The 288,358-nt window shown below is 37.4% G+C and overlaps 2 protein-coding genes across 2 annotated transcripts; both read left to right on the top strand.

The window, feature by feature from the left end:
* The first annotated feature begins 103,027 nt into the window (after nt 1-103,027).
* On the top strand, nt 103,028-261,415 carry pcdh15b (protocadherin-related 15b). Its single transcript, XM_087794099.1, has 36 exons — nt 103,028-103,101; nt 129,624-129,774; nt 153,492-153,506; nt 154,706-154,771; nt 157,960-158,120; nt 159,147-159,302; nt 162,026-162,145; nt 163,215-163,325; nt 164,579-164,749; nt 178,671-178,779; nt 180,452-180,564; nt 181,613-181,819; nt 186,077-186,211; nt 188,302-188,451; nt 188,536-188,627; nt 189,627-189,728; nt 205,265-205,397; nt 206,568-206,647; nt 209,292-209,385; nt 217,707-217,835; nt 226,313-226,432; nt 226,527-226,712; nt 227,858-228,094; nt 229,710-229,826; nt 232,719-232,859; nt 234,827-234,939; nt 244,316-244,425; nt 245,611-245,751; nt 247,102-247,229; nt 250,397-250,627; nt 250,847-250,935; nt 251,682-251,858; nt 251,934-252,152; nt 253,438-253,446; nt 254,191-254,301; nt 259,777-261,415. Exons 2-36 carry the CDS (start codon nt 129,654-129,656, stop codon nt 261,413-261,415), a joined length of 6,033 nt encoding a protein of 2,010 aa, XP_087650225.1. The 5' UTR covers nt 103,028-103,101; nt 129,624-129,653.
* Nucleotides 261,416-270,677: 9,262 nt separating this feature from the next.
* LOC148077429 (uncharacterized) lies at nt 270,678-285,617 on the top strand. Its single transcript, XM_087794098.1, has 6 exons — nt 270,678-270,695; nt 270,779-270,800; nt 272,081-272,119; nt 272,334-272,407; nt 278,437-278,566; nt 284,542-285,617. The coding sequence occupies exons 4-6, from the start codon at nt 272,343-272,345 to the stop codon at nt 285,241-285,243; spliced, it is 897 nt and encodes a 298-aa protein (XP_087650224.1). The 5' UTR covers nt 270,678-270,695; nt 270,779-270,800; nt 272,081-272,119; nt 272,334-272,342; the 3' UTR covers nt 285,244-285,617.
* Nucleotides 285,618-288,358: the final 2,741 nt, after the last annotated feature.

Genomic DNA, 288,358 nt, shown 5'->3' with positions numbered 1-288,358 from the left:
CGTCTCAGCTCCACATAAAGCACTGCTTTAATGGAAACCTTAAAAAACACGGTTTATGTAATAACGTTTCAAAATAATAGTCCAACGTTTCCCGGCCGAGTGTGTAATGATAAATTAATGCTTTGGTCATGCATCAAGTTAAATTGTGTTTCCAACTTATGAAAATTTAATTAAAAGTTCTCCTAATAAACAAAACACCCCCAATTCAACATATGTCTTTTTTTTTACTTTTATGAAACCATCTGACCAGGACGGGATGGATCTGATCCTGGTGCAGGTGGAGAGTGCGTTAAATTGTTCCTTATTTTTCACTGGGACTCGTTTTTCTGCATTACAACGCTTCAAACAAAATTAAACTCATCTGGATCCCAGGATTGCTTCACTCTCTCTTTTTTATTTTTTTTGCTGATGAAGCACTTCCTCGTCTGAATGATGACCTCCAGCCAGGGTGAGGAGCTATAGCGACAATCTTTAATTACATCCGTGATGCAACAAGAACGCGGTCACAGTTTGTGCAGAATCATCAGAAATTTAAGTAACAAAAATGACTTAAGTGTCCCATTTATTTGCATCGATGACAGGAAGTGTGGAATCTGCGACTGGGTTTTATTGTATTTTTTTTCTAGATTCTGTTATGTGTACGATGCTTCTTCAAGAAGCTGTAATTACATCAATGCATAAATCTCACTTGTAGAAGGAATGAATCAGAGGGTTGTGGGCCTCCTGCGGCTTCTGTTTGCTATCGTTACTTCTCAACTAATTCACAGGCTCGGCATCTGTCAAAACATATTTACGTCTCTCACCTTCACTTAAGCTACCTTTTTTTTTCACGTTTCCCTTGTTTCTTTTCTGTATCTTATTGATCACACGGAGGCTCGGAGTTCTGCGGTCGAGTGACAGCGCGAGCTCCTGCTGCAGCGAAATGTCAGGTACTTGTGGGACGAGGAGATTAGAGAGCTCATAGCAAACCCGTCTGTTTCTGTCGCTCCCACTTATTATCGGAGTCTTTTCTTCTCTCACCTCTTCCCCTCGCTCTACCTGGCACACTTTCTTTTGTCACCCGTGACTCAGTTTTGGCTTCCCCGACGTTCATTTTTTAGTCTAATCCTCTCAAGTCCAGGATTTGTCAGGCATATTAACACAGTGATCATCTTGAATTACCTTGAACCGTGAAACAAAATAAAAAAGATCTTAAATGATGCCTTGATTTTGCATGAACAGATCTTAATTTCACTTTCTCGAAACAAGCTTTTTCTACAGTCTCTTTACCTCTGCGTCATGAACTTTCTTTGGCACTAATCAGGTCATTGGTAGGTTATTTGGGATCATGGCGGTTACAAGGGTTTTCAGTATGTTGCAGAGTCTAAGCTCCGATGACAGACAGCACACAATCCTTTTACTACTCTGTCTTGCTCTAATTAAACAACAGAGAACGCTGGAGCTCATCAGTGGGAGCTGAAGAAGATCTTACTCCGAGCCTCTGAGAATAGAGCTCAATCTGTACTGAGAATAAATAAACTGTTGCTTTGCAGTGGCTCATTGTTCTGTATTTTGTCGACAGGCTTGGACCAGGTGGGAACATTTTGCTGAATTCTTATCGGAGGTTCATGCAATGTGGGTTTATAGATTTCAATCTGTTTTTGTCTACCCATGAACCCCCTCATAAACCCCCAAAATTATATACGAATGTGACAAAAGATGAGAGAACAATGAATCAAAATTCGGCTTTACTGTTTAGAGCCTATATTTTCCACCTTTAAAGTCGAACCTTCAGCTTCTAAAGGACCAGACACTCACGTTCATCTTGTCTGATTCGTGAGCCAAAAATTGGGCCCAGCATCACAAGGTTACAGATAATTGAGGCATGAAAGAAGTTTTTTTTTTAAGTACTTTTCAACTCATAGTTAAGTGGTTATTCACCAGTCTCACCACTCAATATCTCCCATTCATTCAGAGACTGTCTGATGGAGAAGGAATGTAGTTCCTTCATGAATATGTAACCACACAACTCAGCTAAAGACAACTTGTAAATAATAGATGAATGACTATTAAACACACCCATTAGATCATTTCGGAAAAAATCCCGTAGTAATGGTGGACCAGAAGGTTAAACAACAATTATGGAAACAGATCACAATTGTAAATGTAGTTTTCTTGTGCTTTTGTTTTCTTTCGCCCCCTCAGAATAAAAAAAAAATATATATATATATATATACAGTAGGTCGCAAAGGTATTAAAAATAAGGAGTAGAGAGAAGAATTGGAAAGAAGAATGCAAGTTAACACATATTTTATGCCTGACAATTGCCGAAAGTAGCGGATATTATGTAAATAAACCTTGTTTATTATGTAAACATCGCATGAATATCGTTTGACTAGAATTTAATATATATGGTTTAAATTTAATCAAATTTTGACATTTTCTTGACCTGTTTGGGTGGAGTTCACCCTGCACTGTAAATGTCTACATAAATAAAATAAATACACATTTTCTTTCGTGCAGTATTTGCAACATTTGATGCCCATTCGTTTTTCTTTGTTACGTTGGGAAATATTGAAGGCAGGTTCATACTGGATTAAGATCGTCTTTTACTGACATGATCTTGCCTCATGTGTGCTTCACTACTTCCTGCAACCCTCTGGTGTTTCCTGGGAAATCTGCTCACAAGGATTACTTGACCGTGTTGTAACATTGGCCGTAGAGGGATGCAATAGCTCGGAGATTCGTGTCAATGTTGCTGCTTGATTTTCTATTCAGTCAGAATCTGGATCACAAAACACATTTTTACGATTACAAGACTTTAGTTTCTCTACTATGTACATTTGAGATGTATTTTTCGGGGGAACACAATTGGGCATAATGTCTAGTAAGTAATCCCTTCACAGGGAGGAAGCCTTGAGTATAATTTGGTTTGGGAGCAACAGGCTTCAAACACAGTTCAAAGACATCGTTCACAACCACCAAAATTGCCGAAACACATTAAACAAACATTCACACCTTTCACAAATATATTGATTTTGACAAGTATTACCAGAAGTCTTTTTCCTCAACCCCTAGCACATGACAAAGTCCAAGTAACTTCAGGGGTATAGGTTTCCCGGAGAACTAAAATTGTAAATGTAACTTAAACTAGACAACCCAGAGTAAAAACGGTAATTGAAAATCCTGGTTTAGTTCACTAAACATCACAAGAATTCTATTCGACTGATTCTTCCGTGGTCAAACACACCTAGAAAGTCATGGCAAATATCCATCACCGTCTGTCATGGCACAACAGGTACGTACACTTTTTAAATACGTTTTTTCAATAAGAAATAGGAAATCAGTCAAAATAGGAAATCATTACGATTAAGTCCAACATAGTTTAGTTTTTGGTGACAATGCACTTAGAATCAGAACAACAATCGCTTTGGTAAAAACAAATATTACAATGTAATAAGAATATACCTTGAATAATGGAGCACCACCTTTGAGCGAAAGTCCAAAGGAAACTATTACATTTACGTGGATTATAATGAATTAATTGGCCTTATAATTAATTATGAAACACGAGTTTGAATCAATCTCATTAACTCAAGTGACTACTTGTTGTCGTGATCAATGTTCTTTACTGAGTACGAGGCTCTTAAATTGTTAATGCAAATATCTAAAAAATTGTCAAGGCAACTGACGTACTTTTTATAGGATTTATTGAAAGAAACAAAGAGAAAATCACCTTCTGTTTTTTCCTGTTCTTAGGGAATGAAAAGTTTCTAATAATGCATGTGTTGTGGGAAATATATGAGACTCTCAAGCAGATGCTGCAAAATCAGTTGTGTTGATTTGAACATTATCATTAAATGGTTCTGAATTGAGAGTGAATTGAAATTGAAAAATAAAAATACAATTGCTTTTAGGGGCTTGGACGCAACAAATATTAATGAACTTGAACAAACTTCTTGTCTTCTTGTCAAAATATCTCTCTTCAAAACTCCAATGTAATAAAGTGGCTTTACAGTTATTCCTTCTTTCTTTCTATACTGTATCACGTGTTCTTGTTTGTGCAAGTGTTTGAGTATAATTTTGTTGAACAGCATGAGGTCAAAAAGCAGGCAAACTCAGAGCGGAGTAAAGCCCACAAACATGGTTTCAAACAAAAGTAAGCGAACAAATGAAGCGAGCGAGAAAAGAAAAGAAGAAAAAACAAACAAGGACTGGAGTCATTTGAGTATTGTCTTTCATTTTCTGCCAAACTGTGCTCTTGCTGCGGGCGATCTTGAGAGGAAAATCACCTCAAATGTAACACTGCAACTGAAACAAAACTCATTTCTCTTGTTTAAAATATGATGCAAGAAGATGCAAAATCACATATAAACGCAGCTTTGAAAACTCCCCACATAGAAGCCTGTTAGTGCTGACGAAGGAATGCAGAACAAGTTGACAGTGACAAAGATCAACCTTTGAAATACGCCTCATGATTTAATATAGTCAACATTTATAAGGAAGAGAGGGTAAAATACACTTCCACACAATCTATTTTGGTGATAGAGTTGGAGCTGCCCTGTGAAACAATTTCCGAGGTCCGTCGCTGATCCTCTCCCAACCGTCCCGGAACACGAATCGCTGTCTTCACATAAAAGATGAAATGAATGGAGGAAGAACTAGAGAAGACAGAATTGTCTTTTCGAATCACCGTTTTGCAAAAGGGGAGAACTCCAGTACTACAGTTTCCGCAAACTGCACTTGCTACTGCTCAGACGGATCCGAGGAAAGTTCTGACAAGCCCCACATTGCGGCTTCGTTTTATTGAAAGAAAACAATGTGCGATTACATATTCAAACAAGCCAATAAAATTCAAGACAGTTCATGATAGAGGTGTGGTTCTTCGTCTGACGGCTCGCCTTGTCCAGGATGTTGGTTACATGTGTCAATCGCTGTACAAAGGTCAGTTAGCTGATAAAACAGGAACCTGGTACGATGTCTTCCAATGTGTCAGCAAAATGTGTTTTTGTATGTCTCCCTATCTGCCCCCCCAGTGAACTTCCTCTTAGAATCAGAACATCAAGTTACATATCAGGTCACAATGACAGGTCACCATTTAATCAAATGTCATACATATCTAATGATTCAATAATGGTTCCCACATTTTGATTATTATATATCCACACCTGCAAACCTTTTATTGTGTTTCAATGGGATATCTATATCTATCTATAGCGATTGAAATCAAAGATGAATCTGTACGACTGATGCAGCTCTAGCACTCTGCCAGGAGGAAGACGCAACCGTTGCAAGGAGAAATCCCCTCTAGCAGACAGAAACCTTGACAGGACCAGACTCCCAGCAGACAATCTCCTTCCTGACTGATGAAAGTTTGGCAACATTGTATTTACTCGTGCATGCACAAGGGTCAGCAGGAAAATCGCTGGAGTTATTAAATGAATCCATGATTATAACTGTAATCACATTTAAAAAAACATAAATTATCACAACATAGAAATGTTAGAGCTAAGATGCTTTAAACACAATAGAGTTTATCAAAACAACCAATATAGAAAAAACTTGTGATAACAAACAACACACTTCATATCAAAGAGCAATCAAAAGTCGAATATAATTTAAGAAGGTAATATTTAGAAAAATAAGAGTTTCAAGCTCTCATAAGGGAATCTGGAGCCGACTGTGGAAATAGTTTGGGAGACTTAACTTGGATTCTTTCCGACCCAGTTAGAGGCAAGCAGATATAAAGATTACAATTTTCGGAGAACTACCTGAAGTACAGGATGATTTTTTTAAGACGCAAAACCACAAATAATATTTTAAATTAAAAGTGCAAATACCATAATATTTAGATGCTTATTATTTTTTTAAGTTATTGGACTTTTCGGTGCTAGCGTAATTTTTCGGCCAATTGTGACAGATTTTCGAATAATGACACAGAAGCTGCTGAGGGCTTAAAAAAACGCCAAAACATTGGAGTATTGCGACTTTTCAAAGGATGTAACTTACTAATACTTGAACTACAGCTATCTTTAGCATAAAAACCTTTTTGGAACGAGACGAACAAAATGAGGCCCATATTTACAACTATAGTAGCTCTGATGATAAGGGAATAGTTAACACTATTTTCTCTCTTATTGACCTTTTTTGCCAAAACAAAGTCCAGACACAGATCAGTTCATGGCGGTTCTTTTGAGCCCAAGAAGAAGAAGAAGAGATCTTTCTAGATACAGTTGCGTGAAATCATTGGCGATCTCTCTCACAAATTCTGGGACTGCCTGATAAAAAATAGATTTTTGGAGAAGATTGGGACAATAATGAAGACATGTTGTATCTTCAGGATATATTGAATGGAGATGTATTTACTGAAGACCAACTTTGTTTTCCACATATAAGAAAAATGATCACAATTCATTAAATCGAAATTAAAAATGTTGAATAAATGGGAACAGAAAAAAAAATGTGTTTAAAAGATGGAGAAAATTTCTTTCCAACTTTTACTTAAGGTTTAGTTGGTTATCCCTTGTGTTATCTCAGGGTCAAGTTGAAAGACCTCCACTACTGCATATTTATTTATGGAAGCCTGGGAGGTCGTTCACCTTGACCCAGAGACAACACAAAGGTTAAGAGAAGATGGTTTCCCGAGAACAGGAACTGGTGGGTTGATGAGCAATTGCTGGGTGTATTTGAACAAGTTTATAGTTTGCCTTTTATTTATTTCCATCAGATCTAAAAGTTACAAAAAAATATACAACATTTAATGCAGCTAACAAAAACTTGTGTGCTTGATGCTAGCTCGAATGTCTCAGTTTTTTATTTTACCATTTTATTGTCGTCTATCTGTACCTGATGAGGTGACTTTGATGTATCCGTTTGATGTGTGTCATTTGTATTTTTGTAATAGGATCTATGGGTAAAATATAACGGAAACAAACAAAAGTTGAATAAAAAAAAAGAAAAAATAATTGACTTAACCAATAGCCGTTAGCTCTTTGTGTGCGAGCGTTCTTGTTTTGCAATGTTTAATCTACCTCACAAAGAAGCCAAGGACGAAGTAGTCATTTGGGTTTTGAGACAGAGGTCACTGTGTTCGTTTGTGCCGGCTGTCTCTCTGCACCAGATGCTAATAAAAGAGACACCTGTGACAGTAATATCAGTCTCTATGGGATGATCGCAATTGTTGTCGCTCAAAATTAAAATTCACCTGCAGGCAACGGCACATAAAACCCCTTTTGTGTTCAACACAAATTATTGTTAATTACAATCATAAAACCTTGTAACGATCATGTTATTAAATATAAATGTTCAGGTTGCGTTGAACTAAAATAGTTCACAAGAAATGAGTGACCTTGGTTGGGGAAGTTTATCGGACCACTTGCAGAATGGTTTTCGGTTTCTGTTTATATTGGTTGATATGAAGTGATAGTCTGATCAATTACAAATATTCTGCTTTACACCTGTTTATGTGCGCATGTATGTACAGCAGTCAGAGAAAAGAGCACAATTTGCGGTCATCTCTTGAAAACATATTTTGGTGGGAGCGATAAATGACTGTCGACATGATGAAAATCACCGATAATGGGCCGTTCATGAGAAAGAATGAAAGCATGAAGCAACACTTGCTACATGCACCTGCTTTGTCACCGTTTGAAATTGATATAAATGACTTGTTGTTGCATGAAACCCCTTTTACAGATGATTGAATGCCTGCAAATAACTGCATGTTCAAATGAAAGGAATGGGTTTTTAGTTTATGGACGTTTATGACTTTGTGCAGGAAAATATTCTTCTTCTTTTTCTCAACTCTGTCTTGATCAGTGAGACGTTGAAAAATCCATTAATTTTTTTTTTTTTACTTTAGTTTTTAACTTATTTAAATAAATATGCAAGTCAAAAATTATACTGATGAAAAAATCCCACGTGAAACATATCAATAGATTCATATATGAGCTATTAAATAGTGACACAACCCAGATTATCTCAATAGTGCTTGAACAACTATAATGTTTATTTTTTAAGTTCAGAGACTTTTATCCTTTTATCCTTTTATTATTTTTACTTTTTATTTAACTTATGGAACTGTTTTCTACAGTTTGAACTCTAAATATGTTGCCTGTCTAAGAAATGTAACGTAAAAACAAGTGACATTTTGGTTACATCTGATCATGTCAATTCAATTTAATTCCATTTTACTTCAAGTGTCTTATCATAACAAAGTCACCTTAAGACACTTCACACTTTAAGACTATATTGGAGAAGAAAAAAAAGAAAGAGAGGTGGGGATTGTAGAGAGATGGATGGAGAAGAGAGTGAGGTAGGATATAGTGAGAGAAAAGAGTAGAGTATGAGGATATATCAAGCTATGGTAAGTCATGAATCGATAATTAAAAACAGTTTCAGATTAAAGTGGTATGAAAGAATAAAAGCCCGAGAGACCTTTTGACGAGCAGTAGACCCAAGCGACCTGAGGAGTTCATCCAGGTTTTGAAACGTCAGACGGGGATACTTGACATCGACCTCCAGGGATGTAAATTCTCCGAACAAGAACAGAAAGTTACATGCTGGTCCGTGTTTTGTCTGACAGCAGCATTTTAAAGTTGTCCGACTGCTGAGACGCACTGGTGAACAGACCACTGCTGGCTGCTGAGATGAATGCATGGACACGTACCACTAATGTCTGCCTTCACTTCTTTTGTGTGAGGTTTTTGAAGGAGTCTGGCTTATTATTGATTCAATAAATCTGCTGAATATAGAGTTTGAATCAGGTGAAGATAAAGATGCTTCTGATAAGACTACACTTCAATTGAGAAAGTCATTTTTCGCTCTAAAGCAGTGCCCACATGTCTATAAATGCTTCAGCAACAACCTGTTTTTCTGCTTCTTTTTGACTTTGCTCGATATAACACACTTATAGTCATCTTTTATTCATCATTCCAGATGTATATTTATCCTAGTTAATGGAATAGATGTAGTGAATTTTAACATTTTAACACACTAACGTCACATTTTGTGTATTAAGGAGGAGATTTAATTTCTGATAATGTTCAATAGACGGCAACCAAGGTTTCTGGGTTATTTTTAGCTTAGAACGATTGTTGACGACCTGTTGGCTAGCTGACAGGCTTTCTACTGTTCTATTAAGTCCAACACATTCAAGGGCCACATTTAATTAAGAACAAATCAATTAAAAATGTGATATTTTTCACCTTAATAGTGTTAAGTTTGATAAAAGACTTTTTGACATGTGAATAAAGAACTGTGTCACTGTGTTTATTACTCAGTTATATTAAAACAAATTACACTTTAAGAACTTTGGAAAGTCTCTCGGACAATAAAAACAAACTTAATATTACATTTTCACAATTGACACAAATTAGAACAGGGGTCTCCAAACCTCAAAGGACCGGGTGGTGCAGGTTTTTGTTCCAACCAATCAAGAGCACCCACTTTAACCAATTTAGGAGTCTTCAGAGTCTAATAAGTTGACTGTCAGTTCGGTGTTGCTTGTTTAAGCTGAAACCTCATTGGTTAAACTGTACATGCTTGATCGGTTGGTACACAAACCCCTTGGAGAGAGGTCTGAGAAGGCTCAGATCGCAAGATTTTTGCGGGAAAGAGAGAGAGAGAGAGAATAAGAAAGTGGGGCTTTCAAGCTGTATATGGGGTTCTGCCTGAACACTAGAAGTGCTAGTAGTGCAATAGATGGAGATGATGTATTGCGAGAGAGAAGAAGAAGAGTGAAGTAATGCTACATGTTATGCCACCTACTATGTCCTGCCTTTTGATCCTTTATATTCAATGAAGTGAATTAGGTAATCTAACGGCTACTTCTTAGGACTACACAACACTGTATTGCTGATATAATAAACCAATACATAACTCTGTATTCGGGCCATCTACCGATTTGTGGTACATTTATATCAGTCCAGTAGTTAGTGTATCGATGCACTAAGATCATTTAAATCAAATCTGATTTCTGATTCATATCGGTAATTTGTAACATCCCTAGTATTTATCTGTATCTGTATCTGTATCACGATCCAAATCACAATCACAATCACAATCACAATCACAATCACTATCTCCATCTCTTTTCCTGCCTGTATTTGTATCTTAATCTTCATCCCCATCAATATCCTTATCCTTATCCCTATCTTTATACCATCCTTGCACACATTTTATAACTGTGCTTTTGTGAAACAATGGAGTTCCTGAAATAGTTCTAATGACAGGTTTAGTTCAGACTCACACTCTTCTGCAGGGTCAGCTTCTCTTTCTGTTAAGGGTTCAGGATCTAATAATCTGTGGAAATCATCTCTGGCTCTCAAACTTACTAAAAGTATCGCCACCGGCTAATTGTCTCTGTCAGATATTACCGTAGCTTCTGGCGAACGACTCTCACCTTGCTCCTGCCTTGATGCTTCTGGGTCAAGACTTTTTAGTTGTTTTTTTTGTTAGAGTTAGAGGAGGACACCTTGGAAATGAACTGTATTGCATGAAGAGGTGGAATACATTGAAAAGAAGGGTTTTCTCGAATGGATAAAAAAAACACTTCTTTCATTGAACGTGTCATGACAGATGATCCTTTCGCAGGAAGTAAAGTGAAGAGTAAACATGAAAATGTGACAGTATGTTTTTCTCTTTTTGAGTTATAAATGAATAAAAACAAGTTTAAAGTATTCCCAGAATGCATCGTCTCTTTCCGCCAGGGCTTCCTGACACACATGTGAGCCAGATCTTCTTCTTACATTTTATATGAAATTCGTTTGATTGACACATCTGACGACTCCCTCACCAACAAGTTCCTTCAAGCACTGATAACATGTCTCTGTTTATGTTATTGACATTTTGACAACCCAAGGTTCACTTTTGTGAAGCCCAAACAATGATGATCGAACTTAAATCCAAGATTGTTTTTGATACTGATTCATCAAACTCTGACTCATTCAATTTGCATTTTGTTTTTCTCATCCAATCACAGGTGAAACATCTCAACCTTGAAATCATTCATTTGCCGACGGAATGAATCCGTCTTCATCACGACCACGTGTGGCTTCATTTCAGTTCATCATCTGGAAGTTATTGAAATTATTCGATTCCTCAATGCAGCTGAACCGAGAAGCTGGATGTTCAAATGAAACCAATTTTGGGTCGAAGGAGAAGTGAAGGAATATAAAGAGCGACTATATGGAAATAAGCGAGCAGCAGAAGGGTGTGGGAAAATAAAATCTTTAAGGTAAAGGCATAAAAAAAGGTAATGTAGATGGAGAGAGAGAGAGAGAGACGTTCTGGCACAAACAGCTTGGGGATAAAAACATTTGGGTCTCTTTGGAGGGTTTGCCATCAGGGATTAGAGCGCCACAAAGCAATCGCTAGTAAACTGTGAAGTAGTCTCAGAAACAATCCGTCAATTATGTGTCAGTGTAAACCTTTAACCACCTGTTTTTTTTTCTCTCTCAATGTTGTTGCACTTTTGTTTACTTTTCATTTGAAATGTCTTGCAATCCAGTTTATGAATACACTTTCTGTTCACATTTGTTTGATTTAAAATTTGAATTAAAGAAGTCTAAAACGATTTGTTTGATTCAATCAGTATAAAATGAATATAGCACGGAAGCTCCCATTCTTTAACAGAATTTATAATGAATCATTTTCTTCATCATGATAATAGTTTTTGTTTGACTATATTAGCGGATCTTCTTGGTAAAGATAACGTGTCCAAATAACTCTTGAAAAAAGAAAACTTTAACTTGTTCATTATAGCCAGACAGTCAGCTCCAGGGTATTTTTTCCACCAACAACAAAGGTATCCAATTTAAAGTGTGGATGAAATGAAACTAAGTGAAAGTTCAATCTGGAAGACTTCAATTTATTTTATTTTTCTCTTCCTCTCTCAGTGGGTGTTTCAACTTAAAGTACCTCCATTTTTCTATTCATCCGCTTCTCAAACGGGGACCAAAACGCCCCTCCGAAATCCAAAATCAAATCACACGATCACACCTCATCATCGCTGGCCGCCAAGTTCAAATCTGTCAGATCTTTCTTGCAGGACCACATCTCATCCCTCTTCCTCCCCAGGAACCTCCAGCCGTCAAGTTTCAATCTCCTGATCAAACTCTGCAGTCGATCCGGAACAAAGTTCTTTCTCCTACATGTCCTAAACTTGGCTACACCTGCCTCCTAGCATGTTCTCTTCACCCTTCTCCTCTACGAACGTCTCTCCTCATGTTTGTCTTCATCACTCTTTTCCCCCTGTCTCTCATTTATCCCAGCTGTTTGCAGCAGTAGACAGTTCACACAGAGTCTGGTTCTGATCGAGGTTTCTGCCTCAAAGGCGTTTTTTTCATTGCCACCGTCGCTCTCATGATTTCGCTGGAAACTATTTTCCTCAACTTCAATCAAAAGTCAGCTAAACCAAAGAACTTTGGAACCCTAGCTTACTTCAAAAGATAGAAACAAATAAATACATATTGATTTACCAAGAAGGAGTACTAACTACCACCAGTGTCAAGACCCTATCAGGGGGAATTGTTTTTATTATTTTTATTTAGCTCTAGACTTCATCAAATTCTTCTGATGAAGTCTAACTGACAAAGTTCTTGCTACTTCATGATATTAAATCTTTACAAACATCTCAAGCTGTTTCCAAGTCTTTACTGCTATAAAGTGGAAATGTCTCCCCCTAGTTGGTATGTATGTTTCTATCTTGATCTTCTTTCATTTTTAAGTTTTTTTTAAACTTTGTTCAAATCCTCTTGATCTTCAGGCAAACGAGACAGTAACCGGAAATGATGTTTAATCTGTGGAAACAAAGCTGTTCGGTATGTTAAGAGTGATGTTAAGTTACCAGAAACATAATGTTTAGACGTCCTTCGTGCTGGCACTGATATCTGTTGAATTTAATAAAATTGATGAAAGATTCGCTTGTACAATGAACAATGAAGTAAAAAGAAAGTGTGGTTTATTAACAAAGACCATTCAAACCCTGAAAGGAACACGCGGCTCAGAGGACGACTGTGTTGGATGAACTCTTCCAATCTCCATCAGAAAGAGAGCGAGCTGGTTATGTATCCCCTCAATGAATAATGTGACGATATGAACAAGGGAAAATACTTCAATGAGACACATGACGCATGAAAGTTGTTAAGAATTCAGACGGCAGCTGAGATGTCTCTTGACGTCATTATCATGTTAAAAAAAATCCTCTTCAAGTCACACAAAGTGAAAGCTACTTCTGATCCACACTTATTTTGACATATTTTCCAGTAAGTCAAGTAAGTCTAAGAAGTGATGGTGGAAACTTCCTCGGTTGACAAACCATTTTTACATTCACGCCGATTAAAAACCACCCAAACATATTTTAACCAATAAATTCATGTAAAACACCTCAAGATAATATCTTGCATTGATCATATCCACATCCTCCTGACACTTCGTCAAACCGTATATTTTCCATTGCAACAGCTTTTTAAACCCCGATCTCTGTAATTGGAATAGAAGAAAAGCCATCCGTTGGTGGTTTTAGACAAAGAATTTTGAATTCGTTTTGAGAATGTGACTTGAAAGGTTTGCGCGGCTTTGATTGACAAGTTGAAACTGTTAGCTTGTGGCTGACAAGGTCCACTGGGAAATTAAATCTGCAACAGAATTGAGTTCTTCGCACTTTGACGTTCCCGCTCTAGATTTAAGAGCTCATCATATTCCCACCATGAAGTCACGCCCGCGTCTTTTTCTCTTCCTGTTTTAGATGATTAAAAAAAACTTCCAATGCCAGATTATTGTTATTGGATGTACCTCACACAGCTCTAGAAAGTTAAAGACGTTCATTATTCTAAATAAAAAGTACGAGTTAAACTTAGATTCTGGCAACTCAGGTATCAACTAACTGATTAATTAAGAAAAATAATAAGAAGGATGAGATGAAATAAAAAAAAAATCGAGATAAACTGTCGGAACCCCAAAAGAAAACAGGGAACCAAATTATTAAAAACTTTAATTTAAGTGAACATTCTTTGCCGAAACTGAAAACCAAAAATAACCAAGCATGCAAACACAAAATAAACAATTATGCAATTGTGCCATTGTATGTATGGATATATAGAAGGCATTAAAATTACCTAAATACATCTTTCAAATAAATTAATCCCAAACCATAGTCCACGTTAGGGTGAGTTGAAAATTAATGAAGTTTGAATTGCATAAAGAATAACATTGCATCACGTTGACTATTAATATAAAAATATAATGAACATATGAATGAAACTTTATATAAAATAAAGACATGGTTCCCCTTGAAAACATATGTTTAAGGAGCAAGAGAATCAATTTTTCAGCTGCTTAAAGTTTTAATTTACGGAGCCCCGGAGGTGACACAAATGTATTTTTTAACTTAGTATCTTGAGATATTCTAATGATCATGCACATTCTATAAGCACCACTCGCCCCATATTCTGGAGGCGACTGCCAATATTATGGCGCGTCAGCATCGTATCACTAGAAAGAACTGCTTGGCCATCACTACTGGAGAATATCACTGGTCCTTTTTAAGCTTAAAGGTTTAAGCTTAAACTTCCTTTCATGTCAACTCCGGGGCTCCGTATATCTGGAAGTATTTCCCATACATTTAATTAAAATGACCCGAGTCAACTCGGTCTCTGTTCTACCTGTTATGATATTGACTCTCATTCATGATTAAAAAAAATAAAATGAAAAAATCATCCTTAACCTAACAACATTCAACTGTCGTGAAACTTTAAATTGATACTTGAAACTTCTGGAACTTCAAAAGATAAAATCACATCTACAAGATAAATTAACAACAACCACCAAATACACAAACTCCATAGACAATTCGGGCTTTTGTTTATTAGACTCTCTCTTTGCATTTCTCATCTACTCAAACAACAGATTCTAACAAGATTCAAGCATAAACCAGAGCCAGGAAGAAGCGGGTGTACAAAGAATGGCAGATCAATCTCCATTTAGTTTGTATTCTCTGGGACACATGCTGAGAAGCAGATTATTTTTGGTATGTACATTTCAAGGGGCCAATATTATGCCAAACCTTTTGTAGTAGTTGAGGTTTTCTGATGGTGCTGCAGTATGCGAGTGGGATATCAATCAAAACAGTCCATGTTTTTTTTTTACCTTTAAAACCCTGTATTCATGGAGACCTGAAAATCTGGTTGTTCACATTTCCAGAATATTGTTACATCAAAAAATTGTTGTTTTGTTTATCTCCACCCACATGAGCGCCCCCTACTGATCATTGTGTTTAAACTTCACTGACTCAGCAAATTTTCTGATTGTCAGCAATGACAATATTAACTATGCCTGTATACACTTAGTTAGTGTTTTATTGTTGCCATATCATCTACAAATACCTCTTTTTATTGCAACAGCTAAATACTCTGACGTACTATTTTAAAAGTTGATAAAAATTATTTAGAAAATAGTGTCCATATTTTTTATTTCCTCATTCAGTTCAGTCACAATTTCTCCTGTGAAATTATTAACCTGTTCACTCTCTCAAAAGATAATCTTATGGAGAACACACCACAAAACTTAAACAAAAAAACGTTACAATTATAAAGTTCTCTGTGTCTGCAACCCATAGATTAGTGAGAAAGTGAACGTATCACCTCTTTTTCCCAGCGCTTGGACACCAATAAGTCCCCGTCTGCTGATATTGGAATAAACCAGGTTGATAAAGTTCTGATCCAAAAGTACGAGTCAACATTGTAAATCCTGAACAGACACACAAGGCACAAATCAACAAAACCACTCTTGCTGAGCTTTTCATTTTTCTGCAACAACTATGCTCAGTATTGTGTTTTTCTGCTGCAGTGGAAAACACATATTAACTGCTTGAAACAGACTGAATTGCTAAAACAACTTTGCTTGAAAACATAATTGATTTTTAAGATGCAGAAAATCTACTTAATTTGAGACCAAAAATCTCTTGTTTTGCATAATCCATGTTTATAATTCAGCCAAAAACAAGGCTTAAACGCCAACTTCGGAAAACCAATGCAACATTTTTTGGTTCCCACCTTCTTCTATGTATCTATTATTGCAGTATTGAGGTGGGGAAACCCTTACACACATGCCATGTGGACGTAAACAAACCCACATGCAGACTGGTGGAATTATGATCAGAAAAAACAAAGGATACAGTTGGTCCAGATCAATAAGTAATCAGAAAATGACCTTCACACACAACACGTTTTCCTCAGGGTTCCCAAATCATATTTAAGGTGGTTTGTCAGGCAGAGAATCTCGATGTTCCACTGCCAAGCTCCAGAAACCTCTGGGAATTCTCCCTCCTCTTGGAGGCAACCAACCGTGCGCCGACGACCACCCGTCCATTAACTGGCTCAAAGGTTCCATGTCAAGCATTTAAAAGTCAATAAATCATTGCCACATTTCTATCTGAGTAATTAGGATAATTACTCTGAGTGGACAGGTCCATCAGCTGTGAGACCGGCCGCTTATCGAGTCTCTAAATTGTTCATTCTGGATTTAACCGGTCACCTGCAATATAAGCCGCCTCAGGTTTTTATGACCGGAGCTGCTCACTTACTGCTTAAATGGACCTCCTTGACAACTCGCTCACTTCGGCTGATGCTGGACGGTTGGACGCTGAGAGGTGTGAGCACTCTGTCATTAAGTATTCATTCCTGTTGGACAAACATGACTTGATAATGAAGGACTTTCTAAATGTATTTATACAAGACATGTTTCAGTTGTTAATCGAGCAGAAAAGTAAGACAGAAAATAATATTTGAACTGACAATTTTAAGGGATGATATACATGTCCATGAACAAATTATAAAAAGTCAAATAAGAAATGGTTAAATATAATGTCGAATTTCTTATTTTAAGTTAACAACATTCGTTCTACTCATCAGCAGCACATTCTGCAGGTAAACCGTAAATATAGTCTTCCAAAAGCTCACTTTTGTTATGGTCCTGCCAGGTTTATGATTATGTTTAAAATATATATTTTAAATCCATCTAAATTTCCTGAGTGATTCTTCTGCTCTGCCTCTTCAGTGTCAGAGGGTTATCAATCTTCATCATCGCTGACAGTTGGATTTGTCAGCTGACAATATTTTTGCTGAAACATTTGATTAAAAAATGAGAAAAACACTGTCAAATCTGTGAAGCTAGAAATAAAGACAAAGCACTTTCTCTCTGGAAGGGGAAATTCTGTCGAGTATTGGTAAATATTTATTTATTGTACATTTATTGTAATTACTGACTTCTATCCTCACTTTTGGAGCTGTATATTTGAGCTCAATGAGTTTCCTTTAAAAGCAACACAGCAGTGTTTCCGTGCATGTGTTTCCATCTTTGACCATGTTAGTATAAATGAGAAGTTCCTGAAAATTAGATGAGTCCATGGATTGTAAAACGTTCAGACTTTTGGGGCTGTCATTTGTTTATTTGTACTAATGTAAATCACAATTTAAAAAAAAACAATTTTAATTATAGGTTCTGGTCTTTGTAGAACACACATATCCAACACTTATTGTACAAATTATTTTACAACTACCTCTATTTTAAGACAATGCAAGATTTAATGTACAATTTCTGTGGGAAGAGTTCTTGTGGTCTCTCATTTTTGCCAGTACAACAAAGTCTGTTCGTTTTTGGGGGGATAATGCTCAGGATAGATCCGAGGTCTGTTTCAGAAAGCAGGTTAAGCGTTATTTTTCTCAGAAGTGAGAGATAACTCCTGACAGATGCTATCCATAGGCCATAAAAATAACTTGCCCACTGCCGGCTTTCTTTTTACTATCCCCGGGTCGTGAAGGATCGACTCCTTGAGCATTACCTGTTACATTAGTATTACCTCAAAATATACAGAATTTAAAAAAATTACGAGAAATCCTTTTCTTTCGTCGCCCGGACAAATATGCGCCCATCAGTACGACCGAATTAAAGATCGAACATGTCATTATCGATCTTCGTCATTTGTATTACATGTCAGACAAACAATCTTTTGTGGTTAAAAAATTATATATTTTGCGTGTCCAGATAAGTGATCCAGACATGTTTAAAAACACCAACTTGGGAATTAACCTGAAATAAAGAGCCAAATTGCTAAAATGACCTTGTGGTTCGGATCGACCAAGCAGCACCTGAATGCAGCATCTGGTTCAGCTCGAGGTTTCTGCCTTTTAAAAGCAAATTTTCCTCGCCACTATCACGCTGTGATTTACTCATTGTTTAGTTGCCACTCATTATTTTCTTTACTCCATTAAAGTCCTACTCAAACTGTAAAGTGTCCTGAGATATCTTCGTTATGATAATACACTTTAAATGTATAATAATTAAATGTTTATGGCCAGAAGTCTGTAGTTTGCCCATCCCTGGATTAGGTTTTAAAGTGAAACCCCAATGACTATCTGGATAATAAAAGATCTATGAACAGCCTTCGCTCTGTGATTTCTGATTTCCCAGGTCCTGCGTCTGCCTCTCCACAGACGTGAGTGCAGTGAGAAAGTTAAAACTACAGGACACAATAGTAAAATGCTTCAAGGAGCAGAATCTATAGCGGAGATTTGCGGTCTTGCCAGGAGGCTGTGCCGCGAATAGCCGAGGAAACTATTGAATTATGTCTTTAACTGGGAAAGTATTTTGCACCTCAGTGTTTCTGTGGAAAGAGGAACCGTGTGTGCGAGTTTGCATGCTAATATTCTCCGCCGCGCGTCAGGTTGCATGAATTATTTAGCAGTAATATCTCATAAGAATCATATTATACAGATGGCACAAGACAAAACCTTCCTGAACTCCATCTCAAACTGTAATCATCGCCCACAGCTGCACACCCGGAGACAGGGACAAACAGAAAGAAATGAAAGTGTCAAAACAAAAAAAGTGGATAAAGAGAGAAAAATGCTGAGTCACACTGGATGGACTCGATTTCTCTGTTGCTCACGTGATCGTGTGTCTGTGTGTGTGTGTGTGTGTGTGTGTGTGTGTGTGTGTGTGTGTGTGTGTGTGTGTGTGTGTGTGTGTGTGTGTGTGTGTGTGTGTGTGTTTGACAGAGAGAAACCTGGAAGTAACATGAACAACACAATTTGTAAATGTCGTCATAAAATCATCATATAAATGGAATGTTGTTTACCTTATTGATCAATAAGCAAAGGCCAGACAAACAGAGAAGTAAAAAATATAAAGCAGGCTTAACAAATGGCACTTGGTGTTATAAACAGTAATTTGAAAATGAATGACTGCATATGTCTTTCTGGAAGCCAGCGACCCTGAGATAACAAAGGGTTTAAGTACTTTAACCCATGTGATGCCAGAACACTGTTGTGTACTTAAGAACAACAAAGCATTTATTACCACTTATTGAGGATCACTATGGCGAGATGAAACTCCAAGAAGCTTTGAACCTCTTCATGCATTTGTTCGACACATGATTCGACACTTCAGTGAAGTTCATTTGCTCCATGATGCCACCAAGTGGACATTATGATGACTCTGTCTTTACTTTATTCATAAATTTGTATCCTTGCCAGTTGTTCCATGTACGCCTAACAAGATCAAAATACAATGAGTATAAATAAATGGCGATAAAGTTATAATCCAGTTCTGGTCCCATGGTATATGCTTTCATTGAGGCTTTAAACATCACCTCCCACGTCAGTGGCATAAGCCCGGGTTTACGTTGAGGAGGATTATTTCCAACACAATCGGAAAGCTTGACAAAGAAGACACATCACTGTATGTTACAATCCTCGTTCACTCAGTGAATTTCAAGTCACTAAGAAATCTTGGAACCTGTCTTCAGTCAATTCCCCGATCCTCATAAGTGGTCTTCTCACTCCACTTTGAGCCACTCTTCAAGGTCCAGTCTTGCAAAGCGTCTCCCTGTTTCATTTCCAATTCAATCTCTCGCATATCTGACCTTGTTAGATTTCTGCACCTGGAAACATTCGTACATATTCCTGCCTTCTGACTTCAGTTTAAGACCTGTCTATAGACTCCTTCTTGTCCAGCCTCTGTCCAACTCTTCCACGCTGTACTGGACTTTGTCCTCCTGTCTCCTGGGACCCACCAGCAGTACCCCACCTTTACCCCATGACTCCATTTTTAAACATCTGAATTAGGTCTTTAATTTGGGTCCAAACCAACACACACGACACCAGTAGACACTTTTTGGAGGGAAGCTTCCACATCAAACATGTATGTGTTTAAAACGGTGACCTTTACTGATGCCTTTATTTGATCAATAACTCTTGAGATAGGCATCTATCCCATGTCTTAAATGAAAATGGTCTTATTGATTTCTTCTGTTTTTGTCCCAGCTATATGTGACATTGGCAAAACATGTGTTTGACGGACTGGACACTGATCTAAGCCGAGTCTCACTGATATATGCGTAATTGAAGCCTAACCTTGACCAAAAGAGTCAGCAAGAACCAACTACTTTAAAAAATGTTTGTGGAGAGAATTTAAAACATCTAATTTAGAATACTGAAAAGAAAATTCAAATGATTAGGTTAGGGTAAGACATGAACAGACTCCCCCTAAATGTCCCTAAACCCATGATTCATTTCAAATCATTGTATAGAGAGATAGAGACCAGGGTATACTAAAGAATAAATGTGTTTGGACTTAAAAATACATTTCATTCAACTATTTGTCCACATAGGATAAACTTCTTGTTTTGTTTTCTTTTGTGAAATCAAGAATTGGGAAATTGGATGAGTTTGTAGACACTCTTGGTGATGAACAGAGCCAAGAAAATACTTCATCCAGAACATATTAAAATGTAATTTAGAAAAATATCTAATGAAGAGGAACACAGAGAAAAGCAATCTTATGTCTGAACCACTCAGAGAATTCAGCGTTTCCACCATGACTATTATCAACAACAGATAAAACAGAGGAAATAATATTTTTTATTTAATATAATTATTATATAATATTTTGTATTCAGTCTACCCTGATTTTTTTCTGTAATTATAATGAAGGTTTTTTAAAATATGAGAACCGACAACATTGAATGCAATTGAATAATTTGGTATTGAATATCAACAGCCTTGGTCTCGTCTGCTCTTTAAATACTGGTCCATGGATTTCAAATCCAATCCTTTCATAAAACACTAGACACTAACAAGACATACCGTTTTTTCTAGTCACTCCACTGTGGTTTACAGATTCTTATTCTTGTCTTGACTGAGGCAGTGTTGAAACAGGTGCGAGGAGAAATAAAATAAATAAAAAAAACGTTTTCCTTTTAAAAAGATCCATGAAATAAGCAGGTAGGGTCCCTTTAAAAAGTGACGACTGGCATCACATAAGGCAGGTTCATTGCTTTGCAAAAAATAATTTACTGTCACGCTATAGTTAAGAGCATACTGTGTATATAACTCTGCAGCAAAGCGCTGGAGCGAAAAATTAGATATCCATGTTCCTTTTGCTGATGGCGTGTTGCTTCGCTACGAGCCCAAGATGTGCTGAACAGTTTCAGGGATCCACAGAGTTGATTATCCGCCACACATGTGTGCTCAGGAACACTGAAGCCACCCAGATGTGTGATCACACACAGAGATGCAATCTCGTCCTCCACACCACTAACTCAATGTTTTTCTGAGGAAACACAAACTCTGTCGCATGGTGCAGGTTGAATCAAAGAGTGTTCAAGAGATGATTTGAGGTCAAGAATGATCAGCATTGTCACACGTCAGTTGAAGGTTATCTTTATTTAACCTGATTGATGAAAGATCAATGATCTGGACACACCATGTTGGAGAAAAAAACGTCAGATTTAGCTGGACATGTAAAAAACAGTGGTTAATGTTGCATTCCAGGTGTACTAGAAACTTGGAAATTCAGGAATTTAGGACCATGAGTCCTCCTCCAAATTCAGAATTCAGAGAAGTCATAGAATCCTTACAAAGCCCAGAGTCTACAATCCAAGATAACTTCACTATATCAACCAGAATCTTCACACAAATTAGATTATATCGACATAAAATTGAAAAAATTAAATCTTGACTAATAAAATGGTTTTTTTTTTCAACTATTTGTCCATTCCAGTGAAGTACACTGAAAGAAACGCCTACCATTGGGCCATTTTGTTTTCTCTATTTCTCTATGTTTCTTATTCCAACCAGCAATGGCAAGAAACGAATCAGTCCATGTAGGCATCTTGCTGTCCGACTTGTGTACCTGGAGCTTAGACGTCCTTCCTCTGAATGTGGACATTAAAATGCTCGAGGCGGCAACACTTATTTGATAACAACAGAAAGTTATTAACTGCTTGGCTAGGCTGTATTTTTTCAAGCCTTCTTCTCAACACACAAGAGATGAATGATGAGAGTTTCACGGGTCACATCACCGCTCATCACTCCATGATGATGACAAACTAGCCTCAAACTACCACTTCGGCCCTGAGCCGGGGCCCCACCCTCCGACGGCCAGCCATCAATCAATTAAGGTGATTCCAATTGATAAGATCACCGCCACTGGCCGCACATCTGATAATGACAAAGGCTGTTTGTAGATTGGATTCAGATAAACAGATTATATGCAGCAATCCCAAGTTAAATGTAGAACATGCATGTGTCTGTTATCCTTTAAACATGTGTTCTTCTCAGGGTAGGTCAAATGTTTAAATGTCTTTGACTTTGTTCTTCTAACACAAACTAGTCCGACGTCTTTAAACAATATCTGGCAGAACATCATGTTACCAAGATAATCAGTTGAAGTAAAATTCATGAATCAATGAGATGGTAAGAAGATAAATGTTGAAATGTGGATGGTCTCTTCTGGATTATATTCAATATAAAATGACAATTTATTAAAACTTTGATCTGATAATATTTTTCAAGATACCTTTGTGTTGAATACTGATTTAAATTTAGGTTGGGTTACGTTAGGTAGAACTTTATTGATTGAAATTGTTTTTTTTTTCCAAATTATCCACAGCAAATACAGCAATTTTTCATAAAAAATAATCAAAATAAAATAAGAACAAGAACAAACAGAAATAAAGAGAAAAAACAAGATGATAAAATCCATGTCTAAAGATAAAGATAAAGAACATAGATCAAAGAAAAATAACAAAGACAAAGGATACAAAGATTAACATAGAACAGAACATCAAGATACTTTTACTCCACTCCTGCCCCCAAACTCAGAATTGTACAATTTAATAGCCCGAGGAATGAATGAGTCCTTGAGTCTATTTGTTTTGCACCTGGGAAGGAGCATTTGTGCACTCTATATATCTATATATAAAAAAAAATGTCACTGAATAATATTTTGTTACTCATTACCTTTTATATTATGAATAGGAACTTTTACTAGTGATGCACGAATGAAGCTTCATGAAGCAGTGTCGTTATTTTAAGGGTCCACTAGATGTCACTCTCTGCTCAATAATCAATAGATTTGAACAACTATTCTATGGAAACCTACACATTTTTTTTAACTAAGTGCACCACATAAAATAGATCATGATGCTTCATGAAGCTTCGTCAGGTCAGCACTAACTTTTTCCCACCGTTACATATTGTCAGGTTATGAATCGGAATTAAAGCTGTGAACATCGGAATTGGTTTAATGTTGCAATCATTTTACTTGTACAAGGAGAGTTTGATCCGAGACCTATATACGGAATGTCCGTTTTTCACTCTGAAGTAAGAACTGTTTCAGTTGCATCTTTATACTCCATCGTATGTTTTTGATTATCCGAGAGACAAAAAGTTTACAACTGTAAAAACACAATAGAATAAATAAACAAATCAAACATAGGTTATTGTTTTTTCTGAGGGGTTTAACCCGTTATATGTCTTTTTAGAGATTCCATTCCCAACGGAGTGCTTTAAAAGACAATCAATGCTTAATATGTTGTAGAACTATTTTGATAGCATCAACACACTAGTTTAGTAATTTTCCAACACACATTAAAGCTATAAACAAGCACAGCTTGGCAATAAATGGCCAAATGGTCCAACATAAGAAAAAAAGATGAAAAAGAAAAGGTAATTTAATGAATATATGCGTTTGTTACATAACCCTTCAAAGTTAAAACAGCAATGAACGAATGATAACATCCCCATTACAGCCGTAACAGAGGATGATAAAGAAAAAGAAGATCATATAATGAGTTGTTAAAAAGATGTATCAGGACATAAACTGGCTGAAACAAAGGAGCCTCTTATATTTATAATCAAAAACTTTTCTCCAAGAGAACAACACAGGATATTTAGAAAACCTGAAGGAGTCTGGGCTCTTTGATGGAATTCATTATAAAATATGACTGCGCTGTTGAATATTCACACGCCCGCCTATACAACACAAGAGTGTGAAAACAACAGAGAAATTTCGATCCTCATTACATTTCGAGTCAGAGAGGCGTCACTTTGTCTGCAACAACATGCTGTCGGGTGTTAGATTCCAGATATATGGAGTGCAGTTAACATCTCTTATAATGTCTTACTGTGCAGGCAGAAAGTTTGCTGCAAGTTGCTTTAATTAAAACTTCATGTACATAAACTGAGCGTATAAAATTAAGTACTTAGTTAATGATCCTTGTAACGATTTCTAGTTTTCCTTTAGCACAATGGAGAATTTTCTCTTAGCTATAACTGCGAGTTCATACCAGGACAGACAGTTCATTGTCATGCATTTAAAGTTTTTTAATTTAATGCTAAAATAAACAAGATGAATCCCTCATTATCAATCAATATATCGGATCAGTTAATGTTTTTTATTTATTTATTGTATTAATTTTACTTAAAAAAGAAAACAATTAATCATTTTTACCACTTGTATTGACTACATCTAACCTACATTAGCGCACAAAACCAAAGTTTCTTGAAGAGAAAACTCATCATCGGGAGATAATCTATTTTTTTTTTATCTTCCAAATCTTTTAAGTCCTCTTAATTGGATATTTATTTGGTTAAATCAAGATTTTGAAAAGCATTATCCCCAATTAACTGATTCACTCCAATTTGCAGCAAGGATATCTTGTATTATTTTACAGGATTAAAAAGAAAGATTGGATCTTGGATGGATTGCGAGTGCGTGTGTTAGCAAGAAATTGACTTTCCTAATCCAATTCACAGTTGCAAAGGTTTGCAATTTACTGTAATTGTCAGAAATCTCACAGTCGGTGAAGGAAGAGATTTTCAACAAATGTATGAGTGAGAGTTTGGATCATTTCATTTAGACGCTTCATTCATCACAACAGAAGGTTTTAATGTAAACTGTCTACATGTGTTGTTTTTCAAGCTGTGATCCCAGCTAGTCGCCCTGGCAACAGTTTGATATTAGACACTGATCGTTTCTGACATAAGACATTAGCAAAATAGAAGCCGTTTTGTTTGTAGTCTTCTGGCCCTCATGAGGTCAGTGGCAGAGAAGAAAAACATCTTTAAATCTAGTGTGATCTCAGGATCAAGGTGACTCGAAAGCACGAAAACAAATGTGTTTGTGATATCCCTTGTGTTGTATTTTGTTTAAGGTAAACAACCTCCACCACTGAATAGGTATTTCTGGAAGCCAGGGAGATCGTTCAACGTGACCCAGAAAGAACACAAGGGATTCCACAAACACATTTGTTTTCAGCCTCCGGGTCACTTTGACCCAGAGATAACACAAGGGTTAAGATATCTGCCATTGCTTTGCGACCCATCATATGTTGACTGTCAATTATCTTTTTTGTAGATTTTATTTATTTTAATGATTAATTGCTTTTATTAATTTTTGAAAATTAAATTAATATTAAAGTTTCCTGAATAGGTTATATATATCTATATATAAGCTCTATAACAAATCTTAATAGGTTTAATAACATTATTAATGTGGATTGATCAGATCATGATAAAATAACATAATTTGTCATCTTACTTAATCACGTTTTATTATTCTTTGAACAAACCGGTTGAAAAAACATGGAACATGTTTATGTATCTAAAGTGAAACTGCAGCATGAACTGTCTGAACTTTCTTCTTTTTTTAACACATACTTTTCAATTCAGCTGCTTTTATTATTTGTCTGCTGATTATATTATTGAGATCTCAATTTGAAATATATATATATATATATATATATATATAAATATATATATATATTCTAACCATAATTAATGTAAGGTGATAATGTTGCGTACTAAATGATTGCTTTTTAATTCTACTGTAGATTAAAAAAAAAGTATTTTAGGTTTTCAGTTATTGTGTATTTAATATTTTTCAACAAGTTTAACATCCAGGGAAATCGCTATTTGAATTGTGATGGGTTTCTGAAGCTTCATGAAGCAGTGTCCTTACTTTCAAAGCCCACTAGATGGAACTCTCTGCTCTATAATACACTGCTTATTCTATATAAAGCTAACTTTTTTTTTTTAACTAATGGTGCCACATTTGGAGCTCTTAAAAAAACAGACATTGTTTTAAATGTATTTATTTATTTATTTTTTAATTACTCATCAAATGGAGAACTTGTTTCTTATGGTTGTCACTTCTGTTTTAAGGGAAGTCACAAATACATTTAAAACGATAAATACATTTAATGTAATATTATACTTATGAGTACCAACTGCAATATATACCCAGAAAAAGTTTAAAAATACATCATAATGTTACAACCATATTTGCTGATTCATTACTTATCTCTTCAAGCTGAAATCTGGAGTTCAAGTTTGACTATGTTGGTTCATCAAAACTAAAGTAAACCTGAGGAGTGTATTTTCCAGCAGAAGCATCCGTCTGTCGGACCATGTTATCTCAGCTACACTGCTGTAGTGAAATCTAATGATTCTACAGCTAATTACTCCTGGTTTACTCCGACTGTTAATTATGTGTCAGGATGTGTTAAAATTGAGCTTCTTGTTAAAACTCTCGTGGGTTAAAACATCCTCTGTTGCTGACGGTGATGAAAGCTCTGAACCTGAAGGTGGTCACTAGTGGGATGAAGAAAATAAAATATATATAGTATAATTAAACTTGTGAATCTTAAAACACAAATGAGTCAATTCAAAATGTGTCTTTTTTTGTTGTAATGACCATATAAGTAACAATTCAGTCACATGGTCTAAGTAGCCATGATATATTTAACTCAAGATATACTTCAATACGATACATTAAACTCAAGATACACTTCAATAGAATATATTAAATTTAAGATACGAATCGATACATTATCTTCAACTCAAGATACGATTCAATACGATATATTCAACTCAAGATATGATTAAATACGATATATTCAACTCAAGATACGGTTCGATACGATATATTCAACTCAAGATACACTTCAATACGATATATTCAACTCAAGATACACTTCAATAGAATATATTAAACTTAAGATACAGATCGATACATTATATTCAACTCAAGATAGGATTCAATAGGATATATTCAACTCAAGATAGGATTCAATAGGATATATTCAACTCAAGATAGGATTCAATAGGATATATTCAACTCAAGATATGATTCAATAGGATATATTCAACTCAAGATAGGATTCAATAGGATATATTCAACTCAAGATAGGATTCAATACAATATATTCAACTCAAGATAGGATTCAATAGGATATATTCAACTCAAGATAGGATTAATAGGATATATTCAACTCAAGATAGGATTCAATACAATATATTCAACTCAAGATAGGATTCAATACAATATATTCAACTCAAGATACGATTCAATACGATATATTCAGCTAAAGACACGATTCAATACGATACCCCTCTCCCCAAAAATAAAAACTTTTTTTTAAATTAGAAACAGATACAGAGCTTTATGACTGTATCAGTGTACTAGTTTTCTTCTTGCACCTCTAATTTCAGGAGTGGAGATTTCAACACTTAATTATATGTATTGAAGAATTGTTTTTTGAAGTGATAACTGATACAGCCTCATGAAGCAGTGTCCTTATATTCAGAGCCCATTAGATGGCACTCTCTCCTCTGTAGTAATATGCTAAACTATTTTTATTTCAAAACATTTAATTCACTTTTTAAATGTGGGCGCCACCTACTGAGTTAAAACAAATCTGACATAAATTGAAGCGACTGATTCAAAGACATCTTATTATTGCCTCCTCTCATTTTTCCTATAACAGTAAATACTTGAGTATACACTCATAATGTATATTACTTGAACAATTCACTGCTATTTCAGTGAATCACCTCGAGTGACTGTGGCGGTGAGTGTGTGTCAGTGGAGAACAGAAGAGCTCGATTTACTTCTTTTCTCTTGAAGCTGAAATCTCAAGTTGATCAACTTTGACTATGTTGGTTCATCAACACTAAAGTAAACCTGAGGAGTGTATTTTCCAGCAGAAGCATCCGTCTGTCTGACCATGTTATCTCAGCTACAGTACTGAAGTGAAATCCAATGATTCTACAGCTAATTACTCCTGGTTTATTCCGACTGTTAATTATGTGTCAGGATGTGTTAAAATTGAGCTTCTTGTTAAAACTCTAGGGGTTAAAACACCGTCTGCTGCTGACGGTGATGAAAAGCTCTGAACCTGAAGGTGGTCACTAGGGGGGGGGATGAAGAAAATAACATATAGTATAATTAAACTTGTGAATCTTAAAACACAAATGAGTCAATTCAAATTGTGTCCTCTTCAACAACAATTCAGTCACATGGTCAAGTAGCCACTTCCCCCAATGCTTAAGATATTTTTGTTGAGCTAATATTTTGAGAGGTAAAACCTCCAAATTCATTTATTTTTTATCTTAATTTAAGAAACATTCATCGTCAGTTTCATTCAAGTAGATAAAATTAATATTTTGTGTAAAACAAATTCAAGTATGAATGTGGTTATTATAAAATATTGATCAAATCTCTATATTACAAACTACGCAAGAGAACATATTAAATAGATTGTCATAAATCCATGAGGAAATAGAATAAAGAGAAAGTTTTATTTTGATACATATCGATCTTTCACACTTAAAGCGATAACCGTTCTATTGAATTAAAGGGACATTCTTCTGGCCTCAGATAACAGTTTTCTTGACATGTGATGATGGCGATGTTTAAACGAGTTGCGTAACTACAGCAAATGCTGTTGACATACAAGCATATGAATCAACATTCGGGCCATTTCAAGTGGAACTACTATGTTTTGAACTCAGGTCAATATCACTATGAATCACAACCACAGAGCAACATCTCTTCTTTTTTCTTCAAGATCTAACTCCTTCTTTAAAAAGTGCTCAGTCAAGTTTCTGAAACAAGTCCATCGTCAGCAACGGAAAAGTTTTCGGTTCAATTCCACCTCAGACTGGTGCAGAAGCAGCAACAGCCACTTGATAAATCTGTCCACTCGTCCCTTTGTCCGTGTGTTTGTGTCCTCGGTGACTCGTGGGTCTCTCCCGCAGTGACAATCAGGTTTGAGCCTCAGGATTAATCCCTGCAACTTTTTCTTCAGCTTCAACAGGATTTGTTAGAGATCAACTTTGGTGTGTGTGTGTGTGTGGGTGTGTGTGTGTGTGTTTGTGTGTGTTTAAGCAGACAGTCGTGTGGCCACAGTCGGTCCCAGTCACACAGAGGGAAGACTGAAACCATCAAATATTGTGTGAGAATGTGTGTTTTTGTGTTGTTTTTATGGCCAAGACTTTCCGTGTCATAATACCTGTGGGATAAACTGTGTGTGTGTGTTTCTGTCAAAGAGGGACTCAAGTGGCAAAAAAACTCGACTGTGTGTACCTCACTGGGACCTCCTGTCTGATATAAACTCATTTTGTTTTTTCACTCCAGTTATTGTGCTAAATTAAATTTTAAGATGTTAAAAAATCATGAATCATGTAAGTTTAGGACTATTATACCTGCGCAAATGTTATGCTTTACAGAGGGCTAGACTGAAGCCGACAGACACTTTAAGACTGAACAAAAAACATGATTTACATAAAAGACATGTGCAATATTTAAACATATTGTACAGAATTAAATACATTGAAAAAAAAAATATATATATATATGTTACTTCCGTAGTAGTGATGATCCGATGAAGCTTCATGAAGCAGTGTCCTAGCTTCTATAATATGTTAGCTACTGTTTCAAGAATAGCCTACTAGAGTGCCATCTAGTAGGCGCCGAAAATCAGGACACTGCTTACTGAAGATCCATCAGCTAATTAGTTGGAAAAAGGTGTTGAATTATATTCACAATGACATTGAAACTTACTGAATACTTCAGTTTTGCCTTTTAAAAAAATACATTTTCCATTAGTGAGAGCTGCTTGAATGAAACAGACACAAATGAAAGAAACAGCGTGTGTGTCTGTTTTGCAATTAGGGCTGAAGAGATACATAACATAAGATCGGTTTGATATGACATATTCAGCTCACGATACAACACAATACGATATATTCAGCTTACGATGCGATTCAATGCAATAGATTATGCTCACGGTACGATTCAATAGGATATGTTCAGTTTACGATACAAGATCTTTTGGGGAATTTTTGTGACATCTTGTGACACCAAAAATGAAAAAATAATAAGATGTTTAATACTAATTAAATAAAAAGTTTAATAATTAAATTTGGCACACACTTTATTCAAAATATACCATAAAAAAACTATGATAAAAAAATTAAATATGGATTGAAAACCCCTCTCCCCCCAAAAAAATAATTATACAGTTACTTAAAAAAACAATCGATATTTATCAGTGTATTAGTTTTCTTCTTGCACCTTTACTTTCAAAAATGCAGATTTTAACGCTTCATTAGTTGTATTGAAGAATTGTTTTTGAAGTTGATACAGCCTCATGAAGCAATGTCTTAATATTCAGAGCCCACTAGATGGCACTCTCTCCTCTGTAGTAATGTGCTAAACAGATTTTCTGTAAAAAACTGATTTTGTTTTAAATGAGGGCGCCACCTACTGAGCAAAAAAAAATTTGAAGAGACTGATTCAAAGACAGATCATATTATTGCCTCCTCTTATTTTTCCATTAACAGTAAATATTTGAGTATAAAGTCATATAATGTATATTTCTTGAACAATTCGGTGCTATTTAATTTAATATTTAAAAGCACTATACAAATAACAATTACTTACTTACTTACTATTTGAGTGAATCACCTTGAGTGACTGTGGCGGTGAGTGTGTGTCAGTGGAGAACAGAGGAGCTCGTATCTCTTTAGACCGTAAGCATGATGACATCAGCTGCTAAAAAAGAGCATTAGTTATCAGACCTTGAGGGAGATTGAAGATTTTTTCTCGAGGGGCGAGAGCTGAAGAGGCTGATCCGAAGCAACACTCTGTGGTTGACAAGCTTTGCACCTCGAAAAAAGAAAGTCCAACCGGTGGGAGGAAGAGTGATTCTGAGGAGGGGACGTGCAGTGATGACTTGAAATTTAAAAAGGAAGTTAATGTGGCGTCGTAGGAAGAAACCTGCAAATAGATCTCCTGTTTTCTCAAGACAGATCATGTTTATTTGATATTATGATACGATAGAATACGATATATTCAGCTTATGATATGATACAATACAATGTATTCAGCTCACGATAGAGTTCAATGCGATATATTCAGCTTATGATACGACTCAATACGATATATTCAGCTCACGATAGAGTTCAATGCGATATATTCAGATTATGATACGATTCAATACGATATATTCAGCTCACGATACAATTCAATATGATATTTTCAGCTTACGAATCAATTCAATACGATATATTCAATTTACGATATGGTCCTATAAAATATATTCAGTTTATGATACGAATCAATACGATATATTCAGCTTACAATACGATACAATATGATGTATTCAGCTCAAGATAGAGTTCAATGCGATATATTCAGCTTATGATACGATTCAATACGATATGTCAGCTCACGATACAATTCAATATGATATTTTCAGCTTATAATATGATTCAATACGATATTTTCAGCTCACCATACAATTCAATAAGATTTTTTCAGCTTACGAATCAATTCAATACGATATGTCAGCACACGGAATGATTAAATACGATATATTCAATTTACGATATGGTCCTATACAATATATTCAGTTTATGAAACGATTGAATATGATATATTCAGCTTACGATACGATTCAATACGACATATTCAGCTTATGCTACGATTCAATACGATATATATTTATCTTAAAATATGATTCAATACGATATATTCGACTGGGAATACAATTGAATACGATATATTCTGCTTACGATACGATTCAATTCCATATATTCAGCTTAAGATATGATTCAATACAATATATTCTGCTCACGATATGATACGAGACAATATAGTCAGCTCACAATACGATTCAGTGCTACATATTCAGCTCACAATACAATTTAGTGCTAAATATTCATCTCACGATACAATTCAATACGATATATTCATCTTACGATATGATCTGATACGATATATTCGGCTAACGATATGATTGAATACGATATATTCCGCTTACGATACGATTCAATACGATACAATTTATTACGATATATTCAGCTCACGATATGGTTTGATGCCATTTATTGAGCTCATAAGATTTGATACTATATATTAAGCACACAACAAAATTTGTAAACATACAGTACATTCAGCTTACAATACAATTTTATAAGATCATTTTTGATACAGTTGTATGTTTTCAGAACGATTTGAAGGGACACTGAAATGGAAGCGACAACTTGTGACACCAAAAATGAAAAAAAAAAAGCATTTTAATTGTAATCGTCCTCGAGGTGTTTGTTCCCAAGTGTCAAATTTCCTTGATATAGAATTCTCCGTCTTATGTTTAAAATCCATTTTGCTCTCTGAAAAATCCAAACCGATGAAATGTCTTCCCGATCAGCACCGTGTTGAATCATTATCTCGACCACCTGCTAGCCGGGAACAGATGGGAGAGGCTTACCTTGTGCGCCCCCGGCCGACGGCACAATTCACCCCAGCAGACGTTAGTCAATGACAATCACAACAAACTCAGTGCGAAGTCTGTGCACTTAAACACGTCCAATATGTGACTAATGTACCAACTTGTTCTGCTCTCACACTCCCCGAACAATAAACTATGAGAGCGAAAAGATGGAGACAAATTGTGAACGGCACTAGAATTCTGCCATTTATATGGGTTAATAAGAAAACAAACCAAAAAAAAAAAAGGTTAATTTAGAATTCCCAGGATACTTAAGTTGTATTCAATGTTTTAAAAACATAATTACTGCCTCAAACTCCTAAACGAACAAACTACCATGGAGACGAAATTTATTTTAGGGCTAAATCAGTCTCAAAGGGCGCAGACGTGAACATATTCAGTCAGTGTTTGTCTCACTGGTAATTTAGTAATTTATAAAAGCCAGACAGTTCGGATCTTTAATATTTGATGTGTTTCTCGCTGTGAAGCTTTTGATGCATCCTCATATTCCAGTCGAATCTGTGATCCCTTCAAAGACTTTTTACTAATAACCTAATAACTAATGTTCCTCTGTTTTCCTTTCTGTCTTGTGTAGGTTTGTTTGTCTGTGGACCCGGAAAACTTTTACAGATATTGTAACATGACCAAAGTACATGTTGGTAACTAAGTGGTACATTTCAACAGCAAATTCTGGTTTACATGGCGTGTAAAATTGATGACCGTCGGTTCAAATCCAACAGAAATTGCATTCGATATGTATAGCCGACTTCAAAGCAATGTAAAATCAATTTAAAGTACAAAGTCTTCAAAGCATTTTGATATTGAGACCCACCAAGAATGAATCTGGGGAGAAAAACACTTTCAAACAAGAAGAATTAAACCGAAAAACGTATTGGTTCTATAATGGGCTGAGATTCTGTATGTACTTAATATGTCTGGTTGAAGACAACAATACATTTATAGGTCCATTACTGTCAAGTTCTGTGTGTGTTCGGACCACAACTATGCCTAAACTTGAAACGACTTGACCACTTGACGAAGGATGCTTATTCGTTTATTTAGTTATTTAATTTGGTTTTCATGTGAATATTATTTGTAGTTTTAAAAGAACCACAGCTGACAGTTTTTACTATTAAGTCAATTTGAATCATTTTTACATAGATTTATTTGGTCCACCTTTTCAATAGCTCTTATTATTAATATTGTTGTTTTTAAAGAGCTTCATAAATAAAGTTGAGTTGAGTTGAGAATTAGTCACAACTATATTCTATGTTGTGGTTTGTCTCCTCACATAATAAAGGCTCGTTGTGAAAATATTTCTTCATCATTTCTGTTGGCAACAGAGGCGAGGAAGACTGTGGGAGCAGCATGATCTCATCAATATATGAAAACACTGCATGTTTGTGTGGTTTGCAGTAGTTTGTTCCATCTGTCCTTGGAAGGACAAGCGGTCACACGGACCTCTGTATAACGAAGGCTACCCCTCAGTTTGCAGGTCAAGTTTTAGAGTACTGTTAAAAACAAATACAGGCCATAATAATAAGACCATGCTAGTTAGCTGCAGACCAGTCACAATGAAATGTCAGTTCAATACAACGCCGGCCATGTAAAGTCATGTGGGTATCAGAGCCCGGATGTAAACCTTTAATAACAAGAATGTTTCCGCTCCACAAAATCATACCAATCATGCCGATTGGCATCAGTTGTACGAGGGTCGAGGCCACAGAAATATATGTTACATGACCTACAACACCAGTTTGTGCTTGAAACTGTTGAGCGAGTGAATTGGAAGGATGAACAAAATAATTGGAGAATCTTATGTTATTATGTTAAACAATTTCCCAAAGGAGACCTCCTGAGGGATCAATAAAGTTTTACCTTACCTTACCTTACCTTATGTCAGGACTAGTTGATGTAAAGCTTTTCCTTTGTATTTGTCCATCTAAAATCTCTACTAAAACCAAGCCACAGCCAAACTTTAACTATGGTCGGTAAAGAAAGCAAAGTCAAATATTGCAATTGTTTTATAGTATTTGTTATGAACCATAAAAATGTACATACAAATAAAAGTGATTTCCTGGTCATCCGTCCCTTATTTTCTATCCATCCATCCATCCATGCACACTGAGTTGTGTTTTTTAAACATCCATCCATCTATCCATCTATTTATCTTGTCCTTTTATCCATCTATACATTCATCCATCCATCCATTTATCTATCCATCTTGTCATTTTATTCATCTATACATTCATCCATCTACAAATTTATTCATCTATCCATCAACCCATCCATCTGTCTGCACAAAGTTTTATTTATAAATATCCATCCATCCATCTATCATCCATCCAACCACACAAAGTTGTGTTTATAAACATCCATCTATTCATCTATCCATCCACTGTATCCATCCCTCCATCCATAAATCCATCCATCCACACAAAGTTGTGGTAGTAAACATCCATCTATCTATCCATCCCCTCATCCATTTAATCTTCTTGTCCTTTAATCCATCTATACACGCATCCATCCATCAATCTATACATCTATCCATCAATTCATCAATCCATCCATCTGTCTGCACAAAGTTTTCTTCATAAAAATCCATCCATCCATCCAACCACACAAAGTTGTGTTTATAAACATCCATCTATACAACCGTCCACACAAAATTCTGTTTTTAAACATCCATCCATCCATCCGTCCACACAAAGTACTGTTTATGAACATCCATCCATCCATCTGTGCATCAATCCATCCATCCATCCTTCCATACAAAGTTCTGTTTATAAACATCCATCCAACCACAAAAAATTGGGTTTTTAAACATCCATCCATTCATCTTTCCATCCAGTATCTAGACAGATAGCCTCTTCAACCACTGTAACCTACACCTATTATTAACATTCAAAATAATAGTCACTAACCTGAAACCGGTTTATTTTGACAATTTGACATTCTGTAAACACAAATAGCGACAAATACTAATCCTCCTACTTCCTGTTCTTTAACATATCATTTGTTTGTCCACTGTAATTGAAGGTCCACCAGGACCATCGTATCAGTGCAGTGATTATATGATTACTAAATCCAAGAGCTCATCAATTGCTTTGGAGGCGTTTTAATGAGACTTCTAATTAAAAAGCTTCAAGAACCAGAGCTGCTGTTGAGATGCAAACAATCGAGGTCGCACAGATATCCATTATTTCTCCTTCTTATCTATATTTAATGATGTTTATCAAAATAAAGCTCAGCCCCAAAAACTGACATTGTTCCTTGTATTTTATTAAATAAATTCACTTTGGTTAAATTCTTGTCGAACAATTTCATTTTAAAATTGTTTTCTAACGTCAGTTGGAGGATGTATATTGTTACCCTCTATCATTTCCCTGCTTCCCGCAGCAGATCCAGCATGAAATACCAGTATCTTCTCTGATCTTGTTCCTTGCTAATGCAAACAATCCATCACCAATCAAGATTATCATCACACTGGTGACGACCTCACCAACAGATGAATGGTAAATCAATATGGACCGACCTTGCAGCGCAAATGAAGTTCGCCGTGCCATGTCGTGGAATGATAATGTCATTAGAGAGAGAGACAACCGGAGTAATGAAGGTGGTGTTTTATGAAAGACGATGCATGAGTTCTGTGTTGCGATGCCAGAACATGCGTAATTGGATCTTGGAATGTACGAACGATGATAACCTGGAGGTGGAGGATCTCTCTCCGGGTGTATTCTTCCTCTGAACAAGCTCAACTTTGCTGCCATATATTTTGTATAATGCTGATATGCTGTTCATAATTGCATTAGTATAAGAACCACAACATGAAGTAGCTTTGCTTTTAAGTTGTTGCTGTTTTAATTTGCATTCTGCACCAGCGTTTCATGAGTGTCTTGTCTTAATAGATTGAAACTTATGGTAAGAATCTTTTTTAAAAATGTACAAATTCCAACTTTGCACATCAACTCTTGCATTAATAATGTCTACTTTGAGATTAACACCTCTTTTAAAGTCACGTTGATAAAACCATGTGCTAAAATCAAGATAAATACACTTCAAATATTTAGTTTTTTCACAAAGATGAAAGTAAGATAAGGATAATGTCACGACGAGGAACGGAGCAACCCAGGCGCAGAGGTAATTTGCAGAAACTTGGTTTTATTCAATGGGGAAGGCAGAGGTGTAGTCAGAGGTATCGGTCCAGGAATCGGCATCAAAAAAAGGCAAAAGCAGGGGCTTAGCAAAACTCGGCGTCAATGGGCAGAAACAGATCGAAAACCACAAGACACAGGAATGGAGTCTTGGTCGGGACAAGTTAGGGAGACAGGGTAGGGATGCAGGAATACTCAACGGCAGGGTTCTGGTTGCTGGGAAAAGGTGACAACAAGACAAAGGACGTGACAGAGAGTGGGGGCTTAAGAACACAGGGGAGTGTTCTCAGCAGCAGCTGGGGGCAGGACTAACTTGACACGGCTGGGAATAATTACTACTCAGACAGGGGGAAGTAAGACTAGCACAGACACAGAAGGGAGCGGATTTCGCAATAAGAGAGAAATTCACAAGTAGTAATGAACTAATTGTAATGAATAATAGAAACAATTCATCAATAAAATTGTAATCTTTCGCATAACCTTTGACCTCATGAGCGACAGGTCTGCTGTTGGCTCTTCCAAGAACCCCATTTCTTTGTTATTTAATATCGATGTTGTTTTCTGCGGCAAATTTGCACTTTTCAAAACACATCAAACAACTCATGTTATTGTCAATAAATTATATTTCTTACCATACATTCAAAGTGACATGTTTATCTTAGGATTGAACAGCAGTTCTCCTAATGTCTTCATTCACACCAGCAACAGAAATAGTTAAGGAATCATATGATCTTCTTTCAACCCTTGATGACAGGATATGGTTTGAAGGATTGATGGAAGATCAACACATGGAGAAGTAAAACTCTTTGTCTAATGGTTCAAATATTTGATTATTTAGATTTGTTTCCATATCTTTCAAAAGAAAGGACATGAACGCCAGGATAACGGAGATCATTTGTGAAGATAAATCAACATCTAATCACTGAACTGTGTCTTACAGGGTCTCAGTAACACATTTTCTCTCTAGTCCTAGTGAACAGAATTACAAAAGAAGATCCTTGAAACCTAGATGTCAACAATCAGCAGATGGAGTCGTCATCATGAGGCTCCGAGCTTTCGACTTCCAATTAAAGATTCTGTCAAGGACCTTTTTGAGCCAATTATTTCAAGCTCATAGAACAGCGTGACCTGAGATACTGTGAGTGTGAGAGTAAAGATTGTCACACCTTTAGGGAAAGTCAAGATTAACTGAAGTGAAAAGATGTTCACACTCATCACTCCTGTGAGTGACCAATGTAGGAGACTGCAAGTGTGTCTTTGACAAACATTTCTCAAAGTAATTTTAAGTTTCAGTGCATTTTTTTAGTATTGTTGTTACTATCAGAACTGTATTTCTTTTGACAGCATGTGGCCAGAATCGTGAGAAGGACTCCAGTAGTCACAGATATTGGAAGTTTCTTTCAAAACAATTTCTAAAGAAGCAAAAAATAATTTGATGACTTTCTTTACACTGAATGTGTTCTTTTTTCATTTTTTTTGAGGTTTTATATTGGTTTGGTAACTTCCTGTTTTTTGGCTTCTCTCCCCCTTGTGGCTTGACTGATGGCACACGGCAGGAGCTGATCATGTAATAACTTGCAGTATTTCTACCAACTATGTTGGATTTTTCAAGTATTTTAGTTGATTGTTTGAGAGTCTTTTAATATCAGCTTTTTATGTTTTCAGATTCCCTGTTCTGATTTTTTCCTTTCCTATTTAATACCCGAGTTGGTGAACGTTTTGGTATTTGGACACTTTATGTAAGATTTTGGACTCATATTTATGGATGAGATTTTGAATTTAATTGTGTCAGGAGTCTTGTTGGTTTTTTTTTGTTTTTTTTAATTAATTTGTGCATTTGTATAACAACTCCTCGTGTGTTCTGCTTAAGACTCTCACTCGCACTTTGTTTCCGCTACATACAGTTTGTGACAGATCGATCTTCCTGAGTCATTCTTGTTTGAGATTATGAAGGCTTTCTTTAATTTTATCCCATCAGGCCACGTCTCCAAGAGAGTCTGCAGATGTTCCAATACCAGAGTGAAAATGCGATCATAACACTTGAAATACAGCTAAAAGCACCTACTTTAAGGTTTGAGCATTTCTTACCATCGACCCAAAATGTGTTGCCAGGTACAGATGTGTTCCCTAAGAGCACTAATGAAGTTCTTTACTCATCTTCGATGAAGGGGAACCTAAAAATGAAGTGGATCAGTTTCTGCTTCTCCTTCTCATTCTCATTCCTCCTCGAACAATTTTCTATTTAAAGAAAAAACATTGTTGAAGACAAAGTCCCAGCAGGTCGAGATCTTTTGGCACCGCGTCGTCATTGCCAAGGGCTTCGTTTCTAATCACACAACTAAGTGTGTTCCCTCACTGAGTTATTTCTGCTTCCATGTCTCGCTGACCTTCACTGTCACAAGTTGAGAAAAAGTTAGACTCTCAGAGGTTCATGAAGTTTGTATTCCAATATGAAGTCTGTGATTTCTTTTTTTTTAAATACAACCATATCTTGCTTTTAATAATTGATGGTTCCCATCTTCACACACTCCTTGATGGCTTGTGTTAATATGATTTATTCTGTTAGGATGAAATGATCTGACTGGAGAACATCTTTTATAGATCAAATTTGCAACAGCACTGCTGGTACTTTAAATACTAAGGATTGTTTTGATCCTTCATTTAAAGTTGAAGTTAACAGTTCTCTCAGTCTAAACTAACAATTAGTTTAGAGAATGAATTGATATACACTCATCATGTCACATCACGTTTTACACTGTGGCTTTAGTAAGAGGCCTTCGAGCAAATTAAAGAAGTGAAAAGAACAAAAATCGAGTAAAAAAAAATCAAGTTAAATATGCTTAAATTCGTTATTTCTTTTCCACCTTTTTATATTCATGAACATCTCTTATATTGTCAATATACACTTAAAAAAAAGGCAAAATGTTGAGGATAAGCCCAAAAACAACAACTCTATTGACGTTTTAAGAGAAATACAGATAATATAGCAAGCGCTTCCAGAGTGCACACAGTCTACTGTCTACACTGGCAGCGCTCGTAATATTTACCCAAAGTACTTCCGATTTACATGGCTTGCTACTGTTTAAACATCTGCCACATGATGAAACGTCCGAACAATTCTTCTTGTGGAGGAGTTAATACAAGATGGACGTTACATACAAGCAGGTATTTGGAGGTAATTGATCGTTTTTAAGCATCTTTTTGGAGGAAGATGAACCTGAGCTCCAGTCCAGTCCAGACATTAAAATAAACATACATTTTGTCATTAACTCTAAAAAGGAACCGATTACTCCAAAGTCAGTGTTCGACTGAGATTGTGGTCTTGAGAATCCGAAACAAGTTCGAGCTTGGTGAGTCACTAAATAAATGTGATGGTTTGTTTAGGTTGTATTTTTTCTTATTGTTTTTGAATAGAACTTCTTCTTGTTCATGAGTTCCCTGTGTGCTTGTAAGACATGTGAGGAAGCTTGTTTGAGAAAGAATCACAATAACCTGATATTCAATATGTTGTATTGACGTGGAAAAGCTTTCACTTTACATTCATTTCCATTCTTTTCTAGGTTGATTCTAAAAATAGACGAAAAGAACTGACGTGAAGAATGATCTCAACAGAAAATTGGATCAGGATGAATTATTAGTAAATTTGAGTTGGTTTAAAATAAACATGAACTTATGTCTCTATTCTTTCATCAAATGTATCCAGCGATCAGGGAAAATGTGGCCATCTTGGAAAAATATATTCCGGCTTAAGTCAAATGTTGAATAGCATTGACATCGAGGCCCAGCTGAATAAACATGAATTTAAAATACCTTGATCTCTCAGAACCTTTTCCTGTGAGATTCTTTTTATGTTGTTATCTTTCAGATGACAATGTAACTGAACCGTCCTCTCCGTTTTTCACAATATTAGACTTAATTTTTCTTTCAAAAGAATGGCACTTAAATATAGCCATCCCTCATGAAAATAAAAGTAAAAAAAAATAAAAGTATGTTTTCATTATTATTGAATGCATTGAATGGATTGGATTAATATAATGGATTTATCAACACAGCATCCTTCTATGGATACTCTGGCCCCTTCTGATCTATGAGTTTCCAATCTCCACCATCGAGGGCTTTGAAAACAGAGTCAAAAGGTATCTTTGAAAATGACTTCCTCGAAGCTTGAGCAGCATTGCTGAAAACAAGCTAAAACTACCCATCAGCAGCTTGAATGAGGAGTTGAATGATTTCTGATCCTGGTTGTCAACGACATACTACCAAACTCATCCAACCTGTTCAGCTGGGCGTTGGTGGAGTCATAAGCCTGCAACCTCTGCCTAAAGAGGGGAACCCAGGAGCATATCCCCTGCTGCGAAGGCCCTGGGTGGAGGCCGCTACGTCATTGACAAGTCCAGAAAGCCAAAGCATACACCATCATCTGTCGCCACTGCCATACGCCACTGCGGCCGGACATGCTTCTCATCTCAAACACCTCTAAACAGATTTTCCTCCTTGAACTAACTGTTGGGGAGGACCATATCGGGGAGGCCAATAAGAGAAAGGAGGCAAAATAATCAGAATCAGAAATCCTTTATTTGTCCCGCGAGGGGAAATTCAGTTTAAACAACAGCAAGCGCAATACCTCAAATAAAAAAAAAAATAAAACACCCAGAAATAGAATAATAAAATGAAAAGAAAGATCTAAATAGAATAGAATAAAAATCTGCCCTATATTATATATACACTATCATATTTACAAAAATAACAAGAAGAAAAGGTGCTGTTATATTTATCTTGCTGAGTTCTTATTGTGGAGTCTGATGGCAGCAGGGAGGAAGGACCTGCGGTACCTCTCCCTCACACACCTGGGATGAAGCATCCTATCACTGATGGAGCTCCTCAATGCCCTCAGTGTGTGCTGGAGAGGGTGAGATAAGTTATTTCTCATGGAGGCCAGCTTTCTCTGTATCCTCCTCCCAGACACTTCCTCCACAGGATCCAGGGGGCGCCCTAGGACGTAACCGGCCTTCTTAATAATGCTGTCCAGTTTAGCCCTATCCTTTGCTGTCATGCTGCTCCCCCAGCAGACCACATCGTTGAAGATGGCAGAGGCCACTACTGAGTCATAGAATGACTTCAGGAGTGGCCCCTGGACACCAAACGACCCCAACCTCCGGAGCGGGTAGAGTCTACCCCGCCCCTTTTTATAAAGAGCAGCAGTGTTATCCACCCAGTCCAGGCGGTTGTTGAGGTGAACACCCAGGAACTTGTAAGACGTGACAATCTCAATGTCCTGTCCCTGGATGTTCAGTGGTGAGGGGGAGATGGAGGGACACCGCCGGAAATCCACAATCAACTCCTTAGTTTTGCTGGAGTTGATCTGGAGGTGGTTTTCCAGGCACCAGTCAACAAAGTCCTGGACAAGTCCCCGGTTTGACCCGTCATCCCCGTCCTTAATGAGGCCGACGATGGCGGAGTCGTCCGAGAACTTTTGCAGGTAACTGGTGGGAGACAGGTGTTGGAAGTCTGCAGTGTACAGTGAAAAGAGGAACGGTGCCAACACTGTTCCCTGGGGGACCCCTACACTGCACAGTACAGTCTTCGAAACACCATCCCGGTCCTCACGAACTGTGGACGGTTGGTGAGGTAGTCCACAATCCAGTCCATGAGGTGAGTGTCCTTTCCAGACAGCTCCAGCTTGTCCCTCAGGATGTCTGACCTGACCTATTGAAAGCACTGCTTAGATCCAGGAAAAGGAAATATGCCGAGCTAGTTGGGTAATGGGTGGCGAGGATGATGTGAGCTCATTGAGCTGGGATGCAGAGGGTTCGCAGGCCAGTCTCTCTGCAGGGCGGTCAAAATCTTGGGCATCACAGGGGCCAGTATGCGTAGGGCTGTTAAGGAAATCACGGAGGCAGCAGATGTTGCCTCAAGGTGGCTGTGGTTTAGGAGGGGAGAACCATGGGTGAGGTAGCACTACCTGGACACAAGCTAGGTCCTGATCAACCCTAGCTGGGTTGCCTCGGTTGATGTATATTACAAGCATGCAGGAAAGAGCCACCAAAGAAAGATTATTATGTATCAGGAAACATAGAGTCAAAAAGATACTTTCTGCTCTACAATCAATTGCATTGAACTTCTCTTCTTTTTAATGATGTTTATCAAAATAAAGCTCAGCCCCAAAAACTGATTGTTGCTTGTATTTTATTATATAAATTCTTCTATTGCAACGTCACATGATTTAAACACTGTGGCCAGCATATACTGAGGGATGCAAATAGTAAAAGCATAAGATTAGCTTCAGCAAAGACCTAGAAAAGATTGATAGAAAATAAATAATAAATTGTAATTATATAACAAAATAAAGGGTTTAATAATATTAAACGAAGGAAAATTGAAGAAGTTACAAAGTAATCTCTCACCACTGAAAGAAAATAAAAAAAATTCATTCTAAGAAATGAAAGAGTAAATGGCTTAAATGGCAGCTGCTGTGTTGATTTAAGTTTGTCTTTAATGGATCTTGGACCTCTATTGTACTCATCAGTACGTGTCTGTTTGTACAAAACTCTATTTTTAACTGAAATATTTACATTAGAAAATGTACTTAACCCTTGTGTTGTCAAAGTTAAGGTGTCCTTCGGGTCACCTTGTCCCAAACATATTGCAAGGGGTTAAGCCCTTCCCATTAAAAAAAAAAAAAAAATCTGGGAATAAATCTTGTTTACCTTTAACATGCCCACTCTACTGTGATTAGTCAAGCATTAAGGTTTTTCACCAAGCATCATTACTTATAAACAAAGCGGGACTGATTACAGCTGGCTTAATATTACATAATGGCTCTCGTAACCTCTCGCTGAGATTTCAGACCGGGGAGAACTTGAAAACATTGTCATGATGAGGGACTTACTGCATATTGGAGAGGAAGACTTCAACATTTGAAAAATGTGAGCAAGTCAGAAGAGTTGGAATTTCACATTAGTTGCCCTACAAGCATATAACTGAGAGAACAAAAACGTTATAAAAATGATTTCATTGCTGAGTGTATGTGGATCTCCACTGAGCCTCTCCTGGATCCCAGAGCTCAGAAATTGTTATGGTTTGAAGTCAATTCTCAGACGAGAGGATCAGATTGAATTGTTATTGAGATAGTTGGAAGTAATTGTTTCTAAAAAAGAGTGCACCCTTCCTTTCGTGACAGGGGTCACTCATTCGTTCTGTTCCTCCTTCTCACACATGCCTCGAAGCCTTCACAGCCATTTCTCCCACTCCCCGCACACAGAAACACAGCCGTTGCCTTTGTGACTAATGACAAAACGCGACACTGCTGGCAGTAAGTAAAAGGGAGTGGAAGTCAAATGAAAGGACACCAGAGTTTGTCATTGAGGAAACAGCAGGTTAGGAGGTTCCGCAATTACCATTTCCTCTTGTCCGACCAATAGCTGATAAGTATTCAAAACGGACGCACCACTGAGGAAGCAGAGATGAGAGCCTCTCTTTGGATTTGACCTCTCTCTCTTCTTTTTTACTGTCATTTATCTTTATCCAGTTTTCTTTTCCAGTCATATCTTTCTTTCTTATTATATCCCTTTCTCCTTCCAGCTCATTCACCAGCTCGCTCCCTGCCATCCCAATCACTCAGCCGATGTCTCTCGATGTCTCTCCCTCCCCTTTTGCTATTCATCTGCAGTGTCTTTGCCATCACTCAGACTTTGTCTCTCCACTATCTCCGTCTGTGTTATCATCCTTTCTCCTCATCTGACGACTTTTTCTACTCATCTCTTTTATCCCCACTCATATTTCCCTGCCTATCCATCTCACAGTCTCTTTTTCTCTCAGGTGGCGGAGCGGATTAGTAGTTAGTGAGACCATCCCATTACTGTAAGGTTACAGATCCAATCTCACAGACAGACAATGTGCAGATCAACAGCGGTGTGTCCTGTCAAAATGTCCTTGAGCAAGACAGTGAATACATAGTTTTAAAGGATGCTGAAGATCTAAGGGTATCAGCCAATAGAATATGGATTCAATCATGTTATTACTAGTTGAAGTTCGGGACGCTGCCCAGAGATTTTTATCAGTTGAAAATATTTAAAATGAAACATGGAAATGCCATGTCTTTTTGTTACAATTATTTTGTGGTCCCTTTCACATGGACTTTTTGGCCATTTGCCACACATTCCGTAAAATTACACATGAGCTGATAAGGGCTAAAACAAGGCCAAATACTTTGGAGGACTTGCAACTTTTGAAATGTTGTAACTTGCTTAACATTTGAGCTTCAGAGCTCTAATTTAGTCTAAAACTGGAAGAGGAACAAAATGATTATATTCACACTATTGTACCACTAATATTAAGAAAGTAGTTGGTGCACAGCCTTCTTCGTTTTCCCGAAAGAATAAATTTTAGGTTTCCAAAAATAACGCTTAGTCCAGAGACAAAGCAGTTCATGCCATTCTTTAGAACCCCTATTAGTATTAGTACCCCTGTAGCACCTGTGAGAGGGTAACCAATATGACTGCTGTAACTAAAGTGCCCTGTATAGATATAGATTTTTATCAGTACTTTCTGATTTTGTAGACAATTTTTTCTCTTTTGAAAATCCAAAGTATAAAACTATTATTTTAACATAATTGTTTAAATTTGAAAGTTAATCTATGCTGTCCTTTGCATTATCTTCTTCCTTCTTTTGGGTTTCCTGATGGACATCAGCTGAACATGAAGAATATTCCTGCTGGTCAAGGACATCAGGTCCAATCAGGAAGCTTTTAACCATAGATATGCATACTAATAACTCCATTTAGTAGTAGTGTGTAAGTCTACCAGGCTTGGTAGCGTATCATACAATGACTGGTGTTGTCTTTAGATACCAGAAAGTAAACTCTGCAGCGAGCATTCTGACCCGCTCTAGTAGAAGAACTCACATTTCCCCGATCCTTGAAACTCATTATCGCCAGCTTTTTAGGATCAATTTTGAAATTCTGGTGCTTACTTTCAGTGCTATTCATCAGTGAACTGATCAAGCCTTACACCTCAGCTCGGGCTCTTAGGTCTGTGGATCAGAATCTACTGATGGTTCCGCACACACAAATCCGTACCAGAGAAAATAAATCCTTCCAGGCTCTAATGGCAGGCAATATGTACATTTACTACCATGACAGTTTCCCCAGTGCCTTGATTTGATTATAGTTTAATTTGTTGTTTAATTACTTTATGTTATTACGTTTCATTGTGATTTTGTTTTGGTAAGGAGGAGTGTGGCTGCACTGATGGTTGTGCGGTTCTTTGTTTTGGGTTTGTTTCAGACTCAACGTCTGACAAATAATTCCAAGGAGCTGCTACAGTGAAAACTCTTTGCTACGTCAAATCCAACCGAAGTAAGCACCATTGCATTCAACGTCCCGCTGTCCAGCAAGAGAATTCTGCTGGAGTAAAGTCTTGCAACCAGGCAAAATGTAAAGGGACAGTACACTAAAGTTGTTAAAACATATTGAGACTGGTGTATGTTCTGGTACTTAATAATTATTAATGATTCTTTTTTGTCTTTAAAAAGGGGTTTATTCCAGAGTATCTGCTTACAGTACTCACTATTGATATCTTCTGTTGTAACTGTTTACAATTCCCTCAAGTGAACGTAAGGTGAATGCTTGACATGGAAACTATTTGGTGATGACTAGCTACAGCTTATAAGTTCATACTCAAGTATAGAAATATTTAGGGCTATAGTCAGTTTGAAACAGTTTACAAAATAAGGTTAAAATGTCACTTCTCTCTCTTGAAAGCTCACAGAGAAAGGCCAGGAGATGCAAAACCAGACCGTCAAATGGCGAGAAATAAAATTCAACAAAGCCTTTCATTCTTGGAAGCTGACTGCAAAAGAGACTAGGACACATTTAAAAACTCAGAACATCAACCGATTGGAAGAAGATATTCAAGCAAAGCATGATGCCCTAAGACTGCATTATGAACCCATCCTACGTAACTGCAACACTACACCTGAGAATGTCAAAAGGATGGATACTTGTGTCGTATTGACAAAGGAAATCTGGGACCTCATTAGTAAGCGATTAGAAACTATTGACGGAGCTTATAATGATCAGTTTGAAAAGGAAAGATTAAGAGAAGTATTAAACAAGCACAGGGTTCATTGGGCAGTCATTCCAGCTTAAATAGTTCTAACAACAGTAAAGCTGAACTTGGAGCAGTCAAAGGCTGTGAAAGAAATTCAAACACAAACAGCTCCGAGTCAAAAGGTTGGAAGATGAATGGAAACTTAAAGAGGCAAGGCTCTTATCAGATATCAGACAAAGGGAGGTGGAAATGCAACAATTACTTGATGAATAGAAGGCAAAACCGCAGCAGTTATAAGCAGAAACGGATGTTTATGTTGCTGCAGCTCGTGTGAGCTGCATAGTTCTGTCCTCACCAAACAACCCCTGAAGTGACAATGGTCCCTGAGTCCCTGAGCTTAGCTCAAGCTATTGCTAACTCTTGAATAAGCATGAATAGATTGCCAGTCCCTGAACCCACAACATTCAGTGGTGACCATTTAATGTTTACTGACTAGAGGTCGACATACATGACAATTATTGACAAAAAACCCCTCTCTCCCAGTGAAAAAATATTTTATTTAAAAAGGTGTCTATGCGGAGAGGCTCGCAAAGCAGTTGAAGATTCCGAGAGTGCATTCCATGAAGCTTTGAAAGTTCTACAAGAAAGGTATGGAAACCCGTTTCTCATACAAAAAGCTTCCCGTGATAAGCTTGCTAGATGGCCCAGGATCCACGGCAATGAACCACTAGCGCTACGAGAGTTGGCAGACTTTCTCTAAAGTTGTTCTGCAGCAAATGGAGTCGCATCGTTGTAGATAAACTTGACGCATCCGGAAGTTATCCAGATTTTAAGACAAGCACAGGTCCTAAAGGTGATACTCAAGAGAAAAAAGAAACTTATAGAGCAAAGCCAAAGTGATTCTGCTCTGTTTGCAAAGGTGACACTCATGGGATCACACAATGTCCATTGTTCGCAGCCAAGAGCAGTGAAGAGAAAAGGGTCTTTATCTATGAAAATCGACTCTGCTTTGGGTGCTTAGGAAAGGCCCACATAACCAAGGATTGTAAGAGAAGATACGTGCAACATTTGCAGCTGCGTCATCCAACGTGTTTGCATGAAACCAGGAAGCAAAACCCCATGGATGAAATGAGAAATAACTCCACTCCCACACAGGCACATGCAAGTTATGAAGTACACAATGTTGTGTCCTTCATGTCAACGCAACACGCTTCGGCAACTTCAAGCATAGTAAGTAAGTAAGTAAGTTATTTATATTTATAGAGCGCTTTTCTAAACCAGGGTCACAAAGCACTTAAACACTCGAAAAAAAAATACTTAGAAGGTCAAGAGTACACCGAGAACAACACAGAAGTCCCAGAAAATCAGGGAAAAGTCTGCACGAATAAGAAAGTTTTAAGATGTCCCAGTCTTTGTGTCTTCAGTGAATGAGCCAAACCGAGAGTTACTTACTTATGCAATACTGGACACACAGAGTGACTCAACCTTTATTTTAGATGACTTGCTTGACCAATTGAATGTAGACGTCAAACCAGGTAAAGCTGAAGCTTAGTGACATGACAGTCATTGAGAGTAAAAGTGTTCACGATTTGCCAGTTCGTTGATTTAACTTTTTTTTAATTTAATTCAACTACACCAGGCTTACAGTCGTAACTTCATCCCAGTGGACAAATCTTATATTCCAACTAAGGAAATGGCGCTACAGTTAAGATCCCTTCTCTTTAAGACTGTGATGTAGGCCTACTAATCGGCTATAACTGTCCAGCAGCACTCACTCCTCTTGAAGTATGCTTATATTCTATGTAGGAATGAGATGGATTTTATTTAGGATTTAATGTAATCTGTGAAACTACAGCACTATTATGTATGTCCACAAGTTTATGATATTTTGTTTTGTAGTGAGATCCAATAAAAGCACCTGTTTGAAACTCAATGTCTGACTGATAATTCAAGGAGCTGTTACACAGGTTCCTAAGCTTTGTAACGATCTTCCTCTCCTTCTGTGTTTGATGGACCTACTGACTCCTTAAAGAAACATCTTAAGACCTCTTTATTTATGCAGGCTTTTTCGAAACTCATGCACCTGTATGCTTGGGCAGCACTAACAGGGAAGTCCTGGGTGTAAAACATCTTGTTCTTCAATTTCCCATATCACAAACGTCTGAGTAAGTATTTTGTTTGAAAGTTTTTTTTTTCGTTTTTTTTTTTTTAACAAAATGAGTAAGACTTATTTTAAATCACCAGATTATCATTAGGTCGTGTGTTCATGTTGTTTTTGGAAACCCAATATACATGTAGACATGCTGCGGGAATACTTCTCTTCCCCGACATCAGCACCAATTAAACAAGTTCAGCTCATTGATTAGAAATCCTTTTTTCTTTTTTTTTTTCTCATTTGATGGGTCCATTTTTCAAGTCCAAAATAACAATGCAGTATATTTATTTTAAGAAATTAACATAAATGTAAATGTAAATAATATAAAAATGAACTTAATCTAGCAGGGATGGGTTGTTCAAATAATAACACCCATAAATCATGTTATATCCTTCACAGAGCAGGTAAAAAATAATTAAAAATAGTGAACTCTTCTACCACTTTCTCACACCCTTCAGATATATTCCTGCTCTAACATCTTACGTTAGCATGAGGTTTGGATTAACAAACCATTTGTTTACAAGATAAATCAAATAGCAGATGTATTTTGAGGCTGGGCATTACCAGCAAATGTGTTCCTCTAGAGGTTAATGGGGGCGCAACTGCTACAACTTACTCATTAATCTTCTACAGTGAGGAAGGTTTAAATATGAATATTACACACAGTTGGAAATGCCACCAGCATATGTATGAAGTCCACGTGCAGCGAGGCAATAAATGATAGTTTCAGCTGTTTTTGTAAAAGTGGGACATCTCGTTTTAAAACCTGTGATCTCGTCCTCTTTACGTTCTCTCACGTGGAATGAAATGTACTAGAGTACATGTAAGAGTCGCCTCTGGCTCACTATGAAAAGAAACGTTCTCCTCTCATCGACGGAAGCGTTCGGAGTCATTCGCAATGATTGAATCGATTGATGATGTGTAATCTAATCAATTAAGTTGCTCCGTTGAGCTGACTTTCAACCTTGAAAGCAATTCTATCCTTCCAGAGATTTGGAAATCAAAGTCACGCTGTCTGAGATTACGGGAGCAAAACCGTCCTTTGAAGTACATCACACGCGCTCACGCTCTCCTCCGCTCAACAACCATGTGCTCAAACTCTAAAGTGCTGCAGAGAATGATTGAATGGTGGCGGAGTGTGTGAGAATAACAGTTATTGTGAGGCAGGATCTCCAAGAATGTAAACAATATTGAAAACTGTGGTTAGTTGATAGTCTCTCCGAAGCCATCTCTATTTTTCTTGTAGTTTAAAAACGTACAAATGGAGAAAAGAAAACTTAATGGATTCCCCTTCTGAACTGTATCAATTCTGTTTTCACAAATAAAAAAGTTTGTTAATTCAGATTTAATATTTTGATTAACAAGTTAAACATTTAAATGTTTTTAAAAACGGTTACTAAAATAAAACATTGTTTTCACGCACAGGTTGTTTTTCAGAAATGAAAAGCCTGACTTTCGTCTGATAGAAAGGATTTTTATTTCCATGTCTCGAAAGACAGACACGGAAATATCATCAGAAGGTAGGTGTGTAACCGTCAGAACAGCATGTGAAAGGCCTGAAAGGACCAAAATAAAGATGAACAAATAAGAAAAACAGACGCGGCTGGAAGGAAAAAAAGACAACACAGCTTCTCTGACACTGGTGGAACAAATGAAAGAGTTGAGGTACGGAATCATTGCAACTTTTGTGAACATATATATAATTAAAAACACTATGTCGAGCAGGTCACACACCTTCAAGACCTCCTAACCTCAAAGGTATCCGGTCAGTGTCAATTCAATAATGCAGACAAACAAGCAGGAAACTGATATTTCTTTGATGAAGCTGAATCTTTTATGTGGTAAAGGATCAACTTCAAAGTTCATTGTTCCATTTTTTATCATGTTCTGGAGCAAGGTTCCCTAATAGTTTAGTCAGATCAAAGGTATGACTGTTGATTCTGATCCTATTAAAAATATTGTATATATATTTTTAAACATTTCCTTTCTTGTATTTGAGGCACCCTCTAGATTGAAAAGGTTCAGTCTGGCTCCACTAGTTGTCTTCAGTGGGAATCATCCTTTTAAAAAAAAATGATAAAACCAATGCTGTAGTTCTCTGAGTGTCCACTTGAGGCTGGCTGTATAAAGACCGATACCCACCCTGAAAAATAAACTTTTATGGCATTAAAAATACATTAACATCCTTGTTGAAAAACTTGATTGTTTAGCACTTTCACTATTTGCTTGCATTTTACCACATTCATGAAGCATGAGCTAAATTTGACTTGTGTAAGAGGTGAACAGTGGAAAATGTACAGGATTCTAGCATTCATTAATATTACAGTAGCTGCGATCTTGTGTTAGATACTCTAGATCATTTACACCTGCTCCTTAGCAAGAATTCACTAAAATGATGTTTCTCCTCATTAGCAATTCATATTTATATTCAGATGCATTTGAAAAACGTGATTTAAACTTATCATAAAATACAAATAAATCACATTTAGTTAAATTATTTGACATTGGCTGGTTGAAATTCCAGATCATGTCCATAGCAAACCATCAAGTTTTTAATTAAATCACTGATCACGGCTGGTCAAACTTCCTAAATCCTGTTTAGCTACAGCGTTTTTTCTGTTGGGATGCGATTGGATTGTCTGTATATTATCATCAGATATAATAGTTATTTAAGACCCACTATCCGTCACATCCCAGCGCTTTGGCTGTCCTGTCAAAACTCCACTATTTACAGAAGAAAATAAAACATCTTTTGGGATTACTACCTTATCTTGGAGTGGAGTCTTGTACTCCTAGTAGGGCCACCCATGCTGGACAGGTTAAAGGAAAGGGGGGCTGACAAAAAGTGATCCCAGCTATCCAGGGATGGAAGGCAGGATCGGAAGGAAACTCCAAAATTAAACCACCTCTCCTCGGGGTCAATAGGGGTTTGCTTTGTCCTATTATTATTAATTAGAATAAATAAAAGTAAAATTTAAGCATAGCCTAACAATTACAATGACATTGAAACATACAAAAATGTTTTTTAAACTGAAGCCTCATTATATTTCTGTCAATCAGTTTGCATAACCTTATCACCTGTATTTGTTCGGGTGACACGTGCTGAGTGTTCTATTCAATAAAGGTCAAGCCCGAACACTCAGGAAACGTGTCAATAACTTCTGTCTGTAACTTTCACCCCATGAGTCAGACATAACACCAACTGAATGTTACCTTATAAGGACTTGTGTGCAACAGTAGACAACGGCCTTGTAAGAATATATGCGCATGTTTTCACAACAGTAGATAACGGCCTTGTAAGCCATCAATTAAAAGTTTTTAACAGATTTATACAGATCATGAAATCAAACTAACACAAATATGTTCCTTTTTATAGAAAGACCCGAATATAATTTTTATATTTTTTATACTCTCTTGTTTCTTATGATGACAGTGGACGTCCAGATACAAGGAGGGAATTGGAAAACAACAGTTTAATTCATGAAGTGAAAGATTCTTGGCTCTTTAAACGATTCAATATTTTCTGCAGGGGCAAAACTTGACTGTTTAAGTGTGTGTGTGTTTCTGTGTGTGTGGATAGCATTAACCTTATAAGTCAACAATTGCAGGCCAATCTTGGCTTAACCTCGCCGCAGTCAATATCATAACAATTACCACCTAAGCATAAATGTCAATTTGTGACATTTCCAGAGGTCACACAGGGATTGTATTACCCTGGGAGCCGCTGTCAATATTCGCCTGATGACAACGTTCGATCCGCAGCAAATTGTTATGTCAGACAATGATAGTCATCGATTCTGGCTAATCATTTTGGAATGTTATATTTGAGTGAGATGGAGTGAAACTTTCTTTATACCTCTACGAAAGCCCATGTTAGACCCAGACAACGCCAACCAGTAATTATTTATAATGGAGTTGTAATGATAATAATAATCAGCATCTGGAGCTGTAGATGTCAAAGATGGTTTGGAGATGTTTCCAATGACTCTCTGCGCGGCCCCTGCACCCCCCACCCCCTGTGGAGAGACTTCTACTGTTGCAGAACAGCTGTCATGTCACAAATATGTCGATGACAGTCTGCTCTGCACAGCTGTAGCCGGTTGACAGCACTGGGTCTTCAAGGCCGACACTCCTCAGTCTCCCGAGGAAGAATAACTGCAGGTGATCCTTCCTAACCACGCAGGATGTGTTGGTGCTTCAAGTAAGGTCTTCACCGTTTTGCTATTTGTAAATGGCGACGACCTCCACAGCTCCACCATGATGTACGAGCGAAGGGAACAACATCTGTGTAAGAAAATGGATTTGCATATGTCAAGTATATCTGTATTCTAACGCTACGAACAGAAATAAATGAAACAGATTTTCTGAGCAGCATTGTGTGTGTTGGGTGCAATGGCTTACTCCTACTAGGTTTACTTACTTCAGGTACGTCGGTTGCTTCTACTTGGTTGCCCAGATGTTAACCCTGCCGTTTTCTATTCACATTGAATTCTTTAAACTGAATATATTTACATTTTTTTACAAGTTTTATTTAACGTTGGATTCTTCACAGTAAGTATTGTTATATGTTGACTTTTTTAAGACTTTCATTTTTATACAGATCGTATTCATGCATTGAAACCAAAATAGCTGGCAAGAAAAACAATTTTTTAATTTAAAAATCTGATTTTGACGCTGTAAAAATTCAATGTTATTAATCAGGGACGGTTTACTGTTGGTTACCGCATCTCTGAATGTCGCCAATATAATGCTCACAGATACTTATAATTGCCTTGATTTTCCACAGTCTGGCTGATGTCTTTAATCATTAAAGTTTAATGTTTGTAAGGGTCTTGTTTAGTTTCACTGATCGTCAATACAGCCGCAGTGAAAAGGCAAAGCTTAAGCCACAAACTTATGAGCCTCATCAAACTACATCACATCTCCATTGAGGCGGAGAAACTTTTATTTACAGATAAAATTAAGACCAGAAATACAATATATTTAAAAACTGCATTTTGGCAATACACTTATATTGACCCATTTATACATCAGAAGCAACAAAAGGTGGGTCTATCTGTCACTACAGCACCAGTTGTCTGACACCGTCGGGATTCTTCACTCTTGAACCTAATTTAAATCTGGATATTTATCACTAAACTTTACGGTAAATTCCCCAAAAGCCATTTAAAGAAGGAAATAAATGCTTGACTTTCAAATTAAGAGCATTGAATCAGCTGCGTCTTCCTTGTAATCCTTTATTATCAGTCATACTCTGTACTGTTTGAATCGACGTTTGCTAATCCTTTTTAAAAGATTGATTAGTTCATTTATCTTTCTCTATATCTATTGATTGTTTAAAACAAATTTAGATTTTCAGCAAATTGAAAGGTCTCACTCAGATCATTAAATAAGGTAAGGTAAGGTAAGGTAAAACTTTATTGATAAATTGTTTTTTCCAATAGCCAGCAATTTTTCATAAACAATAAAAAATAATACATAAAAAATAAAATAAGAAGAAGAACATAAAGAGGAAGAACAAGATGACACAATCTAAGTCTAAAGACAAAGACAAAGAACATAGGTCAAGGAAAGAAAAACAACAAAGACAAAGGATACAAAGACTAACATGGAACAGAACATCCAGATACTCTCACTGCACTCCTTATATAATAATATACGATATATTATTATATAAATATATCCTTATATAAATATGCGAGGTTAAAGATCTTGGATACATAACTTTAAATAAATTGAAAATTAAAACGTAATATTTCAGCTAGGACTCTTATGTCTTTATCAAAGATAACAGGTTTATGAAGCTATAAATCAGTATTCATCTACAATCCATGGCTTCCATAGATCTAGGGGAGCTAGACTTATATCCCACAACATATCACAATTCAATATAGACTTTTTGAGAAACAATTCATTAAATCATATATTTCTTAAACTTCATATATGTGTGTGAATAATGCTGATGAGATATGAAATAACAAGTAGTCAACTGAATAAGCTTCTCTTTTGGCTTTATATACTTGTAAATCTGACGCTAAAGAGAGTCAGTGCCTCACCAGCCATGAAGCTCACCGCACGTCAGTGTCGGTAATTCATATTCAAGGTGCGATAGCACGCGTTGACTTCCATAACAGTCCCTCTGAAACCAAACATGAATTCAATGTCATGTGATCCAAAATGTAGAAACAACTCAAAAACAACATTTAATGTGTTCCTCTATCGACTTTTGTTTTTGTAGCCATTGATCAGTGGTTTCTGAAATGGATACAACATGTATATCCAAACACACTGTGTGTGTTTACACATGCTCACGAGTGTGGCCTCAAACAGTGTAAGCGCAGTAATGATGCAATACAAGCTATAATGAGCTGTTGGCGACTCATTTTATCAGACAGCTGACAGAAAAGAGTGTAGAGCCATTGAAATTCTTTGTAAAACGATGCCAGCGTAGGTGGGCTGAGCAGCTTCCTTTCAAACTCATGCACAAAAATATTAAAACGATGTTTTTTAAAGAAAAATCCAGATCAGGATTTTCTTGGTCATTCAGTCCGGCCACACTGTAGTGAAATATAATCAGCATTATTGTAGAACATGATTAAACTGTTGCTTCCTACGATGAATACGAGACTGCTGGGGTTTATATATTTCACTTGACTAACATTAAAGATGACTTTATTGGAACATTATGTTGGCACAAACTGAACTTGAATCTCAATTCTGTCAGAAGTGAGATTCTGAAGTCACGCTCTTTTGTACCCACTTCAACACAGTTGAGATAACGATGAGAGAAATGTCATCCGACTTATGTTTGACACTGTTGAGCAAACATGAAACGCGTGATTGACAGGTTTATGGAGACATTTTTTCTATTTTTTTTGATAACATCTGTTTAGTAAGTAAAGGGAATAGTGATGTTAAACTGACATGCATATTTGACATACATACTGAATCAGATTTTGTATTTATATTATTAATTCTACATGTTTCCTGCAGATTCACAATCTCATAATTATAAATTACAACAATAATTGTTTGCATGACTTTGATCGTCTACATATTTAGGCTCTTAGGACAAAAATAAATTGTAATTATATATTTAAACAATTATTAAAGTGTTCATCTTTCAACCTGTTTTGTGTGAGATTCCCCGAAAACAAAAGTTTTTGTGGTATCCCTTGTGTGGTCTCTGGGTCAAGCTGAACAACCATTTGTTGTCACAAAATATTAAATAAACTTGAACTCAAAAGTAGTGATGTCACTCTAGGAATGTTTTGACAGGAAATATGAATTTGTGTAACAACAAAATATGTGTATACTATTTTATTTTGTGACTATATAAATTAGGCATAAAAAACAGTCTGCTTTAAAACAAAACCAATAAAACAGTTTGCACACTTAGTCAAATGGCTGAGGTTTTGTGGATAAATATATGATTTTTAGAATAAAAAACATGTGAAACGTGGAGATGTGAAAGAAAGTAAATGTATTTCAATGTGACCCTGTTGAACACAACATAGACAAGCTTTGAAAAGTAACGACTGGTTAAATATAATTTTAAACATGGGCAAGTAAAGACGAAAAGAAAAACCACTCACATTTCTGTTTGAAGCTGAAACGCCTTATCATGAAATCAGTGTCTCTTTCAAGTGTAGCAGCGACTGACTCTAAAAAACGAAATCAATCATTAGAAATGCATTAAAAATATGCAATTACTTCATTAAACACTGTGATGTTCTTTCTCTCCTTCCTTCTTGACAGCAGCTCGTAATGTTCGCTTGACAACATGACTTCTTATTATGGGGTTAAGTAAGTGTAAAATTGACTTCCAGCCAAAATAAACTCTTCGACTTCAGGGGGAGTTGGAGACTCTGGAGGGTCTTGGTGTGTGTCTGTGTGTGTCTGTGTGTGTGTGGGTGTGTTGTCTTGCATATTAACTTGTGTTTTACTACGTCAGCTTATGCTGCGGCTCATGCTGAGAATCCAATGAGTCAATTCAACTCAAATGGTGAGAAAATTAAATGCTGCTAAACAACAATTTTAGAGAGAGTTGACTGATTTAGGATCATTTAGCGGTAGTTACATCACTCGAACTAAACTTCAGTTTTAATTGAATGAAGAAAACGATTTATGTTGTTTTTAAATCGGAAAAAAAAAATGTTTATGCGCATTCGTGGAGACGCTTGGCTTTGGTTCATCAAACTATTAAATCCATAAACTAGAATCAAAAACGATGAAAATGCCATTAAAAAAATGTGTAAGTTGTTCTTGGCGCTTTCATTTGCATTGATTCCTGTATTAAATACAAATCTTAAACATCTCATTAATCCGGTGCAGCTATAAAATAAAGATAAAAAGCAAACTATGTTTGTGCCAAATCAAAAGCAGATTAAGAAGCCTTCTAGAAAAATTCCCTGTCATCTAAAACTGTTATCACACCGCAGGTCGCATGAAGTCATGAAGCCACTCTTTTAATCATTAAAGGTGATTAAGCGCGAGTAAAACTCTTGACTGCCCAATGGTGAGGAGCATATATTTTAAAAGCATGATTAGAGATGAAGTTTTAATGTCAAATTTCAAGCCTTCGGTATGTTCAATTAAGCCATTGCCCTTCTTTTATAATAGATCATCTAATAAGTAACTGGTATGAAGTTATTATTTTATGTAATAAAATTTTATTTCTTACATTTTTTCATTGGATATTATTTGAGGCAAGTACCCAGGACTTTACCACTGGTGTGTCTACCTCTCAGTTCTTGATATACTGAGGGCATTTTCTTCGAAATAACTATCTGACCACAGTGAAGATATTAAGTTGTGAGTTGACACACCCCAAGAGAAGACTGGTCCTTGTTTATCGCCCACTGTAGGACAGATTTTCAAGCCTATGGACGAGGAGTATTGACTTCAATTGACTTCTTCATTTCTGTAGTAAACTAGGTAGCCAACAGGAAAACAATGGAAGTTGAAATATGGAGATGAAGTTTCCCTTGCTATCTGTAAACATTAGTTCAACTTAAAATTAAATCGACCTTGGAGTGAGTGAACAGCAAATTAATAGCATATCTATTTTTTCTATTACAATCCTTAACTCCACAGCCACCTCTCCAAACCTGCTCTCACATTCTCTCGTCATCCTTGAGGGAGAGGCTTGATCCTTGCTACCCACTCACTTTGAGCAGTTCTATCCTAATGCACCGCTGTGTGAGCTGATGTGCTGCCCTATGTGAGGAGCGGCACTCAGGCGTGATGTCCATGCACTCCATACAAATGTAAATCAATTTGAACTCTGACCCCGTGTGCTGCTGGCCTTCTAAAGGGCAGTTTATGAGCTTACACAAGCTGACATCATGGGAAGTGATGGCACAGAAGGAATATAATACATCAAGTGGAAAAGCAATTTGGTGAGTATGTGTCTGGATTCCCCTGCAAGTTGTTGAACTGACAAAAATGACTAAAGCTGCACAGGCCGGCAGTCCAAATCAGACAACCGGGCATATCCTTGTGAATTTGAGGTCTTGCCAAAACAAAAAACTCCTAGTTGTTCCACAACTTTTGCTCAAAGAAACCTGACCTTGTATACCAGAATTTCAAGTCAAAACAAAAATATTGGTTAGTTCAGGAAGCTCATGGAAACTGCTGAAAGTTACTTTCAGACAAAAACTTTCCCTATTATAAAAGTGTGAATTGAGATTCTCACAGCAGGAAGGAAGCAAACTGTTGTACTGCTCATTGGATTGGTTACATATTGTGGGGCTTTAATGATGGAACAACAGATAAAATGGGGTTTCACAGTTGGTTAAGAAGCTCCTAAGGGCCACTATCTTCTTAGGAAAGCTCTTAAGAACGCTGTTAAAGGAAGCATGCGTTTGCCAGAGTCGCTCTTAGCTTAAGAAAATCTTTCACTAAGTAGCAAATAGAGGATTGAGCTAACAGCCTTCTTAGCAACCAAATGTTTAGTGATCAACATCAGAGGAATTTACTGTATATATTTGACATTTCGAAAAACCAATCAATGCTCAAGGAAGAAAAAAAGGTTTATTAAATGACACATTCAGGTTTAATAGACAGATCTGGATTTATGAGTTTATAGTTTTACTATATTAAATCATCGTTGTGATTCTAATGAATTCGTAAAACTTTCATTCAATTTTTTGCATTTTCATGCTGAAACACAAGTTTCATATTCAAGGTAGGATCTTGAAGAAAAATGTCTCAACACCGGACGTCATATGCGAGTCATGCATTCAAGGGCGTAGAAATTGTATAGACAAATGATAAAACACTATAACTGAGGGGTCAGGTAATATCTGAGCCCCACGACTGCCTATTGAACACAGCGGTGAGTCCATCTAGTGGACTCTGCTTCATAAAGCTTCATCGGAACATCACTTCTTTGTCCAAGTACATACCAAGAGAATTTAAACCTCCAGTTTCACAAATAGATTTAAAAAACAAATCTATTTTTTTTTGATGTCACATTGAATTGGTTGCTCTAGAAAATATTATTGGTTCTGCAACATGGCTCATGAATATATATTTGACTTATCAGATTTGGGGAATTTAATTTTTTTACACGTATACTGAGGCACTTAATACTTTATATGAATGATAAGGGCATAAATTTAGGCTCATAGCTAGAAGAAAACACAAGTGCACAAGTGAGTGACTTTGTCGATTACAGAGTTCCTAAAAGCTACAGTATTCATGCAATGACAGACCCTACGAATGGATGGAAGATTGTAAGAGAAGATCCTCGCCATATTTACTGAACACATGGTTCATTAAAACCTTAAGTACACCAGCTCAACAGAATCACTGCTAACATATGCCGGTGGAACGTGTAGGCAGATACCCTCACCGACTGTGAGCTATAGATCAAAGAAACTGTAGGCAGATGGAAGATGTTTTAAGGAAAATCCACTCAGTGTCAATAATGGCGTTCTACTTACGGCGACAGGTTGATAACACCACATTAGATATCTCAAATAGACAAATAGATGCATTTTCAAGTTATCAAACCATGTGTTGAAGAATACCAGATGAAGAGATATTTGAACACGTTTTCAATGTTGTTTAAATAAAAGCAACTTCCCCCATTAAAAATGTTGCTGACGGAACGGTGCAGCGAGGCAGAGAGGAGAGCGAAAGTTAACAGGTGGAATGAACTCATTGAATGAAAGCAAGCAGATGGAGATAAAGGGAGAGGAGGAGAAATTGTAGATGTCACTTTGAAGGATGAGCTGACATTTCACTGTTCTTGCTAACGTTGTCTCACTGCTGACGGTGCAAGTGTGCAGACAGCAGACACACACCTTTTCTTTATCTCTAATTGTCTTCCACTTGCGTATAAAAACTTCCTTGTCACTTCCTCTGAACTGCTCCGGCCTTTTTGAGACATAGTTGATACTTCAACATGTTCGTGGTCACAGGACAAAGGATGAATTGAAAATCAGACAGTATGTCTTAAAAAAGAATTCCCAGCATGCACAATCTGTGAATTATTCATCAATAATGGTGTGTTTTTGTGTTGTTGTTACTGTTTCAAATCCACAGGGCTGTATATTAACTTACTGTAGAAGAAAATAGAAAGGCAGCACAATTGAAAAGAAGCTGCAGGGGTTTTGTTCTCATTGCGCTGGTTCATTATTTTGAACAATAAACAGGTTAGTCAAAGCGTTTGTGCTTTCTGCTTTTGATTCCTCCCATTATAAAATGAGCGTTGGTGTTCCGAAACATTCCTTTCTAATTGTTTATTTTGGAATCGCTTTAGGAAACTGGGGAAGTGATAACGTTGTGGTGGTATTCTGGAATAAGATACACAGATTGTTTTAAGTTTTTCAGATACACTAGAACTGAAAAGGTTCAATGTTTTCCCCCCCCATTGAAAACAGCAAACCAAAACTTCTCTTCATCCCTTTATTCAATAAAATAGTGTATAAATAGTTAAAATATATGGATTCTTGTGATGCGAGTGCCAGGGTGGGCAATGTCTATATAAATACAAATACTCTTTCAAAAACCCATCATCATCCCATCTCTTCTTACCAGGTTAAAAATTGTCAAAAAGAAATGAAACATGAAACATGAGACATTGTATTGTTTCGACAACCCTGAAAACCATACCACACATTTTAGTTCGAACTAACTTAAAGATAAAAAAGATTAAGATTAAATAAGTGGTCGTTATTAAGAACTTCTTGTTACCTGGTTTAATTTAGACGATCAAATTCTCTTATGCAACTGTAGAAAAGTTTTATTTTTCGGTGGCTACCAATAAGCTCCAGAATCAGTGTTGCTGTGCTGTGAAATGACAGGAGAGATGAGTCCCACAAGTTGAACGATGGCCAGGAACACTGTGAAGGTCAGCGAAGAAACGGAAGTTAACCATAATTCAGTGTGACTCAGCAGCACATCCACTGTACACACAAACTCTTACGAACCTTACGAAGGTGTTTTATTTCATTCAGAATATTCCTATGCTTTCTTTTTCTCTTGTTCCGCTCAACGATCCGTCATCACCGACACCAGCAGCCCCCCCTCGATCCTTGATATTCTCCTCAGCTGCATCACTTAACACATTTAAGAGACTTTGATAGTCTGACTAGTTTACGTCTGCACTCAGGTCCTCCTACCAGGCACGGTGTGAGCCGATCGTTGGGTATAGATTAACGCTCAACGGCCTGGGCGACCAACTCAAGAGGCCACAATGTTAAACACAGTTCAAGTCACAGGCCAAACTAGCACTCATTGAACAATCTATAACTGGCACTTTAGTATCAATGGCAAAGTGAAGGTAATAACGTGACATCCGTCCATCTTTTGGAGGAGACTTTTAGAGGCTCCTTTTGATTTCCAGTTGGAGTTTCTAGCTGATTTTAAAAAACAACTGGTTAAAAAGTGAAGTTGGCTTGCATGGCGCCACCTGGTGAGGCTGGGCCCAACTGGCCCCTAATGTATACTTATCACTGGTGTCATAAAACATTATCCTATTTTTCCAGAGCTCTGTAGGTGGCGCCTTCAGATTAAAAAAAAAAATGTTGTCAAATAATACATTATTGAGCAGAGAGTGCCATCTAGTGTACTGTGAACCTATGAACACTGTTTCACGAAGCTTCATCAGCACTTCTTTCAGTTGACCTGCTATTTCATGTGATTTAAGTCATCTATCGCATTTTCAACTTTGACCTTCATTGTAGTTTGAAAAAAATCATGTTCGTACTTCTAAAAACAATCTTATCACGCTTGAATTGAGCTGATGCTGATTATGTGTCACAGATACAAATCCTGTTACCATCTCTACAGTATGTGGGATGCAGTGAATACACTTTTGTGACCAACATTGTGGAAATACTTTTCAAGTGAATTTTTAAGAGTTTTTTTGTTTTTTTTTAGGTAAAGCAACATGTTTTCGTTTTTCATAGAGACACAGAGCTGTGAAGGATAAGTGGATCAAGTTTGTTTTCAAGCTTGGCAGCAACAACCAAGGCTTTTCCGATGGAGTATCAAAGCATACAGTATTACCTTGATTTTCCGGAACTCCTTTGTTGTTCTCTGTGTTATCTTGACCTTTAAAGTATATATTTTTTGAGTTTTGTTTTGATTGTTTAAGCGTTTTGTGACCCTGGTCTGGAATTGCACTCTATAAATATAAATTACTTAGTTACTTACTTACGGTACCACTGGGTTAGTAAAAAGGACAGAAAAAGGATCATCTGAATCAAAATCATCATCCTTCGTTGGTATTGTCCTTTTTACACGTATCAAAACTCAAATAAAAAACAACTTTTTGAAGGAATACATCGATTTGTATCATTATAGAAAAGAGAATGCAGTAGACAGTTAATAGAAGACGTTGTGTGTGTCGAGGTCTGGCCCTGTAAACACAACAGGAATTGTAATTATTTGAATAAACTTCTTGTAACCACTGAAAAGTACTTATTTGTTTGGATGACAAATGTACATTTAATGTTGTTTTAGGAGACGATAAAACATGAAAAGATTAACTCATCTTTCCTAATTCACATCCCTTAAATCACTCTGCAGTAAGAATCTCAAAAACATCTTGAAGTTATCCGTAATGTTTAAGTGTTTCAAATTTACAAATATCCAAAAGAAAACACACAAAGAAAGGATTCAAAAATTGTGAAAAATATGATGCATTGCATATTTACCAAAAATATGTTGTCCTTTAGAAATGTTTTCATGAAACTTAAACGGTGTCATTATTTTTAGTGATTACTAGATGAGATTAGATTAGATTGACATTATTCATCCATCTGGTGATTTCCTTCAGGATATTAGGTTTCCAGTTCACAGCAGACAATAGAAGGTACAGAGGTTTAATCAAAGCAAGAAAAAGAACAAATTGCAAATTGCAAAGAGATAAAAAGTGCAAATATAGAGACAAAAGAACAAAGGAAATAACACAAAGACCTAGAAGGATATAAGATTATAACATTTTCAGTAGGTGGGAGAAGGTAGGTAAAGTTTGTTTATGTATTGTATTGAACATTTTAGGTTAGGTTAGGTAGAACTTTATTGATCCCTCAAGAGGTCTCCTTCGGGAAATTGTTTAAATGTATTTGGGGAAAGACAGGATTTCCCTCCTTTGAAATGTATAGTTTAATAACCTTTTATTTCAGTGTGTAGAATAACATTATTTAAGAATATTGTTTAATTTTAATTTAATTGATTATATTTCATCGTATATCATCAATCAAAGGCGCCGACGAGGACGGCTGCCTCTCCAGTAGCTCCGCAGCAATTTCTATAATTTTCTGTTTTTTATTAATTTTTTTACTGTAATTTTGTTAAATGGATACTTTTTGAACATGGGGAGAATCGTCTTGTTTACTCAAGAGAGGATCTACTATCGCTGAAGTCAATGGCACGGGCTGGAGATCGCCACGAGATCCCGATTGAACTTCAGCGCCGGTACAGAGGCTGTCGCGCAGGGAAGCGGATAAATGCTAAGCTAACGGACAATCGGAGACGTCACAGACCAACGATCCCAACGATCACGATGGGGAACGTCAATTCACTGACGAATAAGATCGACGAGCTGTCTGCCCTCAACAACCAGCGGATCTACAGAGAGAGCAGCTTGTTGATCTTCACAGAGACGTGGCTCACGCAGCTGACTCCGGACGCACACGTGGACCTGCCTGGTTTCAGCACCGTCAGAGCGGACAGAGACGCAGACGCCTGTGGGAAGCGCAGAGGAGGAGGTCTGATCATGTACGTGAATAAACGCTGGTGTAGTCCGGGACACGTTACTGTGAAGAAAGTCTCGTGTTGTCAAGATTTAGAACTGTTGGCTGTCAGCATGCGTCCATATTATCTACCGCGTGAGTTCAGTCACGTGATCACGCTGTGCGTTTACATTACTCCGAGCGCTGCGGCTGCATCTGCCTGTGAGAAGATCCACACAATGACAGCTCGACTTCAGAATCAACATCCTGACGCGTTTATCATCATCTCTGGAGACTTTAATCATGCCAACCTGGACTCTTAATCAGGGATCTGATGACTTCTTACAATGAGATGGTAGAAACTGCTAGATCTGATTACATCAGAAAACTGGTAGCAGCAAATAGGAAAAACCCCAAAGTTTTGTTTGACATGATTAATTCTCTTGTGTCTCCTGCTCCTCAAATCACGCCTGTCTTCTGTGAAGCTGACAGCAATGCATTGTTGAGATTTTTCATTGACAAAATTAAATTGATCAAAGAGAAAATCTTTCCCCCTTTGTTTGGAACCCCTACTGTCTCTGAGCCCCTCTCCTCCTCTTGGTCCTCCTTCACTGCTGTATCTTTGGGTGATATTTCGGCACTAGTGAACAAGATGAAACCCTCCTCTTGCACAGATGACGTCCTTCCTTGTAGGCTTTTTATCAAAGTATTTGATGTAATTGGCCCCTGGGTTAGCAATATGGTGAACCTCTCCCTTTCCACAGGGGTTTTTCCCAATGCATTTAAACATGCCATTGTGGAGCCTCTGCTCAAAAAACCAGGCTTAGACCCAACTGACCTCAGTAATTTCAGGCCTATTTCTAAGCTCCCTTTCTTGTCCAAGATCTTGGAGAAGGTTGTGTCTGAGCAGCTGTCTTTGTTCCTGGATCAGAGCGACATCCATGAGAAGTTTCAGTCTGGCTTCTGTAAACATCACTCTACGGAGACAGCTTTATTGAAAGTGTCCAGTGACATCATGATGTCGGCTGACTCTGGTAAATTCCCTGTTCTGGTTCTCTTGGATCTGTCCTCAGCCTTTGACACAGTTGATCACCAGATCCTGCTGAGAAGACTGAGGGATGAAGTGGGACTGTCTGGGTCTGTGTTAGAATGGTTCTCATCTTACCTTTCTGGGCGCAGTTTTAGTGTATCTGCCAATCAAATGAGGTCTGAAACGGCAGATCTGTTGTGTGGAGTCCCTCAAGGTTCTGTTCTGGGTCCTTTATTGTTTTTGCTGTACTTGATTCCCCTCGGTAAAATCATTCAGAGATTTCCAGATGTTTCTTATCACATTTTTGCTGATGACATCCAGCTCTACTGCTCTTTTGATCCAACTGAGCCCCAGAGGCTGAACAGCTTAGTCAATTGTTTGCTAGAAATCAAACAATGGCTGAGTGAAAACACTTAACAGCTAAATGTGGACAAAACTGAAACACTGGTGATTGCTCCTGATGACAAGATTCCAGGGTTGAGTCAGTACTTGGGTGACTTAGGTCAGTCTGTCAAAATGAGCCTGAGAAACCTGGGTGTTGTATTTGATAAAGACATGTCTCTTGTTCGACACTGCAGAAAACTGACCAGAAACTGTTTCCTTCAACTGAGAAAAATCTCTAAACTTAGGAAAATGTTGTCGGAACATGATCTGGAGCTTGTAATCCAGGCGTTTGTTTCTTCTCGTCTGGACTATTGTAACAGTTTGTTTTCATGTCTTAACAAGAAGGAGCTGTCTCGCCTGCAGTTGATTCAGAACTCTGCAGCGAGAATTCTGACCCGCTCAAGTAGAAGAACTCACATCTCTCCGGTCCTTAAAACTCTTCACTGGCTTCCAGTTTCTTTCAGGATCAACTTTTAAATTCTGGTTCTTACTTTCAGAGCTATTCATGGTCAGGCTCCTCCTTACATCACTGATCTGATCCAGCCTTACACCCCAGCTCGGGCTCTGAGGTCTGTGGATCAGAATCTACTTATGGTTCCACGCACACGGCTCAGGACCAGAGGAGAGAAATCTTTTCAGGCTGTTGCTCCTAAGCTTTGGAACGATCTTCCTCTCTCTTTGCGCTTGATGGAGTCTACTGACTCCTTTAAGAAACATCTTAAGACGTTTCTATTTGTTCAGGCTTTTCCTTGAATTTCTCGAACTCCTGTGTTGTTCTCAGTATTATCTTTATCTTTAAAGTATGTACCTTTTTGAGTATTGTTTTGATTGTTTAAGCGCTTTGTGACCCTGGTCTCGAAAAGCGCTATATAAATATTACTCACTTACTTACTTACTCTACTCTGCCTACTTTCCATCAGGCTGTGGATTGTCCCACCAGGAATAACAGGACAATTGACCTTCTTTATTCCAACTTGAAGGACGCCTACAGAGCCAAACCTCTTCCTCCACTTGGAAGGTCTGATCATAACCTGGTCCACCTTCATTCACAGTGCATTCCTCTGGTGCAGAGACAGACTGTGACCACTAAGACAATCAGAAAGTGGACACCAGCTGTGGAGGATGCCATCAGAGACTGCTTTGAAACAACAGACTGGGATGTGCTGCTGAGGTCTCATGGTGAGGACATCGAGGGTCACACACACTGTCTAACAGATTATTTAAATTTCTGCTTGGACGTTGTCGCCCCTACTAAGACTGTCCGCTGTTACCCTAATAATAAACCGTGGGTAACAAAGGAGGTCAAGGTTGTCCTTAACAGGAAGAAAGTGGCTTTCAGAAGCAGGGACAGGGACGCCATGAGATCAGCAGGAGGTGAAGCGATGCTTGAGGGAGGCAAAGGACACCTACAGGAGGAGCTTGGAGGAGAAGCTGAGCCGAGAAGAAATAATAGAGGTCTGGGATGGTGTTAAAACCATCACTGGACACAAGACCAAGGCCTCTCTGACTGCAGTGGACATGGTGGAGGAGGCAAATGGACTGAACAACTTTTTCAACAGGTTTGAGCAGGTCACCTCACCCTCACTGCTGCCTGCCTCAGGACCTGCCCCACCTTCTTGTGCCCCCCTCAGCTCCACACAACCACTTCCCAGCTTCACCTCACTCCAGGTACAGGATGTACTTCGGAGGATTCGTCCAGGGAAGGCTGCTGGTCCTGATAAGGTCCTGCTCGACTGCTAAAGACCTGCGCTGCTGAACTAGCTGAGCCACTCCAGCATGTCTTCAACCTCAGTCTACGGCTGGGGAAAGTACCAACTCTTTGGAAGACTTCCTGTATCGTTCCAGTCCCTAAAAAGATCCGACCAAGTGTGCTGAACGATTACAGACCGGTGGCACTGACTTCGCAGCTGATGAAGTCACTGGAGCGGCTTGTACTCAAACATCTCAGGCCACAAGTCCAGACCCTCTGCAGTTTGCCTACCAGCCAGCAGTTGGTGTGGAAGATGCCATCCTTCACCTCCTGCATCGGACCTACTCCCACTTGGATAAAGGAAGCGGTTCAGTGAGAATCCTGTTCCTGGACTTTTCTAGTGCCTTCAACACTATCCAACCCACTCTGCTCCAGGACAAACTGACTAAGATGCATGTGGACCCTGGTCTGGTCTCCTGGATTACGGACTATCTTACTGATCGACCACAGTATGTCAGGCTGAAGGATATCAAGTCTGACACTGTGGTGTGCAGTACAGGAGCACCTCAGGGGACAGTACTGGCCCCTCTCCTCTTCACCATCTACACTTCAGACTTCTGCTACAACTCAGAGCTGAGTCTCATCCAGAAGTATGCTGACGACACTGCCATTGTTGGATGCATCAGGGACAACAGCGAAGACGAGTATAGGAGTCTGATAAGTGACTTTGTGGACTGGAGTGAGAGGAACCACTTGCAGCTGAACACCTCAAAGACCAAGGAGCTGGTCTTGGACTTCGGGAGGTCCAGGACAAAGCCACGTCCAGTGTCCATCAGAGGTGACGAGGTGGAGATAGTGAAGGATTTCCCTCCTTGAGATAGTGAAGTACCTCGGTGTGTGGATGGACAGTAAACTGGACTGGTCCTTCAATACAGACCATGTATATAAGAAAGTTCAGAGTAGACTGTACTTTCTGAGGAGGCTTCGATCATTTAACATCTGCAAGAAGCTCCTCTGCATGTTCTACCAGTCTGTGGTGGCCAGTGTCATGTTCTATGCTGTGGTGTGTTGGGGTGGAAATGTGTCCAAGAGGAGTGTTAACAGGTTGGACAGGTTGATCAGGAGGGCTGGCTCTGTGGTTGGAATGAAGCTGGACTCACTGGTGACAGTTGCTGAGAGGAGATCATTCAACAAACTACTGTCCATCATGGATGATGACAGTCATCCTCTCAGCACTGATCAATAAAGTTTTACCTTACCTTACCTTATAAGCCAGTTTAGTTTAATTTCTATTTTATTTTGTTTTACTGTTTTCTATTATCACGAAAAACAATTTCTGTGGCAACACTCGCAATAAACCTGTTCTGATTTGATCGTCATCAAACTTGGCATGTAAGTGACGTGTTCTCTTCTTTACATCTTAATTCATCAGCCTTCTGTAAAACAACTTTGCTGATCGTATTTTGTCTTGTATTTTGTGTTTATTGAAGTTGATTAAATAAGATAATTGTTGATGTAGAATATTCTTGAAACATTGCTTGATGAATATCCTCCCATGAATATCCATTTTTTATAGTTTTTATGTTTTATCTTATTTTAAATAATCTACATAAACTTTACATGTTTGTAAAGAAAACTTACAACAATAGTATTCCATTGGGATCTCATGTCTGTTTTAAAGCAACTAATAAGGGCAGAATATAAGACCTGTTATGCTTCTTTTCCTTTTGTCATATTACAAAAAAAAGGGGATTTTAAATGTTCAATGTGGCCATTTAAAGTAATTGGTCTCAAACTTGCGACCATCCGTCGACCTAAACTTCGTTAAAAAGTATTATATCAACATCCGAGCAGCACAAGTCTATGCTTCATGTGTTCTCATCCTATTCAATTAGAAGAATCTTCTTCCTCAATCCGTGGTTTAAATTCAGATGTATTGTCATCACGGAAATAGTCTTTGTGTGCAATGGTGTGTTCGTAGGAACCAGCTGTCCATGTCTAAATTCATGTAAGTGACAAGATAACAGGTCATTTGTCGCAGCAGACTCCACTATTGTTTGTGTTTGTTCCTGCAGACAGGTGAAACAAGGAGAATTCTGCTTGTATTTGTACACTTCCAGAAACCCTGCGTTAAATTAACTTTGTGTGCCTTTGATGTTGAGTAGGCTATGATCAAAGCTGGGCTTCGAGCCATTTCTCTGCCAACATGAGGAATAGTCTTGACTCCAAACATTTGTGAGGTTCTCTCTCTCTCTCTCTGTGTGTGTGAGTGTGTGTGCATCTGTCTGCTTTATTAAACTAAGAGCAGCAGCATTCAATAAAAAGTGTTATGATCCACCGCTAGCTGAGGTTACTTTCCTTCTACAGGAATCACTTACGTGCATCAGTTAACTGGAATTCTTGAGTCTCCATAACAGCAATAATATTAATAGATGTCGTCATTGATTGATGTTTTTTTTTTATTATGTAATGTAATTACTCAATAGGAGATTAACTGATTAATTTTATCATTAGAATCCGCTAGTTATATAATATAATAATAATAATAATATATATAATATATTCTTAGAGTTTTTACTAGATGTGTGAAGACGTCTTTTCTTGCATCTTGAATCTTGATACAGAATTAAACACTAACAAGTGAATCAACAGAAGAAGGTTTGAGGTCCACTTCCAGATTGAGGAAACCTGTGTTCAGTCTGTGTGGCGTTTGTGTACAAAATTAATGAATATATGGACAAACACACACACACAAACTTAATTTGTCTTTTAATTTTAACAAATGGTCAAATTGACATATTAAGCTTTGTATTAGTGTTATTTTAATAAACTATTGGGTTGTTCAATTTAACTGTATTTCAATCTTTCATTCTTTTTTTTTTTTGGAAGATCATTCCTCACCGTGTGCGAGGAACCATGAGTAGATTCTGATCCACAGACCTCAGAGCCCGAGCTGGGGTGTAAGGCTGGATCAGATCAGTGATGTAAGGAGGAGTCTGACCATGAATAGCTCTGAAAGTAAGAACCAGAATTTTAAAGTTTATCCTGAAAGAAACTGGCAGCCAGTGAAGAGTTTTAAGGATCGGAGAAATGTGAGTTCTTCTACTAGAGCAGCTCAGAATTCAGGCAAGACAGCTCCTTCTTGTTTAGAGATGAAAACAAACTGTTACAATAGTCAAGATGAGAAGATACAAACGCATGGATTACAAGCTCCAGATCATGTTGTGAAAACCTTTTCCTAAGGTTAGAGATTTTTCTCAGTTGAAGGAAACAGTTTCTGCTCAGTTTCCTGCAGTGTTGAACTATAGACATGTCTTTATCAAATACAAAATAAAGTGATAGTTTAACCTCAATTCAGGGTAAATATCGAGGGATCTCCCCCAGTGTAAACAATAGACTGACAGACACGGTATTTACCCAGAGTACTTCATGTCTGTGTAGCATGTTAGTCTTTTAGCTTCTTCTACAAACAAGCTTAAAATATAGAATTGTTATTAATTTCCAGAACATTTCCTCTTGTCAAGGCTTCAATACAAGATGGACGTTACGGACGAGCATTATGGAGATATTTGGATGTTTTTAAATTCGTCTTTTGGGACGAAGATGAAGACAACTGACAACTCTAGTCACTACATTAAAAATGAACTTAAATGTTTTGCCTGCGGATCTAAAAATGAAATGATTTTCAACATGAGGGTGAGTAGAAAATTAATACAATTTGAATTCTTTTTTTTTTCTTTTTATTTTTGAAACTTTTCACCTCATTGTTGATATTTTTGGACGGGGAGCCCGCAGATGGCTAACAGTTGCCCGGACACCCACGACTGCTGTATGAGATGTCTGCAGGAAAGACATGAAGCTGGCCAGCGTTAAACTTATGAAGTTGGAAAACTTCGCAGAACATTGCAGGGTTTGGCACCTCACTCAGACCGGAAGTAGCATCTTGCCATGGAAGAGCCAGGAAGAAAGAAAAGGCTTTCACTCCGTAGTGGTTCCTGTACAGCCTCTCGCGTAAGAACAGAGGGACAGATATGAACGCTACACTATCGTCTCCTAAAGACGAAAGGAAGTACAAGGTGTCGTGTTTCCCTCTTCTTCTATGTTCATTTTATGTTAGTTGAAATTTTGATCCGAAGTCTTCTAAATCAAACAGCATACATGGAGTTTGTGTCTTTCATTCACCAAACATTAAGCTTTAATTCACCTTTTAACTTATATGTTCTTGTATTTCCTGTTCAACAGTTGTCACTTCTGGTACTCGACCTATTGTCTAATCATACATAATAGCAGGCATAATGAATTGTCTCTCCTCTTTATATGATTTAATAGCTCGTATTTCATCACCATAAACAGTATTAATAGACTTCCTTATCTTGTTTGAAACTTATTGAAAACAAATAAGGGAGAATTCATCCTTCGGGAGATGCCATTGGAGGATGTTAAATCCTTGTTGTCTTAATTAAAGCTCAGAGAAAAAGACGAGAATTATCATGGCGGAAAGCCTTGGCAAGGCCACGGGGGGAAACAAAGTTTTCAGGCTAATAATTATCGTGCTTGCGCTTGTTAGGCTTTTAGAAAACACAAAACAAAACAAACCATTACGACTATTATCAAGAGATGGTCCTGGCTGACGGACTGGAGCCATTAGTGACAGCCAAATTACAACTCAGATCAACTAAGTGTGAAGGAAAAAATAACTTAATTAATACCTCAAGACTGAAGCATCATCCAGGACTATCAAAGGAGGCGAGTTGTCCCAGCTGATTGGTCGTTGTCCCTGAATGTGTCGCGGAAATAAGTGTTTTTAGAATTTAACATTGACCAGCGCTATCAAGTGTGAAGTGCTAGCCTTGCCAAGAACATAAACACAACATTTAATGATGGATCACGAGGAACATCCTTCCGAAGCCACACAAAAATCAACAGCAACGATCAGGTGACAAATGGTATTTCGTCACAATTTTTTTTTTTTTCCACACAGACGCACACACACACACACACAATGGTCGATAGGTTCTGTATTGTCTCACTCCCCGATGTGTGACAGCTAATTAAACACTTCAGTGACATCCTGAGATGCTGCCCCACAGACACGTAAACCCCCCTGTTATCTCGGGGCGCACACAAATGGCTTCAGATAATCCGGCGCACACACACACACACTTGCGTCTTTACGCACAACTGAGAATATCTCACCTCATTCTGGCTGCGAGCAGACGAACACACCCATTCATCACCTCTCCATGTACACACTCACATGGCATATTCTCTGCACGGCTAAAAGAACGCAGCCTCTGGTCTGTAAATAATAATGTGGTTTATCGGGACACACACACATACACACACACACACACACACACACACGCACACACGCTCCTCACATGATATACTGTTATGGCCCGAAAAAAAAAGCTTCTATGTGTGTGTGTGTGTGTATTTATGTGTAAAATGTGCTGATGTCAAGTGTTCATTGGACAGGCTCTGAAGATAGATATGGTCTCATTACCAACGTAACTACATGACCTTTAGAAAACCCATTTAAAGTAAATATATATTCTCGACGAGGATTTGTACCTGCCACACGATGGGAGATTACTTTGAAGCTGAATCTGAATTCCATGTCTTCACTTAAGTTTTCATCCCCGAGCCATATCTTACTCCGAGTACTTAATCTTCTCGGATATTATGTTGTAGTTGTCCGGACCAGAAATGTTCTCTCACGTTTGAACATTCATCAGATATTTCTGATCCCCCCGCTAATGCCTGGCATAAGAATGTCACATTTTATTTTTTATAGTAATTTGCTTCATGCCCATACTGACCAACTGAAGACCTTTTTTATGAAATATTCCATATGGAATATCAAGGGTCTACAGACTGAACGTAGATCTAAACATCCACAGTCTAGACATATAACCTTTACTAACTGAATTACTTACACTCTTCATTGATTGTGTTTAATTAAATAAAACATTTATTATACTAAAACTAAGTTAGACTTGGAGAAGTAATGGAACCGCACAGCCATGAAGTGCGTTTAAAGTATATTATGTAGACCAACTTTGGCTAGAGCAGTCTAACTTCTTGGAGAGGGTTTTTCCTTGTTCTTGGTATATCTTTATGTATTTTTTTACCTTCTCTTCCGAGCTGTAGGTCGTGGCCAAAAACCTGAAACAACAACAACAAAGTATGAGTCACATAAACAAGTTGTGTGGACTCTCGCTTCCATCTAAGGTGATGTTTGGGAGAGAAAAAAACAGTTTGAACGTCTCCTGAACACCTTCCTGAACTCCTTGGTTCCTTCTGAAGACCAACCAGACCTGATTCTATTGAGAGAACCTCTCACACTAAAGGAAAAAAATATGAATTTAAAATGATGAAAGAAGTATTTGGTAAAACAAAGCTGAAGCTGATTTTATTTATTTATCTAAAATGCCAAGCCATAGTAGTACAAACACAACTTATCAGCATTAAAAAAATACTACAAAAGTAGTTTTTAAATGTTATTTTTGATCTATTTTAATGAGTATTATAAGGGAAAATGAAAATAGAGGAATTTCAATTTGTTTTTAAGGTGCAAGAAAAAAACTACATAACTTTTACTCTGACCTCACATGGGCAGCCTTAATACGGTCAAAGGGGCCCGGGGGCCAATGAGGAGAGGAAGAAAACTGCAGCAAGGATTATTCCTTTTTTTTCTTTTTAAACCTGGCTCGTATTACCTAAAATATAATCCTACTGGAGGGGTTGGAAGGAGAAGAATGTTGAGAAACATTAGACAGAATACTACTTTTATTACTCATATATTAGTGTTTGCAGAACTAACAATGAAACATTTAAAAACATAAAAAGCAATAGGATACGAAGAAGGACAGGAGGAGGATATGTGTGACCAGGATGGTGAATATGTTCTGGTGGAGGTGGTTGACTTACTGTCTCTAGCTCCTGATTAAACAAGCAGAAATAAAAATAAAAAAAGGAAAGAAGAAGGTAAGCTATTTTGATCCCAGAGATATTAAGCATAACCCACGTTTCCGTCACCTTTGAATAAGTCCATTAATGTATCCGTATTGTTTTAACTTCACTCTACAATTAATAAAATGTTTTCAACATTCATTCATTTTCTATACCGTATATATATTTTATGAATTATTTATATTTGTGTAGTGTCCTATTTATTTTATATACATTGCACTTGCTTGGAAAAATGAACAGAGTCATAATATAATTATTATGTGTAATTTGGAGTAAAACCGTACATTCACATTAATCCAAGGGAGGAAATAAACTGTCTATACTTTCCAACTGAAAACTTCTTGAGTTGTCGTTGAAGAAAATTATCCTTTTTACAGGGAGGCAGAAGAAAAAGTTTCCACTGTTGACCTATTTCTTTCAAATGAAATTGACATCATAATAACACACAATTATTTTGGTCACAATTGGTGGAGGATCATTGGCGGCTTTTGACAATATTATTCCGTTAAGAAAATGATTAAAACACCCCTTCAATCTACCTTTGACCAAACCAAATTAACCCCAAAAAACTAAAACTTTGAAGAGTATTTTAGAAAGTAGAAAGATCAGCCTTTCTGTATTTTGGTCAGTTGCTAAAATGTCCCTGAATTAATTAAGTTATATTTAGAAAGAGGGTTTTTGAGGAAGACTTGTGTTTGTCTTTTTCTCTGCTTACTCTCTTGCAATGGTTTTGCTTTTTTACTTTTTTTTCTGTCTCTTAACAAATATGTTTGAGACACATTATCGACATTTGCATTGTTGAAGGTCCAAACTATGAAATGGATGATACTGAAAATACAATAATAGTCAAACGGCTTGTTTCCAGACACATTGTGTTGTTTTTTTTAACAACTCTCTTTAAGCGGTTGAAACATAATGGATATAATTAACAGTCAGATTGGAGCGAGCTCACTGGGATAACAGTGGGTGGCAACATTCAGGTGTGTGTTCACAGAAACAGAGCAATAAAGTTGAGTGTGTGATTTTAATTGAGTTAAGAATAAGGTAAGAGTCGAGCACACTGTGGACTCAGTATTGGCTCTGTTGTCTCTACAGGATCCAGATGGTAATCAGGAAAACCGCTGACAATTAAATCACCTTGTTGTTGTGTTAATAACATTTCCTAAAAAAATGCCATTAAAACCGTTCGGGGTTATGTCAGGGTTATTTAGTTTTCAGAATTACTGAGGGATAAATACATAGAAAAAAAACATCAAATAATTGGCATTGGAAGTTAAATGAAACAGTATTTCAGTAGACAAAAGCAGGCATGTTTCTTTTTGATTACTATATGAAATCATTTAAAATGTACAGTTCAGCTTGGAACAATCTTGCTTGTTTGGGGAGTCTCTCGCTCATGTGGGAACAGTATTTCACGGAATAAACTCCCGTGGCGGTGCCCTTGAAACAAGCTCTTAGTCCCTCCTGCTCCAGCTGAGATTCTCTGCCACTGCTGCGAGCAACTCCCTGAGGTCCCTTTGTTTGACTGAATGAAGCTTTTCATCAAATATCAAATACGAGTGTTCTCAGTTGGTCAAAAAAAAAAGAAAAAAAAAAAGGTTACAAGCAGGACGTCCGTGTCATAATCAATCTACACCAGCACGACTCTTCCCTTTTGATTCCATTAATTAAAGCATGTTTTTTTGGTGGCAATCTGTGACCACTTGTGACCTTTTAATACATTCACTTGAGGTTCACTCAAAATGTCACTGTGTTAAGAGGATTTTTGATTAGAACAATTTGAAAAGAGCTTAATAAATGTTTACGTAAAGAATCTACTCAAATAAAATATGAAAAACAAATAAACAAACTCAAGGGGGTTGATAATCTCAATTACATTAAAAGTAGTGTATGTTTGTTTTTCAAGGGATTATTTAAAATATATATATATACACATTTAAATAAAAATGTAAACACAAATATGAGCAAAATGGAAAAAAGTGATGCTTCGAAAAAAAAAGGGTTTCAAAAATTCTGACAAAAATCTGGAGTGTGTAAAATATACATATATCTTATTACATGTATGTATATAAATAAACAGAATGATACATTTTCAAAAGAGATGTGAATTGAGATGGGTATTCAGAACACAACCAAATTTGGATCACCTCTTCCTGGTTACATTTACATACATTACAGTTTTTGTTGTTTTGCTAATAAACAGAAAAAAGGCACAGTGGTGATATATATTCATGACAGCCAAGCAAATTCCTATTCTTTGCTTTTCAGAGAAAAGTAGATTAACTTCCAACCCTGTAACTGTCAGTGTAAAAATAACCCAAAAAACGTAGAAATATGAAATTAAAGGAAAAATGTGTCTTTGATTCCTGAGATAAGTCAGTCAAGGTTTTTATATTTTATTGTTCATTTGTGATCAATGCCTGACAGAAAACTGAGCGACAGAACAGTTTATTTTAACACTTTTTTAATCCAAGATATTGAATGTTAGTTATTTTCATAACTGGAAACGCTGAACTCAACTCATATAGAAATGCAGCGAATGGTTTGACCACTTCCATTTTTCCTGTGGACTGATATTTTGAGCGTTTCCACGACAATCTCAGAGATCAGCCAAGGGCCAGGAGATCCAGTGTCAGGCTAGCAATAAAACAACCTATGCAGCCATGTGTGTCCGGATCAAGATCCAGCTGACTGGACAAGCGGGTAATAGCGTGACCCTGTACCAAGTGTAGGTGAGCCAGTGTGAAGCATATAGAGTAGAAGATGCTAGAGATGAATCGGGTGATAAAAGTGTGTCAAAGAAATAATCAAACGTATTATGATTGAAGCAAACTTGATGATTCATGGTACTCTTGGGTTGATTAGTAATTGTTCTTGAAGACACTCATGCACTATATGGTGAGATGGCAGGAAGATCCCTGTGGTACCTTTTCTACTGGACTTCTGCACTGATGATAATAACACCTGGTGATATAGACCCTTACTAATTGTATGACAGACACTTGTCTGAGACAATAATCCACATTTGTGTAAAGCATATAAAGCGGTTTTGTAGACTTCAAGTCTAGACCAAGAAAATAAATAGTGACTTTTCCGGACTCCAGAGACTAACGAGACCAGAGTGTTGACAAGACCGAGTCAGGACCAAGATTTTTCCGGATAGAGAGGGGCGCACAGTGGTTAGTGCAATCGCATCAAGGCTGCCGGTTCAGTTCCCAGTTGGGGGTTAAGCAACTAATGACCTATGTTCTCCCTGCGTTATGTGGGTTTAATCCATGCACGCCGGTTTCCTCCTACAGTCAAAAACATACAGAGGTTGATTGGGAACTTGGGGAGATTGTCCATAGGTATGAGTGTCTTTGTGTGTCCTTTGACAGTCCTGAAAAAAAACTGGGATTTGCTCCAGCCCCCCCCATTACTCCCATAAGGAATACAAAATAAAAAAATTCCTACAAATTGTACACACATACAAATCACAGTATCTGGAATACTAATACTATGAAACCTTCCCTTTGCTGTGAGGAGTTTGTACATTCTCCCACATATCATTGTGGGTTTACTTTGGGTACTCCCGTTTATTCCCGCCGTCCAAATACATACAGATGTTGATTTAATATCCTAAACCATCTGTAGGTGTGAGTTTGTGTTTAACTGGTTTTGTTTATGGTGTCACTCACGTTTCTTGCCTGAAGTCTACCCTGGAGTCAGTGGAAAATGAATGAATGAATTGTTTTTTCACAAGAGAAAGAGAGTGATAATATATTATACTACAATTGCACCTTAACCAAAGCTGAAAGCCTTCAGCAAGATTGAACTACTAGAATTACTCAGACTGGCATTGACCAAACACAGGCGGAGAAAAGTCTTTGGCTGAATGTCTAAACTGCTTTTATTCTGTTGTGTGTAGATATCGTTGTACTTTTCTCAGTGTGTGTTCCACATTGTGTTTCTCATCCCGATGGGAACCATAGTTCCCTGGAGGGAATTTTTGAAGGGATGACAACTGGAGGATTTTTCTTTCTCTATAGACATCACATTTGCATGGAGATTTGAAAATTAAATAGAGAATTAAATACAGTTTAGGGTTCAGAGTGTTGCGAAAGCAAAATATCGAAATGAGTTGGGTATTCAACTGTCTGTTTGCCGGAAATAGCACGGAAAGCCATTATTATCTTAAAATACACTTTAATAAAAATATCCAAAATAAATAAATAAGTGTAAATAAAGCTGCATCACTTCCAATTCCGGTAAGCCTTTGATCGGCTGCTAGAACGTGAGCTCATGCAATAATTGCCAAAAACAGTCGTTTTAACGACTACTTGTCCGGATATTATGCTCATATCATTAAAGATTTGTCTCAAGCATCACGGATCTATGATCGTGATGCTCTATTCAACATCAGAGAGTCGATGGAGAACTTCACTCACGACAGTTACCAACGTCCCATGAAACAGTTTCCTCCTTCGCTTCTCATCGACTCGGACTCTGGATCACGTTTGATCTCTCGGGTACCGGGCGATTTCCACAAGCGATCGAGTCGGTCTGGAGTACAGGTCAGGATGAGACACACAGTCGTGATTGCTCAGAAGAACTCTGACGTCATCGGTCATCGTCATCAACGTTCCTCTAACTGAAGAGTGTGACAACACGTCAGCGCTGCCGTCTGCCCAGACCTCAACGAAAGGTGGTAGGATTTTCTCATTTCCTCTCTTTAATTCGGCTTTTACAACCGAGTTGAACATGAGTGACAGCTGTCACCCACGTGACCGCTGCTGTTCTCTTCAAAAGATCAGCCTTTAATTTGAGCAACATGTTTCTGAACCCACTGATCAAGAAGGCCACATTTTAGACTTAGTTTTTACTCTTGGCCTGGACATCTCTAATGTATCTGTACATGATTTCCATCTGAGTGATCATTCTCTTGTCTTGTTTAACCTGGACTTCATCCCTGAACCTAAGCCTTGGAAAGTTAGGTCTCAGAGACGTGTCATCTCAGCCGATAGTGCAGACAGTTTTTCTGCTATGTTTGACCCTCTTTCCTTTGATGACTGCCCAAACGTGGACAGTTTGATTCACTGTGTCACTACTCATTGTGTTAAAATACTGGATCAAGTGGCACCTGTTAAATCGAACTTGAAAATTCAGAAAAAAACGGTGCCCTTGGACAAATGAAGATCTCCTGAGTCTGAAAGACTGAGCGTCTCTGGAAGTCCAACCAAACTTGAGGTGCACAGACTTCACCTCAGGGATCTGATGTCTTCTTACAATGAGATGGTGGAAACTGCTACATCTGATTACATCAGAAAACTGGTAGCAGCAAATAAGAAAAACCCCAAAGTGTTGTTTGACACAATTAATTCTCCCGTGTCTCCTGCTCCTCAAATCACACCTGTCTTCTGTGAAGCTGACAGCAATGCATTGTTGAGATTTTTCATTGACAAAATTAAATTGATCAAAGAGAAAATCTCTCCCTCTTTGTCTGGAACCCCTACTGTCTCTGAGCCCCTCTCCTCCTCTTGGTCTTCCTTCACTGCTGTATCTTTGGGTGATATTCCGGCACTAGTGAACAAGATGAAACCCTCCTCTTGCTCAGATGACGTCCTTCCTTGTAGGCTTTTTATCAAAGTATTTGATGTAATTGGCCCCTGGGTTACCAATATGGTGAACCTCTCCCTTTCCACAGGGGTTCTTCCCAATGCATTTAAACATGCCATTGTAGAGCCTCTGCTCAAAAACCCAGGCTTAGACCCAACTGACCTCAGTAATTTCAGGCCTATTTCTAAGCTCCCTTTCTTGTCCAAGATCTTGGAGAAGGTGGTGTCTGAGCAGCTGCCTTTGTTCCTGGATCAGATCGACATCCATGAGAAGTTTCAGTCTGGCTTCCATTACCATCACTCTACGGAGACAGCTTTACTGAAGGTGTCCAGTGATGTTGGCTGACTCTGGTAAATTCACTGTTCTGGTTCTTTTGGATCTGTCCTCAGCCTTTGACACAGTTGATCACCAGATCCTGCTGAAAAGACTGAGGGATGAAGTGGGACTGTCTAGGTCTGTGTTAGAATGGTTCTCATCATACCTTTCTGGGCGCAGTTTTAGTGTATCTGCCAATCAAATGAGGTCTGGATCAGCAGATCTGATGTGTGGAGTCCCTCAAGGTTCTGTTCTGGGTCCTTTATTGTTTTTGCTGTACTTGATTCTCCTCGGTAAAATCATTCAGAGATTTCCAGATGTTTCTTATCACATTTTTGCTGATGACATCCAGCTCTACTGCTCTTTTGATCCAAATGAGCCCCAGAGGCTGAACAGCTTAGTCAATTGTTTGCTAGAAATCAAACAATGGCTGAGTGAAAACACTCTGTAGCTAAATGTGGACAAAACTGAAACTCTGGTGATTGCTCCTGATGATAAGGTTCCAGGGTTGAGTCAGTACTTGGGTGACTTAGGTCAGTCTGTCAAACTGAGCCTGAGAAACCTGGGTGTTGTATTTGATAAAGACATGTCTGTTGTTCGACACTGCAGAAAACTGACCAGAAATAGTTTCCTTCAACTGAGATAGATAAATCTCTAAACTTGAAAATGGAAAATGTTGTCAGAACAGGATCTGGAGCTTGTAATCCATGCGTTTGTGTCTTCTCGCCTGGACTACTGCAACAGTTTATTTTCATGTCTTAACAAGAAGGAGCTGTCTCGCCTGCAGTTGATTCAGAACTCTGCAGCGAGAATTCTGACCCGCTCAAGTAGAAGAACTCACATTTCTCTGATCCTTAAAACTCTTCACTGGCTTCCAGTTTCTTTCTGGATCAACTTTAACATTCTGGTTCTTACTTTCAGAGCTATTCATGGTCAGGCTCCTCCTTACATCACTGATCTGATCCAGCCTTACACCCCAGCTCGGGCTCTGAGGTCTGTGGATCAGAATCTACTGATGGTTCCTCGCACACGGTTCAGGACCAGAGGAGAGAAATCCTTCCAGGCTGTTGCTCCTAAGCTTTGGAACGATCTTCCTCTCCCTTTGCGCTTGATGATCTACTGACTCCTTCAAGAAACATCTTAAGACGTTTTTATTTGTTCAGGCTTTTCCTTGATTTTCTGGAACTCCTGTGTTGTTCTCAGTGTTATCTTGACCTTTAAAGTATATACTTTGTTGAATATTGTTTTGATTGTTTAAGCGCTTTGTGACCCTGGTCCAGAAAAGCGCTATATAAATAAAAATGACTTACTTACTTACTTACCAATAAAAATATTAAAATGAATGAATAAATACATACTACAATCATCTAAATTACAGTGTCAATGGTAAAACACTGACGATGGGAAAACTGACGCAACATGGAATTTAATTTCAAGCCCATCATGCTGCCAAAATGAAACGATATGGCACAACAATGTACATTTGACTTTCACTGAATGCTTTTTTTGTACATCTTCTTGTTACAGTCTTTTCTCAAAAGCCCTCTATGGGTTGCATACGTTCCCATTATTTCACTGCAGCCAGACATATGTTGCATCACAAAGTTCAGAAACAGAAATGCCATTACAAGGCTTCAAAGTCTTCTAACCTGAAAAGAAACCGAGATGGAATTGTAGAGAAACTAAGGGGAAAACCTAAAAAGAATAATGAAGTGGGACTGTCTGGGTCTGTGTTAGAATGGTTCTCATCATACCTTTCTGGGCGCAGTTTTAGTGTATCTGCCAATCAAATGAGGTCTGGATCAGCAGATCTGATGTGTGGAGTCCCTCAAGGTTCTGTTCTGGGTCCTTTATTGTTTTTGCTGTACTTGATTCTCCTCGGTAAAATCATTCAGAGATTTCCAGATGTTTCTTATCACATTTTTGCTGATGACATCCAGCTCTACTGCTCTTTTGATCCAACTGAGCCCCTTTAAAGTATATACTTTGTTAAATATTGTTTTGATTGTTTAAGCGCTTTGTGACCCTGGTCCAGAAAAGCGCTATATAAATAAAAATGACTTGCTTACTTACTTACCAATAAAAATATTAAAATGAATGAATAAATACATACTACAATCATCTAAATTACAGTGTCAATGGTAAAACACTGACGATGGGAAAACTGACGCAACATGGAATTTAATTTCAAGCCCATCATGCTGCCAAAATGAAACGATATGGCACAACAATGTACATTTGACTTTCACTGAATGCTTTTTTTGTACATCTTCTTGTTACAGTCTTTTCTCAAAAGCCCTCTATGGGTTGCATATGTTCCCATTATTTCACTGCAGCCAGACATATGTTGCATCACAAAGTTCAGAAACAGAAATGCCATTACAAGGCTTCAAAGTCTTCTAACCTGAAAAGAAACCGAGATGGAATTGTAGAGAAACTAAGGGGAAAACCTAAAAAGAATAAGGTGTTGCTGACCTGAAGGCAGACATTACAGGGAAAGCAGAGAGTCACATCTTCAAACAGACTCGGTGTGCTAGAGTTTGCCGGTGTCAGTTTGAACTTTGATGAGCAGGATTGTTGTGCTTACGTTGTCAGATCAGGAAGCAGCAGGAGACAAAATGTACGGATAAAAGTTGACTAAATTGAAGGATTTGTTCCAGCTGGACTATGAAAAGGGAAGTGAAATCTACTGTCAGTTTGACAAAAATAAACTTTGGTATGTGTCAAAAAGTTTGTTTGGACTTTACACTAGGGATCTAAAAGAAGAAAAAAACAACTGAAGACCACATTTCTGTGTTCATTCTTCTTATTTCAACATTCCCTATGAGGGGATGATTTAAAGCCAGCCTCCTCTGGTCATTGCATAGGTTTCTGTCTGTCTTTGTCTAGGCTTCACAACCATCTGGTCAACCTAATTGTGATGCAATCGCTTTACTCATAAGCTTAGATAACTTTATTTCTAACATTTCCCAACTTCATATTCAATTATCATAAGTTTGCTTTATATAAGATTTATATGTTGTTGTTGCATGATTTTTGTGCAGTTTCAATATGAATTCTGGCCATTTTTGACAAATGATGTGATGTATTTAATTTTGTAAATCTGCGCCATCCTAACTATATATTCAAAGCTATTCAAATGAGATAATCTAATGATCTCCATGACTTAACTATGTGACAAAAGTGGGGTCCCTTGACTACACACGATGCAGGTCTCACTAATGCTCTTTCACTCACTGCCCTCGACCTCTTTACTCTCACTGAAAATCACTGTATCATCAGCAAATCTCATGATCCACGGAGCCTCCTCCATAACCTTTTAATATGTTTTCATAGGTGATCACTGATGGGCATCACCTTGAATCTTTATTTCAAAGCACAGCGTATGATCTACACAAGGGGTTCCTAAACTTCACCATGCCACGGCCCCCCGAACACCATTGGCCAGTGACCAGGGACCCACTTTAAAAAAAAAACACAGCAACTGATTTACAATAATTCAATTGAGTGTTTTTTTTTTTTTTACTTTTATTCACATTACAGTTTATACATTTGTTAGGAATTTGGGGCAATCATGGCAATTGTTCCATTTGTTTTTAAATCCATAGTTGATGTATTAGCAGCAGAGTCTCTTCCCCATCCTATGCTCTTTTTCCTGTCAGAAACCTATCCATTTCTAGCTTCCTAGCTAGCTACAACTTGATAAAAAAAAAACAGCGAGGTTGACACAGAATGTGACATCATCACAGGCGGTGTTTTCAGCGACAATTCTAAATTGAAGATCATGGTGGTTTGCATGTTGTATGTTCAGGGGAAATGGTTAAAGTAACATGTATAGTATAATTATATTCTTCCTTACCCTCCAATTTTCTGAGGGCTCCCTAGCGCCCCCTTGGTTTTGACACTGCATACTTCCTGTCGACCTACTTTGTATTTCTCGATAAAAATCTATAAACGATCAATAAATCTTTCCTGACCTCTCATGTCTTGGCCTCACTTGCTAACCGTGTAACAGCTCATCAACCTCAACACTGTACTCTGAGCATCTTTGTTTTTTAAAGACTTTCAGTTGTCAAGCTTTATTCCCTAAAAACAAAAGAAATACAGGACAACCACTGTTGCGAAAGACTCTGGGAAGCTGCCAATCTTTTTTCTGCTTTGTTTACTCGCTACAAAAAGTTAATTGAGACATGACACCGATAGACAGCTACATCAATCTGCATTGTGCGCTTCATCGCTTGACCAATCATGAGGCTCCTTCCCTGGTCTTGAAGAACTGTCGGTTAATCTTCCCGGTATTACGTAACCTCGGATTAGACACCTGTAGGAAAGAAGAAAAAAATCGAAGAAAGATACTAGAGTGTCGTTCACATTGGAAAGAACAACAACAAAAAAATAATCCATGATAATAGTTTTACCCACAACAATACAAAAAAACTGTGTGTCGAATTCTGAAACTATAGTTTAGGAATACATTACTCCAAATGCGAGCATATCACCCCAAGGAAATGTAGTAAATATTGCTGTCTACACAACTGTCTAAAAAATCTTTAGAAATCCTACCTATCACCTGGCCAAGCTACTTCATGCTTGTAAATGCTTCCAAATGGAAGGTTATGTACTTCAACAGCATTCCTTTCCTTATCTGCAAATAAAATACACTATTTATAATCTACAAATCTTTGCTGATACAAGCAAAATTTCCAATGCATGGCTTTTAAAGTAACAGTTCACCCAATATTTCACCAATTTTCTACTCTGCCTCAAGTCGACTAAGGGTTGTGAGTAATATGATCCTTTCTTGAGGTATAGGCAAAAATGTATGTTCAATTTGATTTAGTGACTGATGTTGTCCTCATCTACAACCAAAATTACACAATTAAAAAGATCCTAATATCTCTATGGTGCTCATCTGTACTGTCCATCGTTCCAGTGCTTCCAGTGTAGACAGTAGACAATCTTGAAGCACTTGCGATGTTTACCCAGAGTACCCTGTGTATTGCATGCTATTCTTATAACTTCCGCTTAAAACAAGTTCAACATATAGACTTGTTGGTGAATGGTTCCTTAGCAACTCTTAATTGAGCAATCTTTTAGAGTCCTTCTCTTGAGTTGAAACTCTCCGGGTGGTTGTCAGAACGACAACTGAAATTGTTACCTTTGCTAAGGACTGACGTACGGTGAAGGTTAACAGCTGGTGAGGCATTTATACTTTTAAAGTCAGATTAAAAATGGACTCTATGAAACTATTTCATTAATCAGGTTGGGAACAGAACATGAAATCCAAGTATAAATAATTAAATTGATACATTTTTTATTGTACTACCACTCTGTGAGAACTGACCAGTTTCTTTCAGCCTCAGCATTGTTATTTCTGGTGACCTTTGAGTCATGTTCCCTGTTGGTTCTCTTTTATGTTTGTGGTTTTTTGGTTCTGTTGAGATTCCCTCTTGACAGAGGCAGGTTTGCACTGCTGGACTGGTTAAGTTGTGGCTTTTCTAAAATATCTTTGTAGGCTGCCGGAGTCTCCTGACATGATACCTGCCTAGTTCTCATGTTGATCTCACTCCCTGCCTCTGTGGATTGTACTTCTGGACTAATCACCAACAGGGAAGCTTTTTTCCACATCATATTCTGCCAATGTGAGTTCTGTCACCAGCAGTTAGCCGTTCTCCAGCTTAGATGCTACTTTTGTTTTGGAAAGAATCTGAGACACTATTTGTCTAATCCAGTGACTTCTTTTTTAAAATGCTTTTTATATAGGATATAAAGAGGCACAGAAACACATGGTCACACACCAGCAGAGTTTGTAAGGGGTGTCAAATCCTGAAATGTTTTTTTAAATACATAATTGAAGTATTGGATCTTAAAAATATTTATTTAGTTATAAAACAAATATTTTGTTTTACACTGCCGCTACTCAACTCCAAAGGTCCAAAAAGCAATAAAATAAAGTAGGAGAGTTGATTTACATACACATATTCAGTCTATACTGAAACCATAAGTGATCTGAATTTTCATCAGTGAACCGGAATCAGACTGCACAATAGCATTGACTTATCTGAATGTTGTTCTAATCCACTCACATGCCAGTTCCTCCTGATGCTATTTCGTAATATATGCTTCTGAAAATGATCGACTACTATGAAAAGGATTACATTAAGGAGATTGTTGCAGAGGGGATACCAAATAACGTCAAACTTTCCATCTGGTCTGCACTGGAGCATGCATGTTGAGCGAGACCGGGTTTGATTTCTTATTGAACAAAAATGACCCAGTTTTGGGATCCATTGGGTTTCAAATATTCTGCCAAGATGTTGACCCCGAACAAATAAATGAACAAAGCACAGACTGGTCTCACATGTCAGGCCATGCAAATGCATTTAAAGGACTCGGATAGACTCCTAGTAAGGAATCGTGTGGCCAAAGTAAGGTCTGTGAAACCTACCGGAAAGAAACGTTGACAAACAATCACCGGATTCTTCCCTCAGTCCGTGTCCTTGATTTTGACTCACGGTGATTACTGTCTGTCTTCAACCCTCCCTGAAAGTCTTCACCGAAGTGTGATTGTCACATCAGTGGAACAACAGACTCCGAGAGCCTTCACTCAAACACCTGCAAGGTGAACAGATTTTTTCTTTCTATAGCCTTTTTTTACATGATTATTCTAAGAAGATTATTCACATTCTGTTAGATAATGTCATTCAAATTTGCCAGACTGGTGTAACTGAGGGGGGAAAAGTGCAGATGTTTACTTCCTGTCTACGCTGGAAACAACTCATGGGACGTCATACATTTGATGAAATTGCTACTAAACCATTATTTCAACCAATTGAAATGCTTTCAGGAGTTTCAGTATATTGAGTCCCAAGGATATTTCAATTTCAAGACAATGCGTCATATTACCAGTCACTGAGAATAACTGATAAAAGATGTATTACTTGATTAATAACATTGATTTACAGACTTTAATCTTTAATATAGCACATCGGTACAGTAAAAATCGAGACACACCTTTCAATGTCAGAAGTAAATATGCCTTTTTATTGATGGTACTGAATTCATAAAAGTCGCTCCAAATAGATGAACCTGTTCTACTAGAGTACACGTGAAGGTCGTGGCACCACAGTGTTGTTTTACATGCAAGGAGTGTTCCTGCCTTGATAACCTTTTCAGAGGCGTGTTCCTCTGTGACAGATCCGTCAAAGACAAAACCTGTCAAAGGGATAACGCCATGACTGTGCAGAAGTTCATTTTGCACTCAGTTGCATGTGTGCAGCCATAAATTTGTCAACGTCCGGACGAGTCTAACACCCAGAAACGTCCTTGACTTCAAAACATTGTACAACTATAAACAGCTCATTATGCATTTTCCTTCAGATGAAAGTCATGTTCTGAATTGACTGATGGTTTTGCATCAGTATGGGTATTGTATGTTCATTTTTAGAGTGGCTTTTCCTTTCAGCATCAAAGCAATAGTTAGTGAATGACAACAAATTGATAAAAGCAGGGGCAATTTCAAATGTTGTGTACAGCACCAACGCACTAAACTTAAAGATGATCCAGCATTGCATTGAAAAGTCCATCAGTGTTTGTCAGTTATACAGGTTTATCTCTGACTCAACTCAATGAAGATGCTCCACTAAACTCTAGTGCTTGACTTAAACAGATGCAGGTCAATTGCTTATTCATGTACTGTCACTGTGGGTCACTGTCCACCCTCTCAGATTTAGACACTTCTTTTATTTTGTATCTGTCAGATTGATATTTATTATTTATATAAACCTTCCTTAATGACTTTAGCCAACATCTGAACTCTCTGAAGTTGGTAGTATCACTGAGGGTACAGATGAAAACATAAACCACAGAAGAGAAGGAAATAAGACATAAGGTCAAACTCCCATTCAATTACCATTCTTAACTAAAATGCAGGAAGTAGGTTGATTGAAATAAAAACCTGGCAAGTTAATTTCAATCACTTAATATTATTATTTCTGCCATTAAAGAGCGCTTGTTAGAACTGCTGACTGCCCGGAACGCCATTAGTAAGTACTTCTTTTTTTTCTTAAAATGTATTCTGATTAATACAAATCAATGAAAACACATATAACTATTTTCAGTTAACAACAAATTCATTTATCACAGATGTCTCCAACCGCAGGTTCAGGGCCTGGCAAGTATTCCGTGGCCACACTGTAACGTTGCACTTTATTCATAATTAGAGTCTAAAATGTATTTATAAAGATGAAATGAGACCTGTAACTAGTGATATGTCTTACAGTGTCAAGGCTTCAAAGCATGTGTTAAGTAATCCAGGATGATTTCTGTGAAACTCATACAGAGGCGTGTGTTGGTGATGGATGTGGTGACGTTCGAGGCCTCGCAAACCAGTATTGGGATGCCCTTACCGCTTCCCTAAAAATAGAAAATATAGGTACCGGCAAAACGCAATGGACCTCACCTCACACCTGTTGGATTTGCCAGATTTTGGTGCGAGGTGTAGTGATCGACCTTTTGTACTTATGGAGTCTGTGTAGCAGCATTTTGAGCCGATCTCTCCTAAAAGTACAATAATTATGTAATACATTTTGAAAGAAGGGAGAAATAATCTAAAAAAAAATAAACCGCCCGAGGCCAAGCACTGTGAAAAAGTTGCTATTATTGAATAGAAATTAAAAATTGTTCCCCAAACACAAGTAATTCAAGCACATTTTTGTCCATTATCAACAAACATCTTGAGACACTTTTATTCATGCAGGATTTTCCTTGATTCTCTGAGACTCCTGTGTTTGTCTCGGTGGTGTCTTGACCTTTTAAGCATATATTTTTATTGGGTGTTGTTGTGTGTAGGCGCTTTGTGACCCTGGTCCAAAAAAGCACTCTACACATATTAAATATTTACAATAATTAAAGCACAAATTATGTCAGAGCTTCAGACTTATTGTCCACTTGATGGCGCAGTAGAGCAAATGAACCCTAATGAAGCTTTGGTCAAAGGATGAACTACTCCGTGTATGGCTTCAGTGGTTCATTTGGCTACATGTGACTATTTGTTTCTTTCAGACTTTTTACTAAAAAAAATTCCTGTAAACTAGTGATAGTTAAGTAAAACTCAAACTATATGGAAACCAGACTAGGGCTCCTATTGATGATCGGACATGTGTTTTTTTTAATGAAACGTAAAGGCTGGGTAGTAAAAATAGAGCCGACATCAAACTGGTCCACAGTGCAAAAAATGTTAGGCACCCCTGACCCATGAGAATGCACAGAAAGACTGTGCTATACACTCTTTAAGAAGTTCTCAAAAAACGATGCGTCAACCAGCAATGAAGGTCAGTCCAGTGTCCCAAATCTTTTATTAGAATTTTTGCATTTTGTGTATTTTGCTTGTCAGCAAAAAGGTAGGTCAATACAATTTAAACTGAGCTGTACAAATCCACCCAGCATGCCTTAAAGCCTTGAATTCCACCCTGTCAGAGTAAAAGTGCCTCGTCATTCTTCTGCCACTCGAAGTTTATATTCTTCCAAATTACTGTATTAACTACAGTATTATTTCGAGGGAAAGCCCAGGAAATATATACGTTTTCTGTCTCTGACTTTTCTTATGTGTTTGCAATATCAATGTAATTACCATGGGACTACTACTGGACTTTTCTTACTTTCCACCAGATGTTTATCCTAGTTTAAATATATATATATATATATTTTTTTAAACTTTTTATTCAGGCAAACACTTGGTGGTTGAACAGGGTCAAAGATCAATCCTACACGTCTTAAATGTTGAGCAGATTAAATTTGTGTCAAGTCCAAACATTACACAAGGTTCCAGGGTCACGCTGTTTTTTATTCCTACCAAAACCAAATATAGTTTAGATATCAGAAGAGTTTATTTTTCTAGTTTCTATTTGGGTTCGGATTAATCATTTTCCATTCATCTCGGAAAAAAAGAAAATAAATATATTTTTGGGGTGTTAACATTGACATTGACGTCACCCATTTTTCTAGAAAAAATAAAGAAAAAAACTTTCATGATACAAAACTGAAATAGTAAAATATGTTCCTCAAATCAGAAGGACCAGCAAATATAACACGCATCAATATCCATGCAAGATCCTCCAAAAAATACTTTATTACTTGTTGAAAAAAACAAACGTCAATTCAAGAGAAACTATTCAAGTTAAAAGAGAAATTTGATTCCGATCCACACTCCATACCAGTAGGCGGTGGTAATGCACCTTTACGTTGTTTTCTAACTGCCTGAAAACAAGAAGAAGAAGTCTACTCCTTTATCAGTCGCACATGAAAGACAATTCCCCAGGTAAGCCTACATTCATCATCACCATTAATTTAGATTTAGATTTCACGTTCTGACATCACAGTAGTGTACATTGTTACCAACTAGTTAAGATCTTAATGCTGCCTGGCTGCTCAATGATTGACAACTAAATCAATGAAGTATTTTAAAACTATGTAAAATGTAACTTGGATAATGCACTGTAACATTGACCACCTAGCAACGTAAGACCAGCAAACCTTTGAAGAAATGTAATCCGGTCTGAGCTTTTAGAAATGTCATTTTTGTGGCACCTAAACATGACAGAGGATTTAACATTATAACAAATGTTAAACTTGAGGACAGAAATGTAAATATTTTTCAAATTCAAATGCATCCAAATATTTTGAAATGTTAACATACTGAGTCATGAGTTTTGCAGAATTCCAGCCCCTTTTGTTAATTGTAATGGTGTAAAAAAGGGGGCAAAAGACCTCCAAGAAAATTACAAATACAACCAATTTTGATTAAATTTGTTCCGCATGTATTAAATGCAAAGTAAGGGAGATTTCCTCATTTTGCCAAATGTATTGGTGCGTGAAGAGGAGCAGTGGCACTTTTGAGTCCAATTTCAATGTCATTTCTACCATAATTTAATATTTAACAATGATGAGTGACTTCAGTTGGCATGTTTTAAAAGAGTTTGTGAAATAAAAAGTACAACTATATACGTTAATAACAGAATTACCGGAGAATAACCAGCTATGCTTGAATGCTAAAATAAAAGAAAGAAATTTTATTTGAAAATAGTCAGAGTGGAGAGAACTCTTGGATATGAGACAATCTCCAGACAAGTTATAGACATGAAACCGAACAATAAGTTGGTCAACACACCGTTTGTGTCTCGGCCATTATCCTCCAGCCTTGTTAGAGAAAGACTGTGCTCTATAAATTAAGTCCAAGGCTAATCTAACTGTCTTCCTTCTTTCCTTTATTTGCGACAGAGCCATGTCCCCTTGTTTCCTCCAGGAAAAATCTTTAATTGGAAGGATGGAAATGCCTCTGAATCAGCGTTTAGGCCCCTCTGACACAAAAGCTGACTGCTGGAACCAAGACTAATGAAACAGTTTCAGACTTGAATTACAGTTTGCAGGGACAGGCCGCTTTGATGCTTGTGAGACGAGTTTTCTCTGAATTCTTTTCATTTACTGCATGAAAGTAGCTTTTTGAAGCAGTGAACAAATTACGCCGGGAATATGCAGCACGTTAAAAACCAATATGATTGCAGATGTTCATTTAGAATGGCAGCGCCACACAGCAGGGTGTCGTGCTGATGATAAAACACTTCCCAGCACTAGACAGGCTGGATTACCAGGGTGCATTGCAGCATTTCTCAGCCTTTACTGAGTCATTCCTTGAGATGTTCTGGTAAATTACAACAGCTGATCTCACCAACTCTGAAAGAATAATCCATTTTAAAATCAGAACTCAGATCTACAAATGTTTCATTTAGACTATCATTGACACCAATTATAGTGCCATTCTTTTAAACTAATCTTGACAGCAGGTGGCAGTAGAGTTGAGATGAACACACAGTTAATGAATAAGATAATTTGCTGACACTGCAGCTTTGGCCTGATTTTTTAAAAAAAGAAAAGGAAGTAAGTAAGTAATTTGCATTTATATAGCGCTTTTCCAGACCAAGTAAGAGATTCTTCAAAATATTTGAGAATCCAAATGGTGATCTGAAAAAACACCATAATATAAACCCCCTGTTCCTTATATTTTCAACATTTCAACACAAAAAACATGTTTGTTGTTGATGGTAAAATACTGAGCTAGAGTGTTGATTGTCTTATCAAATTTGCTAAATTGTTGCTTATGTTTTAAAACAATGCTTGGTCTTAGTTGGAAATAAAACATGTAAGTAAGTAAGTAATTTGTATTTATATAGCGCTTTTTGTCTACTGACTCCTTCAAGAAAAATCTTAAGACCTTAAGACATTTCTATTTGTTCGGGCTTTTCCTTGATTTTCTGGAACTCCTGTGCTGTTCTCAGTGTTGTCTTGACCTTTTAAGTATATACTTTATATGTGTATTGTTTTGATTGTTTAAGCGCTTTGTGACCCTGGTGTGAGACACAAACCTTGTTCATTCAGATAAGTCATTAAGAAAAAACACTAACCTTTGGATGCTTCATTTAGGAATCTGTAATTCCTTCTAGTCTGTGTTTTTCCAGTTGTGAACTTTGTTCTCGCCTCTCGGATAACCAATAACTTGCCATGGAATACAAGTTGTAACCAAAACAGATCTTACTGTTTTTGAAGATATTTCATGTGTGCGTTTACAATAAGTTCATGGAGTGTATATGCAGATATATTTGTATTCTATTTTTTAATCTATTGTGGAAGTATATGAACATGCCAATCGTTTGCTCTTCGATTTTTTAAGCGCTTTGTGACCCTGGTCTAGAAATGCTTATCAAATGACTATTTCTTACTTACTTCAGAGTATTAATGCAACACCTGATGAGAATGTTATGTATTAAACTCTCCTTGCAAGTAAAATTGTCATGACTTTAAACCCATTCTGATCTCTGATGTCTCTTCTTTGTCAAAGTTCACAGCCTTAAGTCAGATCCATAACCTTTCACTTGTTATCGTGTTTCCAGGGTCAGTTGACAAACAAACATGATATAAGTGGTAGAGTTTGGTCCTGCTCACTGCAGTCTAGAGTGCATTAAACATTGCAGCAATCTTAAAAAACACTATAAATTACAATCACACAACTTTGTCACCTGTGTCAACTTTGCTGATCCATAATAAACTAGGCAGGAATCAGTGTGTGTAGGTAACACACACTTATAAATCAGGCACGCTGCTCTGATCCATTAATGTCATTTTACTTAGAATAAATCTTCCCAGTTCTCTTTAGCAAGTCTTCGGTCTTGTTTTTATGAACCTACAGCATCAAATGATCATCATATTTATGGTCTTACAGGATTTCCCATCATGGTTGCCACAGCAAGTCAGCCTCCTCCATCTTCAGCGATCTCCATCATCCTCCTTCGACACACCTCTTCCCTTCGTGTCCTCATTAACAACGGCTTTAAACCTCCACCTTCATTCTTCTTCTTCCTCCATTTCTAACATTCCTCTTGTTCAAATTGGGTATCTACCTCGGATGTGGAAGACAGCATGCATGGACAGGCTTTCAAGTTCCTGAAAACTTCTTGCTGACAAGAACTTTTAACAAGCCTGAAACTCATCAAACCAAACATAACAAATCCGGAAAATGACAAACTCGAAAAAGGTAATGGAAATTAAGAAACTTTTTGTGAACAGGTTAACGTGAGGTTACAATAAAAAAATGGAATATTTCTAAATCTCAATCATAACCCGAGATATTTATTCCATAATTCTATAGATCCTGCTGCACTCTCAGTGACATGACGCTTCAGATAATCAAATTATTTCAGTACAGCAGAACCTTTTCTTCCCCCAGTCTTCTTCTTCACAGCTACTGTTCACAGAAGCTGCTTACTTGTTGACCTGATTCACACCTTATAAGGATTTTTTTTATTGTAATATTAGAATTTCATATCCAAACAAACATGCGGATTTGAATGACATTTTCAGGACTTTAAACTGCAGCTTGTTGATGATGGGATGAGTAGGGTGTTCTGCATCACCATGTGAGTCCATACGTCTTTTAAATATCAGTCACTCTTACAAGTTCTATCAAAGTGTCAAATCAAGTCCCACCTGACCGGTCCCGGCGAATCACAATAAGAGACAGTGGCAAAGAAAAACTTACTCTTAACAGGCACAACCTTGAACCAAACTAGACTCTGTATTAATGGTCTTCTGCTGAAACTAGGAGGGAGAAGAGTGGTGCAGAATAATCTACAGCACAATCTAAAGTATATGTATATTGACTGTCACAACAAGAGCTTTTATTTTGTTTTGTAACAAACGTCGGTATGTGGCAATGATGCGGCTTAGAAGCCAGGACATTGCAGTGACATTGTTCATACACTGGGGGAGCCCTAAACTATTTTCACTTCTTACATTTTCTGCTTTACTTTGACCGTCAGGGTTAAATATATTTAATATCAGGAGTCACCAACGCTGTGGTCACTAATGGGAGCCGCTAAAAGAAAGCGATGGTCATAATGAACTTCTGTCCGAAAAAAGGTTTTTGTTTTTATTACTTTGTGAATTATCATTGTTACTAACGGGGTGTAAATATAATCATAAACAGTCATTTTAGGAGTTGTTTTTCCACATAGTAATTCTAGTTCTGCTTTCATTATTATAATAATTACAAGTAGGTTTGCTTTTTCATACAGTTTGTATCAAACATTTTTAGATAGCCATCTTACTTCTTAACCCTCAGTTGGATAAAGGTTTGTGACCTCTGTTTTAGATGATGTCTATACTTACACTGATGATTCATCTGACACCATATCAGTGCATGAATACCAGTAAAAGAGTTTTAATAAAACATTTTGTGACATTCCTTCAACATGGCTTTGGTATTTATTATGCGTTTGAAACTGAGTCTCTCACTAGCAGAAGAATGAAGACCATAAAGTGCTAAGTCATAAAGCTGAGTGATAGATTTTGAAGTATTGTTGAAGACAGTCATCTTTACTTACTTGTCAGTTCTTAGGAGAAAAGAAAAAGGTTGACTGACACCACTTAAAATAAAAGGGTCAGAACAGACTATTGGTGTATAAGGGGGTCTCCTGTGATATATATATATAATTCTCAGATATATACAGTATATATACTGTATATTGCAGGATAGCTCCGAATACACCGGTGGTCTTTTATGGCCTTCCTTCCGTTAGCAACGTCAGTACTGTAATAGAGTGACAACTTCTGGAATTGCCTCCTGCCCTGCAGCAACCCTATTAAGATAAATGAAACTGGGAGAGGATGTGGAATCACTCCGGACTTTTTCCATCTTCAAGGAAATTGAAGGTGAAACTACAGTATATTGTGGATATTTGTAATTTCTCCAATCACTAAACGACACAAGCATTGTATAAATAACTGACAGCGAAGTTGTGCTGTATATATTAAAATGGTTTATTTTTTTTTAAGATTTGCCTTATTCTAATCATCAGCAGCAGAGTCTTGCAAGACCCCGGGCTTCATAGATATTATTCTTGAATATAAAAATGTTGAGGCGTCGATACACAATAGCATCAGTGTTGAACGGATTTTAATAGACGAGCCAAAGCTTTAACAACATTAGCACAGCAGGTTTTAATTGTCTTGAACATGCTAGGTCAATTCATTAGTCAAACCTGTTTTGCTGCTGTGTTTGTTTGTCATTTTTAAAACTACAATTTCAATTTTCTGATCCGACTGAGGTTTAGGTTAAACCCAGGTCACCCCTCTGATGATGCAAACATAGTCCTGAGATGAAAATAAATAAAAATTGATCTGCTCTTTGATACACACAGGGAAGCAAAGATTGATCTGTGTTGCCCAGCAGCCCCATCTCTCTCCTTCAAAAGAAAAGCCGTTTGTAATTGTTGTTATCATAGAAAAAGTCGACGCACACTTTTTAAACACGTCTGACAAATACAATGGTGTAGCAAGAGAGATTCCCTGATTTGATGAAATGCCGGGGATCATTTTGTCTGGTAATTTTACCAAATTATGATGCCTTTCATATCTATGTATGTAAGGTTTGCTCCAATGCAATTTTAGCATTTTTTTTATTTGTTTGATAAAAGCTTAATTGACATCCCTAAAGTATGTAATGTAATAAGAACCTTTAATTTACTGTCAATATGGGACATGTTTGTTATCTTTGTTCTCATACGACATCATTATAGTTGTCTGTCAACACCATGATGTGTGTCAAACTTTGACCTGATGCTGATTACCAGCACATACTTGAAGTAATATCACAAAACTACACACATTTCAACACAGCTTCTAAAGCTTCTTTACAATCGGTCAAATGATGACAATGTCAACAAATAATTAAAACACCACCCAATAAAAGTAGAAAAGAATAGATAATATGAGTAATGATAAAAATAACTCAATATACAACGTTTTTATTTTTTCTAAAATTACTTTGTTAACAATTACAATATTCCTATTAGGCACATCTCCTCAAAACCAGATAAAAGTTCAGGTCTTAAGTGGTTCAAATGTTGTCTTTCCACATTTATTATTATTCTTGGGTTCAGCTCTGATTCTCGTGTAAACCAAACCTGTGATTTAATTGGGTGTTGAAATGTTTGTTTATTCTTCATGGTCATGAACATTAAAAATGTAAAAGACCTTGATTATCACTCTTTTTCATTCTTGCATACAAAAGTTTTTTCTGATAGCTTTGGCTAAATATTAACATTGGAGTTATAGCGTTTAATAAAGTTACTGTAAGTAACCCCGGTTATACCAAAGTGAGAGACAACCTTCAACAAGGCCTTGCTATTGGGTAACACCTCTTACTGCAAAAAAAAAAAAAGGACTCATGCCTAGCAGGGGCCCACAAAAAACAAAGCTGGGCATTGCAGTTAACCAGGATTTCCTCCCGTAGGGTGAAGAGGAAACCACTGTTAATAATTTTAAAAAAAATGATCCCCCAAGAAGAACGAGTTCACGACATGGTGACGGAAATGTCTTAAATGTCATGGAAAATCCCAGATGAAGGTTATTTTTAAGTCGCAACAGAAGCCACTGTGAATCCTGACAATGCTGCTGGCACACACTTCTGCGACAGTGTGCCAGTAAGTAAGTAATATTTATTTATATAGCGCTTTTCGAGACCAGGGTCACAAGGCGCTTAAACAATCAAAACAATACTCAAAAAAGTAAATACTTTAAAGATCAAAATAATACTGAGAACAACACAGGAGTTCCAGAAAATCAATGAAAAGCCTGAACAAATAGAAACGTCTTAAGATGTTTCTTAAAGGAGTGAAGTCGAAGTGTCTGAATAAACTAGCAAATTAGTACTTGGAACTGAACCTTGTGGATCTCTAGTGGCTAAAGCATGTCAATGTAATTAAAGGGTCTGAACTCGAGGCTTGTGACACTAGTTGAAGAACGCCAATGAACTGTTCAACAGAGAAAATTCTCAGTCTTTTAGTGGCATATTTCCTACAGAAATTGTCAGCTAGTAGAAAAAATTCTGATCTAGTCCCAAAAACTATGCCCAGTATGAGGCATCAGAACCATCTCTAGAGCAATCTATTACTCTGCTGCCCAGCCAGACCAGCTATTGCGCTGAGACTCTTGCTACTCACTTGTGGCTGAAGAATAATCAATAATGGAGATCTAAGAACAAGCAGAATTTGCTCCACCCTAAAAAAAAAAGGCGGAACTGCATGCAAGCCAAAAGACGAAGAAGGAGCATGATCATCAACTGAGACCATGAAGCCAAAGCATGACCAGGACTGAAATGACACATATAAACGTCTCATAACGACGCTGAGAAGCCATTCTTAATATTTGTCTATAAACACTTCAACTCCTACTTGAACAGGGCTGCAGTAGGAGAAGAAGAAAATACTCATAACAGGAGCTTGAAAAAAAAAGGCTCTGAACAGAAGGCATGCTTCGTGTGCGAAATAACAGTAAATCACTTAAATGGTACAATGACCCCCCCCCCCCCCCCCCCCCAGTCCCCCACCTAAGAGTAGTTACCATTTTTTGTTCATGATCAAACGGCCAACAACCAAGATTGCACATTTGAAGACACATTTACTGGACGCCTCACGGGGCTTAGATGTGGTTTCATCCAACATAGGAGAAGCTCAAATCCCAGTAATTCACTGTGCTGAAAGTGTATTTCACTGCTTGATCAGCTGTGACCCCCACAACCCCCACCACCAAGTCTCTCCGCTCTGCAGGCGCAGTAACAAGTCACTCCCTGGCATTTGTAGGTGAGTGGGTAGGCTGCTCATCTCATCGGAAACAAAGGCCTCGCTATCTGCATATTCAGGTTAGGGAGAAAATTTCAGCTCAGGAGAGGAATCCGGTCCATGGAGTACTATTTCGGAGGCCCAGATGTGTTGAATAAATCATTTTCCCTAGACCTAATTAAACACTTACTGCTTTGGCCTGTTAAGCCATTAACATCTGCTTCACCAAATGAACTATGATGGGCTCCAGAAAGAGAAACTGCGTCGTGTTAGAGGGCAGAATATATTTACCTCCTCATTTATTTCTCCTGAATGCAAATTACATTTTCTTTGCTCTTTGTCAACCAACTTGTATGATCAATGGAATCAAAGGATATAAAATAAACCCTCCACAACAGTTGACATTTTTTGTAAATAATCCAACAGGTACAAGTTAATGAGCACATCATGTGTTCTGTCCTCTAGCTGTGATCTGAGCTCCTTACAACAGGTTTAAGATGATTTAGCCTTTTATCAATTTACCTGAAATGTAGAATCTGATCATGTGTCCTATTGTCTTCATGCTTTACTGGGGGTTGAAAATGTTTGATCGCAGGTTAAAGTGCTATAATTGTAATAATGAATAATGCAGATGACTCCAAGAGCACGATAATATGAAAGTTATGTTTCAAGCTCATGTTGTAGGGGCCGAAATCTGACACGCCATTTTTTTGAACGCGGCCCGCCTGCTGGTTGTCTCAAAAGACAATAGATTAATATTGGTGTAATAATGTTGATATGGGGGCCTACATGTATGCCAGTGTATTAAGTGTCTTAAATAGATCTTGGACTCTATTGTACTCATCAGTATGTGTCTGTTTGTACAAAACTCTCTTTTTATTGAAATATTTACAGTAGAAAAATGTGCTTAAGCCTCGCCCATAGAAAACACTTTGTCAGTTTGTCCAATTAAATCCTGACCACACCCACTCTGCTGTGATTAGCCAAGCATCAAGGTTTGTCACTCAGCATTATCAACCTGGAGGTCGCTGCCTCTAAGGGACTCATTCTATAACAAAGCGGGACGTGATTATAGTTTGCTGGAAGAGGAGTGCAGTCATTATTTCATCATAATGGATTCTGCTCACGCAACCTCTTGTTTGCCGAGATTTCAGACGGGGGAGAACTTTATAAAATAATAAAATAATAATTTCAAAACACGGTCATGATGAGGAATTTACTGCATCTTAGAGGAAGACTTGAACATTTGAAACATGTCAGTGAGTCAGGAGAGTTGAGTTTTTACATGAATTGCCCTTTAAGATATAAAAAAGGAACAAAGTGTTATATGAGAGTATGATGATGTTGAAAGAAGGGAACATGTAGTTACATTAGATTAATCTTCCAAAATTGACAATATTGCAGTCAGACTCACACTTTCTGTCACAGTCATCTCGGTAAATATTAACATTTTCACAATATTAATTAAGAGTCTGACAGCAAAAAAAAATGAATATTTGGATGTTAATGGTCCTCATTAAAACAATATTTTGAGCACACATTATGATTGAAGACTTTCTAGAGATGAACCCAGTCAGTCAGATCTCATGTGAGCTGAAGTTAATGTATTCTCTCTCTAGTTATTTGAAGCTGCTCGGAGAAACTGACAACTTGGTTTCCAGAATTAATGGCTGTTAGTTTAAAGCCAACTATTTCTAATAACCATCTTTAACTTCCATGAACACTAGCCACAAGTTCATGTCAACAACATTAGAAGAAGTTTGCTAAAAGGTACATGTTAATTATATTAAATATAACAAAACAGTTTCTATGTACATTTTTAAAAAATCATCAAGAATTACTCATTTGAAAAAAAAAATTGTCAGTATAGTCAAAATTTTCTATTAAAATAAAAGGAAAAAAAACCCTATAAGTTTTGGTTCTTGGTGATTAGTTCAGGCTCACAGATCTCATAGCCAGTCCCAGAGCTCAATAGGATTTTGTGTAATCCCACGAGCAGAGCGGGGCAGATGGACGCACAGGTAGGATCACTGTTGTAGAGGGGCTATAATTGGCTTGGCTGCTTGCCCACCATCCCTTTTACTACTAATAGCAATTTTAATCTCAGGACAACACAAGTACATCTCACAATGAACGGATTCTGCCATAAATGAGATTATTTCAAATGGGAAGGATTTAGTTTAATGTTGAGTACCTTTTAGGAAATACTTGATACGTTCTCTCATGTATAATTTTGAAAGATGATCCGGACACAATACAAAAGTCACAAGCTTCACAAGTGAAAATAGTATCAACATGAGTGTTGTTTTAAATTGACATTTTCTATCCCAAATTGCTACTTCAGCCCTCAAACGTGGGAAAACTCACTGCCCTACTTTTTCATGAAGTCTATAATTACTTTTGTGAATCCTCACATTAAAATAGAAGGACAACTTGATTCAAGGAAGTAGGGCAAACTATTTTGGGTGCTCATCTTAACTCTGTATTATTGTCAACCGGAGGAACGGAAATATTATTCATTATTTATCATTTTACTGTCCACACACAAATTCCCTATCGACTTTATCCTACTGTAGTTGTCATAATGATGTACATGAAATAGATATATATATATATTTTTACATTTAAAAGAAAACCCAGCAGGATTAACAGACTAATATTTATATTTTCTGTCCAAAAATTCAAACTATCTTGAAGATAGTTGATAAGTAGCAAAGGAGCCTGACCACAATGTGTGAAAACAAGGGCAAGAGAAAAACTGATGTCGAATTACAATTATCATCTGTCGCATGAGTCATCAATAAAACCTGCATAAACCTAAGACAGATTTGCTAAAGTGATCCCTTCCCATGCAGCTCTGGTTCGTGAGCAATGAATGGAAACCATTTCGTATATTTCACAGGACCATCGGAACGGCGTTTTTGAGGTAAAGCTTGTAAATTGAAAATACCAAAGATTGTTTGAGAGGAGCTCCAACTGTTCCTTCAAGTTATCATAGCAATTAAAAAGACCATTCTAAGTATCATGATGTATATAGTGTTGATATATGCAGGAGTTCACTATCATTGAGTTAACTCAGATAGATTATTTGTGTCCAAATTTTGTAAAGTTTGTAAAGGCCTCAGATTATGAACTGAAATTGTTGTCTGGCTACAAAGGCATGTTACCTTAGTAACATTAACTTCACCATTAATTTCAGATTATTATTATTTTGTTTTTCATTGAAGTCATTGAATCTTGAATCAAGGTAGTTCTGATCACTGACATTCCCAGACCAGAGTGGAAATAATGTACCTCCACCTACTCAACGACACTCAACGTATATTCTAATCAATCTGTCATAAATGTAATAATTTAGATAACATGACTCACCTTTCACATAAAACAGACATCTAAAAAGAAACACTATCCTTATGACAGAACAGGGCATTAAAAAACCCGTCAAGGTAATAAAGCGGCAGCTCCCTTTCTTGCTTTTTTAACACAAAGGTGCCATAAAAGACTCAAATGTCGATATTTTACAACCACTTGCCAAATGATGGACCTGGCTTGGAATCTTAACGCACAACCCTTCTTCTCGTAGACCCAATATTGTTGTTTCTGCACAAACAATTGCCAAATGAATCGATAACAGACAAGGGAACATACGAAGAACAGAACGAGAAGTCGACTCACAATAAGTTTATTTTTTTTCAACTGGTGTTTTTTTTGCAGCAACCACGACGCACACGGTTTCTTGTGGCCACTCATCAGTTTATCTCAGTTTTTTTTTTTTTGTTGGTTCTTTCTTTTATTACCCGACACGGATAAGCACGAGTTAAATTGGATGGCTTGATGGCACCTCAACATTTTTTTTTTCTCCCCCCCTCACCCCGCCGCTGGAGAGCGGAGCGCAGCAGAAGCACCGGCCGGTAATCCATGCGCTCTTTGCCGGGGACCGTAATTCGATTAGCGCGGCGGTGCGCCCGGTCTCCGTCTACCCGCTTCCCCCTGCAGCAAAACCTGAGCTCTCCGTCCTGGTCCGCACCCCCTCTCCATGCGCGCTCCCTCTCTCTCTCTCTCTCTCTCTCTCTCTCTCTCTCTCTCTCCATGTGTGTCAGCTGCTCCCTCCCTCCTTCCTTCCCTCCATCCCCCTCTCTCGGATGAGGCAGGAGGGGGGAATACTAGAGGAGGTGTTCTGTTACTCTCAGACTCTAGGCTCATAGTTACCTCACAACTCGGAACGCGGAAAACTAAACGAGGACTTGACACAGAGGAAACCACTTGGATCGTGTCTCTCTTTTTTCCCCACTCATTCAATTGTCTCTCTCTCTCTCTCTCTCAGAAGAAGAAGAAGAAGAAGAGCCGGTCATCTCCAGGGCTGGTGTCGGGGGTTGGGGTGGTGGGGGGGACTTGGACTTGTATGGATGTTATTTCGTGGATTTTGTTGCCTCCTGGCAGTGGCTCAGAAACCGCAACAGTGTGTAGAAAAGTAGGTTTTTCAACCTTGAGAGCATGGCTTTGACGACGACAACGTGGTAAGTGCCCCTTTAAGTTTCTAGATCTCCTAATAATATATATATATATTTGTTTTAAATCCACGTTGTGAAGTAAGCGCGAGTTCAGTTTGTGACATTGATCTTCTTTTCTGCGCCAATTTTTCGGGTGTCCCAGATAAACTGATCGCTGACTTTAAAGCTGCTGATCCACGCTGTGAAAAGTCAAACGTCCTCCTAATACTGTTGACTTTTAAGAAGCAGCAAGTTGACGCGAGTCGCTGTCCGTGGTGCTGAACAACCATCCGCACGTCGACCAAAGATGCTGTAGTTTCACGGTGATCTCACTCAAATTGTTTAAGTCATTGTGGGATTTTCTGTGTTCGTCGATCTTCATCCCAGCCGCTAAGCCTCCGCCGTGTTTAATTCCGCCGGCTCGTGTCTAATGGCTTGATAACCACGCTGACATATTTTGTAATTGAGCTCCAATTTTCCAGCTGTAATTGCTCACCTCAATCTGAGCGGAAATCCCCCGAGAGGGTCATGTGTTTTTTCAACAAGTAGACAGAAGAGGCTTAGGAGCCTCGTCTGTCTGAGCGCTGCAGTGGTCCTGGCACTGAAAGCAGGTTACCACACAGCAGCCTGCGTCTCGGATTATAAAGAGAGGGAGAGTCATCCGATTACTTTGAATTACGGCAAGCTGTCGCCTCTTCTATGCAAAGCAGATAGAGAGAGGGAGAGAGAGGGGGGAGTTAGGGAGTCAAAGGTGAGAGGGCGCTGGTGGCGAAGGGACGTGCAGAAGGTTGCGGCAGATAAGGTGTGTGCGGGTCAGATGTGTTTTCCCTGTCGACCTGGGACGCACGTCCACTAGACACCGTGTCAAAGCCTGTTAGTCACGGTGGATGTGTGGAGCACCTCCAGGGTTTCGCGCCGAAGAAACGTCTCCGAGCAACACGCCTTTTAACAGAGAGGTCGTCTGAGGAGTGATGTTTGAACACGGACTAATGGAGGCTTTCAATTCCTGTCGAAGTGGCAGAAGTTAATGAAGCGCAATTACGTATTATGACAAAGTAATACCCTTTCTTCCACTTTTGATGAAGGAGTGTTGTCTTGAGGTTTATTGGCAAGTTTGTAACACATTCATCCTACTATTCGTACACAATTGTTTATCTATAGATTTTCTCATACTGTCCATTCAACCCTGACTTCGATACTAGTGTCTCCCAAAGATACATTTTGACCCAACGTTTAAGGCAAATAGTCCAATTGTTGAAGTAATTATGTGTAATTGTTTTCAATTCTTGTTATGGCAAACCTATCCTTTTTATGTCACATTATCTATCTATTCGTATGTATTTTCTCTGTATATAACCTCAGCTTTGAACATGTTTTCTAAAGCTAATATTGGATGTACATTCATCTACTGTTAGTCAGCAAATTGGATTCAAATGACTCTTGCAGCTTTATCGTTTATAAAGCAGAGGTCACAGGAAGTGAACAACATCCTCCAAAAGTTATGTGGTATAAATAATTAGGGTATCTGCTGTGTTCATATAATTAAAATAAACTAATTTGCCAAAACTCCAGTCGAACTTGCCTCCACTTTTTGGTGACTCCACCATTATGAAAACCAGCACGTTATCGAGTCTAAAATTTCTACTTTATTAAATTCTTCCACAGTGTGATGATATTATTGAAATGAAGTGTCATCTCTCGCTGGTTCGCTGTGCAAAATAAATTGCTGTCTTGGTACACAAAACATAGACTAAGACAGAACTGTATTATAGAGATGGTCAGATCATGTAAATGTCTACTTGAGTGATGAAGTTATTTACTACCTGTGGTCCAGATACCTACTGGTCCAGATGATGGACCTACAGATGTTTAACTCAAACTAAGCAATAAAAAGCAAATAAGAAATGAAGAATAGATTTGTTATGAATCTATATTCATTTGTTATTAATATAGATACATTTGAAACATGAACGACAGGACAGGCATCATTAAGAAGCCAGATATGATTTACTTCCTCATGGAACTCTCATGTTAAAATGGTTTTATGTTTGATCTTTTACATTACTGTGGCCTGTTCACTGATATTTGAATGCATTTGATGTTTGAATCAAATTGTAAGTGATGGGATTGGCAGTGGTACAAAATGTGAAGGTTGATAAATGAGCGTACTTGAGCTGACTTGGCCTTTGTGTCCAGTCTAAGATACACTTAATATAACAGAGCCGGACACTGTTTGAGTATAAATAAATGTGCAGCAGTCGTTCATTCTTCTTTGTCTGCTCTAACAATTCCCTTTCCTGTTGTATGTCTTTATTGTGACTCTAATTATACAGAATTGTACACTCAAATTCCTCTATTACCATCAAAAATATATATATGTTTTCTTTAAACCACGATGAATATCATTTATTGTTGTTATTACAATATATTTGTAATAATATTTGTAAAATATTATCCTGTCTTTTTTGACATTTCTGGATATAAAAATCTGTCTTGAGTATAAATAATAATATCTTTAGTTTCTTCCTATAACCCTTATTGCTAATTGTCTCCCCCTTTTTGTGGTCTACATTTAAACAAATAAAGCTTAAAGGAATGATCATGTAACATGTGAGAATAGCAGGAATAAGAAAATACTGTCGTGTTAAACATTTGGTAATAATTTAGTCATATTTTATTTTTAATAACATTACATTTAATCTAATATGATCAAAGGCAAAAAGACAATGTAAGTCAGCTAACCATTGCAACACATCAAAAGAATAATATGTAATACATCCAATAATCATCCAAAAGTATTGATTGGATTCTAATGAGATGTCATTGGAAAAGAAGAAGCTTTTGCAAATAAAATAAAACAATGCAAAGAATTTAAGCTAAGAGATAAAATCGTATTCATGCAATATGGATATGAATATTATTTTAATGATCATGAACATGAACATATTTGACTTATTCCCTGATTCTTGGTCGAATCTCACCGAGTCGTGCAACCTTTGAATTTAGACATATGGTATGTGAGTTGAGGTATTTATCGATATATAGCCGGTACAATTAGTTTAAAATAAATAAATAACTTTGGACTTTAGGGGAAAAAAATGGCCATGAATAATACAAAATAAAACAATGGTTATACAGAAATATTAGTAACACAAATAAACACATTTCCACGAGTATTGACACAATATTTACTAGTTATTTATCATTATAAACACTGTTTCACTTCTTTAACAGGACTATCTTCTATAAGAACCAAACAGCACATCTGTAGAATACCAGCCCAGCTTTGGCAATCCATTTCTTATACATCACCCCAGACGTTAAAGGTGGTCGAGCTTAAATGACAAACGCTGAACCGAAGATCTGTAAGATTGATTTGAGAATGGAAGCGTCAAACTTCTAGTTAAATACATGCTTTAAGAATCATGCAATGTTACATTTCTGCCAATAATGGATACAACGATGTCATCAATCAAGAAGTCATAAGATTCTACTGTGATAATATCTGACATTTTTTTCCGATTCATGTGGATTCAATAAAACGATTTTTCACCTCTAGTCTTGAATGAAGACGCGTACATGAAAATATACCTTAAAGGCTCTATATGAAACTTTTATTCTTCCACCTTCCACATTATTTGAACTTTTATGATCAGTATTTCTGTTCTTTAATCAGTTTTCCTTAAGTTTCAAAAGCATCTTGTATTCCTCATACTCACTCCTGCAAAACCTAATTTCCTTTTTTCTCACAGAAGCATCTTTTGAATCTTTTCTTTCCTATCTATTTCCAGAACAGAGAGGACTGCCTGATTCAATCACCCGTTTATTTACAAAGCATGCAGTTTCCATCGAACACTTTCTCACTTTCATCTCCGCTCCGTAACCTTTCCACTTCGTCATTAACAGACTTTTACTCAAAGTTTGAATTAACTTCTGTAATTTCTCAGGCGGCACCTTCATACCTGTGCTAGCCATGATGAGTTTCCCTCGACAGGCTGTCACAACCTGTACACATCAATAGACGTGGCTTGGTGGGAAAGTTGTTGTCGTATAAATTAACTTAGCCGCGTCTTCTAGTATATGGAACATATACTTATAAAGAAAAATACATAGCTGTCTATCAGCTGATAGGGCTGTGTATTAGCAAGAATCTGGCAAAACAATACTCATCAAGTGACAGGTGAAACTATACGATATTTTGTGATATATTGCCATATATTTGTAGGAAAAAGGGTATATTCGTAGTATTGTCTGAGTACTTTACTTTACTGTTGCAGAAATGACAGACTACATGACTCTTGGTAAAGTCACAACTGCTTTCATTTGTTTTAAAACCAAAATATGTCCAAACATCAACTTAAAAAGCTGCTGAAGTTAACTGCGGCCCCTTGTCCTCAGTCATCCCCAGAATTTTCATTTCAATTGAAAAATGAACATGACATGAAGGTATATTTATTGTAAATAAATCAATCTATTATTATTTTATTCATTACCCACTTTATATAACTATTAACCATAAAAAGACCTCCTGAGGGATCAATAAAGTTGTACCTTACCTTACAACTATAGTAACACAAAAAAGAAAACGTACACGCGTAATGTGCCTGTCATTTTCAATCTTTTTTGAAAAGTAGTTTATTAATGTTGCTTTTCTCTCACTTGATTTGTATTTTAAATAAATATTACCAAACATATTGCTTAGAAGGAACGATTGTTTATTGCAAAATAACTGGACTGAAACAATCGTGTAAATCATTTGGCATTTAATTATTCATGTTTTATTTATTACTGAGATGTATTGATATTTTCTAACTTAGTAGCCGGTGGGTAGAGAAATAAATCTGTTCCTGGTCCCAAACTAATCCAGTTAGACTCAACCAAACCATCTCTTATTCGATCGCACTGGACTATAGGTTGGGCCCAGACAACACACACACCTCCTGGTGCATTTATGGTTCTCAGTGGGGAGGCTGCCACAGAGGGTATTACACGACAGCGAAGCCTCATTTATGGGGTAAGAACACATGAAGTAGAAACCTTTGTTGGAGAATCAGTACAGACGCTCCTTAAATCACCAGTTGCAATAAAGACTGCAATTTGGCCTGAAGCACAATTCCCATAAGGTCTTGTTGAACCACTGTTTTTCTTTCTCCCCGCGTCAGTCGTCAATGACAGTTTGATGCAGTTATTTTTTTCTTTTTTACATTTCATTGCCAGGTGCCATTCAGAAGGCTGCAGCGTAAGAAGTGGGGTTTATATTCCACAATATATCCCAGTTAATTGTCGTTAATGAGATTATCTCCCCGCTGGCCAAAACACTGGAAATCCGCATATCTGGCGCGAGAGTCGGGAGGAAAAACTGGGCATTGAGAGTAGCTGCCTCAAGAATATTCTTTGTGTGATGAGCGTCTCCATTCCGGTTAACGGTTCTTTCACAAAATGATTTGAACTAACAATTTAAGAGTTTCTACAAAGAGAAAACATAACTTAACAAAAGTTTCATCATCGCAATAAATGAGGACGTTTCCTCAACATAAACCGACAGGCGTTTAAAATGCATCTCACTTGCACACCCTGAATAGATTTCCGAATCTAGGTCGTAAAACTTGTTTTGGTTATTCATCATCAGTGGTGGGCTTCTTATAAGGAGTCGTTTATTAGTGTGCCCGAATCCCAGGGTGAGATTAAGTGAACTGAATTTTAATCTAGCGTGGTAAAAGTTCCAAGAGCCCCTTGCCCCAGTTTTAATACCCTAAGTAGCTTTCTATCTGATCAGCGAGTCTTAAACCTCTTCGCTGCCGGACGCGGATGAGGAATAATTAGTTTGTATGTTGTTGGTCGTCCTGTCGTGAAGCAACACATGGAACTTTATTTCACTTAGATGATGAGGGACCTCCTGCAAAAGTGTTGTTGAGTTCCTCTGCTTCATGGCTGAAGAAAATGTCTTTAATTGCCAAAAATACAGTGTATTTCGTTTATTTATTTATTGCATTTATTTATTTATTTATATATAACGGAGATTGCATCAAGGTCACCTGCAGTTCATGTTTTGCCTTGTTTGGTTCACATTATCGTCCGTCCAAGAAATTAAAAGATTGGCTAAAGTGCTCATAGTTGCATCAAGAGTCAGTTTTTCGACACTTTCAATTGAAGTGATCACTCAGTTAGGTCTCGACATTGAAAAAATAAAATGCTTAAATGTTCCAATATCATGTACAGCATAACCTTCTTTGGCAGTGAGAAAACAAAACGATTCTAATAGACGTTTATAAATCACTTATTTAAACAAGAACATTAATTGTCGTTCACTAATGTGAAGATCTGGCCCTCTTGACTCACTCACGTTTCAAATGTCGAAGTGATCCTGGCATCTTTCAAGATGCATCAAGTCCCTCATCATGACCATGTTATTACTATATAAAGTTCTCCACCGTCTGAAATCTTGGCGAACAAGAGGTTACAGGAGTCAAGCCCATTATGATGTAGTAATGTCTTCACTCCTCCTTTAGGCAGCTGTAATCAGGCCCTGCTTTGTTTATACAACAAGTTCCTTTCAGAGAGAGACTTCTGGGATTGATGACTTGCAGGGACTAATATTAATGCTTGGCCAAACACAGTGGTAGTAAAAGAAATTATCTGTAGAACGTGTTTTCAGTGGGCAGGTCTGTCAACCCACATACTGATGAGTACAATAGAGTCCAACATTATTGTTATTATTTATTATTATCTATTTAAGATATACTTAAATCAACACATCAGTTGCCCTATAAGGTTTGTAATAAAACTACTTATAGAATAATGACAATATCTTAACTTTTATATATATATATACATATAGCATAGTTATTTGTTATCTAGATATTTGTATTGATGTTTTTTTAATGATTAAGTAATGAAACTCATTGGTAGAATTCACATTTGTGCACGAACGCACAACACTGTCAACAAGTTCTTCTAAGTGGAGGTTAGAAAAAGTCCATGACTTTAGTTGTCAGTTTACATGTATTTATCTCTCTGAGATATTCAATGTCTGCGACGACGGAGCGTTTATGAGTGGGTGTTACAAGCTGAACCTCAGACGGTTGTCTGTGCTAAGTCTCGCCTGGAGCTCCGTGTGTGTGTGTGTGTGTGTGTGTGTGTGTGTGTGTGTGTGTGTGTGTGTGTGTGTGTGTGTGTGTGGTTGACAGGAAACGGCAGAGCGATTACAGTTGCCAACATCAAAGTGTCGACTGGTGTTGAGCCAGGTCAGCAAGTTTACACGATGGAATACGTGTCTGAACACACACAAACTCAAAGAGCTCATGTATCGACACACCTTATCTGCCGCTCTGGCTGTACACACGCGTGTACACACGCGTACATTATTCTGCCGCGGTCTTATCTGTGGTCCGGCAAGTTGAGGGAGGCATTTAATCAGGGTCAACTCACAGCTGTGGGCATCCGACTGATACCGACAATCTTTTCCCCCCACAGACTCATATTCTCTCTACCACACACACACACACACAAATGTACACAATCCAGACACACATGAAACTTTAAAATGAATCACAAAACCAACTTTAATTGGATGTAGATCCTGCTGCGCAGATCATTCTACATTATATATACAACATCTGCTGTGTAAATATTGAGAAGAGCTACTGTATCGGCTCCAAGTTGTTAACAATGATCTCTGTTCTTCAATGCATTTGTGCTCGATTTCTAAAATTCTCTCGGGAACCATTAAATAGCCTATTAAAAACCAGCTTAGTTAAATGAAAAAGCACATGTTGTGCATTAGCTAAACCCCAATCTCCATATTCTCATTAGGTAAACTCCAGAGTTTTCATTCTTTCTCTTTGGCGATATGAAATTAGCTGAGCTCATTTATTATTAATAGCAAAAGAGGTAGAAGTTTGGAATTTATAATAACTCTTGGGGATAGTTGCTTAAAGATTCGGGTGTTTCTAACACAAAAATATCCAATAAGTATGAGTCATCTACTACCATTTTTCTTTGTGCTAGTATCTCACGAGTAACATGGACAGAGCGCAGGAAATACAGAGAAGTGATCAAGGCAGGAGTCTTTGAAGCTCCAGAAATGTTTTATCTTAGGAATATTGAACAAGATCGAAACATTATACATACTTTTTTCACCAGTGAATTGAAAAGTAGTTCATGGGATAGACGTGTTATTCTGACTTTCATAGACATCATGATGGAACTTTGAGGCTCCATATTATCATACATTGTTTGAAAAGAACATGACTGAAGTTTGGTATATAGGAATATTTAAAACTCAAAAGTACTAAACCATGTCTACAGCTATAAACTTTTTTAATTGCAAGTATTACAGAAAACAAAAACAGAAATATCTTCCGTTCCTGCTCATACCATTAGCTAGTGATGGTCTGATGAAGCTTCATGAAACAGTGTCATGTTGTTTAGAGGGCAGTAGGTGGCGCCATCAGTTGTTCTGTGATGTTTCATTAAGACAGTTCAAAACAAATGAAAATCATGGCATCAAGATACAGCTGTGTAGTGAATACACTGTATCATGATACAGCTGTGTATTGAATACACTGTATCATGATACAGCTGTGTAGCGAATACAATATATCATGATACAGCTGTGTAGTGAATACACTGTATCATGATACAGCTGTGTAGTGAATACACTGTATCATGATACAGCTGTGTAGTGAATACACTGTATCAGGATACAGCTGTGTATTGAATACACTCTATCATGATACAGCTGTGTAGTGAATACAATATATCATGATACAGCTGTGTAGTGAATACACTGTATCAAGATACAGCTCTGTATTGAATACACTGTATCATGATACAGCTGTGTAGTGAATACACTGTATCATGATACAGCTGTGTAGTGAATACACTGTATCAAGATACAGCTCTGTAGTGAATACACTGTATCAAGATACAGCTCTGTATTGAATACACTGTATCATGATACAGCTGTGTAGTGAATACACTGTATCAGGATACAGCTGTGTAGTGAATACACTGTATCATGATACAACTGTGTAGTAAATACACTGTATCATGATACAGCTGTGTAGTAAATACACTGTATCATGATACAGCTGTGTATTGAATACACTGTATCATGATACAGCTGTGTAGTGAATACACTGTATCATGATACAGCTGTGTAGTGAATACACTGTATCATGACACAGCTGTGTAGTGAATATACTGTATCATGATACAGTGTCCTGTTTTGTTAAGGCCACTAGTTCTCCCTGTGTTGCGTGGGTTTACTCCAGGCACTCCGGTTTCCTCTCACAGTCCAAAAACCTACGGAGGTTGATTGAGAACTTGGAGACCGTAGGCATGAGTCTGTGTGTGAATGGTTGTGTGTCTTTGTGGGTCCTACGACAGATTAGCGTCCTGTCCAGGGTGTCCCCTGCCTCTCGCCCAAAGAAACTGTGTTAGGATCGAGCCCGCGGCCCCTATAAGGAAGTAAGCGGTAGAAATTGAATGGATGATTGACACTCTTTTTATAATTTACTAATTTAATGAAATGAATGGCATATCTTCAAACTTACATTTTAACTAAGACAATGTATCATGATACATAGTCTTCACTACAATGCCTGAACATTTCTATCTCACACCCACAACTTAAACCCTTAAACTAAGTTTAACTAAGTTTGCTCTCTAACAAGGTTTCACTTCTTGTACACTATGTTCCGTACGATTTTGCTCAAACTGCTCTGTTTAGTTACACTGAAAGAATAGAAAGAAAAGAGAAAAAGCGTATTTAAACATTTCCTTTACACTTAAACTAATTGTTACGTTCCAGCTCTACTTTGAAAACACTTTGAGGTGTTAATTGATTTCACGTCAAGCAATTATGCTAATTACTTTTTAATGGCGTAAGAAGCTTTATTTAACGTTAACGTTGTCATGGAAAAGAGTGGAGAATGACACTTGCATGGGTTTCCTATGGGCACTCCGGTTTCCTTCCACAGCCCTTAAACATTCATAATATTTATGAGTTATCAGCTTATTATGTGCGTTAGTTATGTCCCTGAAAAGCAGTAGAAAATAAACACATATGTAATTTGATGAATAGATTCATTGTCAACTCAGGTAATAGATTGTCTTAAGAAGTTTTTAAATAACCTTTTAGGAAGCTTTGATTTTACTTTGATGACTTACAAGATGGAAGTGGATTTATTCATTTGATTGATTGACACCTTTATTTTCCCCACATTGGGGGAAATTTGAGTAGGTGAAGAAATATTAAATATATAGACTTTACATTTAGACAAACCATACCATATCAAAAATAGTAACAAAAACAGTGATTAAAATGAATGAAACAATACGTAACGATTATAAAATAATACATCTATATCATTACATAAACAAAATAATAAATAGTAAGCTCGGTGAAAGGGAGTTATGAACTCTAATGAAAACCTTTTCTTTTTTTAAATGTAATAATCAGAAGTGGGCAGGAAGGAGCAACGGAATCTCTCCTTCCTGCAACACGGGTGTATAAGTCTGGCACTGAAGACGCTGTTTGTTTTTTTTAAGTCTTGTGTAATTTACCCATGGTGCAGTTATGAGCTGTCTTTATGCGTATCTGGTTTTCTTTTTTATCAACCTTCCTCCACACATCAAGACGTAACCTCTTTAAGATACATATGGATACATTTTTCTCAAACCACAGGCAGTTGTGACTTAACACCAGGTAGAATTTGACATGTTTCTTCTACCAGGATTGTAACATCGCGTTTCCAGTGATATAAATCAAACTTTAAAGTGTGGCCCGGAATGTACAGCACAACAAACAAGTGACAGATTCACACCAGCTTAGGTGACAGTTTTCTTTTTGCTCACACAGTAAATAAGTTGGTGTTGAGAAAAATATGATTCAAAAATGTAAAAGAATGTGATATATATTACCGATTTGAGAAAAAAAGTCTGTGTGGGTTTTGAGCGTGTACATGGATCATCCGATCAGCATTTCTGCAGCCAAGAGTCAGGTGACAATATATAAGTGGGGTTGGCAGCTGCTCCTGCTGCGGCTTGACCATCGAGAATATAGCGAGCTGCCAATAAGACGTTTTTATCGGCCTGACATTTTCCTTTGAGAAAATATGCCGACATTGAAATGTGGTAAATTAGTGATAATAGCCCTGAACCCTCGGTCAAGTACCAGCAATATCAGAACACACTGTAAGCTGTAGAGTTTCCTTTATTGGAATATTTCCATTTATTTTTATATTTACAGTTTTACTTTTCCTGAATTTGCTCCTGGTCCTGGTTCACTTAACCTGCAAGTTATTATCCATTTTAGGATTAACAAATTGGTTCTGATTTCATCGCCCGATCATAACAAAACAAATTTCCAAGATGGCTGCCACCTCCTTGGTTTGGTTTTAAAACCATACGGTCTAGTAACAAACGAGTGACATCACAGATATCATTTGGATCAATATTATATACAGTCTCTGCTGGAAGTCTCGGCGCAACACGGTCAGAATATCAATTTGCTGATTGCAGCGTGATGATCCAGTGATCCCTGGACCACATGGAAGTCCATAAGCCTCTTTCAACAAAGTCCCTGAGGGAGCAAAAGTACATCCCGAACGAGTCACAGCCCGAAAAATGGCGTGAAACCCTCGATGTTTGGCCACATCAGATGCGGGCGAGAATTTGTCACACCAGCAAAAACACGTTTTTAACGCACCATCATTTCCATAATTCTAGATGACCCATGCAGTGAACATTAAAATGTCAGTTTGTAATTCCCCAAAAGCAAACAATTTCAAGGACGAGAGCCCATCTTTAATCAAACGCTTGTTCTCCACGGACTTTCAAATCCTATGTGGGATTACTTTATGAACTTTTTGGCGACAGAAAAAACGAGAATATGCTCATGTTTTGAACATTTCATGTTGATGGTATTTTAGACAATTTCATTAGAGAAAATGACCCCAAAACTGAAATGAGGCATCAAAATCTTTGGTCTTTTGCTTATACGTTGATGTCATAACCGGTTCCATTATTGTGTCCTTCCTTCTAAACGAATCATGTGTGATTAAGAAAAGTTTCAATCACTTTTTTAAAACTAGAGATTTAGTCGCCGCAGCACAGGAACAAGGACGACACCAGAATTTGTTGATTAACGGAATTTGAGCAATGAAAAATAACATAAATTAAAGAGTAATAAATAGTAAGGAGTGCTTGTCTCTTCTCAGGGACACATTTCAATCACATTCTGTCCAGCAATGTGACTAAAATAAGCACTCGCTGTAAACCGCCATGGGTATGTCTAAGGTTGCTAGTGGAAGGCATCAATCAACGTCATTGTTACACCAGGCAGTTTTTCATGGAAATGGTATCAGACAAATTGAAACGCGGACGACATTAGAGGTGAAACCAAGCGATCGGGGTAGAACGTGAGATTTATATCGGTCCACACAATTAGGTGATGGTGAGATGATTGAGCTAAAGGCTATCAGACTGATCAAGCATGGTCACCAGTGGCAGCACAATCTGTCATAGTTAGCACCGTCTTACATCACGTTAACCGCAGGGCACACCTCATTATTCACTCCCTCACAAATGAATGGTAACTAATTCAGACACCTACTCATACACACATTTCCTCCCAATGGGCAATTTGAAGCATACAGAGTATCTAGCCAACCTTGTGACATCTTATCAGACCTGTCCTGTCGCCCAGGCGGGGTCCAGGAAATGAGTAATCATGACCTAATGGAATACGGGAAATAGAATGTTTAAGGTCCTGGTTGATCATCGACATTGTACCAGTCGGACTTATTTCACAGAGAATTATTGTCAATGAGTTTGGATTTTGAGTAGATTCTGGATCTGTTGGTTCGTTTTTTTTTTCATTTCCACTTTTTAATATACAACACATATACATTATAGCTTAAACTTCACGTTTTTCTACTCACCCTCATGTCGACTAAAGTTGGGGATTATTCCATTCTTTTTTAAAGTTGTAGACAAAATGTATGTTCATTTTGATCTTGGCTTGACAGATTGACAAAAGGATCTCAAATGATGGAAAGTATACACGTTTATAATGTTATAAATATGGCATAGATTTAATTTAAATTAGACCTATTTTTTCATGTGGTTCATTTGCCCCCCTTCGTGCCCCCGTTACCATTGACAAAAGCTGCTGTTCGGGGAATTGTCTTTATTAATTGCTATGTATTATGGTAGACATATATTTGTTTTTTATATAAATTGGATATACTGGAAAATCAATTGCACTTCTGACCCCCTTCTTCACCTTCTAATTTTCAAGTAATTTTTTCAAGTGGTTTGGGAGTCCATGAGACAAAATACTTGCTTTCATGATTCTCAAGGTAGTATTTTTTTTTTTTTTAAAAGGTTCATCTCTTTTCATTTCACCCACAGAAGGCCCAATGAATCTTGTACATAACACATGTTGATCAGTTGAAACACTTGAGAAAATATGAAAAGCTGTAAAACTCCTTTTATCCAGTGAATGATAAAGAAGGAGCGGGCGGATGTAAGAATCCATAGTGAAAATAATAGAACTGCAATCAACAAGCAGGCATTTCAAGAAACATATTAGCTGCCATTTTATAAATTGTGTAACGCTATCGTGAATGAATCTAACAGACGAGTAATGCAGTCAAACTCCGACACCTTCAGGAGGGAACGTTAGAGCTCACTGCCCCCAATATTCAAACTTTCCACGGCATTACCCAGATAAAAACAGTTAAAGTAGTTTTTGAGAGGCAGCAGATAAACCCCCTGAATGTATTTTACTAGTGATGCTCTAAAAAAAAAACTGATTACCATAAGATTCCATTATGATACAGAGGAAGTGCTGCAGCTTCCACCAAACTGACTCAACATTACACTTGTAAAAGACCTCGCCTCGAAGATTTTTCCGTCATTAGAAGAGTCCAAGCAAATCCAGATAACGCATTACTGACATTATATTATATTATATAACAGTGCTGTCACGTTGGGTTTCAAAAATATATTCCCTAGGTCATATATACATAGGCCTGTATGAACTGTGTATGTGTTTTTCTTTTTCTTGCTTTCATTTTGAATCTGCACTCTCTGCATTCTCACACCCGCCCGTTCCTTCCTAATCATTTATTGGCTTAGAGGAGATTTGACACAGTTTTTTATTTTCTTAAGTGGTCCTCCTGATCAATATCTCTTACTTACCCAAATTTTAATCCTTTGGCTTCCTTTAGATTTCCAATTTACGATGAAAAGTGATTGAACTTTTTTTATATATATACTTTCCTTTGATAATTATGAAAGCAGTTTATTGAATAGAATGAATGGCACTATGGGCGAGGCTGTATTACAAGGGCTTTCGCGAACGATGTTGGATATATACATGCATATCTACGCTCTTGTGAATAGTGTAAATAAGATTCATTTTAGTAGCCATTAATACTCAAGGTTTTAACTGTAGAGATAATTATATTAAAGAGATTCTATTCAAAATAACAAGAGCAGACGTGCAACTGGAATCAAAGCTTGAAACTTGACATAGAGTTTCCTATCAACATGGAATTCACGAAACTTTTTATTTTATTTGACAACGTGTCATTGACATAGCAATGTTTCGCAAAGATGATTGCCTGAGATTACATCCTGCCCTCTATTTATCAGCTAGGTTTTTATGAACCAGGAAAACCATCTTTGCACACTGTTAGATGAAAAGGGAAAGAATATTATCACATCAATGTTTTCATTGATTTAGCTTTAATTATTCAGTTAAGACAGAACAGATTTCTAAAACAAATTATGCACAAAATTGGATGAAGTAAAATCATGGTGGAACAACACGACAATCCATAAAACATTAAGCAAAAAATGATGAATCAAGTTTCTGGCACAGAGAAAAAAACAGCTGAAAGACTGCCCAGCCTTTGTCCCAGTCTTGACAGGAGTTAAGATCTGACGATCCCCTGGCTGGTTGATTTTGAGAACCCCTGTTGTTGGTACAGTGTTCTGTGTGTGGAGGGGAGAGCACATGTTTGCCAAGCTCAACCTTTGCCCATCTGATGGTTCGGTGAATATGTGTATTTGTATGAGCAACTTTTATGTCCACTAGTGGTTAAAGTCTCAATGTTTTGTATTTTAAGAAAAAGTAACTTTAGTAATTCTATGGATATTCTCGGTACTGTTTTATGGTTAACACTTAGTTCCAAATCATCACAAAATCTTTGGGAACAATCGCCATTTAAACAACATATGTGTATTTTTGAAAATACAAATAGATTTGTCAAAGTACACATTTCCCAGCATATCTCTAACTCTTTGCTCAATAAAGCAGGAAATCGTTTTTTTGGTTTATACAATGAAGCTTCACATTAATGGATAAAAATATCATTGGACGTCACTAACAATGATTCATGGCAATATCCTTACTATTGTCTGCTAGCGGGGGAAAACATATTCAATAAAAGCACTCATGCAAAAAAGTCTCTTTCAGATTGCTTGGAAAAAAACCAATTTATATTTCAGGGCTTTTTTTTCCAGACTTCTGAAATGTTGGTCCGGATAAACTGTTGACAATAATTTGAATTTCTCTGAAAAAAAAAGGTTAGAAAAACATCTTTATTCACTTTGAATATTGTATTAGGGGCTAACAAAGTTAGTGGAACATTTGGCTCAACAAGTTAAGTTGTTTGGAAGGATCTGTGGACTTTAGAGAATTCAAACTACTGTTTATATTTGTTCTATTACTTTTAATTTAGTGACTTGAAGAACCTAATATTGGCAATAAATTAGAAAACACACCAGGAGGCCTTTTTTACTGAAGCATAATTGTTTTCATTTTAATTTTATATGTTGAGCTATATAAAGACCACAAATGTTAGTCATGTTAAGTGGCTGCAAAATATTATAGGTATTTCATGATGTTAATAATAATCCTGCAGGCTGCATCCCAAGGTCCAGTATCTGCTTCTTCTGCTTGTACTTGAAGCAATCGAAAGTAACAAACATTATTATTATATACACTATTAAAGGCCCAGTCTGTAAGATGTATGATAGTGTTTCTGGCTCCCCATAGAGTCAGAATAGCTGTATAGTATTAACTGTAACTGCAATGTCAAGTCATGTCAAAGTTAATTTATAGAGCACGTTTAAAAACTGACAAGGTCGACCAAAGTACTGTACAGTGTGACATCAAATACTAACACTAATAAACAAGAAAAGTAGAAAGCCTAAGAAACATCAAAAATAACATTTGAGAAACAAAGTAGGGAATAGAAAAACAATGGAATGGAAGTCGCAACTCTTTTTTCACTGGTGCAAATTTTAACCAGTTCTTAATCATCAACTTAAAGAATAGACACCAGAGATCAGAATTGTTTTAAAGTCACAATAATTGTACTTGTACAAGGAGAGTTTAATACTTCTTAGGGAATGTCTGATTTCACTCTGAAGTGAAAATACCTGTCTTGGTTGCATCCTTATACTCCATTGTAAGTTATTGATCATCTATAGGACAAAAACAAAGTTGACAACCAGATAAAAACAGACTAGAATAAATTACAGCATGTCATAAATGAAGCAAACACAGGTTAGTGTTCTTCTTGATGGATAATCTGAGTTACACCGTTATGTCTGCTATGAAAACTCAAACCAAGCAGTGCTTTAAAACACAAGCAACGTTTTAAAAGTTAATACCTGTGGATGAACAAATTAGATATAGTAATATTTTTTCATCAAAGTTACAGAAACAAACTTTAACAAATTTATATTCTGAGAAAAAACATTTGTTCCGCAAACAAGGAAAGAGAATTTGTTCAGGAACTTGTATCAGAACTCGATAAAAACAACACACAATAGGATTCCAGCTTTATATTAATGGATGGCTGCAAACGCTTGTCCATTCTCAGCTTAATAGGTCTTTGTTAAATTTAAAAGCTACAATGGACCCTGACAAATCTTCAGCACAACCATTTTTTTTTATCTTGCACAGCCTCTTTTGTTAAAGGACAGACCTGTCAATCTTTCATTTCGGATTAAAAGCAAAGGTTGTTTCAACAGTACAGCAGCAATTGAGGTGAACAGAAGTCTATAAATATGTTGGCTGGGATGAAGCGTTGTTGGTCCTATTTATGGACTCCTGTGCTGTCAGTTCTTTTCATATATAATAAGTTCCAGCTCAAGATTGTGAATGTTTCTCCCCTGTGCTCTTTCGAGACATAAAGACCTGGGGGCTTTGAAGACTTTCATAGTTCGATCTCACCTCCTCTATGGTACCATCGTCTTCTTTCTTTCTCTTTTCTCAGGTCGATGTTGCAATCAGTGAAATGGAGTGGTTTATGGAGGCTGTCTCTTCACACACACAGGTGCTGACGGGGTCTGTGTAGTTTGGCAAAACAAGAAGAGCAAAGAACTTCACCATTAGCTTATTGGATTGTCAACATTTCTCCCTGCATGTGTGCGGGTTACCAATGGAAGGGATTGTCTCTACACGATCTAAAAAGTCATTCAGTCTCAAGCTCACGTACATTTATATTTGCTTATTAAAGAAAAAAAAAAACCTCCACAACAATTATTCCTTAAGGTGTGATGAAAACAGTCAACAGAACGCCCTCTCAAATCTTAAATATTTAACCTGACACATCTGCTGGCTGGTGACGTGTTCTTGGCATCCTCTGCCGGTTGTAACCGCCTACATGCAGTGACACTTCAACTCCACCTCAGAACTCAACTTCAATGTTGAACCTGTGAGATGAAACGATCGGGCTCTGTAACATGCCTTCCCTCCACCTGTGTCACCTTTCTCTTGAGTCCTGACAAAACACCCTTGAGCAAAACGATACATCTCCAACATTTTTCTTCACGCGGCTGTCAGCCATCGGAGGTAAAAAAAAAAAACAATGTTTCTCATCTTCTTCTGCAGAGGACATGAGAGCGATGCAGGCAGACACAAGGAGACACTGAAATATTGGCTCGGGAACCACCTGAGTTCTATTTCTCCTTCGACAATGCTTGTATACAAAACTAAAACTAACATTCACACTTGAAATAAGTGTTGTTGGATCATTATTTAAGTCTCTAATGTAGGAAAATCTTTTTTCTTTTTTTTAGCTATTTGGATTAACAGTAACTAAATATTGTAATAGTTAGCAAAAATGCTAATGTGAAAGCTAATCCTCTCAATGACTTGTATCCAGGCAAATTTCTTCTACTTTCTGTCCCAAAAAACATTTGGATCATAAAGCATGAGTTTACAATAAACCAAGACGAAGATCTCGAGTTTATAATCCATGCATTTGTATCTTCTCGCTTAGAATATTGTAACAGTTTATTTTCATGTCTAAACAAGAAGGAGTTGTCTCGTCTGCAGTTGATTTAGAACTCTTCAGAGAGAATTCTGACTCGCTCAAGTAGAAGAACTCACATTTCTCCGATCCTTAAAACTCTTCACTGGATGCCAGTTTCTTTCAGGATAATTTTTTTAAATTCTGGTTCTTACTTTCAGAGCCATTCGTGGTCAGACTCCTCCTTACATCACTGATCTGATCCAGCCTTACACCCCAGCTCGGGCTCTGAGGTCTGTGGATCAGAATCTACTGATGGTTCCTCGAACACAGTTCAGTACTAGAGGAGAGAAATCCTTCCAGGCTGTTGCTCCTAAGCTTTGCAACGATCTTCCTCTCTCTCCGTGTTTGATGATCTACTGACTCCTTTAAGAAACATCTTAAGACATTTTTATTTGTGCAGGCTCTCTTCATTTTCTTGAGGTGCTGTGTTTATCTTTATGTCGTCTTGACCTTTTAAGTACATATTTTATTGAGTATTGTTTTGATTGTTTAAGCGTTTTGTGACCCTGGTCTAGAAAAACGCTCTATAACTATAAATTACTTACTTACTCCGTGTTGAAAATTCCCTCTTACTTCACTGTGCCTAATTTCTGATTGGCTTACACAGCGCATATTGAGGGAAGTTATTTTATTAAACTCCACAGACTTACATCGTCGAACACCTTCGTATCGATGCCCTTCTCTCTTTACTCGTCTATGGTTTGGCGTGAACCCCCCTAAAAGGATATTAATTAATGCTTATAGTCCATTAAAACTAAACTATTAATTACGGACTGTTTTCTGAGTTGTTCTTTCTTAGTTTTAGTGCTGTATTAGTATTATATGACCAAACAATAATTATTAGGGGAGTTACTGTTATTGACTGATCTCAGACAAGTAAGTAAGTAAGTAAGTAATTCTTATTTGTATAGCGCTTTTCTAGACCAGGGTCACAAAGCGCTTAAACAATCAAAGCAATAAGTATATAAAGATCAAGATCAAACTGATGCAAAAAAATCTTATCAACTTCCTCACTTTTACAGGCTCAAAGTATTTGTATCTGCCATTTTACTTGACTCTGACATGCTGGATATCCGAATAAAATAAAAATATTGTGCATTTTCTTGAAACTGAAATAATACAGTTTCAAAATGTTTGCTGTAGACTGTGTGACTTCCCTCGACTATGTCATTACAAGCTCAATAGTGATATTTGTGAATAGGGATTTATTATAGATACATTTATTTAGGTGTATTTTAAGAAGTCATAAAATACATTTAAAATCAGCAAAGAACTGAATAACAAACACTCAATGAACTCGCCTGTCTATACATATTTTTTCTCCAACTTTAATTCCTTCCAACCGTTTTTGCTGGCAGTTATACTTTGTTTTACATTACTTTTGTTTTTCTTGCGTTGCCATGGCTAAAGAATAAAAGCAGTGAGAAAAAACCTTCGGCTCAGAGATTCAAAGTGTCCGAACGCATGAACGTTTTGATTATTTATTGTCAGCGTCAACCCAAGAAAACCATACAGAAAAAATGCTATTCAACTTTTTATATTTGCATTGTGTAGTCAGTAGCATCACATCTAGTTTTCTTTCACGACCCATTTAAGACTGAGTCTGAATCTATATCACTGTCATTATTCTTTCTAAACTCTGCTCCGCCAATGTGTGCAGTGTGTCATGGCCATTTTCCCTTCTTACTATATTTCTTTATCAAATGTTTCTCTCTCACTGTGCACTGTGCATATTTCTCTTCCTACAGTGAGAGAGATTCAGTAAAACCTGTGATCCTTCAGGTCTTTAGTAGTTCAGACTTTTCCTCCTACAGTTTTCAACCTGATTTTTCTGTTACGATTAGCTATTTTTAGTTTTGAGGTAAGAAAATATTGGTATTTTGCCTGACAAAAGTGCAAATTGTATTGTACGGTGGCTGGGAAGAATGGCTGTGGCTGGCAAAAGAAGGAATATAAAAAGCCTTGAAAAGATATACTCAAAAAAAGCAATTATAAAAAAAAAGTTTGGGTTTGTACATTTTCTCCAGACTTTTTTAGGTCAGAATTTTTGTGTTTGTTTTGCACTTCACAGCCACCATATTATTCAGGCGAATAATCAAAACGGATTATGTTAAAATAACAGACATTAATAGAATTTATAATGATATAAATAATAATAATTATAAGGATAAACAATCATTATAAACATGCAAAAGAAAAATAATCAGTTAACAGTTTGAAGAATATGTTCAAAAACTGATTTGATAAATGACTTTTAACTGAGACACACGTTAAAAAAGTAGAAAACATGCACACACATACACAGACACGTGTTGTACACACTGAATTGAATTATTGAACTGAGGATGAGTCAACAAACATTTTTCGGGACTGTCGTCATATTGATCGATAATGCTATTAACAAGTGGCTACAAAGCTGTTGGTCAGATTACAGTAATGTGAGACACAAATATGGATCTAATCGTTTACTTTTTCCTCTAATATTCCTCTTCTCTCAGTGTTGATACAATAAGCTGTGAAGCTTTCCACTTCTTAAAGTGGCTTAAATTGTTAACAAAGTGCTTTGTAAACTGCAGCAAGTAATTGGAAAGGACAAACGGAGAATCTCTGAAACTCGGCTCTGTTTGCCTTTCTCGGGATCAGTTGCAACCATCTTTGCTGATATAGAGAAAAAGATTGTGGCAAATGCTGCATCTTGTCATTTTTTCTCACATGAATCCAGCAACGCTTGTTTACATCTTTTCTATTTCCACTAAAGGAAATTCAAGTTGTTGAAGGTTCAGAACCCTTGGAATGTTGGTCTCCCCAAGTATATACTTAGAAACATGTAGTGTGTGTGGAATAACAAAGTCTGATATTTTAACAAGAATAGAAAAAAGTATCATTCACGGCAACAAGAGAATGATGTAGAATAACAAGTTGCAAAAGCTGTTGAATGTGAAAGCTTTGGAAATGATAGACAACATTGTTCAATGGTTGAAGAACAGTAAAAGCAATATGTAATATTTTTCATGGGTTTTTTTCTTCACATTACAGAATTGTGTAGTATTATATGAAGTACTAAGAAAGTTGTAACTTATATAAAGATAAAACCAGAAACTGACAAAGGAAGTATTACACTTGGAAACAAGAATGGGATAACGGTTTTGAGTTTTGTAAACTGTCTTCAATGTATTTTATTAGATTTAATCCTAAAGGTTCCATGATTTTCCTGACTTTATATCGAATTACAACACTTTCCGGGAGCCAGAAACTATTTTCCAAAATGGCTTTAAGAAGCCTTTAACCTCAGTTATTCAATTTAATCGTTCAAAATAGACCCTGGATTCAACAGGACCCATTTCTAAAGAGACAGAACCTGGTCCTGTTCCATTTGATTTCCTATGAAAGATCAATAATTCCAATCTTGAAATGATCGGTACTTGTAGGCATCTCAGAAAACCTATCAAATATTATCTAAATCTCCTTTATGTTTAATGCAAATGTAGCTACTCTGATTGGACTTTAATATTTCTTAACAAATGACAGACCTGCTCAGCAAGTCATCATGCCTTAAGGTTGGTACCTACATCTTGATTCCCTGAATCCTAATCACACTGAAGCACAAACGTTGGCTGGAGAAGATTCAATTTCTTCGGTGTGTCCAGTAGTTAAGCAGCTTGAAGGACAGATCCAGAACCGTCTCCGTCCTCCTTGGTTGCTGAGCCAAACAGTGATGGATGTGCCGTGAACCAACTAGATCACCAGGGAGCCAAACTGTATAAGCACGTCTGTGGCGAGTGTAACTTTCAATGGAACTGACGAGAAGATCCTTTTATTTTATGATTTTATTCAAAACTAGCATTGATAAGACAGTTTGGAAAAAGGTTTATTAGGATGTTTGATGTTCTTTATAGATCGTGGCAGAGCATCCGGAAAGTTGTTGATGTGAGTTAATGTGTGGGTGAAATCACTCATTAAGAAAAAACCATGACTTTCTAATTGTGTGTCTAGAGATTTTCAGAGGTCATCGCTCTAAAAGAACTCATTTAAACAGCAAAACATTCGGTTTCGATTGCAGAAAGCTGGACAACAAATGTACTGAAAAATCAGTTGAACTTTGACAACAGTGTAACAGCAGTTCTATAACATTTTACAACAACTTGTTTGTTGATTTAAGTGTGTCTTAAACTTATAAAACTTTATTTTAGATGATTAAATACCGTTGAACATTAGGGTTACAAAAGTTTATATTTCACAATTTACTCAAAAAAAGCCCTTATGGCCATCTTAGTATTTTTCAGAATTAAGAGACCATTAAATAATAATTATTTAAAGGGCAACTAATGTTAAACTCCAACTCTCCTGACTCACTCACATGTTTCAAATGTTGAAGTCTTCCTCTGCAAAATGCAGTAAATCTCTCATCATGACCATGTTTTGAACATCTTCCTTTATAAAGTTCTTCCCCGTCTGAAATCTCAGCCAACCACAGGTTGTGAGAGCCTTATGTTCATTATGACGTAATAATGGCTTCACTCCTCCTCCAGCCAGCTGTAACCACGCCTGCTTTGTTTATACAACAAGCTCCTTGGAGGTGGAGACTTTCGGGATTGATGACACGTGGTGACAATTCCTGAAGCCGGACTAATCACAACAGAGTGGGCGTGGTTATGATGAACAAGATTTTATCGCCATAAAGTTTTTTCTAGAATAATTTTCATTCTTTACACAACATAGATGTGGAATTTTGAAATTTTCAACCACAAATATTTTGAAATGCATTTAAACAATATTCAGCTGGGGTTGAAGAGGAGCAGTTGGATGAACAGCTCTTATTACTCATCCGACTCACTGTGGATGCCAAGACCTTCATCAAAATGGTTTGGATACTTTTATTATGATTGCCTCAGGAAAGAACACATGTGAAAGATCGTGCATGAATTTCAATGCATTTTTCATGCAAATTGTCAATATTTGGAGCAACAACACTGACTGGGAATTTGTTTATCCAGGTAAGAGTAATCAACAAAATAATGATGGTTTTCTGAGAACTCTCTGCAACTTGACTCCTGTTTTAGTCTGGATTGTGTGAAAGATTGATTTCAAATACGTCCGTTAAATTACGTATACAGGTGAACATTCAGAGGGTATTGCTGAGTTTCACTATTTAGCTTAAGCATGTCCGTCTACACCTCCGCGGCCTAACCAAGTGATTTTGTGTGACCTACCAGATGCTTCAAAATCAGACTAGATTAATGTATGTGTTGATATATAAATATAAACGGGCCATTTTATAGGAAATACTCCCATCCCATTAAGACATTAAGTTACTACAAACTATCCTAACACAAATATCATTGTTTGGTTCCACAGCTTTCACTGTCACATGAAACATCTCTTTGCTTTTCTAAACGAATCAACTATGGCCTCCGTCTCTTTCCTTCAACTTCCATAAACGTTCAATCTTTCAACTTAATCTAGCTCCTAATCCTCCTCTGGTAGAAACCATCTTCACCCCTTCACTACTTTCCGGAGCAAAACATATCGATTCTCTATCAACCACTGTTGTCTCTGCACCAGTAATTTTTTTAGTTTTTTAGTTTTTTAAAAACATCCACCTCTTTGTTAGAAATAAAAAAGACCTTTGTCCTCAAAATTGCACGTTCAGCATAAAGTATGGATGGGAAGTATTCAATACTTCAAGGGGCTTACATGTCCTTGCAGAAAATGGGGAAACGATTATAGATCCAAGCAATTAAAAGAGATGGATGAGAGTCCCAGTGGTCGGAGAGACAGGATCTGAGCAGAACCCCTTGAATTGCAAAACTCTTATCTTGTGTCATTAAGTGTTACCACTGCAGCATTATCACAAAGTGGAGACGCACACACTTGACACGTGGGTTTGTGTGTGTCACGATAATAAAGTGACGGTGTCGGTCCCATTTGACAAATTCAAAACAATGAAGGTTGTGAATCTGCAGTTTGTTACAGTGATTGTGTCAACTTGTGTTGACATACTTAACAAAAGAAAGAGACTGTTGTTATAATGAGCTCATCACTACCTGGAATTACTGTCTGATAATGGTCAGATTCGTATCTAAGTCAGATTTAACTCAATTAAAAGCATTTGGAAATAGAACTTTGTATTTTAAGAAGGATTTGTGCAGCAAACTGTATCTTGAAAACCTTTACAATCGATCAATAAGAGTGTCTAAATGAATGTCACTTTCATGGCAATGGTTCGGAATTATGTTTTAAAGTTCAACTAATGTGTTGATTTAAGTGAGTCTTAAATACAGTATATGTTGGACATATATTGTATCATCAGTATGTGTCTGTTTGTTCAAAACTCTCTTTTCATTGAACTCGTATTGAATTGTACTTAAGCCCCGCCCAATGAAAACACTTTTGAAAAATGCATTGAAATTCATGCACAGTCGATCACATGTGTTCTTCCCTGAGGCAATCATAATAAAAGTATCCAAACCATTTTGATGAAGGTCTTTTCATCCACAGTGAGTTGGATGAGTAATAAGAGCTGTATATCCAACTGCTGCTCTTCAACCGCAGCTGAAAATTGTCTAAATGCAGTTGGAAAATATTTGTTGTTAAAACTTCCCAATTACACGCAAATGATTGTATTAAAAAAAACGTATACATGTACTGAATATTCCATAGAACAAAATACTTGTTGTGTCAATAAAGTGGAGCGTGATTACAACTGGAGGAGGAGTGAAGCCATTATAACAACATAATGGGCTCCACTCTCATAACCTCTCATTTGCCGAGATTTCAGACAGGGGTGACTTTATAAAGTAATAACTTCAGAACATCATCATGATGAGTGACTTACTGCATCTTGGAGAGAAAGACTTCAACATTTTAAATATTTGAGTGAGTCAGGAGAGTTGGGTTTTAACATTAGTTGCTCTATTGTTTTGATTGTTTAAGCGCTTTGGAACCCTGGTCTAGAAAAGCGCTCTACAAATATGAATTACTTACTTACTTACTTACTTCTGTCTTGGTTGTCTTTTTAAATGCCTCTGTGTAAATTAAATGGTGAAATATCTATTGAATATTTTATTCTAAAAGAAGGATTAATTGAAGCCATAATGCTAAAACTGATCCTGTCTGATTATACGACCGACTCTAGAGATTGACACCTTGACCGACTGTTCATGAAGTTGTCTACACCTACACGTATTCTCAGGACCTACCATGCTGCAAAACAAGAAACGTGAAATCTGATGCAACACTTTAATTGTATTGCCTTCCTTTGTTTTTCTTTAAGAGAGAGTAAGTTCCTACACTGGAGGTTAAATTGATGTTTTTACTGGTGACAGGGTTTCCTAGCAACCCCGGTCACTCCGGTGTATTTTTTTTCAAATCTGGACAGTCATTTGACCCCGAGGCGAGCAATGCTAGTCGTGTGGGATGGAATCATCTGCCGGTCAGTCAGTTGTACCAAACTCCCACAATGAAGCTGGTGACCATAAAAACTTAATCTCATCAAGGGCCTGTTTCTCTTGTGATTATTTTATTCAACTGAAAACATAAATATATAAAACACTAGTTGAAGAACCGTTGTCTGGATCTCAGCATACAGTACATCAAGTTTTAGGAGAGAATCCATTAAAGCTCAAGGTCTTTAAGGTTATGTGCAAAGTGCGAGACATATAATTCAGATGTTTCTTACATACTTTTATCTCCCCTCGGCAATACATCTTCGCCCTCACCATTGAATTGAGGTACAAACAGAAAAAGTGCAGCCATGATTCTAATGTGTGTTATTCCCCATCTCTGAATACAAGTGCAGGCAATATTGTGCGTCGCATTCCCTGCCGCTTGTTCACTTTGCTGCATATTCTCCAGTGTTATTGTCGTTGACCTGATGTGTTTTCAATCTGAATAAAAGGTCTGTCTGGAACCAAGTCTCTCCGTGATTCACTGTAGGGGCCAAGACCGAACAGATGAGGGTGAAATAAATGTAGGCTTTAAGAGATGTTATCTGGCGGGTTGTTGTAGATATAAATACATTTCCATTAAGAATAGAGCCATGTTGCAACTCTCAGCAACTCTGAATGGTGATGTGAGCGTCAGTGGCTGATGTCATCCTCTGAGCAGTTTACTGCAAAAAAACAAAAAACAGAGTCACCTAAAATCTAGTAGAACTGCAGCTAATTGTGATGTTAAATCCTGTTTCTTGTCTCTCCCTCCCTACAGTGTCGCGTTTGGTGAAGCACGGTGGTGAAGATGGTTGGAATTCATCTAATAGGGCCGCTGTCATGGGGCAGGGTCAAACGGCAAGGTGTAATGGGAACTGGAGTCCTTTATCTACTACTTCTATCAACCTGTCTGGGCCAAGACACGGAAGGTAAATGAAGTCTCTAATGGCCTCTTTTTTTTTTCCTGTCGTCTTTATCCACAAACTCTTTAACAATCCTCCCCTATTTTCTTTTATTTATCTATCCTTTATTTATCCAGGGTAAGTCTCATGGAGATTAAAATCTCTTTTAAAAGAGAGATCGAGCCAGGATTGACAGCAAAACAAAGTTACACGTAAAAACGAATACATCCAATATTAAGCGCAATAGTACAATATAAGAAGAAAAAAAGAAACAAAATTACTGACTAAAAACATTCACAATTGCCGATAGAGTCCGAAGTCAAATTCCTGACAACAGCCTTCAATTCGTAAAAAGTAACTAGATTCTGAAGTTTGAATCCATGTACAGTAGATGGTGCAGAAAATTTAAAAGCCGTTCTGTACGAGATAAAGGAACAGTCATGAGCACCATATCCTGAGACCTTAACGTATGGGGGGCCCTTTTCCGAGACATATACAGTGATAAATAACTAGAGAGTTTACATAAAATCGCCTTGTAGATAAAAACATACCAATGACCAAGTCATCGCATAAAGAAAGAAGGCCAGTTTACTCTTAAGTGCAGCGTGCAGTGATCGGTTATCCGGTTTAGGGTCTGCTGTTTGAACCACAAGGCTCAATGATATACAGAGTCCAACATATGTATGTAGGTAAAGTAAGTAATATTTGTAGAGCGCTTTTCTAGACCAGGATCACAAACCACTTAAATAATCAAAACAATAGACAGTGATCTGATGAATCCATGTACAACACACATATTCAAGAACTGGTAAGAAGGTAACTTCGACTAGTCGTCGTCGAGCCTCAAGAGAAAAACACGATTTATTCCTAAAATGAAAATCTAACTTTAGTTACAGTTTATTTACCAGGTTTTGAATGTGAATTTTTAAAAGAGATGTGGTCATCAATCATAAAACCCAACTATTTGTTAAAAGTCACCACCTCAATTGAATGACCATGGGAAGTTAGAATAATCTGATTTATCTCAAATTTTTTGGAATTTGAAAATACCATAAGTTTGGTCTTATTGAAAGCTTTATTGAGCGAGGATGCACAGCAATAAATGACAGTATAATAGGCATAGAAATGGAAAAGCTTCATTTGTGACATTTCTAAACTCTTTCAACCATTTAATTATCATTTAATTAATTTCACGTATTTTAATATAAATAACTTCATTGAACATATTTAACATTTCCAGTTGAGCTCATGAATGCTCTATATCGGGAAAACTGTGACTCCGTAAGTGAATGGGAGATGTGTTCATGATATGATTTACAAAAGATGAGTGCAGTGTTGCAGAAAATTAACTTATTGGTATTTATCTTGTGAACAGAATGTTGAATAGCTTTGTCAAGCTGTTGCTTTGGGGATTCGTCAAGAGTGTGTGATCGATTTTATCAGCTTCGGGGAGCCTCTTTATTAATTACTTTTGTTCGCATTTTGCTTCTGGCACAGTAGCGGTGTTCTCACTGTGCTTGCATGGGTTTACTGCGGGTACTCCCGTTTCCTCCTCTAGTCCAAAAAAAAAAAAAATACACAGGTTGATTGGTAACCCTTAATCGTCCGTGTGTATATGCGTGTGCATGAATTGTGTATCCAAGCCTGTATTGCCACAAGCTGGAGACCTGATCTTGGTGTCCCCTGCCTCTTGCCCTAAGAAGCTGGGACAGCCTACAGTCTCCAGTGACTGTGAGAATGTGGCATCTATGAATGAAGGCTTCATGGTAATACAATAAAGCTGCAGTAGGCACTGTTGTTTTCTTAATGTCTGACAAAATCAGACTTGTTGAGATATTTTTAAAGCTTAAAAAACAGTGTCATGGTCAAACTGAATAAAAAAAAGATTATCTAAAAGGTTGGGAATAATGGAAGTAGAGAATCCAGAATGACAAAATTTTTCAGACTGTCTGATCATTTTTTAAAGTAATGATAGACACTCATTTCTCTTTACTTAGCGATTGGTTCTTTCCATAAAATCAATTATAAGTTGTGTCCAATAGGACTGTATCAACCTGATGTCTGCATGACAGAACTAATAGCCCCATTAATAATGCAAAACATTCCACTAACTAACCCTGAAAAGACACATGTGGAGTATAAAACCATTCCAGGTGACTTTATTTTATAAGTCATCAAAAGAATGGTATGTATTCAGTGAGAATCTATCTCGTAAACAATCATAGAAACAAAGAAAAAGCTTTGAATGAGAAGGTGAGTCCAAACGTTTGGCCTGTACTCTATGTGTGAGAGGGACGACATGTTCACTTCAGCTATGCTGTCAATTCTATCTCTATCCAAAGACAGATTCCGACGGGGGGCTCGGAATTGAGCAGAGTTGCCACTTGTCTTAGTAATCCGTTCACAGAGAAGAAGCCTTTTATCATCTTTTGGTTTGGGGTTAAAGCTGTCTTCAATGCCATTGTTGGTTATATATATACAAAAAAAAACTTGCAAGCGATAAGTTGATTCTACACACAGTTTTACTGCTGTAACATTCATATTTAACTTGTAGCACCAATTTTGCCGACCGCTAACCAGACACCCTGCTGAGCTCCGCGGGGGATTTTCTAAAGTTTCAAAGCAGCATGAACTGAAATGTCTAGATCAGTTGAAGTATTATATAAAGTATGATTTTTAAATGGATTTTTGGCTCAATGCTGCGAAAAAAATTCCTTACAAACATGGATAAGGAGGAAAAAAAGGTCTCCTCGGTTTCCCTCTCGACAAAATGTGAGGGAATGACAACATGTTTATGGATTCTTCTGCATGCTTTCTCAATAAGCTTGGAAAGCTCTGAGCTCTCACGTACATTCAATGTATGTACAGAGCTTCCACAACTATGTGTAAATATGTTACATCATCATAGTTGCCAGCGAAAACAAAAGACTCACGCTAATTATTGTACTAACATTCATGCCAGCCCGAGGATTAATCCCTCCGACTCTGAGCTAATCCACCATGTGATATTTAGACGCACTAATCGCTATTGTGTCCAAGTTTAACTCACAACCTAGTGTGTGGCTTCAGTTTTCCCCTCGGTAAAAATATTCCCAAATGACACAATATTTACTTTGCTAAATGCTTATTGTGATAAAATAATATTGCACTACTTCCTCTGTCTTAACATAACAAAGAAAATCCTTGAATCCTTTTAACAAGGAAGATCTCTGTGTCAAGAAAGTATTTCCTTTATAGGTTATATGGTGAAGGACATAGACTTTATGCCATTATAAATAATATTGAAAACAGTAAGTAAGTATAAGTTATATTAGTATAATACTTATTTATAAAGCCCCTTTCTAGACCACGATCACAAAGCGCTTTAACAATCAGAAACAATCACTGTTAAAATATATACTTTAAAAGATCAAGACACATAAGACAAACACATAATCCTGCACAAATAAAAAGGTCTTAAGATGTTTCTTAAAGGAGTCAGTAGATCATCAAACACAGAGGGAGAGGAAGATCGTTCCAAAGCTTAGGAGCAACAGTCTGGAAGGATTTCTCTCCTCTGGTGTTCAGGAACCATCAGTAGATTCTGATCCACAGACCTCAGAGCCTGAGCTGGGGTGTAGGGCTGAATCAGATCACTGATGTAAGGAGGAGTCTGACCATGAATAGATCTGAAAGTAAGAACCAGAATTTTAAAATTGATTCTGAAAGAAACTGGCAGCCATTGAAGAGTTTTAAGGATGAGAGAAATGTGAGTTCTTCTACTAGAGCAGGGCAGAATTCTCAGTGCAGAGTTTTGTATTAACTGCAGGCGAGACAGCTCCTTCTTGTTAAGACATGAAAATAAACTGTTACATGAATAGTCTAAACGAGAAGACACAAACGCAAATGTTTGATGTTGAAACAGCTTAAAATCAAAATTGTTGCATTAATTGTGACGTTAAAGGTTTCAGACATCTCATTTCTGAAAATACATCAACCTTTATTCAAGCCTGACGTTTAAGGCATATTCATTCAGATAAAAAAACCCCATAATTTCCAAAGAATATCTGACTTATGGGTCGGTGAGAGGACAGAAATAAAGTCATCAAAAGTTGAAAGCTCAGCATAATTCTCTCATGACTTTCTGCTCAATTTGTCACAATATTAATAATCCATTGAAGTTATCGTTTGTGAGATTTATCTGGTTGGCATTCAGCTGACAGCTACTGCAGCCCTGGGTGACTATCAGGAAGGTGTGTGCTACTATTTCACTTTATTTTTCTTTGTCTTTTTTGCACTAGAAAAAATGACATGAGAAAACACACCAGGCCGCCTCTTCTTTGGATGAGATATTTCCAGAGCTCTCTCTCTCTTTTTTTTTTTTACATTGTCACTGTTGGCATGCGCACCAAGACCCAATTTATAAATGAAAATCTATACTTAGGTCAATAGCATTGCTCCAACAAAGGGCACAATTAAAATGCTGTGGGCGGTAAGATGACTTCAAAGTCTGAATAACACACATAAATATATATATATACAGTATATATACATACATATAATAGTGAGTATGTCTGTGTGTCTTTCAAACCACTCGACCAAAGTGCACACTAATAAACCAATGACCTGATTGAAGGGCAACTTGATGAGGTCCTTAAACTCAAACCATAATTTCAGCTCCTTTGATCAAAAATCCAAAAACATTCAATCCTATGAAATTGATACTTTATTTAAAACATCTTAAATAACGATGGTTTCCATAATTGCAGCTTCTATCTGCAAATTTAAGACCCATAATCTGTATGAACCCATTTCCCTTCTCTCCTCTTCATTGAGTTGTTTGTGTCATTTTGTCTTTTAAATGCAGTTGTTTGAAGGACATATCAGTTCATCATATATAAAACTGTGATTCAATGATCACATTGTCAATGTCAGTATCACTATGTCTCATTCGAAACATTCTTTAATTTCATTACCTGTGAGAGTCAACCATGAATCTTGGAGCCGTTTGTTTTATCATTGATTGTGTTGATTGAACCGGCGCCAGCATGAATTAATGGAACAGTTTTCAGTTCATTATAGTAAGTAATTAATATTGGACGTTCAAAAATATTTTTTGCTTAACAGCAGGTTTGCCTCTTTTGGCTGCGAGAGGAAATGAGCTCCTTCGTTTGCCAGAGATGTGAAGTCAAAAGTAAGTTTTCGAAGCGTGTCCAACTGGGAACGCAAGCAGTGGAGAGATGGACAGATTAACAACATGCTGTCAAGGGAATATCTCAGGATCAGTTGGACCTAGTAAAAGATGTTGAGTAACGTTGCTTTTACTGCAGTCGAAAATATCAAAATTCAATAACCAACATATATATATTTTAATATACAAAACAGTACATTCAATTGTTTTGCATCTTTCTTTCTTTCAGTAGCCATGCTAACTCTAATGTTTTATTTTCTTCTATCTTTCTCATTGACAGCACTCGTTTGAGTACGTAAACATTGAGTGAGTTTTATGTATTTTTACATAAACATTTTTTAATTTTAATCAGTGTTTTCTTCTATCCTTAAAAGCCCTATTACTGGTATTTAATGCAATTTTATTGCTCCCATTACTTTGATTAAGCAAAATTACCTTGTAAAGATATTAATAATATAACGTTGAAAAAGTTTTACTATGCGAGTAATAATTCTTATAACCAATATTGAAGAACATTTTTTTAAGTTAAAATGTCACATATTGATGCTATTTTTAAGATTTAAAACAGAGTTTCTGTTCCCCATAGTGTCAGAATATTTAAACGGCAATCAAATATATTCTGCATTCTGCAGCTGCAAATGTTCTGCTTGTCTATTCGTTTAAAAAATGGGTGGAGTCTTGTTGGCTCGGTTTCCTGTCTTTATATTAAAAACTTTATCGGACCCGGTGATCAGCTATAGAATCAAACCAATTAATACATGAATAATATACATTTTTAAAAAGATAGAAATCACTGCTCTTCACTCATGTTTTTCGATGCATATTGTTTTCTTGATATTAGGATTTCGACATTCAGACTATCTTTGATGGACTGATCAAATACCTGTTCCACAAAAATCTTTTAATATCATTAGGAAAAAGGAAGACAAATCCATCATAGCATCCCACATTGCACTAATGTTAGCGTGAATGTAACAAGATATTTTCGGATTTGCTCTTCACTGGAACAACAGGGGGTTGTGAGTTCTCTTCACATGCTGTTTCAACCGAAAAATAAATTCACCAATAGATTCTGCTCCATCTCTTCAAAAAGGGTTTCCAACATCCATGCCCCTATAATTATGAAACATGGAAGAGAAATACCATAAATAGAAGTGGCGGAAATGCATTTTGACGAAAAGGAAATCACTCCCTTTGAGATTTAGTAGACCTTGAAGCCCACTCTAGAATTCGGTAATCATAGATGTCCAGTTTCTCGGTTTGGTCTGTTTTAGCGCCAGTATTGGAAGAAGTTGTCGATGAAGCTAATACGCATGATTTCAGCAACGATAAGCGGTTGAATAACTGCTATTTATAAATGTCTGTTTTATTTCACTAAAGCGCACATATATATAAGCTGTGGATCTCATTAAACTTGCATGAACGCCTCAGTGAGTTCTTGGCAAACTCTTCTTTCTTTAGGCTGCTCTCAACACAAACTTATCATTTACTGTACTTTTACCATTCTTGTGGAATAAGTTGGGAAATAAAACACATGTAAACACCATTATTATTTAAAGTATATTCAGTTGGAACATTCAGTCACACAGGGCAGACTAAAGGTAAATCTTTGCTTCCTTCACTTGATTTGACTGTATAATTTCATTGGAAGGTTGCCCTGTGTGGGCAGTTCTTCTTTGGTGGTTTTAACTCTACTGTGAAAGCCACATGTTACGAGAAAATAAAACGACACTGAGAACTCAAATTAATATCATTTTTTTCATTTGCTAAAAGCTATATTTATAACAATGCATCCAAGGTCAATTTCTTACAGATCTATGTGAAATGTACTACAGTTTAATACATTTGACGTCATTTAAACAATAGGAAAACTTATCATATCCAAACCCCCTTTCTTCAATTAAAACTGCAGAAATCACCCAAATTGTGTGTCTGGTTCATCTACTTACCGCTCTGCTGAGTCCAAAGTTTGATTTTGAATGGACTCCCGTTTGTCAAAATGCCTTCGACAGTGTTGTGTCGCTGCCATAATCCTGTCCTCGCAGCCCCTGATCTGTCTCCGCCATTTAGACTAGAGGTTGATGCCAGCGCTGTTGGGGCCCGTGCTGAATATATTAGCCTATCAGCTCTGCTAGAGTCAACACTTTGAGCTTCACATTGAGGCCAGATCTCTGGCAGTCCTTGTATGTATATGTATATGTATATATATATATATATATATATATATATATATATTTAAGGAGCAGCATGTAAAAGCCCTTGGCTGTTGCCTTGTCCCAAGTGTCCAGTATCCAGATAGGTGTGTGCCAGTGCTCCGTTCTGATTGGTTCCCGCCTGGTCTTCCGCTCTGGATCCACCTGCTTGGACACATTTTCACCAATCAGATGTCTTCAGAGCGTAATCAAATGATTGTCAGTCAGGTGTTGTACTTTCAGCTGAAAACTCATTGGTTAAACCAGGGGTGGGCAAACTAGGTCCTCGAGGGCCGCAGGGTGTGCAGGTTTTTGTTCCAACCGATCGAGCATGCACATTTTAACCAATGAGGTTTCAGCTGAAACAAGCAACACCTGACTGTTAATCAACTGATTACACTCCTTAGACACCTGATTGGTCAAAAAGTGTCATCTTGATCGGTTGGAACAAAAACCTGGACACCCTGCGGCCCTCGAGGACCGAGTTTGCCCACCCCTGCGTTAAACTGTGCATGCTTGATCGATTGGAACCAAAACCTTTGAGGACTGGTTTGGCCACCTCAGGTCCACACTCTGATGGGGGAACCATGTCCCAGTTCACCCGCCGGATCCGCTCACCTGTGACACACCTGTTACAAATAACAAAGAGCTGCTCTTTGGTGACTCCTATGCATCTTTTAAACCGTCTCACTGTGAGTTAACACTTGTGTGTTTGTAACCGTTACGCTGAAAATTGTTAGCCATAACTCTTTAATTGTCATTAGTTTATCCTTAAAGTCTGTTTGCTCAGCCTGTGCCCTTGTTCGAGAAGGTGCTTTTGTTTTTCTTATGGTGGCTGAGAGCCACTTACTTTGTTGATTGTTCTAAACGTTGGTATTTAAGATGTTTAAGTGTTATTCCTATATTTTTTAATGTTTTTGTTCCTTGTTTTGGGAATAGTATCCTCCTCCCTCAGTTACTTCTTGCGTTTTTTTTCAATATGTAAATGTATCTTGATTAAAACAATTCATTTTTCTTTGCTACCATCTAAATCTGGTTATTTATTTTATTTCCCCAATGAGCCGGGGTCGTAACATCAACTCTGCACAAATGTATAAACTATTGAATTTTCACAGACGGCAAACTTTTTTAATCCGCAATATGAATTATGTTGAATAGTCGTTTTACTACATTTACAAATGTAAACTTCTTTACTTTTTATTAAAACATGTAAGGTCAAACAGATGCATACACGTCTTTAAAAAAATCACACTGACGTAACTAAGGAATGGTCACATTAAAAGAAAAGTTTAGTCATAAGTATTTCTGCCACAAAAGCAAATTTCATGAATATATCATTATTTTCATTGCTTGACTTGGTGTTTGTGGAGGAAATCACACATAGAATTAGAGTCTATGTTCTTTGTATAAGCATTAGTATGGTGTAGGGATGCACAAAATATTTGGCCGAATGTGAAATTCTTATAAGCACCACAGGCGAAACAAGGTGACATAAGAAAAATATCCTGCCTGCTTGGATATAGTCAAAGTGTCTGTGTTGCGCAAGTGTTCAAATACCCCAGAGATCTATGGAAAAGCATTGTGGGAAACGTGTAGTGCTGACCTACTACTGAGTAGATGACAGAACAGCTATTATGAGCCGAATAGCCTCACAGCATGAAACGCGGGTCATGGATGCATACAGTCCAGATGAAGAGCTCCCTACAACAATAGGTCTTAATAGAAAACCTTTTCTCTAGTTTTTCCCACTTTTGATAATTTAACCAAAGAGATCAGCTCTTCTTCTGTCTGACGCAATGTTATTCCTATAATGTTAGCGCTAAACCATCTCCTGATCTTTATAACTGATTATTTGATTTATCCCCGAATATTATTTGTGCTGTTCCAATGCCTCACTTCTGGTACGGTAAAAGAGCAATCATTTGGTGTTTTGGTTTTTGGCCTTGGTTACCACATTTTTCTTTCTTTTGGCCAACAATTTTTCTTTATGCATTTCTTCTCCTTTTTTGCAATGTAAGAACGATGACCTTTCCTTCAAAGAAAAGACAGAAAAAATAATATAATCAAGAGTATTGTGACAGTGTTGCAGTACACAACTTGTTACCATGGTTATACGATATATCGATTCACATGTAGGAGGAGGTAGCCATGACTTAAACATGCAATTAAAATATTAATCATGTTAATCCTTACGTTCAACCTTCGGTCCATGCCTCCATTATTCCTTCAATTGACACGCTCACCTCAGGAGCACTTTATTTCTTAAGATCGACTCTTCTTAACTCTCTGTACTTTATTGCCTCATTGCCAGAGTTAACACCCTCATCTTTATTGTGCCTCCAGCCTCCATTTTGCCAGCATTCCCACCAGAGATCTCGCCTTTAAATAATTCATATAAATAGCTCTGTCCTTTGCTGAATGTGTTCATTTACATTTCCCACCAGGATGTTTGCATCCAACCACAACAATTGAAGAGCAAAAATATCGAGTAAATATTGAGACTTGCGGTTGAAAACAATAATATATTGTTTACTTAGAAGGGCGAGACTACAGTATGTGCTCAGTTTAACTTATTTGAGAGATTATTTATCTTTCAAACATTCAAGTGGGGTTTTAAGACCGGCACTCACTTTATATTCTAATGTTAAAAACAATATGTATTAGTATTCATAGAATTTTTAACTTTTTTTCAACCAAGTTTAACTTTTAAGTTGTTTTCCAACTGAGCCTCATATTCCAGTTCAGAGTTATTATTCAAGGTTAAATATGGCCGACGTGCTCAAAAAACATTTTAAATAAGGCATCATGGAAGGTGCTAGAAAAATGGACGAAGTCTACCCAACCATCCCAAAGCAATTCCGTAGCGTCTGCCATCCTCCTTGAAATAAAACGCTTGAAGATAACACTATAACTGATCACATTAACAATTAATTACACCAACAAAAAACGTATTATATAATGAGGAAGTAGAAAGTAAATATTCTGTTCAGATATTAGAAACATAGGAATAAGTGGCAGATGGTAAGGATTGTTTTTATGTTTTTCATGCTTTCAGAAACCGACAGAAATCACTGATATAAGGCCTATATTTACCTTATGTGTGTGGCAGGAGCATCAGGTTCACATCCGCGGCTGTACATGTGAGATATACATACTTTTTTTTTTCGCAAAAACCTATTTGTAAAGTGGTTTGTGAGTAAGTAAGTAAGTAATATTTATTTATATAGCGCTTTTCGAGACCAGGGTCACAAAGCGCTTAAACAATCAAAACAATACTCAAAAAAGTACATACTTTAAAGATCAAGATATACTGAGAACAACACAGGAGTTCGAGAAATTCAAGGAAAAGCCTGAACAAATAGAAACATCTTAAGGTGTTTCTTAAAGGAGTCAGTAGACTCCATCAAGCGCAAAGAGAGAGGAAGATCGTTCCAAAGCTTAGGAGCAACAGCCTGAAAAGATTTCTCTCCTCTGGTCCTGAGCCGTGTGCGTGGAACCATCAGTAGATTCTGATCCACAGACCTCAGAGCCCGAGCTGGGGTGTAAGGCTGGATCAGATCAGTGATGTAAGGAGGAGCCTGACCATGAATAGCTCTGAAAGTAAGAACCAGAATTTTAAAGTTGATCCTGAAAGAAACTGGAAGCCAGTGAAGAGTTTTAAGGATCGGAGAAATGTGAGTTCTCCTACTTGAGCGGGTCAGAATTCTCGCTGCAGAGTTCTGAATCAACTGCAGGCGAGACAGCTCCTTCTTGTTAAGACATGAAAACAAACTGTTACAATAGTCCAGACGAGAAGAAACAAACGCATGGATTACAAGCTCCAGATCATGTTCCGACAACATTTTCCTAAGTTTAGAGATTTTTCTCAGTTGAAGGAAACAGTTTCTGGTCAGTTTTCTGCAGTGTTGAACAAGAGACATGTCTTTATCAAATACAACACCCAGGTTTCTCAGGCTCAGTTTGACAGACTGACCTAAGTCACCCAAGTACTGACTCAACCCTGGAATCTTATCATCAGGAGCAATCACCAGAGTTTCAGTTTTGTCCACATTTAGCTGTAAAGTGTTTTCACTCAGCCATTGTTTGATTTCTAGCAAACAATTGACTAAGCGTTTCAGCCTTTGGGGCTCAGTTGGATCAAAAGAGCAGTAGAGCTGGATGTCATCAGCAAAAATGTGATAAGAAACATCTGGAAATCTCTGAATGATTTTACCGAGTGGAATCAAGTACAGCAAAAACAATAAAGGACCCAGAACAGAACCTTGAGGGACTCCACAAAACAGATCTGCCGATTCAGACCTCATTTGATTGGCAGATACACTAAAACTGCGCCCAGAAAGGTAAGATGAGAACCATTCTAACACAGACCCAGAGAGTCCCACTTCATCCCTTAGTCTTCTCAGCAGGATCTGGTGATCAACTGTGTCAAAGGCTGAGGACAGATCCAAGAGCACCAGAACAGTGAATTTACCCGAGTCAGCCGACATCATGATGTCACTGGACACTTTCAATAAAGCTGTCTCCGTAGAGTGATGTTTACGGAAGCCAGACTGAAACTTCTCATGGATGTCGCTCTGATCCAGGAACAAAGACGGCTGCTCAGACACCACCTTCTCCAAGATCTTGGACAAGAAAGGGAGCTTAGAAATAGGCCTGAAATTACTGAGGTCAGTTGGGTCTAAACCTGTTTTTTTGAGCAGAGGCTCCACAATGGCATGTTTAAATGCATTGGGAAAAACCCCTGTGGAAAGGGAGAGGTTCACCATATTGGTAACCCAGGGGCCAATTACATCAAATACTTTGATAAAAAGCCTAAAATGAAGGACGTCATCTGAGCAAGAGGATGGTTTCATCTTGTTCACTATCACCCAAAGATACAGCAGTTAAGGAGGACCAAGAGGAGGAGATGGGCTCAGAGACAGTAGGGGTTCCAAACAAAGGGGGAGAGATTTTCTCTTTGATCAATTTAATTTTGTCAATGAAAAATCTCAACAATGCATTGATGTCAGCTTCACAGAAGACAGGCGTGATTTGAGGAGCAGGAGACACAAGAGAATTAATCGTGTCAAACAAAACTTTGGGGTTTTTCCTATTTGCTGCTACCAGTTTTCTGATGTAATCAGATCTAGCAGTTTCTACCATCTCATTGTAAGAAGTCAACAGATCCCTGAGGTGAAGTCTGTGCACCTCAAGTTTAGTAGACTTCCAGAGACGCTCAGTCTTTCGACAAAGTCTCTTCAGACTCAGGAGATCTTCATTTGTCCAAGGGCACCGTTTTTTCTGAATTTTCAAGTTCGATTTAACAGGTGCCACTTGATCCAGTATTTCAACACAATGACCAGTGAAACAGTGAATCAAACTGTCCACGTCTGTGCAGTCATCAAAGGAAAGACGGTCAAACATAGCAGAAAAACTGTCTGCAGTATCGGCTGAGATGACACGCCTCTGAGTCCTAACTTTCAAAGGCTTAGGTTCAGGGATGAAGTCCAGGTTAAACAAGACAAGAGAATGATCACTCAGATGGACATCATGTACAGATACATTAGAAATGTCCAGGCCAAGAGTAAAAACTAAGTCTAAAATGTGGCCTTTTTGATGAGTGGGTTCAGAAACATGTTGCTCAAAATTAAAGGCTTCTGTTAAAGTTAAAAGTTCTTTAGCAGAACAAGATGTGACGTCATCAACATGAAGATTAAAGTCTCCAAGAATAAGAACAGATTCCATTTGAATAATGGAAGATAAGAAGTCACTAAAGTCTTTTAAGAACACCGCCGCAGGACCAAGCGGACGGTAGATTGACACACAATAGAAAGGTCTTGTAGAACCAACCAAGATCATCTGAGATTCAAAAGAAGTGAATTCCTGTGTCTGAATCACTTTGCAAGAACAACTCTCCCTAAAAACAGTAGCAAGAACTCCCCCACGACCAGAGAGGCGAGGCTTCCCAAGAACAGCGCTCCCTACTGGACAGAGTTCGTTCAGATGAATAAACTCTTCCTCTCTCTGCCAAGTCTCAGAAAGACATAATAAATCCAAATTAACTCTTGTGAAAAGATCATTAAGAATAAAGGATTTATTAGTAATGGAGCGAACATTAAGAAGTCCCACATTCAGCACCGATGACGTCACTGACGACGCCGCGTCGCTGACAGGCGCGCAGAGCGGGATCTTTTGAAGCGAACAGCGGTCACGTGGGTACCAGCTGTCACTGAAGTTCAACTCGGTAGTAAAAGCCAAATTAAAGAGAGGAAATGAAAAAATCTTACCACCTTTCGTTGAGGTCTGGACAGACGGCAGCGCTGATGTGTCGTCATTCTCTTCAGCGTGAGGAATGTCGATCAAACATCGATGACGTTCGATGACGTCAGAGTTGTTCCGAGCGATCGCGACTGCGCGTCTCATCCTGACCTGAACTCCAGCCCGACTCGATCGCTTGTGGAAATCGCCCGGTACCCGAGGGATCAAATGATATTCCACAGAGTCCGAGTCGATGAGAAGCGGAGCCGGAAACACGTTCACCGGACGTTGGTAACTGTCGTGAGTGAAGTCCTCCATCGACTCTCTGATGTTGAAAAGAGCATCACGATCATAGATCATAGATGCTTGATACATATCTTAAGTGATATGAGCATAAAATCCGGACAAGTAGTCGTTAAAACGACTGTTTTTGGCAATTATTGCAGGAGCTTACGTTCAAGCAGCCGATCAAAGGCTCACCGGAAGCGGAAGTGATGATAGTTTCATTAATCCTTCACACCCTCAGATTAGTTTACGCTGCTGGTCACCCCCCCCCCCCCCCCCCCCCCCCACCCCCCACTGTCCTCCATGGATGGATTGTCTCTGGAACATTTAACCGTAAGGAGGAAGCAAGTTTGCTGCTTATGTTGTTTTCAATTAGATCTATTAAATCATCGTAGTGGGGTCTTTTGGAAACACGAAAACCAGTCAAAATTACACCTCCTTGTCTTTCAGAACTGCAGTAAAAAAGTTTTGTTCAGATCATGCACCCCATTGGTGAGAGATACAGCCTTCTCTTCCTGATAACAGGAAGACTGTATTTCAAGAAAGTATATTTGGTTAGCATACTTTTAAAACCAATTACTCCTGGAAGTGTTAACGCTGTTCTTTCAAATGCAAATGTAGGAAAGGTCATCTTGCGGATGCGTCTTGTAACATGGAAAAGCATATTTTAGACCTGAAGATATGGAAAGTATGTTTGAATGAAAGAGTTCTTGTTCTCGCTGAGAGGGATGAAAAGAAACACCTGTTGAATAGCACAAAGACACATATATTACAAAGGCAATATTTTAGGTGAACATGACATGATAGTAGATGCTTGACTCAGATCTGGTTCTTGGTGCTTTGTCTGGATTCATTTATAGCCATAAGGCTAAGTTACCCTCTCACTGGTGCTTTAGTGGGCACAAAATGACTACCATGAACTGCTTTGTGTCATTTTTGAGTGCTAACTACTCCCTTCAGCGCTTTGTGACCCTGGTCTAGAAAGGCGCTTTACAAATAACTATTACTTACTGACTTATTAGGGCTACAATAGTTTGTCCTTCGTCTCCAAGGAAGGTTTAAGTTCTATAGCTTAATTTAAATCCAATAAGTTACAGCTTTTTAAAAGTTGCTAGAAAAATAAAGCAAGCATTTCAAATAAACAATACATTTAAAATATTTTTCTTTTTTTTATTATCTTCTAAAAATCCCCAAACAACTTTGTGTACTTTTTTCTATATATTTAAACATAATTATTTTTGTGAAGTCCCTCATCATGACCATGGTTTGAAGTCATTACTTTATAAAGTTCTCCCCCGTCGCGAATGCGCCGCTTTGTTTGTACAACGAGTCCTTCGGAGGGGGAGGCCTCCGGGATTGCTGCCACACGGTGATGAACTTTGATGTTCAAACAATCACAGCAGAGTGGGTGTGGTTATGGTAAAGGAGATTAAATCTCCAGAAAAAAGTATTTTCAGTGGACAGGGGCTCAAACCCATTTTCTCAAGTAAATTTTCCAGTCAACTGGCAGCCCGTGTTTTCAACAGAAGTGTTTTCTTAGAAACATAAACTCCCTCACATATATTCTCACCTGTGCAGAACTTAGATCTACTGGAACTGAATTCATGTTTTGTGAAAATCCACTTCCATTAAAATCACTTTTGCTGTAGCATTTGCCAGAGACTTCAACAGACAAACGCTGTTCCTCTTATCAGAGCGCCAGAAAACTTCACTGTGGAGATTTTCCTGGGTGTGACTCAAGGCCGAAGGAATCTAAAAAGTGTTAGAAAAGCCAAATGGAGTCGTGGTTATGTACTCCAGAAATGTGTCCTCGGAAAAAAACTGCCGTCTGATTACCAGCAGTGTCAGCAGCGACCGACTCTGCAGCGAAGGAGGGAGGGATGGAGGGAGAGAGAGGGACGGAGGGATGGAGAGGGGTGATATAATGGATAAGCCTGCACAGTGACAAAGTGGTGATTCCTACGGCACTCTGTCTGCGAGTCCGTGTGTGACTCCTTTGAGTGTGACTTTTTGGTGTGTGTACGAGCAGGTCGACAATTTGTGTTCTCCTCGGAGATGCATCAATCTAACACAAGGTCACCGCACCTTTCCAACACAACCCTTTAGTCTCTTGTTCCCTCCTCAGAGCTCTCTATTCAAGCGCTTTTAATTTCTCCTCCACCTGCATTCCTCTTTGTCTCTCTGCTCACCTTAAGATTGTCTTCTCTCCTCTCCCCCCCCCCCCCCACTGTCCTCCATGGATGGATGGACCAAGGGGAAGGATGGATGTGTTGTGGAATGGGTGATGGATGAATGGGTGGCTGGATGGGTTAAGGCGAGAAGACGGAGAGGAATTGGACCCAAGAGAGAGCAGCAGATACCTGCTGAGGGAAGCTTAAAAGGACCCGACACAAAAACTTTTCTATGACACCAGAGAACAAACTCTCTGGATTTTTATCGACATATTAACGTCCCTCGGAATTGATGATCGAACCTTATTTATTTAGTCATAACACTCTGTAACATGGAATGATTATATTTTGAATCACTTTTGTTCGATCAAACTGCATCAGAAAGTCAACGGATTTCATTGTCTTCGTATCAACAGAAAAAAACTCCTGATTTCAATCACCCTTTCAACATAACAAACAACAACTCTCTCAATTTTTGATGTCCCGTCAGGAGCGGCGATCAAATCTTAAAATATCTGCCCTTTTTTTCTGCTGTATTTTTATTTATTTGGTTCTTTTCATCCCCTTTTTTGAAGTAGTACTTGGCACAAAGGAAAACTTTATTTGGATTTGGTTTCAAACATTTTGCTAAATATAATTTCCTGCATATGAAAACGGACACAATTATAACTTGATAAAATAAAGTATATGTAGTTGTAATCAACAAGCAGTATAACAGCTAGAAAATAATAATAATAATAATTATTATCAAACAATTAAAAACACATGGACCAGGCTTGTCAAACTCAATCTCCACAAGGGGTCAACATCTTCTATCACTCTTCAAAGGCTAAACTAACTTTATATTTACCAAACGGTCTCTAACCGGGGGTCCAAATTCCCATCAAATTATTCTCCTTTAATTTCATTTTAACCGTTATTGAAATCTCTGCTCCTTATCTTAGCTTATCACTATCAGCCACATTATAGATATAAAATATAATATATCAACTAAACATTATTGTAACACAAGTGACCCGGATTAGTGAAAAACAGTATTTGAAAATGTTTATTCATTTAATAAAGATTTCCCTCAGATGGCCGGCTTGTGGTCGAGAAGTATCTTTTTCACTGCCAGTGCCAGATGTGTTTTGTTGTTGCAACTTAGGGCAAGAAACCAAGAGTGCTCGTGATTTTTGTGTCACTTTTACTGATGCCAGTGTGTAGTCATGGCTGTCAATGGGTGACTCTAATGAAGAATAAAGAGAGTTGTGCAGGGGTTTGCACTACTTCGATTTCCTCCCATTGTTCAAATACAGAAAGAGGTTGATTAAATAACTCATTTGTCTTCAGATGTGAATGTTTGTTTAGCTCTATGTGCTTTCGTACAGGCTGGCGACCTGTTCAGGGGGTTCCCCGGCCCTTCTTTGAGTGGCTGGGATGGACTTCAGTCCCCCAGATACCATGATGGCCGGAAAATGTATTTTCTGTCTTTCGGGTTTAACAATAAAAACTGATGTGAGGAGTTTAATCGAAATAATTACAAACTGACTCAAATGTGTTTGTAGGATTCAATTTTTTATTTCTCCTGAAATACAATTGATTCAGAACTCTGCAGTGAGAATTCTGACCCGCTCTAGTAGAAGAACTCACATTTCTCCGATCCAGAGGAAAGGATCGGAGATCTTTTTAAACCCTTCCAGGCTGTTGCTCCTTAGCTTCATGGATTCTACTGACTCCTTCAAGAAACCTCTTTAAGAGATTTTTATTTGTTCAGGCTTTTCCTTGATTTTCTGAGACTCCTGTGTTGTTCTCGTAGTTATCTTGACTTTTTAGTATATATTTTATTGAATATTGTTTTGATTGTTTAAGCGCTTTGTGACCCTGGTCTGGTAAAGCGCTCTACAAATATAAATTACTTACTTACTTTTTAAACTTTATTCAGCGCGACATATACTTACACATCCTTTGTATTTGCGCTTGATGAAGTCTACTGACTCCTTTAAGAAACATCTTAAGACGTTTCTATTTGTTCAGGCTTTTCCTTGATTTTCTGGAACTCCTGTGTTGTTCTCAGTATTATCTTGATCTTTAAAGTAAATACTTTTTTGGAGTATTGTTTTGATTGTTTAAGCGCTTTGTGACCCTGGTCTGGAAAAGCGCTATATAAATAAATATTACTTACTTACTTACTTACTAATGAGCAATTAACATATCAAGCAAAAATATTCTATTTAATTATCTTTTTAAATAATGGTAAACTGGTCAATTCCTGTGTTCAAAATGTTTTAAAAATCAAGTCAGTGGGATTCATAGAGCTTGCTGGATCATCTGCTTGAGAAGGGAATAGATTAGATAAATGAAGGCTCAGTGGTCTACAGAATGATGAAGAGATGAAGGGAGAATGAACAGAGAGAAGCTAATGGTCAGTGCAACTAAGGATCAAAACATTTCGACTCGTAACGAGAGTATTTGTTTCTCATATGCCTTGAAGTATTATTATTTTCAGTTTGCTGATAAAAGGTTTTGTGAAACCAAAAGGTTTTTTTTTTTAGCATTCAACAGTTTTGGTTTCACATCAAAAAAAAACAATCCTTTCCATCACTGCACCTACGACTCCTTCCATGAAATCCAGCCTGAAGATGATACAAGACACAAACCTTTTTCAGCCAGATTTAATTGGTCGCGAGAGAGTTTCCTTTTCCTCGACAAACCTTACAACGTTTGATCCAGGAGACCAGCTTGGATCATTTTTCTCATCCCAGTAAGAGTTATGGGTGATGACCCTAATGTCAATTTTTGAAAGAAAATGGCAACAAAAAAGCTTTTAAGTAAAGTAAAATCTGGGAGACAAATCTTCTGGAAATATTAATAAAAAAAAGATACAAAGATTTGTTTTCTGAACCGATTAAACGCGAAAACAAAAGAGGAATCCATTCATCTCCACTCGTCAAAATCAATTCTCGGACGACGCATCTGAAGCAATGAATCCAAAATAACATGAACGTGCAAATTAATTTCTTTTCAGCCATCTGCACCAGACTGCCGCACTCACATTCCTGTTAGCAGAGATTGTCGTCTAAATCCACGTCCAAAGTCATCTCGTGTCATTATCCGCCCGTTGGATTAAAATCTCCAAAAGTTCACTTGTGTTCTTTTGGTTGCAACGCAACAACTGGTAACCCATGGAAACGGGTTCTCTAAAGACACACAACAACTTTAGTCACAGTTTGCATATTTAATGGTAACACTAGCATGTGTGACTCCCCCACTCCGCCCTGTGTTTCTGCGTGTGTGTGTCTGTGTGTGTGTGTGTGTGTGTGTGCGGCTCATGGGGTTGTTTGAAGTGTTTACAATGTCACAAAGCCGTCTGTGTGGTGGTGCCTCATGAAATTACCCCAGAAGGTTTCCGACAACCTCGTGGCCCATTTAGTGATTGCCGCCGCACACAGACAAACTCTCTCCCTTCTTTTCTGTCCTTTAATGAGAGTTTCTTGGCAACTTGTCGGGTCCGTTCCTCCTGCCAAACTCGCATGAATCCAGCAGCTATCGATTGATCCACTGAAGACTCCAATGAAGGTGGTTGTTCTGGATTATAAATCATTAGCTCTTCTTTTGTCATGTTGTCAGATTTTTTTTTTTTTTTTTTTTTTTGTACGTCTGTTTTCAAAGTTGTTTTTTTCTGGTGACCCTTACCTTGACGCTTCCGTCCCCGTGGTCCCCTCGGACGACACTTCCAGGCCCTTCATTAGTCTGGCAGAAGGCTGGCATTACACAGATGTATTCCTCGTCATGCACAAGGTCATGTACGCGATGATTCTTACCCCGAACCTCTGAACTGACGAGGCTCTCCTTATGTATGAGCGTGACACCTTTTGTGTGTCTCTCCATGAAGAACACAATCCAATTGTACAGAACAGTTCAACGAGTAAGTATTTAGATAAAGGTTAGCGTGAAGATGACGTGGTTGTGTTTCTGGATTAATGATAATAAACGGTGGTTACTGAATAGTTTGAGTTGGGTGGTAAATAAAGTTGTTTTTGGTGTCAAGACTGATGAAGCTTCATGAAGGAGTGTCCTTCTTTTCACTGCCCACTAGATGGCACTCCATGCTGAGAAACCACTTGCTTTGAATAGCGATTTTTTTTTTTTTTTTTTTTTTTTTGTACTTGAGATGATATACAAAATCACTATGAATTCAAAAAATGAAATTATTCATTTACAAAGAATCAACCAGATTATAGATTAAAGTAAAGTAGAACACACACAGGAAAAAAAATTACAAAAAAAATTACAACAATAATGAAAAAAATACATACCCTGGTAAATTAATAAAAACAAAAAGTAAATTGTTGAATGATAAGGTAGGTGGTAAGAGATTAGTCACAAACACATGATGATGAGTTTAAACTGGTGCTATATATATAAAGGCCAAAAAACAAATGTGTTTAAGGTATTCCTTGTGTTATATCTGGGTCAAGGTGACCCAAAGTCCCTAAAACAAATGTTTGAGGTATTCAATGTGTTATCTCAGGGTCAAGGTGACCCGAAGTCCCTAAAACAAATGTGTTTGAGGTATTCCATGTGTTATCTCAGGGTCAAGGTGACCCGAAGTCCCTAAAACTAATGTGTTTGAGGTATTCCATGTGTTATCTCAGGGTCAAGTTAACCCAAAGTCCCTAAAACAAATGTGTTTGAGGTATTCCATGTGTTATCTCAGGGTCAAGTTAACCCAAAGTCCCTAAAACAAATGTGTTTGAGGTATTCCATGCGTTATCTCAGGGTCAAGGTGACCCAAAGTCCCTAAAACAAATGTGTTTGAGGTATTCCATGTGTTATCTCAGGGTCAAGGTGACCCGAAGTCCCTAAAACAAATGTGTTTGAGGTATTCCATGTGTTATCTCAGGGTCAAGGTGACCCGAAGTCCCTAAAACAAATGTGTTTGAGGTAATCCATGTGTTATCTCAGGGTCAAGGTGACCCGAAGTCCCTAAAACAAATGTATTTGAGGTAATCCATGTGTTATCTCAGGGTCAAGGTGACCCAAAGTCCCTAAAACAAATGTGTTTGAGGTATTCCATGTGTTATCTCAGGGTCAAGGTGACCCGAAGGCCCGAAAACAAATGTGTTTTGTTTAGGTATCCCTTGCGTTATCTCTGGGTCAAGGTTGAACCTGACTTCAAAAAATATACATGTAGTGGTCTGTATTTTTTCCAGGCCTTCGGGTCACCTTGACCCAGATATTACACAAGGGTGAAGAAAAAAAAGAAACCCGCAATGATGAGAGAGTGTTGAATAAATATTCCATTGAAAGCTCACATTATTTTTAAACTGAAAAAAAGACACTGTTTCACGAAGCTTCATCACTACTTGCCACAATAACTTTGAACACTGAGGAACTCCTTGAAGTTACACATCTGTGTCTTCAAGTCTTCAACTTTTGTCTTTTCATGATGATGGACCACCACGTCGAGCACAAATTACTATTAGTTTCATCACCATCAGCCTGACTGTTTGACAAAGAAAAACAATATTAGTTGATTAAAAGAAGACGTCAGATAAGAAGAGACATCAGAAGGTGGCAGCAGCAGCAGAAGAAGAAGAAGAAGAAAAAGAGGAGGAGGAGGGCAGATCCCTGAACACAACAAGTGGGTAGATGAAGGGCTTCGGCTCTCACTGAAGGACAAGACCGGCAGTTAAGCTGTCATCTGCTGTACACACACTCACACTAGAATTAACAAGTGAGCATGATGTAACTAGTCATCATTGTTCCACAGCTTATGCAGCAAATGTTTTTTTGGAAAATTCTCAAACGGGTGAGGGGTTGAGAATTCCTTTCCACCTCAGTAGACGGTCCGGTCTTGAGAACAAAGCAAAGTGGACACAAAATAGGAAACGGTATAAATCACAGGCTACAGTTTTATTTTTCACTAATGACTAATTATAAATAATTATTTTTTTATTAATGCCAAAAAATACTTACCCTTCTTGTGTAAACTGTTAACATATAGTTTATTTTGCTGATTTTATTTTCTATTCATCACTGTCCTCCTGTAATCTCTAGTGTTGAAGATCTGAGACGAACAACTGGCACAATCTGGTTTTGTACCAGACATGGGCGGTCCCATTTTTTACGAGCATGAATAAGAATTTGCCGATGAGTATCACGATACAGGGGCAACAATACGATGTATTGCAATACTGTAGCAACAAGGATATATTTGTAATATTGTCAAGTACTTGACTATGGTGTTGGAGAATTTACAGACCACATGACTCTTGACGAAGTCGTAACTGTTTTTTATTTTTTTTATTTGATACCAAAATATTTCCAAACATCATCTTTAAAATTTGCTAGGGTTGACTGTATCCTCTCGTCCTCAGTCATCTTCAAGTCTTCTTGCAGGATTTCAGTGTTCATTCAGCTGCATTGGAATAATGACTGCTGCCATCTAGTGATTGGAAGTTTAATTGCGAAAAAATAATTTTGCCATAAAATTAACAAATGATATTTGCATGTTAATTGTAAATATAATTCATTTATTTTACACACTCACATTTTTGAAATATCAACCATAAAATACTACGATAACACTAAAATAAAAATACAAATATTGATACAGTATTGTGGAAAAAAATCTTGTGATATATAACCATATTGGTTAATAGATAAATATGTATTTTTAACTTAATAAATAACACAAATGTACAATAATTTACAACTAGTACAACTAGTATTCAAATGGTTAGTTCGAGCTGCATCAATTTGTTTGTGATCTTGTTGGTTGGATTATTCCAGCAATGATGCAGGTTATTATGGGTTGGAATCAGTTAGCCTAATGAAATGACTTTTAATTTTTTCTAATAAATTATTCAACGAGATTTATTAGCTGGATTAAAAAAAAAGTGTATGTTGTCCTTTGAAAAGTCCGATGTGTAAAAACAAAAGTCGTTAAAAAAACACAGTTCATTAAATAAGGATTCATCAGATCAGGTTTTTATGTGACGAGTAATCATATTTTAAACATGATCATAATTATCATTTTGTTCGTGTATCACGAACGTTTTGGTGGCGAGAAACTCTGCGGTTACGAGAAGATAATTACAGCGGCATCAAACTACGAGTCAGAAACAAAACAAGGCCGAATGCTTAATGTTTAGGAAGATGGAGTGGAAGAGTGATTATTGTTCCATTAGTCTATTTTCAGTGTGAGCAGATATTCATCTTCCAGCGTGTCGCTGGGGTTTTGCAGCTCAAGGGAGGCTGAATAATGTTGCCCAGTGTGTGGAACATGCTGGCCGGCGAGGGCTGTGAAGGAAGGGAATCGTTGGAAGTCATTGTCTGCTTTTACTTTGAATAGGAGCATTTTGAGCCTCCAGCTTTCGGGTGAAAATGATTTTCCCCCTGAGCAGTGATGTGAGAGTGTTTACTGGATGTTAAAGCAGGTTGCTTAGAGAGATAAGCACACGATCGGACTGCTGCACAAATCACACGCAAATGCTCTCGGAAGCATCTCGTCGTCTGCATGTTTACTAATCCATCTTTTTAACACGCGCTCCTTACATCTCTACTTTTCTTTACTTTACTTTTTTTTTTCCATTCCTTTAACTGAAGGTTTGCTCTGATTCTTCACTCACCTTGCTCTGCTTTTCTTCTCTTTATTGCTTCCCTTCTTTTCTTCCTTCCTGGTGGGACGCTCTCCTGCTGCAGATTGGCAATATGAGGGTAAGATGAATCTTTCGCTTTCTCTTATCTGTTCTCAAGCACACACCTGGTTTATGAACGCCCGACAACCCTGCGTTCACTAGACACTGCCATTGTGACTCAGAAACTGTAACATCTGCCTGTTCTTTTATTTTAATACAAGCATATTTCATTGAGAAAATTGTTATTTTCTGGTTCACAGCAGGACTGATCTTTGGAAGACGAGCTTTAGAAAATGAAAATTCCAAATCATTACTTGTAGATCTATGTTTAAGCTGATAATATATGTGTCTATAATATAAAATAAATTGTTTTGAAAGGTGCTGTCCTTAAATAGGACTGTGGGATAAATTGTTCATGTGTAAAAATCACAAAAGAGACTTTAAAATGTCACGTTAAAATCCTCAAAACATATAAAATGAAAAATGCTTGCAAACAACGTTATATTGTTAAGAAGACGTAAGAGGAAGAAGAACATTTGAATTGGTATTTATCATCCTTAGGTACTTAATTATGGTGTGTTAAATGTCATTTTAGCACATGCTGAATTTCTCCATAAAAGTCTATTCAAAACATCCATGGTTCATTTATTTATTTTTATATAACGATCGTTTTTTGACTGAAACACATAATAAATAACTTGGGTACAACAGTCATGGAAACTTAAGAAATGAAATGAAAAGCACATTTATAAGATTTTATTAGAAAGTTTTCCTCCAGACTCAAGTTGAGATCATTTGACAGCTGCTTTTCTAGACTTTTTTTTTCTTCTACTCAAAGCCTTCTGTCATTGATCACATAATCCCAGAGGCAGCTCAGGTATCTTCGGACAGCTCAGCACACATAAAATCCGACCTGGTGATAAAGTACACTGCACACTGTGCAATATAAAATAACATTTGTTTGCATGTACTTTGTGCTAAACAGAGATACACCTTTTAGTGAAAAATAATCATAAATAAGTCAGAAAAAAAGGCATACATTGCAGTTATTACTGACTGGGTCACGCAATGTTTTGTGTCCTGTGCAAAATCTTTATTTAATGCCAATAATCAAATTCCCACTTTAGTTTGAGACACAATCACAACAGTATGTAAACTCTGTGTTGCTTCCATCTATTCTGTTATTTTTTAAATGTCTCCTCTTCAAATAAGGTGTAATGATATAGAGAAAATCTGCATCATGTTTTCTTACTTTATTATTGTTTGTGTTTTCCACAGAATGTAAACTATCGCGGTCCGGTCCTCCTGCTACCATCGTTGCCATAGACGAGGAAAGTCCCAACGGTACAGTATTCATCTTTGTCACTTCCTCTTATATGCGCGGCCACAATGAGAGCCAAACTTTTAAAGACTTGATCTTGACCTTTTTCTACAGCTTCTGGTTACCCTGCACTTATTATTATTCATGAGACACGACACTGTGTGTGTCGTAGCGAGCGCCTGAGCTCTGATCCATACAGTAGCTTCAGCTGCATCTCCGATCTGGACCAAGAATCCATCTGATGCATAGTGGGCTGAGATTCTAACATGTGAATACACATAAAAAGGGGTTTATATATGTAGTAAATAATTAATAGTAGGTGTGTCTTTCTCTCTCTGTGCGAGTGTATGTGTTCACCTGATCTTAATGTCATATAAACTGCCAAAGCACTTGATAAAATTACTTAAAAATCAAATAAGGATTTTAGTCTATGGATGGAAGGTAAAAGGTGGCACAGGGTGGCAGAAGTACCCGATGAAAAATCAAATACCTCCTATTTTGATGACATTTAAAAGTTCAACACAGACATCTTAATCATTCTCCCGTCACTTGTACAACTAAGTAATGAAGAATCACAGAATTGTTTGACCTTTTATTAAATGCAAAGCGACAGAAAAGTGGACAGAAGACCCCCATGGAAATAAAAATATGTCCTGAGACCAGTTGTACATGTACTTCACTGAGAGACCCTTGACCTTTCAGTGAAGGTTCTAGGGAGGGCACATGATAAGGTCAAGTTAAAAGGGGGCAGAAGATCCCCATTAAATTGTTAACATTTCATATTTGGATGATGGATTTGGATATTTGAAAATTGAATGTACTTCACTGAGAAACAACTGACCTCTCTGTCAAGGTTTGTTTTTAGAGGAGAGTGACCAGGTAAAAAGAAAAGGGGTCAATAGGTGGACAGGAGGCCCCTGTTAAAAGTAAATATGTCCATTATTCTTAGGAAATTCACACCATTTGTATGAAACATAAGGTAAGAGAGAGTTGCAGAATTTCAGATCTTTTTGACGATTGTAAGTCTCGTATTTGTGGTGCCTTTTAATAAAATAAAAGAGAATTTCCTGTTAACACCTTTTCATTCCCTTTATTTTCCCGACATCTTGCTCTTGTTGCTAACAGAGGAGACGGGGAAAGCATTATATTCCCGTAGATGCCTCTCACTCTGCAGTGAAGTCACACTCAGTTCTGTTATTATGCTGGGACGATGTTATGAATCCTCCATTGAAGAGCTTATTTAGATTCAATCCCTCTTTTTTAATTCCACTCAGCTTTGAGCTACACAAATGTGCGGAATTCACGGAAGGTTTGTGTGTCCTAACACAACTGCAAACTCATTGAGCATGCAAGTCAGATACACACTGAGGCAGCACACACACGGATATTTGTGTCTTTTAAAGGTGCAAACATTGCTGCATGTAAATTTCAGTTCATACGTTTACTGCATTGAATACTCAAATTAAAATGATAAGCTACAACTTTTGAGTTCTTGTAAAAGAAAATGCCAATTTTGTCACACGAGAGAGCCATTTTAAAGGTTAGCGTTATATGTGTATGTAACCATAGAAACGTGGCTGCAGTGATTGTAATAAGGAAGCAATAATATACCACTTTTTTTTTTTTTTACATCCTTGTTTAAATATACATTCAAATCAACATAAATGGATAAAATACATCTGTTGAAATAAGTTAATAACTTTGATTATGAGCCAGACATTTAGTTACAGTGATGAAAAACTTTTTTATTTCGTGTGTGTGTTTCTTTTAACAGAACCAATTTTTTTTTTTTTTTTACGTGCAGTTTTACTCACACATAGTTAATGAAGGGTTGATAGTTTCATGATGCAGTGATTTTTTTTTTATATCTGTGGCACTGGACCACTAATTTAATGAAACCTCACACCGTTCATAAAATAAAAGGGCCACGAACTGACCCTAAAATGAAGACGCGCTACCATTAAACCTCATCAAACCATCACTATAACCGTTTTAATGGCTCAATCTTCCACGGGGTATTTAAATTTTGGAGTCAAAATAAGCACTTACAATATTTGTCTGTATTTAAGCTGCCTCAAGATATCTGTTGGAATATTTGTCGTACTGAAAAGTGGGACTATCGAAACTTTTTGTGTTTGTAAGTCAATCATTAGCCATATTGACTGTGTGACTCACATTTTCTGTAGTTAAATTAAATAAATGAAGAATAAAAGTCTTGAAATAAATAATCTGTCTCATTTGTAGAATCAGTGGAAACAATCGAGGAAGATAAGCTCAGAAGCGTCATTCTAGTTGTGTTATTGTTATGTAAAAGTATGTTTCCTCTTGTACTCAGCTGCACAAAGAAGATTGATCAAACCAATCAAAAAGAAACTTTTTTTTGCAATTGAGAAAAGTTTTGGTTTAGCATTTGTCTGCAGAAAAGAGACCGATGACGTATTTAAAAAGGATAATTTGTGGATCAACACTTTACTAGACAAGAAGAAAAAAGGGAAACATGAATGAATTCATCTTACCTAATGGATCTTTTGCTTCTACAACCATGCATACATTTATATATTTTCTCTCTTTAGAGCCCACGATATTTAAATCTCTTTCTATTTTAGTTTTGCATTTGCATTTCCAAGCAGATAAGAAGAGACGATTTCCTCTCTCACGGTTCATTTATTGTGGGTTTGACCATTCTAATTGTGTTTTTGACCCTCTGATTGATTTCGGTAAACACACCACACCCTTTGTAGACGCTAACCACACTTTATCACATGAGATTCAAACAGATTAAGACGGTTTTCCAGACACTCCGCCTCATAGAAGGCTCCGCCGCTCACATGTCGCGGCACCACCTGTCGTTCACACATGCCTTTCTAAAGTTCCTTCTCTGAGTGAGGTTTCATCAAATTAAAGAAGTGCTCAAAGCATATGTTGTCATTTGACAAACAGCTGCTTGTGACGTCTGTCGTGAAGGGCTGTGAGATTACTGCAGATGTGTCTGTCGGTCAAAATAACAACCATTCGAATGAACAGTGATACACAACTGATCTGGATATGTGATGACAATCTGGATTTGTATAGGTTTCAATTTAAAACTCTGAGTGAATTAACCTTTTGAATCCCATTACATGATGATGTAAAACACACATTTTAATAGTTATTTATTCTTTTTTTTTAAAGCATGTAGTGTTTTTAAACTTGACTGTGTTTCTAACGACAGGAACTTTGTTGGTGGAGAACATGCAGATCAATGGTGTGGCACAGGGTCCAGGCCGAACCATCTCTTTATCTCTGCGGGATAACCATGACTACTGGGTGATTTTGGACCCTTCCAAGCAAGCGCTTTACCTCAACAGCACAGGGCGACTTCTGGACAGAGATGTAAGCAGCTTTATCAACATCTTGCTGATTTATTCTTTGTTTTTTTAAATGAAATGTGGATACTTTGGTTATATATAAAATTATTATCAATTATTTTCTACAGATAACATGACCCATGCTTTTAAACGTGGATGTACTTTATCATTAATAAAGACAAATACTTACCAAGGCAACTCCCATCTATGTCTGGAAAAAAAACAGTTTTAATCCTAACTTTAGTGTTTGACATATGAATATTCTAATTATAGGCAGGCCAGGGTCGAGCTATTGAATCTGTGTAACTCATTGTAAGCTAAATCAACGACAGAATATATTTTAATAACACATTGATATATAAACATTAAACTTAATATTAACATAGAATTGTCTTCTTTAATGAAAAATGAATAGGTGTCCTAAACATTAATGCCTTTGCTGAGGGAATAGATTGCCCTAAATCGCCCTCCATTTCCCCTAATATCAAAAGCAATTAGTCGTTTCATATTTCAAACAAGCGACAGGAATATTTTATAATGCCTTCAAATTGCTTTAAGACACATTTTTCAATGACATAAGTATTTTGATGCCCGCAACAACAAAATAAAGAGATAAATGCAGACAAACATTAGACGTAAAGCAGCAGAGGGATCTCATGACTGTGGGGGTGGGGAGTGTGAAACAAAGTATTTAAATAAATGGGCTATCTATTGAAACAAAACTCTGAAACAAATCTGTGATGCAAATTAACAAACTTTTTGTTTTTCTTCGGTTGAGTAATTGGTAAATATGTTTTTGTTTATACATTTGGAACAATGTTTTGTAAATTGGTTTCACAGCATTGTCATTTTTATTTATTTTTTGCCACTTCCCAGCCACAGCTCAGGCCTACTTCTTAAAGCAGATTAAAGTTAAGGTTCAAATCGACACAACATGGAACTGATTTCTAATCAAACAATTAAAAACGTTACTCATTAAAGGGAATTGTCCGTCTGGAGGAGTATTTGTCTCTTAAGATCTTCTAACTTTTATTTCCCTTTCATTTCCCAGCCACCTTCGTACATCCAGTCCATCGTGGTCCAAGTCCAGTGCACCAATGAGTTGATCGGAACTGTGATACTCCACGAGGTTCGGATTGTAGTTCGAGACCGCAACGATAACGCGCCTCGTTTCCAGCAGCCGAGATACTACGTGGCTGTCAGTGAGGTAATCCCCTTAAACGTTGACAAGCTAAAAGCTGTGATAATGTCAAAAACATCTTCTTCTTTTTTTTTTCTTCTTATGCTTAAGCAATGTGAAGAAGCCCACGAGTGAATACAGTATCATAGTTTTTCTCTTCTCTCGCTGTCACTCACACTGGCACCCACAAGACTCCGGGTTTTTAGAGGACACAGAGTTCGGCTGAGCTGTTGTACGCTTAAAAGATAAAGGAAAGATTGTTAAACTCGGAGTTCAGAGATAGATTTTGTGTGAAAAACAGTTTCATTCCAGCATGAGTGTGGGTCCACAGAGATATTCACGTGTTCAGGACATAAGAAACTAGTGAATACTTACGAACACTTGTGTAATTATGAGTCAGTTGAAACCTTAAATCCAGTTAACGGAAGTATGAGCAACTTAAGGTGTTCTTTTGTCGAGACACTGTTTTTTTATTCATTCTGTGTCACTGGATTTTGTCGATACTTATTATGAGTGATTTCTAAGAAGGGCTCATCCTCAGGATATTGTAGAAGTTTAACACAGACGTGAATTATTATTTTTTCCAAATCTTTTTTCACATACTAAGCATTTAAATTCAAAGCAAACACTTTTACGACATTATACGATACATTCGTTCTAATTTCTCATGCATAATTAAATCATTTGTTTCTTAGATCTTAACATTTCCAACACAGATGTTCTACATACTGGAATCTCTGGTGTGTGACTCTGCATTTTCAATTGAAGAGCTTTAACATGATGGTCGTCAATGTTATTTTGAAAATGTTATTTTCCTTCATAAGAAGGAAAAAGTTATTGTCCATATAAGGTCAGTGATTACTTCCTGTTCCATCATCGAGTTTATGTTAACGATGACTTTCGTCGACATGGTGGAGGTCAATGTGCAGATCCTCCAGGCTTCACTGCAATAGTTACAACATTGCAGTGAAGCCCTGATGCGGTAAAACTGCAGATTCTGAGATCCATGACCAGATTTGGTATCGTGGTAAACCTGTTAAATAATTAAAAGGCAGTCTAGAGTCGGGAACAATCCACTGATCTAAAGATTCCAGATCCTGGAACAAGACATGAAAATCTAACCTCTTCGTTTTTGGTCGTTTGATTCCGTTGGATTCTAATTTTAATTGACTAATCAATGAATATGGTTTGTCTTTTAGCACAGTGAGCAGTGTTGCAACATACAATGAATTATATTTGTATTATGTTGTGACGTGGTAAAGGAAGAGCTTGTACGTGAAAGTAAATAGAGTTGTTACGTGAGACCATTAACACTTGATTTAGTGTATATTTGTAAACCATGAGGGCTGAAGATGACAGAAAATCCTGATAAATATATAATTAAAAAGTGGAAAATGGTATTTCCAAAGACATGATAGATCAACAAAAGGCATTCAACCAAATATTTTACAAGGTATTAAGTTTAATTTAAATATGATTTCATCAAATAGCTACATATAAAACTATTTTGATTTGTCATTCTACTCATTCAATCCTACAATATAGTTTAGACACAAGTAAAAAACTCATTCAATAGTTAGCTTTAAAACAAGCCTTGGGCCAGACATCGAGAGACACTGGGAATAGAACTTGGGATTTTATTTTAAAGGGCTGATGTTGTTGCCCTCAAGTCCGGGGAAACGAGATTTAACTTGAGGACGTTGGGAATATAGCGGGTCAAGGATATAAAGCCTACTGCCAACACAGACTCGGGCAAACCCAGTAGAATATCTCATTATGCAGTCTTCCACAGCCTGTCTAATTCAATCTGTCCTTTCAACCTCTCTTTTTTCCCTCTCCCCTTTCCCCTCTTCTTCCATTGCCTTTGCAGCAGCTCTCCAAACCCAAACACCCACACCTTCCTCATCGCCCTCAGCTCTTCATTATGGCTGTTTACTCAACCTCTCCTCCCATTGCCAGTATTTTTTATTTTGCACGCCTCATAAAAAAGCAGTAAAATGTTATCCTGATATAAATAAAGTCATTTTTTTTCTCGAGGACGATTAAAAAAAGGAATCAATTTCCGTCCTAACAAGTGATAAATCTGTAGCGATGGCTGATTCATTTAGATTTGACTCCACACATTTGGAGGATATCCATTGTGTAATTCTCTCCTGATTGCCTGGAGAACTCTGAACTCCGAGCGTAGTAAATCTAATATCCAGACGTTTAACATGCCTACATTTTGATATTACCAACCGTTATGAGGTTCACGCAACTAAAGCAGATTGATTAAGACACGCCGAGATGGCGGAGAGAATTTACAACAACATTCGGAAATAGAATTTATGAGTTCACCGTGAAAGACTTTGGGTACAAGGTGATCCCTGTGGCTGATTCCACGACTTGGCAACGACGCTTCAGTCTGAAGGCGTTTCACTCGAGTCGCATCCAAATGTGGCGACGGAAACATGAGGCACAGCGAGGACCATTGTTCAAGAGATAACCCTGCAGACAGTTGACGCAACAGATCGCTGCTGCTAAATTTAAGCCCGTCCTCAATGTCTACTTTGTTTCTTGAGATCAGTCACTTTCAGCTCAATCACGGGATCATTTGAATCTGTCAGATCGTCTCTTGAATTAGAAGACTATGATCATAAGACGGACTAGAAATACAGATGAAAGATTGTTTTTGAAACAGCGGGAAATATAACACACACAGAAAAAAAAAAAACGGAATGCTATTTTAACGATGTTTTCTTTTCTTTCAGCTCACACCAATAGGAACCACTATCTTCTCTGGATTCTGGGGAAACAATGGTGCCACCGACATTGATGATGGCCCAAACGGACAAATAGAGTACACTATCCAGTTCAATGCAAAAGACCCGGTAGGTTAAATCCACTTTTGGCTAAAATTATGAATAGATGAGATCACAGTTGTATTTAAATTTTATTTTGTTTATTGATTCTTGTGCCTTAGCTAATCCTTACTTCTGATCAATATGTTAATATTTTGAATAGAAGTTCTTATTGCTTTCTCTGGATAGTTTCTTATGTCTCTTTGTTTTTGTGCAGTCATTTTTACTGAGAAGGTAGTGTAATTGTATTTTATTTTTGAATAAAATAGAATTATGATTCAACTGCTAATGATTTAATTTCATTATTAAGGACAGTCCTGTAGATATTAAAGGAAAGTTACCAAGGTTTATTAAACAGGTTAAAGAAGGGTAAAAAACTCATTTTCATGAGGAACAGAAACCATTAAAAACAATAAATATCAAGATGAAAAAAATCAAGTAAGATGGAGTAAGAACAGGAAAAGGAGATTTTGCTTATCTTCCAGATGTCCGGGAATTACACAATTACTTTTGAGGAATGGTCTGGTAGCATCATAGCTTTAGCTGGATGGTTTTTGGAGCTTGTTTACAGATGAAGAAAGTAAAAATGATCAGAGAACCAACATAACAATGTGTCTAACATAGTTAGAACATAGTTATGTGACAGTTGAGAAATAATGGCTCAATATCCTGACTTCAATATCATTGATCTCAAACGTGCAGTTCATACAAGACAGCACAAGAACTCACAGGAACTGAAGGTTTTTTGAGAAGAATGCGCAGCTTTGTCATCTGAGAAAATAAGAACCCTCATCTACAATAACCACAAAACACTTCAAGTTGTCATTGATGTTAAAGTGGGCAATAGACGGTATTAACAATAGGGTTATGTAAAATCTTCATCAGGGTCATAAAGTTACTTCCTCTTGTCATTTTGATTTAAAAAGACTAAAAATATTCTCTGAAGAATGGCCATGAAATCAAAATGATACCAGGGTATGGAAACGTATGGAAACAAGTGTACTGTATACTTATGTCTTAATCATATTCTACAGAAGAAGATCCATAACAAAAGAAGCAAACGTACAAATGTATCATGTTTATTTTTTGTGTGTAACAGACGGCAAACCGAACCTTCGACATCCCTCTCACACTCTTTGGCGCCGTTGTTCTCAGAGAAAGACTCAACTACGAGGAAAGTACGCGATACCTTGTCATCATACAAGCCAATGTAAGTCGATGCTGATGTAAACTCTGTAATCTTGAACATTCTTTATCTAAATCCCTGTTTACAATTATAATAAATGAGTCAAGACCGTCTCTGCTTTGCTAATCGTGCATTGAAGGGTCTCTATTCCCAATCTGAATTATCACACTGTGTTTTTTCAATGGAATTGTTTTTTCCTATTTTTATCTTCATTAGACTTAAATTGGCTTTTTTTCATGTAATTAGATTCAGACTCATGGGGGCGTAGAAGTTTGGATGCATTTTAAAAACCTAATCAGTGGTAGAATGCGCCTCGCACATATCCTCAAGACTTTACAAGTTTTTTTTTAATTTCCTCAAGTTTAGTGAATATCAATGATCTCTAGCCTGTAAGATAAGGTTTGGTTGGGGCTAGCTTAAGACCCTGGGTACCATCCAATGTCAGACGCAAACACATATTAACAGGTGCAAAGTTCTTTTGTGTGCATCTTAAAATCCTGGTTTCCCAAGTTTGGAGGCGACAAATCAAAACATGTTTTTTTCCACCAACACATCCCAGCCTTTCTGAAAAACCTGATCACTGAAAGTCGCTTGAGTTGAAGTAATGATGAATACGGAACAATTCTGTTTATTAAGTTTATATTTTTCAATCACTGGCTGATGAACAAAACCACAGGCACACAGGAAATAACATTTGACTGGTGGGTTCTCAGCTGAGACATATCCACAAGGGTTATTTAAGATGGAGAATTTACACTTGGGTGGGAATAGCAGTTTGGGGAATAGTTCGACTTTCCGGTTGATTTGATAGCCTCATTTACCCACAGCTATCAGCCACATTTCACTACTTTTTCCCCATAAAATTATTGAAACGACTCAAAATGGATGGTGGAGATGTATTATTCTTGTGGTCACTTAGATCTTGAGAACAGTTTGGTGATGAATCAAACTTCCGATGCTATCAAATGACTAATGGATGCCAAAATGACCCAGCTTTCATCAAGAAGTAGAAAATCAGTTCAGATTTGAGCTTATTATCAAACGTGACAGTCTCATAGTTTTCAAATAAGAACAAGGAAATTACCATCGTGGCAACAAATGTTTCTTATAAAGTGTATTTTTGAACGGCTTATTTAGGGAAAAAATATTCTCCAGATGTGTTTTTTCAGTAATGATTAGGATCAAATTGACAATAAGTTAATATTAAGTGAAATGTATGCCTCGTTTTTTTTCCATTGATTCATATTTGAGTCAAAATATTTCTCTCTATCCTCCAGGACCGAGCCCCGTACCCTCATGAGCGACGGACAGCTACTACCACTCTGACTGTCGATGTACTGGATGGCGACGATTTGGGTCCCATGTTTCTGCCCTGCACTCTTGTGGGAAATACTCAAGACTGTAGTCCGATCACCTACAAAGCCAGCGTGCTGGAACTGACTGAGCCGGTGAGTGCAACTATCTATGTGTGTTTATGATTGTTCACCCAAAATTCAAATTTCACTCATTTTCTACTCACCACCATGTTGACTAAGGGTTGGATTATTTTCAGAGTAATCTGTTCCGAACATGCTTAAAATATAGACATGTTTAAGTTTTTTGGAAGCGAAATTGCAACCTTACAACTGTGAAGAGGTAGTGCTATCCACTGCACAACTGTGTGCCCCAGTTTATCAATAGTTACCATTTAGATATTAAATTTGGAAATTAGGAAAATAACAAATAAACTGACGTATGGATAATGGGTATCGTAAATGTATTAATTTTTTGAAAGTAAGTAAGTAATTTGTATTTGTATAGCGCTTTTCCAGACCATGGTCACAAAGCGCCAAAACAATCAAAACAATAATCAACAGAGTATATACTTTAAAGTTAACTCATAGTAAGGTTTAATTCAAGTATAGCACATAAAAATGACTTGGCTGTTTGTTGGCTTTGGGGATATTTAAATGAGAATTCAAGGAAAATTAAAAATTAGCTGCAAAATCAAAGGATCTGGTCCTTCGCATTCTGAGGTTGGGAAATGGTAAACGTCAGATGCACGGGCCGTTGAGAGATTAAGGAAGCCAGTTAGCGTATCTGATATTTCGCTGCAACTGTCACTGGAGTGTAAAAGATTATCCACACTGCAAACATTGAGCCAGAAAGTTATTAATGGGACTTTACTTTGGAGGTTTGGAACTGCAGAAGTAGTGGCTGAAGGAGCTGGATTATACAGAAAGTACACCGGTTGCTGTGTTTCTTTGTCAAAGAGCTGATGAACATCTGACTGTTGATGGTTTAAGCCCCAAAATCTAAGTCAAAATTCCTTTGAGCAATGTGCTCTGCAGGTCATCATGACTAATAAAACACTGTAATCACTAATACCTTAGTAGTCTCAATATGTGCTTAGATTGACCTCTTCATCCGGATGACAAAACCAGCCCTTTAACTCTACCACGTACTTCCCGGGTCTTTCAGTTTGAGACAGATTCCGTACGGCTTCATTAGGCTTGATCGTGAACCTTAATTAAGAGCCGTGGTTCCACACCCGCCACCGTCGTAGAGAATTAGTTGAAAGTGCTCAAAGCCTGCTTTGTTGGATTACCAAATGAGAGCAGCCAATCATTCAGACAGGGATTCATTGTGTACTTCAACGACACAGTCGGCATCACATGTCCGTGTGAGAAGAAGTGGTGAAGTGGGACTTCTCCATTGTGAGAATAGTTAGCTCTTATCTCAAATTATGCCGCGCTGAGGGTTTTTGTCGACAACTACTTAACATTTTCAATCTTGACTAGGCAGCAGATTGAAAGGTAAATGTAGATCATTTGGTTTCAACCGCCACCCTATTAGTTTTATTTCTTGTTCGAGGGTGTCAGTCAATCAGAGCTCCGAACGTCGGAGATGAGAGTTCTTGTATGTTGTCAGTCAGCTGGAGCGTTGGCCGGTCTATGATCATGAATCATCAAGCCTGATTTTTGACTGGCTCACACTAAAAGTATTTGACATCAAATACAGATGAAAACCTGCCTTGAACTTTTATTTGTGTTCTATATGAAACTATCGTCTGCTGTGAACTGAAAACCCAATTTCCTGATGGAGATCTCCAGAGGGATTAATAAAGTCTATCTAATCTAATCTAATCTATATGACTGATCACACGAGATACTTGCCTTTGAGACTAATTGTACTCGATACTTGACACCTCTTCAATCGAAAAGTGAAACCAAAGTGAAATTAATAAATTAATCTGCAGTTAAAATAATAAACATTGATCACCACAAAATAATCCAAAACTACAGAGTCCCACAAACCAAAGTCTAATCAGGAGGAAGGACGACACCCGGGTGAGTCTTTAAACAAAAGAAATGTGGTGGTGAAAATACACTCTCAGAAAGTGCTTCCAAAACAAAATAAACTATTCATTCAACTAAATAAGATTGGAAAAATCACGAGATGTCTCTAGAATTCAGTGTCCCATAAAATTGTTAGGAAAATGTATTGCATGGAGACTCAGTATCAGACGAATGTAGCGTATCAGATCATATTTTTTGATGAGTGTATTTTACGGAAAGTGTATTGAAAGAAATCTATTGTATTGTGAGAATCACGTATCATCAGATTGAATGGTATCATGAAATTAGTGTATTGTATCAAATCGTATCGTAAAAAATAATGTATTGTATCATGAGATTAGTGTTACTTATCTGATCATATTGTTAAATCACTGTATCAAATCAAAACGTGAAATGAATGTATCGTGTCATGAAATGTATGTATTGTGTCAAATGGATGGTGAAATTAATATATATATATATATATATATATATATATATATATATATATCGTATTCTGCGATTAGTGTGTCGTTTCGAATTGTATACGGAAATTAGTGTATCGTATGAAGAAATAGTGTGTGGTATAAAATCGTATCGTGAAATTAATGCATCATATTGTGAGATTAGTGTGTGCTACAACCTTATTGCTGATGTTGAGTTACACTAATAAACACTAAATAACATAACCATCCCCAACACTCTTTGAATGACACCATGAATATAGAGAGTTCAATTTCGATGTCCAGAGTCGCAAATTGAGTTTGACATGTAATCATGAGTACTGGACAATGTCCTTTGGACCATTGGACATTTAGTTTGCAAAATTGTAACCAATTTAATCCACCAAAACGCCAAAGCAACAGTTTTGATTGACAGCTGGCCGATTCCAATGAAAACCATTACGCGTATGCTAACTAGTAGAGGGCTGGTGCAAACAAAGACGGATCGCTTCCTGGACTGTGTAGTGTCAATAAAGTGTGAAAGTACTTAAATTAAAACAATTAAAGTTAAAGCAATATTGACAAAAACAATGGATTTAAAAAGAATTGGGTAAACAAATCAACCAAAACATGTCTAGCATTAAAACTTTCCAGACAGAAAACTGTTTTTGTTGCGAGTCAAGGTTTATTTCAACAAAAACATGTGGACAATGCACAAGATAAGAAGTCTTACATTCCCAGACGTCATTGTTAGCTACAACTAATGGATAAACATCATATTTGACGCAGCAAAACACACTGCAGGTGCAAACAGACACATCATGTGCACCGGGGGGCGACACAAAAAATAAAGTATAAACACAAAACCAAGCCAAAAAGCATGACTCAGGCAATGCCTCTAACTTACCTCGTCTTATCTCTACCAACACATTCAAAGTTGTTAAAAAAAACTGAACACGTAAACTCAGAGCAACCCAATCTGAGTCAACACCGAACAACCCGAGTAAATCAAGTGTTGAGCAGCGCCCGACAAGGACAAGCTTTATGATGAACGCCACATGTGTTTGTGAGTCTGTGGTCAAATCGACAAACGATAAAGCAGAGCCTCTGTTGCCGCGGTGTTATATACCTCATCTGCACTGAGCTGGAGCCTCGGCGGGATATACTTCAAGTCCGTGACGTGCAAAAAAAACAAGTTTCCTTCTGTTGCCTCCGCTGCAGGCGGCGTCTGATTCAGATTTAATCTGAAACATGGCTGTTGGTTTTAATGAAACCATGATCAAAGTCTATATTTACGGAGCACTAATGATTCACGGGTGGCTCCATTTATAAGATATCATGACGGGAACAGATGTGATGATTAAATGGATGTGTTCCATAACCTTTCACCTTGTTACTTCCACAAATCATTAGCCGTGCTCCAATTATTGGAACCAGCACACCTGCTCCGCCTGAGCCAAATATCTGCAGAGGAAAAGATAACTTGAACCATTTAAAGACTCACATTTGATGCATGGAACTGTTAAACCAATAATCACGTCCTAAATAGCCTTCAAGACAACAAAGATGCTTTTTTAGTTCTCAATCATGTGTAGTTTTTAAGGTATTCGATTGTAATCACCAACAACAATGCAGAGTAATACAAAATACCTCAAATATAATGATAAATACATAAATAATTCGATTTTCTTCCATCACACACATTCCTTCTGTCTCATTGGAGGTTTTATTTTTGCATTGTTCTGTTCTGTAGAGCAGGTTTTATGTTTTGTTTGGGCTGGAAATGAATACTTAGATCTGGAAAAGATTCTTGAAAAAGAAAAGCTGCGATCAGAACCATTAAAATGCTATTTACATGATGCACATTAACTATGATCCTTTTTTGAAATTGTTGTTTTTTGATAATATTTAAATTTCACTGACTTTCTACTCACTCATGTTGACCAAGGATTGGGATGTTTATTTTTTAATTTATCCAAATTCCAACAGTATGGAGGTATTTGGATGTTTATAAGTGTCTTTTTGAACTAACAGAAGTGAGCTCTGTCCGTGACCGTAGTATAGACATACATTTTTTGACTTTGTGTTCAAAGAAACAGATTAATGTGAAAATAATCCCAAACCCTTCGACCACATGAGGGTGATGAGAACATTTGTGAAATAGAATTTTAGGTGAACTATCACTGTTTTAAACAGAGATTTTGTGGTTTGTATCAGGGCAAGTTTAGAGAGACACAAGCACAGAAAGCTACATGACACAATACTGGATCATAAACAATAATACAACTTTTTTTTTCTACAGTTAACAGTCATAAAAATAAAGGTAAATCAGTCGTAAAATAAGAAGTCTCCTGTCTTACTCCAGTTGCTAGTAACGTGTTACAGGACAGCTGGCTCATTGTACGAATTCTCCTGAGTTTCCGAGACATTTTGTCACCTAAATCTCGTGGCATTAAAAATCGATGTCATCCATCCAGAGAGTTAAGCTTGTGGCAAACAGACAAGACATTTCAAGTGCAATATAACGGACAACAGAGACAGCAGCACTCTTAACAGTTGGCAGCAACTTCATCTGTGCCGATCCTCATGACAATCTATGCAAGTTTGTCCAAGAAACAATTGTGATATCTATACAATGAGTTCTATCTGATGCGCATGTACTAGTACAAGTGTCACAGGTACTTTGTTCAGAATTTACTTTTTTTATTTTACTTACCGACTGGTTAATATGATGGAAAAACGAACTTGTTATTTAAAATATCTTAATAAATATAATCAGTATGAACTATTGAAAGAACAAAACATACAAAGGGCACTTCAATTAAAAAGGTTTTAAAGAGATAAAGTATTAAAAAATAAAAACAATTGGCAGTTACTGTACAGTTTTTAACTAGTAAGTAAATCATTAGTAATGTAAGGTTAATTTAAAGAATCATTTATCATGATGTATAAATTGTTGATCTGATTGATTTCACCTAAAATGCCTTGTCTTTCATCATTATTGAGGCAGATCAAATTTAAAAAAAAACTATTTTGATTTGTTTGTTTCTTGTCATTAATATTCGGCTGTATTTGGGACTCAAGTGTTGAATGCGACCTTTAATTTCTATTCCTGTGTAACCGATTAGTTTAGTCTGTATTACGGTGAACTCTTGTCAAAATCATTAGGGGAAAAAAAATGTCGACTATATATAAAGTTTTGTAAGTTAACACCTCGTAAAACAAGTACGATGATTCACCAGAACAACCATTGTTTCCATCCCGTCAATTCAAGCAGGCAAAGACCAAACAAAGTTAGATATTTAAAATTAAAATAATGTCATACAAAAGACAACTATGAGTATAATGAATTATTTGCGATCAATCACACAATTTAACACCGCTTGTAACAATATCAAGAATCTAAATATCATACTTATAAATTCTCAGTCCAGGCTTCAACGAGGGCTGCTTAAATGCACACCAAGTATTTCCAAGCCTGTTTTGTAAAGCATCAGGTCTCACATCAGCACATGTTTAAGCACAGCTGCAGACACTGATGCCTCGCTGGAGTCTGATGAGGAGATTTTTACTGCTTTAATATGAGCGAGTTTCCACACAAGTTTGATAAATGAAGCCGTTCCGCTTCATGGTAATGGCTCCGGCGACCTCTGTTTGGTCTTTATTAAAGGCAGAAGTGTAATCTGATGTGTAATGTCGAGCAAGATGACCACTAAATCTCAAGCTGATTCCTTTTATGGCTAATCTAGAAAACAACAGCTTGAGAGGAGCAGATGGAGGTTGAAACCTGTCCTCGAAGAGTAGGCACTCATCGAATCAAGTGAACCATAGTTTTTATAAGATTAAGAAATGGTGCAGGTAATAATATTGATATGTTTTACATTTGCAGTGACATTGTGATTGTCTGTGCATTCGTGCTAATGGAGGGATGTTTAGAATACAAGAGAGGAGGGAAGAGAGGGGAAAGGAGAAGAGAGCCAGAAGCCTTTGGGGTGAAAAAGAGATAGTGGGGTGAAGTGAGGAGAGGAATGATAGAGTAGAGTCAAGGCCCTATTATGGTTTGAGTCCTAATCAGGCTGATAAGGAGTGACAGCCTCAGCGCTGAGAGCGAATGTTGCCGCTTTTACTTTCCTCCCCGACTTCAAACACAAAACCAATGTGACGGACATTTACGGTGAACCTTTAAAATAAAGCTTTCATCACAAGATCGATAAACAAATGTATGATGACAAATAATAAAAAAAAAAAACTATTTTAATATTTCAACATATAATCATAAAAACAATATGCTTTGAAGACAAAAATGTAAAGACATATGGTCCTTTAAGTACTATACAGATCCTATGTCGGTTATTTGTACATTGTACATTAAATAATGGATTAAATAAAGCACCATAATGAACATATTTTTTTCCATGATTTCTAATAGTATATTATTGCTTATAAAACTCTCTGAAAGAAATTGTATCAGGAAAGTAAGCAATTTAGTAAGTAATGTTTATTTATAAAGCACTTTTCACAGACCAAGGACAGAAAGCAGGTCAACGACAAGACAATACGCAGTTAAAGTATATACAAATTAAAAATACATAGAAGATCAAGACAGAACAGTGACAAACACGGCAGTCCCAAGAAAGTCAAGGAGAAACCTGTGCAAATTAAATGTCTTAAGATGTTTCTTGAAGGAGTCGGTAGATCATCAAACACAGAGAGAGAGGAAGATCGTTCCAAAGCTTAGGAGCAACAGCCTGGAAGGATTTCTCTCCTCTGGTCCTGAACCGTGTGCGTGGAACCATCAGTAGATTCTGATCCACAAACCTCAGAGCCCAAGCTGGGGTGTAAGGCTGGATCAGATCAGTGATGTAAGATCTGAGAGTAAGAACCAGAATTTTAAAGTTGATCCTGGAAGAAACTGGAAGCCAGTGAAGAGATTTAAGGATCAGAGAAATGTGAGTTCTTCTACTAGAGCAGGTCAGAATTCTCGCTGAGTTTTGTATTCATTTCAGGTCGGACAGCTCCTTCTTTTTTAGACACGAAAATAAACTGTTACAATAGGCCAGACGAGAATACACAAACGCATGGATTATAAGCTTCACATTTTGTCGTGACACCATTTTCCTAAGAGATTTTGCAGTGTTGTACTAAACACTTGTCTTTGTCTGATTCAACATCCAGGTTTCTCAGGCTCAGTTTGACAGACTGATTTGGGTTTTTGATCCAAATTTAATATGAATAGCTATTTATTTGTGGATTTCTATGTTGTTACACAATTAATTTGTGATACAATACATACATTTCTTGACATCATACATTCATTTCACGTTATTTCTTAAAAGTTTTTGTTTCAACTATTGCAATCCAACAATAAACCAAAGTTACATAAACATGTGACTACAACGACATTGCTTTAAATTGAGTAGGTCATGCAAGGTCAGGGATATTTTCAGGATATCTTTTTATTTAATGAAAATGATGCATAATTTAGAGACAAGGGACGTTTATTCAAGTAAACGAAGTGCACGTTGCTCCATCAAAAGAGTCATATTTCAAAACAGATTATTGAACAACACGTTGAACAAGTGCCTGGAGATCTTGTGCTCAGGCTCTAATTTCCTTTTTGTTAATTACCAACTAAGTGTGCGTACCACAAAGCCTCTAATGACCATTGTAACTTTTATTTGCTTGTAACACGGACCACAACTCCATAGCGACGGTTGTGAAACTGCATTGTGGGAAAACGGCCATCTGGTACATTTTATCTATAAGGAAGACGTGAGTCCTGCGAATGGCGTGATTAGATTGAGACTCGGCGGTATCTCACCGGTAAGAAACCCTCCTGGAATTCCTTTCTTCACCCTGGGCTTCTGGGACCGAGCACCTGCTGGGACAGATGCTGCTCATTTGTTAAAAAGCTCCACAGCACCTTTTCACATGTCTCAGGTGTATCTAACAAATATGTACATTCTCCGTTTTTGCACTTAAGTTTTGAGAATGCTAACGTGTTGCTGAATGATAATGATTTCATTAACAAGTACAACAACAACAACAGTTTCTAATTCAGAAAATCCAAATCCTTTTTTCATTAGCTTCAACTCCACGGACCATTAAAGTGAATGTTAAGTGGTAGCGAGAACTTTTAATCAGAATATTTTGTGTGTAATTTTTCAACCCAGGTGGTATAAAGGTTTCAATTGCGATTGCTTATTAATGGCTTCTGCCTCTTGGGCTTCAGACAAATGAGACAGTGATTGGAATTGATGTCGATGGGTGAAGATCTGATGCAAAGCTATTCAGCGTGCGATGTTTCAAATTATTTTTTAACAGGGAAAATCTAAGGAGTTTGACAAAATGCCTCGTAGGTGTGTGGCTGCCGACCATTACAACGTTAGTAGACCAGATTTCCGCACACTTTTATGACTTTTTAAATGTTATCACCATCATGAAATATATCATATTATACAAATAATGTCAAAAGAGTAGTCAGGAACGAGGGAGATACCCGGAAAAGTACTTTAATTAACCTGTTAAGTACCACAAGCAGCTTCAATCTGCGACGGAAGAAGGGCTAGCTAGGGTGGTAATCCTTTCACTGGATATTGCCAGGAATGTCAGAAAATCCCTATAGAGACCTACGATGCATTAAAAGATGTTGAGAATTCCTACAGCTTCAGAAAAATCGCGCACTTCTCTCAAGTTCACTTACTTGCCCAGTGCTAAAATTTCGAAATGTAGTACTGTCTCAAATCAAACGTCGCTACACTCTTACCGGAAATGACTCGACAGCTGCTTCTTCTACTACTTTTTAATGCTGATTGCAAGCAACTGTTGGAACCCTAATCCGATTTCCATCAATCGAAATTAGTCATTAAGTTGTGTAATTTTGTTGTTATTGTTTTTGTGTTGTTTTGTGGTAAAATGAGCGTTTTCTCAAGACATTTACGCCGGTATATGCTCCGTAGACGCGTCGTCAGTGACTCATCTTCCATTCAGCATCATCTACGTCACTAAGATGGCGGCCATAAAGGGTGGAAAATATCGTTGATCCACACTCTGATTTCAGACACACTTACATGATATGACGGCTGAATACTATTCCTGAGAATGAGATGAATATTCGACTCTTAGTTCTTTATTTTTATTTAATTTCAATTTTAATTTCATTTACTATGTCATCATACTTCACATTCACTCTGTGAGAGCTTTGCTTTAATTTTTACTTTCGCGGTTCGCTAAAATTATTTAAGTTCATTATTTTCTCATTAATGTACACTCAGCACCCCATCTTGACAAAAAAAGGGATGTAGAAATGTTTGCAAATAAAAAAAAAGAAGGAAAACTGAAATATCACATAAGTATTCAGATCCCTTGCTCAGTATTGAGTAGAAGTACCTTTTTGAGTTGGTACAGTCATGAGTTTTTCACACCTGTATTTGGTGATCCTCTGCCATTCCTTGAAGAACCTCTCCAGTTCTGTTAGGTTGGATGGTGAACGTTGATGGACACCCATTTTCAGGTCTCTCCAGAGATGCTGGATTGGGTTTAGGTCTGGGCACAGAGTTGGTCATTGTCTTGTTGGAAGGTGAACCTTCGTCCAAGTCTGAGGTCCTGATCACTTCGGAAAAGGTTTTTTCTTCCAGGATATCTCTGTACTTGGCTGCATTCAACATTCCTTCAATTGCAACCAGTCGTCCTGTCCCTGCAGCTGAAAATCACCCCCATAGCAGGCAGTGGCAGTGCCTGGTTTTCTCCACACAAACCTTTTTGGCAAACTCTATGCATATATCTTGATGGGAGGCTTCCTTCGGGCCACTGTGCCATAAAGCGTCGACTACTGGAGAGCTGCAGTGATAGTTGACTTTCAGGAACTTTCTCCCATCTCCCCAGTGCATCTCTGGAGCTCAGCCACAGTGATCTTTGGGTTCTTCTTTACCTTTCTCATGAGGCTCCCACAATTGCTCAGTTTAGCTGGACGGCCAGGTCTAGGAAGAGTTCTGGTCGTCCCAAACCCGTTCCATTTAAGGATTATGGAGTCATTGTGCTCTTAGAAACCTTGAGTGCTGCAGAAATTGTTTTTGTAACCTTGGCCAATTCCGTCTCTGAGCTCTTCGGGCAGTTCCTTCGACCTCATGGTTCTTATTTGCTCTGACATGCATTGTGAGCTGTAAGGTCTATAGACAGGTGTGTTTCCTAATCAAGTCCTATCAGTTGAATTAAACACAGCTGGACGAAGCAGTAGAACCATCTCAAGGAGGATCAGAAGAAATAAATATGTGAGTTAAACATGACAGCAAAGGGTCTGAATACTTATGATTCTTATTACTTATGATATTACAGTTTTCCTTCCCTCGCCTCACAGCAAGAAGGTTGCTGGTTAGATTCCAGGCCGAGACAAACTTTCTGTGTGGAGTGTGTATGTTTCCTCCCACAGTCCAAAAACAGAGGTTGATTGAGAACTTTGGGAAATTGTCCTAAGGTATGAGAGCGTGTGTGAATGGTTGTCTGTCTTTGTTTCCTCTGCGACAGACTGGTGTCCTGTCCAGGGTGTCCCATGCCTTTCGCCCTATGATACTGGGACAGGCTCCAGTCTAACGAGCAGCATATATTTCTTGCTTCAATTAAAAAAGAAAAAGAAAAAGGTAACTTTTTCATGGAACACTTTGCTGCTTCACCTTGTGTTGTTTTTCATTAATGATCTTGATTTGTCTATAAAAAGATTTAGTGGTTGCAGTTTTGTAGTTTCAAATTTTAAAATTGTGTAATTTACTTTCTCTCTAAGGAAAATGCAGTTAATAACTGAGACAGCGAGCCGAATTACATTTTCTCAAGGGCCGCAAGTGGCCCCTGAACCTGACTCACTTGTTTTGTGGAAGTCAATGAGATGTTGTTGGAAAAACACGCAAAACTATATTGGATATTTTTCCTGATGATTTCTAAAGTTGGAAGTATTTAATCACTTCACCGGCACTTTAAACCAATGATCTTGAGTTCAGTTTGAAACTAGAAGCAGAACAAGGTCAAACTAACGGTCAGATTAATTGGGTTTCTTGAAGAGCACAACGCGTCTGTGTTTAGCAGGAACCTTTCAAATCTAAGTAATGTTGAAGCCACGAGGTCGTTTTCAAAGAGGAATTAGACTTTTTGATGACAAGGTTAAAGGGGCAGTTGTGAAGCTCCGCGCTTTGCAAATCAGTCATTTTCCACGAACATTTTTGGATGGAACTGCAGAGCCTTTAAACAACACACACAGCCAATCTGCCTTTCATCAGTCAGCCAGTTCGACCCTCGACTCCGGATCAGAACTCGTCTTTCAGCGCACACCACTGACCCTGTAATTACACACTTAAGATCAAGTGCTTAAAACGGGGCAAGGACTCGTCCATGCCAGTATGTACTTTTACGAGCTCGGAACGTTGTTGTGGAATTAAGTGCTTTAGATTCTCATAAATATTCATACAGAGATCTTCACTGATTAACAAGTTCACAGCGGTGAAGAAAAAATCGTAAACATCTCCTTTGAGCGAGTTTATTCATTTCATTTCTACCACTAATTACTTTATTGGAGTCACAAGGCTCTGAACCATGTCCCAGCTACTTAGGGCAAGAGGTGTTGGGCACCGAGAACTGTCACTGTGAACACAGACACACAACCATTCGACAAATCATTCACAACTACAGATAAATCAGAGCAGTTAATCCACGTCTGTATGTACCGTGGAAGGAAATTAGATCCCTAGAGTGTTCTGAATCAAAACTATAGGTTAATTTTCAATATATAGTTGGATTCTTGCTCCAAATCAATGTTTATGTTTCCAGTACAGGCTTATATTTAAAGAACATAAACCATGTCTAGACTACATGATGGGATGTTATTCACAAAGCCAAGAACTACATCATGTATGTGATATAACCAGAATCAACAGGTTTTATAAGAGAGTTTAAAACCTCCTGATTTCCTTCATTTATCTTCTTTCATGATTATTTCAAATATCTTTTCCCTCAGAGTGTCTGAACTTACTTCACCTTTCCTTCCCATTGTCTCCATTTACATCCATCTTCTTCAGCCCGCAGACTCTCCTCTCTCTTCTTTATTTATTCCCTCTTTGCTAAACTTCTATCCTTTCGAGCGTAGCCGCTCCGCTGACTGTGGTGGAGGCTTTATGTTTCGATAGAATAGACCAGTGGTCCTCAACACCCCCCGGATTGGGACTGGTACCGGTCCATGAGACATTTATTATTGGGCCGCAAAGACATGAAAAAAGAAATAACAAGGATCTGTTGTTAATTGATAATAACTCCCTTAAAGGTGTTTAATTCTGAAAAAAGAGCAGATTTAAAAAACTAAAATAACATTAGCATGTGACTCATTTAGTGAAAATGAAGTAAAACACAAACTCTAGAATCAAAAACATTCCTCATTCCATATAAATAATGCTTAAACACAAACATGCTCACGCATTAGCAAACACCTAGGAGCCGCACACATACAGCACACCATTTTCAGCATAAAATCAAATATACATAGCATAATGGTGAAATGTTTTTTTTTCATTCAAATAATTGTAGCTTTTTTTGCAGGTCATGCTATTTTATTTTCACTTTTTTCTATCGGAACATCACTCCGTGAATACAATCCTTGATTTAATCCCTGGAAATCCCTTGATTTTTAAATCACAGATTGTGCCATCTTGTGGCCTATGAAAATAACTACACTACTTCATGAAGCCTCATCAACACATTCCTGCTTAGACCAGACACGGGTAAAGATCAACACTGATATTTGAGGAGCACTTATGGTCAGAGTAAAAAATTAAAATTTACAAATGTTTCTATTTTATTTTGAACTTATTTTACCATTAATTACTAGTTAAACCGCAAAATCATTTTAATTTAATTTAATTTTTTATAATTTCTTTCAATTAATACAAGCTTTTATTCTTATTTTTGTTCATACTTTCTTTCTTTTGGCTTTTTGTTCTTCATAGGAGCAACTGTCTTGTTTATAAAAAGTTTGTTTCTTCAACATAAATATATACATATTTTTCAATTGAAATTATTGAAGCACTTAGTCTCTGGTTACTTTCAGTTGTTATTTGAACTGTAAATTAGCGAAACAAGAAATATTATATAAAAAAAAAAAGAATTGTGTCCTTAGTAGTTATGATACCTGTCTAGTTACAGATACAGCATCTATAATTCATGGGTGTCGCTCTGTTAAAACATAAACAGAACCACGTTCATAAAACTTTCACGAGAACCTTCTTATCTTTAGTCTTTCTTCACAATATCCTTATAATCCTTTTCCTTCATGTTCTCACAACACTGAACTCAAGTGACATATGTGCGAAAACAATTCTCATGTTCTTTTTGTACTCACTAAAAATATGTTTATTGTTCTTTTTTATCATCACTTTCCAAAAGCTGATAATCCACCAGTGACACGTTCCAATTCTCAGAAATAAGTTTTAACACATAATGAGCCTGTGGTTTGACATGTTAGTCTTACATAGATTTTCCAGCTCGGCTGCAGACAAACTCAATAACACCAGGTGACACAGGTGGAAGCCTCGCAGATCTTTTCTATCTGACATTTCATTTTGTTCTCCCCACAGAGCAAGACGAACCCTCTAAATGTGACTCCATCGATCCAAGCTGTGGACCAAGACAGGAACATACAGCCTCCCTCAGACCGACCTGGGATTTTGTATTCCGTCCTGATAGGTAAACACATCATGAATTGATTGAGTAGTAGTGTGTTTTATTCTCTTTCTTTGTGAATTGCACTAGGAGTCCTTTTATATACAGATGTATACATATATATATATATATATATATATATATTCATAAATTATTTAAGAAGGATGCAACACACTTGAAATAGTCAAAAGATTGGGACGCGATCACAGAACCGGCATGAAAATATTCAATCTGTTGAGAAGAAAAGACAAAATTACCACTAAATATTTGAGTAGAATTAAACAATAAGATACTGTAATAAGCTTGTATTATTTAGGATTAACTAGTATTTAGGGTTGGAGATAGACTCCAAATCACCTCCAAATGTTGGTGTCTCCTAAAGATTGTAAGCAGTTTAACTTTCTATTACATCCATCAAAGTACTCCATTATGTGTCTCGTCTGTAATAAGAAACACAAAGACTCCATGTATTGTGTTGCTGTTATTGAATAGAAGAGTGGGTATATTAGTTACTAATTTATATTTAAGTGGTTTGAGGTGTTGCAAGACACATAATTGTGAAGATCACATGTCAATATTTCTAATTATATTATATTTATTGCTATCGGACCAGAGTCTGATAACGTCTTTTAAGGACAACTAATATAAAAACCCATCTTTACTGACTCACTCACATGTTTTTTCACAAGTTGCCAAAACAAGTCTCCAAGATAACTTTAACTTTATATAGTTATTACAATGAGTCCCTTGGAGAAGACTTCCATGATTGATTACGAGCGAGAGAAAAAAAACGTTTTTCAGTGGCGGGGCTTAAGTACTATTGTAAATAATTCAATGACAAGAGAGTTTTGTACAAACAGAAAGATGGATGGATGGATTGATGGATGGATTTTTTTCAGTTTTGTACTGTAATTCATCCCATTACTGTCATTGTGCAGTTAACCCAAAAAGTAGTTGCCCGTCTTGTGCAAAACATTTCTTATTAGGATCCTATAACCAATATACTGTTTTTCATACAGTACTGTAATACTAGTGTAGTGGAAATTAGGTAAGTTAGTATGGAAGTAATTTATATTTATAGAGCGCTTTTCTAGACCAGGGTCACTAAGCGCTTAAACAATCAAAAAAAATAAAATTACTCAAAAAATATATACTAAAAAGATCAAGATAACACTGAAAACAACACAGGAGTCCCACAAAATCAGGGAAAAATAGGTGAATAATAATACTATTTTATTTTTCCCTCAAATTTTCCAAGCGTTTTGCATATACAGGTATGTATCAACATAGTTATACTTTTTAATGTTTTTAATTACAATGTTTGAAGGACATGAGACTAATTACGACAGATAACATGAAAATGAAGTGGAGACGTCTTATACCAGGCCAGTGTTGACGATCTTCAAACACTTACGGGGAGTCGAACAAAGTAAGATGGATGTTCACTCGAGGATCGGACGTACACACATAAAAGAGCGAACTTGATTTCCCTGCTGTGAAATGCAGCATCTCTCAGCGTGAACACGAGCACGTCAGCCCGGATGAGAGGAGAAGTTGGACATGTCTTACTTCAGAACAACAACCATTAAAAAGAATATATATTGATTTCAGAAAAAAAAAAAACATCGACCGAATTCTCTGACACACAATTACTGCTTTTACTGAACGTGCTGTGACGTCTGCTCTCCTTTCTCAGGCAAACCAGAGTCGTTCTCCGAATATTTCAGCCTTAACAGAACCACCGCGGAGCTCCTGCTTTTGAAGCCCATCGATAGAGAGCTCTACCACAGATTTGATCTGGTTATCAAGGTGAGAAACAGTGGAGTGCAGACTGCAGATTTAACTCGATTTTCTCTCCGCTGAGCGTTCGACTGCTGCTGCGATGAAAGTGGCCGGTCGTATGTCGGTACAATCATTTGATTCGTTTTTTCCTCTGTGAACAAATCATTTGAATTGTTGTGTTTCTTTCTGAACAAATACTTTGATTGTGTTTTGTTCTCTTTCAACAGTTAGTTTGATTTGTGTCTTTTGAACAAATATTTTGAAATCTTTATTTTTCCTATTTGAACTTTACAAACCTTTGATTGTTGAGTTTCTTTGCCTTTTTATACAGATATTTTAATTGTTATTTTCTTTTTTGAACAAACACTTTATGATCAAATTCTTTCATTTTCGTATTCCTTTGTGAACAAATACCTTCACTTGTGGCGTGTTTTCTTTCCTTTTTGAAAAAATACTTTAAATGTTTATTTTCTTTCTCAACAAATACCTGAAATGTTTGTGTTTTTTCCCTTTTGAACAAATACTTTTAATTGTTTTTCTTCCTTTAATACTTTTCTTTTTTCTTGTGAGCAAATACCTTACCTGAACAGTAGAAAAACAATTTTTGACATTGAAATGTTTTTTATGATCCTGTTTGAATGATGAAAGAATTATTGTAAAAGACATAAAAAAAAATATGCTGGATCGAATCTAAGTTGTTGTCTGTATATATTTGAAATATGCTGACATTTATCCATAGCTATCTATAATTGAAGCAATAACTTTCATTTTTCTTCTTTTTGGTTTACAAAGCAAAAGCTTAGTTAGAATACACATAATTACAATTGAAAATATTTAAACAATCCATTTGATTTCTCAGAAATAGAAAAATAATAGTTTGGTTACTTAAATACATTGAAACAAGCCAACATACATTTATGGTACAAGTAAAGGGACTGACCACGTTTCTGATAAAGCTCGCGGACATGTTGATATTTTCACGTCTTAAAAACGTTTTCAAGGACATTGAATGAATGATTTATACTGGAGAGCCAGAGTCACCTTCTAAAGCATCATTATTCTCTCCCTGCTTCAGGCAGAGCAGGACAATGGTCACCCTTTGCCAGCGTTTGCAAATCTCCAAATTGAAGTGCTCGATGAAAACAACCAGGCGCCGTACTTCCTGAAGCCCAGTTACCACGGCTACGTGAGTGAAGCTTCACCAGTGGGAACCACTTTGGCGGCCGACGCCAGACTCTCTGCACCTCTGGAAATCATAGCCCTGGATAATGACGTGGAGGAGGTGAGGAGACGGGAGGACACTCGCTGTCCTAGTACATGATAGCTGAATCAACTTTCTGACAGTTTGAGCTCACCATGTTACCAAAAAGGTGTCGTTGATGATCAATACATGTTTCCGTCCATTTGATTTGTAGCTCGCAGCCAACCAGACTCCCGTATGTATCGTCTGTGTTCGCTTGGTTTCCCCTTCTTTCAGCATCTGTCTCTGTTTATTTTAGAGGTGCATCAATAAGTACGAGAGACAGGGAAGTAGAGGTTTTGTTTTTCAATTTAAATGGTGAGTCAGTGAAGCGAATGGTAAATAATAAATAATGGGATGTGATTGATCGCTAATTCACAAGAATCTTTTTAAAGCCCTGTCAAAGATGGGATGTAGAAATCGATGCAAATGAAAAGGATAAAAGAACGAATGCATTGTGGATATGATGAGGATTTATTTATGTGTGGATACGAAACGGCATTTAAATGCAGAAAGAAAGCGAGGAACTGCAACATTTCTATAGGGGAAGGTTGTGATATAAACAAATTAGTGAAGCCTATTTTGAAACCCATTTTCCTTCTAATCAATCAACACAATTGCTCAAGGGCAGTAATAAGCTACACACAACTGACGTGTGCAGCATTTATTTAACAATTTCTTCTTTTTTTTTTCATTATAATACAAACAAGATAGTTAAAGCAAACTTCTCAGATGATGGCATTCTGTTCTGCCATAACTCTAGTATAAATATATTTTATATATATTATAAAATGGTGTTGAATTTATTTTATCTAGTGTTTTTTTAAGTCACTTCATTGACAAACTAAAGTATTTAAGTATGTTGTGCAGATGAGATTTCATTAAAGAGGCTGATGTAGTTTCATGAGACGGTGTCCTCATTTACAATGGCCTCTAGATGGCGCTCTCTACAAAATGATTATTTGCTCTAAAACACTTTAATGACTCCTCATCTGAGATCGCCACCTAAAGAACAACACAATTTCCTGAACCATAACAGCTGTTTCAAGAAACATATAAACCAAACGATTTACCAAAGTAGTGTTTAAACAACTAAAGAGAAAATACATAATTGAAATCTTTAATAAGCATGTTTAATTTTAAAATGCGAATACTTCAACCAAAATGATTTACGTTAAATTACGATATTGCTTTGAGGACGTCAATTTCCCAAAGTGGGAAGAATAAATTAATAATTATCATTATTCTTGTTATTACTAATAAAACACATAACAAACAAGAGGGAACACACAAATAAATAACAATCCAACTATGTCATTAGAATACGGAGAAAAAACATGAATAGAGGAAACAGCATGAATTAAAACATGTAGTTTAGAAAACAAACAAAAAAGAGAAATACAAAAAAATCCCAGCTGTCAACACAAGCATACAGCTCAATAGAAAGAAGAAGAAAAAGGAAAAGGGGAAAGCTCTTGTACAATGTCACACACATAATAAAACTAGAAAAAGGTCAAATGCGTCACGAACAGAAATACAAGTATATCACTGGGGATTGGAAGCAGGAATCTTTCGCCTTTGTCAGCTGGTGTTGATTGTAGATCAAGACAGAAATAGAAAAACTGATTTTTACTATCCTTCTCTGACTTTTTGAAGCTCAAATTGAACCTAATAACTCAAAGGGATGAACTTATTAAAATGTAGAAACAAAAAAAAAATGATATAGTCAAACTGATAGGGAAGTCAATCTTCTAGAAATGCTAATGAGGGGGAAAAAAAGAAAGAAATTCTGTCTTCCCTTTTTATGTCATGTTTTCTTGATTTCCATCTGAAGTGTGTGGAGTGTCTCTCCTCTCAACCAATCCTGTCTCATCATGTAAAAACTTACACTGGCTCATCAATAATGTAGCAGGCGTAGATCACCTGAAATTGGAAAAAAAAAAAACCTGCGAGGTTAGAAGTAGCCAGAGGCAGCGTAATGGATTTAGTGGTGCAAATAGTCCATTATTGATTTATGTAGGAGTTATTTTTAAAAAATGCTGAACCTTGAGATTCCCACTGAATTTATTGAGAACAAAGATGATTACACCTTAATTGCATTTAGCCTTCGTCCATCACTCTTGCAGGATTTATTCCTCGGTGACTGCCACTGTCTGTTCCTGCCTATCGTGTGTTTATTTATGACTTAATATCTAATGCCCGCTACAACGCTGATCTTATTAACACTTTCCCTCACCCTGCTGAGCCGGCCTTATCTAAAAGGAGAGCACACACAAACGCCCACGCAAATTACACAGAGTGTGAAAATGTCAGAGGACTTGGACATGGATAACCTCTCTGTCACACTTTTCCCCACACCTGGACAAGAAGAAAAAAAAAAATCCTCTTTGATTTCCTGTTAAACGCAACACAATATTGGCAGTAGGCACGTCAACAGAAGGCGTCTGAAAAGGCCACAGTGCGTGTTAAATTCTCTCTTGATTGCTCATTCGTTCCCGCCGTGTCATGTGACTTGGCAATTAATCAAGAGTCTAATCTGCGGCAACACTGGAGAGAACCCTCGGAGGCTGCTAAATAGCCAGGATCATGTTTTCCCTTCACGTGAATGTATCAGTGTTTTTCCCCACGTTATTAATGCTGAAGAGACAATTAATGCTTGGCTCTCATTATGCTTGGCCAAAAGGTTAGAATACATTATAACACTGTGATAATTGAGTGCGATACAAGCACCGTACAAGGATTGCGAGGTGGAATCGACCATAATAGAGTTGAATCTTTCCACCCCAGTACTTTTCCCGTAAGAAACAGAAATAGTTCAGTTCATTAGTGAGGTGGCCGCTGAAACAGTCAGAAAGAATTGAGCTGAAAGGAAATTCTCTGAGATCTACGGCTCAATATATCCTCACCAGTGGCTACAAGCTGGTGCAGTGACTGAAAGAAAAAGTACAAGTTGCCAAAAGGACTTTTCTCCGCAGGGTAACTCAACTCTGGAGTCGTATCTCACTGGTGGCGACGTTGCAATATCAGAACAGATCAGTCCGGCAACACGGAGACGAAATATTGCTTGTGCTATCACCAGAGTTGACATATCCTAGCAAGGTGACAACCAGAGAAGCTACAGCAATCCACAGTTTCTCTGGGACTTCTCCGCGTAGAGAAGTCGCTGTGATTTCTGTGCGTATCGACAGGAAAAGTCTGAATTGAGACGTCTCTGAGACCTGATAGAGACTTGAAAACATCTCCAACTTGAAAAAAATATATACGTCGTGGAGACGATACCGAGACCAGCGGAGACTTAAGTCGTCACCAGATCAACAAGGTCAGGGAAATGGGCCTTGCTGTTTTAGCTGAAACCTCATTGGTTCAACTGATCTGTTGAAACAAAAACCGGCACCACCACAGTTCTTTGAGGACCGGTTAGCCACTGCTGGAGTCCTCTGCTTGAGACAAGTGGGTTGAGGTGGCTTGGTCATCTGATCAGGATCCTACATGAATTTCTAGCGAGGTATTCAGAGAACGACCCGTCTGCGGTAGACCACTATGTCTCTCAGCTGGACTATGAACTTTTCGGGGCTCCCTGAGGTGAAGCACATGAAGCGGACAGTGAAAGGAGAATCATAGATACTGCCCCCCAGAACCAGACTCAGGGATAAGCGGTGAACGACAGACGGATTTCTATAATATAGATGAGATCTGTGAGTTCCAAAAAGGAGGGTCAACGGATCTCACGCTCAGATTATCAGATGACAAATGATGTCAGGTTTAAAAAGATAGGACACTCATATGAAGCATCAACAAGACTTCATTTTGACCTGATGCCGCACGAAAATGAGCAATATCCACAGACGGATTGATTCACTGTCTGCACCGAGATAAAGATTTCTCATTCTGGGTTGTTTTTTTTTAAGAAGCAAATTACAACTAACCTTTATCTCAGCACTTCTAAATAATCTTGATCGCTGTAATGCCTGCTTTCACTGAAGACAGAAACTAAAATTGAGATGAAAAAGTGAAGCAGCATATAAAACGAGAATGGTGAAATCGCAAGCGATGGAGTTTTGTCATTATAAAGGGTAAAGACTTGAGAGGAAAAAAATTGGATTTATGAAAGGTTGTTCCACTAAAGATGGCAACAAAGAAAATGTCTGTCCTTGCTAAATTAGAGAGCCAGTGTAATGGAACAGATGCTTTTATTCGGGAGACAATGGTTGGAGTGCAAACCTCCCAATTCTGCTCCACAGAAATGTGAAATATCTAGATTCTGGTGACAAATTAATACTATTCTGTATTTCTCAACAGACCAGAGATCCTCAGCTCCAGTTCTCCTTGGACAGTTATTCCAACGTGTTTGCCATGTCGGCTACTGGAGTCAAAAGATACCTAACGTTGGTGATACCTCTTGACAGAGAGACCCAGGACTCTTACACATTAAAGGTACGATGTTCTTTAAAACATTCTCTTTATTTTTGCATATTTGTATCAGTGCAGTGAGATTTTAATGAAGGTACATTCTTTTGTTGGGAAGGTTCCCTTGCATACTGGACATGTTGTTGGAAGTATGTACATACAGTATATGTTATTAAACATTATCTTATATCATCCAACACCCTGCGTCCTGTCCTGTCCCATGTAGAATTTGTCTTTTACCTTTTTTAAAAACTTTAATTTTTGAAATTAACTTGACCGGAATAGCGTCCTTAAAAAATAAAATAAAACATTACGTTATAATCAGGGGACCAGTACCGATCCCCGGCACTCGTGGACGACTGCGATAAAGAGGAACTTTCAAAGCCAACCAAATGGAAGTCAGTTCAGTCAATTATCTCTGGTGTGAACAAAATTACATCTACAACTATGGATTGAAAAGTCAATAATCAGTTGCAGCTATGCTCTGAACCATATTTTATAAATATATATATTAATACCAGATTTTGCTTAATGGGGCACCCGGGGAGAACTTGAGTATAACATTATGAATTTTCTTCTTTTTCCAAGTGGTCTTGAGATTATTTGATCAATCACAGATCTTGAGGCACCTATGGTTCTTTGAGGAGGCGGGCGGAAATGAGATTTGTGTGCTGCTTCTTGACTTTATCTATAGGTCTTTGAATTAGATTTCTCTTTAGTGTCTACATTCTCCCCCTTTCTTGACCCTGTGGGTCCCTACTCTCTGAAGTTTCCTTTCTTATTCACAATTTCAATGCCTGGTCCTCCTCCATATTTTGTAGCAATCATATTAAAAAGGAGCGTAGAGGTTTGACATAGACTTGCCACCCGCAGTGGACTGCTGCATTCTTTATGGTTCAGCATGGCCCCTCGTTCATGCTGCCCCAGCTCAGCAAGGTCACATTGCGCTTACAGCAGTGACTGTTTAAAGACGGAGAGCGTAAGTTTGAAATATTGATTGAAAGCAGGGGGTGTTTCTGTAATCACGGCTATAGTTTTAACAAGCAGAGACCGAGCGTGGAAACTGAAAACGCTGCCAACGATGTGGAAGTGAAGCAACACGTGGGAAGATAAACATTTGCAGGATAAACATTTGAAATCGCAAGTGATTGCTTCTACTGGGTATTTGCAATTTGAAGTCAGAATCAACCCACTTTTATAGTAGGAAGCCAATATTCTGTTTAATATTTGCATTTGTTTAGGTTCAAAGCAACACCTACTATGTTATTTTGTCAATTTATTTATTTGATTTATTGGGACACCATTTCAAAAAAAGATAAGGAATCAAAAGATTCTGCTTTATACAAGATGGCAGAGTATTTTTTTTGGTTTGCTTTACAAATTTTTTTAATTGTTGAGTCTGATCACCAGGTCAGCACCGTTGGGTGTTAAAGGATGCAGCATGTTGTGCAGTATTTTCCCTCTTATATGTCTTTATGAACTTCATTTTTGAGTTATCACTGACCTGGGGTCAGTCAACATTACTTCAACTTGCTTCAGTAATAATATCCTGTTTACCCTTTTTGCAGATGTGTGATCTTCATGTTATCTCAGGGTCAAGGTGACCCCAGGGCCTCCGGGTCAAGGTGAACTGGCTTCCATAAATACATATGCACTGGTGGAGTTCGTTCACCTTGACCCAGAGATAAAAGGCATACCATAACCTTGACCCATAGATATCATAAGGTCTATTGATTGAGGTTTGTTATCCATTTTTAAAATACTGAAATATATATCTTAACCAAAAACAAAAAGAACATTCAGAAAATGAGATTATGTAACCACTACCACTTTGATTAGGAAAAAAATAATTTGAGAGGAAAACAATTAGTGTTGAGTTTTCCTCTAAAAATCTTTCTTTCTATTTTTTATGAAGCTGGTTTTAAAAAACAGCCACTGAACATGAACATAAGAATAGATGATTAGATTTAAATTATGCTCAGACCGTATCATTTCCATCTTGCCTTTTTTTTTCAATAAACCCCCTGGCGCATTGTTTTTGTTATTTGTTTGCATTCACTCTACATTTGTTTTGAAATGATCTACTACGTTCTAATGCGCTTTGCTCTTCCCTCCAGCTGCAAGCGTCAGACGGCGTCCAGCTGAGCGAGCCGGTGACTGTGACTGTAACAGTTCTGGATGCCAACGACAACACTCCAACGTTCGCAAACGTCTCATATCACGTCAACTTGTACACCGACATGCTGCCTGGAGACACTGTTTTACAGGTAATGCTTGTTCAATTTTGTTATACATCTTTCTGGATCAAAGACTTGACGTGTGATTATGTTTTTTTTCTTTCTCGTTGGCAGCTCTCCGCTGTTGACACCGACGAAGGTCCAAATGGTCAGGTGACCTATCGTATCTTAGCCGGCGATCAAGGACAGTTCAACATTGAAAAAAGGTAAAATATGATTTTGCTATTTTTTGCATTCAAGATGCTGAAGAGTCTATAATGACACTTTATACAGAATGTAAGCAATGTCACGGACGACACACGTTAATATATATTTTATTGTCCTTAATTTAAATGTTTTTAGTCTTTGAAATAAGATTGATCGGAATGAGTTCAAAGCAGATGCCAGTAAGATTCTGAAACTCCAAATGAATTGCTCGTTTCCAGTTACAGATCTTCAATTCTTTTGTGGATCCAGATGGTAATTTAAAACCCGACTAAAATGTAATTATCTGTTCCTTGTCCCTCTGTTAAGTTTAATTATACTCATATTCATTTAGTTTTTCTACCCTACAGATGTGGAAACATATTGTGTGTCTATGCTTTTGATAGACAATATAGATAGAATATGTCTCATCATGACACCCTTAGGTATTTGGATGTTTTCTGGTGGATCGATGTGGACACAGAAAAGTGAGCCCTGGTCGCTACCATCATATGGACATACATTTCTGCCTGTAACTCCAAAGAGACATGGGTTACTCTCAAACATATCCCACCCCATAGTTCCCATGAAATTAGATTTATGGGTGAAGTATAACTTTAAGATGGGTTGTGGATTCCAGCGACATAAGATTGGCTCAGGAGAAAATATGGGATGGTCATCCTTTCAAGAAGATTTGAAAAGAAGTGAAGGTTGAAGTTAAAAAAGCGACAGGATTTGGAGATGATCTGTGAAAGAGGGTGATTCAAAATTAAGACCAGGTTTTCATCTTCACGAAAATTCTGACATTTTTACTTAACATTCTTGACCGTTGTACTTTGTAATAAATGCTTCTCAACCAGGTACTAATAACTGTTTTGATGTGCAAATAAATACTTTTTTACACAGCAGAGAGTTCAGAAAAGACGTAACAAGTTTAGAGATTTATAACATCTTCATAAAAAAAGAGCATAGCTCAAATACCTCTGACTTGTGCATCATGACGGTGTTTGTTTTCCCAACAGTTCCGGGGTGATAACTGTGGCACCAGGTGTAGAGCTCTCTGTGGGGCGGCACTACGCTTTGACGGTGGAAGCTGTTGACAACGGATCGGAATCCACCCGCAGGTAGAGTGAAATCGACTTTACATTTTGGACTTTTCAAGTTTTCTTCTCAGTTCCTCCTCCTGCTTTCTGGTCTGCATGAACTTCTTTTATGGTGAATAAATGTCATTCTTCTAAAGAAATGACACTTGTAAATGGAAATGAACAGATTGAGAGAAGATTTGGAAAATCATGCTCGAACGTTTTTCCTCCAAATTCACCGAATAAATTCTTTAAACCTTGACTTTGATGAATTGAAAACCTGTTCTCATCGTTTTATTCCTTCTTCTCTCTTTTTTGCTGTCAAACAAATCAAAATGAACCTGAACTTTAAGGAGTGTTTTATTTATTTATTTTCAAATTATTGTTTCGAGCAGTGGCTTTTTGTTTGTTAGAGTCAAGTTAAATTGAGACAATTTATTTCCAGGCGTTTGTATGTCGATGTGCAATTTGTGAGAGCGTGGCGGTAAATCTCTAGTCGAGCTCTTAACTCCTGACGCTGTAGTCAAGCCATTTAACCAAGATTGGTGGGTTCAATAAATAACACATGAGCCTCTATTGGACGTTAAGTGGAATAACATAATGATGAAGAATCCTGCTTTTTGTTCACACTTTAAAATCCGGGGGGAAAAGATTGGATAAGCAGGTGATGAAGGGGCTGATTGGAATTACAAATCAAGGTAAACAAGACGTGTGCCAGGAGGATGTTTTACACAAATATTTTAGTCCCCTAAACAGGTTGTAGGAATTACTCTAGCGTCAAAAGCTTGACTAAAAAAGATGCATGTCTCATCGACAGAAAAGTATTAATTACTATCCTAAGAAAATTGGATAGTCTTAAATCAGTTTTGTTTCATTAAAACATAAAAAGGACTTACTATTCAAAAGCTTGAAGGATATCATGCAACAATGGTTAAAGTAGACGGATCAGCCTGACTTCTTTTGTTCTGAAAAAGAGACGCCTACAAAGAGAAAACGGCTAGAATAATGGCCCGTGTCAAGTCATTAACTCATCCAGCTTCTTAATGCTGAAGCTTAACCCTCAAATTGGAAGCGATCAAGTGGAGGTTAAAGCTCATTGGCCACTTAAAAAGGCAGACAGAGATTATTTTCAACTCACCTCTTAATGACTACTTGAAGAGATGACAAAACAAACTAAATTAATGAAAGAGTCGGCAGTGATTCAGTTTCTCGAGATCAGATCTGCCGCCGTGTCACAGATCTTTCTTCTGCCAGGGTTTCAGAGCGCTTTGCTTACATCCTGCAGTGAGCTTGGCTTTCATTCCCCCCCCTGTCGTTCTCCTTCTGCCCTTTTTAACAATTCTGCCGCCACGACCAGCTGTATCCACAAGTGTTCACAACTGCACAACATTAGATTCATCTCTTGCTGTAGAGCTAAGAAAATACCTTTAATGTAATAAAGGGATTCATCTATTTTTTAGAATACTTCGATCATTTAAAAAAGCAGCAAAAAAGCCTCTTATTGTTGGCCAGATAATGCTGGAATTGCCAACGGAGAATGGTCAATGCCGGATTGAATCTGCTACCAGGTTGTCAGCAGGTTATTAAATCAGCTGTTGCCTAACATAAATAACTGTTTACAAAGGACAGTTTAGGTGTTTAGTGAATGAAATGACGAAAAAAACATAATTCCAACAGGTTCTCTGAGAATTAATGTTAAAAAATAAAAACTAGTTGTATTTATATAAATGTATCACTATCTCATTATCTTATATTTGTATATATATGATATATATATATATATATATATATATATGTCTATAATATATGTCTTTTTCACAGAATAAAAATTTACTATGGATTACAGAGTTTCAGATGAGTCCATACTGTCTTGCCTTTAGAAGTTGAATGATTGTATTTTGTGATATTGATCATGGGTTTTAAAATAATTTTCATCTTGAAACTTGCCTCTCTCTGCATTAATGGGAAGAGAATTTGTTCATCCTCAATTCTGGTCTTGTCAGCCAGCACGTCGTAAAGCCTACCAAGCTGGCCTGAGCGCCTTGATTTTTCCATCCACTCATCTTGAAAGTTGACCAGAAATGGTCATGACTTTGTGTCTTAAAAAAAACTCTTTATGTTAAACTACAGAATGAAAGTGACACCTTCTGCATTAATACAGAGTTTTTCTTATCTGTATTGCACTTTATCCTTTATCACGGGAGTATTTGTACCGATTCATCCAATAGATTATCGTGTATCTGTTTTAAAAATGTGTCATACTGTTACATTATTCCATCAATTAGAAAACCATTAGCCTTAATCTATGTAACGTGTTGGTCCACTCGCTGAGTCAGCCTGTTATATGTAATATATATTTTATATAAGATGTATAATTCATGTGTCGTTGTGGGAGACAGAAAAAGGGGGGGAAATTCAATATCCTTGAAGTGAAATAAACATGAATAAGAGTCGCCTGTATTATTTGTCTGAACTGATAATCAAACTCTGGTTGTTCTATATGGAAAGTACCGTAAGGACAGTCTGACAGTCACAATTACTATCATCTCTTAAAAACATTTCACCACGCAGTTCCATGGAAATACAAAGATAGACGCAAACCGATTTACTTTTTAATTCTTTCTTTTTTTCGGTCAGACTGGCGCAGCATGCAATTTAGATGTTACCGTAAAAAGTTACCTGTCAGGGATTTGACAGACTGAAATGGCTTAAAGGGCTTAATTTAGAGGGCAAAATGTTCTCTGCCCCATTATTGTCAGATTCCCTTTGAAAACACGACACCACCTCTGAAATTATGACATTTCGCCGTTGGAAAGAAAACTCCTCAACGATGGTGACTGGAAATCTGGTCTGTGAAGTCTACTGAGTTTGAATTAGAATCAGGGGTTTTAAAAATTCAAAAAACAGAAAAATGACAGCATGTTTTCAACTGGCATTATGAAATGAATATGCATAATATGAGTTTCAAATGTCAGTTGAAAACCTGCTGTTCTGCTGCTTTCTCCATCCTGAGATGAAAATTAGCCGCAATTTCTGTTGATGAGACAAAGTTGGACGGTGTTCTGTATTACCATCTGGATCTGCAAATATTTTGGATATAAGGATTGAATTATTTTCAGGGGCCAGTAAAGATGAAAATCTTCTCAATTATAAATGGCTTTCAACAGCTTCTCTATTCAATCCAAAAATCGTTTTTTAAACAGGGGCGCCCCCTAACCAGGAGGAATCCGCCCATCAATAGCTTCTGCTTGCTGTCCCGCTTAGCTAATTTCTATTTGACTAATAATTAAAGCTAAAAACACTGTATAATTATGAAGATGGGTAAAAGATAGTATGTGCAGCGATAATATTGATTGAGGACACTCCTTTATGATTGCTTTCCTAGTTTTAACTCTATTGGAGTCTAACTTCTGAGTCACAACAAATGACATCTGAGATTCAAACGGCATCGACCGTGTCGTGGAGAGTTTCGGTGAAGACCTTTAGCTTCCAATTTAAAAACATGGTGCAAACATGGTTTGTTATCAACGGCCACGATCATTCACAGCATCACCTCAGACGAATGAGAATTAAATAAACTCCTACTTTTTTCTTGAGAAAACCACCTCGGCCATAATAGATAGATTCCACTGAAGACCTTTTGAGAACATGTTGTTGCTGCCAGAGAGAGCCGACTGAGTGGTTAAGGAAGTGTTCTTTTTTTAGTCTCCAATGAAACAACTGTTGAAAGACATGAAAAAGAAAAGGAAAGGAAAATAAATCATTGATACTGTATGTATTGACTTCATGCGTCTGGTCAAAACAATAACCGATGTTGCCATTTTCTCATGTGATTTAAAGGAATTGAAGGAAGGGATGGCAGGTTGTTGTTTTTTTTAAATTGAACTACAATATTTAGTAGAACCGCTTGCACAGCAGCTGTCTTTTTAAAATATGTAGCAGTCAAGAGGCACAGAATCCTAACAGTGAGGCCGATACTGCAGATTCCTCGAAAATATTCAAACTATGAGCATGTCATTTGAGGTCCGGTCTTTTCATCGTTTTGTTTTCAAAATGTGATCCATTTTGAAATGGATTAAAAACACTGCTTCAGTGGCATTTTGGTTAAATATTTAAATGTAAAATAGGTTTAAATAAAGAGAGGGGTTGCATCTGAAACCACAAAAGGATCACCACACACTGAGGACAAACTAAGTCACGTTTGCCTGATTCAAAAACTGCCCCTTCCTTGGGTGGAAACCGGATAACTTTTATATTGAAATACTGCAGGGACATTGATGTATTTGTAGTATTGTCCGAGTACTTGAGTGTGGCATTCGAATATGTACAGACAGACACATGACTCTTGAATTCATTACTGCTTTTATTTGTTTTGAAACCAAAAGTCCACACATCAGCTTTAAAAACTGCTATATCCTCTTGTCCTCAGTCATTGCTGAGATCTTGGGCGGATCAGCCTTAAGTAAAGTAAAATGAGAGCCTTAAATAAAGAGAGGGGTTCTGTCTGAAACCACCAAATAATTATCACACACTCAGGGGTGGGCAACACAACACCAGTTTGTCACAGAGCATACAAAAACAGGTCATACCATGGGAGCTATCGCTAACCACTACGCCATGGTGTGTCCTTTAAAAGGGTATAATTAGGAAAAAAATTATAATGGATGCAATTTGTTCTTCAATTACTTCCCCTTTAGAACAGAAAGTCGGAGATTGTTGTTACTCAGGTGGTTATTCATCTGTATCTTCCTTCGATATTTGGAAAAATATCTTCATGATGTAATAAAACATAAATGGAACACGCTCTTGTTCATCTGATTATTCATTAACTTACACAGCATGTGATTGGAGGACACCAGATGAACAATGTTTCTAGTTCATTCATTAATGTCGACACACACATGCAAAGGGAGACTAGTTTCAGCTGTCAGTGGTTCACAATGGAGATATTTCTCTCCCTTGATTGATTGACCAAATCCTCCCCTAATCATGTTAATTCAACCTTCCAAAACACGTTGGAGGAAATTACTACAGGAGCCTCGGAGAGGGTTGATTTGTACGCTCACTATTCAATCATAGATCTCATGGTTCCACCCTTCCCTCTGAACCATCGACCTGAAAGATATAAAAAGATAAACATTGATAATTTGTGAACTAAGTGTAATTGTTAGCTAGATCTGATTTGCGTAGATTTTGAAGACTTTGATACAGGTATTTAATATCTTTGTCACTAGAAGCATTTAATTTTTATTGTAATTCCACGAACAATGAATTGGACACAATGTGATACTGTGGCCATCTTGCGGAACAGCTGTCATGTCCCATAGTTGTGCAGGTGCTGAAGACACTAAGAAGCTGTGGAAGGTTGACAGGATCGGGCTGACACTCCTCACTCTAACAAGGTTGAATAGCTGCTGGTGATCCATCCTGACCAGGCAGGACTTGTTGATGCTCCATGTTAGACCAAGAAATGTGCAACTGTTCCTCCTCCGACTTCTGTCCTCAATCATTCACTTTATTGCTTTACATTGATGCAAGTTATTTGATGCACCAATACTTATGTCTTTATAAAGACTTGCCGTTGTCGTCGTCGTCGTCGCTGCCGCTGTATCCGTCGTCGTTGCCGTCTGAATGTATCCCACCACTGTATTGTCATCCCAAAATTTAGAAGCTTGAGTTCCTTGCAAATCGGTCGTATGTCAGCAGGGTCAACAGGATGGGTCTCAGGACAGAGCCCTGAGGACACCCATTGGACAGTTTGAAACGGATGTTTTAGACAGGAAGATGAGTATCCAGTTGCAGAGGCATTCAAGCCAAGTGCTCTAGGGGAGGGGTGTCAAACTGGTCCAGAAAAGGCCGGAAGCTTTATTCTTCCAGTCAAGCACACATGAATCAAGTGTCAGCTGAAACAAGCAGCACTTGACTGAAAATCAACCGATTACTGTCTTCAGAAACCTGATTGATTCAACTATATGTACTTGACTGGTTGGATCCCAAACCCCCCCTATCTCTGTCCTCTTCTGGACCAGTTTGACACCCCTGCCCTAGGGTGTTCGATGGTGTTGACCAATCGACCTTGGAAGACAATACCACTGATAAATCTCTTGTGCAACAAGTGAAAATCACAGATCAGTTGATTATCTTTTTTAATATTCTAGATTTGGGGAATATTTTTATAAAACAAGAAACAAAAAATGAAATATAATAAGATGGTTATTTTATTAAAATATTTTTTTGACCTATTTTCCCTTGGTGTCACGTTGGTGACCCCTGGTCGACTTAAGTTCTTTAATGCACTGATAATTAATAAAAAACATCAAACCAGGATAATAACACAGCCTTGAATAAGTATATTCAAATGTATGTTATTTTGTGTGGGCTGAGAGTATGCTTTTGTTTCTTTAAAGCAGTTTTTTGGTCAAATTATTCAAAGGCAACATTCATAATGACGCTTTTTTTTCATCTAGAACATTTGTTTCAAACCAACGCACATAAAGCCACAATAACAAATACAGTCGTGTCCCCAACTAAACAACAATCAACTTTACTAGAGTTATTTTAGCTGCAAATCATCTCCATGGTTATTTCAAATAACATGATTTCTCCTGCTTCAGCCACTGACTGAAAGTCATTTTTCCTCCATATTTTCTTTTCATGACAAATTTTCCATCTTTCATACCATCTTTCTTTCTCCTTCACTTTAATGAATATTTCCAAATAAATAGATGACTTTTCAATAGGGCAAGATAAGGTAGTGTTTTTGCATGAATGCATGAAACTGTTAATTTATTTCACCATGTTTTCCACAAATTATTCAAGTTCATGCTGATTTGAGTTCATATGGCAAAAAAACATTGAAATAAAAGCAAACTTCATTATTGGATTTTGGGTACACAATGCGATTATTCATATTCAATCAGGGAAACCATGCAATTAATCAATATTGCATTTTTATTTCTTGCACAACCCTACTTGAACATGCATTTTCAAGAAAAAGCCAGTGAAGTGCAAAATGTGAATAACTTTTGAAGGCCATATTGTGGCACGTAACATTTGTTGTGAGTCATTTTTTATGCATCTGAAGCTCTACTGGGTGGAATATATTATCACAGCAAGCCTCATGTTTGACACATACACACAAGAAGCACTGTTGGAAAACTTTACCTCATTGTACACTTTCTTAGTGTTGCCTCGGGGACAACGACAACCTCCGCCACTGCATATGTATTTGTGGAGGCCAGTGGGTCACCTTGACCCAGAGGCATCACAAGGGTTAAATGATTAGTTCATTTGATTAGTTCTCCCGAAGTTCAAACTTTCATTTTCTACTCACCCTGTTTTTGTGTTATTTGTGGCGGGAATTTGGACATCTATGGCCAGTTGCGTTGGGCATACATTTTATTCAAGAGGGGGAGAAACTGGTAAGTCCTTCTAACATATTATTAATTGTTATATTTGTATATAATATTTATTTTTATCCTCAAGTATCATCTGATCATTGTTGTTCTACTCATAACTTGCATATTACCGAACCGTGAATTAATATTTTCCTAGGTTTAGCTTGATAGCATCACTAGCATGTTAGCTAAAATATCTCATTATTATAGCTACTTGCCTTCATTCTTTTGTTCCACTGAACAGGGATGAGTTGTGGCACATTTTGACAACAAAAAAAAAAAGTTCCTCTGAATGATCACAGTTGACCATCGAAATCAGAAACAGAAGCACCAAAAAAATATGTTGATTATTTGACTTGAATAATATAGAGTTCCAAAAGCGACACAATTTGTGGTAATAATAACATTACATTTTTATTCACAAGGCCAAATCCTGTGTACTTGGATGGGGAGTCAGAATCCGGTATTGCAAAGAGAAGATTTTCAAGGCCACCAGCTATTTATTTTCCAGGTAGTGAATTCAACTGCTACGCTCAATTTCAAGTATCAATGCATTTATTTCTACCTACTTTCTCCTACCTACTTACCTCGGTTCCAACCCCTGATTCAAGTACATTACACAATTAATATAATTTAAAAGAATTTACAGTTTTTATGTCTAGCCTCTGGAAACTGCTCAGACACTGCTCAGCACTTTGGCCAGCATTATAATGGTTAATGAACCACTTCACTTCTTAGGTGTGTTGTCCCACAACAAGGTATGTTGTGCAGGAAAGAGCTGGATTATGCAAGGCAAGTATCATTTTCTCATCCACTTTATAACAATTAAGTATTAACAATTATTCAGTTGAAAATAATTAAACAAGTACATCATTTTAGAATGGGACAGTCTTATCTAACTAATGGAACAGCCCTTTGACATTTTTCAGCGGCATGACTGGACACTGACCAGTCCAGGAGTGGCTCCGCTATGCACCTGATAGGAGAGGCGGAGTTGCAAGTCCAAGGATGGAAAAGAGCTATGAGTGAAAATTGTTTAAGTTACATAAGTTGTTCAATAAATGATCTTATGTTCCATAAATGTGAAAAACATTAAGATATCACAATGTGTTAATATGGTAATTTAGAATTATTTGTCTAAATACTTAATAAAAAAACGAATAATGGACTTTTCATTTTTTCATTATACCATTCTGTAAAACAGCTGTTACGTTTGTGTGTATTTTGTTGTAATATTTTAGGATTGCTCCAAACTTGTCTGTTAGGCAGATGGTAGTGAGATCACTTAGTTGTTATTGACTAGTTTGGCTTCCTGCTTGTTTAATTCTAACTTGAATTGTGTAAAAAATATATTTAATAAGGAATATGAAAAGCACACTGAGGATGGATGAAAATGTAAAAATGGCCTTTATATAATGACATGTGTTATTGATAGAATTGGTTATGAATCCAATGTTGTTTCACTGTTGATAATAACATAGTTGAAACAACATTGATTCAATGTCATAATTGATTGAAAACCTAACATTGTTTCAATGATAATCATAGCAATGATCAGATATCAACGTTGATTCAATGTAATATGCAATCTGGGTTGACACTTAAATTAATAATAATAATAAATAAAGACTTGTTTAAGTTTGATGTAGCAGACTCAAACTAGCTAATCTTGTGCACTAGAACTTACAATGTGTTTCAACAAGGAAAGACTTCAGGCAGGAACTGAGGTACTCATATAACTTCCACAACAAACAAGCTTTAAATATACGTACTTACTTAATTTTTTTCCAAACAATTACTAATGTCGAGGTTCCAATACAAGATGGACGAAACGGACGAGCAGTACAGATGTATTTGGATGTTTTTTAGTGAGTTATTTTGGACGAAGATGAAGACGAACTGAGCTCCAGTTGCTACATTAAAATGAACATTTTTGCCTTTAATTATAAAAAGGGTCTGACTTCTGAATGTTATCCCAACTCTAAATTGAAATGAGGGCGAGTAGAAAATGAGTGGGTGAACTAACCCTTTTAGAGTAAACTAAACTGCGGTAAAATGTCTTCAGCTGGGTTCAATGATGTTCAGAAATGTAGCTAAGACTGAGGATTTCACCTATTCATTGCATGATTGAAAGAAAAGACTGATAAATGTTGGTCGTTTGAGGGAAACATGAAATAAGGCAGTCGTGGAAGAACTGCTTTCTACATGATTCAATATGATCAATCGGCCAAATGGCCACGAGGAGAGGCCAAGTAATGCATGTTGACCACAGATGTCCAGTAGCCTCCATGGACCCACCAAATGACATTATCGTCGATTTAATGTACTTTGGTTTGTGTACCGTCCGAGATGAAAGCTGCTCTGACAGTCACGACGTTAGATTCAGTCCAACGGCACGTTTAATTGTCTGCGATCTTGAAACACAAACGTGTATTCTTTTGTCACAACTAACTTAGATCTGTATTAACATGATAGAATGTACTTTTTATTGCCGAAATGGAGACAGATTGCTCTCAGAAACAATATTTGTCAGTCATCATGGAAGCCCGGCTCCAGCTCTGCGGCGGCTAAATCAATAGAGAATGTGAGTCGCTGCAGATCGAGGCGCTTTCACTGATTGGCTCACAAATGGACCCTACATTTCCCCAGACGCAGTTTATGTCTGCCGAATACACAACCCACAGTCCGAATCCATATCTGTCTCTGCTACCTGACTTGTTATAGGTCAAGACCCCAGATAAACCAAATATCCCGCACAGGGCGAGCACTAACAAGGCAAAACAAAGGAACTTTTTAAAACGTTTTAATACGAGATTTTCCCTGTTTTTTTTTTAAATACACATCTTTAATCAATGGAACCTATTAAAGATAATTGTTTCTCTTGGAATCGTCGAGTGATAATTTTGTTGACAATTTTCAGGCACTTACTGTTGTGCGAGTTGACTTGTGCGAGTCTCGGCAGCAATCAATGTGTATTATATATTAAACATGCTCCAAATGCATCTCCTTTTAAAAAATTAATAACTAAATAGAAAACAAGAGTGTGAGAAATCGAGTATTGATTGTTGGAGAAATCTTCCTTTTCAGCTGAACAATAGTAACATAGTAGATTCAATATATAAACCTAAATTAGAAGAAGGCTCATATAGAGAGACTGACACATGTCACTTTTATCTCACAGCTATTTAACTCATATATACATATATAATGTTAATATGAGACTGTTGTCTTGGTTAAGAACACAGACTAGCCGATGAAATGTACTTATGTTCACCTTTCCAAAAAAAAATTTAAAAAAAATGATAGTACAATTCATGTTTAATGGCTCTATTTATTCAATAACGTTCATAAATAGACGTAAGACAGTCAACATTCAAAGTATAAATTTAAGATATCTGCGTCATATAAAATTAAAAAGCAAAAAAACATTATTATTCAGAGCTTCACTGTATTATGTATGTTAGTTTTAGATCCAGTTTCCCTAAATGTTCAATGCTGGTATTGGAAAAAACGACGTTCTATGTGTGGAACAAAGCCTCGACGGGTGGCAGAGAAGAGGACATTGAAGAGTTGAAAGACTGAATGAAAGAACTCATATTTCTTCTTATTGCTTCATTACTTCCAGCAGTTCCTTTTTCCTAGGAGTTCAGTCCATGACCAATTAAAATGAAACATCAAATATGGATACCAGAACCTAATTAGTTGGTTTTTGCCAATGATTTAAATAAAATAACTGGAACTGAGTTTGAAAATTTCTTCATTTGCTTTAATCATATTTCAGGGAAATGTTGTGTAACCAGTACTTTAGATGTGTGAATAAGTTTGTGACCATATGGTCAGAAAGAATAATTCAAATGAAGGACAAGCTTAGTCACACATGAGCAGCTCAACACAGATGCAAACCAGTTTGGAGGGGAACCGTGATAGAGACTAACAATTTCAGCTTTTACCACTTTTACTTTTACTGTCATTTATTTCTGGCTGATAAAGCATCATCAAACACGTGTTATTCAGAGTTCAGCTGCTGGTAGTGTCAGTTTTAAAATCATATTCGGTTTTAATTGAATAAATGTTCATAGCTTTTAAGTTCATAATTAAACAGAGAAGAAGTCTCTTAACACTTGTGTTTTCCCCCAGAGATAACACAAGGGATACCACAAACATTGTTTTTTGGGCGTCTGGGTCACCTTGACCCAGAGATAACACAAGGGCTACTAAAAGGATCTAAACAAGACGCCACTTCTGTCCCGAGTCTTATACTTGGATTTGTGGAGAAAGATGAACAATCCAGAGAATGTACGAATGGCATTATCTGCCGCTTCAAGTCAAAGAAAATACAAGCTTCACAGATTGACAGTCCCCGACAGAATGGTCCCTAGCTGTAGAAGGCTCGCTGTTTTTAAGTCAAATGTCCCTGTCCAAGAGGTTTTTCCGGACAAATTGTTCTTTCAAGTTCAAGTTCCTAATTTGTCTTCCTGTCATCGGATTATTCAAATGTTGCCGGGCAGGGGTCACCTTCCTTCCTGGGGTGTCGCTGGCTTCTCTTCCGTCTTCCGGCTTCACAACACAAGGGTTAAAATAAAGGCACTGCTTCATGAAGCTTCAATGTGCTATTCCTTACTATAATTTAATTCATATTCAACTTCTTATCTCAGACTGTAATTGAGCAATAGGTTATTGTTAAAAGTCACATTTTAAAATTAATTCATTAATTTCCTGTGGTGCTTGTTCTCTTATGGGTGTTGCAAGGGGCAGCAAAAAAGGAAAAGTCATTAATATTATTAAAAAAGGTGTGACTGGAAGTAAAACATATTTCATGTTTTTCATTCAAAAATAAAGCACCTGCAAAAGTAGTTTTATAATGGATATACAATCAAATGTAGACTCTGAAAATACATGTATTAAATTGAAAATCGATCGTGAAAATGTTTGTTGTTAATGCTAAGATTTGAAATACTTCCTCTTAACCCCAGAAATGTGTAAATAACAGCTGATTAGCAAATCTTTGAAGAAGCACAAATGTCTCCGACATGGGACAAATAAAAGATGATCTTATCTTTAAAGTTTCGCTAGATTGTCGAACAGTTATCGAGCCAGAAAATCTGGTACACATTCCGTTCATCATGGCAGCAATTCTGGGTACAACTAAACAAGTGCACATATGGCAGATGCTGGAATGAGTTTGGGGGGGTGTTGGTGAGCAGCTATGTCGTCCGTCAGGGACTCTGAAATATCATTAGCATCAGTGTTTAGCTGGGGTGGAATCACAGGCTTAAATGGTTTGTCAAATGAAAAAATTGAGTCAAGTTCGGAATTTTATTTTTTTATTACGCATACAATGAACAACATTTCAATCTGTTCTGAAACAGGTGATGAGGTTTCATGAAACATTGTTTCCCTCGTTTGAAAAAAAGTTTCATTATATTAGTTGTAATATAATGCCAATGATTATTTTGGCATCATAAGATAGTTTGCCCTCTAGTGGCCTGTGGAAGTCACCACACTGTATCATGAAACCTTAATAAATAGATGATAGTTGAAGCTGATATTTGCATATACGACAAAAAAATAAATATATATACGTATATATATATAATATAAATGAGACATGTTTTGTTTGTTATTTTCAATAATACTGCCTTTTCTTCATTATTTACATAGTTAATACATTTTTTAGTATTTTATTTAGTATTTTCAAGTATTAGTTTTCATCATCACAATTTAAAATGGTGCTGGATGAATAGATTTAATATATATTGTAATATATACGGTTTACTGACCTTAAAGCCTATGCATGTAGGTATATATATATATATATATATATATATATATATAATATACATATTATAACCTATAATGTCAATGATATATATAAAATATAAATAACTATATCTAGCTGAAATCGGTATGGTTGTTTTTACTTCAAAGGTGAGGAGGTTTGCTGCTGACAATGTTTTATGAATGCAGTACACAAACACGATGTGTAGCAGAATGAAGACAGAAGTGGGTTGTCATCATTAACAAGCTAAGTGGTTTAGCACATTAAACATTCATTTTGGCTGGATATTAATGTTGACAGTAAAGTTCCTGGGCTCTAAATATAAAGATGGGTGATCAAGCCCGGGGGCAGATGGTATTTACCATAGTGTAATTAAAAAGCTTTTATCAACCCTGCGTTGCCGTGGTGACGGGAAGATTCATGTATTTTAGATATAAAAACAAGGAAAAGTAGATGCAACAATGAAAAACCATTTGTTTAATTGTAGCTTTTTATTTTGTTTTTTTTAGAGTAAGTCTTTATTTTGCACATCAGAGATCGGTTAGTGACTGAAATTATGTTATTTATATATTTTTGGGGGGTTTTAGTTATTAGGATTGTAAATGGCTCCAGACTATTGTTATGTGGCAGGGTTGTTTTTTTTTCATTTTCTATGCTTTTCTAACCCAGCCTGTTTTCATTATAATGAATTATTTCACAAGCATAATTCATCTTCATCGTCCACTCATTTGTTATAATTTAATATACTAATTTTAAGTTTGCTCTGCAGATTTATGAGATGGATGTGTTTAAGAAACATACATTAATCATATGTTTTTAATTATGACTGGAACAATTTCATCTTTTTAAGTAGCATTCATCCATCAGTTGTTGCTGGGGATTTTCACTTTTTTGCGTAATTGACCAAGAAATGTCCCCATTTCGACTTGTTTGTTAAGGAGACAAACAAGAAGATGGTGTGTTCATGAGGAAATACAATCCTGTATGCAATGTGTCTCATGGTGTCTTTGTGTTCTTTACAAGACTGCATCTGAATCATCTTGTAGATATATTTACGATACGCAAAAATAATCTATGATCTAAAGCAGACCTGGGCAGAGTGTGGCCCGGGGGCCACACATGGCCCTCTGACTTTATCTATGCGGCCCGCCTGAACTTTATAATACTATAAAACTAAAAATAACCATTTAAAAATGTTTAATCCATTATCCATCAATACTGTTACTTGTTATTTTTTTTAAGATCTTTTTTTCAATACCTTTTTTCTTGTAGTGCTCTTCTATGATATTTCGTTAATAAGATGTTTGTCAAATTAAATAGTACACAATTAATTTGTTGCAGGTCTTAGTTTAATTTCTTTATCATGCATTTATATACTTGTACTTTCCTGAAGAGCTTAGTTTGAATATCTTTTTTTATCCTCTTTTTTGCCTTTCATTTTTCTTATTTTTATGAATTGTGTTTAATACTTTTCATAGTGCTTTTCTATAATATTTTTAAAATAAAATAATAATTAATTAAATGTATAATATAAAATACAATTATGGCATAAAACCCTTGTTTTACATTTGATGTATTTTATTTCAAATGGTAAAATAATATGCAAATATGCAATGTTTTTTAAATCTTAAAGTACTTAAGCTTATTTTTGAATGTCCTTATATTCATTTATTTATTTATTGATGGCCCCTTATAACAGATACGATATACAATGTCCCCCCCGAAGGAAATACAATTGCTAACCCCAAGTTAAATTATTCAGTGTTACACAAAGCAAGAAACAATATTGGTAAATTTTTCAAAGGAGATCCATTGAGAAAAGGATGGGAAAACCACAGATGAAAATCTCAAATTCTGCTTAAAGTTTCTCCAAAACTGAAAATTTCCAAAAGTGAAAATCAAAAATGTAATTGAATTACATAAAGTTGAATTAAAGCCGAATTCCTGTGAGACACTCGTTTGAGTAGAAGTTAATTTCATAAATAATAAACAAATACAGACAAACTAATCCGACCGAACAGCTGAGATGAACAGCATGTCCCATCACTTTTATGTATTTGCATGAGATATTTATTCGGGGTAACAAAAGCAACAGGAGATACAGTTTGAACAGTGGATTGATCCTGACAAGCAGAGCGGTTACCAGCGTCTCTTGCACTCTTGACTCGTATCGATTAAACACAGCATGAAGAAACAAACACCACTCAACCCCGCCTGACCTGCACATTAGACCGTTCACTGTTTCTGACATTGTTTTTACCCACAATCCTCCAGTTGTGCCCTTTAGTCCTTCTCCTCCTCCTCCTCTGACAGACCTATGAGTCTTCCTACTCTCCACCTCTTTCCAATATATTGGCTCCTCTCTGCTTCCTGCATCTGAACAGGCTCTCTCCTCTCCTCAGGTCATCCATTACTACAGTCTATATCGAAGTTTTGCCGCCAAACAACCAAAGTCCTCCTCGTTTCCCGCGGCTGCAGTACAACCTGGAGATCAGCGAGGCGATGAGAACTGGTGCTACACTGTTGAGTTTGCAGGTGATTACACACTCAAGCACAGACACACACGCACACAGTGTCATAAGTTGACATCAACGCTTCAAGAAATGTTTTAAAATAACACAAAAGAGTTTTGGTCAGGTTAGCAAACTGACTGAAGGCTGTGAATTTAGAGAAATAAGACATAATAGCTCAGAATTGGATTAAAGTTACAACAATTTTGCCTGCAAGGAGAGTTTAATACAGAACCATTTCTTGAAATGTCCGATTTCACTCTGAAGTGAGAGCTGTTTCGGTCGCATCTTTATACTCCAGCTCTGTTATTTATTATCGGTTGTCATTGTATATTATTTTCTCTCTTAAATTGTATTTTTGTAAATGTATTTTTAACATTAATACGTACGATTTATACAAGAAAGTGCATTAGGAACATGTGCAACATATGACATATATTTAAGTAAAATAATCATAATTAGTTTTTTAAAAAAGATACATAAATTATTAAAAATAAACAATTGGCAGGAACAATTGTAGTGGTAGAAAGCCGACGTGTTTTGTATGTGTTATTTCATAGAAGGAACTACTGTTCAGTTATTGGATGTTTTGCATATTGTTACGACATATCATACACTCTCGGACACACCGTAACATCCCCAATGTCATTGAATGCATCACGCAATCACACAATGTCATTTGTCGACTTTAACACGTCAAAACATGTTTGTTTTTTTCAGGTTAGGAATCTGACTGTGAGCTTAGACAAAGAAGAGACATCAGGGATCAGAATTGGTATAAAGTCACAATTTTACTTGCAAGGAGAGATTAATACAGAACATTATTATAGAATGTCCCATTTTCACACTGAAGTTAGAGCTGTTTCGGTTGCATCTTTATACTCTAGCGTAAATTATTATTATCAACAGAAACAGGAACAGATAAAACAGAAAAAACGGCAAACAGTTGGTGTTAAAAGAAGATTAGTGTTTTTCAGACATTCCGAAGCCAGATAAAAACTAAGCGGTGCTTTGAAAACGAAGCAATGATTAACATGTAAATACCTGTGGTTCAGCAAATTTGGCAAAACTCAAAACACTAGCTCAAAATACAGATTGAGACAATACCATTCTTGCATCATAGCGTTTGGACTCGTCTTGGACAAGAGTTCTACAAATTAAATGAATAAAAATGTCTCTTTGTCTGACTTTCAAGGCAGTGGATCGAGAGCAAGACCCGATCACCTATGAGATTCACAGTGGAGACCCACATGGACATTTTGAGCTGCAACCAAAGTAAGTGTGAGATCTATTTGTGTTATTTTTAAACAAGCAGCTTCTTTTGTATGCATACACTCACTCATCTTACTTCAGAGTCCAAATGCGTTTGTTTTATTCATTCATTTCTTGTTCTGTGAAGTGTGTTTTAGTTTGCTTAGAGGCCATTTACATTTCTAGAAGAAGGAAACGAAGAGTGATTTTAGTGAAAGATGAGGGCCTGAAAAATGGATGAAATAGTGAAGCATAAAACGTTGAGTTAATGGGTCTGGCGGAGTCACAATCTTTGAACAGAGGAGAATAATAATGAAAATTCAATACTTACTTTCTTTTTCTTTCGTTTGTTTTCCACAAATCCAAACTAACGTGAGCCATGAAGACAAACTGGGCTCCCTGTGCATTGATCCGGTCCAGAATGCTAAACTGCCCAAGCTGGCTAAGACCATCTCCTTTCTTTTCGCTTTTATGCAGCGTTTGGCTGAGTTTGATACCCGCAGGAGAACCAAGCCAAATTCAAGGAATAGGTGGCTGGAATCTTCCATTATGAAACGAAATGAAAAGAACCCATGTTTCCCACGAGATAAGACCTGGAGATGTTTGAATACATTCATTTTTACTGTAGCCAAAACACATTGTTTACACAAGGAGGACATTGTAGATGTCTCACAAATGAATGTTAACATTCAGCAAATGTAACAGCTAAACGACCTTGAAGTTCAGTTTTGGTTTAAAAAAAATAAATAAAAAATACCATAAAGAATTTCTATACTTCTAAATCAGCTTCTAAACTGGACAGCAGTTTGGACTGGCTTTTGTGTTCTTTAGACTGTCGAGATCAGGATTGGAACAAGACGGTATACTGACAATACAAGATAAAGACAGTAGACTGTCAAGACGAGATAAAGACAGTAGACTGTCGAGACAAGATAAAGACAGTAGACTGCCGTGACCAAGACTAGACAGTAAACTGTCCAGATCAAGACAGTAGACTGTCCAGACCAAGACAAGATCAAGACAATAGACTGTCGAGAGCAAGACAAAATCAAGACAATAGACTGTTGAGAACAAGGCAAGATCAAGAAAGTAGACTGTTGAGAACAAGGCAAGATCAAGACAGTAGACTGTCCAGACCAAGACTGGAAAAAGACAGTAGACTGTCCAGACCAAGACAAGAACAAGACAGTATACTGTCCAAATCAAGACTCGAACAAGACAGTAGACTGTCCAGACCAAGACAAGAACAAGACAGTAGACTGTCAAGAGCAAGACAAAATCAAGACAGTAGACTGTCCAGACCAAGACTGGAATAAGACAGTAGACTGTCCAGACCAAGACAAGAGCAAGACAATAGACCATTAAGACCAAGACAAGAAAGGGACAGTAGACTGTCGGGACCAAGACAAGAGCAAGACAGTAGACTATTAAGAGCAAGACAAGAAAGGAACAGAAGACTGTCAAGACCAAGACCAGACTGTTGAGAAGAAGACAAGACTGCTGAGACAAAGGCAAGACGGTGGACTGTCAAGACTGGTCTCGAGAACCGCAAGATTAAAAATTCAAAGTCAAAGTAATTTCAATCATATCAAGTCTATGCGTGTTAAAGTCTGAAGACGGAATTACAATTCAAGAAAGCACATAACTAACATAAGATAAATGACTGAGAAAATTGCCTCGTTAAAAATAAGGTGCAAGTAGTTGAGTCGGAGCAGAAAGATTTGTGGTTGTTCTTGGTCTTACATTTCCAGACAGACAGCACTAAAACTTCCAAGTACACTTTTACACACTTTGATTTATTTGACTGTTAATCAGAAGTTCTTCCCTCCTTTGTCATTTCTAATGCTTGAATTAGTCTTGATTTAAGACGAGGTATGAAAGCAGATTATGTTACAGAAAAAATAGTTTGCTTATAATCCTTCTTGCTCGGTGTGTGTGTCTGTGTGTCTGTGTGTGTGTGTCTGTGTGTGTGTGTGTGTGTGTGTGTGTGTGTGTGTGTGTGTGTGTGTGTGTGTGTGTGTGTGTGTGTGTGTGTGTGTGTGTGTGTGTGTGTGTGTGTGTGTGTGTGTGTGTGTGTGTGTGTGTGTGTGTGTGTGTGTGTGTGTGTGGCTCACACTAGAGACCAAACATTACCATTCCAGATCATTTGTTCAATGACTATCCAAACCAACAGTTCATTAACATATATTTGTCGGCTGGTGGGATTTCAGTTGCCGGCTGAGTCACTGTCTTTTTAATGGCACACCGTTGAACCATGACCGCACCTAAGAGACCCATCCTTAATACCACGGCAGGCACCATCTGCATCAGCAAACCAATCATGAGCACAGCAAAAAAAGAAACTGCACTGTAATTAGGATTTGCTGTCACTCGGATATTCCCAAAGTATTTTGTTCATAAAGACAAATGCTCACAGGTTGGGAAGACGAGTAACATGGGACCAGGACAGGAAAGCGGAATCAGCAAAGCTGCCTCACGTTTGAAATAAATGGTGGGAAACCATCAGCGAGGGAATGATCAGCAGCGTTCATAACTTACTACAAAGCCCACCAGGACCAGTTTGCTTATTCATAAAGTCCCTCACAATCCAATCGTGGCCTCGTCTTCCTGCTGTTGTGTTGCAGAAACTCATAGTTACAAGATAAGTGAATTAACATTCTCTTTTCAGGTCTGGTTATCTGGTTCTGGACAAGCCTATGGATAGGGAGTCTATGGACTTTTACTCTTTGGTGGTGACAGCTTCTGATCGACATCCAGACGGGGTAAGATCTTTTTTTATCATGTAGGCTCCACGAAGCATTCCAAGGGAAAATAATGTTCAGTCTCCAGCTCATCTTTTTCCTACAAAAAAAAATGTATCTTTCTTTCATGAGAAAACAGGGATCAGTTAAAAAGTGTGTTTGTTGAAAGAGCACTGAGTCTGACATGTGGCATCACGGCAATGTTTGAAGACTACAGGCCTCCACTGACTAATGGGATCCCAAACGCTATAACCGTCTTCTGCCTGCAAAACCACCAAAACTGATCATACAAACATGGCAGCCAAAATCCAATTAGGGGTTAAATATGCAGAGGGTTGAGTAATGAACCAAAAGCTGGGTTTGTTTGGATTTTGCTAGTAATTTGGCAGACGATAACTGTCGGGGAGATCATCTGCTGGAGAAAAACTTTTAAGTGTAAGTCAATATTAAAAATACAACAATATCATTTTCATGACTTTCTGAGGAGTGGTCGATTTATTTGTTGCAATCTCATATTGTCGTTCAGTTTCAGTAATTTTTTATTAGAATTTTCCCAAACATACTCAGTTTTTGTTTTGCATCAATTGTTCACATACTAATGTATTTTCAACAATGATCAATCATGTTCTACTTTAATTAACCAAATAATAAACTGAAATCGAAGTATCTATTCAGACAGGATATTTTTGTGAAAGTAACAATTTATTTTACTGAAATAGAATATTTACTTCATACTTAATATTTATGTTTTTCAATTTTAATGGGATCATTATGTTTATTATATGGACAATAAGTGTTTCATGTCGTGGATGGTGTTGGGAGTAACAAATTATTAGGTAAACAAGTTAACAAGTCCTGTAACTAATAACTTTGTAATGCCTCAAATCCAAAATATACTATTCATATTCATACATGATGATAGATGGTTAAAACTATGTTATTACCTATTTTAAATAAATAAAAGATGGACTTGTGGGAAAGATTGACTGAAAGAAACACAAACGTTCACCTCTTTCTCACACGCTGTATAACTGAACAATGTATCACATTCATGGAAATGAACAAGCAGAAAACATTTGGAATTTTCATTAATTGCTATTTGAAAAAGTTGCACGAAGAAAGCCTTTCTGTCCGTCAACCTGATAAGACATTAATGATGGTTTTTGTTTACATTTCAGTTTACATTGTGGGTTTGATTACGTCACTGTTGTCTCCATTTATTTATTTTACTTTCATCTTTAATATTATATAGTTTGTATGTGTGGTTTAGTCTTTATTATTGTAGTTAATTGTTTTTTGGGATATAATTAAAAAAATTATAATTTGTTGTGTGGCGATCTGTATTAACGACGACAACTGTACCCCTAATTTTTTGTTTAATTTATTGGTCTTTTCCTATTTTCCGAATTTTTTAGTCACAGCATCCAACCTTAAACTGGCCCGTACATCTGGCAAATAAACCTTTATCTCTCTTGCAAAAAGTTAATTTCCCTAGTAACTAGTTACTTTGAAACTAGCAAGTAACTTGGATTCTATTTTAAAGCAACACGTGCCCAACACTGTCATGTGATCATTAATGCGATCATTATGTATGTAAGTAAGTAAGTAAGTAATTTTTATTTGTATAGCGCTTTTCCAGACCAGGGTCACAAAGCGCTTAAACAATCAAAACAATATTCAATAAAGTATATATTTTAAAGATCAATATAAAAACTGATAACACAACAGGAGTTCCAGAAAATCAAGGAAAAGCCTGAACAAATAGAAACGTCTTAAGATGTTTCTTAAAGGAGTCAGTAGACTCCATCAAGCGCAAAGAGAGAGGAAGATTGTTCCAAAGCTTATGTCATGTGATCATACGTGTGATCGTTGTTTGTGTTATAATATATTGACGTCAATGTGACACTGCAGTTTGTTCCGTTTGATCGTTTCACCAAAGTGTTCTTCTGCCTCATAGTACAATAAAATAACTTGAAATTGATTCTTATTTTTAAAATAACCCTCCAATTTAATTTACGTATAAACTCCTGCTGTTAAAGTGGATCACAGAAAAGTATTCTCCACTTTTATCTGATTTCCAAACCCGTCCTCCGTGTAATATTGACGGTTAATTTCTTCGGCAACAGCTTCATCTTCAAATCAGAGAACATTGTATCAAACAAGACTAAATCAATTTAGAAACATCTGAGATTATAAATGGTTGTGGAAAAGAAAATAAGGCTTGTGATATTTCCATAGGTGAAAGGTCTCCCTCTTCAGTTAAATGAACATCACGGTCCTACTCGCCCTCTCATTATTTTCTCCTCGGCCTGAGAGAGGGCAGAGACAAAAGAGTCTCATGTCAATAACTATGGAGGAAAATTTAAAGGCTCCTTTGGGCAGAACATTTGAATTGTCTGACCTTCTCTCAAACTAACCCTTTCCAAAATATTTCCCAAGAGAGAAAGAGTGTGGGAGGTTATTGTAAAGACGCTCTTATTTCCTGAACAGCATGGTGCACACACACACACACACACACACACACACACACACACACACACACACACACACACACACACTCCCTCACACAAACATACGTAGACAATACTTTTAAGAGCCTTGACAATTTATGTCACAATAGAAACAACTATAAGGCTGATATTACTTCTGTAAATCTTTTTGCAACACTGCGTGTAAAACCTCTGACTAAATATGGCCTGATACTGAATAATTGATCAATTTAAAACACCATTTTTTAAACTACGGGGGTCACCTACTGAGTTCTAATAGTAGGATGTTGCTGCTTGTTAAGCTTCGTCATCGTAGTGATTTGTTTTAACTTACCTTCAGTTTAATTGTGTTAACACAGATATATATAAATGTTTAAACCATGACCTTAATTGCAGGAAATGTGGCCTTAACTTGAGGGCCACAGAACAAGAAAGACCCCCCTGAACCCCAAAAAGTGAAAGAACACAAAATAAATTGACTAACATTTGACAATGTTAAATCTTAATTATGATTCAAATATAAACTGAAGGAGATAATAAACCCCATAGTTCCTGTAACAGTCACAAGGCAAAATAAAAGCACACACAAACAGAAAATAAATTCACAACTAGTTAAGATGCCGTAGTAGTGATGGGATGATGAAGCTTCATGATGCACTGTCATTATACTCAGCGTCCACTAGATGTCACTCTATGATCAATAGCTACTGGAGTCTAACATTGTAAACGTGAGGGCGCCACCTACTGAGCTGTAAACTACGGTATAGTGATACACCGCTTTATAAAACTTCTACTGTCCATTGATAATTTTCAGTTCCATCCATGAGTCTAAAAAGAATAAGGAAAAAAGAAAAGGATTATAGATGTATAACCACCGCAGTCGCTTCTGTAGTGAACAAAAGAATGTAGCTACAAACTCGAACCCTGGCTGTGGTAAAACTTCATTGTTAAACAACTTTCCCGAGTCGTGTTTCTAGACTGTGAAACAAACCAAAATATACAAACTGATAGAAAGACATTGAAAGGAATGAAATAGAGAAAAAGATTGGACTATTGTTGTCTTCTATGAACCCATTAATCAGTATCACAGCAGAGGCCTTGGGTTGTCTTCATATGCGTGTACACACACACACACACACACCTGACTGTCTGCCCTATTATTAAATGTCCTGTTGTGAGAGTGTCAGACTACAAAGTGCCTAATTGGCTGTTTGGCCGGTGAATCCATCATGCTGCCACAGGTTAAGGACCCTTCGAGTCCATGCATTAAACCCGCCCCAGCGTCAGGACACTAAACAACAGGAGGTGCAAACCTAACTTAGTGCAGCACGATTAATCACCAGACGGAACTTCATCATATCATTGCAAGCTTTCCCCCGGAAATGATCAGTGTGTCTGCTGAACGAATCACCATCATTCAGACAAATTCAAATGAAGGTTTCAATCATTCTTCGTGGAGACACCTCGACAGAGCCCATCGGGATCTTATTGTTATTGATTTTCATTTTTCTGTCGGATGTTTTGTAAACATTTGAATCCTGTCTGATGTCCAACAAAAGTGTCTGAATCATAGTTGAGAGTTTGAGGATAAATCATGAAATGTAAATGATTGATTTAAAGGGGGGGAAGAAAGAAGCAAATTGAAAAGAGAAAGGAAACTATTGACACACAAATAGACACACCATGTTTTACTTTTTTGCTTTTTTTTAAATGTAATTCTAAGAACATGGGCTGGTGAAGCTTCATGAAACACTGTCAGTAGGTGGCGCCCTCTGATAAATAATGAAAAATACAGAAACTGATTCATAAGGGTTCATCAGGACGAACCCATTTTTGGGATTATCATTTGAAAATAAAGGGAAACTTTCTTATGTTTGAGAATAAATGAATGACAAAAACTGGTTCATGAAGCTTTACCAGCCCAGAAAGAATAGTTAAGTCTGTACTTTTTAAAGATACTACTGTAAGTACAAATTATTAAGGAGGATTTTTACTGTCTCTCTTATAACTCACAATAATATATATCATACAAAATATTTATTTGTCTTTTATAAATATAAAAACTATTATAATACTGCTTGGTCAAAAATGTTGCTGGTTAGAAATAAAATATAAACTTTTACAAGAATGAAATATTCGGACATATTATAAAAGTATGTGTAGGTTTTAAAGTGACCTCTGGACACCACAAAGTTGTATAAAATGTAATATAACAAACCAGTTCGTCTTCCAGTGATACAATCCAAATCCCATGTTATGATCACGCAGAGCAGGGAGTTCCAGGCGGCGACTGAACGTCCGTGTTCCCTTGTTTCGACGGTGCTTTTGCCCGACAGTAGAAGGTTTATTGATCCCCTTTCATAGAGACTGTCTGGAAGTGTGGTTGCCTGCCGGGCTTCTCTGTCAGCCTCCAATCTCTGAAGTCAGTGATCGATCACGGCAGTTTAGTGAGCCCCGGGAGCTCACAGGTCAATAAACAGACCCGTAAAATGATGCTTTTTTTCAAACCATGTTTGCGAGTCTCTTTATGTCTCTCTTGCTTCTCTTTTCATGCTTTAAGTTCAAAGGTCGGAACCTTGGTTGAGAGGCTAAATTAACGGCATTAACACGGACACTTGAATCAGTAAATTGCTAAAGGAATAAAGCTAAAACCCCAGACCGTGGCCCAGTGTACTTCAGGTGGCCCCCTCTGACCAATTTCAGCTTGTGGCCCCGGCTCCACAGGTTATTGTCACCTGCTCTTTAAGATACTTTACTTGTCCTTCCTCACAGATAATGAGGCTTTTTGACCTTAAACCATTGCAATAAACATGTTTCTACATCAATATATTCAGGTGTTAGGCTAAATAATGAGAATCTTTACTCACTATAACACTTACAAAAACAGCTTTCATGCATCTGGATTAACACACACGTGCACAACAAACCGGATAAATGCTTGTCCTTAAAATCTCATATAAATATGCTCCCACTCGACAGACAAATAGATTCATTCAGGGTTGCCTGTCAATATAAAAAAAAGGTTGAAATGAAAACCTCAAAACTGAAGCTATACTTGACATATAGTTCACCATTTCACTCCAGTAACTCGATAGCTTAACAAAAAGCATAAGAAGCAAAAATAAAGAATAAAAAGGGCATTTCAACTTAGAACAACATGTCATCTGCGTAGAGTGTATAAAATATTGACTATCAGAGGTCGCAGCCAGCTTGGATATGGAGTCTTTTGGTTTAGCCAAACTCACGACAAGAGTTTAATTCTTGTGCAATCTGTCAGTGAGGGCTCTTGTTCATCCAGTTCATGGTGATCCAAGTGGTTCTAAAGCGAGTCAACCGGACTGTGTTGAGTTATAGGAAGAAGTTTCACCTCTTATCCTAGAAGTTTCTTCAGTTCGTTGTGCAATGAAAACAGGCCGAAAATAAATCAAATTGGTTACTTGTCGGTCACGTATACTACGCCCTTCATTTAGCAAATTCAACAAAAACTGGTTGTTTAATAAAAGCTTATACATTAGAAATAAATTCCCTTGTAGAATTGTGTGTAAATCAACATTTATCTGTTTCTGTTTATTTGCCTTGGTGTGTTTGTGATTTCTAGTTTTCCTGCAGCCAGCCTAGAGGGCACTAGATGAACTGCAGCTTTTTGCACATTCGCATTGCCTTCACTTCTAAAAACGGATGTTGCCCCCATGAGTTTAAGGTTTAGCCAACTAGCATCACTAGAATCACTCTTATGATTAGTAAAACCCAACAGGTGGAAAATATGTAATCTTCAGATTGCTTGTATGTTCCGGTAATTTTAAAAGTTCAACATCACTTAAGATCAAAATTTTCCATGGTTTTATAATTAAAAATGGATGTTTGGAATGGATCACATCCAGTATTTCCATTCTTCTATTTCTGGACCACTTCAAAAACATCTCGCTATCTATGTGTGTCTTACATATATTTAAAAAAAAGTCATGTCCAAAACTGTTTAAAAAACATGTTCCTTTAGATCTATCACATCGTCTGCACTCTCGTCACGACTCGTCTTAAGCAAATTTGCCAGCATTGTGCCCCAAGCTGCCCGTTTGGACCCCTGCTGGTTCGATCTGAAGGTTTAGCACTAAACAGCCTCAAAGTACACGCAGACACACAGGCACAAATCTCCAGAAACTCACCTCGGAGCAGCACATGTGGATAATGTGGGCAGAAGCAATAAAAGACCCGGGGATTACATGAGTGATGGTGGGATGTGCCAGGTCTTACTAGCGTGTGTCGCACCTGCATACAGATGATTGGTTGTTGCTCGTCTGAGCAAATTGTTGCAGAATGAGTCATGAATGAAACAGCTGATGCCAGTCAGCTCATGCTTAAAGACCTGAGTGCTCTGCCTGAACTGATGTTATACCATATACTTGCCTTTCAATTACTTCCTGTTAAGGGCTTTCTATGGCTGGCATTAAACCTAAAAAAAAATATCTTACAGCAGAGTATTTCTGATGCAAAATGGAGGACGATTAAATTAAAAATGAAATGAATTAATGTAACAGCTTTAAATTGGTTTGCAAATGTTTGGTTTATTTCTTGATTTTTTACCATTTATTAGTCCTACTTGACAATATTCCATTATCAATATCATCGCAATGACTGGAACATTTATATACATAGTTTGCCTGATTCATCAACACAAAACTATAATTCACTATTTATTTTTCGTTATTTTTCATTGTCTGATGGGAATATATTACTAATACTAATGGCTACAGAGTAAGCAGCATATTAATGTTTCTTTCATTTTTTTAAATACTTTTTTGTGTGGTAAAAAAAATCTACTTTTCTTATTTTCCTTCCAAAAACAAAGTTTTAAATAAAATGAAAATAAATTACACTAATATTGAAAATAAAAATAAATCATGTTTTTTTTAATCCTAGTGTATTGTATACATTCTATTGATGTAATTTGTTGATTTATTTTACCATCTTCAAGTACTTATTTCCTCTTTTATTTCTTGAATTAAAATTAAAACAGGAAATTAAGACATGGTTTCAGAGTAAAATAGTAGAACAACTAATTGTTCTGCACAGAGCAGTGACATTTCAGAGAAAACCGTTAGACCTAAGGTATGTGCAGTATTGGATGAAAACAGATGTCTGGTAAAGTCTATGTGAAGAACAAGGTTTTTCTTTCTACCTGAGGGAATTGCCTTGTTATCTTTTTGTCTTCAATTCACCGATTTCCTCTTCGCTCTGGAGAAAAAGTCTCCAATGGGAATAAGAACCTTTTTTTTCTTCTCTTGACCCATGTGAACAACACTTTACCAAGAAAGATGATTAAATATGTTAAGAAAGTGCTGTACAATAGTTTAAAACTTGTACCATATTGGTTATTACATAACCCATAACACATTTCTCAAACTAAAGTAATTATGAGCTTTAAACACAGAGTTCATAACTAAAACACTGAGTGGAAATTGAGTCTGTTTAAGTGGAAAGAACTCCCACATCACCTTATTTGGAGCTTGAATTGAAGCATTTCAGTGGATTTCAACAGAGTTGCACATCCGTGTTCCAGTCAGTCTGTCCGTGTGATTTGAAGAAGATGCATCAACAGTGTGTTGCAACAAGTAGGATTCAAATCCCAGGGTTATTTGTTTCTGCCACTAATGAAAGCCAACATTTCGAGTGTTCTCGTGCAAACAATAAACAGCAGAGAAATGGTTTCACACTGACCATAGGGGTTCCAAATGAGCTGCCATAAAAGTTCGTCAGTGTCTCTGACAAACATGAAGTGCAACGAATCATTATGAACAGTGACTCAACTGAACGGAGCCACTGTTATAACAAAGATGTGTGTTTGTGTGTGTCCAGACCTCCACTGCGACAGTGAAAATCGTGGTGACGGATGTCAATGACAATGACCCGCTGTTCGATGCCTCGCTGCCAGTAAACCTGACGGTCATTGAGGAGCAAAACAATGCCTACGTTGGAAAGGTCAAGGTAAGCATTTGACACACACACCTGCACATGCACGTGCACACACACACACATACACACAAACAACTCTTTAATATCACTGCAAGTACAAAGGGTTAACACATTCTATGAAAGACTTCAGTATAGTACATTATGAGCACACCCATAAGTCATTGTAGGGCAATTACAATGTCATTCCAAGAAATTATTCCCACTTCACTTAAAGCTCTTAACATCCACCAATTGGGAAACTTCATATTGTTTGAAATACATTCACGGATGTCATTATCAACTGACATATCTTCTTCTAAAAAGCCTTATGAATATATTATGTTGTATTGATGTGTTTGCTTTTCAAACAAGACCTTCACAGAAAATGTTTCCTAAGAAGTCATTCATTTGTCGGAATATCACGCTTCTTTATTTCGTTGTTTGGATTTATATAAGCTTATATAAGCTTGTCTAAATTTCAGGCTGTTGGTTTGAAACATTTATGACACAACCAACAATGTACTGTACTGAACTTGGGAAGTAGTATTATTTGCTTTCGTCAAACTGGATGGCAATCTTTTATTTTCCATTCCCATGGAGGTATACTTTTCTCAAACCATAGGGTTTGTCAGATCCATGGTGTTGCTTAGTGAAGAAGAAAATAGAACCTTTAAAAACATTGTGGACAGAGAGGCGACCAAGTTATAGATTTTTCAACACGTTCATGGACACACATTTATTTTGCCTTGAGGGAAATAAATCATGTTTTTTTAAACTTGCTCAAGTCGCAGCATCAGATACTTAATTATATCACATTTAAGCGAGCAAACCTAATGTAGCTTTTCGGGTAAAAAAAAAGTGGGCACAGAGTGTTCTTTATTTATCTCAACAAAACATGCTGCTCTTGGCCGCAATCCACAAAAAAACACCATCAACTGAACTCCCCAAAGTTGCTGGAAATCACCCACATCCACAGTGTTGTGATTCCCAGCATCAATCTGCAGCTCAATTATCATCACCGCACCACGATGTCGCCAACCACAGAGCACATCAGAACACCCAGAGCAGCAATGACTGTTGGTAAATTGGGATTCAGCATTCATTTAAAGACAACCTTTTTTCTCACGTCAAAAATGTCTTCAACATAATGTATTTGCAAATTGCAAAAATGTAAGTCCATTTTTAATGTAGCGACTTGGGCTCAGTTGTTGTCGTCTTTATCTTCTTCCAATGACACACTTGGAAAACCTAAATACCTCCATGGTGCTCATCTGTAACAACCATCTCGTATTAAAGCCTCAACGTGAGTAAATGTTCCGGGAAAAACTTAATAAGTTTATATTTTAAGTGTGTTTGTAGCGAAAGCTCCAAGCCTCTCAGCCCCAGCTACAGGTTTATCCTTATTCAAACCCATCACAAGGGTAAGTGCCCACGCTCAAGATTTAGGCTGCATGGCCTTGCATAAAAACAAGCTTGAAATATAGATTTGTTTCAGAAGAATTACTAATTTTCGAAGCTTCAATTAAAGATAGTCCTTACAGATGAGCAGCACGGGGGTATTTGGATGTTTTAAATTGTGTCTTTTTGCAGGAAGATGAAAACGAAGACCATTGAGCATGAGTCGCTACATTAAAATGAACATACATTTTTGTCTATAAGTCTAATAAAGGGATTTACTATGAAAATAATCCCAACCTTTAGTCAACATGGGGGTGAGTAATAATTAGTGAAGTTGGAATTTTGGTTGACCTATCACTTTTAAAGACAAAGTCTATATCTAAAGAAAAAAGGAATCCAGTATATGTATATAAAATCCAGTGCAGCCTTGTGTTTATATTAGGTTTGTAGTCATATACTACACTATTTCATATACTTTTGTATGTACACTTACATTATCACAACGTTACTTAACCTACAGTTTTTTAAAGAGGATAAAATCACATATGCTTCCATAGGCTTTTACTTCTGCATCGAAATAATCAGAACCTATATCAATGCATTACACTTAATATTAAAAAAAAACTTTTTTATCCATTAAAGCTGTGGATGACAAACAGTTGAGGGAAAACATCTACAGGTAACACAGGATGGATGCCTAAACAAGATGAATGAAAGAGGGGAAACCATCAAGCGAATTGAGAAAATGTGTTTTATATTATTACTCTGAAGGACAGAGATGTGCTTGATTTTTCGAATTAATTGGGTCAGGTTATTTGCTTTAACTCTCTATTGGCCACACACCTTTGAAAATCAACTGTTACTGTTGTATCTTTTATAAACACACACACACAAAATGCCAAACATCCAACATGACATTTCCCATAGCTCCACACCCCAACATGGATTTCCTTCGGATCAGCATCCTGTAGCTCAACAAAGACACGTGCACTTGCTCCGATCTTAATCACCAACTGCTCTTTTCCTTTGACATAGGTCGGGTGTAAATCTGACACTTTGATATGCTCTGATCTTTAAAAATGCTCCCTTGGTTGTGTGCCTCCCTGGATTTGTTCCAGGCTTAATTCACAGCCGTTATCTACTAGTGTCAGAGGTCTTTGATCAACCTGACACATCCCTGGGTTCTAAATGTTAATCATGCCTCTCTGTCTGAGCACCATGGCATGTGTGGCAGTAGCTCAGGCCAGTGACTATTGGCGTGAAGAAGAAACCCAAGAATCCAAAGGCTTTGGTTGTGAGGATTTTTCATTTAAACTTTCTCTCAGATCTTTGGGGCCATTCCAAATCCAACATCTAAAAAAAACCCACCCTGATCTTTAAAGAGTGCAGTTGGAGGAGTTCCAGTAGGCACCATCTTCCATTTTCAAGGGCTCTCGACGTTATTTCATTTGGAAACAGACGGCGTGATCCCAGAGCTACTTTGCGTGACTTGATTCTGGGCCGTGTTCCATTGTTCTCAGCGAGGTCTGTGCCTGTAGGTAATGAGCAGATTCCTGGAACAATATAACAGCCTCGTATCGGCTTTTCAAGGCTTCTAGAAAGACATGAGAGAATGAGGAATTATTAATCCAGCGTTGCAACAGGGGTTCATAGTTAAAAACTTCAATCAGTGTGACAGATCAATCATTAACACGTCAAGTCTGTTGGAGACCATTTACTCAATTACAGGTGTGGGTTTGAAACCTTCAGAGATACCTGCGCGATAATTGCGTCAATAAGTCGTTGAGTCATTAATCCTGTTCGTGTTTAAATGAGTTTATTTTTTATTCTTTCCAACGTCCAAGCATTTGTTTTTCCAATAAAAGCATCACTTTTTCAAAGATGAATTTAATCAAATCTGACAGGAGGAAGCGCCGCGGATTATTCCACCCGGTTTGCTCACGACAGATGATTTTCTTGATTTGCACACTTTCACCTGCTGAGAGTCCAATGAATCAGTGGAATCACCAGCTGCAGTCATTTGCTGGAATAAGAAATGGCCCACCGTTTGCCCCTTATGGTGCGATTACCTGACACGGCAGCAAGGTTGTTTGTTCTCCACAAACACTGTCGAGGGAATGCACTGTGCAAAACAAGCTTTTTCAAGAGCAGGTGTGAATAAAAACGCTTGATTAGATGGAATAAGGTCGGCTGGGGTGTTCCTTAATCGTACTGCATGGGCGAGTTTCTAATGAATACAGTTGGACGAAGATCCTTCTCTATCCACGTCCGTGGCAGTTTGAAAGGGTTAACAGATACGTCCAAGATACTAGAAATCTATGAGGTCGTCTCTTGATTCAAAACGTAGCTGAAAGGGAATCTTGAACTGATGAAGATTGACAAGTATCGATCGGCTCCAGCTTCAATGAAATTCCTGGAACAATAAAATAAGTAGATGCAGACGTCTTTTTGAAACTGAAAGCAGACCAATCTCCCGGAACAGTGAATTGGCACTCGATTGCGAGGCTTTGCACGTTTTGAGCTACACATTGGCATCAATCCTGAACCTCTGTGGTTCTAGGACACTATTGAAGTCACATGTTTGATCCTTGATTCAGTAGATATTGCTTTAACTGTACTACATGAACAAACTCACATCAAGATGGAAACCCCTCTGTAAAATATATCCCAGTGTAAGAACTGGATGAAATACATATTTTCCTGATGCTGTGTTTGTGGTTTTAACTGATTGGCAAGGTAATTATGCTGTGAGAGGCGACGCTGAGGGAGAATAAAGTGAATTATCGAGGAAGAGACAGTCACAGACACCATCACTCAAGGAACTGTGGACATCAATATATTTGACAGACGGGTAATTAATCCTGGATATGCTGGAAGGGATCGCTGGTGTTTACCAAAGCAGCTTAAACAAGGTCACGTTTTCATTGGTTTGTGTCTGTGACAAATGATGAGTGAGGTTTTCAATATAATATGGACGTCCATATATCTTAGTTAATCTTCAAATCAAATGTTTGCAAAAATGTTGATGGAATCTGTAACATATGCAATTAACTTAATAGTGTATACAAAACGATACGATACGATACGATATGACACAGGTAACTCGAGATTCCATATTAGGGTCACCATGATGATAATATCAAAACCCTATATCTGCAATATTCCAAATATCTCAAGAAACTTCATCAATGGTATATCCCGATATATGATTAAATAGAAAATATACCCATAAGACTTTATGCTTTAATTTTTAAACTTTGTACAATGTACGAATGAATAAACACTGTACAGATGGACACATTAACTGTTGTGTTTGTGCTTTCTGATACTGAAAAGACTGTAGCAATAAAGTGCTTTATGTAAACCTTGACCTTTGATTCTGAGCAGTAATAATTAAGTTTTTAATGTAAACTATTGTAAAATACAATAAATAAATCAAATGTAATACTGTGCAATTTTAGACAGTATGCACTTATATGCACCGCGATAGCCAATGAATTTCAGACAGTTTTTTTATTTTTTGCAAAGTTAACATATTGCTTATTCTTTATCCTGTGCTCTCCTGTCATCCGTTTTGAAAAATCTGTAATGAAGAGAGAACGCGCTGCTCACACGTACCAGACTGGAGTGATTAGCTACTGATGGTGATAACGAAACTCATAATATGTGTCGTTCTAAACTATTGATATTTTCTGTCAGTGCATCGATTATTTATTGCAACTCAGAAACAACAATGTATAGTGTTTTTTCCTTCCCACCACGGATACAATACACTCTATATTTTCTGTCCCATTTATAACAAACCTGTGGCTTTCTAAAGTGAAGTTACGAACAGTATCGACTAGTTTTGTAGAGCAGCCTATCAAGTTTATAATCAGTTTCATACATTGGTCAACTGTCTCATTAAGCTTCACTAAGCTTATCAAAAAACAAAAAACTTGACAAGAAACCTACTCAAAATCATCTTCATAAAACTAGAGATCATTTTGACTCGATAGTGGAATAACCACACTCTCTCTAACGGCAATATATCGATAAAAATAAAAAAAATAAATGTCATTTAAACTGACAGTTTTACTACAATGAGGCCAGTGGGCTTACCCAGGTGGATGTCCCATCAGTGGCTCAACTGGCATCATCTCCAGAAGAATTGCCTATTCCTAACAGCCAGTCTTCGAAAGATGGCGATAATGACCTAATAACTTGAGGTGCCTTACCATATTTTAAACTATATCTTTAGAGGTTATACTTTTGACTTTATCTTTAGGTCATCTTAAAAAGATGAGTCTACCTAGGAAGCTACAACATCATCGTCATTAGCTGTCATTTAAAAACCCCCCTCTAATCACTCTGTTGTTTTTTTGTCCTGCAATGTGGACCTAAACTGTGATTTATTTATTTGTAAATATATATATATACGCTCCTCACTCTGCAAACACATAGCTTCGACTTTACCATGGATTCATATCTTGGATTAATAGGGACAGATGACTAGACATCCTGAGGATTAATGACAGTAGACTTCACTTTTTATTATCATGTCTTTTCTGAAGGAGTAGAAGGTCCTGAATCAATATCAAGAGATTAATCCCATGTCCAGTTAAGTTAGTTAAAGATAAAAAAAAAAGCAGGATATTGCGCTTTGTGGCCAGAGGTTGTTTTTTTTGTTTGTTTTTTTTCTACAAAATAAACCATATCGTCTACAAAGTACGAATCAGAAACATGTCTACAGGATATTTTTGGGTGGAAGAGACCATCTCCCTTCAATATTACACACTTAAATCAGTCGTCTCACAAACAATAACAATAAAACAGAATAAGAGAATCTTCTCAGCTGTTTCAATTTCACAGAAGTGTCTTCTCTTTCCTTCTGACAAGCGCTCACTAACACATCCACATTAGCACACCAAAGTGTCAAGCCTGCAGCTTACAAAATAATTTAATCCGACACACACTGTATGGCTCCGAGGTAGCAAATAAAGCACACATGAAAGAACAACATCTGTCGCTCCATCTTATTAAGTCAATAATACAAACATTTACGAAATGTCTTCGCACCACAAAATCTCGTCAACTGTTCTTGACACATTGTCCGTGTCTTGTTCTGCTGCGTCTGTTTTCCCCTAAACCAATACAACGCAGATGCTGGATGCTCCGTTAAATTTACGACACACTTTTATCTGCTACGACGATGAATCACCGAGTCACATCAGGATGTTGTCATTTCTTCTCCCACTAACGGCACATATGCAGTCAGAGCTGGATTTCTATTCTTCTATTTGTTCAATCATGAAAATAAATGAGTTAAAGCGGAGGACGCTCTGTTTGGGAAACAATTGAGAGGCGTGTGCAGTGGAACATGTATTAGAGACACAAAAGAGTTGTCAGTTTAGCTTCAGCACAAAATGTTATAACGTGAGTTTGTGCAGTTATTGTGAATCTTTGCACCTTTAAAGCGGTACTGGGGAGGTGAGGTGGCATAGATCAGACGGTAGAGTGGTTGTCTAGCAGATAAGAAGTTCAAGTGGGTTCAATCCAAGCTCTGGATATAAATGGTCCCTGATTTCTCCTCATTGTGAGCTAGTGCGCCGTGTTGCAGCCTACTCCCATCACTGTGTGATTGTGTGCGCCAATTGGTTGAACACTATATAACTTAGACCATACCATTAACAGAGTGTTTATGATTTGAAAAATGATTAACTGAAAGCAAAGAAAATATTAAGGATCACATAAAATAAATGAATTATTTAGTAAAATTAAAAAAAGACACTGGCAGCACGAAACACCCAAAAAAATGTATTGGGTGCAGCATCGTGAGGAATTTTGAGGACTTTCATTGGCCTTTTTCAACTGACCAGTAACATGGTAGAGCATCAAGACATTACAATTCTTGAAGAAAAACTTTATTTTAAGATTCAAAAACGTTTATAAACCATTTGATGAGGCTCTATGTAGTCAGAAAATGTTATTTCTAGATTAACCAATTTCAAGATAACTGTTTATCTTTACTCAAAGTATACATTTTAAGCATGTCAAACTTTCAGTTATACCAAGAAAAAGAGAGGCAAGATGGTTAATAGACACCAAATGAAGCTTTAAAAAAGTGCAATAACAAGACTTAAACAATCAAATTCTCAATAATAATCTTTTAATTGTTTAATAAATACAGAAGTACGTCGAGCCTCTAAAGCAAATGAGACTTTGAAAAGTTATATATTTTCAAGTTTGAATTGACAAGTCAAACTATCTAAACACAAGGATTATGTCACCAGCTTTATTTATTCATAGCTTCAGTGTTTAAATTATGTCTCAGAACGCCCTTAAAAATACTCCTTCCAACATCTGCTACTGATAAAATACAACGTTAACAAGAACAGCATGCACATGAGTTAAATTGTTCTTAGTCGTAAGGATTTATTTTACAACATTCAACACAAACTCTTCTTCCAGGCAAACGTTGTGAAGTCCCGAGTGCTGAAGTGAGCTGATAAAATTAAACACATTTCACCACAAGATTGCATGTGTGTCCTTACTAGGCAATTATTTTTAACTGCGGATACTAATATTCAGGTTTTAATTTTCTTTTTAGGACTTTTGGTCTGAAAATGCATTGTAAGCTAAACCTCCGCACACACACACACCAGCACACCTTCTTAATATTTCCCCCGCTCTCGCCTCATCTATTTTAATGCCGTCTAAGGCTGTGGTGCGTTCTGTACAATCAGCGTTCCACGTTGTCGCCTCTTTCTATTCATCAAAGGGATGATGAAGACGACAAGTTCTGTCGAGCTGCACAAAAAGAAGAGAAGGTAACACTCCGGTGTTTATGCGCAAGTGTGGTAGAAATGTTGGCGTAAACTCAGTCACGACCGATACATTGTGTCTCGAAATACAACGGCTGAAATCATTCTGAAGCTTAATCCTGATTAAAACTCTCAAATCCAACATCAATCAAATCAAGAGACAGGTGGATTAATATGAACGTTTAATTCTAACTTTGCGAGTGGTTGAAATATCAAGGTAGTTAGTTTTACCCGGTCAATCATCAATTGAACTTACCCGCCCATACGCTGTTTAAACATATGTGTCTTGATTTTTTATTTTTTTCTCAGGCTTCTGACCCAGATCTCGGAGCAAGTGGTCAGGTTCATTATCGCCTCGTCAACCACCAGAAGCTCTTCACCATAAACGGCACAGGAGCCATCAGAACGTTGGTGCCACTTGACAGAGAGGTCAGAAGAAGTTTCTGCTCTTTGTATTTTGAGTTGTTTTGAAACCACTCACAGCAATGACAACATGTGTTCTCTTTTTTCGTCAATCCTGAAGGTCAAAGGGCACTATTTTCTTATCGTTGAAGCCTGGGATGGTGCCCTGGACCCAAGGCGGTCCAGATCGACGCTGTCCATCACTGTTCTGGACGTGGACGACAACAGTCCTGTGTTTACGCAGCAAAGCTTTAACGTGAACCTGCCGGAGAACAGCCCCAAAGATACAGTCGTCTTACAATTGAAGGTCAGTTATGAAGAGAAACACTCTTGTCATATCTCATCTTTAACTTCCTCCCACAATTTAAAAACCAGGCTAGTTCTAACAAAGTAATAATGTTGTGTTTGGTTCTCTTGGATATTGGGAACTTCTGAGACCTTTTCCTTGTTGTTCCTAAACTTACATTACCTCGCATTTTTGTAATATAGTTAAACAAATAAGTTGATTTAAGTGTCTCATCAGTATCTGTCTGTTTTAAAAAAAAAATCAATTTTAATTAAAGTATGCATAAGCCCCGCCCACTGAAAACACTGTGTTTTAGATCAAATGTTGTTTACCATAACCACACCCACTCTGCTGTGATTGGTCAAAAAATCGAGGTTTGATATCAAACCTGGAAGTCTCCACCTCCAAGGGACTTGTTGTATGAACAAAGAAGGGGCTGGAGGAGTGAAGCCCTTTATTACGTCATAATGGACTCCGCTCTCGTAACCTTTTGTTCGCTGAGATTTCAAGCGGGGGAGAACTTTATAAAGTAATAACTTCAAAACATGGTCATGGTGAAGGACTTACTGCATCTTGGAGAGGAAGACTTCAATATTTGAGCAGCTATGTGAGTGAGTCAGGAGAGTTGGGTTTTCACATTAGTTGACCTTTAAACAGACATTAACGGATGCACTGTGAAGTATAAAAAAAAAAAAAAGTGGTTCAGTGCATTAAAATTACATCTCACCATAACACAGAATCCACAGGAGCCCTGTTTCTTGTTTCTAAACAACAAGAAAGTCCCTTATAGAGTTGGTGTGTAACTTGTTTTCACAAATTTTAAAGTTTTTTTATATAAACTTGGCGAAAACAAGTGTCTTCAGGTCTAAAGAGGCAAAAATCTGATCCTTTTTCACAATTAAATGCCTTTCAGACAGTTAAGCTAAATGTAGCATATAATGTTCTACTTCAATCTGTTTGGACTTTTTCCCCACAAAACCCTGTTGCCCTCACACTTGGAATCAATGTATCCTAGAAAAAGCATGTTAGGAACTTTTCTCCTCACTAGCCAAAGAAATTGTGCTTCTAACCGGTGTCAACAACACCATGATGCTATCCTTCTGGTGAAATTACAGGAACACAACGTACTTTTCTTGTTTTATGTCTCGGGTGTTTTCCTTCTGCAGGCAGTCGACGCAGATATTGGCTCCAACATCACGTACCGAATCCGACCCGAAGGCTCCGACCAGGAGATCTTCCATCTCTTTAACGTTGACCCTCTTACAGGAGAGCTGTCTGTCCTAAAAGCTCTCGACTTTGAGGCGCTGACTGACTCAGAAGCCTTGTACACATTCACTGTAGAGGCTCTGGACACGAAGGGAACGATGCCCCCCGGACTAGCATCTGTTACTGTCAGAGTCATGGTGAGTATCTGCCTGAAGCTGGTCGACCAGGCGAGGGTCATGAACCCTGAGGAATATTCTTTTTAATTTATTTAGGATTTTAAGGGGAGAGTTGAGTCTGCTGAACTACACGTCTGTAATTCAGCCATAATCCTCTCAAGGACAAGGAACTGCAAGAAAACAAAGCAGGCTAGAGTTTTTTCCTGAGAGGGGCTTTAAAAAAAAACCTTTAAGCTCTGCTTTTTTGGGTTTGCTTGTGAGGAAAATTGACAAAAAGAGCTGAATGGGCTGCGTAAAGTTGAGCAAATAAATGGGTAATTCTTATCCAATCAACTATGCAATAGAGTTGGAGCAGTACTTGGGGTTTCATCAATCTAAGTAAGAGAAGTTGACTTTAATAATCCACTTTTCTTTCCATAAAAGAGTTTGTGTGAAGTCCGGCACAAACATAATCAAAAATATGCAAAAGTTTGATTTTTTTTTTTTAGTTACTTGGTATTATCAGCTGTAATGGGAATAGTATTAATGTAAAGTCCCCAATGTACCCATACTATGAATGTACATACACATAACACAGCTTATTTGACTGACTTTTTTTAAACCATGTATGATTGTTTTAGCAAATCGATCCTGTGTTTATCATTTGAGATATCTCATGTTCTGCACCAGAGAAAAGTTACAAATTCCAAACAATTCATGGACCTGATGGTTATTTTTGAAAAACAAAAGTGTTCCAAAAGCATTTACTGAAAATGTAATTTAAATTATTTTTGAAAATGTTTTTTTTTCTTACAGATCGACAAACAAAATGAACAAAAACGTGCCCTTCTTTTAAGTCAGCCTACAAAATAGCCTATATAGTTAGCATACATTAATTGGTTGTTTTTTTTAACCAAAAGTGAATTTTTGACTTTGTCTTGTGGATACATTCAAATGATATCTGTGAGGTTGGGATACCCTCAAGATGAAATCAGTTTAAAAATAAGAAATACATTCATATAAGCATAGTTATTACTTCGACATAATAGCTGACAATACTTTTTTGTTTGATCACATTGAACAAACGTTTACTAAACTGTATTCTAGAATGAATTCTTGAATCTCTACCAGTAAAAATTGATGTTTGTGGAAAGGGTGAAGTCAAGTTTGTATATTGAAGAGACTTGACTGACTGCTCATTAAATCATATTTTATTAATACTTGTGTTCTACATGAGATAAAACCAAACAAGTGTATCTTCAGTACAAATCAAGTAGTCGGACAGTAATGGCTCAAACATCATTGTTAGTTCGTGTCCATGTTTTTTCAAATCTACTTAAATCTCTCTTTGTTGTAGTTTTTCCATTTGGCGTAAAAGCAGCCTGAAGGTCTAATAGTGTTCAGCAAGTGTAAAAATAAAGAGACGCAATTTCACTGTAGGGATTCGAACACCTGCTGCTGCTGTGTGTGGCTCGGCGTTACATTCCTCACAGATGTCCCCACACATGTTGTGAGTTCAGAGGGTCTCCAGAATGATCACGGATTAATAGGGTTAAATATACAAGCGGGTTTTGGCGTGTAATTAAATACATATTTCAGATCCAGCAAACAGGAAAACAAAGCTAATCTGTGTGACTGCGCCTTCGCTTCTCCCCAGGACATGAACGACTTCTCTCCGGTATTCAGTCAGGCAGTGTACCGTGGCATGGTGGCCCCTAATGCTGTTAAGGGAACCATTGTAACCACGGTGATGGCAAATGACTCGGACCCTGTGGTGAGTACTTCCATCTGTTACTTTTCAATCAAAGCAGTCACAGCCCGTTTCTCAAATTGTGCATCAGAATGATAGAAGATAATGATGCCTATCTTATATACGTACGTGCTCCAACTCAGGATGAGACGTTGGTTGATACTAACGGAATTCTAACATGAGGAGAAAATATATAGTGTTTTGAAAGGAAGGCTCATTTAGATGTTATGGCGGTGAGCTATTAGATAGTCTGGTGGCGTAGAGCTCCGGCTTGAGAGGCTGTAAAACGTTCCCCCCTTTGCTCTGTAGTGCAGTGTGAGAGGAATTGCTGAGTCACTGGATTTTCTGTCACTTTGCTCTATAAAAGAAACTTTCAGCTGCTTGATGTGTGACCTAGAATGTTAATGGTTGTGATGTGATTGTTGCATAAGTGTGTTCGGGTGTGTTTGGTCATGGCTGGACTATAGGTTTGCGTAATTCAGGCTGATGAGGTTTCATGTAACAGCTGAGGAAGTTTCTTTAAATGGCTGGTGAGGTTCAATCAAACAACTGATGGGGTTTCATGGATCATTTGATGAGGTTTCAAGACACCACTGCTAAGGATTCATCAAACAGCTGATGATGAGGTTTTATCGAAAACAGTTAATGAGGTTTAATAAAACGGCTGATGGGTTTTCATCAAACAGTTGATGGTGTTTCATCAACAGCTGATTGGGTTTTGTTAAACAGCTGATGGGGTTTGATCAAACAGCTGATGGGGTTTCGTTAAACAGCTGATGGGGTTTGATCAAACAGCTGATGGAGTTTCATCAAACAGCTGATGGAGTTTCATCAAGCAGCTGATGAGGTTTCATCAAACAGCTGATGGGGTTTCGTTAAACAGCTGATAGGGTTTGATCAAACAGCTGATGGAGTTTCATCAAACAGCTGATGAGGTTTCATCAAGCAGCTGATGAGGTTTCATCAAACAGCTGATGGGGTTTCATCAAACAGCTGATGGGGTTTCGTTAAACAGCTGATGGGGTTTCATCAAACAGCTGATGAGGTTTCGTCAAACTGCTGATGAGGTTTCGTCAAACTGCTGATGAGGTTTCACCAAAACAGCTGATAGTGTTTCATCATACAGCTGATGGGGTTTCATCAAACAGCTGATGGCGTTTCATTAAACAGCTGATGGGGTTTCATCAAACAGCTGATTGTGTTTCATCAAAACAGCTGATGACGTTTCACCTAAACATCTGATGGGGTTTTATCAAACAGCTGATGGTGTTTCATCAAACAGAAGATGGTGTTTCATCAAACAGCTGATGAGGTTTTGTAAAACAGCAGATGGAGTTTCATCAAACAGCTGATGGTGTTTCATCAAACAGCTGATGGTGTTTCATCAAACCTCTGATGGGGTTTCATCAAACAGCTGATGACAAATCTTACACATTTTTGTTTTATAGACCTCTAACATACACAATTGAACAATTTTCCATTAAACGATTATCAAGACGTATTAGCTCTTAGAGGATGAAAAAAATAAAAAACCTGCCCAACACTGTAGTCACTGTCACTCTCTGCACTACATGGAAGGATCTGTGGTGATGTTCAATCACTAATGAATCATCACTCATGTAAGAATGACAGAAATGTGGGGATAATCATATTTATTTTATTTCGTAAGCAGCTGAATTGTCCTCCAATTCTGGAATGGAGCCTGAACAAAGAGCCCATCTTTTGAACAGATTTTCGAAAAGAGACTCCTGGTAGAAATCTTGAGCTGGAGGACTCCGTGTTATTGCATGTGCTTAAGACATCTTAAGACATTATTGTAGAAGATTGTTGTGTGAAGATTATATATACCAATTCATTACTTTAAATCCAAGAATGTCCATAACAACTATCTGAAGGTTCCTACAGAAATATAAAAATGTCTTTCTTTACTCTTTTATTCATAAATACTGTTTAAGAAAAAAACAAATTAGTTAATTTCAACTTTCATCTTAGATTTTAATTATCAGTGACTTTTTTAGTAGTTTAACGAAAACTAATTATTGAATAATAGTATATTAATAATATATATTAATAGTAACAAAATAAATTAAATGCATTTGGTACATTGGACAAATAAAAAGTTGTCACTGCCACTTTTTAATGTAACAACGTTGAATTTGTATGATATCGATTGATCATAACGATCCCTTGGCGTACATATATGTATGATAACATATCTGATCAAGAGTCAATAATACATTTATTAGAAACTACCTGTTATCCTGGTTTAAAAAAATGTGATGTTACATATAAATGCGAGACAACATTGTTTTTATAAACATCTGGTTAGTTATTTGGTGTGTGTTGTGCTGTGTTCATGTGCCTTTTTAATTACTTAAAATGAAACTACACACAATCCGTTTCAAATGTCTGCCTGGCCAAGAGTCAACGAAAGTGTTATGAGTCGCATCAATTACAAATATCTCTGCCAGAGAGGAAACTCATTCTACCAAAAAATATTGTCCTAATGTATAATGCATTTTCTGACATTTGATTAACTAGGTTGTAATTTATGGACCTGCATTATTAACACTCCAGTATTGGACTAAAGATCAGTTTTGGCCGTCTCCACTTGGACTTCTTTTATTTTTTTCTTCTACACTTGGAGATGTTTGTCTCGACGTCATGACCATTAAAAGCTGCTCCGTCTGCCTGACATTTGGCCTAAATTAATCTGCGTCATATTTTTAATAGTCCAGCACACGCATTTCAAAGTCATTACTTAACTTTAAATTGGATCTTCCACGCCAACAAAAAAAAAAAAAAACCCACACACACAGACACACACACACCATATGCATGGCTGTGGTCCATAAATGTCATCCATAATGCAACGTTCATCAGTCGTCCTGAAGAGTGTGATATTCCTCTCTGCAGGGATCGCCAGCAGCTCTGGTGCGATACAAAGTCGATCAGGAGGCGGATTCTTACTCCGCCAGTATATTTGATGTGGAGGAGCTGACGGGACATGTGGTCACCAAGGTCAACCTCAACGAAGAGCCCAACCTCAAGTTCAATGTAAGTATCGGGAATAAAGGAAGACGCAGTTACGGCTCAAACTTAAATGGATTTTCTAATTCCAGCTTTTAGACAAAGAAATTGGATTAAAAATGCATCATAAATATGATGCGTTTCACAACATTTATCTCAAAGCTAAATAACCAAATGACAGTTTTATGGGATGAATGATGTCCTTTCTAAGGATTAAACATCTGGATCTATTTTGCTTTAATGTTCTCTCCTTACCTTCGAAACAGTACCGACAATAGTGACATATTTCCACAGTATATTTCAGATGAACTCCCGAGTAACAATTCTGCTTCAGTGGGCCTTTGGGCAATGCTAATTCCATCTTTTCACTGGGCTTTAATTAACACAACAAGGAGTCTGTGTCCTCTATAGATGTCACTCCCGGGACTAATTCAAGCACATTTGCAGCTAATAACTCTAAGCAATGGCTCCGACGCTACTCACAACATTGGCATTATGATGGAAATAACCTTGAGTCAGGTAGGAGTTTAAGATGAATCCACGCCAGGTGGCGGGAAAAAGACATCAGAAACTTTTATATTTGAGTAGATATTCTGTAAATGTTTAACAACCTGCAAGTGGAAATGAATGTTTGAGCATTCTACAATTTTATGGAATTAAACGTAATAACCGTTGTTAGTTTTATTAGACTAGTACTTTCAACCAATTACTTGTATTTTCACCTTAAAAAAAAAAAAAAAAAAATTAAGTAAAGGTAGACATGTGTATTCAAAAGGATGAAGTGTATTATACTACTATACTTTAAAAGGCAAATATGTTTTGATCTAAGTGTGCCCTAAATAGATCTTGAACCTCTATTGTACTCATCAGTATGTGTCTGTTTATACAAAACTCTCTTTTCATTTAAATATTTACATTAGAAAATGTGCTTAAGCCCCACCCACTGAAAACCCTTGTTTTACAAATGTAAGCTTGGTTTAAATTACCCTGCCCACTCTGCTTTGATTGGTCAAACCTCAAGGTTTGTCACCACGTGTCATCAATCCAGCAAGTCTACACCTCCAAGGGACTGGTTGCATAAACAAAGCGGGGCTTGAAGGAGGAGTGAAGACTATTATTATTTCATAATGGGTCAGACTCTTGTAGCCTCTTGTTCGCCGAGATTTCAGACTGGGGGAATTAAAAACTTTAAAACATGGTCATGATGAGGGACTTACTGTATCTTGGAGACTTCAATATTTGAAACATGTGGGTGAGTCAGGAGAGTTGGGTTTTAGCATTAGTTTCCCTTTAATAATGTATTGCCCTTTTCTTTATTATGCCTTTTGAGAAGCAACCATCATTTCTTTCCACACACATATATAACGGGCAATTGTGTAAGAAATCTGTGTTTTTTATATAGAATGTTTCAATGTTGCAGGAAGATAAAACATGAAACTGATAAGAGAAATTGCAACTACACTGTTTAAACACTAGGGTGCCAGAAACAATGTTGCGAACCTAAGTATTGCTGATTTAAGAAGATTTATTTCATAATGTCTTTTAAGATTTTTACTCTTTAGCATTGTTCAAGTCAACTTGATAGCCTTTAATATGGACTACTAGCCAATCACATGACTGGATATGAGTAATCTTTGTTTTAGTAGTCATCAGTTTCTGATGTTGGAGAGTATAAGAATGATGAATACACCAAGCACTACCAAGAGAGTTAAAGTTGAAAACACATTTATTGGAAGTTGTAGACGCGTTGATGGACCTACGCCTAAGTGGCTGTGATTGTAGATCATCTAGCCATCGAGACATTTTGGGGGGTTTATTACTCTCCGTGTCATGCTTCAGCTGCTTCAATTTATTCGCTCATCTCTGCTGTCGGCGCTGGGAAATGGCGTGAGCTGATATCTTCTCGATGTTTGAGGCCATACAAAGAAGAGAAGCCAAGCTAGCGAGGTGAGAGCAAACATTGGAAGGAATAAACGTGTGTTTGTGTTGGGCAGCTGGTGGTGGTGGCGTACGACGACGGTGAGCCAATGAAAGAGAACAGCAGTCTGGTGGAGATCACGGTGCTTCAGCCCTCCATCATCCCTGTTTTCACCCAGGAGGAGTACAGGTACTCATTTCAATAACCAAGGATTTACATTTCATTATAATTGCAATGTTATTACAGCGCTCTTTACCATAATAAAGGAATCGCTGTGTCAACATAAATGTCATGTTCATGAAAAACCTACAAATGACTCTGACTTCATAATAAAAAACAATATCTTCTCAATTAAACAATATTTTCACTCATGTTCTACTCACCCTCATGTTAAGGGGTTATTTTCAGAGTAATATGTTCTTTTTAGAGTTATAGACGAAAATGTTTGTTCATTTTAATGTATCGACTAGAGCTCAGTGTTCTTTGTTTTCATCTTCATCTAAAAAACACACATTATTATATCCTAATACCTCTGTGGAGAAACATGGAGGTATATTGATATTTTTCGGTGCATCATTTTATGACGAAGATGAAGCCTAGCCACTAGCTTAGCAACATCCGCTAAAACAAGTTTATAAAGTTTTTCTGGAACAATTCCTCTCATCAATGCCTCAATACAAGATGTTCCATACGAGCAGCAAACACTTTATGTAATTTATTCCAATTCAATTTATTTAGTTTTTGGTTTGCTTGTTTTATTTAAGGACACCTAAACCTTAACCAATCTCGTCCTGTTCAACATATTAATGTTGAGATTAGACAAACTGAATCCAAATGTAAGTGTAGTCTTTCATCATCAAACAGAAATTCTAAATGTGCTTTTAAAAAGTAAGCTGATCCTATTCAATTTGATTCTGTTAAAATTGTCGAATCATAACAAACAATACTATTTATTTCTTAATTACTTATAAGTGTGAAAACATATTGCATTGTTATTAAAACATGCATTTGACCCCTTTATCCTCTACTCACAGCTACTGTGCTTGTGTGGAAGAAATAGAATTTAGAGTAAACACATAAATTCCTGCTTTTCCACACTGGCTTTAAAGATACACTTATGTCTTTAGAGATTTATGCTCCGACTATTAAATAAAATATAATAAAGTAAGGGTGGAAAGGGTTAGCTCGTTCAGTGTCTCTTTTGTTTTCCGCTCACATCAATATTAAACAATTATCTATTATAAGTGTTCCGTTGTGTTCGTCTATTGTTTAGAATTAATGTTCTGTGTATTCATGAGAATGAGGGACGCACATATCTGACCTTTGTGTTTGTTACGTCTTCAGTGCAGCAGCGAATCTAAGAGAGCGATTCTCTTGTTGCGTCCACAGTGTAGCAGCTTTTAATTAATTATCACAGCCTTATTGAATAAAAGCTAACCACTGAACCAGCATGGCTTTAAAAGCTCACTAATGCGGCTTAATGATTTTCCTGCAGTAGCCTCAGACCCGTCCAGCCACAGGCAAGGCCGAATTATCAATTTTGGTCTCCGGTCATAACATAAAGAAAAGATGAAAGATGAGAGTATTTTTAATTTATTTTTCTTCGTTCTTCATCACCATAATGCTACCCACAGAAATGCACAAATGAAACATAGGGTAACGTTTTTGATGGTTAATACTAGTGGTGGGTTCATGATAGTTTTGTATTTTTTCACAGCTCATTTAAATGTAATGAATCTGAGTTGAGGTTCGTCAGAGAGCGCCATCCAAAGGCCTTTGAAAATGATGATACTTACCATGAAACCTCATCAGCTGTTTCATGAAAACCTCATCCACCCATCACAAGTAAATGCTAGTCGATTGTTGTCAACAATGTTCTTTTAATGTATTTATTTTCAATTCATAATTAAATGTGTCACTTATCATTTATGACGTGTCAATGAGAAGTACGCACGCTAGTGATGGGATGACGAAGCTTCATGAAGCATCGCCCTATTTTTAGAGCTCAGTAAGTGGCGACCTCAGTTTAGAAACAGTTATTATATTCAAGGATTTATTCTTGGACTGAAAAAAAACATGTTAGCCTCTGACCACTCAATACACAACTCCTATGATGCATTGCAACAGTGTAACTTGAAGATGAAGACCCTTTTAAACATAGTATCTGTTCTGTGATTGAGTTGATTTAGAGGAAGTGCAGATGTGGCGTCGCGTGTCATTGAAAGACTGCGTTTAAACCGCATATTAACATGCTAACCATCTGATGACACATGCTTTTGGGCAAGACAACCTGCTGTTTACTCCCGGGTAGAATCCGTCTACAGCAACACTTAACAAGCTGTTGATAAATAATTGTCACAGCTAAGTAGTTTAAGCAAATCTTCCACCAGCTCTCCTTTTTCCATTTCTTGCCGTCTCGTTCAGCTGGAGAATCCGAGCACCTGCAGAATTAGTATGCGGCGTGTATCACACACACATGAATAATTATAAGCACCCAGCAGCTATTATCAGCGTGAGATTAAGTGAACAGAAAGAAAATATTGCCTTTTCAAAGATTACTGAAATCTACAAATCACTCCTACCACTCGTAAAGTGTGTACTCTTCTTCCAGTGCATGAACAGCATTGTGTGTGTGTGTGTGTGTTTAGGGGGCTGGGTCGTTGTATGAAGTGTGTGAAGGCGGGCACAAGTTCTCCACATGCTGTCAAAGTGCCCTCTGGCCTGTTACTTTGTTAATGAATCTAATTAGCGACTGGTGAGCGGGTTAAGAACCCAAACATTACATCAAAGCCTTCATAAAGCACAACAGTGCAATCAAAGACGCCTCAAAATGTTGCTTTTTCTTGCGTCACTTTTCGACAATGTGATCGCACCGTGGCGGGAGACTAAGATAAATATGGCCATCAGCCCCCCCCCTCCCTCGTACCGAAATCTTTGTTGGCGAATGCAAGGCTTCTTTCGCAGCGAGAGTCTTCCCTGCCGGCCATTTGTACAACACACTCGGAGTGTGTGTGCGCGTTTTAATCAGAGCAAAATTGATCCGGTGGTAATTCATTGCAGCAGTTCAGCATTAATCCTGATCCAGAAACTGATAGTAGCGACTCAATCCTGCGTACAAAGGTGATGCTGGCGTCAAACAATAGAGTTAAAACAATAATCAGGAGCATTAAAAAAACATGATTCAAATGAATATCTCAAATGTATTATTGAGTTGTTCATCTATTGTGGATGATACTTTCCAATAATTCCTCATGTCTCACCAGTTTCCAGGTTCTAAGAAACACAGGAAAGATCCAAGGAGCTCATTTATTTGTTTTTTAGTTTCTTCTTTTCTTTCTTCTTTTCCGTCTTCTCTTTCTCTTTCTTTTTCTCTTTCTTTTTCTTTTTCTTATCCTTTTTCTTTTTCTTCTCCTTTTTTTATCCTTTTTCTCATTGTTCTATTATTATTCTTTTTCCACTTATTTTCTTCTTATCTTCTTATATTGTTCTTCTTGTTTTTTATCTTCTTCCTCTTCTTATTCTTGTTTAGTTTTTCTCGTTTTTCTTGTACATTCTTCTTTTTGTTATATTGTCCTCTTATTATTATTATTATTAGCAGTAGTAGTAGTAGTAGTAGTAGTAGTAGTAGTAGTAGTCGTAGTATACTGTAAGTAGTGATAGTATTTCCATTATTCTTAATATTGATATTATGTACAGCATAATATATGTGAATAGATATTATATTGATATGATTGTATCTACTGAATAGACCTGATGCGTGTTTTCATGGTTGAAAACCTTATTATCTAAAAACATTTCATGAATGTATTCTTGAAACGCTGCATTGACAGATAATGTGGAGATCACATGGACCAAAGGTGAATAAGACGAATGATACTGGGCTGATGTATTACATACGTCTTAAAATAGACGGCAAAAGTAAATATCTAAACACTTACATGGAAGACAAATGGCAGGAAAACCAGAGCATGAACATAAATAATGGCAGCAGGTTAATATGGCCGACAGTCTCGGCAGATTGAGGTGAATAGTCACCTAGCAGACGTGTCGGGACACAGATGGAAGGAAGAAAGTGTCGACATCAGCAGCTTTAAACATTGAACAAGCTTAAGCGAAGCTCATTTTATTTGGCATTGAGGCATTTTTAGTTGAACATCACAGATGTTTCAGTTTTATCAGCATCTGATTTAAGTTATTGTACTTCACGGTTACTCTTTATACGCCTGTTGAGGAAGATTGAAGAGAGCAGCAGAGTTAATACAAATGATTTCAATCGTATCAGCGGCACGTAGCTGGTCTCACCTTTGCAAACATCCTTCTATAAAAACACACTCACAAGACAAACATATCAAGAAAAGAACTGTAAAATAAGTCAGTAACACAAAGATGTTTTTAGTTTGCAGGAAGGCTTTGATAATAAGTTCTCTAAGACCAGTGACATCCAAAAAAAAGTTTAACTTTATTTTCTTTTTTATCTGTAAATGTGTCCTCTTTTATAACCATACTTTCCTTCTTCTTCTTCTGCAGTACTAGTTTCATATTTAATACTTTCTTGAATTCAACAATACAAATCTGTATAACTGTAGCCACACAGCAGAGAAGAGAAGAAGACCCTCCAGTGAATCACTTTGAGCTTCACTCTAGAGAGAAAAATAAGCTAGTATGTGATAGACAGACAGGAAAAGACCAAAATATACAGACTGTGTGTAAATAGAAACTGATTGGGTTTGAGAGATTGCAAAACTGCTGACTGGGGGGAAAAGATTTTTGATAAAGCTTTAAGACACCTGGAGTTAATAAATTCAGATAAAGGCTAAATATAAAACATAAATAATTAAAAAACACCTTATTTTCAGTTAGCTTCATGAATCATTACCTTACTTTTTAACGTCCAGTAGGTGGCGCCGTCTCCGTTGTCCAAAAACAATGTGAAGTGTCACTATGTTCAAAGCAACCATTTTTTTAGGGAAGCGTACATTCTAGTTGGCTCTGAAAATAGGGTTCCTGCTTCATAAAGTTTTATCACACCATCAGTGCTATCAAGTTCTTCTGCTCAAGAAGTCATACATTGCTCTTTAGGTCAACAATATAAGGAGTAAGGGAACAAGATGAGCTCGTAATGACAATGTTAGCACCTTATTAATAATCATTTAGAGCGAGGATATCACCAAAATAATTCAGTTCTATAATAAAGAAACAAGTTATATATAATTGGTCTCGAACTTCTGTCCCTACATTTGATGTGTATGTTTTTATGAGTTCTACTAGCAAGAGTCCCCATTTTTGTACAATCGAAGATGGTTATCATCAAACGCTGTTTGATTTTGATTGACACTTGAAGACATGTAAAAAAAAATGATAAAGTTATAAATGCAAAAATAATGTTTAAAAAAATGAATGTGTCTTTTATTTACCAGACTTTATTAGTACATTTGTAAACGTAACACTAGTTAAATATATTAATTGGCCCAACAAAAAATGTAAATGAACAAAAAAAGGGTTTTTATTGGCTCAAGAACGCAGATCTTGGTTGTCATTTATTGACTACTACTATAATTTACTCATAAACAAACCCAAGTGAAGTCATTTTATGGCTGCCATTATTTTCTCACTCAATAGTTTGCATTCAATAATGTGTTCTTCCACATACAGCATTGGCGCCGATACGGATGAAAAAGGCTTCCTGAATCTTCCTTGAATCAATATCTTCCTCTGTCCTTTTCATGCAATTATTTGAACAAACAGCATTGTGGAAAGGATTTTCTGCCTCACTTGTACTTCTACTGTTGGGCTGATAGATTAGACGTGGACTTATCTAATAGTGATGCTACTTTGGTGTTTTTCTGCATTTAGTTTAAGTTTTAAATAGTTTGTCATTAACTTGTATTGCTTTTCAGCGCTCACGCACTTCAGTTCAGAACCGGGAAAAAAACTACCATGGGGCTAAAGTTTATCAACTTTCATGAGACCGCGGTGACAAAATGGGTTTTTATTAGTTAGTCAACATTGCAGGGTAGGACTTGAGATCTGTGGTTATGACAAGGCACTACAACTTAAGAGTGTATTTCCTGGTCAGGGAACCAAGCTTTTATCGTGAGCTTAGGCGATGCTTCAATTTGTTATTTTGTTGATTTGATTTTACGCTTTTGTTTTATGAAGTCATCACCTGAATTTTCAAGTACAAAACCATGAAAATATATGGGTTTGTGGTCGCCTTACAGCAAGAAGGTTGCAAGCTCACTTCCGGGTCCGGAGGGAGTAAACTTGTGATTAAAGGTTGTATTTTCTTGTGTTACATGAGTTAACTCTGGACACTCCGGTTTCCTCCCACAGTCCAAAAACATACGGAGTTTGATTAGGAACTTGGGGAAATTGTCCGTAGGTATGTGTGTGTGTGAATGGTTCAAAACCATCCTTGGAATGAGATGAAGAAAATTAGTCTATTCACGCTATTGTAGCTCTAATAATAAGGGAGTAGTTAGGGCACAACGATTTTGGCCTTTTTGACGAATAAGGTCAAAAATGAAAAATCAAACTTAGTCTAGACACAGAGCAGTTTGTGGGGGTCATTTTGAGCCCAAGAAGATCCAGGTAGGACCCCTGTAGCAACCAAGAGGGGGTAACCAAGCTGACTCCTGTGCTCTTTAAAGAAATAGATGTGATATGATCTTCTTGGCAGAGCTATTCTTGATATCAGTGCTTCTCTAGGACATTGTTACCGCGACTCTAGGGTATGTGAACTGTGACCCCTTGTCATTAGCACAATTTGACACTGTCTCAGTCCAGGTCAAAGGATGGTGAAGTACCTTTTTGGATGGACGGAGGTCGGGAAAAGACCTACCATGGCAGTTCAGATTGACAGACACGGTAACAAGCATTGGAGGCGAAAAATAAAAAAAACAAGTGGAAGATGATGTATTGTGAAGAAACAGAGGCTAAAAAAGTGAAAAGCATAATGAGTGAGACAAATGAACGCCCAGGGCTGTAACAGAAGGGTCCGCGGAGGGATGGCTATCGTTGCCAACATCTATCACTATCCTCGTTATCCTCTCCATCCTTTCACGCGGCAGAGAGCCGGAGATCCGCCTCAATCAAGGTCCGAGCTCAGATCTGCCGGAGCATTTCAATCTGGTGGGTTTTGTGTGTTTGACCAAAAAAAATCAGTACAAATGCAAAGAGTGTTTGGACTCCGAGTTCATCTTTAATTGTGTCTGGGCCACATCGTAGTTTGAATGATTGAAAGACAATGCGATATGTTTGCACGCTCGGGTATCTGTGTTGGCCGGGCCTGGCGTGATTGTAGTCCGGACAGCTTTGATGATGAGATCTGAGATTCGAAAAGTTTAAACCTCCAGGTTTTGTGCAGCAGATGAAATAATGATTCGTATAATGCTGACAGCAGCAGAGTTGTTGGTGCGACGTTGTGATTCTAAGGGGGGTTGTTGTGCCTCAGGGGGGTTTGCAATCACAAGAATCCAACTGTTATATCAGGAGCATCATGTTTGCCAATCACAAACACTTTCTTCCGAATCAACCAATCACCAAAGACCTGCATTCATGCGCTTAATAAAAACATGGCTGAAGCACAAACTGTATTTCATAAGAGAAAACAGGCAGAAAATGAATGAGCTGTGTGTTTCTGTGTTGACTTGCCATGCTTATATATCCCATGGGTGACTCAAGAATTATATTTTCCATAAAAAAATGTTAGCATTTATTTCCTTGTCTGCCACTTTGGTCTTAAGCCAGGATCCATTATTAAAAAGTTAAGCCAAAAGTGCAAAAAGCCACAGTTCATTAAGTGTCTACTTGAGACTGGCTGCAGAAAGATAGAAAGTCACGAACACTGAACTTCACCTCTTGACCACAGTCTGGATAAAAAAAGCAACACTTATTTTCCAAGATGATTGCAACCATGAACTGGTGGAGTTACAAATACTGCACCCATATTTTAACCAGCCTTAGTTTCCGTAGATGATTCTAAGCAATAGATTAAAATGGTTCCAGGATTGATATGTAATTGATATGTTATATATAATTATCCATTGTAAAGATATATAGTAAAAACATTATCACATTTGGTGAAACTTCACCCAACTATAAACTTTTGCAGAAGTCGTTTACTCATGTTACAAATCTTGCTTTACCTTAGGGAAAGAACTTCGAACAACTGTTTGTCAATGGTTCCCAGGGCGACGACTAAGTCTATATCTGAGCTGATATTGGAAACAATTCAGTGACTATTTTTCACTGGACTTTCAGAAGTTGACGCACCTTCTGCTGTATCGTGGTTCACTTAAAGCTTTTCTGCACCGGAGACAAAAAGTTCTCATTCTAACTTTTCAAAACAACGATTAGTAAACTGACTGTTGGTGTTTCCTTTTAACATCTGCCATAAACATGTTCGGTGACACAGATGAATGATTTCACCCAAGAATCTCCCTCCAACTGTCCTTTCCCAATGATGTATCTACACTTAGAGTAGATAGTAATTACAGCGTGAAGAGTTGAGCCTTGGCAGACTCTGCCATTCCAGAATGTAATCTAGCTGAAATCCTTGTTGCAGCCTGCAGGATATTGCGCTTGATTAAAATAATGAAACCTCCCACAGACATCTCTGCATAATCTTGCTAGTTGGTTCCAAGCAGCTGTCCGATATATCTCTCTTAAGGTTGATATGTGACGCGGAAAAATAGCGGGGCGAGAGACAAAAAGCAGTTTGTCAAGTCCAACAATAAACAAAACAGTTTACAAAAATGTGGGTATTCTTCAGCACAATGGTTTGAATGGAAAAAAAATTGGGAAAACGTGTTGGCAGGAAAGCTCACTCATTGAGTAACCCAGGAGTGTATCTGTTTTTTGGGCAGAGGCACCTCTTGGGATGTTCATTATTTCATGCTTAAAAATCTGCTGAAATCAAAAAAGAAATAAGATAAATAAAAAATAAAAACCTTAATAGTAAAAAATATATTGTCATTGAAAAATACTACTATTGCTATATCATCTGACAACAACCTGAGCGGCCTATAAATACGAGACATTTGATTGGTTTTACTTTCATAGAATTAAACCATAATAAAGAAAAGAGAGGTAAAAAGAAAATGCCACAACTCTGTACAAATCAAAATGGCAAATACTATAAGAATCAGGAAACGTTTATTGCTAGTGTTAATAACATAGTTGGAGTGGTAGTAAATAATATAGTGGTGAAATATTACGAAATAAAAAGAGAATAATAAAATAAAATACAATATATTAAAAGAAAATAAGATACATTAACATAAAATGGTATATAAAATGTTAATTTTAATTTTAATTTTTACCAATGCTGTTGCTTCAATGACAACATAAACACATTACCCGGGTGGACATCAGCCTTTTTTCTTTTTTTAAAAGTCTACATCCATCAAAGTGAAAAGACTTGGACAAACTTGACACATTCATGTCTCGGTTGAATTTGTCTCCTCCTCCCCTGCTCATCATGATGGGATGAACCCAAGTCTCCGACTCCATATTTAATTCCTCACGTTAGATGCTACTGACTCACCGACTGATCTCTTCCCAGGTTTTCACCAGTGAGCGAAGAGGCTGCAGTCGGGACCCGCGTGGGAACCATCATGGCGACGGCTGTCAATCAAACCATTGTGTACTCTGTCATTGAGGGCAACGAGGGAGGTGAGAATGCTCAGAGCTGTTTCTTGACAACAGAAGACCTTCTGCAAACATATACAGTAGATGCTAATACACAGTAGATGCTAATGGATGTCAAGACTGCTGATATGAAACCTGTACAGATTTTACTCTATCCAGCACTTGCAGAACTTAAGATAAGACTTCAACATCAGAAAGGTCACACATACACGTTTACACTATTGTAATAGTTCATTTTCGTGTCTAAACAAGAAGGAGCTGTCTCGCCTGCAGTTAATACAAAACTCTGCTGTGAGAATTCTGACCTGCTTTATTAGAAGAACTCACATTTCTCAGATACTTAAAACTCTTCACTGGCTGCCAGTTTCTTTCAGAATTAATTTTAAAATTCTGGTGCTTACTTTCATAGCTATTCATGGTCAGACTGCTCCTTACGTCAGTGATGTGATCCAGCCTTACACCCCAGCTCGGGCTCTGAGGTCTGTGGATCAGAGTCTACTGATGGTTCTGCGTACACACTTCCAGACCAGAGGAGAGAAATCCTTACAGGCTGTTGCTCTTAGGCTTTGGAACGATCTTCCTCTCTATTTTGCGGTTGATAAAGTCTACTGACTCCTTCAAGGAACCTCTTAAGACATTTTTTTTTTTAACTTATTTCAATATCTAAGGGATGGACGCAAACATACCAGTGTTCACGTGTGGTTATGTTCTCTTTCATACTTTCTAATTTTTTCAATAAGCATTTATTTACAGGGGGATGAAAGTTTTGAACTCTTAGTAGACTTTCTTTCACTCTTTTGTTTGACTTCCGATACTTGGTCTTCAATTCTGAACATGTCTGGAAACGGTTCCCTTAGTCTGAGAAAGCAGTCAGAAGGAAAATATTTGACTATTACAGGGAGAATTCTGTCCTAAGAGAACTTCTACAAAACACACTTGTGGAATGCTGATACCAGACAAGCCAGGCTGAGAACATCAAAATTCAGGGACAACCTCAGAATGATAATGCGTATTTGCTGTGTTTAAAAAGTATTTATTATAACATATCATATCGTGGGGTAAGATAAAGTATACAGTGTCACAGTACCTTTGTTTGTTTGTTTATATTACAGTGTAAATTAAAAGTCAATGTATTCAACAGATATACTTTTGGCTGTTTTTCAACCTTGGATCCTTTATCTCTCATTTAATGCTCTTTTTTTCTTCCAGGTGTCTTTGCATTGAACCAAACAACAGGAGAGATTTTCACTGCCAAACCTCTTGATTATGAGAGCAATTCCACGTACATACTGAAAGTTGAATCTGATGCGATGAGTTTAGTGTCCTTCAACCTGCGAGCTCCTTCAAAGAGTACGTAAAAGTTCATACAATTTAAAGTTCTTTTTAAATGGATTTTCAGGGTTAATAAGACTTTAAGTCTTAAGACGTTGTTGTTATCACCTCCTTAACGGAGTCTATCAAGCTGTTCTTCACACCACTTACCACAGCCGACATCCTTCCTGCTCGATGCGTTGCTTTGACAAAAGCCTATTCATTTTTATACAGGCTGTTGCTATTCATTGTTTGTCCAAGGTTACCAAAAACATTTTCATGGTCTTCTTATTTGAGTCTCTTGATGACGCAATCAGCTAAAGAGTTGGAAGTAAATATGAAAATGATTTGGAGGAAACAAGAGAACCCAGAGGAAACATCCAAGCTCTGGGAAGAGTAACAAAAAACTAATTCAGTCATAGTTGTAACTAAACAAGAACACATATGAAAGGAGACAAAAAACTTGAGCAAGTAGTTGTAAACTTTTCTTATATTTATCGAAAACTACTGCCACTTTTAGCAGCATTTTAATTTTAATAAGAACTAAAACCTTATTCCGGCTACGTTAGTCTGTCAGTTGTGGAAGGGAAAAAGTTAATTCAGACGGAAAAAAAACAGGAAGTTGACTTTGTTTAAAGAAGGAGCAAAGCGTCTCATTAACTTCCCCAGTTTCTGTTCTTGGTGTCTTCAACTTCACTGAAAGCGTAAACGTGCCTAACTGATGCCAAGTTCTCTAGTTACCCTTTCTTCAATGAATGTGTTTATCTCATGCTTTTCTTATCTTATTCAAACAATTAAAATTCAAGTATTCTGCAGGGATTTAAACCGACAAATCTTTCTAGTCATTAGCAAATCCCCTTCAATTCTTCGCGCCATGCATTTTGATCAGGCAGCCAATCAATACAGCTCCGACAAAGAGTTAATCCGGTTTTCTAACTCGTGTTTATGTTGTAACCAGACATCTTGTCGCGTTGTCTCCAGGACGGCTGCTGGAGATAAGCCGTTTAAAAGTGTCTGCTGATTTGTTTGTTTTGTTTTTATTGAGAGAGCAATTTTGCACTGAGGTTTTGTTGACACATGACTCGCCAGCTAGTTTTGGTTGATGCCTTGTGTTGCAGTTTCATGTGGGTGTGCGTCAGAACTTGTGTTTCGCCAGATAAGACCCTATGACTCATTCCAGAATTACAAAGAGTTCAAAAAAATGGATGATAAAACTATTTTTATAATGTCTAGAGTTCCCCAGCTGGCAGTTTTAACACGTTAATGTCATATAAGAAACAAGTGCTACGCATTAGCAACGTTTCCACATTAACTCTCCATGAAGCAAACCTGCCAATTAATTTCGATGATCAATTAATTGTGAATTAAAATGAACTTCCTGTTTCCTAGGTAACACAGCCAGAGTGCTTATTGACGTCCATGATGAGAACGATCACCCGCCTGTTTTTACTAGAGCTCTTTACATCGGTGGAGTTGCAGAGGATGCGAAAACCTTCACCTCTGTCATGCAAGTCCAGGTAAAAAGCTTTATTTTGATATAACATACTGGAGGGAGTAGTTTTGAACAAAACTGACTTAATCATTTAAATAACAACCTTTTCATGGTTGGTTTTAAAGTCAGCAGTGTCAAACTCAATTACACAAGGGGTCAAAATCCTTTTAATTTAGGGCAAACGAAATTGAAAAATGACCAGGAAGTATGAATCTGATTTTCTGAAAATATTTCTTTATTCTTGGATTGTTAAAAAATATGTGTATCTCCTATATTTAAAGTGATGGCTCATTTTCTAATCACCCTCATTTTGACTAAGGATTGGGATTATTTTCAGTGTAATATGCTGCTTTTTAGAGTTGTAGACAAAAATGTATGTTCATTTTAATGTAGTGACTGAAACCCAGGGACAGACTTCCTTAAAAAAAAATACGCTTATACTGCTCCATACAGCTCGTCTGTAACGTCCATCTTGTATTGAAGCCTCGATGAGAAGACTTATTTTCTGAAAAAAAGTTTATATTTTACACTCATTTGTGGCAAACCTTTAAACAGTAGTACTCAGTATAAACCAGAAGTATTCTGAGTGCTTTCAGTGTAGACAATAGACGGTTTGTGCTCTGGAAACGATTGCGATATTTACACTGGTTAAGTCTTTCAACGTCTGCCACAAACAAGCGTAAAATATAGACTTGTTTAATTTTTTCCGGAACAATTCTTCCATTAAGGCTTCGATACAAGATGGATATAACACTGGAATCTTGAACATGAACATTTTTAATTTGAGCCAAATTTTTGCGGGCCACATGAAATGACTTTGCTTGTCGGATTCGGCCCCCAGGAGTTTTATTCGTGAGATCTATGTAGAGTAGGTGAGCCACTGGGATATTCCGTAAATACGAGTCTAAAGTCTTTGAGAGATTGTCCTCTGAACCTCGGTGAACAGCCTTTCAAACATAGCCTGAATAATCAAAGCTCTGCTAAGTAAACAGTTTCATTCATAACAAGTTGATTTGGGATTCGTTTTGACACAAGATCCAACTCACTGGTGGAACGCAACCCTGGAGCTCAGGCTTTCCTGACTTGCCAAATCCCACTTTCACCCTCAGCAGACAGAGACGTTGGCGGAGAGACTGACAAACACATGGCAGAAAATAAGACGTATCAAAAGAGCATTTGAATTTGTTGCACTGCGTTACAGTTGTAACATTAGAGATGTTGATTTGCAATGCTAATATCGCCCTGAATCCTAGTTCTTGGGAGCATGCTCCATCATTTCCTACACTGGCTACGCTGCATCTGTGATGCTGAAATATACATGGGTATGTGTAATTGAAGGTTTCAGAGAAAAAAAGTCAATGTTTCATTAGGCATGTACATTTTCTTTAGTGATCGATTAGCAGCTCATAATCACAGCTATATAGTAGGTTAATAATCATCGTTAAAGACATGGCAGGAGGTTTAAATTGCTATGGATTGTTGCTGTTCAGAAATATTCAGAAATACTGTATTACTTGTCCCTGATAGCCAATTTAGTTCCAAGCACGGTTGCATTGATCATTGGATGATTCACTGCAGGGATCAGAAATAATACGCGATATATATATGTATATATAACATACGTGAAAGTATAACTGAAAGTTCATTATATAGAAGCTCAAATCTATAGACAGTAAGAATGAAAGTTTAATTTTCTAAATTATTTTCTCAGACCAACCTTCAAAAAAAGGGGTAAATTGAAAAAAAAAAAGAAGCATATTTTATGCATCAAGATGGACCAATATTCATATTTCTATATACAGTATATATATATATTTAGGTTGTTTTTTTACTAGTTGCCAGATATATTTTTCCAGTAAAGGTCACATAGGTTAGTTACTAAAATCATATATTATATATATAATTATTATCACTTTCTCTCCTACTTCTTTTAATAATAACAAAAACAATCAGGGTTTTACAACTTAACAACATTTAAACCCAACAGCACTGCCGTCGTTCAGGTTTCTCCAGTCATGAGCCGGACTTAATACTGGAGAGATCTTGCTAAACGTTCGGGGAAATTCCAGTGGATCCTTCATTATCACAGTCATTTCACTTTTTAAAATGCACTTTTGTTATTCATTTATTTATTGTTATCATTTGTTATTTTGTGCCATATCCAATATTTGTTTTAATACATTTAAATTTAGATTTCCACCTTGTTAATATGGTTCGGACCAAAGTTATCATCAATAACTGCCTCAGATCTTTTCTAGAGGAGGGTTTACTACCAACCTACAAGATATTATACCTATTTAATGTAGAATTATTTTAGTGAAATCTATAATTAAAAACATTTTTTCTCTGTGATTCAAATATGTCTTTGTCAAAGATGCCAGATTTATGATGCTATAAATCAATAATGAAGGTATTATCAATGCCTGCCTCAGATTTCTTCTAGAGAATACTAACCCAGAAAACAGTTAATAATTAAATCATCCTATTTTAGTCAAATGACATTGATGACAGGTTTATGATGCTATAGCTGGGATGGAGGCAAGACATAATTCTTATAAATCTAATTTATTGTTTTCACCAATCACGTCGTGGATCTTAAATCTCACTCTTGTCATTTTCTGAAACTTGGCAGTCCTACAACTTGGATATAATAAATGGAATGGTTAATTCATTAGTTTACTCCTGACTTAATTTACTTAGACTTGGATCTTGTTACAGCAAAACTACTACAAAATTGTTATTTTAGTGAGTGTGATATTAGCATTGATGATAAACGCTGTGAATTATTTTTTTTTAACACTTTTCTTTTTAAAATTTGGAAAATAGGAACCCGCCCTTATTATTTTCCCTCATTTTACCTCTATGACGTTCCTTATTTTCATCATCCCCTTTCTTTCTCGATTCCTGCCTTTGCCGTTCTCACTTTGAACCTGTTGGTGTCCCGCAGCTAAATCTATAATCTATTATTCCTGCCTCTCTTGTTGAAAAACATCAGTAAATGAAAACATGCAGCGTTTGCATGAAGACGTAGTTAAGTCAGAATTCCACTTTTCCTGCTGCAGGTTGTCACAATCAGCAACAGCAATCACACAACTTTTTTAAATGTAATAAGGTAACAAATACATTCACGCTCATGCAGTACATTGTTGATTGTGTTGCTGATATATTTCCATCCCTCCGTTATGTTCACAGGCCCTGGACAAAGACACCGGTAACTACAGCTCCATGATTTACCGGCTCATCATTCCACCTCCCGCTGGTAAAAACACCAAAGACAGCAAGGATGGCTTCGTCATCGAACCCTACAGTGGCGTGGTCAAAACGGCCATCATGTACCGCAACATGAGGAGGTCACACTTTAAGTTCGAGGTGGTCGCCACCGACAACTATGGCCTGGGACACAGCAGCAAGGCAGAGATAGTGGTGAGTCTACGGAAAATACAAATGGTCGACTTAAAGGTCAATGCTTTTACGATAGAATTTCGAGTAAATCAATGAGTTTTTTCCTTCGTAGAAAGTCTTTGTCATAGAAACTATAATACTTTACAGGTAAAGACAGGAATTATGAGTTTTTGTGCGGTTTATTTAAGGTGTGCAGCAGGTAATAGTATTGGTGTCTGGTTCCACTTCAAATCTGCGCAGGTGTCAGTGGTAAACCAGCTCGACATGCAGGTGATCGTCACGAACATCCCTCCAACTACTGTAGAGAAAAACAAGGACACATTTCTCAGGTACCTACTTTTTATCTTAATTGTTCATGTTCTAATATAAAATTGCTGCTAACACAGTTTGCTTTCAGACTTTTGTTCATAAGGATGTCCTTGGTTAATTGTTTTCACCGATGGGAAGGTTGGCGCATCGATTAGTAAGCGTAGAGCACTATGGGAAATAAAGAAAGGTTGAAGAAGCAAGTTCGAAGTCGCAAGAGCTCCATTTTCGATAAGTGGGGTTGAAGGAAAGAGTTCAAGGCGGAAATTATAGAAAGCTTTCAGAACAACCAAGGAAATAAATATATATAGTAGTTTGTCAGGGATCAACTTCGCTACAAAGATTTGTATCAAGACTTGTTCAAGCCTTGTTAAAGGTGACAACCTTGCCCTTGGTGGTGGCATGCACTGTCTAAGTGCCTTTCAAGTTTGATGATTGGATTCGTTTTTTTGCTTTTAATTTTTTTTAAACTTGGATAAAGTTTAAAAAAAAAACGTTTTGATTTGTTTTACTGTAAATACCACCAAATAGCATTTGCAAATGTATTTAAACTGATAGCATTTTATATTTTCACCAGTGTGTGAATGTTTATTTGATGTCTTGACGAATTCCTGCCACGAGCAAGTATTGCTCTCAGGTGCAGGAGGCAAATCTGAACGACATATTTCATGTGTATGTTTGAGTTCGTGTTCGCCCTCTAGGCCTTTCTGCAGGGGGTTGAATGCAGCTTGTTAAGCTAAACGCTCTGTTTCTCCATTTTTGTTCACAGGATTTTGGAGCGGTACGTCCAGGAGCAGATCCCCGGAGCTAAAGTAGTCGTAGAAAGCATCGGCCCACATCGTAATGGCGAAGGAATGGAGCAGGAAGATTACACAAAGTCTGACCTGATGCTTTACGCCATCGATCCTCTGACGAATAGAGCTGTATCTCGACAAGAGCTCTACAAGTAAGAAAGGGTCTCCAAACACCCTCGGATTGTATTATTTATGTCTTTATATAAGCTGAACTGTGACATATTCAGGTTCCTGGACGGCAAACTGTTGGACATCAACAAGGAATTTCAGCCCTTCCTTCCTCCCGGAGGCCGGATTCTGGAGATCCGGACCCCGGAGGTGCTGACCAGCGTCAGGAAAGCTGCCCAGAGTGTTGGCTACACCGAGGGTGCACTGCTGGCTCTCGCCGTCATCATCATCATCTGCTGCGTCCCTGCCATCTTCATCGTCATCATCACCTACAGACAGTAAGTATGAGTCATCGGCCAAGAACTCTTTCTGAAAAGTTGGACGAAACGTTTGTATTTGTTCTCGATTCATTCAGACAGACAGGAGACATTTTTCAAATACGTTAGATCTCACTCCAGCAGCAGTTCGAGTGAGTTAGACACAGATCAAGGAGGTCTGGCTGGAGATTGAAGGATGTTGTATTTAACGCTGTATGAACAAATATCACATAAACATGGGAGAAAAAAAAAGGATTGTGTGAATTGTACATTTAATTATGTAAAATAAAAGTAATTTTAAGAATTCAAGGGGAAATGCTTATACTAATAATTGGACTAAAACCATGTCACAAAACTATAAATAAATAACAAATGCTCATGATGAGCTGATTAGAGATTAAATAAAAAGTTATACCAAATGAATCTCTTAATGTAAAAAGGAATTAACCATGTTTGTTTTTTTCTACTTGAGTCCTTACAACTTCTTCACGCAGAGATAAATATTTAAATTTAGGAAATGAAAATAAAAGCATGAATCTATATTCTATTTAAAATAACTTTTATATGAACTGAATAAACTCAAAAACATAATATTGTCAATTTAATTATAAGAACAACAAAAAAATATTATTTAGATTATGTATGTTATTCTTCATATTAACTCAAATAAATGATACTTGTTTTTGTAAATACTTACAGAAGTAATAAAGAAAAATACTATATTGGAGTTTTAAGAATTTGTTAGACTTGCTATAAAAAATGTATATTTTTCTTTACAAAGCAACATAACTAAAATGAATAAAAAGCTAACTTGTTTTGTTTTTTACCAGACAAGCATTGACCCGCTCTCCCTCGGGACATCACTTTAGCAGGATTTAGCATTTCATGAAGTGAACCCATCACTTTCTCCTGACACCACAACATGGCAGCGTGTCCCTCTGAGTCACTTAAATAGTGTGTTTAGTTAACAACCGTGAAGGCCGTTAATTTTATTCACTCTGCACACACACACACACGCACAAAAAACACACTATAAGTAGATCAGTGAGTTCTGCTGAGAGGTTTTTTTTCATGTGTGAAAGCGAGACAAATTGCCTGTAGAGAGAACAGAGGGACATTCAAGGAGAGAAAAATGCCACTGATGATCATCAGTGTAATAACTAGACGTCTTTTATTTTCGCTAAATGACTTTAATAAAGATCAATTGTCATCTTTATTCATGAATTACAAGAAAACCTCACAAGAATGCCTCCACTAATCTTCTTCTTTTTTCTTTTTTTTCCTCCACTGCGACTGTCATCACCAGATTCAAAGAGTGAGTTCCTTCTTCAATAATCTTTAAAACACAACTGACGATGTTGGACTTCTGTGCTTGTGTTGCATGTGTCAAATTACATTTTCGGCGTGTTTGTTGTTCCGGGTGAATGAAAGAAGCTCTAATTGCAGTGATTCCCTTAAAACATTCAAAGGGAATAAACACCATTTACTTTAACCAGCATTTTTTCATCAACTTTATTTTATCTGTCATTAAATAGTGGATCTTCAAATATAGAAAGTTGTGCTAAGATTTTTTTTTTTTTAAATAAAGTTAACTTTCTGCATTTAAAATATTGTGTATTACAGAAAAAAAAAAACTGGCATTTACTATTGAAAAAACTGTTCTGGAAACAGAAATGAAAAATTAATTATGTGAAAGTATGAAGTTGTTTACCTGTGAAATTGCAACAGATCTATTCTTACCTCCTTCTTCCAAGACGTTCAACAGAATGTGATTTACAGGTCAAGGCACAGATATATTTATATACATTTAACTGCTCACTATTTAAAAAAAAAATCTTCCTGTTTCTGATGTGTTTAGTTTGCGTTCTGATTAAAGCTTTTTGTCGTTCAAAAAAACAAGTTTAGAAGTCGTATCAAGTAAACTCTTTTGTGTTGTTTGTGTGCGTGTGATTCACAAAATGAGTTCGCTCTATGACATCAATATTGCGCCCCGAGTTGTTATTAGTTCAGCAATTACTTTTATTTTCATAAATAACTGTTTGCTCTCTCTTGGATCCAGACGCCAGGCGGAATGTGCCAAGACGGAACGGATCCAGATGGCGCTGCCAACAGGCAAAGCTCTTGGAGGAACTTCCAACAACCTTTACGAGGAACTGGGTGACAATGCCATGTAAGTGAAGTCATTTTTGTCCTTTCATTGGGTGTTAAGTGTTCGGCAGGACGCCAAGTGTGTATTTCTCGAATCCTGAACTTTATATGTTGACAATAGTCTGACAAACCAAACGAGTTATACTGCAAGGTAATGTTTTTAAATGTTTTTATAACGAGGTAAGTAGCAGCAGAGCAGTAGATGTTCTTATCTTATACAACATCTTAATGTATACAATTACAGTTTCAAATGTAGCTTTTGTAAAAAAAAATTCAGTACAGTACAGTTTTACCTGTGACCCCTCACAACAAATCCATTTTTGGTACCATCAGTGTAAGGAAAGATGACTTTCTATGTGAAATAAGTTCAGGCCACAAGGAAATAGTCAATTTCATACTTAATAATTAAAAAATGTTAAAATGTAACCGCTCAAAAAATAGTGTAGTTAAATTTTTTCTTTATATATATATATATAAACAGTATGTTTCTGCGAGCTATTATTTTTCAAAAGTATTGCCACAGCTCATATACTGTATAACACAAGAGAGCAATTGTTTGATTAGTAATATGCGTCAAGTTTGGAGGTGATATCAGAAAAAGACTACAGCGATCAAATTCAACACAGAAGAGTGCAATATTTCTATCCTAGTCTACATTTTCATAAAACTTCTTTAAATGATTATAGGACGAATCCTTTTACTTTGTTGAGTCTGTTGGCTACAGCCTCGCCATTGCTACAGTTTGTTGACGTAAACTGACCTAAACCATAAATACATTAAGACGTGTTTACAGTGAAATCTGGCAACCGTTAATGAAAGATGGCGTGTGATGCTCACAGATACCAAAATAAACGTTAAATAAACAGAAGCATTCATCAGGCAGTAATACTTTAAGTTCAGTTCCAGTTCGTCCAATATATAAACTACCTTGTGAACAATAGTTTAATTAATACGTTTAGTCATGCTAACGGTACGGTTTTTAACTTTTAGTCTGCAGGAAATTGGTCGGTCACAGTAAAGTACATGCAGTAAATGTACAAACTAAAAGAATATTCGTAGGCGTTAAATTGTGTAACATGAAAAGTTGCCCATTGATTTACTGGTTCTAGTAGAGATCTGGTCCAATCAAAGCAGAACTAGACGCACATTGCTATCAGGAACATGTCATGTTAACACAAATTATCCCAATTGAAATGGAAATCTGTAGAAGTGAAAAAGATGACTCTGGACTGACAACCGTTCTTCCATGATGGAGCCAAACACAGCCGCTCAGTTTTAAATAATTGTCTGACAACTTAGTCCACAATGTTACAGTTTAGTTTGGATAAAAAGCCTCCTAAAGACTTTAACTTACTCTACATGGTCATGGGTCAAAATGAAAAGATGTGTAGTTTGAGTCGCAACCCCCTTTAGAGATAGGTAGCAATTACATCCTCGAAGGTTGCTTCCGTTATCGCATGTCCTTGGCTTCCATTTGGCTAGGACAGAATGATGAGACGTACTCCGGTTTAATCAAGCACATTCTTGTAGCCTCACGTCAGACTAAAAGCAAACAAGGCTCTGATTATTCAGCGCGCATGAGTAGCGGCAGATAAACCCTGCAATTTTATCATCAGAAAGTTCAGCGACTTCAAGCTCTTGGCAGTTCCCCTGCTGTGATGCATGTAAATGACCCCAATATACAAAAGATAAAAATGGTGGCTCGCTGTCCACGGACAATATTCACTTAAAAGACGAGGCTCTCAATTCCACTCACTTTGCGATGGCTTGGTTTCCTTGATGCCAGACTTAAAGGCAGCTCTATTCAATATGGCTGCATCTACAACAACAAAACTCATTACAGGGCAGACTCTTTTGTCTCTGTGAACAAAAGACGAGAGACAACATGCTGCCGTTATTTCTTATTTATTTTTATTTAAACGCTTTTCTTTTCTAGCGATATCCTTGCTCAGTAATGCATTAAGAATGTTGAGCAGCAGCTCATGGGCAGATCTGCGGGAAGTCAAAGGGGAGGGAGTGAAACTGATGTTGATAATAAGGGAGCTCCTGGTCACCTGCCAAGGAGTAAGCAAATGTTGTCGGCAGTAAAATTGTATCGCAATGTAGAGGTTGTTGAGTGGGTTTTAAATGTACACTCTGGAGGCGTTTGCACCATCATTAAAAAAAGCTTTGAAAGGACAGCAAAACAGGACATTTTTAATTCTCATTAATTCAAGAGGAATACACCAGAACTGTGATATATGTATGTAGAAACAATTTCATCGTTAGCATAAGTATAATCATGTTATATCACCATTACCATGAATCACACCTGCCTTCTGTAGAAGTGACTTTAAGTGAAATTCAACCAAAAAACATTGCTTGTTCAAATATCAGGTACAAGTATCAAATTAATGACCCAAATCCAAAAGCAATAGTGTTCAAGCTTTTAGCATTTTCATTTTGCCCGCAAGGAAGAAAATTGATGCAGATGAGATGGATGGATGGATATTCAACGTGTTCGTGCTTTCAAGAGAAAAAACGGGTCCGTCTTCTGTGCTGTGAGTCAGTGCAGAAGGAGCGCGTTTTACGTGGGCCCCGATGACCCCAAAACACTGAGATAAATATGCTGAAGTTAGGCTGGAGGGAAAATAACAAATCGTTAAAAGCAATTTCAAAGACAGATGTTCCAGGTTCTTACATATGTCTTGCTGCATATTTGTTTTTTGAAGTGTCGGTCTTGTGTGAGTTCGACTCACCGCCTGCCCTACAATTAAAACAACATATTGCATGGGTATTATCAACTTGTTGTTGTGTGTGGAGGTATAAAGCATGAAATACAAATCCTTCAAATTTTTATCAAATTTGACATGTTAAAGGCACAATATGTAGGATTTTAAGTAGGGTTTCTGTCACCCCCTGGTGTCCAAATAGTGGAGCTGCAATTCCCTAAAATATCCCTTTTGCTGTTGGTAATTTTCTGCAAGTACATTTGTTTAGAAAAAAAGATGGATTATGTACATTTTTATTGTTGTAGCATTACTTTCAAGAGACTGTCCAGAGACTCCTGTTGCGCCTCCCAGAGGGCAGGAGGGTGAACAGATGAATCGCTCATTATAGAAGTCATTTTTAAAGGTCTCTCCTGTAGATTTAAGCTCCAGTGATGCGTTGTGATGGTGAGATTTTGCATATTGTTAATTTATGAATGCATTCTTGGCAAACATCTATTGTATAAAATGTGTCTTTAAAGCCTGATTCAAACTTTCCAACACCCAGTCTGCAGGGAAATATTTAAGTGCAGACACTCTCTTGTGGCCGTACGCTTTTAATTTATAATTTCCTACCGAGGCGTTGAGAAGTTGAGAGGAACTCTTATCAGCATTACATGCATCACTGGTCTCTGTCTGTCTTTGATATGCTTCGCGCTCCCATTTACATGGAGACAATTCATATGCAAGATGGTGGAGACTCTCTCCAGAAGACAACAAGGGATTTAGGATGTACGCCGATGTGTTTGCTCTCGCTGCAGAGTGCAAAAGACCAACCGGCCCCAACGATCTGAATGATGTTTCAGGAAATGAAAATGGAGTCGAGATAATTGAAATATATGCAGCCCATAATTTATAAAGACCACCTCAGGGGATAATTAACTCTATTGATAAGTAGTCGGGAAGTGTAACCGTTTGCAAAGTGGGCAGTTTGGGAATTTTATGTGTCAGTCTGGTCCATTTAGCTGATACCAAGTTTTCTCAAGGGACCGTTATTCCTGGGAAAGTGCAAAAGTTTTTAATTATAATTAGGGTCTATCATAGCTGCTTGGCGGACTGTCTTTGGGGCTTTGACCATATAGTTATGGTTACTTTGTCTTTTTTTGTGGGTACTTTAGTAAAAGTATAAAACCCTAGAAGCTCTTCTTAGCTTAAAACCGCAGTCCCAAACCCCTGGTCCAGGGACCAGTACCGGTCGTGAGAAATTTTTTAAAAAAGTTCCATTTAATATTTCTGCCAAAGACTTCTGTTTCATTTAGAAAAAGAAAATGGATACAAAACAACATTAGCATGTGGTTTGACTCTAGAAACAAAAGACACACACATACAGAACACCATCGTCAGTATACAATCAAATATATGTAGATGCAAATACACAAATAACTTGATGTGACCAGTCCAATGCTCTTGCTGGTTCAGTGTTATGCTGAAATCTTTTTTCATGCACTTAGTTATTTTGCAGGTCGTGCAATTGTATTTTTACTTTATTCTATCTGAACGTCGGCCCGTGAATATAATCTTGAAACCGGTCCATGGTACAAAAAAGGTTGGGGGCCCCTGCCTTAAAAGACAATCCGATACTACCATATTTACCACCATATTAAATGGGTGGCTAGTATAAGAGAACGTAAAGATGAAACGTTTTTAGTTTGATTGTCAAAAATGTAATTTATGGTTAGTAAACACCTTCAGGCACAGGTGCTAAATCCGACCAACCGAAGAATTCTGTCCGGCCCTCAAGTGCTTCAAATACACAAAGTTGTGTTCAAGCTTTTCTATAGTGGGTTTTCAAACCAAGTAAATAAAGATCATGCATTTTATTCATACAGATTCTATAGACCCTTTAGTATTTGCTTTAGGTATGTACACAACCTATTTAAAAGATGATACAATATGATTTCATAATATGCTGCTCATCTAGGACAACAGCTTAGCGTGGGTTGGTAACACAATTTTTGAGTATTGTTTTGATTGTTAAAGCGCTTTGTGACCCTGGTCTGGAAAAGCGCTATATAAATAAATATTACTTACTTACTTACTTACTAACAAGAGATTTTTCCCTTTACCAGCTCGATAAAACATTTCTTAATGATAAAGCTCTATATTAAATTGGGTTGAAACAAAGTCTACCTCTCTCCTCTCTCTGAGCGACTTTTTTGATAAACATAAATGAAGTCGGACTTTTTGAGCGAGTCGACTTTGGAACATGTAAGGTAGAAGTGTCTGCAGAGTTTAATTATTGCCCAAAAAAAGAGCTACTGTAGAGTTATTGCACGCATTACATTCTTTGGAGTGGAAAGTAGGATTTATCAGTCTTTTGTGAGGAAACAAATCTGCATATCCTCAGAACTCTGCATCACAGAGCTCCAGCCCCAGCAGATGTGGCACCGTTTGTAGTCGCGCTGCTGTTTTCCACTGTAGTGCACGGCTTTTAGAGTACATAAATTGTATTTGCATTCCTTTTACTTTTGGGCTTTCAGAATAGATTTGAAGACTAGATTTGCCCCTGTTGTGAAGGAGTAAAGTAAAAATAAACACCTTTCCCAAATCCCATGTGCGCTCCCTCATTTTTAAGGCCTTTATATTTCTCTCCTTTATATTCTGACCTTTATTCCATCGAATGCTGATTAAATCATGTTTCCCTCCATTTTTCTTATCATTCTTATTTTACCTCCCTCTTAACTGTATCCATTGAACTCTTTCATGCTCCATTTCATCCTCATTTCATTTCCTTCTTTTGTCTTGATCAGCCGTTCCAACCACAGTGGTGCTGGAAGTGGTGGCAGTTTGGATGAAAGCGATCGGCAACGTCTCATCTCAGATTTCGCCACCAGAGCTATCGCCGCTCACCGGCAGTGTGTCGCCAATGGACGCGTGCTAAATAACTTGCCCAAGTCTGAGTCCAGCATCACCTTCTTGTCGGATGAAAACCCACTGACCATAAAAAATCCCATCTATCACGAGGATGGTACCTTAAGTAGCCCGGAGACACTGGGGAGAAGCCAAAGGAAAAAAGAACTCCTAGGAAACTTCTCTCCGACCAGAAGAGGCCTTGGTCAGGCCTGGCTTACACTTGGAGGTTGCAGTGGGAGTGACAGTGGATGGGGTTCCGGCGGTGGACACAGCTGGACCCTACCATCAAGGCTGCACCGAAAGGAGATGTACGATGCACTGAGAAGGCAAGTGGTCATGGATCCTGTGCAATGGGAGCTCGAGCTACTGAAGGCAGAGTTCAAAGAAAGCAAAGACGCTGGCTTGGATTCAGGATTTGGCTGTGGGATGGATTCAGATCTGATGATGAGCCCGAGTCTCGAACCCAAACTGACCGTCAAAGAACAGGCGCGACAGTTTGAGCAACAGGCTCTCCACGAAATGAGTCAACGCCAAAGCCGAGGCTCCCGCGGGTCACTGTCACCTGATATAATCCTGTCGGTGTTTCCAGATTCTCCTCAGCATCAACCCTACATTCACAACTTCCCTCCAGCCCAGGCCAGAGATGCCCCCCCGAGCATAATTGTGACGCATACCGACGGCGGAACGCCTCCGCCGTGTCACAAGCCAACTCCACCAGTGCTTCGCCGTTTTGCAAGTTTAACCGAAAACCATAACGTGGATGACAGGCTCCAGGCCCATTTGGACCATATTCCCGATCCTCCTTCAATACCTCCACCACCACCACCACCTCCTACTTCATCTCCACCGCCTCCACCACCACCTTCTTTTCCTCCCTCTAGTCCCCCTTCCCACTCGCCTTCTTTGGCCACTCCTCCTCCCATCTCCTTACCTACAAGTCATTTTGAAAAAGGATCACAGCCACCTCCTCCACCCCCACCTCCTCCTCCTCCGCCTCTCCCTCTATCGTTATCGCCCTCACTCTTACGTCCGTCCACTTTCGTGTTGCCATCCATCAAAGACGCACCCACACTAAGGCCGGTTTCCCTGCGGACACAACCCCCACTGCAGCCCATGGAACCCGAGGCTCCACGCAGGGAACTGAAAGGCATCTTAAAAAACATCCAGAACATCGCAGACATCGAAAAGTCTGTAGCCAACATGTTCAGCCAAATCGACCGGAAACAGATCCCACTCAAAAAAGTCCTGAGGAGTCGGACTTCCGTGGACTCTCTCGATACTCTGGACTCTGTGGATGGTTTGGCTTTAGTCAAAGAAGCAGAGGCGGTAGATACTGGAGGCGAAGCCAAAGAAGACACTGGAGGAGGAGGAGGAGGAGGAGGAGGAGGGAAAGAAGGAGGAGGAGTAGGAGGGAAAGAAGGAGGAGGAGAAGTTGGAGAGAGCTCTCCGTCCCCAAACATTGAACAAAACCCAAACATGAACTCTATTGTGGTTGAGCTTGAGAAACGGTTTCCTTCTCAATCTACGATGCTTTAGCCTTTGCCTGTCAGACGTGGAAAACATTGTTGCTCACGTCATTAGTGACTTTCTGAAGGGGCTAATTCTCAATATAGCGTTCCTCTTTTATGTATACTGGTGATTTCAATATGCCGCGGCTCTGCTCTCCAAACAAAAGGAAAGATATTGTTAAATACAGACATTTGAATTCCCCTGCTCTCAAAATAAATCTACATACATTTTATCTACATGTTAGCAATAACTGATGAACAAAACAACAGTGTTTCTGTCCATGTATGATCCTGACCTGAGGTATAATTGTTAGTAAAAATGCTAGAAGTCAGGATTCATCTGTTTAATTTAGTGTGTTGTATTAACCTAGCGCAGTAGATTTCCTTTTTTTCTAACATTTATAAAAGATTCAAACCTTCAACCGATGATACTAAATCAGAAACTTTGGAAGCTAAAACCAATTTTAAAGAAAAACATTCTAGATAAATGCACTGATGTATTCTCTGTTATTCTCTGATAACCCACTCTTTGGCTTATTCGGGTCAAAACCTGGAAGTGGTTCTTTTTCAGGGAAAAACTTCAGTGATGAATAATGCTCAAAAATGTAATTTTAAATTATGCTTTATTCGTTTGGAAGGTTGTTGACACAATTATACTCATCCTGCTCATACTGGTGATGCACATGAGCAATTGAGGGGAAAGTTTTCTCTTCTCTAGAGCACAAATATATTCACTATTGTTTTGTTTCATAACACCTCTTTTAATTGCAGTTACATGTTTTTGTTTAAAGGCTTTGTACATCGTTTTATCTCTTAACCTGGTATGAAACTTAAATGGATCTTTTAATTAAATCAATAAATTAAAACATGTGTTTTTGAGTTTGTAAAAAGATGCACTAACATTTTATTTGTTATTTTCTCACCTTGTTTTTAATTGTCTATACTTAGTGTTTGTCAGATTAAACTATGAGGAAACATTTAAATAACGAATGTTATGAAGAAATACAAACATGTTTTTTATTTTATTTTAAAAGGTTTAATACAAAACTGATAAGTATAAGAAACTGAACCAATACTCTCTTCATTTACATTGACCTAAAAAAGACAAGATATTGTTGTATTTGTTTTTAGAACAACACAAATAAACATTAACCGCACCTCATCACAGCAAGTTTGGTTTGTTCAATAGTTTAGGAATGACAATGTTGCGTTTAACTGCGTATGAAGTTAAATACACGGGGGGAAAAACACTAAGTGAAACTCGATTGAACTAACTAATTGACAACTTAAAATATTGTTGGCTTAAAAAAACATATATAGTATTCCCAAGGTGTCATAAAAGATTAATAGGACTACCCAGAAGTGGGACAGAAAAAAAATTACAAAAATACAATTCACAAAAACAATCCCAAAACATATACACCAAGCAATACTTATAATATATATGATATAATAATGTCCACAGGATGGCAACAGGTTTAAAACTCAAAGTCTGCATCCAATTATTAAATATGTCAAAAAATTAAACAAACAAGAAATTCAAACAGGGTGATGGCAAGACCACAATAAACCAAAGAAAAAGGAATAGAGAAAGTTACTGAACCAAATTAAATTCTCCAAAAACCTACACAAAGCAACGACATACACGTGTCAGGGAAGATCAGAAAGGCCAAACAAATCTAAAATAGGGGAACAAGGAAGTGTCAGAGTTTTACCAGGCAGAGCTGTAAGAAGAGCTGACGCCAGTCTATGTAAGGTCCAGTGTATATGAAGGCAGGAAGATTGCAGATCGGCATCCATGCTTCATTACAAGATCCCGCCACACACCGCCTGTAATCAAAACGTAAAAAATCTGGGACTAAAAGGGAAAGAACAGGACTCTCCTAACAAAATATAATGCACAGGGCACTGCATGATGAAATATAATATGTCATATTTAAATTTAAGAACAGCATCTACAAGGTAAAAAAAATGTTTTGTGTCGGAAATGGATGCGACGTATTCTTGAGTCAATTACAATGATTTGTGAAATAACAGGCTAAGAGATAATACTGGTTATTAAAAAGACTCTAAGGGTTTCTTTTGAGAGAATTGGATGAATTTATCCCCAGTTTTCATTGACTGAAAAAAGAATAAAAGATTCAAACTTTTAGGACAGAAACTAGACCAGAGAAAAAATTAGTTTTGGTTGTGACTATAGAAAGTTGTCCTCATTTAAGTTTATTAACAATGTTTTGTATGCCTCCTTTTCTGCAATAGTGCATCGTCGTAGCTTTCTCAACAGCCATGAAAAAATATGTACTATATATGCAAACAAGCCCAGCAATAACAAAATATATTTTGAAATGAAGGCAACCAAGCAAAGCTACAGTTTAAAAAATAATGAATTTAAAAGAAAAGACAATAACACTAAATAGTAAACAAACAGCAGATATTCAAATGATGAAAAGAAACCTCCGTCTGTGGAGCTTTAACGAGTCTCTATTTTTAATTTTCATTAATAGTTAAAGAGTGAAAATTACAAACTTCAGTTCTGGTAGTCGGTTTGCTTTGCTCTGAAGCGGCTCAGCGAAGCAAAAGTGAACTTTTACTCCGGCATGTGTTTAAAAAATTGAACTTTACATGTGCTTTTATTTCCTAATGACATGACATGTCTTATGACAGGGTGCCGAGAGAGAAACTATGGTACTGTATGAGGAAGACTGGAGTGGCAGAGAAATATGTTGGACTGGTGCAGGACATGAATGTTAGACAGCAATGAGGTGAGGTGTAGGTGTGACAGAAAAGTTCAAGGTGGAGGTGGGACTACATCAGGGCTCGGCTCTAAGTCCTTTCTTGTTTGCGGTGGTGATGGAAAGACTGACAGATGAGGTTAGACAGGGATCTCCATCGACTATGATGTTTGCAGATGACATTGTGATCTGTGGCGAGAGCAGAAACCAGGTGAAGAGGTGGAGATATGCTTTAGAAAGGAGGGGAATGAAGGTTAGTCGCAGCAAGACAGAATACATGTGTGTGGATGAGAGGAACCCAAGTGGAACCATGAGGCTACAGGGAGTGGAGATAAAGAAGTATTTAGGGTCAACAGTCCTGGAGTTTGTGGAAAAGAGGTGAAGAAACATGTTCAAGCTGGTGGAATGGGTGAAGAAAAGTGTCAAAAGTAATATGTGATAAAAGAGTATTAGCCAGAATGAAAAGAAATATATACAAGACAGTGGTGAGACCAGTGATGATCTATGGTCGAGAGACAGTGAGGAAAAGGCAGGAAGCAGAGATGAAGATGTTGAGGTTCTCTCTGGGAGTGACGAAGGTGGATAAGATCAGGAATGAGTCAATCAGAGTAACAGCACATGTTAGATGTTTTGGAGATAAGGTCAGAGAGGCCAGAATGAGATGCTTTGGTCATGTATCGAGGAGGGATAGTGAGTAAATTGGTAGAAGGATGCTGGGGTTGGAACTGCCCGGCAGGAGGTCTAGAGGAAGACCAAAGAGAAGGTCTATGGAACAGAAACCCTAACATAGTGAAAGAAGACATGGAGTTGGTCCAGATGAGAGAGGGGGATACAGAGAACAGGGTCACATGGAGGAGGTTGACTCACTGTGGCGACCCCTGAAGGGAGCAGCCGAAAGGAGAAGAAGAAGAAGAAGAAGAATGATTGACAGGTTAACAAAGCTACGCTTGTACCACTGGGACAAGCTTTTAAAAATGTTCAAGAGAAAATAAACACAGGGTAATAAATAGAACTGTTCAAATGCATTAATAAAAAAAAATCTGACAGTTGGCAGAGAAAAGTTTGCCCTTTCTGTATCAGGAAAGAGAAATCTGACGCAGGATCAAAATGTGAAGAGTTTGTGTCTGCAGAGCAATATTTTTCTTCCAATCTCTTCACACCAAAAGACAGTGGAGAGGACGTAAACGAGGGCGAGTCAATCATGTGTGGTGTGTGTGCGTGTCAGAGATCAGATAGAAGCCTGGGAGTTTTTGTCTTGAGGGGAACCAATAACACGATACACAGATTTGTCTTCACATGCTCAAAATTCACCGTCACAATGTGGACAAGGAACTTCTGTACCTTCTATTGTCGGCTGTGAACTGGAATCTTAATTTCCCGAAGTAAATCTCCAGAGGGATTAATAAAGTCTATTGAAATAAAGTCTAAACAGACAGTTTCTTTCTGTACAGATGGCTTTATACATAATCATCTATTTTCATTCTCTTATGGTTTTGTTTTTAACTACTCATTTAGCGATACATTTATAATCAGGTGACAAGCTATTCAATATGATTCGCTTCGAGTCTCTACTTATATCTGGAATAAACTTTATTCAAATATACCTTTAGACTCGGCTGCAGAGTGTTTATTGTGCTTACAACAACACCGTTGGAGCAGTTCATAAATCTTTCCACAAAGACGTACAGTTGAACGATACATCGCTCTCCTGTCACGACAGTTTGATAGCATTTAACACTTCCCTCCGGCAACATGTCGGGCCATAAACCCGTTCAGTAAACACCCTATTAACACATAGGTTCCCTGAACTCCTCAGAGGGAGTGACACCTTTACCCTCATAAAACATTTTCAATCATATTTTAAATCAAAGAATGAATTTTGAGTTTTTTATCAAAGGTGATAAAGGTGTTAGCACGGTTGCTCATCCTCTGATGGTGGCTGCAGCTGTTGCAAAGAAGCGATGCTGACATACATTAAATTTATCATTAAACATTGTTTAAATTGTACTGATTTGTTATTTGAACTTTGCTTATGTTTTGAGATTAAAATGTCATCTTCGGCCAGTCAAGGTGGACACACCACAAAAAGACTTTTAGATGTTAATTTCAGGGCGTCACAGAATTTGTCATGGAATTACGAAAATATCCGGTGATGTGAAGGACTTTTTCCTAAATTAGATTTTCCTTTTTTGTATTGTAGATCTGTTTAAGATGTGTTTAGGTACTAGAGCAGTCTCTCCTTTGCAAATAACCTACTGAAATATCAAATTAAAGGTAGTAACTGTTTATCGCAGTGCAGTGAAGATGTCAGGAAAAGAACCTCTGATGTGATTATTTACATGAATATATTTCATAACCCCAAACAGAACTATTAATGAGAGTTTTCATTCTTTATTTTTACTGCTCTGGCTGAGTGCTAAGCAACGGTTCAATCCCTGAGTAATCGCAACAAAGCAGGCATGTAGTAGCAGTAGGGTAGGTAGATGTCTCAAAGAGAGAAAGCATAATAGAGATGTTTGATATAAATATCATTTGAGACTTTGTATTAAAAAAGAAAGTGCCCCAGGGATCCCAAATTAATTATTCAATATCCAATATTAAAAGACGACAAAGAAAAATGTAACCCAGGAGACATCTTGATCATGTCTTCGATGTTCATCTAGTGGGCTCTGAAAGTAAGGAAAGGGCTTCAGGAAGCTCCATCATTACTATTGAAGAACCTTATTATATGGTTACTAGATCGTTTTTGAAGGCTTTTAATAGTACAAAAAAAAGTCCACTTAGCTCGATTTGGAATGTGATGGATGAATGAGAATCTCCATTGGCTTAAGAAAAACATTATTCATTAAAAATGTATTTGAAATATATACATTTTAATACAAATATGGGAAATATGGTGTTCAAGTCTTCTTTCACTGATTCCATCCGAGATAGTCAGATTGGTAAGTTTTGGTTGACGTTGAAAATGTGTCGTCAAATAAAAAAATGTTCAACATTAGACACAAAAAGATGATGGGTAGAGGGGTCATTTGTGCCGTTTGGACAGACGTGCGACTCAACGTAATCAATGCATATATAGTTAAATAAATGTTGATTTGCTATTAAAATTAGTTTCAAGTTGAGCCTAGCGTGCACTTTCAATGTTGTTTCAATATCCGATATTAATGTTGCCTGACATAGTTTAAATATTGATTAAATCCATTTTTGCTACCCAGAATGTCTCCTCATATTCACTGCAGCCTAGTACGCACAATTACACATATAAGACAAACAATGAAGATTCAACATTTAAAACCTTCTGATATATTTGACTAGCCAAGATAGGCATATGATATTACGTTTTCCCTTCCATACACAAGTTTAAATGAAATCAAAAATGTCTAAAATATAATGTTAATTGCAGGAAAACTTGTTTTGCACCTTCGAAAGACCCAGACTTTTCTGTGCTGTGACAGTCACATTCTGTGTTCATCATTTTAAAGAGGTTTTGATTTTGTTTTAATATTATTATTTAAAAATAAATCTCTTGCTCTCAGAAGTATTTTTCTGGTGAGAACAGTTTTTTTTTACCATTTAAAAAATATATTTACTTTATTTATTTAATTGTCAAATGAAATAGGTTAACATATGAACATTAACAAAAACTGCAAAATGTGAAAATACTTGTTTTTTCGGGGAAACAACTCTTCAAATTAAAGTCGTTGAAACTAAATTAAAAGAGTAAAAATGGTTGTTTTAACTCTTGTGTTATCTCTTCAGGTCACTTGGCCCTGAGATAACAAGGAAGAAAATAGATTTTTACAATACTTTCTGATAAGAGGATTCTCAATGTATTTCATATTTCCACTTGTTCGCATGAAAAGATGTAATTCTCAAGCCTATAGACTGTATTATCAAATTGGTGAGTGAAGAAATGAAAAAAAAAAGACAAAAAAGTAAATTACTTTGCACGAGGGTCAACCCACAGTTCCACAAAATTCTATACAAACTACTGACTATTATTCCTTCATTCTTCAATCTGAACGCTGCTGCGATGACATTTTAATGAACCCTTAACTTTTTCTCATCCCTCTTTTCACACCTCTGCAACTCAACTACTTATTTTGCGATTAATCTCCTTTCCAAGGAAAATAAATCCTGCCACCATGTGGCTAAAACAAATGACTAAAAAAGGGTTATTTATTCCCTTTTTATCACTTTGGCTTCAAGCTAGCAGCGTGTTTTCTTTTCCCCTCATCCTCAGTGTCTGTCCACGTCTGGCTGAATCTTTCAGCTTTAAGGACTCTGTCATTTCTCTCTATCTTTCCATCCCTCTCTCTCTCGCTCGCTGTGCTGACGTTTGTTGTCCCACAACAGTGCGTCTTCATTTCACAGTCTTACAAGCATTATTAATCCATTTGTTCACACTGTCAGCATCTCCGGCCGCTCAAAGGATCCGGGCTAATATCTGGTGTAACACATTTCCCTTTTTCCCTTTTTATGTCACACCAGAAGAAACAAGCTTTTGAAAAAAAAAAAGATTTTGATATTTTTGGTGAAATTGCTTAAGTGCGCTTTAGAAATAATCTGTGCACCGTGTCAGTCCTTCTTATCCTCTGAAAGAAAAATGTTCTACACACACTTCCCTAATACAATTATGTGTAAAACTATCATGTATAGAAATAAAAAAAAAGGGTTTTGCGGCTCCTTTCGTCCAATACTTCAACCTACGTACACGGAAAAAGCCGTTTTTCAGATCCTAGTCAAAGGCAAGAAGGCCAACAGCAGCTTTTTTTTGTAAGACTTTCTGTTCTTTAAAACCTTTTTCAGAACTTTTTCTTCCAATTGCCCTCTCTACAAGTGGACAGAGGATGACTTGCTCGAATAGAGCGCTGACACACGCGCAACAAAACTTAAGCGAGGAGGCAACAACTCATGTTGTGTACTTCACTGGAATCTGTCTCCAAAATCAATAACGAATTCCTTTGTGTTCAAATGTTGGTCGAACAATGGCTCCCTTTTCACTGGAGCCACTGTTCGGTTCCTGCTTCACGACTGAACAAGAGACGAGTAATAATAATTAAAGTGTTTAAAAAATTTAGATAAAGATGTTACAGTTAAGCACCCACACCTGGCTCACATCTGGCTAAATATTAATATAAAAATTGTTTATTAATGTTGCTCGGATAGTCCACACACTGACTCATTTTCCCTTCATGTCCGTATTCAATCCTATTAGGGCAGTTTAAGTCTCAAGATTGTGCTGCACAGCGATGGTACGGCATCATCCATCATCTTCACACACATGCAACTTACGCTGGAAATAGACACAAAACAGCTGCATGTAGTTTTAGCTTGTAGCTAGTAGCTTTTGGCTTGTAGCTAGTAGCTTTTGGCATGCAGCTTGCAGCTTTTAACTAGGAGCTTGTGGCTAGTAACTTGTGGCTAGTAGCTTGTGGCTTGTAGCTAGTAGCTTGTAGCTTGTAGCTTGTAGCTAGGAGCTTGTGGCCTGTGGCTTGTAGCTTGTGGCTTGAAGCTAGTAGCGTGTGGCTTGTAGCTTGTGGCTAGTAGCGTGTGGCTTGTAGCTTGTGGCTTGTAGCTAGTAGCTTGTGGCTAGTAGCTTTTTGCTTATAGCTTGTAGCTTGTAGCTTGTAGCTTGTGGCTTGTAGCTTGAAGTTTTTGGCTTGTAGCTTGTGGCTTGTAGTTTGATGCTTATAGATAGTAGCTTTTGGCTTGATGCTTGTAGCTTTTAGCGTGGCTTGTAGGTAGTAGTTTGTGGCTTGTAGCTAGTAGCTTTTGGCTTGTAGCTTGTGGCATGAAGCCTGTAGCTCGTATTTTTTGGCTTATAGCTTGTAACTTGTGGCTTGTAGCTAGTAGCTTTTGGTTAGTAGCTTGTAGCTAGTAGATTGTGACCTCTAGCTAGTAGCTTGTGGCTTGTAGCTAGTAGCTTGTTGCCTGTAGTTAGTAACTTTTGGCTAGTAGATTTTAGCTTGTAGCTAGTAGCTTCTGGTATGTAGCTCGTAGCTTTTGACTTGTACCTTGTGCCTAGTAGCTTGTAGCTAGTGGCTTGTGGCTAGTAGCCGGTGGCTTGTAGCTAGTAGTTTGTACTTTAAACCTGTTAGCTTGTAACTTGTAGATCATTGCTTGTAGCAAGTTTGGCCTCTTCATTATGGTTTAAATGTGTCTGTGCTACAAATAAAATCATCTTGTTTAAATCATTATTAGATGCACTTAAATAGTAACAATTTATTTTGTAAAATATGTCATTTTTTGTAAGGGAAGTGCATACGTGAACATCAGCCGCTCAGTGATATAATTTCAACATTTAGGAACCGTAAAACCATTAAAACTTTATAGTAAAGCATAGCAGTGGCTGCTCATGGACAGTGGAAGGACCATAGGAACTAAATTATTGCTTTCAGAGTTTTTCTGCATTCAATTGTTGGTCAATACTTTTACAAATAAGTACTTTTACTTATAAGTAATAAGTCCAAATAAGTGGACACTCTGGACATGACCTCCATAACCTTCATGACTGAGTGCTTATGAAACCCCAGCAGGATTCTACTGCCCAGAAACTTTCAGACCGCTGTAATTGTATGTGCATTTTTCATTTTCAGAAAAGCTCTCAATGATGTATTGAATTAATGTACTTATGTGTTTGTTCTCTGATGTTGCAGGAGATCGTATGGACAACAAGAGGTACTTGAACGTTGCATGTTTCCCTTTATTGCTGAAATCTTGTTTAATCATTTCATCTCTTATCTTTTCTTCTTTTTTTTCTGGCATGTCTTCAATTCCAAGAAACAATTTCTTCCATACGAGTGAGAACTTCATCATCACATATCCATCTGGAAACTCATTCCCCTGTAAAGCGTGTTGAATACATACATTCACCAAAACACTTTTCCTTTAATAATAATCATCAAGTCAGAGTGCTCTTCCTTTTCAGGTAGAAAAAGGTTTTGTGTGAACATATAAACATTTCGGCCAATAAGTTAGTAAATAGATAACTAAATAAGCCAAACTTGTATCCTACATCATCAAATAACTCAAAATATTAGGTTTTAAGAGTTTTAAAAGTTACATTCGTGGACTTTTATGAGCGTCTTCACATGCAGAGGTGGAAAGAAACAACACAGTGAGACTGAAATATCGTGGCCCACCCGTTGCAGTGTTGCCAAATACAGCATGTGCAATTGTTTACAAAACAAGGTCAAGTGGTTTAATCTTCCTGGTGTCTTTAAAAAGTCTCTCAGTACTTCATATGAACAGTTTAATTTACTCGCTTTTATAAACCAGACACTCACAGACTCTATAGAGAGTTCATATACTTAATGACTGTTCATAATTAAATCAACCACTATATAATATATATATATATATATATTTTTTTTTTTTTTAAAGCATTTTTGTATGTTTCAAAGCTGCTTTTTAACTTGTGTGTGCGTGTGTTACCATGAAAGTCTTTTATTTGTAAGGCACCAGAGAAGCTTCCATATATATATATATTATATAGGTCTTAATCATATGCTTTATTCCTTGAAATAAGTTTAACTTGAAGTATTTAACTAATTTATATATATTATATAATTGTTTATTTAAAAAAAAAAAACTTGTAGCTGAGAAGATCAATAAGTAAGCAAACATAAATAAATACATTTCAAAAGTTTTGCTGTTGAAAAAATCCAGGTTGAGATTCAGTTCCTGTTACGACTGGACTATTTTTAGTCTGGTGAATTTACTTTTAACAAGAGTGCATCAGAGTAGAGTCTCATCTAAGCAACATCATTTAGTCATCTTTGCACCTCCGTGGTAAAGTTGCCAACATGTCCTCTGCTGAAACAGAGAATGAATTGTTGTGTTGTGATTGCTTGAAGGGGGAACTATCGTTGGATGGTTGCCTATTACTTTTCTCGCACATCTGACATCAACTTCTGATTTTTTTCTTCTTTTTTTTTCCTTCACTCTGTTCTTGGAAGACACAACAGCTTCTGCGACCTTCTCTGCTCAGGCCAGAGGTATTGTGCTTCCTGAGCACTTCTTTATTCTTGTTTGTTCCCAAGTGTGTGTACGTGAAGTCACTCCCCGATGAGAGCCAATGAAGGAGATAAATTATTAACGATGCAAATCCGAGTGTGTGAGAGAGAGAGAGAGAGAGAGAGAGAGAGAGAGAGATGGCTAACCCATTGTCAATGTACATGTCTCTGTCATGATGACGTTTTCTTCCAACAGGAATTATCCATGGAGTCTGGCATCGACCCCGGACATGATTACTACACACAGGACTACTACAACTATGACCACGGGTAAGTATCTCAACCTGCAAACTCTTTTTTTTTAATGGCAAAGTTAGCCATAAATACTAAGATTTGAACATTTTCTTGACGTCAATAAGATGCTACGGAGTTAAAAGTGACTTGACCAGCTGAAGACCTTCAGTAAGAATCGGTGTGAAAGGCTGTTTCCTGCTGGTTGAAAGGAGCTGAAAAGTGTGTGTACATTATCTAGCTGTCAGGTGTGTGACGGACGCTGCGATATCACAGTGGCCGTGTCACTCACCCAGTGTGCTGACCCGATTCATCCCGGCCTCCCACTCAAGCGCGGTTCAAATGCCTCTGACCGACAGCGGAGTCATTTTGTTCAGAGGTAGTTGAGTGTGGGCGTCAGGGGTTTGTGGCAGTTTGTTTCGGCCTGGAGGCGAGCGCCGGTAGAAAAGTGACAAAAACATGAAAAAAAAAAATTCTATTGGAGGCTGAAGAAAAGTTAAGGTTCAAATTTCTTTGGTTGGTTTTTAGTTGAATTTAAGTTTTGATTGAGACGATTAAGTTAAAATTAGTTGTATCAATTATACAGCTGTAATAGTAATTATTCAAATGTTTTTAAAACATTTGGTTTTGGAGGAAAACTGTTGGTTCATCTACTCATCCATCCATCCCCCCTCTCATCATAAATTCATCTATTAATCTATCTTTTCTTTCATCTACTGTATCCTTTCATACATCTATTCATACATCCATTCATATATCCATCCATACATCCATTCTTCCATTCATCCATCCATCCATCCATCCATCCATTCTTCCATTAATCCATCCATCCATTCTTCCATTCATCTATCCATCCATACATCCATTCTTCAGTTCATCCATCCATCCATTCTTCCTTTAATCCATCCATCCATTCTTCCATCCATCTATCCACCCATACATCCATTCATCTATCCATCCATACATCAGTTCTTCCATTCATCCATCCATCCATTCTTCCATTCATCCATCCATCAATCCATCATTCATCTATCCTCCCATACATCCATTCTTCCATTCATTTATCCATCCATTCTTCCATTCTTCCATTCATCCATACATCCATACATCCATTCATCTATCCACCCATACATCCATTCTTCTGTTCATCTATCCATCCATACATCCATTAATCTATCCATTAATCTATCCATTCATCTATCCATTCATCTATCCATCCATACATCCATACCTCTATCATTCCATATATTATCCCTTCATCCGTTTATCCATCCATCTATCAATCTATTCATCTATCTACTCATCCATTTATCCAACTATCCATCCATACAATATCCATCTGTCCACCCATCTATTCATTCAACACCCAATTCATCTGTCCATATATCTATCTAACCATATATTATTGATAATCAATCTGTCTATCCATATAAAATAATTTAATGACCTGACCATTCGTCTATCAATCTATCCATCCATCCAATTATTATTACATGGTCCATCCATGCATCTACCCATCCATTTGTCCATCTATCTGTCCATCCATCCACCAGTCCATTTGTCTATTATTCAATCATCCATCTGTGTATTTATCTATCAATATCCATCTATTTATCTATAAAACTATATTTTTCTCTATCCATCCATCTATCAATCTAGCAATCTATCAATGTCTCTTTCCATCAGTCCATGCATTGATTATTCTATCATCCATCCGTCTGTTCATCTAACTATTTATACTTTAGCACCCATGTTCAGTCAGACATACACATCCATTCAAAACTATTTTCACTTGTGTCTTCTGTATCCTTCTGCTGTAGCTGCTAATAAGACATCCACCCATGCAGGCATACAATGGACCAGATGCTGCAGGCTTAGAGCCACATTCTGAGACTGTCTGTACCAGAGACTGGAATCAAAACAAACTACTGTTACAGCTGTAAATTAAAAGGTGGATTTATGTTCAGTTAAACAGAGCTGAACTTCCTCTGAGGACAAAAAAAAGTTTTTTCTGCTCAATTTGAGTCACAGAACTGTGGATTATAGTTCATAACCTTCTCAGTGCAAGAAGAGGGAGATCTAAATGGGATTTGCTCCGCATGTGAAAGTCTAGTCATTTCCATTGGTGTGATTTTGATTGGATTTCCACAGATGCAAAAATAGCTCATCACAGGTCTGATGTTTGGATGCTGAAAAGATATTCTGCCCTCTAGTCAAGAGTCAGATCAGCCTGTGCGTGGCACTAAGCTGTGAGAGGAATTCACGATCTTGCTTCTTCTGATACGTTAATGGTGTGGGGGGGGCAGTGTGGGATTCGACTGGTAGGCGGTTTGTTAGGACGCCCGCTGCAGAAAGAAACAAGAAATCTTCTTCAATCCATCACTTTTTTTTTTTTAACATTTTCTTCACCCCACGGGCATCACAAACTTTGTTTCCAAACTTTAAAGATCAGATAAACATTGCTTGAGCAGCAGTTTGATTTATTTTAATGTGAAGTTAAGATAGTCTGACTCAGCCGCAGGTGGAGAAAAATTAAGAACTTTTAGTAAGTTGTTGTTTTTTGTTACAGAGAACATGCAAAACAACTCTATTAGTGTCTTCATGGTTATGCATTAGTTTATTCACTAGTACATTTTATAAGTAAAGGTCTTTGAGCAGTTTGACTTTGGTGGATGATACAAGGCTTTTCTGCCCTCATCGCTACACTGATAAAAAATATACAGCAAGTTTGACTTGACAAAATCAAGTAATCAGAAATAAACTTTTTGCACTCATGTTGATCACCCGAGAATGTTCTTCATACAAACTACTTGTTTAAGAAAAGTAAAACCTAAGTTAATATAGTGAACTTCATTTTTCCACCTTACCAAACATTGTATTAATTCCTTTTTTTCTTCAAACTAGTAAATTAATTCGACAAATACAAGTTGATTTAATCAGACGAAAGTAAACATTGTACACATTACAAATCAATATAGTAAATGAATATGCAAGCAAACCCAATTTGATTAAAATATGTATAAATTGTTAAATGGATGGATGGATGGATGGATGGATGGATGGATGGATGGATGGATGGATGGATGGATGGATGGATAAAACTTTATGGATCCCTCTGGAGGTGGAAATAGCTTTTCAGGTCCAGGTTATGATCGGACCTTGGTGGAGGAAGAGGTTTGGCTTCGTACGCATCCTTCAAGTTGGAATAAAAAAGGTCAATTGTCCTTTTATTCCTGGTGGGACAATCCACCGCCTGTTTGAAAGTAGGCAGTGTAGACTCCAGGTTGGCATGATTAAAATCTACCACATGACTGAACTCTCGTGGTAGATAGTATGGCCGCAGGCTGACAGGCAACCGTTCTAAATCCTGAAAACACAAGACTTTCTTCACAGTAAAGTGTCCCGTGCTACACCAGCGTTTATTCACGTACATGATCAGACCTCTGCTCTGTGTTTCCCGCAAGCATGTTTGTCTCTTTCCGCTCTTATGGTGGTGAAGGCCGGCAGGTCCAGGTTACTGTCCAGAGTCAGCTGAGTGAGTTAGTCTCTGTAATGATCAACAAGCTGCTCTCGGTAGATCCGGTCGTTGTTGAGGGCTGACAGCGCGTCGATCTTGTTCGTCAATTAATTGTTTGATTCACAAGTTTGATGTATTCATTGATATATTTCATTAAAAGAGCAGCAAATATAATAAAGATCTTTTTTTTTTTTTTTTTCAAATGTTCCTCCAATTAAAGACAATACAGTAAATAAATGAAGTAGTTAGCTCAAGCTGTATTACAAAATCCAATAAATGACGTTTATGAATTGAGAAACGGACATTAATGAACAACAGACTGTTTTATAAAAGTATTAACATTATAAATTAAATCTGACAAAATAGTTCCACCAAAATATAAAACTACTAGTTAGCACACTGTTCATTAAGAGTTATTGAATACGGAAAAAGGTGTAAAATAAATATGACAGTATTAACCAGAGCCGTTAAGAGTGCAAAAGAATGATCAAATTCTAATATTTTAAAAATCACACGTACCGTCTGTGTAGAATCATAGCAGTTGCATTGGCGCTTTGGAACGCTGAGGCTTATGGGTATTGTAGTGTTTGAGATAACAAGAATGTTTTGGGGTTATTTTCTTAAGTATGGCGCACAGTGAGTTGTGTTCTTAAATTCATTCCAAAAATGTCTTGAATTTTGAAGCAATGTTTTTTTAGACTTAAGTATCTGATCTGTGTGTGTAAAGATGCTAACTTACATGATTATGTTTAATTTAAATTGAAGCTGAATTTATCAGAGCACTGACAAAGCTTCAAGAAGCAGTATTCTCATTTTTGAGCGTCCATTAGATGTCACTCTCAATAATCAATTATTAATTATTAATAGTTGTTCTATTCAAACATGTTCCTGTTGACATCTAAAAAATATTCCATCTCTAGTTTTATCTTATTTATCTTTCTTATCAATTCACCAATGATGAGTTTGAGTCTCTTCAGTGAAGTTCTCACAACCATGACCTGAATCTGCATCTTGTCTTTGCTCCAATTTTACAACTTCTGCAGCCTCCGATGGTTTCTTCGTCTCTGCTGGAAAATGATTTCACATCCTACTGTTACGAGGACAGAAGTATTGACTCTGCTCATGTCAATATTGGCTTGAAGAGCACCACCGAGAGTCAAATATAGAGGCTCTTAGTTACACTTTTACAGCTAACTTTTGCAAATGAAGCCAAGCTTTGGCTGATACTGTCATGGCGTTGGTTTGATAGGCACGAACCACATGAATAAAAACAGGATAATGTCATTAAAAAACTCCTGATGGATACATTTATAACAGGATCATGCTTGCTTTTTCACACTTTTTCAATTCACTCCTTCGTTCAGAGCAATATCTGCAGCATCTTCAAAGAACATGAGTTACTATCTGACAATATTGAGCCAGACAGTTAATAAGGCTTTATTAAAAAGTGAATATTTTCTCTGCAAACAAACACATTCAGAACCAAATCGAACCGAAAGCGTTGACGGTTTCTAATCGGCTCGCTACTGCCCTCTGGCGGCGACTTGAAGCACCTTCCGTTAGAAAGAAAGGCAACGCAAGAAGATGTGGTTGGCGTGCACGTGAGCATGTGTGTGTGTGTGTACACACACACTCCAGGAAGAGCCTGTGGGTTAATGACTCTGAAATCCCATAAGCAGGCTTTAGCAGAAGGTTAAGACTCATTACATTAGCTTTTCGGAGTTTGCACTGTGAGGATTAGGAGTTTGTAGCCTGCACCTGACCTCCTCCTCCTCTCTTGGCACATCTCCATCCACAGTTGTTCTCCACTCCTCGCCCTCTCGTCCTTTCCACGGACATGCCCGCAATCGTACACCCGGCCGGCTCATTGGCTGCTTGGCTGCTTCCTTAGCGCCCTTTCTCCGCCAGCGTCTGTGCTGAGATGAAAACACGAAAAACAAAAGATTTGTTAGTTTAATAACACGAACCCCACATCCTTTCCAGGGGAAGCGTTTGAAAGGATTATTTGTTCTGCTTCTCTGAGTCGCTCCCCGCAGAGCAGCGGTCCGAGCGATGATGTACGGCCACGAGCGCCGGCCAACTGAACCAGGCTGCTCCGCTGGCCATAAGACAAAAGGGAAGAGGAATGGATTTGTCTGTGTGGGGGAAAATCTCCTGGCAGAGAAATATTATGTCTGTGATTAAAGCCGATTAGTTTCAGTCAGTCAGTCATTAACCAGCCAAAGTGATGCTCTCTCGGTTTGAGCAAAGGTCAGACTTATAAATATTAAATATCAATTAAACTTGCGAGTGTCGTCCGGAGGAAAATCCTGGAATTGAATCAGAAGGAATTAATGTGATGTGTTTGAGAGAAAGTTGGGTGGGGAGTCACTTCTTATTAGTCACATAATCAATGTGTACAGAGAAATGAAAATATTTTGAAGGCTTTTTTTTCAGTATAAGAAAAATACTATTTCACACAATGATAGTGGAACACACTGTTTTCAACAGGATCTAAGATGGTTATATTTAAAGAGGCAACATCATTGAATTTTTTTTCTCTGCTTCACAGCTACGAACATCCCCAATATGGAAGCCGCAGGAAGCTGATCTCCCCCTCCGGCCTCTATGATGAATACGGGGAGGTGGTTGTTGATGATGATGGGAGCTACTACTACAGCCCACAGGAGTCCGACTCTGAGGTGAAATTATGTTGTCACGCTTCATGGTCCAAACACTTATGACTTATCATAGTGTTTCACTCGAAAAGTACCGAGTCAGTTCAGCAGCATAAAGATTTATAATGATGTGATTTTAAATCTGCGTCCTTTATAACAGTTTACAATATGTCTGTAGTTTTTTTTTAAAAAGCAACACTTTAAATTACTTTTGTTTTTCATACATCGTTAATATACAGTAAAAACGTAGCACTTACAACTAAAATGAAACCATTTTAAATTATAATTTTAAAAAATTAAACTATAACCAAACAATTTTCAACCATAATCAAACAGTTTAAACTGTTATCAAACTATTTCCAACTGTAACAATTAATTTTCAACTGTAATACAAAAAATCAACTGCAGTCAAACAATTTTCAACTATAATAAAACAATGTTTATTTATAATCAAACTATTTTAAACTGTAATTAAACCCTTTTTAACCTTAACCAAACAATTTTTAACTGTAATCAAACTTTATTTAACAATAATCAAACAATTTGTATTTATATTCAAACAATTTTCAACTGTAATCAAAACATATTCAACTATAATCAAACAATTTTCAACTGTTATTAAACCATTTTTACCTTTAACCAAACAGTTTTCAAATGTTATTTAACAATTTTCAACTATAACCAAACAATTTTCAACTATAACCAAACAATTTTCAACTATAATCAAACAATTTTCAAATATAATCAAACAATTTTCAACTATAACCAAACAATTTTCAACTATAATCAAACTATTTTCAACTATAATCAAACATCTTAACTGTAATCAAGATGTATAATTGAAATCACACATTTTTCGATTTAACTCAAAACAATTTTCAATGTAAACCAACTGTTTTCAAAGAGATTAAAAAAAGGGACGGAGAGAATTTTCAGTTTCTATAATTTGTGTTGCCCGAAGGTAAAAAAACAAAACAAATTATAATAATGAACTATGTTGTCATCAAAGTAATTTATTTAACAATGTTCTAATTTTACGTTGTGTTTTATATACTCATTGTTTTGTGTTAGTTCTGATGGACGGTCACATCAGCAGCTGCAGTTAGAATCTAAGACTAGAAAGACACTTTGTTGTTCATTATCAACGTTTCCTGAAAGTCTCATTCAAACATTTCTGAGTTATTTTGTCACACGTCTGAAAAAACACACATTGATTTTTTCTGTAGACATTTGCAGCCACGATACTTCTGACAACTTCTATGTAACTATGTCTACAACAAAAACACACACTGAGTATGTCAGACCGTGAAGTACTTTTCGAAACTATGTGACTGTGTGTAGCAACAGTGTTCAGTGATTTTCAAACCAGGAAGAGAAGAATCCTCTTCTGTCTCACATGAAGCAGCAACAAAGTCACAAAGACAAGATTCTCTTGCGAAGCCTGGCAGGATCCACGTCACGCTGACTTGAAATAACTTATAGCTTCCACTGACTAACAGAACTTGAGTCTCCTTCACCCTCAGAAATGTGACAATCCAAACAGTGCGAAGGATTGTTGGAGCAGCACTAGATTGGACATGTTCCTTTCTGGCTCCCTCCACTGTTAGAATAGTGTAATTGCATTGTCTGGGAGTGTCATGTGACCAACAAACTGCTTTACAGTGGTGAGTCAAAGACCGTGTACTGAGAGACTTTTTTAATAAAACAGACTAGACATTAGACTTGACCTTGTTTTAAACAAATACACAACATACAAGAGAAAATTGGCGAAAAACTGAGGCATTGCAGTTGCACTACAAACTATATTTTGAATCCTACAGATTAGGCCTTTAATAGAACTACTACACCTTCATGTAAAAGTCTCTAAAAATTGATAGAACTTTTTTAACAATTCTATCAGGAGGTTTTTCAGGTACAAGATAGCAAAACCTTTCTTAGGAAAATATCACAGTCATGTTAAGCGGCAGGTTTTCAGCGTTTTTTCTCTGCAATAATGCGATTTAACAATATTAAGACATTTATCCTGAAACCAAACCTTTTTTTTTAAATGTAATCAAACAATTTTACATCAGGAATTAATTTTTTATATAGTCAAACATGTATCAACACTTATCAAACAATTTTCAACTGAAATGAACTATTTCGAACTAAAAATTAAACCACTTACAACTATAATCAAAGCACTTTCAACTTTTCATCAAACATTTTTTAACTATAATCAACAAGTTTCCCCCAAATTTCCATTGCAATCAAACAAGGTTTGATTTGATTTCACAAAGGTTTAGCGGTTCCTGCGACACAAGCATAATTGTCTATTTGTTCAGGCTTTTCCTTGAATTTCTCGAACTCCTGTGTTGTTCTCAGTTTTATCTTGATCTTTAAAGTATGCACTTTTTTGAGTATTGTTTTGATTGTCTAAGCGCTTTGTGACCCTGGTCTCGAAAGGCGCTATATAAATAAATATTACTTACTTACTTTATTGAAATAATATACTGTAGGTAAGGTAAAACTTTATTGATCCCTCAAGAGGTCTCCTTCAAGAAATTGTTTTTTTTCCAAATTATCCACGGCAAATACAGCAATTTTTCATAAAAATTAATCAAAATAAAATAAGAACAAGAAAAAAGAGAAAGAACAAGATGATACAATCTAAGGCTTAAGATAAAGATACAGAACATAGATCAAAGAAAAATAACAAAGACAAAAGATACAAAGACTAACGTAGAACAGAACATCCAGATACTTTTACTCCACTCCTGCCCCCGAACTCAGAATTGCACAATTTAATAGCCCGAGGGATGAATGAGTCCTTGAGTCTATTTGTTTTGCATCTAGTTAATTTGTTAAAAACATTATCAAACGTTATTATCATATACTGTGAGTGAAGATCACTCTTGCCATGCTTTAGTGGAGATAATGTAGTTTCTATCCAAGCTTTTGTTTAAACCAAACCTCTGTGACAGCAGGTGAGGCGACAGTTGCCAGGAGCCAGGTTAGCACCTCAGGTGCGTCCGCTGACTAAGCAAAACCAAGAAAGAGAGCAGGTTCATGCACCCGACGGCCCGGCCATGGACAAGACCAGAACCAAGAACAGGTTGAGGGCCGCGATGAGCGTGAGCGCACTGATGTCCTCCGGGAGTAGAACCAGAGGACCGGCTCCTTCCATGCACCCTCCCTGGAACAGAGCCCGAGTGGGACCGATGGAGGAGCCTGGCAGAGGGAGGACGTGGGAGAGAAAAGGAGTGGAGAGAATGAGTTTAGATGGCAGAGAAGACGAGGCGGCGGAGAAAAGGAACGGAGGACCTGGCCGAGCTCACAGGACGGATATTGTTTCAGGAGAAAGAGAGCGTGTCGGGTCAGAACGGAGAGGGGGGCTCCCCGGTTTGCCGCCTACAGGCTGGCACGTCGACGGAGGGGTCGTTATAGATGGGAGTTATTTCCAAATCTCCAGCGAGGCCGGCAAACACCCGGCGGTGAGACAAAAGCCGAGCGGGGCTCTGAGCCTTATCTCCGTGGCCAGAAGGCTGCAGGGTCCAAGCCGGGTTGGAGACCCGCAGTGGAGCCAGGACGGGGGAGACGGTCGGAACATGTTCGGCTCGGCGGGAGACCGGACCGTCTCGGCCCTGGTGTCGGAGAGGAACGAGCGAGGGAGCGAGAGGAGGCGGAAGAAGAAGAAGCAGAGGTTGGGTGGCCGTTTTAAGAGGTCAGAGGTCAGCCGGTCGGAAAGCGGCAGCCCCACCTCGCCCGTCAGCACCGATCACAGGACGGAGTCGGACTCGGAAGGCAGGACCCAGTCGGAGAGCGAGAGTCGGGAGTCGGAGCCGTCGGACGCCGAGACCAGAGACTCGAGGAGCAGCAGCAGCAGCAGCAGCAGTCAAAACAGACGCAGCAGTGCCAAGAGAGACAGACGCTCCAGTCCAAACACGGAGTCCAAGTCGTCCAGATCCGCCTCCAGAAGCTCTCGTGAAACAACAGAGGAGGAGACGGACGAGGACGACAGCGACGAGCCAACAAGCAGAGACGTGATTGACAGCTCTGAGGACTTGTCGCCCATAATGGAGGACACTGAAGAGGAGGAGGAGGAGAGAAATGGCCAAATCAGACAAGAAGAATGGGAGGATGAGAAAAAAGAGGACAGACATTTGAAAGGCAGATGAGTCCTCCGCAGACTGTCGCTCATCAAGTAAGAACTCTTGGAAACGCCTGCGTGTGCTGTGGCCTCGTGTCTTATGTCTTATTTCCAGGTTTAAAACACCTCCTCTCTCCTCCTTTTTTCCTCCTGCCTCGTAAATGGAGACTACAGTCCTTCTGGTGTTCTCACTGCTGCTCTGAGGATAAATCCGCTGCTGCAATCTCTCACTCGAGCTGCTTCCTTCACACGACTTCTCTCTGTTTATTTGACTTGATGCTGCTTCAGGTGTTCTCTGGAGCGACCAGCAGGAAGGTGTCATGACACATGTCTGGTTAGACGCTGATGTTTCACTTCAGCACATGATGAACACACGGTGTTTCTGAGGAGTTGGTTCACAGTGAACTGTGTAAAAATTAGTGATGGAGTTTCATCTGATGACGTTTCTTGAAACACCTGACGAGGTTTCTTAAAACACCTGATGAAGTATCATGAAACATCTGAGGAAATTTTATGAAACATCTGATGAAGTTTTATGAAACATCTGATGAAGTTTTATGAAACATCTAATGACGTTTCTTGAAAACTTCTGATTACGTTTCATGAAACACCTGATGACGTTTCATGAAACACCTGATAACGTTTCATGAAACACCTGATGAGGTTTCTTGAAACACCTGATGACGTTTTTTTAAACATCTGATGACGTTTCTTGAAACATCTGATTAAGTTTTTTTAAACATCTGATGACGTTTCTTGAAACATCTGATGAAGTTTTTTGAAACATCTGATGACGTTTCTTGAAACACCTGATGACGTTTCATGAAACACCTGATGACGTTTCTTGAAACACCTGATGACGTTTCTTGAAACACCTGATGACGTTTCTTGAAACACCTGATGACGTTTCATGAAACACCTGATGACGTTTCTTGAAACACCTGATGACGTTTCATGAAACACCTGATGACGTTTCATGAAACACCTGATGACGTTTCTTGAAACACCTGATGACGTTTCTTGAAACACCTGATGACGTTTCATGAAACACCTGATGACGTTTCATGAAACACCTGATGACGTTTCTTGAAACACCTGATGACGTTTCATGAAACACCTGATGACGTTTCTTGAAACACCTGATGACGTTTCTTGAAACACCTGATGACGTTTCTTGAAACACCTGATGACGTTTCTTGAAACACCTGATGACGTTTCATGAAACACCTGATGACGTTTCTTGAAACACCTGATGACGTTTCTTGAAACACCTGATGACGTTTCTTGAACCATCTGATGACGTTTCATGAAACACCTGATGACGTTTCATGAAACACCTGATGACGTTTCATGAAACACCTGATGAGGTTTCATGAAACACCTGATGACGTTTCATGAAACACCTGATGACGTTTCATGAAACACCTGATGACGTTTCATGAAACACCTGATGACGTTTCATGAAACACCTGATGAAGATTCATGAAACATCTGATGACGTTTTATATGACAGAAATTTAAATATGATATTTAATCTTGCAAATAAGTAAAATCTGAACTTTTGAAGACAACTTAAATTTTTTATAACTATTTCTATTTCCACAAATCATTAATATTTTATATTCTCTAACTACACATTCAAAGTTTAATCACAAATCCCTTTCTTTAATTCACAGTAGAAATAGATTATTTCACGAAAACATTAACTGATTAAATCAAGTAAAATAAGACTTTGTTGACGGTCCCTAACTGACACGGCTGGCGATACAACATCAAATCTTCATCGTCGATCATCCATCTAAGTCGTCCCTGTTCTCTCTTCTTAACATCTTCAACACGGAATCTATAATTGAAAGTTTTCTCTTTCCAGCTCGGGAACAGAAAACGACGGATCAAGCTGACGGTGGATCGCGAGTACGAGACCAGCTCCACGGGCGACGACAGCCAGCCGGAGAACCCCCGGAGCCGCCTGGCCTCCACCGCCAACAGCCACAGCAACGTCAACGGCGGCATCTACGTGGCCCAGAACGGCTCCATCATCCGCACCCGGCGCTCGACGGCGGCGGCGCCGCCCCCCGCCGACAACAAGCCCAGCTCCCCGGTGTTCAGCTCCCGGCTCACCAAGCACTTTAAAAAACTGGACAAGATGGCGTGCACTCTGGATGAAAGGTTGCCTCTGAGCGGTGGCAGACCGGCCTCCGATCGAGGCTGCAACACCCTCAGCACCTTCAAGAGTCCGGCCGTCAGTTCGGAAATCAATAAAACTCTGACCGTGCTAAACACTCGACAATCCTCCGCCTTTTTAGCATCCGCCGCCAACAGCGGCTCGGGGGGCCAGGACAGCATCATCATCAAACTCAACGTCCTCAAGGGGGCGCCGGGCGCCGTCGAGCAACCGCGAATCCCCGAGGAAGCCGACCCGCCGAGCGAGACCGAGTCCAGGATCGACGTCAGGAACGACGGCGTGGACGCGGCCCGGGAGTCGTGCCCCAGCGAGCGGACGCAGTCGGACGAGGAGGAGCTGTGGATGGGCCCCTGGAACAACCTGCAAATACCCATGACCAAGCTCTGAACTGACGCCGTGATCACTGTGTTTCTGCCCAGAACGCTCGCTCTGGACCCTGAGAGCCTTTCATTCGCGGGAGTCGTTCGACACGATCCTGCACTTGATTCCACCGCAGAAGTGTTGTTGTTCATTCCACAGTATTCATCCAGGTGTGGCATCTTTTTTCTACCACGTGGCTAGAACATCCCACAGAACGATCTAGGAGGCCTACAGAAGATTGTACCGTGTGTGTGTGTGTGTGTGTGTGTGTGTGTGTGGAGACTTATATTTGTACTTTGATAAGAAACAAAAAAGCGATGTGGACTGTTTTTTTTAACGATCCTTTAAGTGGCTCTGAGCGGGAGTGCCGCCGTGTGGACTCATCTCAAAACATTGCCTGACTTGACGACGCACAAGTCTAAAGTTACTTGCCTTTGAATATTTGTCGAGCTGCTTGGCGAGAAAAGATCCAAATAAAATGTTCACCCACTGAACCAGCGACGTCGTTTGGTTTTCTTGTTTCAGGAGAGAATCACGTGAAGGGGTTCAGGTCCGACCAAGGATGGGTATCATGTACATACATGCATATCATAGGTTTTATACACAGTTGTCGAACCAGTGCTTTTTCTTAATGATTTTAAAAGAATAAATAATCAAATTTGACCAGAATCTTAAGTAAAAGTGATTTTTCTAAAATGGTAAATTATAAAAATTGTCTTAGTTACATTCTATCATAATTGTTTTGGGGCTAAATTTCAATATTTGTTTAAAACTCCAAGCGTTTTTGTTATTATTATTTGAGGGTAAATGAATGCTTTGAAACTGGAAGCAATATCATTAAAAAAAAATAAAGAATTAAGTATCAGGAAAAGATAATGAGACTGAATAAATAAAAGCTGAATGAGGGATAGAAAATTGTTTTGCGTTTTGTTACTACCGTTCATGCAGGAACTGCTTACATTCCCATGGCAGAGCTGAGCCGTGTGTAAAGACAAAAAAAAGACATCCATCATTAAATCCAGTAATAAATGTTCCTCAAACTACTTTAATCACGATTCAGTTTAGACGTCCATCAAATGCTGGCTGACACACATTTTTGAGTGAATGGTTCGCCACCATCTAGTGGTCAGTGTATGAACTACACCCTGTTGATGAAAGGACAAGTGATGGCTTTGGAAATAGTAGAAAGTAAATGTAAGAATAATGAAACTTGAAATATAAGCAGAATATTTCAAATCATTCGTTATTATGTTATGGGGTTTATCGTCATTTGACCGGAGATGAAGGTGAAGAAGATATTTGAAATCTTAAATCCTGCTTGTCAGAGCGTGAATGAGTCTCATCAGGCCTGATAAGATAACTTTGATATCCAACCTTCCGTTCGCAACATTCATATACACAAGAGAGATAGTTTACACATTTGTCGAGATAAAAAACAAGAAAACATTTGATCAGAAGAAATGTATTAAAAATCTTTATTTTAATGTAGCTTATATTGGAAAGAAAATGAATATTAAATGTTGTTAAGAAGGTGATGAGGATGATGATGATGATGATGATGATGATGGAGATGATGGAGTGGAGGAATAAATGTGCCAAAGTACAAAAAAGCATGGAATATAATTTAAAATTAGAAGTGAAAAATATGCCAATAATTTGATAATTTGTGCGGAAAAAAAATGTTTGAGCTTTAATATCGTAAAAATTATGGAATCTTTATCCCTTAATGAGAGAAAAGATGAATGAAAATTGAAAGATGAAGAAGAAACACAACAATATGCCAATAAAAACTGGGAACTAGAAACACATATTATTCTCTCTGTCAGCTGAAAATACGGACCAAAGGCTTTTGTACTATTTTATTAATTATTCCAAACTAATAGAACTAAAGACAAATGGTTTAGTTTTTCATTCTTTCAAAGCAACACAAGTAAAGCAGTTTTGTTTTAGTGTTGTTTGTGGTTTCAGAACTTTTTAGGCTCTTGACTTAATAATAGTCCATCAAAGCCTCACATGACAACTTTTATCTAACTTTTTACTTTTTAAAACTATTCAAAAATGTTCCGACCCCCGTCCCTGTGACATCTCTTTAGATACACGGTGTTGATTATACTTGTTTCCATGACAACAGACCCTATAAGAGAGACAATTATATAGAGTTGAAATAGAAGAGACACATTATTAGTCAAAAGTGTGAAGCAGTAATTTTGGCTCAGAAGCAGAAAACATGCAGCGGAAATATAAATAGCTGAAATGAAGCACATACATAAAAACGTAACGAAGAGCGAAATGTTTATTTAAAAAAATAAAACTATAATTTACCCTCATGAAAAACACTAATACAAATACATTGTTTTTTAAAAAATAAAACATTTAAGAAATAAGAACAGTTTTGAGTTTCGTCTTAACAAGAAAAGCTTTTGTTCACATCAATGAAGAGATCATTGTTTTTTTTTTGGTTTAACAGTATAAGAATGACAATAATGATGGATATTTATACAGATTTAGAATCTTAATAAATATTATCAGACAAGGATAATTGAATCCACAAAACAATTGTGTTTTCTTCTCATACTGACAGAAAGGCATATAAATAAATAAAATAGGACTCACCTGTGACATTAAGAGAACACACTGTTTTATAGAAGTTACAGCAGGTTGTTCTATTCATGTATTAAATAAGAATATGACTCCTGAATGGCTTTAATATTTTTTATTACACTTTCTTTACCTACGTCCAGTTACCGTCGTGACCAAGAGTCCAAAGTCAAAACCATTATCTATGATCTCAAGAAAGATGATTAGCTTTTCCGAAGTTTAATCTTCTAGAATATGATCATAAAAATCCACCAAAACAGTTCATCTTCACTTCACCTTGTGTTTCTGAGCCAGGTTCACCTTTATACGCTTGAGCCGCACGTGGCCTTTGTCCGTATGAATCCAAGTGAGGATTAAAAGTTCACAGATTTGTTCGGCAGTTGCTCATCCAGGATGTTCCTGGATGACAGGGTGAGGCTTTTGTGATGGAAGTTTGAACAGAAACATTCAATTCCGTAATAGGTCTGTATAGTTTCTATCAAAACACTGGATCCTGCCTCTGCTTGAGCAACTTATAAAAACTTTGTTTCTCAACTCACTCTCT

This window comes from Callionymus lyra, chromosome 6, assembly GCF_982586985.1.
Source record: "Callionymus lyra chromosome 6, fCalLyr1.hap1.1, whole genome shotgun sequence".
In the NCBI taxonomy this organism is placed as follows: domain Eukaryota; kingdom Metazoa; phylum Chordata; class Actinopteri; order Syngnathiformes; family Callionymidae; genus Callionymus; species Callionymus lyra.
Note: the sequence above shows the minus strand (reverse complement) of the source record. Positions and strands in the feature narration are given on the sequence as shown.

Bases quoted from the DNA above. Each gene is read 5' to 3' on its own strand.
- LOC148077429 (XM_087794098.1), top strand. From the start codon at position 272,343: ATGGAGTCTGGCATCGACCCCGGACATGATTACTACACACAGGACTAC. The intron at 272,408-278,436 runs GTAAGTATCTCA...TCTGCTTCACAG, and splicing joins TACTACAACTATGACCACGG to CTACGAACATCCCCAATATG. The intron at 278,567-284,541 runs GTGAAATTATGT...TTCTCTTTCCAG, and splicing joins CACAGGAGTCCGACTCTGAG to CTCGGGAACAGAAAACGACG.
- pcdh15b (XM_087794099.1), top strand. From the start codon at position 129,654: ATGGTTGGAATTCATCTAATAGGGCCGCTGTCATGGGGCAGGGTCAAA. The intron at 162,146-163,214 runs GTAGGTTAAATC...TGTGTGTAACAG, and splicing joins AGTTCAATGCAAAAGACCCG to ACGGCAAACCGAACCTTCGA. The intron at 232,860-234,826 runs GTAAGTATCGGG...TGTGTTGGGCAG, and splicing joins AGCCCAACCTCAAGTTCAAT to CTGGTGGTGGTGGCGTACGA.